Source organism: Pelmatolapia mariae, linkage group LG3_W, assembly GCF_036321145.2.
Source record: "Pelmatolapia mariae isolate MD_Pm_ZW linkage group LG3_W, Pm_UMD_F_2, whole genome shotgun sequence".
Classification (NCBI taxonomy): domain Eukaryota; kingdom Metazoa; phylum Chordata; class Actinopteri; order Cichliformes; family Cichlidae; genus Pelmatolapia; species Pelmatolapia mariae.
In genome coordinates, this window is record NC_086229.1 from 38,495,747 (window position 1) to 38,784,104 (window position 288,358).

Below are 288,358 nucleotides of genomic sequence, written 5' to 3' on the forward strand. Positions count from 1 at the left end.
CTGCATTTAAAGAGAAAAGACAGCGTGATGTCCTGTATGGACAGGTGGAAGGAACCAAGTCCTCAGCTGAAACACTCGTGTTTGTCCACAGACAGGAAACACAGCAGGAAACAAAGAAGCTCATGGATAACACACTTCCTGTCAGTCACAATGAGGCTGGAGCCAAACACAGAAAGGTGTTTTTGTCCAGATGAGCCCAGAGAAGAAACACGAGTGTTCACAGACATCAGAAGCTCAGAGAGGTGAAACATGAGGTTGGAGTCCTCGTCAGCATCCAGAAGAGCTGCTGTGAAACCCTGAGTACTCATGACAGACTCTGATGGCACAAACACATCATGATTCAAACATGAAGACAAACATGGAGCTCCTGATCCTCCTGCATGAGAACAAGCTGACATGAGCGCTGTGTCTGAGAGTGTCTCCCTGTCACAGTGACAAGAACACAGCTGCTGCTCACAGTCATTAAACTGACCTGAGGTCAGCTGCTAGCACGTCTCTGTGCTCCTTACATATGAACCATGTGACCTCACATCAGTGCTGTGGATGACTGTAGTCATAGAAGAGTAGAGCTGTAGCAGGTGGTGTGAGGAGGAGGAGGAGGTGGTGTATTCTAGTTAACGCAGTACTGAAACACTCCAGCAGAGGGCGCTGTTAAGCCCTTATTGTAACACAGTTACTGTGTGCAGTTAGGCTTCATACATAATCTGCACTGATTTCAATCAGACATGCTGTCAGTAAATGATTGTTTCTATTGATTCTACTTCCTGTTGACTAGTTTGATGACAGTGAAACAATCACAGCTGATTGTGTGATGATGTCACTGTTACATTCAGTGTGTGTGACATCATGTTAGTGCAGCTGATAACAGCCTGGTTCTGTTAGAAACACATGAACGTGTCCATAGATCAGTGTGTGTTTAACATGAGAGCTTCAGCCCTGCTGATGTGTTCAATAAAGACATGCAGGAAAACTGATGAGACTCTGAAATAACTCTTTATATTTATAATGTAACTCTGCATCAAAAGAACAACAAAGGATCCCAGACAGCTTTATGTGAACAAAGACCATGTTTCTGTGTTTCTAACAGTTTGACATTATTAGGAAACAGACTGCAGTGAACAGGATTTATAAAGAGCTTATATATAAAGATATGACAGCTGTTTGTTGATCACTCTGTGTTTGGACCTGATCAGTCCAGCTGTTTACTTGAAATATGTTCATTTACCTGTGACGTTATATTTATGTTCTTGTCTCTGTTGAAAAACACATTTTAATGTCCCTCAGATTTTTCTCCCAGATGAATAAATCTAAAAATGACACAAACTGACTGCAGCTACTTTTTGTCCTTTCTGTCAGAAACCTTCATGTGACTCATGAGAGACACGTTTCAGCTGTTTGTGACAGATCAGAGGCCAACAAGTCATTTATAACACTTTCCATCATTGTTTAGCACAAACACATGTTGACACAGCAGCGGGGCCGCAGTGAGAGTCAGAGCCAGGAGATAAAAACTCCTGTTTGACCACAGCCTCAGTTTGTTCCTGCAAACACTTCCTGTTGTTGACTGGGTGGAGTCAGGAAGCTAGCGAGGCCCTGCAGGACTGAGACTGCAGACTGGGACGTGCTCTGTGATGGAGATCAACAGCATCACTGACTGTTTCTGTGAGGACACCATCATCCCAGCAGGGCTGTTTCCCAACAACAAGCCTGGACCATCAGAGACCTGAAGCTGCTGCTGAATGAAAGAAGAGGATCTTCAGGTCTGGAACAAGGACGAGCTGAGAGTGTTAATAACGTTACTAATGTTCAGCTACACTTTACTAGGTCACATCTGTGACACACGTCACTTAAATAAAGAAGGAAATATTGGCTCTGTTTTATCTGCTGGGCCCAAAAGTGACTCCCCGTATTTAAACTGCTATGAATAACTTGTTGGTCTCTAATATGTGAAACATGTGTCAAATGTCTCCATCATGAAAGATATCAGGTCATCTTGAGCCACAAAAACATTCCTATCATGAGGTAGAAGCTGGAATCAGTTTGTTGCAGACGTTTATATATCCCATATTTATCCAGTTAAAGTCACATTGAAGTTCAAAAATGTCTTTTCAAGAGTCGTCTGTCCAAGAGGAGCAGAAACAAATATAACAACAGTTATTTAAGCTGTTTTAAAGGCCACAAAGGAGCAGATTGGTTATAATGCAGCTGCTTCAGAGGAATAAAGATGAAACACTGTTTTTATTTCATGTGTAACACCTTTCAATCATGTGTTGACTAAAGTCTATTGACCAGTATAAGTAAAGACATCACACACACACACATGGAAACACTGAAACCTGTTTTTGGTGCAGCAGCGGTCCCAGCTGCTCGCCTTTATCTAGACTGGGTCGGCTGCTTATCTCAATATAATCAATGTTTAAAGTTCTCAGTGTTTCTGTGTTGCTTCGTATAGGATCTCCCAGCATCATCACTGTGCTGTCCAATCATTGTGTGCTAGGTTACCCTTATAGTGCGATGTGTGTTTGCACAAAGAGAAGCATGTGTGTCAAATATAAAGAAGCACAGAACAGAAAAAGCTGCCAGTTTCTTCTATTTAGAGTCAAGTTAGTGTTTTGTGTCTTTGTTTGAGGCCTAATGTCAAGCAGAGGTGTGTGTAACTGGACTGCTCTGTTGTATGTGTGAAATGTGTGCTTCAGCATCATCTTCGTCACTGCTGATTCCTTTGTGTCATCATGTGTTGAAGAGAGAACAGTTATAACGGAGGAGCAACAGGAAGCCCTGAAATCTGCATCAACAAGGAAGTGTTGGCTCACCAGTGATCCCAGCAGAGCCACTGGTTTGGCTCCAGTTGTTCTAGATTCAATGATGTTGTTGCTACAGATACATGTTAGCATCTTCATTGTAGTAAAGTCTTGTAATGTGAAGCTAGAAACAAGGCAGGAAACAGCTCCATGATCTGATCTTAATGATGTTGTTTTTATTTCTGTCTTTCAGAACTGGATTGAAACTATCAAAGGTCTAAAAACAGCCTCAACCCTCCCAAAGACAAACTTTACACACGTCATCTTTCAGCTACAATCTTTGTTGCAGGGATCTTCTGCCAAACAAGGCTGAGAGAAGATTTCTTACAGCTGTCATGTTGATGCTGTTTCAATCTTTGGGCAAACACACTCATATATTAGGGCTGATATCAGGGCTGCACAAGTTCTTTGTGATCATGAATAATAGAAGTGTGCCTGTTGAAGATCATGTTTCTACATGATTATATGTCCTGTTATTGTTCTGTATTATATTCAGCTTTCAGCATCCTTTCCCAGCCCCTGTTACACCATCCATACAAAGCCAATCTGACTGTGAGCCAATGTGTTTGATAGTTTGTGTTGGATCAATAGATTTGACAGACTTGGTTCTCATCCAGAGGGAAACAGTCCTAATTCAGATCTAATGAAATGATGGAGGCTGTTTCCTACCACGGTGCTAATGTGTGACTAACAAGGCTCATGGTCTCCAGCAGACAAGCGCCTGGAATGAGGTGAGCTGAGTGTTGCTTTGGTGGGTCTGTGCCCACGTCATGCATCAGGATTCATATTGGCAATAGTTCATATCTCTGTTCTTTAGCCTTCATCACAAAGCTGTGAAGGAAAAACAAACATCTAACAGGATTTGATGGATGCAAAGTCCACTGAGCTCTTTGTCATTTACAAACTTGTCCAACCAACAAGAGCACAGATGAAAAACACAGTGACACTTAAAGGATTTTGCCATATATGAGCATAGATTACTTTCATATAGATTTGCAATGCAGGCTTTTGGTGAGCCGCTGGGTTGTGTCTAATAATCATCTCAGCATTTTACAATAGAATAGCTCTTTATTAGCTCTTCATTTATTGTTATTGGACATGAAACAAGGAAGCTGTGTTTCTCATTGGATGTTAGTTTCATGTTCATCAGGATCATTTTCTAAAGAGCTGATATTTAGACCATTTACTGCACTGGCTGCACATTCTGTCTACATTTCTCTGTATGTGCTGTGTTTGTCTTTCATATTTCTCCATATTGACACAAACAGTGAACAGCAGTAGATCTACTCTTCATCTGTTTTAGGCCCAGTGAAAGATCTGAAGCAGAAATGGTGTCATTAGGAGAAGAAGAACGGCGAGGAGGCAGCAGCTCTTAAAGATGAAACACAGCAACTTAGCCCTGAGCTCAGAGAGCTTCACATGAAAAAGCTCCTCAAGCAGATCATGTCAGAGGTTTGTCATCAACAGGAGGAACTGTTCATATCATAGAATGAAGGATGCTGTCAGCTGGATGAAGAAGGTTATTTAATGGCAAACGTTCACATTGAAGTCAAATTGTTGTGGTGTTGAACAGATTCATGGACTGATTGTCTCCAGAATGTTAGAAGAGCTTCAATGAATCATTAGAAACAACTTACAGCTGCACAGTTGTGTCAAACACATCTTTGTGTCATTTTAGTGTTTCTACATGTGACACACGTCTAAAACATGCACACAATTTGAACACAAACAGGGATCATTTGTTCCCACAGCCAGATGCTGAGAGCCATTTCCTTGTAGTCCTGTGTCTATATATATGTAGCATTAGATGTTATTGGAATGATTGTCAGCTTTGATAGTTTCATGTATGTTTAGCTGGACGGCTGTTTGATCCTCCACATGTTTAAAGGTGTCCAGTCCTGAGACACTGGGGGTGGAAACAGCTGTGATGTCATTGGACTGTCACAAAGACAGAAGTGCATGAAGTGAGCAGCCAAGGAGCCGCTGATGTTTTGGATTCAACAGCATTTGAAAGGTTGACACAGACACATTTGCACATAGAAAGCTGCATTTGTCATACGCCACAGTGAACTCACTGTTCAGTGTTTTTCAGGAAGCTTCTTAACTGCCTCTGCTGCCAAACAAGCAGCTGATGTCCTTGAGAAGAAGCTGAAGAAGTCTTCAACAACAAATACAGGAAGTGGACTTTCAAATACTAGATTCACTTTAGACTCACACAAGAAATGACTCAACTAGCTGTGTTTGATTGACTCCTTTGACTCTATGAAAGCTCAGTGTGTGTCTGTACACAGACTGTTGTGTTGGACTATTATTCAGTTGTTGTCAAATGTCTGCATCTCAGTGTAGATGAGGCTGGGGGTCATGGGAGGCCACCATAGCAGTCTCTTCAACATCATGACATCATCATAAATGCTGCTGGACTGTCTGATGGGCTGACGGTGAAAAAGCCGTCGGGAAGGAAACAGAAGACATTTCAGAGGCTGCAGCAGATTTCTTTGATTTGGGGCCTTTTTCAGCTTTATTGGACAGAGCAGTGAAGATAAGTGACAGCAAAGCAGAGGGAGAGAGAAAGGGGGCGTGGTCAGAATCAAAGCCAGGCCAGCTGCTCTCCACCTCGTGGCACATGGTCACCTGCTCATCCTAGTGAGCTCCACCAGCAGCCCTTTCACACAGTTTACACTGTCAAACACTGTGTGTGGACCTCAGCTAACAATAGGCTCCATTTAAGTCTGGACTACATGCTTTTATATTGAGGCAGATTTTTACCTGTTTTTATTCCATCAGCAGCTCAACATCATGAGCAGCTTTGACATAAAGACATCAAACTCAAGCTGACTTTAAACTGGATCTACTTTTAATACAGGGGCTCAAAAACAACCAACATCTTTATTATATATCAGGACAGAAACTCATCTCAAATGGAAAACAGCTTTATTTGGAATAATCAGCACTATCAACTGGTTTGGGATCTCCACCAGTTTCATGTCTTTCCAGCTTCTCCAACAAAGTTCCTGTAAAATCAGCATCTTTATTGGTTTGATAGTGATTGATTATTCAGTCCCAATCTGCTGTCATCTAAAGAACAAAATGATGTTTCTATGAGTCAAAAAGCTCCAGATGTTGTTCACAAAGAAAACAAAGATTAGGAAGTTAAACACAAAGTGTTTGGAGCCAAAATGTTCCCAAGCTGCTCTTTTTGAAATGGCAGAGGTACAGTGGTGTCTAACAGCACACTGTGGAAGGCAAACATGTTCTTGTTGGATGAAACTTCATGAATCCTTTGTAGATTTGAGCTTTTGGAGCCTTTCTTTTCTCTTCAGGTGTACAGAGGCTGAGGAGGCAGGTGAAGCAGGTGGAGCTGTTGTAATGCTGGCAGAGGGTGTGTCTTAGTAACTCTGTGAGGTAGAACTGGATCCAACATTGTGGATGTGTTGATGTTGGAGCCATTAAGATTCTCTGCACACTGTAGGATTTCCCTGTGATTCACTGCGGGGGCATTTTGGAGTCTGTCAATGAAACTCTTCATATTTGTGTTTGACACCAGTTTATAGAAACAGACAAATGTGTCATGCTTTTGTTCGGCCTCCACAAATATACACATTTGTTCATTGGTTGGACTTTTTGGAAGGAGACACATTGAAAACCATGTTAATAAGATGTTTCCTGTGGATCCGACACAGAGAGTGGACTTCAGACAGAAACCGTGGAAGAGATTTTAGAGGCCGTGTGTGGCAACAGGAAGTTTCTGTATGTTTGCTGATCTTACATGTGGAAAACAACACGTGATGTTTGTGAAGTTCTACAATGATCATTGTTCTGACAGCATTTTGAGTGGGAACAGTTCAAACTGGGAGTAGTGGGAGTTATTTACTGATTGAAACAAGCTGAATGTTTCTGTGCACGATGAAGATCAGCAGCTCAGCTGATCAATGAATTGACATCTATCAGTCATTTCATGAGATGAAGTCATCAGCAGACATTTGTTCTAACTGTGTGATAAATGTCAGAACGTCAGGGCTCTGCTTTAGTCACTACTTGATGATCATTGGCTCATTGTTGAATCACGTGGCCCAGTCTGACCTCTGACCCTTTGCTGCAGGTCTTCTGTGTTATCTCCACTTTCATGTCTGATCTCTGCTGTATCGTCCAAAATAAACATCTGAATCATTTCCAACACTTCAGCAGATCTTTAGTTTGGGCAGCACAGTACAAAATAACACATATTGTACTATACTGCCCACTTCCTGATCTTATTGGATCTGTGTGTGAGGTTGGTGAAGGAAACACATGTTTACTGAGTGAATCGCTGCCATTAGGAACTAGTTTTTATATCACAGCCTAGAAATCACACAGGACCATTTCTGCAAGTGAAAAGTCCTAATTGGAGGAAAATCATTGTGTAGTTTGTGCGACTGTTGTTTGTAAATGAAGACCCAACTACATGTGCTGCTGACCTTTGACCTTTTCTTTAGGTGCACAGAGGAGTCTGTGGAAACATCCTGAGGCAGTGCTACAGATGTCTTCAAATAAAGTGGTGTATTATCCATGTTTTCTGTGGATCACATCAATATCCTGATCTAACAAGCCCCCTTTTTGTGGATTTTAGAGCCTCTGACTTTTGCTGCGTCTGCGTCTCATTTCAAGCACAAGAGCAAGAAGTGGATGAAGAAATGGGGCGAGTGGGGTCAGTGTGGTGCATGTCAGCTGTGCTCATGCTTTCACAAAGAACATGTGTATTCATTGGCAGCATTAAGGTGCACTTTAGTCTTCATAATAATAAAGTATTGTGACTTTATTATTGTGAATCCTCACAGTCATGTTGCAGCTCTGCTTTGCTTTAAGAAAATGTTCTACCAGGATGTTACTTTCCTAAACGTGTTCTCCAAATGTTCCCAAAGACTTTGTTCTAAGTAGTTCTACATGATGAAACATTCACACTATGTTTAAGAAGGACACACAAACACCATCTGTCCTTTCATCATGTGTACAAACGTGTTCAGATGTCAAATGTACCGTGAATGGATGCAAATGTGGATCGTTCCAATAAAATGAGACAGTTTTGTAAGTGGATCCCAGTTTGAAGTTCATTGAAACCTATAAGAACATGTTATTCAAACCAACTTTATCCAACAGGAAGAAGCATCAGGGGAACAGGAAACATTCAAACATGTTTACTGTAAGAACTGCACAAAGGAAGGAAACACAATCCTACACACGAGCACTTTAAAATGGACATTTAGCTTTTCAAACATCAGGGAGTGCTGCAATAACAACACTGTGCCCATTCTGATCAGACTGAAAGATTTATAGAGATTTATCCATGTGCTGGAAAAGGATTTGATATCAACATATATGCAGAGTAGTAGGAGCATTTTCTTCATATTGATTTAGAGTTCAGTACTAGGAATATGTAGAATTAACATCTGTGTACATGACGAGTGATGAAAACTTTCAAAGGACGTCAGAATTGGTGTCTCTATCTGTGACTGTCCCAGAGGAACCTACCTGAGGGATTATTAAAGATCTGTCTATCTAGAAAGACTTGCATTGATTCACAGTGTACAATTCTTTCTAATCTATTAACATCTTCCTCCAAATCCTGTTTCTGCTGCATCAGAAGGGCTCAAACCTCCTGCTGTTGTCTGCTGGACCATCAATTCTACTTTATGATGATCTTCAAAGATAAAAACGTGAGTTTCTTTGTGAACTCTGTGAAATGATGTTTAGTTTGAACCAATCCTGTGTCAGCTGCAGCCACATCATTGCCACGCATACAAATGGCTGCGTTCCTGTTTAGACCTGCTGGCTGTCAATGGGCTTCATTCCATTTCAGACTGCCGGTGGTCGCTGTGATCTAAACTCAACATGGCTCCTGTGTTAGAAGAGCCTCTGATTTTAAATTTGCACATTGAATAGTTTCTTTGCAACACTATGGAGCTACCAGCCCAGTATATGTAGCCCACAGTAGATGGAGTTATCAAGCTGCACTGACAAACATCAGGACTCATGTGATCCCTACATGTGGACCTTTCACACATGGATCCAAGTGCAGATTCAACTCTGCATTACATTTGACTTCAGCTGTTACACACTTTCATTTTCTAGCTGTGTCACTTCCTGCTTTTTGGATCAGAGAGTTTATCCATGTCCACAAATGTTTGGCTGCATGTTTGTATCATCTATATTTTCCAGTCTTCATACAGCCGATATTTCATGTGGACTCCAATCTGCCACCTGCCATCACGTTTTCAGGGTTCATTCAGTGTTGAAATGTAGGACAAACAGCAGCACATGTTCTCTAAATGCTTGCAGTCATTTTAAATGAAGCTGATACTACATGAGACATTTTCCACATTTATTGTCTTTGAACAGAGAATAATAAAGCCATCAAACATATACAGGCTGTGCAAATACAAACTTCTGTGGTGCATTTGATGACCTGCAGAGGAGAACAAGTCGGGCTTTTCAGCCCTAACACAACCTCTTTGTTCTCAATACTACAAAACCTTCAAAGGCTGATATGCAAGTTTGCATGAATCACCAACACAGTTGTGTTTGTTTCTAGTATAGTTATAAATAAGCTGATCAAATATCTGCTGACTGATTAGATCCAGTATCTATTACAGATGAACTGGATATCACAGCATGTTGTTAATCCGTCATATCAAACTAAACAGTGTTGCTGCTGTAAATATCCTCCAATAAAGTCAGATGAGGGCTGCTGTTGCCAGGTAACGATGATGTCACACTGGATCTTCTGATCTTTAGCATCGTAGCGCTCGGAGTCTGATGTTGGCTCATGTGTTGTCATACACCAACATGACGTTCTACTAGTCAAGGCCTCACCTTAACCCACTGATGCTGATCACACAGACCCACTAATAGAACTGTTTGATCAGGTTTATGCAGCGTCACCATTAATGTCACATTTAATCACATTTACATTACAAGCCCACTACAACCATTATCAACATGTTACATTACATTATACATCTGCACTGATTTAAAGTATTTTAACCTGGTTCATTGTTTCAGGAGGAGATTTCCATCAAACACTGGATTCTGATTCAGATCAAACTAACAATCCAAAGCAGCAACTTTCAAATCACTGGATTCTTCTTGGTGGCTTTCAGATGAGCTCATGTTACAATCAGCTGCTGTGTGTGTTGTTGTTGTGTAGCTGAAGCTCTGACTCACATTTCATATGTGACCAAAGGAAACTTGGTGCTGTGTGACACACTTTAGATTCTCTGCTGCTGCTTTGAACTCTTCAAACTAAAGAGCCAAACTGATGATTGACTGTCAGCTCTGACATGGCACCAAATGTCCCTGTTATCAGCTGCTGGATGGACGTTATCAGAGCTTTTTAGTCCCACACGGATCACCAGGAGCTCCTCCTCGGTCTGCAAACAGGCTCAGCAGCTCTGATCGTTCATTGGAGTCAGCACAGAGTGTGGAGACATCTAGTGGTCGTGGAGAGTAGCGCCATCAAAGCTCTGCTGGTGAATGTAGTTACTGTAAGGTCTCTGATGGAGCTCTGTGATTGGTGGATTGTCCAAACTAAATCAAGTTATCAAGTTTCTTTGTCCTCTGATAAACCATGAAAGGACCGATCAGCTGATCAGCAGTCAGGACATCAGTATCGTGACACGAGTACTGGATCAAATTTGACCCTGAGCTTTGTTTTGACCTACAAAGTTCACATCCTGCTTCTTCTTCCAGTTCAAAACATGCAACAGTTGATTGGTTTCCACAGCAGAGCCTGACACAGCGCTCCACGCCTTCTCCTCATCACATTTGTGCTTCCTGACGTGCAGCTGCTTCCTAAACTTCCAGACTTCTAACTTCATTCATAGGGAGGAGATCACTCCACTGCACTGCAGACAGACTTCACACTTTCATGAATTCCTTCTAAGGCCTGATGTGGCTTTGCTTCCTGCTACATGACACATTTATTCACACCTTATGAACCAATCAGGAGCCTCCTACCTGTTCCCACAGCCGCCTCATCAATAACAGGAAGTCAGTGTTTCTGTGAGCCGACGAGCTGAACTCAGACTTTTCACTTATACCACGTCTTATTTCTTTCTTTATTGTATTTATTGATTTGACCTGCACAGTGATTTTATTTCTACATGTAGATATTTGATATTCTGTAACTGAAGCTGTGTCCACGTTTGATCTCAAAGTGACACATGGACTCTGTCTGTGTCCTCAGTTTCCCAGCATGCCTCGGCTGTGGAGCTGTATGAGGGAGAGCTGTTTGTCCTGCTGCCCTGTGAGTTTCCCACTTTTGAACTGGACAGCCCCACAGTGGTGTGGAGTCGCTCCGACCTCAGTCCTCCAACCGTCCACCAGCTTCAAGGAGACAAACTGAAAGATCCAAACCAGCGTTACAGCGGCCGAACATCCATGAAGACTGACGCTCTGGAAACTGGAGACCTCAGCCTGAACCTGACCAACCTCCACCTTTCTGACAGCGCCACCTACACCTGCTCCGTCACATCATTTAGACTGAGAGATGTCCCACTGCAGGCCAAAGGTCAATATCAAACCAAAACCCTGCTGTAGACGATCACAATCACTCAAACTGAACTTTTAATATTGTTACAATAAGCATGCTTGCTTCACCATTTGAAATCTGAGCATATTCTTTAATTCATTACATTCAGTCAAAGGTCACCTGACAATTTGTGTTTCTCTACAGAACCATTTCCATCCTGGGCCACAGCTCTGCTGGTTCTCCTGGTCCTCCTGGTTCTGCTGGTTCTCCTGGTTCTCCTGGTCCTCCTGATTCTCCTGGTTCTCCTGGTTCTCCTGGTTCTCCTGGTTCTTGTTCTCATCGTCTCTGGAGGTCTTTTATTTCATTTCCGGCACTATTTTAAGTCAGGTGAGTGTCTCCTACTGCACTACCCATAATGCCGATGGTTAGCAGGTAGGGGTGGGTTTTGATTAGTGATTGAAATCGATTCTAACTTGGATAACGTCATATTGATCCATTAAAATCCTGAATCGATGTTTAAATATAAATGTATTTTAGCTGAAACGCCTGAATCTCAGGTTAAAGCTCCCACAGTTTCAACAACCATCAAACAGCTGAAACAGTAACTGAGAGCAGGAACACGGATTCTGCACAAAGAAGCATCAGGATCAGTTTCCATCTAAAAATCTCTGTTTTCTGCATTATTGGCTTGTTGTTACCCACCAGTCTACCGTTGTTGACAGCGCTGTCGGCCGCTGGGTTTGTTGTTGTTTTTACTTAGTCTCATTTCTGCTGTTCAAAACTGAACAAACTTTGTAAAATGATGCAAAACTGCAAAACTCTCAGCTGTGTCTGTAATCAAACCTCTGTAACTTTGCTTCACTTCATCAGGTCATGTTCACATGTGTTTTTGTTCTACTGCAGAATATTTTTAAGGTCATCTGCTATAAAAAGCCAGGCAGGAAAATCTGCTTCATGTTCTTCTGTTTTATCCTCAGTGACTTTGACACAAAGGCCTCTGCTGTGATGCTCACACCTCTGATGAAGTCTCACAGTGTCAGCTTTCTTTTATAGATATAAAAATATGGAAATGAATGATAATATTTGTGACTGTCTGAGGCAAACTGATTCAAAGTGAATGGATTGTAGAAATGAGTGAGGATACCCAGCCCTGTTAGCAGGTGTCCTCTGGTGGCTCCTTGACTGTCACACAATCATGTGCTGACAGGAAATGTTGCAGCAGCTTCAGTAAATGTTCCTCCCTGAGTTGTGCTCAGTCATGTGGTGGAGAGCTTCAGATGTTCAGAGCAGGAGAGCTCCAACAAGACCAGGACTGTTCCACCATCTGCTGACATCACAATATAACTGCTTACTGTTAGTAGTGCAGTGTCAGTGGATGCATTTGACCCAAACCAGAGTGGAAACGGTCACAGATGTGGTGTTTCTTCAAGCAGGCTGTGAGGTGGGCAGCAAGCGGCTTCTCAACAAGCTTTGACCTGAAAGAGAAACTGATCTATAATGTTGATGTAATGTTGGATCTAAGCTGGCTTTGCTGAGCTTTGCTTCCACATGTTTGAAAAAGCTGGAACACTCCAGTCTGAAGAAAAGCGTTAAAAAGGTTTACAAGGCAAAAAGCTTTGTGGGGAGAATCTCTGAGGGAGCTGAAGACGGCTGATTCTCATCAAATGTCACAGGTGTAAAAGTAGAGCAGCAGTGAGCTGCACAACAAGAACGCTCTGGGGGGGTTTGTCATTGATTTCTGTGATCTACAGAAAATCAGACTGTTGTTGCTGTCTGCTTTAGAGCCACATTTATAGGTGAGGCAGCTCGAGACGCAACAGCTGATTGTGTCAAACAAAACTTTGAATTTCTCCCATTTTTCTGATCTGAGTTTTGTTTCTGAAGTTTCAAATAGACTCATTTATCCAATGGCACGTCCTCAAGTGAAGGTCAACAAAGACGCAGTTGTGGTCACTCAAAGCTACATCCTCCGCAGACACGTTGCTGATGCTGAGGCCCAAAGAAAGGAAGCGTGTGAGACATGGCCGCCTGTGGAGGCTCAGTCTGTCTGTTCTTCTTCATCCAACATGTCTGCAGCACTTTACAGGACGCTGCAGACTAGTTACCAAAGAACGAGTCAGGAACACATCAGGAACAAACTGAGACACAAGTTTTACAGAGACCCAACGAAGATGAAGAGAAAGCTGCTGTAACCTGGAGACCTCAGTCTGACCCTGAAATACCCCACAGATGGAGACACAAACACCTCCACCTGCACCGTCTGCAGCAGGGAGGAAACATCCTGCTGAAGAAACAAGTGCTGCTCACTGTCAGGGCTCAGTGCTGTAGATGCAGGTCAGAGGTCAGAGGTCATGGTGGGACCAGTATCAGTTTACTCCATTGAATCCATTCAGCCTGTGGCTGATAATGTTTCTAATAATGACAAACTGGAAACACAACTTTACGATTGTTTCTTTAACATCATATTTCCTGAAGTATTCAGACACTTATTTGAAGCCCCTTCAGCAGGAATCACAGCAGCAGCTGTTTTTAATAATAATAATAATAATAATAATACATTTTATTTGAAAGCGCCTTTCAAAACACTCAAGGTCACTGTACACAGTAGAGTAAAAAGCAACATAAAAGCAAAGAGTTTACACAATCATAAAACATAAACAAATTTAAAATAGCCGAATGGAGAGGTTATGTGGGATAAGCTATTTTGAACAAGTGGGTTTTGAGTTGGGACTTAGAGAGGAGGTAGAGATATTTCTTAAATCAGGAGGTAGGGAATTCCAGAGTCGAGGAGCAGAGCAGCTGAAAGCCCTGCTCCCCATGGTGACAAGACGGGGGGAGGGGACGGAGAGTGAAAGGGAAGAAGAAGATCTGAGACAACGAGATGGGGCGGTGATGTTAACCAGATCAGAAGATATGGAGGAGAGAGATGATGAATAGCCTTAAATGCGTACAAGAGTATTTTGAAATTGATACGATACTTGACCGGGAGCCAATGAAGCTGCTGCAGAACAGGAGTGATGTGGTGGATAGAAGGGGTCCTGGTGATGATACGGGCACCAGAATTCTGGATGCGTTGAAGCTTGTGGATGGATTTTTGAGTAAGACCAAAAAGAAGTGAATTACAATAATCAATCCGGGAAGTAACAAGGCTATGGACAAGAATGGCAGTGGCATGTGGGGTGAGAAAAGGACGGAGACGATTAATGTTGCGCAATTGAAAATATGCAGCCCGAGTGATATTATTAATGTGTGAATTGAAAGATAGAGTACTGTCGAGGATGACACCCAAACTTTTCACAGAGGAAGAAATGGAGACCGGCGAGTTATTGATAGTAACAGAGAAACTGTTGGTTCTGGATAATGTTGATTTAGTGCCTACTAAGAGGAGTTCGGATTTATTACTATTGAGTTTAAGAAGATTAGAAGAGAACCATGAATTTAGTTCAACTAAGCAGAGGGTGAGGGAGGATGGGGGAAGAGCAGAATCAGGTTTAGTGGACAGATAAAGCTGGGTGTCATCGGCATAACAGTGGAAATGGATATTGTATTTACGGAAAATATGTCCAAGCGGTAGAAGGTAGATAATGAAAAGAAGGGGCCCCAGGACAGATCCCTGGGGCACGCCAGTGGTCAGAGGAAAGGGCTGAGAAGTAAAGGATTTGAGTTGAATGAACTGAGTGCGATCAGACAGGTATGATTTAAACCAGGCTAGTGGAGTATGGGAGAGACCGATGGAGGCTAGCCTACTGAGAAGAATGGAGTGAGAAATAGTGTCGAAGGCAGCGCTCAGATCGAGGAGGATAAGAATGGAAAGTAAACCGGAGTCAGCTGCCATAAGAAGATCATTGGTTATTTTTATAAGTGCTGTTTCAGTGCTGTGGGAGGGGCGAAAACCAGACTGGAACTGTTCATACAGATTATTATTAGTTAAATGTGAGTGGAGTTGAGTGGCAACTATTTTCTCAAGAATTTTTGAAAGGAATGGTAGATTGGAAATAGGCCGAAAGTTCTCAAAATTATTGGGATCTAGACCAGTTTTTTTTAATATTGGGGTGATGGCGGCAATTTTGAGGGAAGCAGGAACAGTTCCAGTGGTAAGTGAAAAGCAGATGATAGAAGATATGAGGGGAAGCAAAGAAGGTAGACATGCCTTAACCAAAACTGTGGGAATGTAGCTGACAAGTAGAAGGTTTTGACTTACAGATGAAATCTGAAATATCAGTAACCGAGGGGAGCTGGAAAGCAGAAAAACAGTGTGATGGGAGAGGAATTACACAGGAGGAGCTAGATGGAACATCGGAAACCAGGTCTTGGTGTATTTTGTGAATTTTCTCGATGAAAAATAACATTAAAGAATCACAGAAAGAAGATGAGTAAAGGTGAGTAGGTAAAAAATCTGGTGACCTGAAAGAAGAGTTGAACAGTGAAAACAATATCTTGGTTGAGTCATCTTTTGAACAGATAATGGTGGAGTAGTAAGCAGATTTTGTTTGATTAATACACTCCTTATAATACATAATATGATTATTAAACATTTCCTTGTGGATATTCAGACCAGTTTTCTTATAAAGGCGTTCAAGTCGTCGTCCTTTTGCTTTCAGGAGCCTGAGTTCAGCTGTGAACCAGGGTGCTGACTGAGAGAATGATACAGATTTGGTTTTGAGTGGGGCAACAGAGTTTTTGATGCAACGAGCCTCGTCCACACCTGGAGTTTCTGTCCTTCTACTTTCTAAATACTCACAGGCTCAGGCAGTGGGGTCACAAAGAGGTGGCTCTGAGCCCTTTATCGTTTGCAGTGCTGATGAACACTCTGATGTTTGCAGACAAAGTTATGTTATGTGCAATCCCACCAATCACAGAGCACCTTATACTGAACTGATCCTCCTCTTTACACTGTACCTGCAGATATATCTATAGATTTGTTTCTGTATATAACTTGTGCAGATCCTTTTGTTTAGATACTTCATTTATTGTGCATTACACACATTCCCTGTGTAGGTACCTCTGAAACTTGTTCTTATCTTTATCTTCTTCTATTATCCTGAGAATCTGAATGTAAACAGATACAAGCTGCCAATGGAGAGATGCCAAACTACTCATTGTTCTGGTAACAGTGACAATAAAGCTCTTCTATCTTATCCTGATAGAATTTCTATGAATTTGTGTCAAACTGTGGACTCACGGGACGAGTCTTCAGATGACGTCTCTGCTCATCACAAGAACTCGAGCAACTAACCATAAATGTTCATCCTCTCTGTGTCTGACTTTTAGCTTCAAAATCGCTTCATTTCATTTTCTTCTTTTCTTCTTAACATAGAAACTTCCATGATGAACATTTGGCTGCATATGAATATACTTCACTTTATGAAGCATCAACCCATGCAGTTCATCTTCAGTTAGATTCACCATCAGCTCATTTTCACATCAACATCCACATAATGTCTTTTTGATTCAAACACACAGGAAAACTTTCTTCCCAGAAACAAATATATTCAGTATAATTGATTTGATTTCCATGTTAATGTTAGATTAGTGGCTCCTCCATCCTTTCCACACAGACTCTCAGTGTGGGGCCTACAGAGTTATTATCAGATTTTCTTATTCGTTGCTTTGGTTAAACTTATACCTGATTGTATTCTAAACAGTTTCAGTCAGTTAAGCAGGATTAACTATCAGCACAATCACATATGAATTATGACTCTGTTGTTAACTCTTAATATCTTTTATCAGGATGGAGTTCTGGCACATTTCTTATCTTCCAACCTTCCTGCAGCCACACACACACTAATCTCTCAAAGCTGAGTCTACAAACACAACATCTACACATTTAAATCATGTCAATTATTCTCATTCAACATATTCATTAAACTTCTGATTCAGAATGAAGATGATTTACTAACAGCACTTCATATCATTGTAAACACAACAGCCTAAATGTTAAAACCTTTTTATTTCTCTCAGAGCCAATAAGAGGTGAGGGGGAGACTTCTGTCTCTCTGTTGCACCTCTCTCAACAAGGCTCATTAAATTCATCCCACTTTCATCATTCATTAAAAACATATTTATGCTGACTATGTGATGTAATGCAAGAACAGTAGAGGTGAATGGATGGATAATACAATAATAAAATGTCATATAATAACTGCAGCTGTCAGCAGGCGCAGATCAGCTGAACTAGAACAGCAGTCGTACATTTATTTACAAACCCCACGTGTACAGGGCAGGATGTGCAATGGTCCAGGGGAAAAGGGACAAAGTCCAACACTCGCTCCTCTCGTATTTGTTTTCAGCACACTCACTCCACTCCACTCCACGCCACCAGGGAAACAGATCGGGGTCACGGACGAGTGCGAGAACCTGAGCACAAGAGAACTGCGGTGAGCATTGTTACGGGTTCGAAATTGAGGACGAGAGTAAAACAATGATGGTCCAGAAGAGGTCAATCAAACAATCGATTTTAATGAATGCACGCAGCGTGGAGAGGTGCAAACTGCAAAACAGTTGTACATCTCTACCCAAAATACACTCTAGATTGCTTTTATAACATCAGGGTATTGTAACGCCCCTTCTTGCGTTTACAAGCACATAATTTGCATGTACAGAACATTCATGTATTTTAAGAATTAAATGCAACATAGAGGTTCCTCCTTGTGGCATACTCTTAAGAATATGGTGATGACCTAAGGCCTTTGAGGTCACCATGGACTGGACATCCTTCCGTCACCTGTAACTAGGCAAACTCAAATGCCACAAGAAGCTGAATACATTCAGGCCTTTGCTCAGCTACTATTGTACTGTAACAATATACTCAGCATATGAGTTATGATATATATATATTAACTCAATCATTTTAAAGTAGTTATAACTGCACCTGTAATAAACATGTTAATATTTGATTATGATAACCCCTATAATATAAATTATAACATAATGCCAGCAACTTCAATAAACACTTTGATGAAATGATAATTACTGCAATGATAAGATGATGGTTATGTAAAATAATCCCTGTAATTCCACAATTCCCTCTCTTGACGTCTTCCAAAGACGTCACTACACTATTCCCAGGTCCACTACCTTCGCTCTGACCCTCTCTAGCCGCCCCCTGACTCAGCAAATCCGACAACAACCTCATGTCCTCTAGGTGGTCCAGCAATAAAACACCAGCTCCCACTTGAAAACACTTCATGCTTAAGTGGTCTCTGCTCCTTTTCTGGGTCCCTCTCTAGTGGAAATCTTCTCCTGTAAGGGATAGAAAACAAACAGCCTCTCTCTGCTATACCTTACTAACTTACTGTGTTCATCTCAGGTTCCTGTCATTATTCAAAGTTGGTTCCCAATATCATATCAGGCAAAATCACAAACCCTACTGCCACGTCTGCTTTGTTAAGTTCTTCAGCTAGACTCTGTACCGGTTTGCCAATCTGTGTGTACATGCCTCTACACTTTTAATGTCTAAATGCACATCTGGATGTATGTGCACTTGTATGTCTATCTGCATCTATGAGTCAGTGGTTTTTCAGAAAAAAGGCGTTAAAGTGAAGAATGTTTCCTGACTATCAACTCCTGATACTGGAGGGACTTTCCGGGTTGCCCAACCTCTTAGGTTTGGCCTTTTACACTTTTACTAAAGAAATTTTAACAGAGCCCAAAGAGATTTTTATTTTGCTCCTGTGCTTGACAGGTTAAGCGAAGTTGTTTTTTGTTTTGTTTTGAAATTTTTCCTTTCTGTGTGTGTGTATGTACATAAGTAAGAATATGATAATCAACATAAGATCCCTGGTTTGCAAATGATTTTCTGCCCCCGCTGCAGGGCAACATCATGTGGTGGTGAGTCTATGTTGGCTAGTTTAATACAGATATGTAACAGTTGCTTGATTGCATGGCCCACTCAGAGTTGCACAGTTTTAATGTATGTGGAGAGTTCAATACACATTTCTTGGCTAATTATTTTCCCAATAAAAGTGAAATCAAACATTACATTTGATTTTACTTATATATTATCATGTTCTGGGCTCTATCCATTATATTAACTTTATTTAATCTCAATACTCTTTATATGTGTGAGCAACGCTTGTAGTTTTATTAAACACCACCCCAGTAAAATACACACCATCCCCATGTCAGCCTGACTCTCCGCTAAAAAGCACACTTCAAAGTTTTCTATCTGGTTTTACGCCTCTTTTGGCCTCAAGCATATACATAACATGCAAAGGTTACTGTTAATGCCCGTTAGACAAGTTTCCATTATCTACAACATTTTATTTCACCCAGCTCACCTTCACACATTTCCTGTTCACTTATTGCATATTTATCTTTAACACCTTTTACCTCAGGAGTTGCTAAGCAGAAACAAAGCAACCTGTGGTCCACCTTTACCCTGTAAAATAAACCCCTGTCATGATTGTGTCTGTAAGCATGTTTTGCATTCATTCATTACACTTCCCGCCATTCCTGCAAGTTAGGAGCTGTAAAGTTGAAAGCTGCATCAAGTCCAAGCCTTTGGCCTGGCCTATATTTAAATCATGTGTGTTTGTAAGCGTGCCTGCAATTAACCTGCTATGTTCTCATCTTCCCTCAACATGTATCACCTGGACACTCTCACCAGTGAAGCTTAAAACCTGTTTGGACGGAACATCAACTCTAAACAAGCACAGTTACGCATTGTGTATAAAATTAACTCAAATTGTAAATAGAGACATCACTGTTATGACAAACATAAAATAATACTGTACAACACGTTATTAATACAGTCATCCTAAAGCAGATTATATGATAGCAATAAAAAATCTCTAAATCCCCAATCCCAACAGGTCCTGCTTTTAAATCTTTCCTGACTTTCCCTTCAAGTTCTGCTGTCTTAGTACAATAATTAGGTCCTCCTAATCCCATTAAATCTGCCATATTGATTCCTTCATGTGTAAATGTCAGGTTTCGAGCATCTAAAACTTTACTCAGTCTCTGTTGTGCTAATGATGTCATAGTGAACGCCTGCAAGTTCACATAAGCCACCACACTATGTTAGTTAGAACTTTTAGTGAGTGTTCTCTCCCTACTTGTACTGTTTCCTATATTATTTTGGCCACCCCTGCTGCATGCTGTGCACATTTAGGGTGCCTTGCTTCTGTTGGACTCAACCTCATACTAACCTACATAAGTACCTGTCTTAAGAGAGACCTCTGCACAGCTCAGACGCCAGTTGCAAGAGCTCTCTAACATTAGAATCATCAGCTGTGACTTATATAGTGTTATTTCGGTACTTTATACTTCACACATTTTCAACGTTGTTTATATGGGGAGTTCCTCTTTTTGTGTCTATATTTATTAATATGCCTTGTGCACTAAAACTTCCTGTTTTTCAGTCTGGCTGAGAGCATCAGGAGAGAAGCTCCAGAGAGGCATCTTCCATGTTAAACACTAAAATATAACAAAAGAGATCTCCTCAACGTGTTGTATATTTTCAATATTTCCTTATTATTTTGTCATAAAATAAATCAACCAAATAACTTAAGCTGTGTGACAGCACCTTGCGTTTACGCCGGGCTGTGAGCTGCCCTGAAGCTACACCCCCTTTTACCCCATTTACTTTCTCAATCTTAGTTTAAACTATTCCTGACCTTCTCCTTCTCTCGTCTGATCGTCTCAAGTACGTCCTGTACCAAATTTGCTTCCTCTTTTCAAGTCCCACATTTAATTACAAGCTCTAATACATTTGCCCTATATGGCTGTTCCGACGTGTTTCCTGTCAACTTAACAGAGTTATTCTCAAAACTCAGAGCTAAAGTTCCCCTTTTCTAAGTCTGTATGTTCTACAAGAGAGCAAGTCGGTAAACAAGTTTATCATCACAAAGGTTATTAGGTAAAGGTCACGTAGAAATTTGCTTAGTAACCCTAAAAGAACACATTTCATGTAGCTAATCGCATATATTAACACCCCCCTTTTTGTGACACATCTCATGTGTTACAAACTCAAAATCCTTCACTCAGGTTAGGGAATTAAAAGAAAAGTTTAGTCCTATCATATTATGTATAAATGCTCCGGAGCTTCAAACCTGTATTTAAGGAATGAAATCAAATTAATCATCATGTCAAATCCTTTCTTGGCTCCATCCACAGCCTGCATCCTTGAAACGTCCTAGAAACAAAAACCTGTGTGTTAACCAGAACATCACCTTTTATACTCAGTTTCTCCACTTATGATCCAACCTGTGTTATAACAGAAAAGTTAAAACAGAACAATTATCAGTCATGTGTCCAACCTTAGTCCAGTCTTTATCTCAGTGTCCAGTCGGTCCAACCTATGGTCTGCCTGGTCCGTCCAGTCACCATCCATTTACACACATTCACTCACATGCATTAACATCAGGTCTTGCTGACAGTGGAGACTATCTCGCAAATATTCAGTCTTCACTCTCAGCAACATCAACTCATTTATTTGTTTTACTTTGTTTTTAAGAAAATAGTTCTTTCTGCTTTTAGACTGGATTGGCTCGCGGCAATCCTTTTAGACAGAGACTTAGCCTTCTCCTCTGCCTATTGTAATCTGGAGACGGTCACCGAGAATTTTCAGCGCTGTTATCCACTCTTTTGCAGGCCTGCTTAGAACAAAAATGAGAAAAAGAGAGCTGATTATTAGCTCATCAAAGTACAAAACAAAATCACCTGACAGGTTTTTCTTTATAAGTGCACTGTTACAAAACCAATCGACCACCTTAAACATGTCCATCTTTATTAAAACTCCCCCTTTAAAAACAAAACAACAACCTCAAAAATCTTCAACAATCTTAAATTTCACCCATAGAACACGCCCAAAACGTAAAAAGCTACACCGTTTCGTACACAATATCCCCCTTGAGAGGAATAGAAATATTTTATTGCTATTATTTGCTGCTATTTTATAATCATCATTACCATTTCATGTGATGTTGCATTCAGATGCACTCAGATGTTCAAATATATTGGTATTAAATTAGTCTTTATTACAGGTCCAAAGAAGAACCATTTTAAATGGTTCTGTTGAATCTATAATTTAAATGTTATTAATGCTTTTATGATCTCTGTGTAGAGGGCAGAGACAGGAAAATACTCTCTGTGCCAAAATGAGACAGGAAACGAAACGCGTCTGCAGAGCATGTTTTGCAGAAGTGAAACCGAAAGCAGAGTGAGTGCAAGCCAAAGAGCCAAAGAGTTAGTATGCATTTATCTTTGATTTAAGCTTTTAGTAGAGGCTTTTGATCCAAACATTAATTCAGTAGAGTACACCTATAGGGATCACTGATAGGGGAAAGTTCAAGTTGCTTAAGTTAAGGTCAACTAAGGTTCAGAAAAGCAGATGCAGTACAGACAGACAAATAGTGAGAGGTCATGACACGTACGCAGTACACAGCATGCACGCGCCCTCGCACGTGTACGCACTCACACACACACCATAACAGATCTATTTTGGTAGGGCAGAAATGCAGAAGTGTGCCGAAGTACTTAGAGGAAGTGCACCCGACGAGCGACAGCGAAGAGGGGAAGCACCGACCCGAAGACAATGTTTTTTAGAGCAATGTTAAAGGTCATGGAACATTTTGTGGTTTGGATTGACGTAAGCTGTACTATTGTCTATTTTTGTAAAAGAGGGGGGCTTTGTTATTGTACCCATATAAAACCTTGTCTCATGATTGTAAGTTCAGTTCAACACTGATTGGGTTGTTGAACTCACACATGTGTTCATTAAAATGCCGTCTAAATTGCACACGCCTGGATCTGTGGTTTTTATGGATTCTTCTCTCAACATTGAACCCTAACATTTGGGGGCTCGTTCCGGTGAAGAGAGGGAATTAATTTTGGTGTAGATGGAGAGATCCAGGGTCCGTGGTAATTGGACGGGCAGACGGTAATCAGTGGTGAAAGTGAGTAGGCATTCCCCGGGGCATTAAAGGTAAGACACTGCCTGTTGAAATATATTTCCAAAAGGTGTCACATTGGGCATGTCAAATTAAAAGCCTGGTCACTGTAATTACTGGTGAAGGTCTGTTTTGAGTTTGATGGGAATTTCATGAGCATGCTGGATGAAGTAATGATAAGTGATAAGTAAAAGTAATGGGTTCAAGTCCCAAAGAAATGTAGAAAGTAGGGAAATTGGTCATTTCTGTGGGTTCAAGTCCCGCTGGACATTGGGTCTATCTTGTAATGGTCATCTCGTGGGTTCAAGTCCCCTATGTCCACAAAGGTAGACCTGCCTCAATCTTAATCCTGTTTTGGACTTAGATTGTTGTTTCAAATTATTCTAAATTTTTCTAGGACGACAGCGGCGTCTGTTAAGAAGCGCATTTTCTCCTTGGTAACGCTTGCACCTGGGCAGGACGCTGACCCTTGGCCTACCCTGAAGAGTAGGGATAGTACCGTCGACAGCGGGAGAGAACTTGGGAACCTCTGAAATTGCTAGGGGTTCAAGTCCCCTATTCTTGCGCTTTTTTGGCTACCGGTAAATTAAGTTAGGGCTAGAAATCTGGACAGAGCAGTTCGAGTCTGGTCTGGTGAATTGATTGCAAAAAACCTGAGGTTTGCCCGTTCGAGTCGGTTATGGAAAATTTTCGAAATTTGTAGGAGCGACAAGGCCTAAAAAATCTGTGCAGTTGTAATTAAAGACGTCTGTAATATAAAATATGAGATCTATGAGTAGGATCAGTCTCTGTGTCAGTGATGCACAGCCGGATGTGCACGGATGGTGTGTAAATGCAAATGAGCAGCAGTGACGCGCAGAGAGGGTGGTTTCAGTTTTCGAGAGCATTGAGCTTTTTGCTAAATGCCTGTATATAAGAGGTTGGGTTTGCTTATTATGAGAGTGTAAATACAGTGTGAATATATTAGTGTGGATGTATAGTAAATGACTGAATTTTGATAGATGTATAGTTCGTGAGCCATAAATGTTGGTGTGGTTTATTTTCAGTTATGTGTGTGTGGGGAGAAGCCGTGAGGATGATGAGAGGTTTCAGTTTTCTTTTTCTTTTTTCTTTTGACTTGCTCTTTCTGATCATGGAAGGCATGTCCAAAATACTCGTATGAAAGCGTATTTTGTGTGATTTTAACTGTGTGAAGGCTGTCAGTATGTGATTTGAGTGACTCTGCATGATTTGTCTGAGTGAGTGGAAAATGGAAGTTTGTGAGAGAAAAGGCAGGGTGTGTGAGACGACTCATGGCGTCTGAAAGAGGTTAGAACCTTTAAAAGTGTGTATGAAAGAAAGGGGTATGAAATATATTTCTTTTGTGATGAAAAGTAGGATGTTTTAAAGTTTGACAGGTTGAGTTTATTTTTTCTGATTGAAAACACATAAGTATATACACTTGGGAAGCCCAGTTAAGAGATTATTGGGTGACTGATGCTATAAAACTGACCTAAAGAATGGTCCTGTGCGTGGAGAAGTGTTAGTTGTCCTGATGTTTGGAAGAGCTCTATTTAAAAGTGTGTGTGAGAGGAAGGTGTGTGTGTGACTGATGATGTCAGGGGAGCACCCAGAGAAATAGACAGAGTTAAATTCTAAGAAGATGAAGCGAATGCATGTTTTAAGAAAAAGTAATAAAGTAATAAAATTATATTAATTACAGGTTTTAGAAAAGAGACAGACCGAGAGAAATAAATACAGGAACTAACAATTACATTAATGAATTGAAAATGCACGTACACAAACTGTTACATGTGAAATTATTGTTGGAAAGTTTAATAAAGAAAGCAGTTTACACTCCTTCAATTTCCAGAACCAGTGTGTCCCCTAGACCTGATAACACCCTTGCCCAGTTGGCCCCTGTAGTAGGCGGGCATGGAAGGCTGGACAGCCCATGACGGGTAAGATCCCACCTCGAAACCCTGGGACAACCTAAGGCAAGGCGCAGTCACGATTGCTCGAACCTAAGTCCCGGAGTGACCGTGGAGTCACTGGAGGAGACGGGATTTAACAGGTAAGGCCACTGGGCACAGGCGGAGGGGAAATGTCATTAACAGGGATCAGTGATGAACCAGAGAGAGAAAATACACCCTGTCAAAAGGAGTTTGAAACACTGCAAAAGAAACATTTACAAGATCACAAAGATCATAAAGAAACATTTATAAAAACCACACATACAAACAGAAAATGCACTAACCATACAGAGATAAGCTCATGAAGAGTAATGTATAGATAGTGATTAAAACTTGGCTAAGAACACAAACATATGTAATTAAATCAGCCTGGTAATTTCATGAGGGTTAAAATGGTGTGAATGTTGAAGAAAATACACTTAAAATACACTTGGATAAAATAGAGTTGTTGTGGAATAACTCAAACGAAGCTGTATGACAAGGGAGTGAGTTATGGAAAAAAAACAAAAAACAAAAGAGGAGTAATTACTTAGGAGTGCTCTTGCACTGATTTATCAAAGTAAGTGATTAGTATAGAAAGAAAATGAAAATAATTCAATAATGTGATAAGGTTTAAACATGTATTCCTCTTGTTAAGTTGGCTGTTGAGCTGTGGGTTTATGCAAATTAGCTGGAGTGAGTGAGTGACAAAGACACTTCCTGTGTGCGTGTGTGTCGGAGGCTTTCTGTTCAGTTCAAGAGAGATCGGGGGCTGTTGAAGAGTATTGGGAGAAATATATAATGGTAAAGTATCAGGATATTTGATTACGGTGGTCAGGTCTGTTCAGAGGGGCAGATTTGGACAGGAAATTTATAATTTAAGGATGATATGTGGTTGAAATTGGTTTTTATCTTGTGCTGAATGAACACATGGTAAAGTGAGGAAGGGTGACATTGTGCAAACGGTCTTTGATCTTTTGACGAGGTTTTCGGTGTGTTGAACGGGTGAAATTTAAGATTGTTTCAGATTTTTGAGGCTGTTGTTTTATTTCCAGAGAGGGTGTTTAATTAAGACATGGATATGTCTGAGAGGGGCCCCAAAAATTTTTTGTAGTAGTGCACTCAGGAAAAAACCTGTCAGGTGATTTTGTTTTGTACTTTGATGAGCTAATAATCAGCTCTCTTTTTTCATTTTTGTTCTAAGCAGGCCTGGAAGACAGTGAACCGACGGCGCTGACAAAATTACCAAGTACGAAAATCAGGTGGGCTTTACAGAATTATAATTGATTACAATCAGAGACTGATTGGCGGCAAGTCTCTGTCTAAAAATGGATTGTATCGATTCAATCCAGTCAAAAGTATAGAGAACTATTTTCCTAAACAGGAAAACGAAATAAAACGAATGATTGAGCTCATTTTGCTGATGTGGAGCATCTGATGACGTGCGCGGAGGGCTGCAGATCAGCAAAAAATATCATGTGTGAATGCATGGGAGTGAATGTGAGGGGTTGGACCAAGGGGGGAAATAAATAAAAGGTTGACAAACAGGAGAAGTGGAAGACTTAAATCTGGGGATGCTGATGTTCCTTTGGGTGAATTTCTGCTTTGTTGATTTGGGTTAGACCATGTTATTACATTATAGAATGCTAAATGCTAAAAGGGAAACATTGTTTGGTGTAACTTAAGTTACCATTAACTGAGGTAACACATGATTAATAACTGTTTTGTTTAAGTTTGTTTTTGTCATGACACAGACTGGATCATAGAGGGAGAGTATGAAATGTAAAGTACAGGTTTTGTTTTCAGGAAATTCCAAGGATCCAGACCTTGCATGGAGCAACGAGTTGAAGGAGATTTGACATGATGATTAAATTGATTTTGTTCCTTAAACACAGGTTTTCAGGGCTGGAGCAAAACACCGGAGAGGAGAATTGCTGAGCTGTTCTGGGAAATGAAATGACTAACCTTTTTTCCTTTTAATTGGTTAAGCTTGGGTGGAGCATGTTGAGTTTTTTGCCACATGAGATGTGTCAAAAAAGAGAGGGATTTAAGATTTAATTTGTTTAATGTGAAAGGGGTTTTACTAGGATTTTATAATGATTGGGGTTGTTTGATAATCTAGATATAGTAAAACTGAGGATTTGTTAAAAGAAAGGATTAAAATGAACTGAATTAGGTTTAGAAGATAAAATGCGGTGTTCATAAGAAGTTGTATACAAAACTTAAAGGGGAAACTGTGGGAATAAAGGATATGCTTTGGGGGAAAATAGTGAAGATTTTATGAGTAGAAAATGTGGGATTTCTGTTTGATTTTTAGGATAAGTTGTAACAGTGACATAATGCTAGAAGGTTGTTATAATGTAGGTTTTAGAAACAGATAGTAAATAGATTTATTTCTAGGGTAGAGGAGAGCTTTTTATGAGGATGTTAAAAGTGTTATGGACTCAAATGAATAATATTGGAGATTATATATGTAGAAATGATTTTTTCTTACACATTGCAATCGTGCTCATTAACCGAGTTGATGGTTCGGTCCAGTTGAAGGTCATAAGCTTCGAGGAGCGTTATGTCTCAGTCGATATATTGTAGGGGACTTGGAGCAACAGAAGGATAAACAGCATTCACGCTTACAAACACATATGGTTTAAACATAGGTGAGGCCTAGGGCCTGAAATTCCTTTAGCTTTTAACTGAATTTGAGCTGGCCCAATAACAAGTGACAGAAAAGAGGAACTGAATAGGAGTTTCGGTGGTAACTAAACTGAGTGACATGTAAAATATTGAGATAACACATGCAGCTCTAACTTAGTCCTCTTATATAAAAAGCAGTTACAGAATACAGAAATACAGAAAACAGAAGCAAAGGGAGAAAGCTTATATATGTTGGTTAAGTCTGATAAAGTTTAAGTTAGAAGGAGTCATTACATTAAAAGCAGCAAAATGAAATAAAATGATATATTCAAACAGGTTATCACCCAGAAAATGGGAGTTCAAAATACTGTTAGAGTTCAGTTTTTAGCTATGATGAAGTTTATCTAGGAGCAATTAACTATGTGCTTACACTGAGTGATTAAAGCGGTTGTTTTTTATTATCCTTTTAGTAGAATAAGCCGTTATAATGATTTTATGATGATTTTGCTGGTGAGAGGTGACTTTAGGTGAGAGGCACTTGCAGCAGGGACAGTTGTGTGCACAGGATGTCGATGATCAGATAAGGAGCAAAGAGGAAGCACATGCAGAGACGTGCTTCCTTCGATTCCCTTAAAGGCAGTGCTTGAAGAGTTTTACAAATGCTGAGTACGGTTGATTAAGATTTGAAAATAAAAGTCAAAAAACCAAATATGGAATAAGGTTCATGTTTTGAGAACAATTGAGGAAACAGAGTAAGTTAGAGCATAGTAGGGAGAAGGTTTTATCCATTACAGTTAAGGTGGATCTAGTCTTAGACTAGGATCTACTCCGTGAATTATTAGTTTCGGTTATGCTTTTCGTTGTTTTGGTGACCTCTGGATGTCATCCAGAGGTCAAAAGGGGAAGTGAGAGGAATAGAAATATTTTATTGCTATTATTTGCTGCTATTTTATAATCATCATTACCATTTCATGTGATGTTGCATTCAGATGCACTCAGATGTTCAAATATATTGGTATTAAATTAGTCTTTATTACAGGTCCAAAGAAGAACCATTTTAAATGGTTCTGTTGAATCTATAATTTAAATGTTATTAATGCTTTTATGATCTCTGTGTAGAGGGCAGAGACAGGAAAATACTCTCTGTGCCAAAATGAGACAGGAAACGAAACGCGTCTGCAGAGCATGTTTTGCAGAAGTGAAACCGAAAGCAGAGTGAGTGCAAGCCAAAGAGCCAAAGAGTTAGTATGCATTTATCTTTGATTTAAGCTTTTAGTAGAGGCTTTTGATCCAAACATTAATTCAGTAGAGTACACCTATAGGGATCACTGATAGGGGAAAGTTCAAGTTGCTTAAGTTAAGGTCAACTAAGGTTCAGAAAAGCAGATGCAGTACAGACAGACAAATAGTGAGAGGTCATGACACGTACGCAGTACACAGCATGCACGCGCCCTCGCACGTGTACGCACTCACACACACACCATAACAGATCTATTTTGGTAGGGCAGAAATGCAGAAGTGTGCCGAAGTACTTAGAGGAAGTGCACCCGACGAGCGACAGCGAAGAGGGGAAGCACCGACCCGAAGACAATGTTTTTTAGAGCAATGTTAAAGGTCATGGAACATTTTGTGGTTTGGATTGACGTAAGCTGTACTATTGTCTATTTTTGTAAAAGAGGGGGGCTTTGTTATTGTACCCATATAAAACCTTGTCTCATGATTGTAAGTTCAGTTCAACACTGATTGGGTTGTTGAACTCACACATGTGTTCATTAAAATGCCGTCTAAATTGCACACGCCTGGATCTGTGGTTTTTATGGATTCTTCTCTCAACATTGAACCCTAACACCCTTTAAGCACTTTACCAAACTCACATTCAACCTTAACATATAAGCACGTTCTCACAATATGTCAACACTAATTTAAAACCTCCTAACCAAATTTGCACCTCTGAACAATCTACCCCTCCTTTAAGGCCTCAATCACACACACAGCAAGCTCCTCTGTCCACATTCACATGAGCTTTCGAACTTTTTGCATACTCAGCCATAACTCAACAATTTAACTTGGCAAGAGAAATACTTTTTAAAGCCCATGCCATTATTCAATTGTTTTCATTTTCTTTCTATACTAATCACTTGTTTTGATCACTCAGTGCAAAAGCACTGCTAAGTCACTCTTTTTAAACTACTTTAATCACTTTTTCGTATAACTGATTTCCTTGTCATCTAACTTCTTTTGAGTTTTTCCTCAACGTTACTTTATCCAAGTGTATTTTATTCAACATCCACACCATTTTAACACTCCTGAAATTAGCAACCTTATTTAATTACATATGTTTGTATTCTTAGCCAGGTTTTAATCGCATTAATCTTCATGAGCTTATCTTTATAAGGTTAGTGCATTTTCTGTTTGTATGTGTAATTTTATCAATGTTTCTTTGTGATCCTTGTGATCTTGTAAATGTTTCTTTTGCAGTGTTTCAAACTCCTTTTGACAAGGTGTGTTTTCTCTCTCTGGCTCATCACTGGTCATTGTTAGTGGCATTTCCCCTTCGCCTGTGCCCAGCGGCTGTACCCGTTGAAGTCCCGTCTCCTCCAGTGACTCCAAGGTCACTCCGGGACTTAGGTTCAAGCAATCGTGACTGCGCCTTGCCTTAGGTTGTCCCAGGGTTTCGAGGTGGGATCTTACCCGTCATGGGCTGTCCAGCCTTCCATGCTGCCTTATACGGGGGCCAACTGGGCAAGGGTGTTATCAGGTCTAGGGGACACACTGGTTCTGGAAATTAAAGGAGTGTAAACTGCTTTCTTTATTTCATGTGTGTATTAAACTTTCCAACAATAATTTCACATGTAACAGTTAGTGTACGTGCATTTTCAATTCATTAATGTAATTGTCAGTTCATGTATTTATTTCTCTCAGTCTGTCCCTTTTCTAAAACCTGTAATTAATATAATTTTATTACTTTACTTAAAACATGCATTCGCTTCATCTTCTTAGAATTTAACTCGTCTGCCTATTTCTCTGGGTGCTCCCCTGACATCATCAATCACTCACACAGCAGCACAGTATTTCCTATTTCTCTTTCCTGTTTCTACAGATTAATCAAACACTTGTTTTTTCATATTTACAGTCTACAAACCCTCTTTAGTTTTACTAAGTCTTGGTCTAAAAACAATACACCCTCTTCTCACACACTTTTCAGTATACTAATTTTTGCATTTGTCAGTTTTTTTTTTTTTTTTTTACTTCATTCACACAATCCTTTCATAATCGTCTCACACACACTGCCTTTTCTCTCAGACTTCCACTTTTTCACTCATTCTCCTATTGTACCTACCCAGACTTATTATTACTTATATTACTTTGTACAACTCACACAGAATCATTAAAATCCAGTACAACATTCATACACTTATAATCACCCCATACACGCTTTCCTAACAGTCTTACAGGGAGTTTTAGAGGGAGTTTTATCAAGCGCGCAGATCTCTATCAAACATGCTTGTTTACAATCAGGAAGGGGAAGTAGACAACCCTCAGTAACTGCGTCTGTCCTCTTAAAAGAGAGAGTTTTATATAATCTTGGTATTCTTATTTTATTCTATTGTATACATCATTCTGTTCTATTTTATTTTATGGCATTCCAGTGTTTTCTGATTTCTACTGCATAACTTTGCGCTTTTGCTTTAACAAAAGAAATTTCCCACCTCTGGGACTGACACAGGTCATCTTTATCTTTAACTAGCCCAAATGAAATTCTAGTCCAATGCACACATGTGTTCCAGTTTAAAATTAAAAGAGGAAGTAACTCACCCCTAACAATTTTAAATTAAAAAGGTGAACACATATGTGGTGAGTCCCCCTCAATTTACACAAAATATGACATTAAATATCTTTTCTAATTCCTGTTCTTCTTTAAACACCATGAATGACCTCCAGGTCATAACCTTTGGACTTATAACTCTGATATAAGTCCACACAGCGCACCAAGCACAGAGAAAATTCAACCTCAGTGCTTCAGAATTCTCCTCAAAATGCAGAAACTGTTTCTGTCATTTATCTGCCCAAGAACTTCATCATATGGACCTCGCCGGGTCCAGTAATCTTCAGCACATGCATCTCACTGTAGCCAGTGAAGATTTAAAAACAGTTTATTGTCTCAGTTTACCCAGTATTAACTTATCAGGTGGACCGCAGCCGATCCATACATCTCAACACAATCGTGTGTTCACCTTTACACAACTTATTCTTTACTTGTATCACAACACATCTAGTAATATCATCAGAATTACTTCAACATGGTAAACATTGATTTTCCTTTAAAATCAACTTACCCTTAAAACTCAAGATCACAGCTGACTCGATTCTCTGAAATCCTGAGTCAGTTAAAACACCTTGCTCAACTCACGGTGTTCTTTTCTCGGACCCCTTCGTCCGAGCTCACTCTTTTTACCCCGGCATCTCCCCCAGATTGTTACGAGATCTTCATAAACCCAAAAGTAAGCATTTTATTTCCCTGATCAAAAGTGAAGCCGTTCCTCACACAGTAATTCTTCATCCAACAGCCTTTGTGTTTTGAAACTAAAAAGAGGAAGGAACAGCGCCCAATTTAAACTGCGCATGTTGTCACTCAACAACACACACACAGAAAATGTAACTGTATATATTATCTCAAACTGAAACAGAACCCATCTAAAAATCCTAAAACATCTTACTTCGATACCCCAAAACACACATCGCTTACAGACATCTTTATTAATTAAATTATCTCAAATTCAATTTCAGTTCTCAGACCCCAGATAACGGTCATAAGTATCAACAGTTTAAGTATCCTATCTCAAAACCCAGCAAAAAGTCATACAGTCATGGCAAGAAATAAAAACTTTACTTACAGTCTTGTAATAAACAAAACCAGCGTATTAAATACAGGCATCAGCCATGTTTAGCAGTCTCTATAAACTTCCTATCAGTCTTACACAGTTTTACCTAGTACAGACACGTGTCAAGCAAACCCCATACTCATATTCTACAGTTATCATGAAATACTTATCATAATCCACAACAGTCACACAAATATAATAAACATAAACTGCATTTCTTCCCTTAAAACACGGATTGAAGTCGTCATAAACCCAGTCACTGCAGCAGTCATTAGTCAGTCATGAGTAAACAGGAAATGTCAATCTAAATAAGTCACAGGCATCTCATTTGCATAGACACAGACACACAGTCTCAAATTAACCTGCCTTCTGCTTTCTCAGTGGCAGACACAGTGTACATACAAACTTTCAAATTATATTACAGAGACGTCTGATAAATTAAATAATATTTACAAGGCCTTAAATTGCACAACCTACATAATTTAGACAAAATTTGAATTAACCCTCCAAGGGACAAACTCCAAGTTTTTGATAATCAATAACAGTCTCAGTTCCAAACTGTATCTGCTCTAATCCCTAAATATCCTAAGTAAATTTAAAAGCGTCCAACGCCCAAGCTCCAAGCTTTACTGCCCAAACAAAGTGCAAACACCGTTCCAAACGGTCAACTGATCCAATCAGTAGCTATTTTGGACCGTCCCCAGTTGTCCACGATTGCCAATCGGACTATCCCGTCCAACGGAAAATCCTGAGCGTCCCCAGGAAATTTGGAGCGTCACCTCCGAACAATGCACTTTCTTAGAACTTCCCACAGTTCCGTTCTACAGAAATTTAATTATGTTTTTAAAGACATCCTATGAAACCACCAAACCGACTTTATTGATGTCCAAGCCCAGCTTTATATTCAATTATAACTGTATGACCATATACAGATTTCAAATGACCTATATCCTAAATTCAGTAGTCCAACTACTTTAAATTCTCTTTCCTTAGCAGTCCAACTGCATTTCCTTTAATCAGTACTGTCACTTAACCTTACATTATCATTACTTCAACTTCAATTCTCATGAGATTTTCACCAAAATCAAAACAGACCTTTACCAGTAATTTTCAGTGAGTAGACTTTCAATTTTGTCAGAACCAATTCAGCACTGTTTGGAAATAATTCAACAGGTAGTGCCTTACCTTTGAATAAGCCGGCTTATGTCCACTCACTTCGACCACTGACTCGTGTCTGCCTGTTTGAGCACCTTGGACCCTCTCAGTCTCAACCTCCAACTCTTTCTACTCAACCCTCGGCCAATGCACCAAATGTTACGGGTTCGAAATTGAGGACGAGAGTAAAACAATGATGGTCCAGAAGAGGTCAATCAAACAATCGATTTTAATGAATGCACGCAGCGTGGAGAGGTGCAAACTGCAAAACAGTTGTACATCTCTACCCAAAATACACTCTAGATTGCTTTTATAACATCAGGGTATTGTAACGCCCCTTCTTGCGTTTACAAGCACATAATTTGCATGTACAGAACATTCATGTATTTTAAGAATTAAATGCAACATAGAGGTTCCTCCTTGTGGCATACTCTTAAGAATATGGTGATGATCTAAGGCCTTTGAGGTCACCCTGGACTGGACATCCTTCCGTCACCTGTAACTAGGCAAACTCAAATGCCACAAGAAGCTGAATACATTCAGGCCTTTGCTCAGCTACTATTTTACTGTAACAATATACTCAGCATATGAGTTATGATATATATATATTAACTCAATCATTTTAAAGTAGTTATAACTGCACCTGTAATAAACATGTTAATATTTGATTATGATAACCCCTATAATATAAATTATAACATAATGCCAGCAGCTTCAATAAACACTTGGATGAAATGATAATTAATGCAATGACAAAGATGATGGTTATGTAAAATAATCCCTGTAATTCCACAGCATAAACAGAGTAATCACACGACAAACAGGGTTTATCGGGGCTGTACTGACCAGAGTAAGTCCACGACCCAGCGAAGAAGCCTTCTGAGCCTCAGCTTAAATAGCCCAGGAGTCCAGGTCATCAGGTAGATTCACGGCAGGTGCGTGGGCCAAGGGCGGAGCCCAGCTGAGCTCCACCCAGGCAGACAGGTGAGAGACAGAAGAGAGAGACATATAACCATAGTCTGCTAATAGCAAATTCTTTTGTCAGGTTTAAAGTGAGATCCTGCTTTAAGGGCAGCTTCATCTGCTGGTAATGACAGATGTTTCTAGTATATCAGGCTTGGCCAACATTACAGGGACTTACTTGCAGAGACCCACGAGCTCCAAACTTGCTGCTTTATGATTGGTGCAGATGCTCTAAGCTACTATTAACCAATAAGAACCACGGGGTCAGGGGTCACTGCAAGAGCTTATCAGCCACCAACTTGTATATATAACTTTACTCACACTTGTAAAACTCTTAGAGTAGAATTCAATGGGGCAGAGTGACCTGAGCACAGGCCCACTCTGTGACACTCAGAGCTTTGTGGATATCATCTGCAGGTGCACGTACTGGGAGTACTGGACACAGTGCATGTGCAGCCAGCTTGCAGCCACTTTAGGACAATGTTTACAGTAGACTGAGCCACACTGACTGTGAGCAGTCATTGTGCTGCTGCATGGCTGATGGCACTGTCCCTGCAGCTGTCAGGGACAACAAGAACCACTCAGCTACCTCAGCCAAGCCAAGACTGTGCTGATGTTGTGACCTGAGACCAAGACACTAACCCAGGATGGTGATATGATGGTGTGAGAGTGGCTGGATGAGCCCATCCACCTTAAATATGGATCATATAAATATCTGTAATGCAACACATGTTTTATGCAACATGAACATATTTCCAGCTGTTCCATGTTGTGTTTCCAAGATTTCAGTTTACTGTAACTTTCATTTGTATTTCCTTCAGTCTGTTAATCTTGGAGCTGTGTGCAGCTTCTTATTACCAGGTGAGAATATGTAACAGTCTGTAGATGTGATGACACTATGGAGCGGATCTCCTGTCTAGTTCTGCACAGAAAGCTGATGTCACTGCAGCTGCTAATATGTGCTGCAGCCAAGCCTACATGAGAGGGCTGTGCTGTGGAACAGGGTGGTGCAGGTGGTGTTATCTACATGTGAACATTAGACAACAGTCACATGAAGACACTTGATGTTGTTGGCTAAAGACCTACAATAAGAGAAAGAGAGCAGCAGCACTAGTGCAGCAACAGCAGCTCATGTTATAAAAACACTGATCAATGATTTGACTGTAACTGCTCCAACTGTCTGTGTCAGTGATGCTGTTGGAGATGTTTCAGTAACACTGACTGAGACTGAAATGGTTTAACACTGGTTTCATGTTCAGAGAGATTTGACCTGCTGTTAAATGTCACATATTTCTGATATATGTATAACACATAATCATGCTGTTACACACATTCATATGTGACTGTTACTGTATCATATTCAGTCCTCGTCTTACACTCAGGTGTTCATCGCAGTCACAGACGTGTCTGTAGGTGTTGTTGTTGTTAAGATAAGATAAGATAATTCCTTATTGTCATTGCACAGTCATACATAGTACAGTAGTACAATGAAATTGGAAAAACTGTCCTACGTCGGCACTACATATAACACAACACGACACGATATGACACATCACAACGCAACACAAACAACACAACACAGTATATTAACTTAGAAATAAAAAAGAAGAATAAGTGTTATGTGTATTGCACACTGTTATTATTGCACATTAATTATTATTGCACCTTGTTATAAATATAAATATTATTATTGTTATTGTTTTAAACATTGTTAACCCCCCCCAAAAAAGTCCAGGCAGGTAGCCAATCAGGTCAGCTATTTGCATTGATTAGGGCTATTGCCCTGTTGTAAAAGCTGTCCTTGAGTCTGTTTGTTCGGGACCTCAGCAGCCTGAACCTCCTGCCAGACGGCAGCAGCTTAAACACCCGGTGTCCTGGGTGTGTACAGTCTCGTAGGATGCTGCGTGCCCTCTTGAGACAGCGAGTGCTGTACAGGTCCTTCAGGGAGGGAAGAGGATGTCCAATGATTTTTTGGGCCATATTGATGACCCTCTGGAGTGCCTTTCTGTGTGCTGTGGTGCAGCTGGAGAACCATACACCGATGCAATATGTCAGCACACTTTCAATGGAGCAGCGGTAGAAGACGGTCAGCAGCTCCTTCTTCAGGTCCATTTTTCTGAGGATTCTCAGAAAGTGGAGACGCTGTTGGGCCTTCTTTAACCCCTGGTCGATTTTCGCCCACACTTTTTCTTTCAAAAGTATTTTCTCTCTCAGACGGCCACACAGCAATATAAACAAATTCAATAAAAGCAAGGACCAAAACCAAATTAGGTTATTTTTCCCTTCAAATACAATTTTCAAAAAATTAATTCACCTATGACCCCGGAAGTACCCGCCCACGGGAAGCCATTTCGTGCCGTTGTAAACAAACCCTGAATCAGGACGCATGGAAGATTGACGCGGTTGTTTTATATCCAACGCTCACCAACCGGGTAGCGACACAACTATCTGCAAATTGTGAGCGAAGAGGAGATCCAAAGGAACAGTCACAGTAGAATTTCGAAAAACTGACGGACAATTGCCGGGGATGCGCACCCTAGTCAGCGCGCACCGGTCGGATTCAATGCCGTGCCAAATGGCGAATTCTCGGATGAAGACCCCGCTCGCAGTCGGATTTACAAAAAAATACTGATGATTTCGTGAAAGTGCAAAGTAAGTGTTGTTATATTACCATTTTAGTTTGAAGGTTACAACAGAAAATGATATTTTTCAATGTTACGATGGCCGTGACGTCCCTTCCGGTCCAAATCGCATTTTTCTTTGTTTACTGTGAGCGTGGTATTCGTTTACTTTTGTTTTGCTCTTTTTTACGTCCCAAAATCGTCTAGTTTTGTCTACGACAGTAGATCACTTCTAAACGTTTGTGATAAGGTCGCGCATGTAAACTTGTAAAACCCGATCCAGCGTGATCGGCTGCCGGACCGTGTCTCCACGGCTCGGCTCGGCGCTGCGCGCCGAGCAGGCTGCTGCTCGACACGGGGTCATAACAGAGAAGCGCCCCCGGGGAAAGCGTAAGCAACTTTGTTGATACACAAGTAAAACACGCAGTGAAATGTAACTATGCATGTGCCAAAAAAAGAATCTTGAATCTTACTATTCTCATGTGCTATGTCGTGCCAAATTAGACTGCACTGGTTTGCGAGTATGCGCAAAGTAGCTTTGTTTTGCAAGATTTGTTTTGCAAACTCCTTTGGCTACGACAAAAATTATACGTTTGTTTTCACATGGTATCGGAAGTGTCGTGGTGGAGAGACAGACCAGGACACGAGCGGCCAATCGTCATTATTGAAGCGGGGGACGAGTGCTACTAGCGGGCGACGAGGACTGGTGCTGCCGGTGAATCGGACACACAACTTTCTCCGATTCCCAGTAACCTAAATGTTCATGTTCATCGTTCTAAAATGTTTTTCTGGTTCAAAGTGATCTTGTATTGTTATTTAGACAATTTTTATTTTATTTTAGAACAAAAACAGTAAAAAGCACTTGGTGTAGGCAAAAAAAAAATGTTAATCCTGATATGGCACTATATGACATTTAGTGTGCTCCTGCACAAAAAATAATAATGGATCAAAATGAATGTTGGTGCCAATGTTTAGACCATCTAAAGGCCTAATTATAATAACAATCAAATATTACTTCAAATGTATTTTATGGAAAATATTTAAGTTTTTAATTTTTTTTCTGTTAAAAAACAGGGCGCTCATGCATTTAAACTGGGATTTAAAGGGTTAAAACAATGAAAATATAATTAAAACTTGATATGGATATTTTAAGCAGAAGTAGTTTTAAAAGACTGACTAATTTAAAGTAGAAAAAAATATTGATATATAACATTTTTAGAGCACTTTTTGGGGCGTGGCCGTTTTTTGCCACGAGGACAACAAAAGGATGGGAATTTGAGGTTCTACCAACGGTTAAGACCGCAGAGGTGTTAGAGCTCCATTGGAGGTCTGTGTCTATGTGCACACCCAGAAACTTGAAACTGGAGACCCTTTCCACGCACTCCCCGTTGATGCTGACAGGCTGCAGCTCGGACTTCCTCCTTCTGAAGTCAACAACCAGTTCTTTTGTCTTGGTGGTATTGAGATCCAGGTTGTTATCTACACACCAATCTGACAGCCTCTGAACTTCAGCTCTGTACGCCGTCTCATCTCCCCCAGAGATGAGCCCCACCACGGTGCTCACGGTGTTGTGTGTGTGTGTGTGTGTGTGTGTGTGCGCGCGCGTGTGCGTGTGTGTGTGTGTGCGCGCGAGTGTGTGTGTGCGCGCGCGCGCGCGTGTGTGTGTGTGTGTGTGTGTGTGTGTGTGACCGAAACAAGACCTCCTGCCTCGGCAATTATCTTTTATGGTTTGTTTTTCAGTCTGTTGTAAAAGGGACTCTCACAAAGTAAAGTAGCACATCCAAGGGTGTTTTAATTGTTTTAGTAAGTTCCCTAAGTATTCACTAAGGGATATTTATTTATTCATTTGTTTTTTTACACGAATGAGGTGGGCGGCCTGTAGGTTACAAGCGGATAGAAAGTTCTTCTTTTCATCTTAAGCGCCTGCCTCCACCACGCTCTATAAAAATACAGTTTGTTGCAGGGTAAATAATCTTAAAGATTTTTTATTACGTCTGTAATATAAGAAAGTAAAATACTATTGAAAGAAACGGTTCTCTACAGGCAATAGGAAGTCACTCTTTTTTCATTACAAGCACCGGTGCAGCTTAAGAAAGTAAAATACATCCGCTATTGTAAAAAGAAATACAGAGAAAATTGTCATAATATTTAAACAGAATTCAAACTGCTGTCTGTGGAAAACTAACTGCCGCTCTGTCTCTCTATACAGCACTGAGTCAACAGCTGCGTCACCCCTATGCTTCAGGATCCCCCCTCCCTCTCTGATCCCCCCTCAGGATCCATACCCCTCCCCTCATGCTTATGGAACATGATGCACAGGTCTGAAAATGACTAGACACTTCCGGAGTATTTCTGGTAGGGTCAAAAGGTCTGGATTGAGGCCTTCAATAGTAAATATGCTGTATTTGAAGACGTAGCCCCATTTTCCACAGCCCTCAAAAGGCAGAGTCCATTCTCCCCGCAAGCTTCTCGGAGCCGGTATCTGGCTGCGGAACATGAAGACGCTCTTATTTCTCCCTTCTTTCCGCGGAGCATCGGTTGCTTCTGATCTGTTACTGTAGACGGTGACGGGGGTGTCGCTGATAATCGATGAAGACCACTCGCCGCTGCTGCCTCCCATGCTTACGGCCTCGGGAGAGCAGATCTCTTCCCCGTCCAAGTACAGAGGAACGCAGGGCTGCAGAATGAAAGGATCCATCTTGTGTCTGTGCATAGAAAAATGTGCGCCGCCCTCTCTGTTTTTATTCTCCTCCCTCCACAGACCCCTCTCCTTCTAAGGAAGAAAAACATTTTTTTTTCACAACAGGTGTCACAACAGGTGTCGTGCTTATGGATCATATTACACACTTCCGGAGTACTTCCGGTGGGGTCAAAAGGTCAAGGCTAGGGTCATCAATCAAACTGCATTCTTCAGTGACACAAGGTGTATAGGATTAGTTTTTTTATACATATCAACATAGTTATAAATGACATTTTCTTAAATCACACACTTAATTTTTTTAATAAAATTATTTACGACATAAGAGTGGACAGACAATGGAGGTCGACAGACCTGGTGATAATTGTTTCTATAGAAAGTTAGCACATTGCAGTGTCAATCTCTTGCTTTTCTTCTGGTCTATGTGGTACTGCTGAGCTTGTATGTGGTATGTGAACTGTTATACTTTTAAAAACAAAACTGTTTTATAAGTTAAGTTTTCTTTAGTGACCCATCCCATGCCCCTGTCATTTCTTCTACAGATCTGAACCAGTGTGAAGGTTGCAGTTCAAGGGCCTGAGGTATGAAATTCTTTTCAGATCAGCTGTGATCAATATTTTGTGGGAATTTGATAAATAAAAAAGCTGTAATTGCTCCATTAGCATTTTGTGTAAATGTTTGTGTGAAATTATAGCTTTTATTAGGTCTTTCTACATTAGTTTTATTTATAAAGTATGTATATGTGTACATATAGTATGTATATTTACAGTACAGTATGGTGTGTTTGTTGAGATGTTTTCAGGTGGAAGCAGAATTTGTGAGGATTACTACTGCTCCACTTGTTCCAACTTGACCAATACACTGACCACCTCATAAAAGTCTTTAAGGAAAAAGGAGGCGTGTCATGGTTCGGATTTGAAGAAGAGACAAACGACTGCAAAGTCCCAGTAGATGTCAAAATAGTGATTTTATTAAACACATATATATGTGGGGAAGATGAGCATCATCACACTTCCAAAGCCAATCTCCCCAGAACAACAGATGAGGAGTGGTATATATAACAGTTGATGACGAATAATATGCGTCAAAGCAGTTGGATTTACTGGAAATCTAAGTATCAATTCTCGTAATCCAAGAACATTCCAGTACATCGGACCCTTAACACCCTTCACTCCCTACACCAGATGTTCTCTGTTATTGCTAAACGGTCACGTACACCGGACAAGTCACGTAGCAGTTTTGAGCAAAACAAGTTGAGATACGGTGTGTGTATGTACAGGCCCCTCCATGTGTGTTTTATCCTCCGTGAACCTCTGAGTCACCTGTTGCCGGGCAGATTCCACACCGCAGCAGATTACTGGGCCCAGATCTCTATGCTCTATGCTGTGATTTTATTATATGTGATGTGTTGTATTGTAAGCAGATATGAAATCCTTTAGTAGCTTGGGTCACCTTAACTTTCTCAATTCCCCATAACTTCAGACCCTCAGTTAACAACTGTCTAATAAACAATATGCATAACATGAATACAGTTGAACCTGCAATGAAAGATTATTATGCCATTAATATGTGATTAGGCTTCCCCTAAAATACAAACTATAATATAACATCAACAGATTCAATAAATGCTTTGATGAAATGATAATGATAAATGATGCAACAGTGATAATACTGGTTATGAATAGTAACAGTAACAGTAAAAAACATCCTCCTTTCCACAGGCGCAACAGTGAAGAAGATCAGACAAACTTTGGCCCTAGCCACACAGGTGCGTTATTCTGTTGGTAGCAAAACATTATGGCGTTAAACAGCTAGTGTATGGTAGCTGCACAGTGTTCATTGCACTTACATTTATATTAAGCAAGACAAAGTTTGGTACTCAAAACTTTGGAAAATTAAAATTACCTAAACATAAGTAAAATTTGATCCCTCAATTTTGGGTTAAACCATAAGTGAATGTTTTTATGTTAAAGATCAATTTTTGAATGCAAAAAAGATGTACAGTATTAGTTTGTCTTTACCTCTGTTATGGACATATATAATGTGGTGGAAACCTTGCCCAACAGGTTAACTATTCATGCCCATTTGATGATTAGTTGGTCTTGTGTAAATGTCTATCTGTGCAGTGGATATGTCATTCATTTTGCGTATAATGTGAGTTTGTGTCATCCTAAAGTATTTCTGTTTTCTCTTCCTGTATCTCTGCCACTCTCTACAGAAGGAAACTATTGAAAAGGGGAGGTAGTGTCCTCAGTGCACTACCTCTTTACCAATGTTCCCTCAAAGCTGCGCATGTGCGCAATTGCGCACTGCTGGCACGGTCTCTGCGCACAGACCTGAATTGAAATTAAAATTAAAACTTCAACAATTTTGTTTTGCAGTGTTAGTCAGTAAGTGACTGGCTGCTCCCGTATGGGATTAGAACGATGCCACCTTATCCCATAGTTCAGCCAATAATGCGATTCACATTCGTATATACGCAGCCAATCAACGTGGTTGACAGGCTATGACAGCGTCCTTATGTGCCGACACCGGTGTTTTAGCTAGCAAAGCGGCGTGGCTGATGTGGAATGAAGCCACGTTAATGACAACGTGTCCAACCATTGGAGATGTGAGCAGGACAGACGGAACAGTTGATGGGAAAAGTGTGGACTTTATACCAGTTTTTAAATTGTGTTGATCGGCCACTTAAACCAGAGTTATGATAAAAATATACACAATGTTTGGTTTACTTCCTGAACACTATCATTGTTTATATTCACTGCGGGAAGAAACGTTTCATAAGAAAAAAGGCTTGAAAGCACTCTCCTCCTGTGAGCAAAACCAAAACCAAAAACACCCCCACCCTTTCCTATTGGTCGAAAAAAGTACCGTGTCGACCAATCAAAAAATGATATGGCAAGTTGTTAAGAAACGGGGGGAAGTTTTAGGAGTGAGTTTTAGCGAGTTTTAGCGGTGTTTTGAGATGTGAGAGATTTGTGTAGTTAGTGTGTAGTGTGTAGTCAATAGTTTTGTTGTGTGTGTCAGAACAATGAGGCGACTGCTGAATGTTACAGGTGTTACAGGAGTGATACATCTGCTGTTGTCAGGTCTGCAGGTATCAAGCTTGTGATGTTCTTCTTTATCTCATAGTGGACAGAAATTATTTTTGGAGTGGCACAAATAATTTGTGTGGCATCACATTTGATGCAGAACACCTGATCTTGTTCTCCAAAAGTTGAATCTGTTCATCTGGACGTAGCGTTTTGTGGGAGAAACGTTTCGTCACTCATCCAAATGACTTCTTCAGTCTCAGCTGACTGCAGGTTTCCCCAAACCTTATAAACAATACATTTGCATAATGACTGAAACCAGCCCACTGAAGGAACAATGGGCTGTGAGGTCAGTTCCTTAATCATAATTATGCAAATTCCCATGACCATTGATCAACAATCACTGACCAAAACCCACTGATCAAAGAACACTGATCAATGGCTATGAGTACCGTTCACTGAGAGTTGGGGAATGGCTGCAATCACAGCATTGTAAGATGGCGAAAGATGTACCCTTAGGCCCCCTCCTCAATTCAGAGATGATCTTTCCCTTTTCACGTAAATGGCCATTTACGCGAAGACTGAAGAAGTCACTTGGATGAGTGACGAAACGTTCCTTCCACAAAACGCTGCGTCTAGATGAACAGATTCAACTTTTGGAGATTTACTTTCCTGGATGATTGAGAATGCATCAAGACCTGATCTTGTTCTGTAAATATTTTGAAAAGCTTATATAAAAAAACCCACCTTGGCTGCATTTAAAAAAAACAGCTGCAAAAAACTTTGTTGTTTGCCAAACTGAGTTACTTTTTTGAAGAAGTAACTATATAATTAATTGCCCAACATTGGTTATTACATACTGTATTTTGCAGACAGAGAGTTACAGGACTCTCTCCCAGACCACAGACTCAGACTCATAATACAAGTCAGAACTTTATATAAAAAAAAAAGAAAAAAAAAGAAGAAAGTTGTGTTTTCAAAATTGGAGTTCAAGTTATTTTTACTTCCAGTAGTGTTAACATACTACACAGGTCAATGACTACATTTTTGTTTTACATTTTCATTGTAAGTGGGCTAAAGCAGTTAATTAAAAGTAGTCTAACATAAATATAAATGCTGTAATTTGTTTATCTTAATAAATCATGTAACTTGGATTGATTAAATGCTGGCGTGACCACAGTGCACACGTCTGATGTCGCTCACAGTGGTCCAAGGGATCGCTCAGGGAGTTTGTGTGTTCGCTTAGACACATGAAAAATTAGAGGGAACATTGCTTGAGAGTGCTGTCTGTTGTTGCGTCTGTTGAAGCGTGCTTCGGCATCCTCCGTGGGTGCTGGCTCTCCTCCAGGTATTCCCCTGGTTCCCCCGGCATTCCCCTGGTAGCCCCAGTATTACCTTGGTGTCCCCTCGTGTCCTTCTTTTAGGTGGTCCTTAGCTTGATCCAGCTACAAGCTAGCTGAAATCCGACGGCTTCAGCGCTCTGAGTGAGAACTGTCGCCTGGGCTTTGAGTAGTTCAGCTGCTAGGAGCTAACACGGGAGGCACGCGGCTTCAGCGTTGCAAGTGTGCGCTGTCGCCTGGGTTCAGCTGCCGTGAGCACAATGCAGAGGGGATACGGCTTCGGCATTCTTACCATTCGCCGTTGCCTGGGAGTTGAGTAGCTCAGCTGCTGTTGCAAGTGTGCACTGTCAGTTAAGCTACTGTGCAGCATAACATAGAGGGGGCACGGCCTCAGAGTTACTATCGTACTATATTGTACAGCTAAGCTACTCTGAAGCTAACGCAGGGGGCATGTGGTTTCGGTGTTAGAAGTTACGCCGTCGCCTGCTTTTACTTAACTCGGCTGCGGCCGTGTGCATAACACAGGGACCCAGGCTTAGTTCCAATCATTCACTGACAGCCTACGTGCCCTGTGGGAATAAATAGTGGTTGGGGTGTTAGGCTAGGGCTCATACCGGCTAACTGTTAGCCACTTTCCGATTGGTGTGTGGTCCCGCCCCTTGCTAGCCACACAGTATGGCAGGCCACGCCTCCCAAACTTGCCTCGAGTGTGGCATTCCTATGCCTTTGGATGATGGGCACAAGCACTGTGTACTGTGCCTGGGTCCCAAACATGCTTTGCTGGCTAGAGAAGCCCCTGACACATGCATGAACTGGTTTATTCTACCTGCACGAACTAGAGAAGCTCGCGGCCGGTTTTTGCTGCTAAACGGCCCACCCCTCCCTCATCTCAGGCCTCTCAGGCAAAAGTGAGGAGAATGGCTGCTGCTGACGTGGAGTCTCGTCCAGCAGATCCATTGGCCAGGTCACCTTCCCCGTTTGCTGACCTCTGGGCCCCTCCCGTGCCTTTAACTCGCGTGGCCCCGCCTCTCAGCCTGGGCCGTTGGAGGTGGACTATGGGGGAGGCCGTCCTCTCCTCCGGTGCCTCCCACCTGTCTCCCGAGCTGCCCCCTGCTGGTTCCCCTGGCACAGAGGATGGCCGGTTGAGTTTTTATCAGCTTTTAGAGAGGGCGTGCCAGGCGCTTGAGCTGTCCCTCCCTGAGGTACCAGTCTCGGCGCCTTCTCGGTTTAACGGCCTCAGCGCTCCTTATCTCAGGTGCCGCTGCTGCCTGACTTTCAGGACCTGGTGTACAAAAAGTTTGAGGCCCCCGCGGCCCTGCATCATTGGTCCCCAGCTTTTAGGCGCTTTTCGGCCATGCATGGCTGGGAGCGCATTGCCTGTGGGCCCCTTCCCCCAGTGGATCTTTCCCTGGCCCCTCTACTTGCCCCTTCGGGCTCCCTCCTGGGGTGGGCAGCATGACCTAATAAGGATGTGAAAGCCATGGATGGCCTCTTTGCTAGGTTGCACAGGGCTATGGCAACCCAGGCCTGCCTGTCCAATTCCTCGGCCATATTGTCGCTTCATCTACAGCACTTGGCCTGACAGTTGCAAGCAAGCTCGGGTGACTTGGAGGGCATAGGAGAGTTGCTGTCTCCTAGCCTCACTCATGAAGCATCAGGCTATTGCCACGGGCTCTTCTTTGGCCGCATCCGCGTTCTCAGTCCCGGGTCCGATCAGACAACCAGGATCCCGGCGTGGGGTCCTGAAGATCTCCGGACCCAGCTGGAGACCTTTCGTAGACGCAGTGGCCCCACTCAGTTTCGGTGACGGGGTGCTAGGGGACACTCATGCTCCGGCCGCCCCCTCCTTCCTGACATCTCTCGGGGCCAGGCCGCCCTGCTCGCCCACCTATCTGCAGAACAGCGCAGGGTTGCCTGGTCAGCCCTGGGGGCAGACCCTTGGGTGGTATCTACCATGGCCCAGGGTTATCACCTTCAGTTTTGCCGCAGACCTCCCCAGACGTCCATGACCTTCACCTCCGTGATCGACCCGGGCCAGGGCCGGGTGCTGCGGGAAGGACTGGCGACCCTATTGTTGAAGGGTGCCATACGGGAGGTGGCCGCCGGGGACCGTCAGGTGTGAGGGGGGGGTTCTGTTACTTTCTCGTCCCCAAACGAGATGGGGGTCTTCATCCCATTCTGGACCTCAGGGGCCTCAATCGCTATCTCCCACATAGAAAGCAGGTCGGGCCCGGATGTGGTATCAAGCTGGCACTGCTGGATGATTTCTGGCATGATAAGATGTATGTCATCCAGATATGGGCCAGGCCTGCCATAGATGGCACTGTCTATGTGATGGCATGCCACATCTGGCTCGATTGTGGTTTGGTTTATGTGGCCCAGGCTTATAGAAAAAAGGCCTGGCCCAGATCTGGCATCAAGTTGGCACTTCTGACTGACTGGTGTCATGGCAGAGTGTATGTCAACCAGATGCGGGCCAGGTCTGGCAATGAGGCACTATTTATGTTCCTATTTTCCTGTTTTAGTTAGAAGACCCAAATGCCATGTTGCAATACTATACTGCTATGGTAGCCAACATTTCAAATGCAGGTTTGACACGTTTGTGAGTGTACACACATGGGCCAGCAAAGGACCACCAGTGTGTCTGCAACTGGTCTTCTGCTGGCCCATGTGTGGATTACCTCTGGCAAACCAGATCTGGGCCACCAAAGGGCCGTGGTTCTTTGCGGTATGTGGGCCATGTGTTAGCACATCGTGTGGGCCAGATCCCGACTATACCAATTTTGCTATGTGAGCTCCGGCCCCTGAAGTGCAAGATGCTCACGGTCCCCAGACTACGTCAGGCAATCGCTGCTCGGGACTGGTTTGCCACAATCGACCTGAAGTACGCCTACTTCCAGATCCCTATCTGGCAGGGCCACTGGCATTTCCTCAGGTTCGGGTTCGACTGGCGGATCTTCGGGTTCCGCGTCCTCCCCTTCGGCATCTCCCTGGCGTGAGTCAGAAACAAACGGCTCAACTGTGATTAATAGATGTTTCCCTGCATTTATATTTTCACACAGTTTATTTCTTACAGCAGGAATACTGAACAGAATGTATGTAAGAGGTTAGAGTGAGGATGGCGTCACTTAATACAGAAAATATATGTTTTTATGTTTTTATGATGAAGGACTTCTTTAGCTCTGTAAACAGCTACACTTGAGAGGACAGAGGTGATTTCATGGATCAATAACAATGTGTTTATCAGCTTTCATCATCGCAGTGCAGACATGACTTTAGATCTATCAAAGTGAAGGCCGCCTCTCTGATGACGTCACAGAGCAGAATCGTTCTGTCCAATAAAAGAGCTCAGATCAGCTGCTGCCATCTTGTGGCCACAGTTGGTTACTGTCTATGAAAGTTGTCTCATTTTTCCTGTTTTCCTGTTAACAAAGGCTGGAGCTCATCATGCTGAGAGGGGAGCAGCATTTTTTGGCTCTTCACACATGTTCATTATATTCTGATGATCCTGGATGGAGACAAACTACAGATAAGTGTGTTCAGCCCAACTAGTTTATCTCATTACAGCAGTTTGATGTTTCCCTTTGAATCCCCCTGAAGATACTGACAGTGAAGCACGTACATAATACTCCAGCCTTTCAACTCTGATCTTATTTAGTTCTATTAATACACTGAAATCTCATTTGTGTCATGAAGAAAGTCTTTAATCAAACAGAATTCAAATATCAGAAACATTTCATATATGGAGTTAAACATGAATCCTTGTTTCAACAATATATTTATTGTTGTCATAAACAGACAAGAAGACAACAACAAACTGCTCCTCCCATTCAACACATGTCAGTCCATATCCCAGCAAACTAAATCATCTCGAGACACATATCAAATAGCAACATGAATCACTTGTAATGATTAAAAACTAGATAAAATTTTAAATCTAGTTTGGGGAGTCATTCAATGAGAAACAGTGAAATGATTTTCCATGTGAAAAGGTGGACAGCAGAAACAGAAAGAAACAGTGAGAACTAAAAGAGAAACAAAGAGCTTTGGAACAACGAGGCAGCAGGAGGACAGCTGCAGTTTAACAGCTTCAATTCACTGACAGGAAACAACACTAGAAATATCATCATCCTCAACTCATCTGCTCCACTGACACTGACACCTTCAATGGCAACACCTTCACTTCATCAACAGTGCGAATGCATGGAAACATCCTGTAAGTGAAAGTGTGTGTGAAGGTGTGTATGTGTGTGTTAGTATCAGGATCAGAGAACGACAGCTTTCCTCTGTTCCAGTCCAGATTCACTCTGATCCTCTGGAACTTCTTCTGTACTGAGAGATCAGTGAGACGAGCTAATGGTGATGATGCTGAGTATGTATCTTGATAGAACAATACTCTCCATAATCCTGACTCTATGTGTCCCTTCCTCTGCACAGACTCTGCTAACACCCCCAGTGCCCACCATGTACTGTCTCCAACCTCAACATCCCAGCTGTGAGTCCCTGAATTAAAGCCCTCAGAGCCCAGGACGGAGTAGACGTGATCAAACCTCTCTGGATTATCAGGAAGCTGCTGCCTCTCTCCTCCTCCTCTCACACTGGTCAGATCTTCAGACAGGATGAGTTTTGGATGAGCAGTGTTTGGGTCCAGGATGAGAGGAGTGTAGGAGACCATGTCCTTCATGTTGTTCCAGATGTTGAAGGTCAGGTTGCCCAGGTGTTTGGCCTGGTCTATCAGAGCTCCTGAGGGCAGCCGTGGATCATCCAGCAGGGGGCAGCGCTGGACTCTTTCCACTGCAGCCTTGTAGTTGTGCAGGAATGAGATGTCTTCAGCTCTCAGCTCCTCTTCTGTGGCTCTGACTGTGTCTGAAAGAGCTGCTATCTCTCTGCTCAGAGCCTCCATCTTCTCCTTCATTATCCCACTTTTCTGCTTCTCTTCCTCCCTCAGTGCAGCAAGCCTGGCCTCCTCTTCCTCTGCTAGAAACTGGTGAAGCTTCTTAAACTGCTCCTTAATCTGCCTCTCTGTGTGTCGGGCCTGGACCTTAATGTGTTCTGCTGTTTGATCAAACTTCACTAGAACTTCTTCACAAACCTTTAACTTATTCTTTAAGGGTTCTAGAGTTTCCTGAAGTTTCTTCTTGTGTTGTTGTGCAGCTTCATCGATGGGTCTGAATCTGTGATTGGTGTGTTTTTCTGAGTCTCTGCAGATGTGACACACTGGCTGCTGATGGTCCAGACAGAACAGTTTGAGTTTCTCAGAGTGCAGACTAGGGATGGGTATCGTTTAGGTTTTATCCGATACCGGTGCCAAACCGGTACTTTTGAAACGGTGCCGGTGCTTAAACGGTGCTCAAACCGGTGCTTAAAGAATGGAGAACACAAAATTGGTCCAAAAACCTCTCATGTTTAGCTGTTTTTTTTGTAAAAAAAAAACAAAACAATGTAAGCCTTTTCTGCAGCTGCAGCTGTAGGGCATATATGGTATCACTCTTGGCTGGAAGCAGTGCTTAAACAATGGAAAAAACACAAACTTTGTCCAAAAACCTCTCATGTTTAACTGTTTTCCACTTTTTCTTTGGTCATTTTAGCCTTTTTGGCCAGGGTGAAGGGAGTATCTGCCACCAAACAAGAAGACAGCCGCATGTAACTACGACGGTGTTTGCTAGGTCACCTTACATGCATTAATGTAATAATGTGGTTAGCCTACTCAATGTAAATTACACACGAACAACATTAAGCTACTCACTCAGAGAAGAACGGCTGCTGCTGCCATCATCATTTCTGCTACACTGGCAGGGCTAGGGGCCAGGACTCTACTCTTCGGGTTTTTGGGGGGTTGTTGCTAACTCCGGGTCCGATAACAGGCACCACACCCGCAGTAGATGTGCTCGGTGTGAGGTCTCGCAGCAAGCTAAACACGGCGCATTTCTCGGCTTTAAAAAAAACCGCTATGCGTCGCCAGGTGTTTCATCGGATTCGAGGTGTTACCTCCTTTGACAGTATCACAGTATCAGCTTAAAGCACTTGTTGCAGGCTGCTGAGTTTGCATGCTTTGCTGCGAAGTACAGCCAGACTTTTGACCGCTTCGCCTTTTTTAATCTGTAGCTCTGCTCTAAAAGAACGTACGTACCTGATCCCGCCTACTTTCCTCGGAAACGTAAAATGATTGGCTAGAATTGGCTCAAGGAAAAAAAAAAGCACCGAAATAAAGCACCGAAATGTGCGCTGCTTTTCGGTCTGGTTACTACCGTTTATGTCAGAACCGGTGCCATCATGGCACCGGACACCGGTACCCATCCCTAGTGCAGACTGCAGAGAGCCTCTGAAACTCTCTGATCTCTCTCCTGTAAGAACGACTCACACAAGTTCTTTAAAGCCAGGTTTGAAGGTGGTTCTTCCCTTGAAGATCTTCTCTTACAAAGTGGACACTCGTGTGTTGGTCTCTCTCTCCACCATCTCTTCAGACAGTCTTTACAGAAGCTGTGGCTACATGATAGAATAACAGGATCTCTGAAGACCTGCTGACAGACCGGACAGCAGAGATCCTCCTCTGATCTGGAAGCCATTGAGTCTGTGAGTGAAGCTGAAAACAGCAGACAGGAAGTACAGTCAGTCCTGGCTCCCCTCCCTCCTCTACGACCCTCACTGAAACTTCCTTTGAGTTGTGTTTTTGCTCAAACTCACATTCAGGGTGTGGAGCGTCAGCAGCTTGAAGCAGCAGTGTTGGAGTTTTCCACTTTTCTCTCCTGTAGCTGGACCCACTCAGAGGAAGCTGCTAGTTTGGTCTGAACTCAGTCTGATCGTCTATATCTCTCTTTACTGAGGAAGAACTTCCTGTTTCCTGGTTTGTCACAGTTGAGTGACGTGAGGGGAGGAGAAGAAAGTTGCTGTTTCACTTTTAACTACGATGTTTCTTAGTAGCTCAAAAACTATAAAACAGGTTTTGCGTCATTTCACCTCACCTCCACAACATGAAACCTGTTGTGAAGTTTATAAAAATAAAGTGTCACTCGGTGGTGCAGCTGTTTGTCAGCTTCTATTTTAGACTTTGTTCTGGTTATTGTTCAGGTTCCCAGCAGTGGGAGTGTAATGCAGTCACACACACACAGGTGGTGTTAAGGTGGATTCACTTTGTTACAGACAGTGGTGTTATTTCTTGTAACTAAGGATGTGTTTCACTCCAAAGTTCAGACATTAACCTGCCAGAAGTTGTAAAAGTTACTGATAAATCAATAAGAATATAAGAAATAAGTTTAAAGAGTGCAGTAAAATGCACAATGTTTTAGTGTGAGTTGGTTCATCTGATCTGGTTGTGTAAAAGTCACTGCATGAGACTGAGTTTTACTTCTGAGTTACTGACACTCGTCTCTGACTCAGAGAAACGATTTCTCCCCTGTGATGTTCACACAGTGGTGAGTTACATGTGTGTGGAATTTTTCCTGTTTTATAGAATTTCATTTTTGCTTTTCTCTTACTTTCTTTTTTCTGTTATTTACTAAAAAATCTTTCAAAGAAATAACGAATTCTCCACATGTGTTTGAAGGTTGCATGCAAACATCATGTGATCTAAAAGTCAAATATCTGCTGATGGAGCAAAACAAGGCCAGATGTTCAGCAGCTGTATTGCTGCATGACATCAGCCCACAGCAGCAGAGACTGTGGAGCCAACATGTGAGAAACAAAGCAACACGCTGAACATCTGAACCACAGCAGGAAGTGCGACTCTTTGTAGACCTGTGAACAGGAAACACACAGCAGGTCCTGATCAGTAACATGGTCCAAATACAAACATTTGTTTATCAGCATCTGTATATATGAGCACACAGAGAGCTCAGCTGGACACACACTTCAGTCCTCCATCAAACAAAATACACCTACACACTGTTTCCACAAGCTGCAGCACAGTCCCGTCTTTACAGTCAGGGAGGGCTTTTAATTTGAAAGGCACCATGCAGGAAGTTTAAGAGGAACAGAAGAAGAACCAAAGGATGGTCTGTGATGTTAAGGTTAGGGTGATCAGCATCAGCTGGAAATAGATTGTTGGAATAGTGATGATGATCTCCGCTATCACTGTCAATTGTCAGTAAACACTTCATTTGGCTGCTGAATCTTCACGTGACATATTACAAAGTCTGTATTATTAAGTCTGTAATTAGGCGCCATTCTTCTTATTTTACGGCGCTGTTGTTTAATCGGGGGACGCTGTCTGTTGAGGAGAAAAGCATGAATTTGTTTGTAGACGGATTATCCATAGTTTAAATGTCCCGGTAGTCGAAAAGGAGGCAGAGCTGTTGAGAAATGCTAGGAGCTAACTGGGCGCTAACCGTATCATTCAAATATATTGAATGTCGCAATGCTGGTAAAGAGAGTAAGATTTGCGCATGCGGGGTACGGATCGGGTTTCCGGTACGGATCGGGTACCCCGCATGCGCGAAAGGCGTCTACTTCCGGTCGAAGTATTTTACGATAGTTACAGGTCAGAGTATCTGTCAAGATGTTAAGAATAATAATTATCTCTTAAAATGTTTCTAATAATGAAACATTTCAAGATAATGTAGACAAAAACGAAAAATAAAAAGATAGTTACGGATCAGGACTCCCCGATCCTTACTGCACATGTGCAAAGTCGGACCGTACAGATCGGGTCTACCCGATCCATACCGCGCATGTGCAGGGCTTTTCTTCTTCTTCTGTTCGTTTAATGGCAGTTTACTCCCCAGTGTACGAGGAGGATACTGCCACCTGCTGACCGAGCGAATGAACCGTATTGTAAACTGAATTAGCGTCATTACAAATGTGTGTTTTTTTTTATTTAGTGATAGTCGATTATGCTTGTCTGTATGGAGAAGATTGATTGGAATAGTGATGCTGATGTCCGCTATCGCTGTCAATTGTCAGTAAACACTTCATCTGGCTGATGAATCTTCACATGACATATTACAAAGTCTGTATTATTAACTCTGTAATTAGGCGCCATTCTTCTTATTTTACGGCACTGTAGTTCAGTCAGGGAACGCTCTCTGTTGAGGAGAAAAGCATGAATTTGTTTGTATATACGGATTATCCACTGTTTAAATGTCCCGGGCAGTTGAAAATGAGGCAGAGCTGTTGAGAAATGCTAGGAGCTAACTGGGCGCTAACCGCATCATTCAAATATATTGAATGTCGCAATGTTGGCAAAGAGAGTAGTGACGTAAGATTTGCGCATGCGGGGTACCGATCGGGTTTCCGGTACGGATCGGGTAGCGACATCCGGTGCACGCTTCATGGTCCCATATATCCCACAATTCATAGCGTGGCGGTGGGTGTGGATAATTTTGCCACAAAATACGGCAGAAGGGTGCGGCCGAAGAGTGAACTGTCAAAAGTAAGTACTGAATATGATGTCACTTATTTATGTGCGAATGTTTAGTACTGAAGAACATTAAAACATTACTGTTGGCCACATGTCAGTAAAGTTATGTGACATTAGTGATGTTTGTACTAACTTGGTTTTAAAGCTTTTAAAACTTTAAAATATACGCCGTTCAATAGTCGACCTTAATCTTACAGAGAATGTGATGATTTGATGGATAATTAAAGTCAGTCATATATCCACAAACACAACAAGCTGAAAGTCAGTGATGCTGCTCGGTTTGCAGTCCTGAATATGACGGCACAAGCAGGATTCACTGCACTGTTAATGTTAGCTATGTTATATTGCTGCCTCTGTTCGGTGGTGTCGAGCCAAACGGACTTTAACGTGTGTTTGAACGAGCTGACGGTTCACTCGTTAAGCTGAAAGAAAGATGCTTTAATCAAAGGAGTCACACATGTGTCCACTGGACCATCTGGAACTCTTCTTGTTTAGCACTCGTAATAACACAAACACTAAATCCTCCTTCTCTTGTGCTGTTTTGTAGCAGTGTATACACCTGAGACTGTCACCTGTCTGTCTGTCCTGCACTCTCTCTCTGTTTCTTTCTCTCTGATTGTGGAATAAAAGTATGAACATGTATTTATAAGTTACACTTGTGTTTGAATCCTGCAGCTTATCACACATTTGATTTCCATGTGTGACGACTGCAAGTGTCCAGAGTGAGGACAGACTGAGGGACCCACTGCTGCACATCATCTGTGAGGCTTTGCACCCCTGATGATCCACCAGGACAAACTCAGCAGTGTGCGAGGAAGAGGAGGAGGAAGAGCCAGCAGCAGCTGACAGATGGAGAGAATAGACAGACTGTTCCCTGTTTGTGAAGGACTGCTAGGAAAGTTTAAAATTACTAATTATCTGTCCTGAATCAGTCTTATTAGTGTTAAAAACTCCCAGTTGTTTTGATCTTTGGGCTGAAGGAAGGACAATACTCGGTGTATAAATGCTCAATCAACAATACTTTATTTCCATATAATTCAACACTTAAGAGCATAAGGACCATCATGATGGGGAGACCTGCCTGCAGAGGGTCACAGCAAGTCTCAAAACGGTGACGGGTTACTCAGCTTCTTATAGCCTCTAGTGGCCCCCACCTAGTCGTAAAAGGCTAAACATTCACATGTTTTTCTAATTCTTAGCAAGGCTGACTCCTGACCTTGGCTCCCTGTCTTCATGCTCTCGGGAAGGTGGGGGTATGGAATGTAGTCTGTCTCTCCTAAACTAGACACAAGGTCTCCTGCACACAACATTTCTCTTTATGATTCAGCAGTAAAACATGTCAAGAAAACAGTGTAACACATTCACAGCAGATCAAGGGTATAGAGTGGTGCACACTTATCTAATGAACTACAAAATGATTATATTCTTCTAACCCAAAAGTATGATGGGAACTTGACTACTCACACAGCACACAGTCTAAACTAAAAGATAATATATGTCCTACAGCTGTTAACATAATTCAGCTACCTTGACTACATGCATAAAGTAACATATGTTTCTACTAATAATCTCACATTAGGTAATGTTCAGATAATTTTATCATTCCAGTGTTTTCAGTGTGGGAGAAAGTACTCAGGGCCTTCAAGTTACACACTATGAAAGGCAGCAACAAGTTTAATATTCAGAAACCTAAAGTATGTATCAGCAGCAGAATGGAGCTAAAAATAAATGTTTGTTTCAGTTCTATGAAGCTTTGAGTATTTTGGAGTAGTAGCACTGCTGTGTTTGTTGCATCATATTGCTGTAATTGTTTATATGCTTTATAAATTCTGAGGTAACTTGATCTATAGTGTTACATCATATTCTATAAGGATGTTATGTGTTTGTAGACTTTCTGCCCAGTTTGACCCATTTAGCAGAAGTCAGCCTGTTTAAGGCTGATCTGGAATCTGGAAACATAAATATGGACACGTGTATTCAAAAATATTGGTGTGTGTACACACACATTTATATCTACATTATATATATACATATATCTATATATCTATATCTATATATATCTATATATATATATATATATATATATTATAAATATAATTGAGAGAGCCAAAGGTAAAGGTAAAATTATCTGGCAACACTTAAATAAATTACTTGGCTGTCATTCAAACAAAAGTAAAAATACAATTGAACTTTATGTAAATAACTCTATTGTTAGAGAGCCTCTATCTATTGCCAGTAACTTAAACACTTTCTTTATTTCATCTGTTAAGGAGATCAGTCAGAGCTTTGACTCAGTCGTATGCTCTGACAATGTGAATGATGTTGGTCAAAATTTGTTCACCATCACTCATATTTCAGACACTGAAGTTGCTAAACTTATTACAGGTTTAAAACAATTAAAAGCACTTGATGTATATGGTATTAACACAAATTTCCTAAAGGAACATATGGATTTGCTTGTACGTCCAACAACTCATGTTTTGAATATGTCTTTCGAACACTCCATTGTTCCAACAGATTGGAAAATTGCTGCAGTTACACCAATTTTCAAAGCAGGTGTGAAGACTGACATGTCTAATTATCGCCCCATAAGCATACTCCCGGTCGTATCTAAAATAGCTGAGAAGTGGGTGGTTAAACTCCTCACTGCTCACCTAGAAAACACCCAACCCTCATTACATCCATTGCAGTTTGGGTTTCGGGCACATCACTCCACAGATACTGCCCTGTGTATGTTAGTGGAGAACTTGAAGAACTTGCTGGACAAGAATCCCTGTGTTGGAGCTGTATTTTTAGATCTGAAGAAGGCTTTCGACTCTGTAAACCATCAGATATTGTTGTCCAGATTGACTCAGTTTAATATCTCCAGTCAGGCTCTTCAGTGGTTTGCCTCATATCTCTCACACAGGAAACAGTGTGTAGTGTTGGGTGGGGTTAAATCTCCATATTTAGACTGTGATACAGGGGTTCCTCAAGGATCTGTTCTTGGGCCCTTATTGTTCTCTCTTTTTATCAATAACTTACCTGAAGTCTGTCCAAATATATTTGCTCAAATGTATGCGGATGATGCAGTTATATATACGCAAGCAAATAGTGTCCAGCAGGTGGCAAAAGATCTTACAGCTGCTTTAGCATTAATGCATAGCTGGCTGGAGGACTCATGCCTAATGTTTAACACCTCAAAAACTGTCTGTATGTATTTTTCAAAACGCTCCTTAAACTTGAAGCAGTCAAACAAATTCCTGGCTGGAGTAGAGCTTGATCTAGCTCCAGAATTTAAATATCTTGAGGTCATTCTAGACCCAACATTATCCTTCAAGAGTCACATAAATAAAGTTTTCCAGGTACTTAAATTTAATAATCGAAATTTTAACCATATACGTAATAATTTAAATATGAAAGTTGCAAAAACTTATTTTTACTCAATGATCATCTCTCATATAGATTATTGTCTGACGTCCTGGTCACTTGCTTGTCCAACAACACTGAAAAAACTATTGAAAACATTTATAAAAGAAGTTTAAAACTACTTGACAAAAAACCCACCACCACTGTCATGTGTTAAAAAAACATAAATTACTGAACTTCAATAACTTAGTGAAACTTAAAAGAGTGTGTTTAATATATAAAGTCTTACACTCCCTTGCTCCACCACCACTAAAGGAGTTCATTAGGCATAAAGAAAGCTCAGACAGGACCACTCGAGCTACAATCCGAGGAGACGTGTTTATACCCCACAGACGGACAGCATTTGGGCAGAACGTCCTCTCTGTCAAGGGTGGCATCTGTGGAACAGTCTTCCTCAACCCATTAGAGAATGCTCTATATTCAATTTGTTTAAGGCAAAGCTTAAAAACTGGTTATGGACAAATCAAGTGTGTGATCATGTATAAGTTGTATAGTTTTAATGTTTTATTTGGGAACAGAATGGTGTGTATGTGTAAGTTTGGTGATGGAGTTTTTATTATGAATGATTGATGAATTATTATGTGTATTTTTTTATGTTTAAGGACAACAGATGGAAATTAGCCCTTGGCTATAATCTGGTATGTTTACATTCATGTAATTTTTTTACATTTATGTTCATTAACATGCACTGTCCTAAATAAATAAATTAAATTAAATTAAAGTTAACTCTGGTCTAACACACTTGGATTTAGAAGAAGAATGTTTCTGTACAAGGGCTGAAAATGATTTAAAAAGCAGCCAAAGAACAACTTTGACACACTGTCAAAGGAGTTTGCAAAGAAAAGCGTCTGGACTTTTCAGACGTTTCACCTCTCATCCGAGAAGCTTCTTCAGTTCTAGGGTCAAATGGCCGAGAGTCCCAGATTTAAACCCAGTGGGAGTATCCCCCCAAAGAGGGACAAAGGACCCCCTGGTGATCCTCTAATCACATGAGCCAAGGTGTCAAGCAGTTCTTGAGTTCTTGCACCTCTCGTGGGGAACACCCCACACCACATCAAGAACTCCACCAACTTCACTGACAAGGTCCAGAAACTTACCCTGGACCCAGATGAAACCATGGTGTCCTTTGATGTAGTCTCTCTCTTCACTTGCATACCCACCACGGAAGCAGTGGAGACTGTCAGAAAATGACTACAAGAAGACAGCTCCTTGGAAGACAGGACCAACTTCACACCCGATCAGATCTGCACACTGTTAGACCTCTGCCTTACCACAACATACTTCAAATACAACGAAGGCTTCTACAGACAAAAACATGGCTGTGCCATGGGCTCCCCTGTGTCACCTATTGTAGCCAACCTTTACATGGAGGAAGTGGAAAGAAAGGCTCTTGGCTCTTTCAAAGGAAGAGTACTCAGCCACTGGTACAGATATGTAGACGACACCTGGGTCAAAATCAAGACACAAGAAGTGGAATCCTTCACTACGCACATTAACGCTGTGGATAAAAACATCAACTTCACCAGGGAAGACACAAAGGATAACTGTTTGCCTTTCCTGGACTGCTCCGTGCACATTGAAGAGAATGGCAACCTCAACATTGAAGTTTACCGGAAGCCCACACACACGGACCAGTACCTCCTCTTTGACTCCCATCACCCTCTGGAACACAAACTTGGAGTAATTAGGACCCTACACCACCGAGCAGAACATGTTCCCTCTAAGCCTGAGGGAAAAAAGAAGGAACACACACATGTAAAGGAAGCACTGAAAACATGTGGTTATCCTAACTGGGCGTTCATAAAGTCAGCAAAGAGGCACAGAAAAGAAGATCAGACACCAGCGAGGGAGGATAAGAAAGACAGACGCAACAACATTGTCATCCCCTATGTAGCCGGTGTATCAGAGAAACTCAGGAGAGTTTTCTCCAAGCACGACATCCCAGTGTACTTCAGACCCAGCAACACACTCAGACACAAACTGGTTCACCCGAAAGACAAAACTCCAAAACACAGACTTAACAATGTGGTGTATGCTGTACAGTGCAGCGAGGAATGCCCAGACCTCTACATTGGAGAGACCAAACAGCCACTTCACAAGCGCACAACATAGAAGAGCCACCTCCACGGGACAAGACTCAGCAGTTCATCTGCATCTAAAGGATAAAGGGACACTCTTTCGAGGATGCCAACGTTCACATTTTGGACAGAGAGGACAGATGGTTTGAAAGAGGAGTGAAAGAGGCCATCTATGTCCACTGTGAGCGACCATCTTTGAACAGAGGCGGTGGTTTACGACACCAACTGTCTGCCATCTATAATCCAGTTTTGAGTTCCCTCCCCAGACGCCTTAATGCCCACTCACATCCTGGGCCATCTGACCTCAGGAAATCACATGATAGGGTGGGGCCAGGTTTCACAATGGGCTCACCCGAAACCCTGGCTGATTAGGTCCCACACCCGCTTTCACACCTTGGCTCATGTGATTAGAGGATCACCAGGGGGTCCTTTGTCCCTCTTTGGGGGGATACTCCCACTGGGTTTAAATTGGGACTCTCGGCCATTTGACCTTAGAACTGAAGAAGCTTCTCGGATGAGAGGTGAAACGTCTTCAAGCAACTTAAAGAAGTCCAGACGCTTTTCTTTGCAAACTCCTTTGACTACGATGACCTGGATGACTGAGAACCTTCACAGACAACTTTGACACACCTTCATAAAGCCTGCAGAGCAGGAGGAGGACTCTCAGCAGCTTCCAGCTCATATTCAGACATTTGACTTCTCACTGAAAGCAGCAAGTTTGAGTGTTTGTACCTTCATTAGAAGAGATAACATGGCCATAGTAATTAGAGTTGATGGAGCAATGCTGTCCTTGTAATCAATGTTCCCTCTAATTTTTCATGTGTCTGAGCGAACACACAAACTCCCTGAGCGATCCCTTGGACCACTGTGAGCGACATCAGATGTGTGCACTGTGGTCACGCCAGCATCTAATCCATCCAAGTTACATGATTTATTAAGATAATCAAATTACAGCATTTACATTTATGTTAGACTACTTTTAAACTGCTTTAGCCCACTTACAGTGAAAATGTAAAAAAAAATCTGAGTATGAGTCTGTGGTCTGGGAGAGACTCCTGTAACTCTCTGTCTGCAAAATACAGTAAATAATAATCAATTCTGGGCAATTAATTATATAGTTACTTCTTCAAAAAAGTAACTCAGTTTGGCAAACAACAAAGTTTTTTGCAGCTATTTTGTTAAATGCAGCCAATGCATTTTTAAATAAACATTTCAAACTATTTACAGAACAATCAGCTGTTCTGCATCAAATCTGATGCCACACAAATTATTTGTGCCACTCCAAAAATTAATTTCTGTCCACTATGAGATAAAGGAGAACAACAGCCTGATACCTGCAGGCCTGACAGCAGGAGATGTATCACTGCTGTAACACCTGTAACACTCAGCAGCCGCCTCATTGTTCTGACACACACAACAAAACTACACTACACACTAACTACACAAGATTTGCACTAAACGTCTCAAATCTCTCACATCTCAGAACACCGCCGTCACTCCTAAAACTTCCCCCAGTTTCTTAACAACTAGATGTCACGTTGCCATATCATTTTTTGATTGGTCGATATGGTACTTTTTTTGACGAATAGGAAAGAGAGAGTGGGGTGGGGGGTTTGTTTTTTCTCACAGGCGGAGAGTGCTTTCGAGCGTTTTCCTTATAAAACGCCGTTTTTACCGTTTCTTCCCGCAGTAAATATAAACAACGATAGTATTCAGGAAGAAAACCAAACATTGCAGATATTTTTATCATAACTCTGGTTTTACGTGGCCGATCAACACAATTTAAAAACTGGTATAAAGTCCACACTTTTTCCGTCAGTTGTTCCGTCTGTCCTGCTCACATCTCCAATGGTTGGACACGTTGTCATTAATGTGGCTTCACTGCACATCAGCCACGCCGCTTTGCTAGCTGAAACACCGGTGTCGGCACATAAGGACGCTGTCATAGCCTGTCAACGACGTTGATTAGCTGCGTATATACGAATGTAAATCGCATTATTGGCTGGACTATGGGATAAGGTGGCATCGTTCTAATCACATACAGGAGCAGCCAGTCACTTACTGACTAACACTGCAAAACAGAGTTGTTAAAGTATTCATTTTAATTTCAATTCAGGTTAGATTTTTTTTGTGCGCAACGCAGATTTTCTTTGCGCAGAGAGCGTGCCAGCAGTGCGCAATTGCGCACGTGCGCAGCTTAGAGGGAACATTGCTTGTAATGTAGTTTATGATTTTTATACATCTGTTTGTGGACAAGTCCAGTTTTTCTGTAGAGCCTCTCAAGTTGGTGACAGCAGTCAAAGTTCACATGTAAACCAGAGCAGCAAATCAGGTCCAAATGTGTTGTTCACAGTGAGTGGGATCATCAGTGTGCTGCTATGATCCTGCAGCAGGATGTGTTTGGTCAGAGAATAGATAGATAGATCACTAAGTCATTGTTGAGTTTAGGGCAGGAGTCGGCAACCTGCGGCTCTTTAGTCCTTTTAGTGCGGCTCCGCGTGGTTTGTGAAAGTAAATTATTTTTTTTAAGTAATTAGCTGAAGTGTATTTTATTTATGTTAGTTCTTTTTTAACTTGTAGTTCTAAATTGGAGGATTATTGTGATATTGAAATATAAAAATACAATTATATTCTATTATTTTTTGATGCTGCAGACGCTGTGCGCAGAGGTTCAGGAGCAGAAGTCTCATTGTAAACATATCACGGCAGACCCGGTGATGTTTGCATGAACACGCTTTTCAGCATCTCTATATTGACCACTTTTCACACACGGTTGCTGTACGCATACAGCCGGCTGTAGCTTTCAGCTCACAGCCCGACAACACAACAGCATAGATAGCACAGATGTTAAGGCAGCGAGGTGTGATTGCAGATGCCGCTCAGGTGCGCCTGACTCCCCTGCCAACACGTTCTCACTCCCAACTCGTCAAATGTGTGACGCATGGTCAGGCTCCCTCTGCTTCAGTTATCGACGCGCAGGGTACCCCCCTCGCGTCGAGAATTGACGTGCAGGGTCCTCCTATTGAATACTATACTGATCCCAAATCGTTGTTTATTGACGACAAGAGATTTCCGCGGAAGAGCCTGTTGTTCGTATATTTATACATTTCCGAAATCACATTGTAGTGACGTGTACTGAACACAATATATTATATAATGTAAACAACTACCTGAGAAACATCAGATACATCAGATAAATTAATTATAGGCCATTACTTTTGTATCGTTTATTGCAGGGGCGATTCTAGGATCAGAGCTTTGGGGGTGCTGAGCACCCAGAGAGCTGCCCATCCAGGCAAGGCAAACTTTACTTGTCACGATGAGACTTCTCCCCCATCTCTGTCAGTCCCTGCATCCTTAAATGTCTCCAGTTGTCCCGAGTTCTCTCTGACTGTCTCCTTGGTGCATTTAAACCCCTGTTCCTCCCTGTCCTCCTCGTCTGTTGTCTTCATCTCCGCTATCAGTCATCATAATTTTACCATCTCTGTGCAAGTCTGTAAATTTCTTTATTAAATCATACGACTCTTAAATTCATCAAGTCTCTCTGTGCCTGGGTCCTCGTCACTAAACATGACATCACTGTTTTGTACATTTTAACACTATTTAATCCCCACATCTGTGAAACATTTTGAAAAGTCTGTAACAAAACCATCAAATCTGATAAAGGTTATTTAAATGCTGCCAAAGAAGAATGGATTGGATTTTTTTTTTTTTTTAAACTACATATCCTAACCTTAATTACTGCGGGAGAATAATGAATGATGCTCATAGTGAGTAATAAGTAAACTCAGTGCATTTTTGGACAGAGATTCACTTTTAATGAGTATGTGTAATATAATACAGATACATAAAAAATACACTCCAAAACTAGAAGACTCCTTGAAATGTACAAAATATTATTAAAAAATTTGAAAAATTGAGACACCTTGTGCTATGGTACAATGTATGAAAAGATCTTTACTGCAGATACTACTATGGCTCTGCAGATTTGTTCTTTTCTTATAACCTATGTCGCCTCACCTTGAGGCTGGCAAATCTGTCCATCACATTTTGGTGGTCAAGTCTCTCAAGCATCTTTCTCAACTGACATCACAGCCAGGTGCTGCAGTCTGGTTTGACCCATGGTCCTTCTCAGCCAGCTGACTCAAGACACTAAAAGACCTGTAGTATTTTAACCAAGTATTTTAACCTGATTCATTGTTTCCACCTTAACAGTTCATTCCTCAAATCAAACAAGATATTTGACCCTCAAAAAATGTACCAACAAATAATTTTGCAATAAAATATTTATTTTTCAATTTTTACAGGTGAAATCAAACAAGTGTGTTTAACAGTGAAACCAGAGTGAAAGCTGCTCATATAGAGTCCAACCCAGGCTAAAGTAAGTTGAGTAACATCATCAACGTGTCGGCTCTCTGAACACGGTGCAAGATCGCCATCTGCAGGACAAAACTAGTTTTTCTCGCCCTCAAGGTTAAGATGACGTCATCATACAACAAAACATGCAGATCAGGTGACATGACTGTCTGAGAGGCGGAGTTAAACTGTGGCAGGTAAGCATGTGGAGGAGGAGCAACAACATGACGCTGGAACATCATCATTGCATTACACAGTTTCCTCTCTAACTGCATGCAGCTGTGAACAAGAACAGCTGTGGAACCAGAGTCCTGAGTGTCATCTATGGATGAATGCAGGTCAGTGTGTTGCTGGTGGAGGTGCACATATGTGGATGTGTATGTTTGATCAGTTAAAGTCTTTGTTGTGGAGTCTGACAGCAGTGGGAAGGAGAGACCTGTGAAATCTCTCCGTCCCACACTGTGGGTGCTGCAACCACTGAAGGAGCTGCTCAGTGCTGTCACAGTCTCCTGCATGGGGTGGGAGATGTTGTCCTGCAGGGACGACAGCTTAGCCATTCTCCTGTCACTCACCACCTCCACTGGGTCCAGAGGGCATCCTAGAACATCATCCAGGAAAACAGAAAAAGCAGGGAGTTGCAGGAAACTAAAGACGGATTTGTAGGCTAATAGTTAGGCTAACACCTCTCATCTTTTCTTTCCTCACCAAACCGATAGATCCTCCACTTCTTCTTTTAAGTGTTTTAGCATATTTTCAGTTCCTGCAACTCGTCCATCAGGTTATTGTCTCCCCAGAAACACTTCCCGTGTGCTTTTGGAAATCTGTTTTTTCCTATTTCTGTTGTGTTTTGCGTGCTTTTGCAGCGTTTTTCTTATTGCTGGTGTTTTCTTAAGTTGCACTCCATTTGGCCTCTCAAGGCCACCGTAGTTTCCTCCTTTAACAGTTTGACTGTTCCTGTGATGTTTGGACCTAAATGTTATTCTAATGTCTTATTTCAGGACAAACTCTGGATCACTCGTCTGTTTGAAGACAAATCCACATGATTATAGATTATTGATCAGCTGGAATCAAACTCACTGGCTGAATTTCTTCACAAACAAACTGTGTGTGTTTGATTGTGTCCTGTTTAGTTTGTCCTCAGCCTCCTTTAGTGCTGACAGTCCCTGTAAAACATGCAGTCTATTTATAGCTGAACATGATCCTGTAACTGGGCCCTGCAGTCAGTGCAGGCAGATATCTTAGACCTGATCAGGGGAAACACTGGGGGCTCAGCCCTGGAACCACAGCAGGTGTTTAGTTATTGAGTGTATTTGACAGTAAAGTGAATGTAAATGTGAGACACTGTGTGCTCACAGCTAAAGGCTGCAGTGCAGTGCAATAATCCTTTAATAAACACTCAGAGCTCCATGTTGATGAAGCAGTCATGTGTGAGCTCGTGTGCTGACATATAGACAGAGTGACTTCAGAGCTTCTACTGAGCCATAATGGTTTTTGAATGGCACAACAAACTGTAACTATGAATGTGTACAACATGATTCATGCGTGTAAACTAAGATTTATGATGCGTATTCCATGATGGTATTGTAGTTTTGGGATATTAGACTTAATTCTTAAATTTACAGATTTTTCAATGGACTTTGATGGCAGCATATTTTACTTTTGCAGTGACTGAAGGATAACCCCCTGTTGTACTGTAGAGCCGACAGTCTGCTGCAGGACCCTGAATGCATCATTAGTGTACAGGTTACTCTCAGGCAGGGGCGATTCTAGGATCAGAGCTTTGGGGGTGCTGAGCACCCAGAGAGCTGCCCATCCAGGCAAAGTAAACTTTACTCGTCACGATGAGACGTCTTCCCCATCTCTGTTAGTCCCTGCATCCTTAAATGTCTCCAGTTGTCTCGAGTTCTCTCTGACTGTCTCCTTGGTGCATTTAAACCCCTGTTCCTCCCTGTCCTCATCGTCTGTTGTCTTCATCTCCATTATCAATCATCATATTTGTACCCTCTCTGTGCAAATCTGCAAATTTCTTTATTAAATCATAAGAGTCTTAAATTGATCAAGTCTCTCTCGGCCTGGGTCCTGGTCACAAAACATGACATCACTGTTTTGTACATTTTAACACAATTTAATCCCCACATTTGCGAAAGAAAAGCAAAACACTGTTTTGAAAAGTCTGTAACAAAACCATCAAATCTGATAAAGGTTATTTAAATGCTGCTAAAGAAGAATGGATTAGAATTTTAAAAAATACATTTCCTAACCTTAATTACTGTTGGAGAATAATGAATGATGCTCACAGTCAGTAAAAAGTAAACTGAGTGCATTTTTTGGACAGAGATTCACTTTTAATGTGTATGTATAATATAATACAGATACATAAAAATACACTCCAAAAATAGAAGAGTCATTGAAATGTACAAAATATTATTTAAAAAATTGAGACACCTTGGCCGCCTCTGGTACAATGTATGAAAAGATCTTTACTGCAGATACTATGGCTCTGCAGATTTTTTCTTTTCTTTTAACCTATGTCGCCTCACCTTGAGGTTGGCAAAATCACATTTTGGTGGTCAAGTCTCTCAAGCATCTCTTTCTCGACTGACATCACAGCCAGGTGCTGGAGTCTGCTTTGACCCATGGTTCTTCTCAGCCAGGTATGGAGCTGATGAAAGACACTAAAAGACCTTTCACAGCTACAGCTGCAACCTGAATAACAGTTTTCAGTGTGGGGAAGATCAGATTATCCAGAAGATTGTACAATGTTAACATATCTGGGATGGCACCAGACTCACTCTTGAGCTTCAAAAGGTTTTTGGCAACCATGACTTCCTCTGACTGAAGCTCAATATGGTAATGCAGCGCCAGGGCTGACAACCCAGTTTGCTTTGCTGATTCTGTACAGCAGCTTTAATATAGGGAGAACACAACTTCCAGATTGTACGAATAAAATTAGTTTGTTTTTTTTGTCTTTGTCAGTTTAACAGTTTCTGCCTGTTAGTATTCCCTGTCTGTTTTCTTACCTGGTTCTTCCTGACCTTGGACTTTCTCCTCATGTTCTCCTCTTTCCTCTCTCCCTCTTTGGACTGACAATCACACACAAATAGATTGTATTCTATTAGATTAAAAAATACTATTAAGATCACTAATAAAAAAGTCCTCTCTCAGTGTACTTTCAACCAAAAGGCAAATAACCAAACCACATGTACATCTAATAAAAGATATAAATATTGAAACACTGATCCAACATTATCCTTTATTGATGGATCATTTGATCTTACACTTTTACCTGAATGTTTTTTTGAAAAAACGTCCTCATATCATTAACAAATCAATTCAAATCAATTTATTTATACAGCACTTTTCACAGGATAAAAACCACAAAGTGCTTCACAGTAATATAAAACAGAAATACATAAAATACATTAATTATCAAACATACAGCACAAATCTAATTAAAAGACAACCTAAATTAATGAGTCTTAAGCTGCCTTTAAGAAAAATAAATACAATCAAGGCAACGCAATGATGGTGGAAGTGAATTCCACAACCTGGGGGCACCGCTCTAAAAGATCTATCACCTCTGGTCTTAAAACGGGTTCGTGGGACACCAGCCTTGGATTAGATGATCTCAGGCTGCGAGAGGGAGCGTGGGGTTATAAAATATCAGAAAATGTAGGCAGGGGGCATCGCAATTCAAAGCTTTAAAAGTCAGTACCAAGATTTTAAAATGAATTCTAAAATGTACTGGAAACCAGTGCAATGAACATAACACTGGTGTAATGTGCTCTCTTTTTCGTGTCTTAGTTAAAAGTCTTGCATTATGAACCTGGCTGTCTCTCTGTACACACACACACACACACACACACCCCAGATAGCAAGACGACATTGAATCTATGTTGATTTTTCATCCGAACCGTCGGATATGGTCGGGGTTGAAATGCCAATGTTGTAACAACGTTGAAATACTGTGGTAAACCGACGGTCTTACTATAGGGACGTTGTAACAATGTTGATTCACCGTTGTTTTTTTGTCATTGATATTTCATCTATTTATAGTCGACCAGGTGACAACAACAACGTGGAGAAAACGTCTATTTATAGTTGACGATCATTCGGCTCCGGTCACCATCAAAAACCATCGATTTGTAGTTGAGCATTAAATTGCATTGCAACTGATCGGGTATAAAGTACCAGAGAAAGTAGATTTATTGTTCATTTGTTATCAATGACTTGGTCTAGTTCACCAGCTTTAAAAAATCGTGTCTACGTGCAATTTATGTATCGTATACCAGGAAATTAAAGCAGCGATCACTTGGACTATTCCGCAGCACCCCTCTCACATTGGTACATCCCCCCAGGTATTCATTGTCTTCTACAGTAGAGCGGGACATTTGATTTACTCTCAGCGGAATTGACCGGAGAATTCTCCGGTCAATTCCGCTTGGCATCAGTTAATGCAAGACCTGCACCACGATTAGTATAAGGTAAGAATGAATGATTTTTTTCTACTCGTTATTTCCATGTTTGCATTTGAATAACAGTAAAAAACTCGTTAATGTTGTGCATTAACAAGTTTTTTACTGTTATTTACGTTGCTCCCACAAAATGTGGGAGCCCAAAATTGTGTCTACTTCTTACAATCCGGCAACAAATAAATTGCACTGCGAACAAAGTATATCAACAAAGAAAACATTTTCGTTTCATAATTTCTTCGTTATATTCCCTTACAAAGCTAGCTTTAACGCTTCGAGGTTTCCTTTGTTCTTGCCGTCGCCTCAGCGCTTGACCCAGACGCTCTAGTTGCTTAGTACTACAAAAAAAATTGTAAATCTGTCATATATGATTGATAAACGTAATGGTAACTGTATAAATGTGTTCAAGGACTTTGTTACTTTTAATGATTGGAGAGCACCCGCTTCAATTCGCACTCAATTCAAACTTTACGTTGCACGCTCACCGACCAATTGCGTTTGCACCTTTCGTCCACACGTAAACAGCGTTTTTGGTCACTGAAAATGGAGATTTCTAAAAACGCCTGCCAGGGTGGATATTTTCGAAAACTCCGTTTTTGCATTTATGTGTGGACAGAAAAACGGAGGAAACGCAGCGTCAAAGGTCTGCGCCAATTTTGACGTCACATTGTGCGCCACGTTTTTGTCTCGGTGCCATGAATTCCTACAATGGCAGCCTTAGACAAAATACTGTTAATTTTAGTTCAGTGTTTAAATGCTTACATATACACACACAGTAACTGTCCCTTCACACATAGGACAACGTGAACACTGTGATACGTCTGACCTTCAGTCCGAAGCTGAAACTCAGACCAGTCATAAAAGAAAGCACAAGTAAAACTTTTTTTATTCTCAAACATATCTTTGATTGTTAAGAATTTATAATCTTGTCTTTTGTACATATCTGTGATGCTTGCGTACTGCAATATAACCACAAAATATAGTCCAAAAAGTGTACGTTTGTAAACTTTTTGAAAATGCAAAGCCGTGTACACTTGTGCACTTCAAAAATTCATTGTATACTGCACCTTCTTGCACATCTCCGTTTCCTGTGTGTGTGTTATTATAAATCAAACTGTAACTGTAGGAAAAAATATGCCAAAAGCACATTTGTAATTACTTATGAACTTTTTCTACTTATTTCTTTAGACCAAATCCCCTGTACACATATAGTGACTCAGAGGATGAGCAGCCCACAAGAAAACGGTTTCCCCAGGCACCTCGAGTGAAAATACCAGGTAATAAAATAATGTCTAGTGTCTGTGTACATATCTGTGTGTGACACATGGAAACTTTTTGGACAAGTTGTCTGTATTCTTAAATACTTTAAAAAATTAATCTTTTTCTAAACAGCCCTCACCACTCCACAGTCTTCCCCCCAGCCCACTGACAGCAGGCATCATAATGCCCCTCCCAGCTTCGAGCACCTTTCGCCACTCCGGCAGAACACTCCAAACGACACAGCTTTGCAATCAGCATGCAGAGTCTGATGTTGAGGCCTTCCCTATAGATGGTATGCTTTTAAAATTGTTTTAAAGCTGAATCACAATGTCATTGTGCTCTTATCTTCAAAACACCAGTTTATACTCCTGAATGTCATCTTGTTGTGATTTGTTTTTCTGTAGATTCCAGAGACTCTGTGAGGCCACTATTACAAGGCAAGTTTGAACATCTTGGAATTTCAGATTTTACATGGTATAAATGGTAAATTGCCTATACTTGTACAGCGCTTTAACTAGTCCCTAAGGACCCCAAAGCGCTTTACACATTCAGTCATCCACCCATTCACACACACATTCACGCACTGGTGATGGCAAGCTACATATACAAATATCATATATGTGTGACAGGCAATAACTAGCAAACACTTTTAGCAGTTAAAACAACTAATACTTGAATGCAGAATGTTACACCATCACTTATGGATATATTAGTTTTTCGCCTCTCACTGCTTAAGCCATTAATCTTTCTGGAAATGTTCTTTGAAACAGATGCTGTCAGACCTGACGAGATCTCTTAACGAACTCCGTGAGGAGGTCAGAGCCATCCGCAATACCGGCTCCAATGAATCTGTAGATGCTGGCGTACTCCCTTTGGATTTGCCCTTGCCCAACATTGAGGAGCTAAACCATGCAGAGGCAGCTCTTCAATCACAAGAGGCAAATAAGGCAATGGTAAGTATATAAAGCTTATGTACACTTTGTGACTATAAAGTGTAATAGCTTTCAGATGTGATTTAAATGCATAACAACGGCATACACACAAGCACTTGCATAAACATTTAAGACATGAGACACGCTAATTCCATCTCTTAAAATGTGTCTATAGGTGAGACGTTTTGCCTTGATTGGAGGGACCACACTGGAGGTGGGAGTCCGCCGTGTAATGGTTTATGCCATCACAAACGAGCTGGCCTCAGTACTAAACTGGGCAGGAAAAAAACAAAGAACCAGACAAAGCAAAAAAGGGCATTTAAAGATACTGCGCTGTGCAGATGCATATTTGGTAAGTTTTACCGTTTATTGTAGTTTTATAAGCCTAAAGTGAACAATAAAGGGATCGATTGATCTGCTGGGTGTGTTTCACATGTCCTATGTCCGGTTTTTGCTATATTACTTTGTCTTTTTTAAAAACAAGACTTTCATGTCTGGTTAATCTGGAGATGGAGTCTTTGGTCTTTGGCTTGTTTAGTCCTCGGGTTGTAGTTTGTACAGCCCGAGGACCCCATGTTTATTTTGTTTTAAAGGATGCACGGCACACCATGCTAAGACTTATCAGTTTTTCCACTCATAGCTCTTTGGGAATCAAATGCGACAGTTTGCAGATTTATGCCTGGTGACTTTCATGTTTATCAGCCTAGGAGTTTACATACTTTCTCCCTGCTGAAGACAGATATCAAGAGCTTATTCATGTGCTCTAATTCACTGTTTTTGTGTGTGTGTATTTTTGTCCTAGATGGCCTGACGCAGCAGTTAGGGGCAAACTCTATGTCAGAGTTTGTCTTTGCACAGGCAGTGCAGAAATGGCTCCGATACGCCACAGACCGTTTGGGTGGCGCAGGACGCACATCATCCGTCCCCATCCCGGAGTAAAAACTACAAAGTTATGTTAAACTATAAATGTAAATAGAAAACTGTGTTTTAATAAAGTATTTAGCAAGTGAAACATGTCTATTGACCTTTTTTTGTTTAGGTTTTTTTTTTCTCTGTTACATCACATGCAATACTTTCTTATTTTAGGATATTAATATTGACATGATACATTGTGAGACATTTGATTTTTATAAAGGGTGTCCAGTTGAGGAATAAGTGCAATTATGTGTTTAGGTGGTTTAAGTATTGATGGAAACATGCAGCAGTTTAGTATTGGTTAAAATAACTATAAAGAAAGGTAGATTTCCAGTCATGATTTAACTTTTAATAAAAAACAACTGCGAAAGAGGTGGAAAATCAACACCATAGCTCAACAGTGTTTCAATATCAGAATCTGACATTGTTTCAATGTCAACAGTAATAGAAAATATAACGTTGAATCAATGTCAGGTTTCAACATTGATTCAACATCAAAACCTGACGTTGTTTCAACGTTGAAAATGGGTGCAAGAGTGACGTTGGGTCAACGTCACACTTCAACCTTGATTCAATGATGTCGCCTGATATTGACTCAACATTGTTTCAATGTTTCCTTGCTATCTGGGACACACAGTGTACACAGGTGACAGTCAGTAACCATGGATACAGGTGACAGGGAGGGTTTGTCTTGGATGAAGAGTCCCAATAAAAGATCTCAGCTCATTAACAGACAAACGTGTCTCTAGAGTAACTCGACTGGAAACCATATGATCCACACATTTACACATGTGTGCAGTGATTTGTGTGTTTCATCTGAGGACTCACAAGCGTGTGCTTCAATCCACACATCCCAACCTGAATAGATCCTCATCATTTACACTCAGTTTATTAAGTTCAGCTTCACCAATCAAAAACCTTCCTGTGCACAAATATCTAAAATATCTGGCTCCATCACACGTGCAGTTTTGAGACAAATGTCACACTGCCAGCTTCATGCAGCTTTCCACAAACTGAGCTACGTTTTGTTTTACAAATAAACAGATTTATCAACATTTTCATTTTTTTCCTTAAGATTTTTTCTGTGGCTGAAAAACAAATGAACTGTAACAATGATGAAGAACTCAGTGCTCTGTTTGCTTACATCAGCATCATCCTGTGACTCCCAGCTTTTCACTCTTTAATGTTTTATTTACATTTTCTGAGCAGCATTAACATGAGTTAGCTTAGCTAGCAGAGCAGCTAGCAGTTAGAGTATGAACTCTGTAAGCAGTCAGCTCGGTCCTGGACATTGTTACTGACATAAAGCTGCAGCCATGTTTGACCTTTGTAGGACTACAGTAATGGAGGATTTGGAGGCTGAACTCGGCTCTGTGACACTTTTTGTAGTGAACTGATGAAAGCTGTGTCTCAGATGGATGTTAGTCCAACATGTCAGACACGACCTCTGCAGCTCTCAGCTGATGTGCACATGAATGATTTGTGTTTCCTCTGCAGGTAGAAAGTGTGTGTGAGCTGAATTGAGCAGCATGGATCAGTGTGAGGACAGAGAGGAGGGAGTCCCTCCCTCTAAAAGCACTCTGTGTGGGGAACATGAGAGCCAGACCAAAGCTCAGAGGTGAGATGACCATCTCTAACTGTCCATGACTCTTCTCCATGTCACAGCTCAGCACTCACATCACTGCTCCATCATTATTCACAGGAACCCACCTGGACCTCCACCCAGCTCTGTGTCCTTAAAGAGTGACCAGTCTAAAGCTGACATTATTGATTTTAAAGTCTCTCCTGCAGAGAGGTGAGCTGTTAGTAACATGAACTCTTTGAGTTGGTTGGTTGCTAACAGACAAAGATTAGTTCATGTTAGCTAATTAGTGACAGAAGCAATGACTTAGTGGAGAATAAAAACACTGAAGCTAAAAATCTGTCTCACTGCTGCTCTTTGCTGCAGCAATTTAAAAACTTTCAGTCTGTCTCTGCAGCAGGAAGTGGTTCTGCTTTGTTTGCTGGCTGAGTTAAAACAGGAAAATCACTTGTTAGCTGTAGTGTTTGTAACGAGGCTAAAGAGGAGAAACAGAGAGAGAACTTTATTAATCCCTCAAGTTGGTTCCTCTGAGAAGTTCAGTTAAACAGCTGGAACTAATCAGGTACAACACACCTTAGTGCACAGAGTCAGTTTGTATAGTTTTTTTATTTCTGGGATTTCACACAGCGCAGGATTCAAATCATTAATAATTAATCATTAATTATGAATGAAATGTGCTCTCTTTGTAAACACCTTTAGGCAGGTTGTGTGTGAGACTTCAGCACAGCAGGTGCACTGAGGGCCCAAAAGCTTCATAAGCTGTAAGCTATAATCATAGCTAATAATAAAAGCTATAATAAAATTATAAAAAACAAAGGATTGAAATGTCTTACTTTACATGTAATGAATCGATATCATATATTAGTTTGTTCTTTTAAGTAGAGGAGACAAATCAACAATACAGCTCTTCTTCCAATTAATGGCTAATAAATATCATGCTGAACACAAAATCCAAAAGATTCAATAAGTCACATCAGTTTACTATCACAGCCAAGTGTAAACAGAAGTTTTCCTACTAATGAATGTTTCAGGATAAATAATAGCTGCCATTATCCAATCACACATCTGCTTACATTTCTTCTTTTCTCTGTTTTCTAAACTGAGCACCTGATGACCTTTGACCTTTTCTTGTCCATCTTCCATTGCTGTTAATTTGCGCTCCAGTATCAACACCCCATGCCCCAACCTGAGAATCACCACAACACAACCTAACAGACCCACACCTCAGTGCACAGAGTCAGTTTGTATAGGGTTTTTTATTTCTGGGATTTCACACAACCCAGGAAAGATCATTAATACATAACATGTTTGGACTGACAACATTATGAATGTTTCTTTATCTGTCGCTCTGCTGTCGCTTTGGTTTGAAAAGAGAAAACAAGTTTCCCATTAGTCTCGGTGTTTGAGGCTCTGTCCCAGATGTTTGTTCGGTAGCCTCGTATCAAAAGTTAAAGTTACACACTCAGCACGTTGCGTTAAAACAACACGAAATTCAGAATTTTACAGATCTGAACTGATCTTGTAACCTAGAAACACATAAACACATTTTTATGGAAAAGTCCTCCTCAGAAATTGGACTGTGAAACAAACTAAAATGAAGTGATGATGAGCTGCTCCTCATGTTCCTGAAGGAGAAAAGAAAGAAAGAGAGATTCTGGTTCTCAGAGCAGCAGCAGGGAGAATATCAGGGTTAGATCCAGGAGTTGAAGCTTTGGCTCTTGTTTCAGGATGTTGGTTAGGAGTTTAGTTTAGTTTACTTTAGTTTGAACTCTTGTTATCATAGTTGGGATCACATCTGAGGAGGGAGAGGAATCCTTTCAGAGAGCTGAGTGAACCAGAGCAGCTCCAGCTGTGTGTCCGAGTAAAACAGCATTTTTTACTATTTCCATGTTGTTGTATATTTAATACAGGTGTTTGATTTGAGCTATGAGTGCCACATGTGCCACAGTGGTTGCCAAATGCAGTGATCTGGTTAGATCAGAAAAAAGTGTGATGAGTGTGTGTGCTGTTACAAACCAAGATTTAAACATGTGTGCAGTTGTAACAGTGTTTATGTGGCACTTGCCACAAATGTCAGTGCAACAGGGAAACAGCCCCCCCACCCCCTCGGTGTGGCCGATTAGGTGAGGCTGGCTGCTAACCACTGCCAGTCTGCTGAAGTGAGTTGTGTTGTTTAGCACATAACATAGTTAAGTAGAGATACATACAACTTGTTTGATCAGCTGACAGACACAGAGGGTAATAAGTGCTTGGTGGGCACGTGCCTGACACCAGTTTATGTCCTGTTGTTTATGAATATTGTGTAAAGCTCTGTAGTAATGGGGTGTTCATCTGTGCAGAGCAGTGTGCTGAGCCATTTGCACTGACCCGACACCGTTATATTTCCATTCAGGAAATAAATCTGCAACGATCAACCAGACTCTTTGTCTTCATAAAAATACAACACAACGCAGGGTGGAGGAGTTATTTGTGCCGGCCTGTCACAGCAGAAACTGGTTACACAGTGATGTGTCTTTAACTTTGGAGACAAGACTCAGTTTAAGTTGCAGATAATTTTCTCTTTCAAGACCTTCCTGTGTGCACAAATGTATAAAACTATGCAACAAGAAAATGATCTGAGTCAGGACAGCATGGGAACAATGATCAGGTCTCCAAAGTAGGGATGGGTACCGGTATCCGGTGCCATGATGGCACCGGTTCTGACATAAACGGTAGTAACCAGACCGAAAAGCAGCGCACATTTCGGTGCTTTATTTCGGTGCTTTTTTTACCTGAGCTGTGATGACTTTCGATTCTAGCCAATCATTTTACGTTTCCGAGGATAGTAGGCGGGGCCAGGTAGGTATGTTCTTTTAGAGCAGAGCTACAGATTAGATGCGGTCAAAAGTCTGGCTGTACTTCACAGCAAAAGATGCAAACTCAGCAGCCTGCAACAAGTGCTTTAAGCTGATACTGTGATACTGTCAAAGGAGGTATCACCTCAAATCCGATGAAACACCTGGCGACGCATAGCGTTTTTTTAAAAGCCGAGAAATGTGCCGTGTTTGATAGCTTGCTGCGAGACCTCACACCGAGCACATCTACTGCGGGTGTGGTGCCTGTTATCGGACCCGGAGTTAGCAACATCCCCCAAGAACCCGAAGAGTAGAGTCCTGGCCCCTAGCCCTGCCAGTGTAGCAGAAATGATGAGGATGATGATGGCAGCAGCAGCCGTTCTTCTCTGCGTGAGTAGCTTAATGTTGTTCTTGTGTAATTCACGTTGAGTAGGCTAACCACGTTATTACATTAATGCATGTAAGGTGAACTAGCAAACACCGTCGTAGTTACATGCGGCTGTCTTCTTGTTTGATGGCAGATACTCCCTTCACCCTGGCCAAAAATGCTAAAATGACCAAAGAAAAAGTGGAAAACAGTTAAACATGAGAGGTTTTTGGACAAAGTTTGTGTTTTTTCCATTGTTAAGCACTGCTTCCAGCCAAGAGTGAGACCATATATGCCCTATAGCTGCAGAAAAGGCTAACATTGTTATCTTTTTACAAAAAAACAGCTGAACATGAGAGGTTTTTGGACCAATTTTGTGTTCTCCATTCTTTAAGCACCGGTTTGAGCACCGTTTAAGCACCGGCACCGTTTCAAAAGTACCGGTTTGGCACCGGTATCGGATAAAACCTAAACGATACCCATCCCTACTCCAAAGTGTTTCTACACTGAGAAGTTTCACTGTGGATCTACTTCATGTGAACATCAGGTGAACTCTTCTGCTGTGGATCAGTTTCACACAGTCACAGAAAGAAAGTTCTCTGACAGCTGATTGGTGCTGATTACAGCGGTCAGCTCATTTGTTAGTTTCACTCAGGATTAAACATCTTCAATTCAAACTGAGGAGATAAAACAGTCCAAATTTGGATTAACCATGTGATTCATGCGTCTCCAGTATTAAAGTCAGAGCCTGCAGGAGCTCCAAGTTCATCCTTGTTTCCTCAGACTGTTTGAATTCAGTGTGTCAGAGAAACAGAAACATGGAGGTGTGTTCATGACAGCGTCTGATTCCTGATGTCAGAGAAACTTTAGATTATTCAGCAGAGCTGATGTGGAGCTGAGATCTGCATCAACATGAAGGTTACATGTTAAACTAGGACAGTCACAGATATCATGTGTGAACATCATGTGATCCTATTTTTTTTTTTTTTTTTTTTGCCTGTCCCGTTTGGCTCTTTTGCCATCAGAATTATTGTCTAAAGGCAAAGAAAGATGCCCAACGGATTTACTTTACCAAATGGACCATCCCAGCCTTGCCGTACTGGTCTATTTGATTCACCTTTTATTGTTTTTTTATTTTCACTTGTTGTATACGGGACAGACTTTACTGGGGGAAAGAAAGAGGGAAAGAAAAACAGCGGGGAAGAGGGACGGTGAAAAAGGGCAAAAAAACAAAAACCAACAGAGTAAGCAGACAAAAAATACATATTGACCACCTGGATCACCTGTTGAGAAAGAAAAAAGAAAAAAAGCAGGAGAAAACAAGAGTAATAGAATAAACAACATCACAATGATATATGGGAATATGACAGTAAATATTAAATATTAAACATTATTGTGCAGCACGTGAGATCGACAGCGCACAGTGTGCTTTGAGGTAGGAGCCAAAAAGGGTGTAGTTTTTGTGTGTGATCACCCGTGTGTACACCTGTGAGCATGAACGCGCTTGTTTTTAAAAGGTTCCTTCATGTAATGATCTGCTAGAGTGTGTGGGGGGCCACTGCCCCGACCTCCAGGGCATGAAGCAGGTATGGAGGAGATCAAAACTCCAGACATCCAGAGGCCCCCAGAACACAAGAGACCAGGGAGGACCAACAGAGGGGCAGCCGCGCCACTATCCCAGAAAGAGCTGAGGAGAGTCCCAGATGAGGGGTCACTCAGCAGCCGCGGAGCAGAAGCCAGGGGGGGTTGCAGTGACGTGCCCGTGAGCTCCGCCGGCAGCCAGCTGTGCCTGAGTGACCGAGCCCCGGGCCGAGAGGCCGAGAGCACCCCATCCCCGAAGTGGCCCGAGCGAGCCCCAGGCTCCAGGCCCCGATAAGCAGCCGCCAAGGAGTGAGCCGGTGTGTACACACAATCACACTCCCCAAGCGTACTCTAAGCCCCCGGTCTAGGTACCTTTGCCCCTAGAGGGGGAAACTGCACCCAGACCCAGGTGGTGTTACCCTTTTCCCTGCGGTGTAGAGAAGCAGACCGCCCCGACTCCACAGCAGCAGGGAGGCCCCACATTCCAGTCCCCAGTCGGACGGCCAACTCCTCCTCCTAGCCCCCCGCTCCAGCAGGCCGCAGAGAACGGGGGTATGGGAAGACTCCAAACCTCCCTCCACCCGCTCATATGTAGTGTTGATGTATGTGTGTTCTAAGGTGCATTTAAAACATCATGTGATCGTAAAGTGTCTGAGTGACCATAAAAGAGCTTTAATTAAAACTGAGGTCAGAGTTTGCAGAGAGCTGACTGTATCACACTCATTGCTGTTCCTAATGTTCTGTCAGTTTCTTGCTTTTTATGTTTTGTTATTGGAAGGTCTTAAATGTCAGAGTCAGCAGGTGAGATCAGGTTTCTGTGATCTCTGATGTGGATCATGTGACCTTGTTTCTAGGTTACATGACAGGTCAGAGGTCAGCGACTGTAACTCAGTTACTCCTGTTAATGTGAACTCACTGAGTGTTTGTGGTTTACCTCTCAGACTGACTGAAGTCCACAAGAAGATGATGATGGAGGAAGAGGAGGACAGAGCAGAGTCTGCAGGGTCCAGCTGTTCGTCTGTGAGGAGTGACCGGTCCAAAGGTCTACCTCCAGCCTTCAGTGGTGAACCTGGACCAACGAGGTCAGAGAGCTGAACTCACTGAGTAACAGAAATAATTCTGCACCAACATTATAATTAGTGTTGATTCTGGTTGATTTTCTGTGTTTGTGAGCTGAGAGGAAATGAAAATGAATTTGCAACAAAAATCAGTTTTGTCCAGTTTTCCTGTAAAAAGCTGAACTCTAATCTAAGAGGATGTTACTGACAGGAAACAGCTGCATCATCTGCAGTCTGTGTGATCACAGCTGCTTCAATCATGTTTGTGTCTGCAGAGGTCAGAGGTCACAGTCTGCAGGGTCCAGCTGTCCGTCTGTGAGGAGTGACCAGTCCAAAGGTCAACCTCCACTCTTCAGTGGTGAACCTGGACCAACGAGGTCAGAGAGCTGTGATGACTCCTTTACATGTTTGTGTTTCCTGGATAAATCTGACCTGAAACATCCTCAGATTGTTACAAAGATTCATAAAAAGAAAACAAAGAGAAAAGATCCAAATGTTAGACTTGGTCATTTGCTGTTTGAGGACAGTGATGCTCATATCTGTGGGGAAAGTGTGACCTGAGTGGGTTCATGTTTGTCTTTAAAGAGCTGCTCTGATTCTCTTTGTGTCTGATCTGTTAAACAGTCTGAGAGGTCACACAGAGACCCAGCAGCTAAAGCCTGGATCATACTGGCTGCTGTTACTCCATCAGGACCACACTGAACCACAGTGGTGTTCATGGAAATCAATCAGTGCAACTTTACACTGTATTACCAAAAGTACTGACTCGTCTGCCTTCACACATGTAAACTTGAGTAGCATCCAATTCTGAATCCACAGCCTTTAATATGATGTCAGCCAAGTGTTGATGACAACTTTATTTTTTGGCACAATGTAGTCATACAAGTACTGTTGCCCTGGCAACCACCAAACCAAAAAGTGCAGGAGAGTGGGTGAGTGAAAGTAAAAAAAACACGGCTCCCAAAAGGAGCCGGTTTGCGTCGTTCACTTCAAAGAGTCGGCTCTAAGAGCCGTTTCGTTCGCGACCGACACATCACTTCACTGCACCATTGGATGCAGCTAGTCGCCATGGAAACCCATTTAATGAAGCTCTGTTCATGAGCTCATCTGAAGGCCAAATGAAGTCCTGATTGGCTCTGCAGAAACTCTGCACTTCATCATCCACTGAGCCCACTCTGTGTTTTCCACTTCATGGCTGAGCTGCTGTCGTTCCCAGTCACTTCCACTCTGTTATAATCCCACTAACAGCTGACTGTGGAACATTTAGTAGTGAGGTCATTTCACAGCTGGACATGATGCACTGGTAGCATCCTGTCACAGCACCACGCTGGACTTCACTGAGCTCCTGAGAGCCATTCATTCACAGATATTTGTAGAAGCAGTCTGCATGCCTGGGTGCTGATTTGGTACATATACGGTCATGGAAGAGACAGGAACACCTGAGTTCAGTGTTTTGGATGGTGAGTGAATTCTGTTGGCAGTATCCTCCTGCAAACTGAGGCAAAAAGAATCGTCCCATCAAACTTTTCTTGTGGTTTCCTGCCTATTTGGAGCTAAAAGAGGCCACCAAACATTAGATATCAATGGAAAGCCCAGGATGTCCTCTATCTAGCACATCAGGAGTTAGTAGGGTAGCTCGAATAACTCAAAAGATATAGACCAAAAACAAATGTCCATTACAGAGGACATAAATAGGCTGGTTCTCATGAGGATATTGTGTCTATGAAGTAAGTGTCAGGAGAAAGCAAGACAGACACAAAGCAAACAAGTCGTTGTTCCAAAGAACGTCAAAGAAAAGTAAGAAAATGTTTTAGAAGCTTCAAACTGACGTGAATGATCAGCAGGTACAGAAATGTTTAGAGCTGCTGTACAAAGTCGTCACAGCAGATTCTGTCAGCAATGTTTCCCATGTTTATTTGATCTTATAGATGGATCGTACTGCAATGAATGATCACCTGGAACAGGTTTTCTTCTTCTTCCTGGATACGACTCATCATGTTGTTGTGTGACAATAAGTTTCCTAGCATAGCATTTAAAGTCTGTAGTTCAAATCTAAGAGTTGTAGTTTGATCAGCAGAGAGCAGAGCTGTGAACGTGACTGTGGTGAAGCTTCACTCCTGAGACTGAACTTAGGAAATATTGTGAAATATTTAAACCCTATGTAGACGTCCTGGAGCCTTCATCTCACAGCAGAAACCAGTCGCATTAGTTTTACTCAGAGGAAAACTTGTCCTGATCAAAATGAGGTTGGGGGGAAAAGAACAGGAGAATCACATTAATAATAATGAATAAATATATAAAGAGGAGCTACTGGAGTCAGTGTGGACACAGAGTCACAAGAACCCAGAGACGCTACAGAAGCTGATCTGTTAGTGTTCCCTTTGATTGCTTCCTTTCCTCAGTCTTTCCTATCTCTCCTCCTTCTTTGTAATTGTTGTTTGATTTGACATTAGGACCACTGTGCAGTGTGGGCTGCCCTCAGACTGAGTGGGAGTGGGTTGGCCCACTGCATGACCCCCTGACTGTGATCGAGTCAGCGGTGGGTTGATTGTAATAACTTCTCCTGTGTCGGCCCCTCTCAACAGTTTCTGACCATGTTTCTGTTGGAGACATGCTAACAATGCTAATGCTAAAGGCTGCATAACTGATGCTCAGCTGGGACAAGAACTACATGTTGTGTTGTTCAATCAGAACAAAGCAGCAAAGACAAAGATGTTTGGACTTGTGTTTGATCCTGCAGCCCGAGCAGCTGTCAGACACCACATCTGGAATGTGGCACTGAGCACAGTCTGACTGGAAAGCTGGGACACTTGTGTTTTAGCTGCTTAGTTTATGCTGGAGGGAAAACTGCTCACCTTGGATATGTTTCTGGTTCTGCAGACAGTGCATTTGCTCATACTGGGACCAGTCTGCGTCATCAGGAGACTCCTCCTGTCCCCAGTGTGGAGAAAGATCCAGAAGCAGAGCTGGACTGCAGACAGCCAGTCAGAGCAGCTGTGTACAAAGTAAGACTGAACATCTGTCTGCTGATGGACTCATTTCTGAAAACTGGACTTCTTGTTGTTGTTCAGACACTGAAGAGTTTTCTTTCTCTTTCTTTCAGCAGATGTTGGTCTGCAGGAGGTTTTAGATGAACATAAGATCAGTCTGAGGAGGAGATGTGAACGTGTGACTGAAGGAAGTGATGAAACAGGAAGTAGAACCCTCCTCAACAGGATCTACACTGAGCTCTACATCACAGAGGGACAGAGTGAAGAGGTTCATACCCAACATGAGGTGAGGCAGCTGGAGACAGCTTCCAAGATGGACGCCCTCCATGACGCTCCAATCAGGTGCCAGGACATCTTTAAAGCCTTACCTGACCAACAGAGACCCATCAGAGTGGTTCTGACCAACGGCGTGGCTGGTGTTGGAAAAACCTTCTCAGTGCAGAAGTTCACTCTGGACTGGGCAGAGGGCTTGGAGAACCAACATGTCAGTGTGGTGGTTCTGCTTTCATTCAGGGAGCTGAACCTGATCAGAGATGAGCAGTACAGTCTTCTGGAGCTGCTCCATGTTTTCCATCCAACATTACAGAAGGTCACAGCAGAGAAGCTGGCTGTCTCTCAGCTTTTGTTCATCTTTGACGGCCTGGATGAAAGCAGACTTTCATTGGATTTCACCAACAGGAAGCTGCTGTCTGATGTCACACAGAAGTCATCAGTCAGCCAGCTGCTGACAAACCTCATCCAGGGGAATCTGCTTCCCTCAGCTCTCGTCTGGATAACTTCCCGACCTGCAGCAGCCAATCAGATCCCTCCTACATGTGTTGACAGGCTGACAGAAGCACGAGGCTTCACTGACGCCCAGAAGGAGGAGTACTTCAGGAGGAGATTCAGTGATGAAGAGCTGTCCAGCAGAATCATCTCCCACATGAAGACATCCAGGAGCCTCCACATCATGTGTAGTATCCCAGTCTTCTGCTGGATCACTGCTACAGTTCTGGAGCACATGTTGACTACAGAGCAGAGAGGAGAGCTGCCCAAGACCCTGACTGACATGTACTCACACTTCCTGCTGGTTCAGACAAAGAGGAAGAAGAACAAGTACCATGAGGGACATGAGACGAGTCCACAGGAGCTGACGGAGGCTGACAGGGAAGTTCTTCTGAAGCTGGGGCGGCTGGCGTTTGAACATCTGGAGAAAGGAAACATCATGTTCTACCAAGAAGACCTGGAGCAGTGTGGTCTGGATGTGACAGAGGCCTCGGTGTACTCAGGAGTTTGTACAGAGATCTTCAAAAGAGAGTGTGTGATCTTCCAGAAACCAGTCTACTGCTTTGTTCATCTGAGCATTCAGGAGTTTCTGGCTGCTGTCTGCATGTTCAACTGTTTCACCAACAGGAAGACGGAGGTGCTGAAGAACTTCCTGGAAAATAATCCACTTGATCCTTACTATTACTTTTCATTTTCAGATGATTTGTTGAGGAGAACCATAAACAAATCCCTCCAGAGTAAAAATGGCCACCTGGACCTGTTTGTTCGCTTCCTTCATGGCCTCTGTCTGGAGTCCAACCAGAGACTCTTAGGAGGTCTGCTGGGTCAGACAGAGATCAGTCCAGGAACCATCCAGAGAGTCATCAACAACCTGAAGGAGATGAACAGTGATGAAATCTCTCCTGACAGAAGCATCAACAACTTCCACTGTCTGATGGAGATGAACGACCTCTCAGTACATCAGGAGATCCAAGAGTTCCTGAAGTCAGAGAACAGATCAGAGAAGAAACTCTCTGAGATCCAGTGCTCAGCTCTGGCCTTCATGCTGCAGATGTCAGAGGAGGTTCTGGATGAGTTGGACCTGCAGAAGTACAACACATCAGAGCGGGGACGACTGAGACTGATTCCAGCTGTGAGGAACTGCAGAAAGGCTCGGTGAGTCCAGATGTGATCATTTACATCATTAATTAGTGTAGATTAGTAGTTTAGTTGGTAAATGGTAAATGGACTGGTTCTTATATAACGCTTTTCTACTCTGTCTGAGCACTCAAAACGCTTTTATACAACTAATTCATTCACCCAATCACACAAGCACTATTTTCTGAGCTTTTAAGTGCTAAGTAGGGCTGCCACGATTAGTCGACTCGTCACGATTACGTCGACTATCAAAATCATCGACGACTGATTTAATAGTTGACGCGTCGTTTGAAGCTTTGTAAAAGCAGGAATAAGTAGTAGGATTTAAGAGTGTAATAACGGACCGAAACAGAAGATGGCAGCACTGCATGTACAAGGATGCCAGCTGCCGTTAAACCCCGAAGAAGAAGAAGAAGTAGCTGTGTCCCAGAATTCATAGCGCGGCCCAGCTCAGTTTCCAACAATGGCGGCAGCTAGTTAGTTTTAATATTACTCTTATTATTCTTTCTGGGTCACAAAATAAATGTTTAGCATATTTTCAGGCGAGAATGTAACTGTGTAAACCTCAAATATCTGCTCAGTTTATCAAGACACCACATATTTTCAAAAGCGCTCCGACGTTTTCGGAGACGTCTGTTACCCACTAGCTCGATAGCTAGCCGGGGGCAAGGCTCAGTAGAGCCCGTGAGAACACTGGACTCCCAGCAAATCGTTTTCAAACCCACCGCCGTCTTTCGCTACTCAGGTTAAACATACATAAGTCACTTAGATAACTTAAAATGTAACTAAACTAAACTAAAAATGATAACTTCAAAATGTTATTGTTTGGCTTTTTTTAGTATTTTATTTGTTCCTGAGTAAATTGGTTTGGCTGAGATTAAAGTTATAGTTTTTAAAATGGTAAATGGCCTGTATTTGTATAGCGCTTTTTTGTAGTCCCTAAGAACCCCAAAGCGCTTTACACATCCAGTCATTCACACACTGGTGATGGCAGCTACATTGTAGCCACAGCCACCCTGAGGCGCACTGACAGAGGCGAGGCTGCCGGACACTGGCGCCCACTGGGCCCTCTGACCACCACCAGTAAGCAACGGGTGAAGTGTCTTGCCCAAAGACACAACGACCGAGACTGTCCGAGACGAGGCTCGGACCGGCAACCTTCCAATTACAAGGCGAACTCCCAACTGTTGAGCCACGATCGATTGATTAGATTTTAGATAGCAAGGATTTTATTAAACTTCACCAAAACAATCTGCACATTTCATTAAAATTTAATAAACTATCATCTTGTCTTTATTTTTAGTTAGCACATACCTTAAACACTTAAAGCTGTAAGTTAATGATAGTTATATAAGAGCAGATGCTGCTGGTGCAATAAGCTGTACGTTTTACGTCCAGTGGATGATGATCTGATTAGTCGACTAATCGCAAAAATAATCGGTGACTAGTCGACTATCAAAATAATCGTTTGTGGCAGCCCTAGTGCTAAGTAGTCTACCATTCATACTAGGGCTGCACGATTTTGCATAAAATGAGAATCACGATTTTTTTGCTTAGAATTGAGATCACGATTCTCTCACGATTTTCTTTTCCAATATAAATATTTATTGCACTTATTAACTGCACATCAACTTTGTAACAGTTGAAACTGTACATAAAAACAATAAATAAACATAAAAACAATAAATGCCTCACATTTTGTGGTTGCAGCAAAATGTTGTACTGCTTGAAATTCCGTCTCCACCGTTGCTCGACACTGCGTGTATAGAGCAGGTAGTGCAACAATAGAAAAATAGTTGCGGGACGGCACTGTGTAGCGTTTGTCTAGGGTGTTGATCATTTTCCTAAATCCCTCGTTTTGCACAGTGTTGATATATCTTTGGTCAGATGATGAGTAATAGCCTCCGTAATTTCTTTGTGCCTGCGGGAGTTCGACGTGTATAGGGAAGCGCTTTATAAGGTTCCCGTTATTGATGTTTGGGTGATTGACCGGGACGGATTTTCTCCTGTCACTTTCTCGTCATCCCTGACGTGTTCTCCGTTGTTTTTTCCTGCCACACGGCACAGCTTCTGTATCACGTGGTATAAGGCTCCGCCCTTGTCATTTGTTGAGCAGGAAGAGTGAGCGCTTGTTTTCATGCAGATTACGTCCCGGATCAAAATGCGGTACAATCGTCGTCGTCTTTTTTTTTTTTTTTTTTTAATCGTTGTCATTTGGAAATTAGATCGCACATAAGTATGAATCGAGATCGCGATTTTCTAATGATTAATCGTGCAGCCCTAATTCATACACATTCACACTCCGATGGATGCATTGGAGTGCAAGATGGGGTTATTATCTTGCCCAAGGATATTTGGCATGCAGACTGGAGCAGCCTGGGATCGAACCACCGACCTTATAGTTAGTGGCTGATCTGCTCTGCCTCCTGAGCTACAGCCACCCACAGTACTAAACAACTCTCATTAGTTTCTCAGATAAAATGATATTTTGTGTTGATCAGTAAATGTGTGTGTGCACTTAGCATGATCCTGCATTGGTAGTCATACGCTGTGTGTTGTAGACTCACATCTACATGTAGTACCTGTGTTGTGTCATTAGGGGGCAGTATTTTAAATCTGCTGCTGCTGTTGTTGGTCATTCAGATGCTCCTGTTAGACAGAAATAAGAATCTATGAAGAGCTTCTTTGTAGTGACGTGAACTCTGATGTTACAAACAGAGACAAATATCCAGAGCAGTCACCGTCTGAGCTTCTCCTCTGACTACAGACAGAACTACAGACACAGAGTTTAGTGGCATAAACATGGTGGGTGAGGATGAAGGTGCTGAGGAAGACTCTGGTTTAGTGTGATTAAAGTGTGATGTACTGATGAGTGACAGTGCTGTGGTTCAGAGTGAGGCTCAGAGGTGAACCAGCTGTGCTCTCTTACTGCCAACAGTGGGACAAACTGAGTGAGACACTGCTGACATCTGGACTGAACATGTGTCCAATCTGTGAGCTGATGTCACAGCAGCTCATGGATTCACTTTCATTCCTGCTGCTGCTCCTAATGTCTGACTTCATGTCCTCATTAATCACAGAGCTGATTGTTCAGTGTTTAGTTGTTGCTGCTGAAATGTCGTCCCTGTTTTCTGCTGATGGAAGTCACTGCTGTTTACATCCCCAAGCTAACTTCCTGGCAAATGTCATGATGTCATCAGTGCTTTATAGACGGTGGGAGGTTCATGTTGTAACCCCAAATTGTTTGTGTCCGTACGCTGTAGCCTTCCACACCATCCTTTATTGTACAGACTCAGCAGCAGCTCCATGGAGAGAACAGATTTGAAGTGTGTCACATCCATGCAGTCACAGCTGTTTCCACCATGTTTCCACTGATATTAATCCTGTTCAATGACACGTTTCATATCAGTGAATATGTTCTTTAGGACGTCCACTGACATGTTTAAGTGTCCTGCTGGAAATCACTCAAATCATCCATGAAATCCATGAAAAATCCTTTTAGTGTTTCTAACTTCACCCTCTGTCCTCTCTCTCTCTCCATCCTCCTCACTGCTTCTTTCACTGATAATCACACAAACATCGTATTCAGCTACAAAATAACACAATAATATCATCTGATGATCATTATTATGAGAGCAGGATCCATATTTGATATCAGAGTAACACACTGCTCGGTTATGTACAGTCATCATCAGTGACTGTGGGTCAAACAGAAGCTCTCTGATTGGTTGCTGACCTTGGTCACCTGTCCACTCTCACCTGTTTGTGTTTGCTCTCTCTTTGCTGTCTCCATCCTCTCTCTCCTTTCTCTCCCTCTCTGTCTTTGTACGTCACTCAGGTCCAATGGAAACAGTGACATTTACAAACCAATCAAAGACAAACTGATACATGTCAGGTTATAACAATATTCAAAGTGAATACAGGCTGCTGCTGGACACAGACAGGTAACATCATTTTGACTTGCTGTCACCTGGATCTGGACTCATAAACACTGAAGCTCTGAACAGGAATACAAATCATTTTCTGCCAACTAGCGACACACCAGCAGATAATGGCTCAGAAAGCTAAAATGAGCCAATCATTTCTGTGTTTAGTTCCCCTGAAATCAGATCTGATATCAGCAGCTCTGAGTTCATTCATCATTATTGTCCAGTGATGAGATTTCTGCTCCGTTTGGTAACAGTCAGCAGGTTTTTCCTGCGTGTGGACGTGAACAGTTGTACCTGACAGCAGGTAGCAAACAGAGATCATCTTTCCAGCTGGAACTCTTCACTGAGCTGAACTCATTCAAAATGTTCTGGAGTCAAAACAGGAAACAGTCCAAATGTGTGTCTTCACTCTGACTCTGGATCAGATCTCAGTGACAGACTGTGGACATTATGGAAGCCTAAATGTGACACCATCTTCCTCCTTCATCTGCAGATTAAAGCCAAACAAAGATTCTCATTAAAAGTCTGCAGGTCTGAGAGAGACTCAATCGTTGTGTCAAACACAGTAAGAGGAGCTGAAGCACAGATGTGAAGAGCAGATCATCAGATTATGACCTCACTCTGTTTTGTCTTCATATACATTCAGTCTGTTTATAATGCAGATTTTCTGCTATTATAATAACACATTTTATATTTTCTATAATCACAGACTGAGTCAGTGTTGGCTCTCAGGGACTCACTGTGAAGTTGTGGCCTCAGCTCTGAAGTCCAACCCCTCCCATCTGACAGAGCTGGACATGAGTGGAAACAACCTGCAGGATTCATCAGTGAAGCTTCTGTGTGCTGGACTGGAGAGTCCAAACTGTCGACTGGAGACTCTGAGGTGACAGACTTGAGCAGGGTTCATTTAAAGGTTGACAGAAGTGGAGTGGTGACGGGGAGATGTTTGACAGGACAGTGTTTCAGCCTCCACAGGTTCATGTTGTGCTCCATCAGTCAGTGAAGATAAAGTCAGCACTGATGAGGCTGTAGAGTGTGTGAGGGATGTGAATGAGGCTGTTGAAGATCTGATGATAGCAGATAAAAACAGGCTGCAGAGACTTTGAGCTTGTGTGGAAACAGAGAGAGAAAAGAAAGACATGAATGTCAAAGCTAATAAAGGTGAAGTTAGGAGCTGTGATAATGTTCATGGTAGGGCTGGGTCAGGGGTCTGCAACCTTTAACATCCAAAGAGCCACTTGGACCCGGTTTCCACGCAAAAGAAAACACTGGGAGCCGCAAATACTTTTTGAAATCTAAAATGAAGATAACACTGCATATATTGGGGTTTGTTTTTTTGTTTGTTTTTTTACCTTTATGCTTTGTGTGAACAACTAAAGTAAGTAAGTAAAGTTTATTTATTAAGCGCTTTTCACAGACAGGCAGTCACAAAGCGCTGTACACAAGTATTAAAATAAACAATACAATCAATAGACATTATACACAATGTAAAAGATCAAATGTAAATAATGTAAAGAACATAAAATATGTAGATCAACAAGAGGCTTGTTTGAACAGAAAAGTTTTTAACTGCTTTTTAAAACAGTCCACAGAGCAACTAAGGTGTGTTGCTTATGAAATCCATGAAGTGCTACAGAGAAAATTACATTTTATTTATGTAATTAACACATTTTGAACTCTTAAAGAAATATAACAAAAGGAAAGACACCCAGCTGAACTAAAATGATCCATGTAGCAAACAAAAACTGTTGTGAGCCGCCACCCTTATATCGCCTTTGGGCTGTTGGAGCGTTGACCTGACTTTTAAAAAGTAACTGGAAAAAAAGCACTAAGCTGCTAAAAAAGAAAAATAGATATTTGCAAAATTCTGCCTAAATATGTATTTTACCTGGTTAATGTGTGTGGCGGGGCGTGGTCTGCAGCGCCGCAGCACGGGAGGCGGACGCACCTGAGCGGCACCCGCGATCACGCCTCGCCACCTTAAAGTCTGTGCTCTCTCTGCTGTTGTGTTGTCGGGCTGTGAGCTGAAAAGTTACAGCCGTCTGTATGCATACAGCAACCGTTTGTGAAAAGTGGTCAATAAAGAGATGCTGAAAAGCATGTTCATGAAAACATCGTCGGGTCTGCCGTGATATGTTTACAATAAGACTTATGGTCCCGAACCTCTCCGCACAGCGTCTCCAAATCGGGGCTTTCATCTTTACGCAGGATTGTAAGCTGTCATCTGTGAGGCGTGAGCGGTGTTTGTTTTTAAACATAGTTCACGGTGGAGAATAGCTGCCGACATAATGTGGATCCGAAGATCCGCAATTGGCCTACCTGGGGTTGAATGTCTCGATAAATGCACGGCGTTTCCGCGAGTATACCGGCTTCCGCGAGTGTGACGCTTATTTTGAGCCATGAAAAAATAATAAGATAATTTTATTTTTATATTTCAAAATCACAATAATCTTCCAATGTAGAACTACAAGTTAAAAAAAAGAACTAAACACAAACAAAATACACTTCAGCTAAATAGTTCTAATGTATTTTCCCAAACCACCCGGAGCCGCAAAATAAAGACGAAAGAGCCGCCTGCGGCTCCGGAGCCGCGGGTTGCCGACCCCTGGGCTGGGTGATATGGCCTAAAATTCATATTGCGATATAATTTGAAGCATGACATTAAACATGACATACCATGTTCTGAGAGATTTTTTAAACTAATTCAAACGTACAGCTCTGCTACCACTTCCAACATTGGTGGTCACTTGGTGTTTCGCTCGCTCTGCGGTAGAGTATCACTTCCTGTTCCTGCTCAAACACAGTGGTGTTTCTGAGTAGCTTTTCTGCTTAGCAATTTAATTGAAATCTTTTGATACATCCCTTTTTCATAGTATAATCTTCACGTGCTTCATCTGAATCACCCTTTCTGTGTGCTCACTACCTAATTTATAGCCAAAGTATTCACTCACTGTCTCTTTACTGTTTCGCTAGCTTAGCTTAGCTCGTAGCTGACTCGTTAGCACCATGGCTACTTCACCTGTCCCTTTTGCACTTTCCTGCTCATTGTGTCAGATGTTTAGTTACTCCTCGGCCTCCTTTAGCAGTAATGATACCTGTAACAAATGTAGCATATTTGCAGCTCTGGAGGCCAGGATTACTGAATTGGAGACTCGGCTTCGCACCCTTCATTCACCCGTAGCTAGCCAGGCCCCTGTAGCTGGTGCAGCCGACGATAGCGTAGGCCCCGCTAGCTGTTCCCCGGCAGACCCCAAGCAGCTGGGGAAAGAGGGAGGCTGGGTGACGGTGAGGAGGAAGCATAGTCTTAAACAGAAGCCCCAGGTACACCACCAACCTGTTCATGTGTCTAACCGTTTTTCCCCACTCAGCGACACACCCGCCGGGGGTCAAACTCTGGTAATTGGTGATTCTGTTCTCAGACATGTGAAGCTAGAGACACCGGCAACCATAGTCAATTGTCTTCCAGGGGCCAGAGCAGGCGACATTGAAGGAAATTTAAAACTGCTGGCTAAGGGTAAACGTAAATACAGTAAGATCATAATTCACGTCGGCAGTAATGACACCCGGTTACGCCAATCGGAGGTCACTAAAATCAATATTGAATCGGTGTGTAACTTTGCCAAAACAATGTCGGACTCTGTAGTTTTCTCTGGTCCCCTCCCCAATCAGACCAGGAGTGACATGTTTAGCCGCATGTTCTCCTTAAATTGCTGGCTGTCTGAGTGGTGTCCCAGAAACGATGTGGGCTTCATAGATAATTGGCAAATCTTCTGGAGGAAACCTGGTCTTGTTAGGAGAGATGGCATCCATCCCACTTTGGATGGAGCAGCTCTCATTTCTAGAAATATGGACAAATTTATTAAACCCCCCAAAATCTGACTATCCAGAGTTGGGACCAGGAAGCAGAGTTGCAGTCTTACACGCCTCTCTGCAGCTTCTCTCCTCCTGCTACCCCCCCAAAAACCCATCTCCATTGAGACTGTGTCAGCTCCCAAACAGACAAAAAACAAACCAAAAACCAGCAATAAACAATTTAAACATAAAAAATCACAAAGAAAGAACAATACAGAATCCACATCTGAACCAAAGAGTAAAACAGTGAAATGTGGATTATTAAATATGAGGTCTCTCTCCTCCAAGTCTCTGTTAGTACATGACTTAATAATTGACCAACAAATCGATTTACTCTGCCTTACAGAAACCTGGTTGCAGCAGGATGATTATGTTAGTTTAAATGAATCAACACCCCCGAGTCATTCTAACTACCAGAAACCTCGAAGCACAGGCCGAGGGGGCGGTGTGGCAGCAATTTTTCACACCAGTCTATTAATTAACGAAAGACCAAGACAGACTTTTAATTCATTTGAAAGCCTGATGCTTAGCCTCGTCCACCCCAGCTGTAAAACTCAGAAACCAGTCTTACTTGTTATTATCTATTGTCCACCTGGGCCTTACACAGAGTTTCTCTCTGATTTCTCAGACTTTTTATCTGATTTAGTGCTCAGCTCAGATAAAATAATTATTGTGGGTGATTTTAACATCCATGTAGATGCTAAAAATGACAGCCTCAACATGGCATTTAATCTGTTATTAGACTCAATTGGCTTCTCTCAAAATGTAAAAGAACCCACCCACCACTTTAATCACACTCTAGATCTTGTTTTAACATATGGCATAGAAACTGAACATTTAACAGTGTTTCCTGAAAACCCTCTGCTGTCTGATCATTTCCTGATAACATTTACATTTACAATAATTGATTACACAGCAGTGGAGAGTAGACTTTATCAAAGTAGATGTCTTTCTGAAAGTGCTGTAACTAAGTTTAAGAATATAATCCACCCACTGTTATCATCTTCAATGCCCTGTACCAACATAGAGCAGAGCCGCTACCTGAACGCTACTCCAACAGAGGTCGATTATCTTGTTAATAATTTTACCTCCTCACTACGTACGACTCTGGATACTGTAGCTCCTGTGAAAACTAAGGTCTCAAATCAGAAGTCCCTGACTCCGTGGTATAATTCTCAAACACGTAGCCTAAAGCAGATAACTCGTAAGCTGGAGAGGAAATGGCGTGTCACAAATTTAGAGGATCATCATTTAGCCTGGAGAAATAGTTTGCTGCTTTATAAGAAAGCCCTCCGCAAAGCCAGAACATCTTACTATTCGTCACTGATTGAAGAAAATAAGAACAACCCCAGGTTTCTCTTCAGCACTGTAGCCAGGCTGACAAAAAGTCAGAGCTCTACTGAGCCAACCATCCCTTTAACGTTAACTAGTAATGACTTCATGAACTTCTTCAGAAATAAAATTTTTATCATTAGAGAAAAAATTACCAATAATCATCCCACAGATGTAATATCGTCTACAGCTACTTTTAGTACCATTGATGTTAAGTTAGACTCTTTTTCTCCAATCGATCTTTCTGAGTTAACTTCAATAATTACCTCCTCCAAACCATCAACGTGTCTTTTAGACCCCATTCCTACAAAACTGCTCAAAGAAGTCCTGCCATTAATTAATTCTTCAATCTTAAATATGATCAATCTATCTCTAATAATCGGCTATGTACCACAGGCCTTCAAGCTGGCTGTAGTTAAACCTTTACTTAAAAAGCATCTCTAGACCCAGCTGTCTTAGCTAATTATAGGCCAATATCCAACCTTCCTTTCATATCAAAAATCCTTGAAAGAGTAGTTGTCAAACAGCTAACAGATCATCTGCAGAGGAATGGCTTATTTGAAGAGTTTCAGTCAGGTTTCAGAGCTCATCACAGCACAGAAACAGCTTTAGTGAAGGTTACAAATGATCTTCTTATGGCCTCTGACAGTGGACTCATCTCTGTGCTTGTCCTGCTAGACCTCAGTGCTGCGTTCGATACTGTTGACCATAATATCCTATTAGAGCGAGTAGAACATGCTGTAGGTATTACAGGTACTGCGCAGCAGTGGTTTGTATCATATCTATCTAATAGACTCCAATTTGTTCAAGTAAATGGAGAGTCTTCTTCACATGCTGAGGTTAATTATGGAGTTCCACAGGGTTCAGTGCTAGGACCAATTCTGTTTACATTATACATGCTTCCCCTAGGCAGCATCATTAGAAGACATAGCATAAATTTTCACTGCTATGCAGATGATACGCAGCTCTATCTATCCATGAAGCCAGGTAACACACACCAATTAGTTAAACTGCAGGAATGTCTTAAAGACATAAAGACCTGGATGGCCGCTAACTTCCTGCGGCCCTGAAAATCTTAGAAATATGGTATCTAAGCAGATCCTTACCCTGGATGGCATTACCTTGGCCTCCAGTAATGCTGTGAGGAACCTTGGAGTCATTTTTGACCAGGACATGTCCTTCAACGCACATATTAAACAAATATGTAAGACTGCTTTCTTCCATTTGCGCAACATCTCTAAAATTAGAAATATCCTGTCTCAGAGTGACGCTGAAAAACTAGTTCATGCATTTATTACTTCCAGGCTGGACTACTGTAATTCATTATTATCAGGATGTCCTAAAAACTCACTGAAAAGTCTTCAGCTAATCCAAAATGCTGCAGCAAGAGTACTGACAGGGACTAGGAAGAGAGAGCATATTTCTCCTGTTTTGGCTTCTCTTCATTGGCTTCCTGTTAAATCCAGAATTGAATTCAAAATCCTGCTCCTCACTTACAAGGTCTTAAATAATCAGGCCCCATCTTATCTTAATGACCTTGTAGTACCATATCACCCTATTAGAGCACTTCGCTCTCGCTCTGCAGGCCTACTTGCTGTTCCTAGAGTATTTAAAAGTAGAATGGGAGGCAGAGCCTTCAGTTTTCAGGCCCCTCTTCTGTGGAACCAGCTTCCAGTTTGGATTCGGGAGACAGACACTATCTCTACTTTTAAGATTAGGCTTAAAACTTTCCTTTTTGCTAAAGCATATAGTTAGGGCTGGACCAGGTGACCCTGAATCCTCCCTTAGTTATGCTGCAATAGACGTAGGCTGCCGGGGATTCCCATGATGCATTGAGTTTTTCCTTTCCAGTCACCTTCTCACTCACTATGTGTTATAGACCTCTCTGCATCGAATCATATCTGTTATTAATCTCTGTCTCTCGTCCACAGCATGTCTTTCATCCCGTTTTCCTTCTTTCACCCCAACCGGTCGCAGCAGATGGCCGCCCCTCCCTGAGCCTGGTTCTGCCGGAGGTTTCTTCCTGTTAAAAGGGAGTTTTTCCTTCCCACTGTCGCCAAAGTGCTTGCTCATAGGGGGTCATATGATATGATTGTTGGGTTTTTCTCTGTATTTATTATTGTGCTATCTACTGTACAATATAAAGCGCCTTGAGGCGACTTTTGTTGTGATTTGGCGCTATATAAATAAAATTGAATTGAATTGAATTGAATTGAATTGAATTGAACATAAATGAAGACAGAAAACTAAACAGCAGTGGCGTTTGCAGGGTTACCGAAGTTGGACTACCTGGTATATAATGTTGTGTTACGTGATTGCTGATTAAAGCAGAGGAACACAGAGCAGCCGAACACAGGCCCAAACATGACAACAAAGCAGGATTCAGGCTCTGTGAGAGGATTTCAAACAGAAGCTGGAGAAGAGAAATGACTCTGTTGGAATGACTACAGAAAACAGGCAGCTGAGTCCAAGTGTTTCCATGGAGTCCAGTCTAGCATTCATTTATACACTAACGTACAGAAGTGAATGGGAAACTGAATTCATAGTTTCAAATGTAGAAATAGTTCTCAGTTCATTTACAGAGTTTAATACAGTTCATGAGGAAATGACAAAATTTCAAAACAGCAGCTGGTAGGACGTCTGTTTCACAAAGTTGGTTCCAATTCCAATAGTTTGTGATGCACTTGAACGCAGCGTGAGCAGTTCACGGCCTAACACCACAGAGACTGTCAGTCTGGACTTTTCTTTTTACCTGTTGGCTGTCAGTGAGATTTCAGAGCAATCAGAGACTGTGGGTTTGTGTATGAAGTATAATTCATGTGCAGTTGCAGAATGAATGGATTAACCCTAACCTGAGAAACATGGTACGCCCCGGCTCTGCTAGGCGACAGGGGAAGTAACATGAATGAGCCCAGTGACAGGAAGGTCAGGTAAAAAAGAAAAACAAAAGGTTTATTACCACAACTGAAAACCGTTATTGAAACAACTAACTCGGTAATGAGGTGATTTAAGCAAACAATAAAACTTATCTATAGAGAGTGACAGACCACGTGACTTTCGTGCATTGCTTTGTGGGTACCCGTTAGAGCTGGGCGATATAAGATTTTTTTATATCACGATATGTTTTTTTCATTTCTGGCGATAACGATATATATCACAATATAAGCCAAATAACTATATTTGTAAGATTTAAATGTGCCGTTGCTCACAAATAAAATGTGAAATAATCAGCAGCTTGTTTTGATTTTAATATTTATTACCCATAATAAGTTCAACAGGGTAGATGTACTTAAGAAACATGAGACTTCAGTTTCAGATAAATAAAGGCAAATATTGCAAACTACACAAAAAGGCAGCCACTAAAGCGTTTAATTTTCAAAATAGAACAAACAAAACTACTAAATTGTCAATTCCACTTAGAAACAAAATATTAATTCTAAAAATAAATCTTAGTTTGTTTTACAGAAGAACAGACAAAATTGACTAACTTTTGTCAATATCAAATAAACTGAGAACTAAAAGGAAATTCTCCATCTCTCCTTGTTGTAAAGCTTAGCTTTTCAAACATTTACTTTAGTCTGACAAAAGCTGAATGACCAATTAGCGCTTTCAGTCAGAGATTGAGCATGCACCGGTTTATTGTATTTCCAGACTTGCTTTCGGCACAATTTACAGTGCGTGCTACGTTTTTGTCAGACTTTAAATAGTCGAAATACCTTCACACTACGGAACTTCTACGGCCCTTCCATTCGACAATCTCTCCAGCATTGGAACCATCATCTGTTTTCTCTTCCGTCACGCTCTCGGTTGATTTTTCTCTAGTCGGCACACTCATTTCTTCCATTACCGGGGCAGCACGGTGGCTGGCTGCTTCCCAAACAAGTACACATGTTCGCCTTGGCACTTGTGCTGTACGTAACAAGCCACGTGACGTGATGCTGCGGCTGTGATTGGTTTGGCGCTACTTAATTTGGATTGACTGTTCTTTTTTTTTTTTTTTAAAGGACAAGAGAGATGAGGCCTATCGCAATAGTTTCATTTTTCTGTCGAGAAAAAGTTATTTCGCAGTATCGTTATCGTTCTATCGCCCAGCTCTAGCTTCAACGTAATATTACGGTACTGTGTGTGTATAAGGACCACAAATGGCACCTGTTCAGAGACATGGTTACGAAGCGGATTTCAAACTCCAGGCTGTCAGTCACGCAGTAGAAGTTGGGAACAGAGCAGCTGTGAAATCTGTCTTTGTTATTATGCTCAGCGTCTTTTAGTTTACATTTTGACTGCACAGTTGTGAGCTCTTTGTTATGCACAAAACAACATAGTTTTCTTTTATTTATAGAGCATCATTATTTAATAAATGCTCATAATTTATTTTTGAGTAGTTTTTTTTTCATGTACATCTATGCTGTATGTTAATAAAAGTGCCTGTGTGACATCTGGGACACAGCTTTGACTAAGAACTCTCTTTTTGTTCTTACTTTATGGCTTTAAAAAATATCGAGATTTATATCTTATATCGCCATCCAGCTAAAAAATATCGAGATATGAGTTTTGTGTCATATCGCCCAGCGCTAGTACCCGTGGCAACAACATCAAGACACTGGATCAAGCGCTAGCATTTCCAGCACCGGTAATCATTAATTCTGTGGTTTTAATCGCTACTTGCATTTTATTTGCCCCAAAAACAGTTATGTACAAAACGACGGAGAACACGGAAGGTCCGTACAAAGACAGACTTGAGGAAAAGGCAAAAAAAGAGAGAAAAGGATGAGGAAAGAAATCAAAGGAGTGAAAGGGTTAGACCCATACGAGCATACAGAGTGGAATAAGGACGTTAGCGTGCTGCCCAACTTTCATCATGCACATATTTATTATTATATGGTCCTAAGTGTGAGTGCAGACACTCACAAGATGTTTAGTAACTTCAGATCCCTGCAACAAGCCCAGCTCCAGTTTACTTTGGTGATTTGGACTATTCCATTTCACAGCGGTTGTTTTTTCCCTTTATCTCCTGTACAGGCCAACGCAATCTATTTGTTTCAGGTTGTAGTGTTACACAACATTTTCAGATCTAATAAAAATAAAATGAGTGTTTCGTAATTCATTCAATTTATTGTCTCTATTTATAACTGGCATTCATTCTATTATAGAATCTTACAAGAAAGAGGCAAAATTGGATTGGATTCGATTCAATATACAGCTTTATTAGCTGCTTTGGTGACAAACAAATCAACAATGCAAAAAAACCAAAACAAACATTGCAAAACAACATAGTGGAAAACAGTTATTCATCACTTGATTGCTTCAATACAACACTTGTTCACATATATGCGGGACCTTTCGTGGCTGTTTTGATGTCGCTCTCTCTTAACCGATCAAATCTAGTTGTGGTATCAGCTTTAAACTCGGTATGACCCAGGTTGATAGAGGTGCCCAGTCTGGATCCATTCCTGCATTTTGTAGGCTGGTTTTCCTACAAAACACAACAAACATTAGCCCGCAAAGCCACAGTGAACAAAGCAGCATAGCGCAACGAATTCAATTCAAATGTGTTACAGGCATGGCCCTTTAGGAATGTAGCCTCGTAGGCGGTGTAGTCCTTGCTGCAGGGAGAACGTGTGGGACCGCCCCTCCTGCTGTGTGTGTGTGAGCATGAGGGAGGGAGAAAAAGGGGAAAAGTGCGAGGTGCTACCGAGCAGAAACGGGAGGTGGAAGCATGTAAATATAATAATAACCACTGCAGCCCAAAAGAGTGCCTGACAAGCCCAGTAAGCTATTAAGACTCGACTGTACACCGTGTTCGTGTTTTCCTCCGAAACAATAAAGTTCTGCTGGAGCGGCCTTTCAGCGCCTCTCTCTGTCTCTCGCTAGCAAAGTTGACCCAGACAGTAAAGCTAGTTCCCGGCTACGAGCCCGACACAGAACCCAAAGTACTTTCCAGATGTCTCCTTACCAAGGTTCGGAGCCGCGGACCTGGCCGAGGTAACAAGAGTGCAAACATGGTTAGGGCTGTGTTAGATCAGTGAGAGGTTTATTTGGAAAGAAAACAGTTTTTAACTTGCAGTCAAAAACTAATGTGTACGCTTATGCCTGCATTTTTATTTTGTTAAATACAAACAAAATCATAGTGCTGCCATGAGTCTGGCCAGAAAGAGCTGTTTATTTGGTAGTTCAATGAACGGCTTCAGATAGTAAGAGTGAGGAAAGAAATACGTTCTTGTTTGCAGTTTTGTCTTGTTACACAATATTTTTAATAAAACAAACAAAACACTACATTTTAGGAAATATTAGTGGGGGTTTTCGTGTTTGTACTACTTGGACACTAAAGTGGCCTCCAATGAGATGACGGTGCCAGAAGTGGCCCGCGGCTCATTTGAGTTTGAGACCCCTGCTCTAGAGAAAGAAAACTAGTCTCACCCTCTCTCCTAGTATGTAGGCTCAGCAAGAGCAATCACACAAAATGACAAAGGTCACAAGAAGATGCCAAGAAAAAATAAACTTAGCAACACGCACAATGCAAACAATTCCTTGTTTATCTTCTAAAAATGTTTGGGAACTGTAATAAAAAGAACCATGTGTCTTCTGCAGACATTACCAATAAGTTTGATGTGTCACATGGCCCTCTTCCTATTGAAAAAGCAAAAGTTGTATCCAAGAAGGCCGACTTCTAAATGGGCACCATGGTCACCACCCATCTTGAGGAGTTTGCCCCCTCACATATACTAATGTGCCACAAACAGGACTTTAATATCACCAACCATTCCCATGTTATTACGGTGTATCCATATAAATGGCCCACCTTGTAGGGTGAGATTTGTTATGTTCAGCTCCAGCCTTGAGACCACAGCTGGCACCGGTATGTTAGCCGCATGAAATGATGGTGGTTTTCTTTGGTGCGAACAACTGCATGTCAGTTTCACAGCTGATCTAACAGTCCGTCACTGGTCTGTTAATCTCCCGTTGGAGAGCCACGGGTTATCAGTTTTGCGCTCAAAGAGCAAAGTGTGAGTGTGCACGGCAGCGTCGAACTTCTCCAACATCTTATCCGTGCTGCGTTCAATGAGCCCATTTTGAGATGTCACGACCCGTCCCATTGTTTCAGTCACAGCGGGCAGCCTTGTGGGGTTTTGAACAGCTGATTCCACTTTCTTTAATCTTCAATAAGCCAGGGCCAAGCCAGCTCCGATCAGCAAGAACCCTTTGCTGCTGTGAATGTCCGTGCTGCTATATTTCAGTATCAGGCTCTAAATGTACAAATGGATCTGAGAAGATCTCCAATCATGAGTCAGAAATTATGTTTGTGCTAGATTTACAGTTTGTTTTCATGTCTTCTTACTCAGAAGTTGGGGCAGGTGGAGCTTACAAGGAGTAAGTGCTCATATAGAAAGACATTTGTGTTTTAATGAAGCTATTTAGTTAACCAATAATTGTATTGCAGTGAAGCTTCTGTCTGCTGCACTGCAGAGTCCACATTGTACACTGGAAACTCTCAGGTCAGGATCCAAACATCCCCACTGCTGATCATTAAATGATATTATTGTATAAAGAACCAAGCTTTATAGAATTGGCAGGTGAACTTTTCTTTATCTTTGGATGGCTTAGGAGATTCTTAATTACTGTCTGAAGATTCTTTACAGTCACATATTTTGTTTTAATGGTAAAACAGAATTATTGTTCAGTTCAATGAGCAGGTAGCTGTGAGATTCATAATAATGAGATGTTTGTATTAAAGATGACTAAACTTGAACAGTAGCTGTGTGAGTTACTGTGTTTACTCATGTGTGCTGATGTTGTGAGTCATTTAAAGCTGAAGTAAACTTGAAATGAGTTTCTGAAGTAAGTGTACTTGGAGATATTTATGTGTTTACTAAAGTCCAGGAGCAGGAGGCTGTGTGTAGCATAGAGGAACCCAGACCTCAGCTTTGTCTGCTGGTTTCTGTTGCTGCTGTTACAGTTTCCCCTCATTGTTCCTTCATCAGTCTCCTCATTGTTTCATCACTAATACTGATACAGAAAACATATTCTTAGTATCATTAGATGCTGAAAGGTGTGTTGTGGAAATTTTAACAATAACCTGCAACACACCCAGTGAGCTTGATTTGAAGTGGGTTTACTGAACACATTGCAATGTGGAGAGAGCATCCCAGTGAAACACCAGGACCATCTCTGAATTGTGGCCACCACCCTTACATCTTATATACAGAGACAGACAAAGAACATTCCACAAACTCTCACATGTCTTACCTCACGGGGGGCTATACCTCCTCCCTCACAGAGAGAATTATGACCTTGTTTTCTGCTCGGCCATTACCTAAGGATTTACATCCCTGATAAGCAGAAGGAGTCTCACTATCTGTATAATGTCTCCCATTACACTGGCCTCACTGTGTTAACTTTCCACATGCATGTAAACTAGTGACATGAGTGCTCTTACTATGGTAAAGTGAGAAAGTGATATTACTATAACTAATGTGATATAATTAAATATGTGATTAATACATGAGAAAAGAAATCTGCCACCACAGGTGTCGTTCTACTAAGTGCAGAGACTGGTATTAATTTAAATAACTAACATTTTGTGATGTCTGAACTGTTTTTCCATGGCAAGTCACTAAATTAGAAATCCCCGGCCCCGCCCACAGTACTGCAGGGAATGATATGTCTTATTGTAAATATAATTATGTATAAGTCTTAAAAAAGGAACAACTAAAAAGTTGCAGCTGAAAAAAATGAAATCAGTCTCAGTTTATGAGCTCTGTTTGTTTTCTTTACAGTTCCAACCTTTTATATTGAAATGATCTGCTAACTCCTGTTTAGATGACCTGCAAAAAACAATACAGAGCACATTGGGCTGAATATGGAAGGTACAGCTTCACTGAAGCCTTAAAGTCTCTGATATGAGATGAGAAATGAAGCAGCCAGAGCTTTTTCATGAGTGGAAATCCACTGTGACTGTGAGCTGCTGCTACAGCCTCCAGATTAGCCAGCAGCTCATCCTGCTCAACATTTTCTCACCAACTTTAATGGAAGTGTGATGTTTCCAGCTGGAGTGATGGTCAGGGTGGCCTCCCTCTCCTCTTCTTCTCCTCTTCTTCTTTCATTTGTAAAGCCACTTCTGCTGCTTTCATTCATGTGGAAGTCCTGTAGCTGAGTTTGGGAGAGACTAACAGCCTCAGCACCAGAGGGGAGAAAGGCTGTAACACCACCACTTTACTCTACCTGTCACATCATTTTATCAGGAAACATAGATATATGCTTGTTTTACTATGTTTGTCTTGAAGAGCTAAAATGTAAGAAAGAGTGTGTTGGATAATCCGGCCCAGGATGAGGCCAAACTGAAATGGGATTAAATGTCTGTCACATATTTGAGCCTAATTAAAAAACATCCTCCATAAATATTGAGTAATAACTTGACTCTCATACAGCGAGACAAAGGCTACGTTCACACTGCAGGTCTTAATGCTCAATTCTGTTTTTTTCATCAAATCCATTTTTTTGTCTGGTTGTTCACACTACAAATAAAATGTGATAGCAAACACACTCTAGTGCAAATGGTTCGTGGCCCACATGCACAAAAGAAGACGTCATACACAACGCACTTTGTTTACGGAAGTAAAAATGGGGCTACAGAGCTGGTAGGTGTTGTTGCAGCAGTCTATCAGTTTCTTCAGAATTGTCTCCCCATATTCTAATCAAGTCCAAAACCTCAGTTTCTGTCCATTAACTCACTCCGTCTCCAGTTTCCGCCGCCATGCTTTCTCGTTTGTCTTTTCCGGCGCTGATAATTGGCATCTGTCTTGTGTCAGTGACATAAATGATAAATGGCCTGTACTTGTGTAGCACTCAGTCCCTAAGGACCCCAAAGCGCTTCACACTACATCCAGTCATCCACCCATTCACACACACATTCACACACTGGTGATGGTAAGCAACATTGTAGCCACAGCCACCCTGGGGCGCACTGACAGAGGCGAGGCTGCCGGACACTGGCAACCTTCCGATTACAAGACGAACTGCCAACTCTTGAGCCACGATCGCCCCGTAAAAGACGGATTTAATGCAACATGACCTTTCAAACAGCAGTCGCTTTCTAAAACAGCAGATATGTATCGGCACAGCTGGACTGGCCATCGGGCATACCGGGCATTTGCCCGGTGGGCCGCTCGTGATTTTTCGTTTTTATGGGCCGATGGGGTTTTATTTCTTTTATTTTTTCAACGGTATAAATGAATAGTGGTGTATTGGCCAGTTGGTCATGATCGACTCTGGGCTGGACCAATTACAGCCGAGGAGGTCGAACTTTAAAGTTGAGGTGAAAAGCAATGCTATTTGTCCCGATCGCTGATCAATGATCAATGATCAGCTTATCGGCTTTTCTCTCTGCGTCAGAAAGAGCAAACCAGCGGAGGTCGCGTTAAACAACAGAAGCACCTTTAAACTTGATGAGCTGTTGTTAGAATTTATTTACTATTAATTTCTAGTATCAGCTGATGTTTGCTGGAGGGATGAAGGGCTGAAGGGAAGTTATGAACTGTTTCTGAGAGACAAATAACACCAGGATCCTTTTTTTAGTAGCTGACAGCTGGTAACTTATGTGCAGGGGCGGGTCTAGCAAAGTTTTGCCAGGGGCGCCAGGTAGGGCATTAACAGGGAAAGGGGGGCACAAAAAATACGTTTCTTTCTTATTCTCATTTAAAATTTCTAGCTTTTAACAAATAATTATCTAAATCATACAACCAAAGTTTTCATCTGATGTCAAATGTATAGAAATCCATTATTGTACATAGTAATTTTTTTCAGGGTCCCAACATAATTTCTTCAGAAGTAAGTACTGTATATGATGCCAGTATTTTCCCACATTTTCTAGATACTGTACCAGTACTGTGTGTAAAATGCCATGCTGTTTATTCATGTGGTAAATAAATAGTTTATGAAAATATCACTAAATCTGTCATTTATTATTTTTAATATTCAGTAATGGTCATGTCTCCCCTCTAGTCTTCTCTGTCTTAATTTCAAGTTTCCACCATGTGTTGTAGAAAGTTCAGGAGGTAAACCAAGCAGTCTTTGGGTTTCTGTTTAGAATACCAGAATAGGGAGGATGGTGTAGGTTTAAGTTAACTTCTAGATTGATACATATATACCAACAAGACAGTGTACATCACTGTCACAATGACGTTTGTTTTCATTCAAAGGCTTTATGGTTTTTCCCATAATACCTGGTGGGCCGGTCTCTAGTCAAAATGCCCGGGCCGATTTTTTGTCCCAGTCCAGCCCTGTGTATCGGTACCACATATGAAAGTGACCTGGGTCGGATTTGAAAATATCGGATTTGTGTCGTTCACACTGTCATACCATAATCGGATATGGGTCGCATAGGGTCAAAAAAAAGTCGGATTTGATGCGCTTTCGTCTTCAGTGTGAACGTAGCCTACAATGCCTTTACACATCAGCTTATCCTGCTGATCCAAGTCCAACACTGAGTTTGTAAAAACATGTTTGTCAATCATTTTGTTTGGTTTCTGAGGAAAACGATTCAATAACTTCCTGCTAATACACAACATTTCATCATATTTCCTCATAAGCCTCTTTTGTCTGACCATTTGATCCCATTTGAATTTGCAATAAAGGATCCACAGAGTTTGGTGACAATAATGACAGTAGATGTTTGTGTGAAAGTGCTGGAAGCAAATTAGTGTGTGATGTTCTTCCAGTGTTGCACTTTATAGATGCTCCCTGAGCACTGGTCTCACAGCCAGCTGCACATAGAGACCAGTGTTGTTAGTCCAGGTCAGAAGATGACTTGTTGGAATGAAAATGAGCTTGTAGTTTGTCTGCTTTAATAATGTGACTGGAAAAAGGTGTTGGACTTCAAATATGTCCATTTCTTTCACACTTGTTCTTGTGAAGCAAGATGGCGCCTGTGTCTGGCTGTGCCGCTGCCTCCGTCCGTGTGTTTGTTTACCTTATATGTTATGCAAGTGTTCTTGCTACAGTTTTGTCCGGCGTCATCTCCCTTCGGATCTATGATCGCCATGCGTTACTGGCGATCAAATCTGCCATGGATAACTTTCAGAGTCAACGATACGACGTTGTTTTCCCACCACCGCTCGAGCGGGACGCAGCACCTGGTTTACCTCCACTCTTGCCGGTCAGCTCAATACTGCTTCAGAGGCCTCGTCGGAGGAAGCGGGGGAAGAGAGCCGGCTTTCTTGTCCTGCTCCGTCGTCTTCGGAAAGAGGCAGATCTTCGTGGGCTTTATTCCTGGGCTGCTAGCGGTAAGATCCGCCTGAGACTTGTCGGAGCTGGATTAATCCCCACAACCCACTGTGTTTACCACCCAGGCTTCCACCTAAAAGCATGGAAAGCAATGCCTTATCGCGGCAGGAACCCTGTTTTGCTGCGCAGCTTACCGCATAGTACGAACTCTGTTACTGGAAACCCTACCCCTGTCCCGGTGAGTCGCAACGTTAAATGGATGTTAATTAATGCCCGCTCAATTGCCAACAAGTCTTATATCTTAAATGACTTGTTCTGTACGGAGAAGCTTGATTTTATGTTTATCTCTGAGACGTGGCAGCGTGAGAATGATTTCTCACATCTTTTAGAGCTGTGTCCCGCTGACTGTTCTTTTCTCTGTGCACCTCGGATATCTCGACGAGGAGGTGGAACAGCGGTAATTTTCAAAAAGACATTCTTATGCCAGATGATCTCCTCTAGCTGTTACGACTCTTTTGAGATGATTATGATAAAAATTGGACGAGAACAGCCCATATATGGCATTTTAATTTATCGTCCACCTGGACCTGCTGCATCTTTTCTGTCAGACCTACAAGAATTTTTAACTTCCACAATTAAACTGGGCAAGGTCATCATTGTTGGTGACTTCAACATTCATGCAGAGGACTCATCAAATAGTACCACTAAGGAGTTCCTGAGCATTATGGACTCTTTCAATTTTGTTCAACATGTATCAGGTCCTACTCACACAGCTGGGCACACTCTGGACTTGGTCTTCACCTGTGGTGTTTCCCTTGACCACATGAACTTAAATGATGTTTCTTTTAGCGACCATAAGTCAGTCTTTTTTAATATATTGTTCAATTCAGAGTCTCTTCCCCAAAGTTTTATTAAGCGCAGGCGCTTCATTGATGACTCTGTCATTTTAAAGTTTTCTTCACTTTTTAATTTTAAACCTTCTTCTGATGAGGTTGACATCCTTATTAATTCTTTCAATGAACACTGTCTTGCCATTCTTAATCAGGTTGCTCCTTTCAAAACTAGTCATTGTACTGTTAGTTCCTGCACACCATGGTTAAATAATCAAACCCGTGGTCTTCGACGCTCCTGTCGAAAAGCAGAGCGTCTCTGGAAGTCCACTGGGCTGGTTGTCCATCGGGAACACTTCAAAGAACTTCTTCACTTATTTAATGAGTCAGTTAAAGAGGCCAGAGCCTCTTACTTCAATAATCTCATAAATCGTCATAAAAATAACCCAAGAATTCTATTTGACACTATCAATAGTATTGTTTCTCCTCCAACTCAGCATGCTGTGTTACTTTCTGTTGAAGACTGTAGCACTTTCCTCAATTACTTTGTAAATAAGGTGATGGACTTGAGATCTAAAATCTCCTCAAGTGCCTCCCCCTATGAAGATGCCCCTTGTTGTCCCGGGTCATTTACTTCTTTTTCTCCAATCACACTCAGTGACTTAATTGCAGTAATAGGTAAAATGAAATCCTCATCATGCTCCTTAGATATATTACCTCCCTCTGTCCTGTCTGGGACTCTCACCAGCATTGGTCCCACACTACTATCCATCATCAACAATTCACTGAGGCAAGGCTGTGTTCCGTCCTATTTTAAACACGCTGAGGTAACCCCTCTGTTAAAAAAACAGAATCTAGATCCTACCTCCCCTAGTAGTTATCGTCCTATTTCAAGATTGCCATTTATAAGTAAATTACTAGAAAAAATTGTAGAAAATCAGTTCAGATCCTTACTATGCCGATTGCAGATTTTTGACCCTTTTCAGTCTGGCTTTCAAAAGCAGCACTCTACGGAGACCGCTCTCTTAAGGGTCCATAATGATCTACTAATGGCATCTGATGCAGGAAATTGCTCCGTGATCATTTTGCTAGATCTTAGCGCAGCCTTCGATACCATCGACCACAAAATCCTACTCAACAGGCTCAAGGTTTTGGCTGGTATATCTGGCACCGCCTTAGACTGGTTTTCTTCCTACTTATCAGACAGGACCTTTTCTGTTAGGACTGATAGGTTCTCCTCTAACACTGCTGCCCTAACCTGCGGGGTTCCACAGGGTTCAGTTTTGGGTCCATTATTATTTTCTTTTTATATGCTTCCTTTAGCTGGCATTATTCAGTCTTTTAGTGACCTTTCTTATCATTTCTATGCCGATGACATTCAGCTGTATATGTCCTTTAAGCCTCATCAGCTGGATAGGCTGTCCACCCTATTCCAGGCTTTAACTCAAATCTCTGATTGGCTTTCTAACAATTACCTTGTTTTAAACATGAACAAGACAGAGACCATGATCATAGCTCCTCCTGATCTATATTCTAAAATCAGTCAGGTTCTTGCCCCTTTCTGTTCTTCTGCTAAGCCAAATATTAGAAATCTTGGAGTAATATTTGACTCTTCTTTGGGCCTTGACTCACACGTAAAATCTCTGTCTCGTTCCTGTTTCTTTCATTTAAGGAATATTTCTAAACTGCGACATATGGTGTCCTTAGCTGAACTGGAAAAAATTGTCCATGCATTTGTGTCATCGCGTTTAGATTATTGTAATTCCCTGTTTACCAGCTTGGATAAATCATCTCTCTCTCGCCTCCAAGCTATACAAAATGCAGCAGCCAGACTGCTAACTCGCTCTAGCAAGCGAGCTCACATCACTCCTATTTTATGTTCTTTACATTGGCTCCCAATAGATTTTAGAATTCGTTTTAAAATTATTGTTTTAACATACAGAGCACTAAATGGCCAAGCCCCAGATTATTTATCCAAGCTTCTCACAAAATACACTACTGCTCGCCGTCTCCGCTCACAGACTCAGAGCTTGTTGGTTGCTCCCAGAACACGTCTGAAGACGAAAGGGGACAGAGCCTTTCAGGCTGTGGCACCAAGGCTGTGGAACAGTCTACCTCTACAACTACGTTTGGTTGACTCTGTGGAATCCTTTAAAAAGCAGTTAAAAACTTTACTGTTTAAACAAGCTTTCTGTTGACCAATGCTTTTTACATTTTTATACTTTTTTTTTTTTTTTAAATTGTGCATTTTGCTATTTATTGTACTGTTTATTTTAATCTCTGTGTGCAGCGCTTTGTGACTACCTGTCTATGAAAAGCGCTTAATAAATAAACTTTACTTACTTACTTACTTACTTACTTACTTCACCTTCAAAAGTGAAGCCATGTGGTCCCTGGAAGGAAAAACACGACTTTTTCATGTTTTTATGATAAATGTACGACATTAATGTAAAACATTCAGAGTTTTTTTCTCTTCTTTGTTTGAAGCTGCTTCCTGTTGGCTTCAGCTGTTTGGAGTTTCCATTTTTTAAACTTCTACATTCTGAACCTTCTTCAGCTGAACAGATGATGAAACACTGAATGATTTCAAGCACTTTGTCTAATAAACTTACATCTTTCATTCTTCATACAGATTCAGGGACTGTGGTTTGTCAGAGATCAGCTGTGATTATCTGGCAGCAGCTCTGAAGTCCAACCCCTCCCATCTGAGAGAGCTGGACCTGTACAACAACAACCTGCAGGATTCAGGAGTGAAGCAGCTGTGTGTTCTTCTGGAGAAACCACGATGTCGATTTGAAAATCTGAGGTCAGTCACCATGTTTTAGTTGTGCTGACACTGTGGATCGGTAGGCCCACACACCTCTATACAGGAAGTCTGGTTCTACTCTTTGTAGAACTTCTGATCCCTGACCCTCTGACTCAGTAGATAATGCAGAGATCTGAGCTGATGTGGGTGAGGGGACTCGGACAGCCTGACAATCTTGATGTCCATGTCTTCCCTGCTTGTCCTGATACAAATAAACATGCGTGTCCTTTGCAGGTCAAATGTTATCAGTCACAGCTGTTAGTGAAGCTCTCTTCTAGATTGTAGTGCTTGTTAAACTAGGATGGTTTTAGAAGTCTGGACCACAGACTCCAACGAAAGATATGACTTGGAAAGGCCAAAGTAACCTATTAGAGGTGTTTGCACTGACTTAGAATAATACTTACATTTGAATCTTTATTATTTCACAAAGGGTTAAAAAGTGAATGTACACAGAGAGGTTGGTGGTGAAACCAGCACTTCCAGCACTTTAGATGTGTTCCAGCTCAGTGTTGATTGAAATAATCCGGAGAGCTGGATTGATTAATGTCACATCTTCTTGAAGTTATAATCCACAGGGGAAACTGTCAGTCTGATATCTAGTCAACCACTCAGGTGTTTACATCATATTCACTGATCTTCAGCCCCACTTTATTATCAGTCTCTCTCTCTTTTTCTTTTCACATCTGAATAAACTTCACTTCACATTTCAGTCAGTTCAGGTTTCATTAGACCAGGGGTGTCCAAACTTTTTTCACTGAGGGCCACATACATAAAAATATAGGAGGGGCTGGGCCACTGACTAAATCCAGGTAAACACTTGACCTCCTTGAATCTGGCTCCAGTGCAGCATCAGTTTTCACATATATAGTTGTCCATTTCAGCTGTAGTTGCCATGGCAGCATAATCCATTTTAAACCAAACACCTTTCTCTTTAAACTCTGTCAGTCACAGTATATTCAATACAATCCTCTTTTTCACTGAGTCACACACATTCAAAGATCAGCGTGTCCTGTGTGTGCTCTCATTCACTCACACTCACTCTCATATGGCTGAAGTCTGTTTGTACAGAGTCTACCTAATCACACCTTGGCTCGTGTGATTAGGTAGAGGATCAACAGGGGGTTCATGACCCCCTTGGCGGACTCTCCCACAGGGCTTAAATCTGGGACTCTCCACCATTTGACCCCAGAAATAAAGAAGCTTCTTGGATGAGAGGTGAAACGTCTTCAAGAAACTTAAAGAAGTCCAGATGCCTTTTTTTCTAAGCTCTTTAGATGACACCTCATCAGTGTCACTGTCAGAGTTACCAGCCCTTTGCTACAATCACAAAGCTCTTCATTGAAATCAATGATATCAAAGCTGGAATTAAATGAGTCCTAATCTTCTGCTGATTCAGCATCACATTCATCTTTGCTCCTTGTTCTGCATCCCCACCATGGACTTCATTCCTTTCCAAGCCAGCCTTGAGTGTCCTTTATTCAGCTCATCCTCTGCTTTACTTTTAGACCTGATTTTAGCTGCTTTTGTCACGGCGAGTGAGATGAGCCGTGTGGAAAAATAATAAAGGAGGATCCAATTGCAGGCAAGAATGAAGGTGAGAAGGTGGTTTATTAAACACAAAATGAAATGGACAAAACAGCAACACGGGAACGAAACTAACTAAACTGAGAACAACTAAACTACAGACAAAAACCAGGACCTGAACATGAAGGAAGATGAGCGGAGGTGGCAGGCGACGGACAGCAGGGAGACACACAGATGAAGCGGGATGTAAACGCAGACGGACCAGCAACAACAATGACTAAAGACGTGACTTAAATACACACAGAGAAACACGGGGAGATTACACACAGGTGGTGGACACAGCTGGGAGTAATGAACAAGACGAGACAGAGGTAAAACTGAACACACTCACAAGAGACGCAGACCTTCACAATAAAACAGGAAACAAGAACACTACACCAAGACGCAGACCTGACACTGAGAGACAGACAGAGAATGACACATGGAACTAAACCCACACAAAACATGAGAACACAAATCCTAAATACCAATAAACAGAAACATGGAACTCAAAAAACAATAATCATCATCACCATCACCACAAAATGAGAAAACAATCCAAAACGCCAAGATAACTGAAACACAAAGTGCCAGAGAAACATAAAGAACAATCCATAATGCAAAAGTAAACCAAAACATAATAAACTCAAAATACTGAACCGTGACAGCTTTATCTCTTTGAACAAGTTTATGTGCTTCAATCTTTTTCTTCTCTTCCTCATAACAAGACAGTTTCTTCTGACTGAGAACATGTTGGAGTGATTTACTAATCCAGGGCTGATTATTGGGGAAAATGGTTCCTGTTTTCAAAGTAATCCCCATTTTCCCAGAAAGAAATGTAAGTAGAAATACATGATCTAAGTGAGAACGTGAGCCTTTAAAAAAGGTTCATCTGAGGCTGCTGCCAGTGGTCAAAGCCTCCAACAAAGCTCTGTAAGTAAATATGTGATCATAGCTTTAGTTTTTAAATGTTTATTCTACTTAACACAGATCAGGTGGGAACAACTCAAATAAAATATAAAAAAACTAAACCAAAGAAGTAATGATTGCTGATGTCTGAAAAGTCTAAGTAATCATCAGCACTCAGTTTGTTCAATACTGAATACATTGGAGCACAAATTCTCCACATTTCTGAAATATTTCTGGGTGTAACTGTTACCAAAGTGCCATCTAGATCTGGTCTGTGGTTGTTATCTAAGTGATAATTATTAATTCTACTAAAACTAATATAAAATAAAGAAATTTGACACATTGTGTTGATACCAAAAGCACACTAAACAATTCAGTGTTGTTTTACTGCTGTTCTCTCTTCACTTCTTCTCCTCTGATTCTCTCCACATGTTGCTCTGCATAAGTGCTCAGTTTCCTGACAAAAACTAAGATTAAATATTGCTAAATAATATAATAATATAATATATAAAATATAATAAAATATAATATCTTGTTACACTTCATCATAAGTGTTTTATTTTTTTTAATGGTTTATCTGTTATTTTTCAGATTGAGTGGCTGTAACCTGTCAGAGAGAAGCTGTGAAGCTCTGTCCTCAGGTCTCAGCTCTCAGACGTCTAATCTGAGAGAGCTGGACCTGAGTAACAATAACCTGAAGGATTCAGGCGTGAAGCTTCTGTCTGAAGGACTGAAGAGTCCACACTGTACACTGGAAACTCTCAGGTGAGACCAAGCATTGTTTTTTTTCTTCAACTGACAGAATTAGCAGATTAATAATAAGGCAGTCCTCTAATAAGAGGAGAAGTGGAGGTGTTTTGAAGGGCAACATACTCTTATGTTAACAAGACAGGAAGTAGTTCCTGGGAACTGGTTCCTTTGCTATTGTGTAAGTAGGAACATGATGGTAAAACAGGGATGAGTTTGCAGAGGTGAATCCACAGCACACAACACAACAATGCTGTTGCGTGCTGAAAGCAGACTTCTCACAGATTCTGAGACTGCAGGTTTCATCACTGTCCAACCAAAATTCACTGAACCAGCAGTAAATGAACGTCCAAAACTACGCTTCATGTTTAAAAAAACAGATGATCAGGGGGATTTGTGTTTACAACTTTTTTGTGTAATCTGTTCACCTGCTGTTTTAGCTGTTTGGTGGTTGTTGAGATGGTTTTGTGACCTTTTAGCTTACATTCTGACATTTCTGTAGATACCACACGTCTAATTACTTTGTATAGCATGAATGGCAATAACGAGGTTTTTAACAGTAAGAAAAGTTGTAAAACTTAAGAAAGTATAGCTAAAAGTCCAAAACCTTCTACGTCTGGTCGCTTGTGGTAAGGAGCAGATCAAACGAATAAAGAATTACGTCATAATTATAAATGGCTTCAACAGCACATTCAGGTCTGTGAGACTCATTCAGACACTGAGCCGTGGCTCTGTGCTATATGCACATATTTCAGAGCACCGACTATACCGTGAGTGCAGTCTGTTTATCTTCACGGAGACATGGCTAACCAAGCTAACGCCACATGCTAACGTAGACCTATGCGGTTTCACATCCGTGAGAGCCGATAGGGACACGCAGGCCAGCGGGAGAAGCAGAGGTGGGGCACTCATTGTCTACGTTAACAACAGATACCGCAACCCTGGACATGTCTCCGTTAAAGTTTCGGTATGCCGGCCGGACCTGGAGCTGCTAGCTGTTAGCTTGCGGCCATATTATCTACCTCGGGAGTTTAGTCGTGTGATCTGTGTGTGTGTTTACATCCCTCCGAGGGCCGACGCAGCAGCTGCCTGTGAGAAAATACACACAGTTACAGCAAGACTGCAGACACAAAACCCAGAGGCTTTTATTATTATATCTGGAGACTTTAATCATGCCACACTGGATTCTACTCTGGCTGCTTTTCACCAGTTTGTGAATTGTCCCACAAGGAGCAACAGGACAATTGACCTACTGTATGCTAATGTGAGAGATGCATACAGAGCCAACCCTCTCCCCCACTAGGGAAGTCAGACCACAACCTGGTTTATCTACAGCCACAATGCACACCCCTCGTCCGAAGGCAGCCTGTCACAACACGCTCCATCAGGAGATGGACCCCAGAAAAGGAGGATGCTCTGAGAGACTGCTATGACACCACAGACTGGGATGTGCTCCTGAGCCCACATGGTGAGGACATAGAGGGGGCGACACACTGTCTGACAGACTACCTCAACTTTTGTGTGGACACAGTCGCCCCTGCTAAGACGGTACGGTGTTATATGTTATATGTGATAACAAACCGTGGGTAACACAGGAAGTCAAAGCTGTCCGCAACATGAAGAAGAAGGCTTTCAGGAGCAAAGTGAAGGAGGAGATGAAAGCAGCACAGCAGGAGGTGAAACGCTGTCTGAGGGAAGCAAAGGACACCTACAGGAGGAAGGTGGAGCAGACGTTGGAGAGGAACAATATGAGGGAGGTCTGGCATGGTGTGAAAACCATCACAGGCCACAACACCAAGAACAGCACAGTGGAGGGGGGGGACTGTGGAGAAGGCAAACGAAATCAACAACTTCTTCAACAGGTTTGACCGGCACACAGCCCCCTCACCCTCACCTTTACTACAGAGCCCTCTCCCCACTCTCCTACCTCCCTCGCTTCCCCCCTTCCCGACACTATGACACCCCCCTTTTCCAATTCCTCTCTCAGCAGCAAGACATCTTCTTCCCCCCCTCCTCCCAATCATCTCCCTGTGTCACAGTGGATCAGGTCAGGAGACAACTGAGGAAGCTTCGCCCCAGGAAGGCAGCAGGCCAAGACAAGGAGTGTCCCAGGATGCTAAAGGCGTGTGCTGCTGAACTGGGGGAGCCGCATCCTCTGCACACAGCCATAAACAAACAGAAGAGTCTGTTCAGTGACAGGTTGCTTCTCCCCAAGATAAGAACAAACAGACTTAAAAACTCCTTTGTCCCACACGCCATCAGACTGTTTAACTCCTCTCTGGAGGGGAGAGGGAGGAGAAACAGGAGGACAAAGGAGGGGGGAACAGCGAAGCTGTAGTGCCTCTTCACTTCACTGTGCAATACCTTCTGTGCAATACTTTTGTTAAATAGTCAACGGTGCAATAGACTTTAATACTTGAAATGTGCAATTCACTTGTATTTTTATTTTTTATTCTTATTTATTCTATTTATCCCCTTCGTATTTTTTTTTTATCTATATATGTCTCTGTATTTATATGTGTATGTATATATATAATATTCTCCTCACGCTCTGTAACTTCTGTCGGTGTTGTGCTTTTTTAGAAACCGAATTTCCCAGAGGAACCCACCCGAGGGATTAATAAAGTTCTATCTTATCTTATCTTATCTTATCTTATCTTATCTTAGCTTAGCTTAGCTTATCTTATTTCTGCATTTCTGCCATTCAGACACACTTTATATATAGTTTATTTTATGTAGTATTCAATACTGAACTGTACATTTAGTCTTTTTAAAGGCAGGAATTTTTATTCAGTGTTTTCATAAAAGCCTTATTTTTATCCATTTACAACTATTAGGAAGAACACGTGAGGTTTAAGACCTGGACAAGTTTGAAACCCTTTGTTTGCATTTAGGTACAGCTCCCCATTTCCCTGTGTACCTGGTCTCTACCACTACACTTGATGTCTATAGAACATTTCCATCTTCTTTCACATAATGGTATGATCCCAGTTTGTCTCTTAAGGTGTTTGGCCACATGGTGTGCTCATCAGAATAACATCTTGGCCATGCTCACATATATTATCAGCAAGCCTAAAAATTAATCAATATTTGACAGATCAAATTATCTCAAGGGCTGGATTTGGCCCATGGGCCATATGTTTGACACCCCTGGTTTAGCATTGAATGTTCTAGTGAGTTAGCTCCAAGCTAACTAGCAGACCAGTGTTACGGGTTCAAAATATTGGGGATGGATACGAGAGGAAAACCAAAATAACAACACTGGTCCGGCTGGGTCAAGTCAAACGATGATTTTAATGCACACGTGTGGGAGATGAATACTGCACGCAGACAGCATCGATCTCTCACTGAAAACCACACAACAATAGTTTTTATGAACATCAGGGTATTAGAACACCCCCTCATGCGTAAAGTAGGTACAATACAATAAATGTTGACAACTTTTAACACATTGAAAGAACATCTTCTTCTTCCCGAGGCCAGATCCTTCCCAGTAATCTTCCACTCTGCTTATCCCCTGGAACAAACAGTCTCTCCTGCAAGCACAATCAAACAGCTACAAGGCCTTGCAAACTGTTTTCTAAATATTTGAACTCTCCCCTCTACATGAGTTTAACTACTGCTTGTGTGTGTGCGTGTGTGCCTCGACCTCAGCATTCACTCTGTCTATAAGGACAGAGGCCAACTCTGCATGTGTGCAATAACCTAACTGAAACCATACATGTAATCTGTTGAATAAATGTTCTAATCAAATGCCACTACTCAAAGCTTAATAAAAAGAATATAAATGAATAAAGGATAATGATGAATAACATGATATATGTGTTTTGTAAGCGTGTTCTTTCTATAGCTCAAGATCCTTAACACAATAGATTGTTCAGTCCTCGCACCGAACAAAGTTTCCGACCCTCCACTAGTTGACCGAGCCCCCTCTTTAGCAAGCACAAAAATACAATGCAGGTATATGAAAATGATTATCACTGCACCTGGAATAGAAAATATTAATATGGGACTATGACGATACCTGTAATAGAAGTTGTAACATAAGGCCGACAGCCTAAAGACATTCTCTAATGCAATAACAATTAGTGATGATAAGTAAATGAACTAATGAGTAATTACTGCCAATACACACTACTTAAAGGTTAACAAAAGATATCACTAAATAAAAGATCATAAAATAACATGATGTAAGTGTCGTGTAAGCATGTGCGGTCTTCTACGCTCTGAGCCACTTCCCTCAATAGATCAGTCAGACATCCCGCTGACTGTAGCTTTTAACCCTTACTAACCCTTATTATGGAGCACAACTCCATAATAAGCACCAGGCGGCAATATGTATAAAGATGATCATGGTTACACCTGCAATGAAAGATTATATGATTATACTAACACCTGTAAATAGAAGATTAACATGAGGTTATAACAATCACTGTCATCCGAACTTTAATGTAATGTCAATAGCTTCAATAAATGTTTTAATGCAAAGCTTATTATATGATTCTGATGCAATGATAAAATAACAGTGAAATATCCCCTCTCACCAGCTAACTAGCAGACAAGCTAACTGCTGGGACTGCGTCTTTCTAACGAGCGTCAGACACTCAGACTGGTTTTCTTTGTGGATGATGATGTATTATCACACTGATCCTTCATGCTGATGCTGCCATCCACCCACTGCTCCTGGATTCCTCCTCATCATCTCCATCAGCCCTCACAATACTCCACCTTCATCAGCTTCATGTTCAGGAGCCTGGATGGACAGTAATTCTTTCCATGGGTTATGGTGGGACATTGAGAGCTGAAGTCAAACAGCAGTGAGAAATGAAAGACTGATTCTATTTAGTCTTGTGATGTGCAGCTTTGTTCAGAGCATTAAGCCCAGCAAAGATTACTGAGGTCATAGAGTCACTGATGAAACCTGTGTGCTTATAGAAACTGAAACCAGATGAACCAGAATAGAAGGACATCAAAATGAAGTGTCAGCTACACAAAGGCAAAGCTGTTCAGTTGTTGGTGTGAGTTATTTAAATGGAGGATGGAGTCAGACTTTAAGCTGCTGGACTCAGTCACTATATCCTGTTCTCCTCATAGAACCTGGATACACAGACTCACCTGTGACACAGTGACACACAGTGTGGCTACACACACATTAGAAAGTGGATCAGTCACACTTCAATCATTTGTTGTGCTGGGAAACCATGAACACTTTGAATCACCATTAATGGCTTTGTTACAGCAACATTCAATCATGAGTTCAAAAGTAGTGTATTGTGTCCTTATGTTAATAGTACTGCAGTATGAGAAGTGCAACATTCAGTGTGCAGAAACAAATCAGGTGCTTTCTAACAGCAGTGTTCCCTTTAACACAGCAGCAGTTCAAATATTTCTGTCAGTCTGAGCTGAAACATGAATCTAATCAAATATCAAATCAAAGTTCTTTGTCTCTGCCAGGACGTCAACATCTGATCTAGTTTTTTACAAAGTTCCCCTCAGAGTCCAGAGCCACCAACATAACATTATAACAGGCACCTTTGATCAGCAGCAAGTGAACATTTATAAATGTGTGTTTTCAGAACAGGAAGCAGCAGAACTATTGTTCTGTTATCAGGCAGCAGCACAAACGCTCATCAGCTCATTTACTGTGCAGGACTTTGAGTGTGTGAAGTGTGTGTTTGTGCTGGATTTCCTTTGGAGAATCTCAGTCAGAAACAAGACAAAGAAAAACTCTTTCAGTCGTCCAGGTTGAGTTGACAACATGAACTGCATTTATCTTCCTCTGACTTGACATGTTCTTCCTCCTCTGCACCGAGCCAGCTGCTAAGACACAAGCTCACTGACATTTTCTGATGATAAAGAAACTCTCTTCTTCTGTACAATATGAGCAGCAACAGAGAACAAGCTCTCACAGGTACAGATGTTGCAGCTGTGGCCAAGTACATGTGCTGCATGTTTGGAGCAGCACTCTAATGGACAGGCCTCTGTACTGATGGTGGGCTCTGCTCTGTATCCACCACACTGTTCTCAGCTGAGTCTTCCTCCTGTTCACACTCTGATGAAGCACCAATAGGCCAACTTTTTCTCTGGTGGCTCGGATGTTGTTGCTTCCACAGGTTTCCCTCCAACAACCCTCTGTTCCTTCAGTAAGTTCAGTAAGATCTGGGTAAACACTTGAGCTCCTTGAATCTGGCTCCAGTGCAGCAGCAGTTTCACATATACAATGTTGGCATTTTGCTTGCGTGTCTCCAGGTCTGTTCTGAATGTAGACTTGAATTTGACCACGTAGGCGGGGTCATCATCTGAGCTCTCCATCACCTGAGAGAGATGACAAATCACAGAATCACAGAGCATGAAACCAACTTTTCTCCTCCCAGAAGTTCAGTCACAGACCTGCAACAGAAACAAGAATCAAAGATTCAAATGACGCAGAGCATTCATGTACTTATATACACAAACATGTCCTCTACATATTCATGCTGTATTTACACACACATACAGAGGCTGTTTGTCTCTCACACACAGACAGGACACTGAGAAATACATCATGTTAAATATACCTGCAGGGTTTCAGCTGTGCACTCTGTCCCTGTTAGCTGTGATTGCCATGGCAACCTTGGTGTTGTGCGCGATGCAGGGACGCGTTCAAAGGCAGACGTCTGGCAGCAGCATCATATTTGATGCACTATCTGTACTGAGTGTGCTGACTTTATTTCAAATGTCCCACTGCTGTGCAACATGAATCACATGTTCTGCACGTTTCAGTCAAATGCCTCTGTTTTTATTACAGTCAGAGCATGTGAAAGCAGCTCCTACTCTTCATTAATATCATGTACTGTAACTCCCAGTTAACCATGGTTACCCAGCCACGCCCAGTAGTCTCCAGAGAGACCAATAGCAGGTTCATGTTGTAACGCCGTGGCTTTCGTAGTCTCTCCTTCTTCTACAGCTCATGTGTTCTTCTTGTGATGCTGCGTCTTGAGGTTCATACATGCCGTCATTTGTTGATCCTAAGAACGTTCCTCAGACCGACTTCTTCAACAACACTAATCGGCCTGCAGTTTGTAGCTACTCACTTCACTGTGGCGTTTGTTAGCTTGTCTTTCTGTGGTTTATCTAGACTCCTCCCACAAGCTGATCCAACGTAGTCTACCCAAGCCTCCCACCTCTGTTTGTCTGGGTGGTTTGTTTGCTGCCATCAACAGCGTGTAATGCATTTAAGTGATACTTCAGACATGAAGTACTCCGATGATAAAAAAAACTCAAATTTGCTTCCAAATAACTTTAGTTGTATCAACACTGCCCTCTGGAACAGTTTAAAATGAACATGTCAAAGATCTGTACCTGTCTCCATGTTTCTGTCCCCGCCCCTTTCTTTCTGTCAGAATCAGAATACTTTATAGATCCCTAGGGGAAATTATTTTTTGTTACAGTGCTCCATTATAGACAAACATTAACTAAGACAGACAATACACTAACTATATACACAATATACATATACAGGCATATATATACATAAAAGTCACTTATTAATAAATAGCTGAAAAAGAACATGTGCAAGAAGGGTGTAGCTGTTGCAGTAACCAGTGTGTTAAGTGGATGCGTTGTACAGGGAGATGGCCACAGGCAGGAATGATTTCCTGTGTCGTTCAGTGGTGCATCATGGGTAATCTCAGTCTCTCACTGAACGCGCTCCTGTGACTGACCAGCATGTCATGGAGTGGGTGGGAGGTGTTATCCAACATTGTCTTTATTTTGGACAACATCCGCCTCTCCAACACCACCTTGAGGGAGTCCAGCTCCATCCCCACAACATTACTGGCCTTACGGATCAGTTTATCGAGTCTGTTGGCATCAGCGACCCTCAGCCTGCTCCCCCAGCATGCAACAGCAGAGAGGATCGCACTGGCCACAACAGACTCGTAGAAAATCCTCAGCATTTTGTGGCAGATGTTGAAGGACCTCAGTCGCCTCAAAAAATAGAGACGACTCCGGCCCTTCCTGTAAAGTGCAGTGGTGCTCGCTGGCTGGTCCAGATGGGTGTAGACGCGATTGAGCAGGTAGATGATGGCGTCCTCTGTTCCGAGACGAGGCTGATAGGCAAATTGCAGGGGATCCAGATGTGGTCTGACAATGGGTCGCAGCTGGTCCAGGATGAGCCTTTCCAGGGTCTTCATGATGTGGGAGGTCAGTGCCACAGGCCTGTAATCCTGGGGCCACTGGGACGTGGCGTCTTTGGAATAGGGACGAGGCATGATGTCTTCCACAACACTGGGACCCTCTGCAAACTCAAACTCAGCATAAACAGTTTATGAAAGACTCCACACAGCTGGGGGGCACAGGTCTTGAGGACGAGGGGACTCACTCCGTCTGGTCCAGCAGACTTGCCTGAGTGAAGTCTCCTCATTTGCCTCTCAACCTGGTATTGAGTGAAGGTGATGGGCGGGGGAGGGGTGTCAGGAATCCCACAGGAGTCAACAGTGCTATGGGAAGAGAGAGGCTGGCACAGTGGTGTGGCTCTGGATTCCAGGCTGACCACAGGTGAGGTCGTGGGGGTGTGAGCAGACACTGTGGTGTTGAATCTATTGAAAAACAGATTCAACTCGTTAGCTCTATCCTCACCTCCCTCAGCTCCCCTGCTGTTGGTTGGCCTGAATCCAGTGATGGTCTTCATGCCCCTCCACACCTCTCTCATGCTGTTCTGCTGGAGTTTCCACTCCAGCTTCCTCCTGTAATTGTCCTTAGCCTCTCTGATCTTGTCCTTTAGTAACACCTGGACCCTTCTCACCTCCTCTTTATTGCCCCCTCTGAAAGCCCTCTTCTTGTCGTTGAGGAGGGCTTTGATGTCCTTAGTCACCCACGGCTTGTTATTTGGGTAACAATGAACAGTCTGAGTTGGAACAATGGAGTCGGTGCAGAAAGTTATGTAGTCTGTGATACACTCAGTAAGCCCATTGATGTCCTCAGCGTGAGGCTCACAGAGTGTCTCCCAGTCGGTCACCTCGAAACAGCCCTGTAGTTCCACTAAGGCCTCCTCTGACCACCTCCTAACGCTCCTCGTGGTCACAGGTTCCCTCCTCACAATTGGCACATAGCGGGGGGTGAGGTGAATCAGGTTATGATCTGACCTACCAAGTGGGGGGAGGGAGGAGGAGCTGTATGCATCCTTTACATTAGCATACAGCAGGTCTAGGATTTTCTCTCCCCTGGTCAGACAGTCCACATATTGTCTGAATGTTGGAAGTGTGTTGTCCAGTGATACATGGTTGAAATCACCCGAGATCACAATAAAGGCACTCGGGTGCTGAGTCTGTAACCGGGCTATGGCAGAGTGGATAGTGTCACATGCAGCTGTGGGGTTAGCAGAGGGAGGAACATAAACAGCCACCAAGATCACGTGAGAAAATTCCCTGGGTAAATAATACGGCCTGAGTCCAACAGCACACAGTTCAATGTCCGGGCAACAAATCCTTTCTTTGATTGTTATGTTGGCAGGGTTACACCACACATCAGGCTACACTCTCGGTATTCCCTCTGACTCCGTACCACTGCTGAGCTCGTTGATTTTATTCGATAACGATCGCACATTTCCCATTACGATAGACGGCAGACACGGTTTATACCTCCTCCTCGCTTCGAGCCTCCACTGTATGCACACTGTCCTGGGTCATGTGAGCGCTGCAGTAGTATTAGGCCCACCCTCAATGCTCTCATTGGCTGAGACGCATAATTACGCCCATTTCAAGCCAGCACTGATCAACATCCCTCCTGTGACCCATGGCTTTTATATTCAGAGCCAGTGAGCACTTTCACAATAATCATGATTTTAAATACTGTGATTCAAAACTGTGATTAATCAATTAATGAGTTAACGTGATAATAACAGTTTAACTTGCCCTAATAATTAGACTTTGATGACAAACTGATGTGATCTCAGTGTTTCCTTTGTTGGACTGTGGGCGAGTGTCAGAAATGAATGTACTGAGTAACATGTAGTGTTTAACCCTTTAAAGCCGGTAGTGGACATGCTCCATTTTGCGTATCTATTTTTAAATCCCGGTAGCACTATAACCACATAAGCTAGCGCAATAATTTTTTTTGCATATGAAACTGGAGGAGTTGTACTTACATCTTATGCCATCAGCTTGTCCTAGGTCACAGTTTCCTTCCACATAAAGCTTTGCAAAAACTGCATAAAAAGCGCTTGCAGGAACAAAAACATAATATTCCAGAAACACGCTTTGACTGTTTGATGTTCTGTATGATCTCTGGCACCAGTTCATCTGTAGGCTGAGCTCAGTCCATCCATTTAGTGAAATGATGTTTAAAGGTCTCCTTGTTCTGTGAGCGTGCAGAGATCCTGAAGCAGAAAGCCTGGGTTAACAGAGAAATGATCATCACTGTGATGATGCTCATCATCTCTGACTGGGATTTGAGGTTCTGTCAAAGCAGCAAAGAAAGCCTGGCTATGTTGGACTGGGTGTGGAAGCAGCTCCCAGTTTGAGTTCAGGAGACAGACACCCTCTCTACTTTGAAGATCAGCTTCAAACTTTCCTTTTTGATAAAGCTTATACTTAGAGTTGGATCAGGTGACCCTGAACCATCCCTTAGTTATGCTCAGGTTGTTGGTGGACTTCCCATGATGCTCTGCTTTCTTCTCCCCTCTTTTCACTCCTGATGCTTTTATATGTCACTACTGCATGTCCTTAACTTTTGTCTTCTCTCTCCTTAGTTTTGTTCTTGTCTCTCTGAGCTCATCTCTTCTCTGCAACCAGTCATGGTAGATGCTCCTCCTGGAGCCTGTTTTCACTGGGAGGATCTTTGTGTCAAAGGGAGTTCTTCCTTCCCACCATCACCAAGTGCTGCTCACAGTGGATTGTCTGATGTTTGGGGCTTTCTCTCTAATATTGGAGGCTGTTACCTTACACTGTTAAACAGCTTCAGATGTTTTGTGTGTCTGCAGTCTGTCAGGCTGTCTGATCACAGAGGAAGGTTGTACTTCTCTGGCCTCAGCTCTGAGCTCCAACCCCTCCCATCTGAGAGAGCTGGACCTGAGCTACAATGATCCAGGAGACTCAGGAATGAAGCTGCTGTCGGCTGGACTGAAGGATCCAGGCTGGAGACTGGACACTCTCAGGTATGAAGAATGTCTGATAGAGGAGGAAGAGCTGGAAACATTTCCTGTGTCCTTCACTCACTTCCTGTTTGTTTCCTGCAGATGACACATGAACAATCACACATGCAGGAATATTTTCGGGGACAGACACACTAGTCTAACTGGATAGTACATGGATATTTATGTAGGGGGTCTCCAAGGACTCTGTTTGCAGGAACATCTAGGTCACAGGTGTGCCTGAGATAGATGCCACTGTGTACCTAATAAAGTGTCAGCTAACATTTGGAAATGGAAGCTTAAATGATGACAAACTCTACATTCACAGCTGAATTCACAATAAATTTGATCTCGTGCATGGGATCAAAGAGCTCTGCTTGGTGCCTTTTGCTGTTGTAGTAGAATTTTCTGGTTCCAGCGGTGGCTCTGTGCTAGACAGACCATCACTGCTTTTTCCACTGGTTACCAGTACGTCGTAGAACCCACTTCCAGATCTTGTTGTCTTTAAATCTCTGAGTGGATTGGCTCCATCTTATCTCTCTTTAACAAAAATAATCCAAGCAGAGCCCTCAGGTCTGCAGATAAGCAGCTTCTGACCAGAACTAGACGTAAAAACAGAGGTGAGCTTTATCGATGGCTGCAGCCAAACTCTGGAACAGTCGCCCTTCACATCAGGTCGTCACCAACACTCGACATTTTTAAAACCCGGTTGGAAACACATTTGTACTCTGTAGCTTTCAATTCTGACGAGTCTTTATAGTAATTACTGTGTATGTTTCCTATTTTATCTCTACTCTGTGCAGCACTTTGGCTCAACCTGTTTTTAAATGTGCTGATAAATAAATGTAGATTTCTTTGAATCAAACAGTGGAGCAGAGCTTTGAGCTCAGTGTGTAACAGTGTGTGTGTGAGAGCCATGTAATGTCCATGTGTGCATGCTGACTGCTCTGACCCCTCCTCCTTTCAGGGCGGAGCCTGCTGGAGTCCGATGGTTGAGACCAGGTCTGAGGAAGTGTAAGTGTGTTTTTAATGGGATTCATGAAAACAAAGCAGCACACATTCAACCATCTTCATCATGTCAGGAGTCATCATCAAAGTGTCAATCAATGAACAGATGATGGATCAATAACTGCAGCTGGATTGTGTTTGTTCTCTCCATCAGATTCCTGTCAACTCACAATCGACACAAACACAGTGAACACAAACCTCCAACTGTCTGACAACAACAGGAAGGTGACACGAGTGAAGGAGGTTCAGTCATATCCTGATCATCCAGACAGATTTGATGATGTTCCTCAGCTGCTGTGTAGAGATGGTCTGACTGGTCGCTGTTACTGGGAGGTCGAGTGGAGAGGAGACGTTTTTATATCAGTGAGTTACAGAAGAATCAGAAGGAAAGGAGGCAGTAATGACTGTGTGTTTGGATGGAATGATCAGTCCTGGAGTCTGGACTGTTATAATGGTGGTCCTCAGTCTGTCAGGCACAATAACAGAGAAACACCCATCTCCTCCTCCTCCTCCTCCTCCTCCTCCTCCTCCTCCTCTGTCTCTAACAGAGCAGCAGTGTATGTGGACTGTCCTGCTGGCACTCTGTCCTTCTACAGAGTCTCCTCTGACACTCTGATCCACCTCCACACCTTCAACACCACATTCACTCAAACTCTTTATCCTGGATTTAGGTTCAGGTTTCCTGGTTCCTCAGTGTCCCTGTGCTGAGTGTAAAGAGTGTCTCCTGTTAGAGAAACACTCTGACTGTTGAACAGTTCAGTCTGTACATGTCTGTCTCTTTCACTCACAAACACGTTTTCACATTCATGGATTCAATCAGTTGATGTTTGAAACTCTTCTAAATGATTCCTTGTAAACTTCTTCCTCCTCAGTCACAAACAAACAGGAAGTGATGTCACATGTGTTCCTGTCCACACAGCAGAATGAGTCTATTGCTGACAGTGATGTACAAACAGAGTGAGCATTTCTGAGGCCCAAAATAAACTGAGTAGTTCACTGAATGAACACTGTGAGCTCAGTTCCTTCATCATTAGTATGGATTATATATGTATATGTATTATATTAGTATCATATATATCAGGTGCTGCTGGTTTCAGTCATTCTGCAAATGTGCTGTTTGTAAGGTTGTAAAGCTGCAGTCAGCTGAGACTGAAGAAGTCACCTGATCAGTGAGCAAAGGTGAAAACGTCCAGATGAACAGAATCAAGCTTTTGGGATCAGCCAGCAATGCAGCATCATTGTTGTTCAGGTTCAGAGGTTTGCAGGAATGAACTGATGACCAGAAACAGCTGCAGAGTCCAATCAAATACCAGCTGGAGTTCAGCTGCATTTGAAGAAGTCAAAGAAAAGTAAGGATGGCAAAGGGCGATGTTTTCTTCCAAAGAACTGAAAACATGGTCGACGCCTCATTAGAAGAATCATCTGGACATTTGTGAGGAACTCTAACCAAGAAAGCAACGTCACACAGATCCAACAGACAGTTTCCATGACTGGAAGTGTTCAGTGGAAAAATGCTACATTGCATTATTGCATCCTCTCACCACAGGAGGCGCTGTTGGCACCACTGATTGCTGATCATCTCTGATGATCTGATTGATCCTGTGAATAACGGGACTCACTGAACTCTGTGACACAGTGAAGATCACAGAGTTTAACATCTGACTGACGTCACACAGACAGAAGGATGAACCAGTGAGGCACAGAACACAGTTACTGGAGATACTGGATCAGCTCCATGTGAACCTCTGATGGAGAAGCTGCTGACCCAGAGAAACATCAGGACATGACAGGCAGCTGCACTGATCTAACAACATGTAGCAGAGCTGATCTATGTTAGAGGATCTATGACAGCAGCTGAAAGTCCAACACTGGATACCAGCTGAGCCTGTGCTGAGTGTTACAGGAAAAGAAACACTGACACTGGGAGACACAGTGATGCTGACTGGGGCACAGAGCTGAATGATGCAGCATCAGGACACTGTTTCAGTCTGACTGACAGAGAAACCTGTAGCTGCATCTACATGTGAGGCAGAGGCCACACAAGCAGCTTTCTATGTTTCACAGTGACTGAGATCTTCAGTGGGGGTGGACATGCTCCTGTACAGACCTCTGAGGAGAACCAAGGTGCAGTCAAAGAGTCCAGTCTGTCCTCACAGATGTCAACATGTGGTTTCATCAGGTCTGCTGTCAGCTAGCAGGCTCACATCAGAATCACTGTTCCTGAAAAACACAGTCTGTGTGACATCATCAGTCAGCTGATCGTCCCAGATCTGAATGGTTTCTGTCTCTACTGAGGAAGTCAGAGAATATCACTGAGGTGTGGATCAGGTCTGAGTGACCTGTGGAGGGACAGCTTTAAACAGTCCACAGGTCTCACGTCCTGCTCAGTCTGGTAGCAGATACCTCGTATTGTTCCAGATGTGCTGACATCACCAGCAGCAGCACAGCTGTGTGATACGATGAATCTCAGTTATTGATCCAACACACAGTAAATACAAAGATCAGGATTTATGAGAGTAATCATTATGAGTCTGAACACATGATCACTGAATGTTAGTCTCCACAATAATAAGCTAACACAAGCAAACACAGCTTTCAGCTCTTATTTTGAAACTTCTTTAGAGAGCTGTGATGTGAGCGTGCCTGGCTCTGAGGCACTTGGGTCAGCCTCTGTTGTTTAGAAGTGTTACAGACTGTGAATGACACAGACCTGTCAGTTTCATGTTTGTCTGTAACACAGCTCAGGGCTCCATGCTGAACGCATCCATCCAGTGTTATTGATCCAGGACTAATACCAGCATTGGGATCAATACTACACAATCACATGTGTCCACGTGATGGATTTGACCAGCTTTATTCATTAATGATCAATCAACTTATTTACTGAGTCCAGCTTCATTTAAATGATCCAACCATGAAAATGACATCAGTCCTACAGAAGCACTTAATGCTAACAGGAAGTCATTGATTAAGGTGGAATAACACAGAGACACAACCACTCACAGTTAACCTGACCCCACTAACTGCATGTGTTTGGACTGTGGGAGGAAGCCGGAGTACCGGAGAGGACGCACACAAACACGGGAGAACATGAAACACTGAAACAAAGATGGTGGATTTGACCTCAGGACCAGGCGCGTCATTTCCAGGGGGGTTACGGGGGCCATGACCCCCCAATAATCAGATCCAGCCAATATAATTTCATCATTCCAGTTTATAAAATTATAAATTATCTTGATTTTCTTTAATCGTTTCAATTATTATCAGCAAAATAGTTTCATGTTTAATCATCTAGTAATGTAACCCCGCCTCCTCCGCTGCATACTTGGTATTACCCAACCAGCTTTCTCTACAAACCTTCACTGTTTGCTGTATGTTTGTTAGCGCAGTCGCTGGTGCCAGAGACTGCCAGTGACTTCAGTCTGAGGGTTTGAAGTTTCCATGTCTGTGTGGTGTGTGGTGTGAAGGCTGCTGGTTAAACTGGGACTCACTGTTTAAAGCACTGAGTGCTCATAGAGAGATGCTCCATGAGTCCCAGTACAGACTACAAACATGGTGGAAACTTAGCTTTGATATCCACACACTCTGCACGTCTGTGAGTAACTGTGATGAAGATGTGCAGAGATCTGTGTACAAACAGGAGAAAGACTGTAAAGACTCTGTGCTTCTAACAGCCTCTGTTAACATATGTGAGGCTGTTTGTTGTTGTTGCCATGGAGCTTTTCACTGTTTGGGTCAGCAGGTCATGTGATCAGGTTTGTTCTGCTCGACGATGGTTCAGTGTCAGGGTTTGTTTGCATTCATCAATAAATATCTAAATAAATCAAAGACTCCATGTTTGTTCTTTCATCATGTGACCTCTGCTCATCCATCTCTGTGTGTATCAGGATACATTTAGTTCATAATACACAGAAAAATCAGAGTTATTACCTGTAATAAATGTGAAAGATTCCTGCAGTGATAACCAGGCAGGACTGAAACACATCACAGCTGTCACCACGGTAACAGCACCGTCCATCCACAGGTGAGGGGAGGAGCAAAAAGAGGGACTTTCACCATTTTATACTAAAAACACTCAACTAATGTTTCTAATATGAAACAAATAAGCCCACATTAATGTGAGCATTTATTAAATAATAATAATAATGATTTCCTCCTGATCTCATTTCCATAGCAGAGAAAACTGTGGTGTATATTGAGGTGGAGGGTGTGGTCTATGGCTCAGGTGTAGAGTGAGGGTGGGGTGCACCACAGCAGCATGCTGGGACTGCTGAGGGTGGAGGAGGGAGTGATGATGACATCAGAGCTGCAGCAGTCAGCAGCACAGAGACCAGTGAACACACAGTCTGTTCATCTTTGCATAGATACAATATATACACAATATTGAATGACAGAGACGCTGTGTGAGCTTCCACAGATACACTGACGTCAGCATCCAGAGTCCTCCTGCTGCTCCCCCCTCAGAGCCCCGTGATCAGCACCAACACATTCAGTTAGATGACAGAGTCCAGCTGCAGCTAGAATCAGCTCTGTGAACAACAGCACAGCGTCAGTGTTTCACACTCAGTGAAAGGAGGAAACAGCAGAAGAACACCATGTGTGCTACGTTTCCCAGGACACACTACAAACTGCACAAATACAGCACGTGGAAGGACCTGGAGCTGCATTTAAAGAGAAAAGACAGCGTGATGTCCTGTATGGACAGGTGGAAGGAACCAAGTCCTCAGCTGAAACACTCGTGTTTGTCCACAGACAGGAAACACAGCAGGAAACAAAGAAGCTCATGGATAACACACTTCCTGTCAGTCACAATGAGGCTGGAGCCAAACACAGAAAGGTGTTTTTGTCCAGATGAGCCCAGAGAAGAAACACGAGTGTTGATCAGGGCAAGCTAAAAAAATAATCTAAACATGTGTGTATTGGCAGTTTTGACGGGCATGAAATCAGCAATGGGTGGGTGAAAGCCATTCACCAGAGCTTAACTGCTGCTGATGTGGGCTGGCCTTCTCTGCACGCTCTTCAAGGCTGCTGTGTTTTCTGAAAACTTCCAACATTTGAGATTCTCCCGCAACCAATTTACGCTCATGACAGTTATGAGGATATAAATACCTCGCACTGTTGGGAGTAAATTCTTGCAAAAATGTGTTGTCTCCCTGTGAGGCAGTCTTACTTGCTCGGGAACCCATGATAACAACAACAGTCGGCGTCACAGACCACGTGTTCTACTCCGCACTTACTCAGACAAACACACTCAACACAACAACAACACAAAATAGGCCTATTGTCCAGCACATCTGGACCCCGCGGAACTTCTCAATGCCCCACAAAGCGGTCTACATTTCGCCCCACTAAGACGGCGAACCAAACAAAAGTTCGAACTGCGCAACTCTGCGACTTAATGCTTCTGTACAGGCCCAGGCTTCTTTTTTTTTTCTTCTGCCCAGGCCAGGACACTAATTTTGGGGGGGTTAACTCTGACTTCCTTCACAATCGCGTGTCTTGATTGGAGGGGGGGATCACTCTGACCGGCCAGCTGCTCTGACTACGCAATTGGCCAGCTTCACCATTGGTCCGGGATGCCTTTCCACCCGTTATACAGGTGTCCCTCCCTCAGACTCCGAGAGTCTGGCCAGCCCTCATGACGGGGTGGCACTGCCTACCAGGCGTGTGAAAGAAAGCAGAGGTCCACGCTTTATATCGGTTGACCTCCCCCAGTCCTCACTGCCTCCCCCTTCTCGGAGAAACCCTCTACAAATCTTGTGTAGTTAGTGTGTAGTGTAGTCAATAGTTGTGTTGTGTGTGTCAGAACAATGAGGCGACTGCTGAATGTTACAGGTGTTACAGCAGTGATACATCTCCTGTTGTCAGGCCTGCAGGTATCAGGCTGTTGTTCTCCTTTATCTCATAGTGGACAGAAATTATTTTTTGGAGTGGCACAAATAATTTGTGTGGCATCAGATTTGATACAGAACAGCTGATTGTTCTGTAAATAGTTTGAAATGGTTATTTTTAAAAGGGTAAAAGGTAAATGGCTGCAAATAACTTTGTTTGAAAAACTTGTGCATATGATTTTAAAATGGACAATTTATATTTGCATATAAAGTTATGAAATATGATTCATTAAAATTGTTTGTGGTTGAAATAGTAAAAAAAAACCTTTTTATTCTCAGATTTTATGTTTATTTGTCTGGTTGTAGATCAATTGTGTTTATACAGTATGTAAAAATGAAAACATAACTGTAAATCAGACACGTGAGGTCGTGCTGAAAAGGAAGATAGTTTTTAAAGGGAAAATGTGGAGGGAAAATCAAAAGTAGTTAAAAATGGCCAATTATACCCTGGACCCAAACTTCTCTTTTTTTTAAGTAATGCAATAGTTACTTTTCAAGTAATTAATTACTTTTAGAATATTGTAACTCAGTTACTAACTCAGTTACTTTTTTGAAGAAGTAACTATTAACTATAATGAATTACCTTTTCAAAGTAACCCAACACTGGTTACAGGTGGGTGCAGCCTGCACTTTCTCGAGACAGACCAGCTGCACCACAAACACTTCAAACCTCATCTCAGGACAAAAACTGAAAGAACAACATAAAAAAAGAAGAAAACAAACCCTAGAAACATGCTGGGTTACAGGAGATGGCAGACGTGTGAGTCTTTTTTCTGTTAATGAACAACAGAAAAAAGAAAAAACTGGAATCTGTAAACAGTTACTCCGAAAAGGATCCAGATGTTTCAAAATACTTGTTTCAATTCTGCGAACATAACTGCTGCAGTTAATGGAATAAAAGTCGTCACTTTTCACCCCTAGTTATGGATTTAAGGATCAAAGGATCAAAGTGGTGGTAAGATTCTAAATATATGTGATGTCATTATCCCATAATGACATCACATATATAGGTTGTCACATGACATTTATCAGTAAAGTTACCATCTCTGTCACCCCCCCTCCAAAAAAATAAGTGCTATTGCAATAACCGATGTTTTCTACAGTCATCTGTGCTAACAGATGGCAGCATTTTAAAGCTGGGTCTTACTCTGCCCAGGCTGCTCTACCATAGAAGAAGAATGTAGACCTACAATACCTTGAAAAACTTTCACACATTTTGTCACTTTACAACAACAAACGTAAGTGGATTTTTTCTTAGATCTTCTGTGACAGACAAACACAAAGTACCAGATAACTGTAAAGTGAAAATGATGGACATGGTTTTCAGATTATTAAGCAAATAAAATCTGAAAAGTGTCATGTTGATTAGCTTTCAGTTCCCTGTACTCTGATACCCCTAAACAAAATCCAGTGATATCAATTGCCTTTAGAAGCCAACCAAATTAGACAAGTTTACCTGTGTGTAATTTAGTCTCATTATAAATACAACTGCTCTGTGACGGCCTCAGTAGTTTGTTACAGAACATTAATGAACAAACAGCTTCATGAAAACCAAGGAACTCACCAGGCAGGTCAGGGATAAGTTTAAAGCAGGTTGACCAAAAGTCATTAAAAGTCCCATCTGCAGTTTGCCTGGAACCATGTTTGGACACAGCAAACAGTGGAAGAAGGTACTCTGATCAGACGAGACCAAAGTTAAACTTTCTGGCCTATATGAAAGGCGCTACATGTGGTGGGAAAAATAACATCATCATCACCTCATCACCCTGAACGTGCCATCCCCACTGTGAAACATGGCAACATCATGCTGTGGGGATGTTTTCCTTCTACAGGGACAGAGAAGCTGGTCAGAGATGATGGGAAGATGGATGGAGCTAAGTAAATGGGAATTCTGGAAGAAAATCTGTTGGAGGCTGCAAAGGACTCGAGCTTGGGATGTAGATTTACCTTCCAGCAAGACAATGACCCTAAATAGAGCTTGAGCTGGTTTACATTGAAGAATGGGCAAATATTTCAGTCTCTAGATGTGCAAAGCTGGTAGAGACATACTCCAAAACATTTGCAGGAGTAACTTTAGCAAAAGGTGGCTCTATGAAGAGCAGGGGGTGAACAGAAATGCAGCCACACTTTTCCAAATTCATTTGCCTAGAATTTTGACAAACATGTATTATTTTCACACCTCTTCACAATTATGTGCTACTTTCATAGAAAAGGTCAATAAAAACATATTTTGTTTGTGGTTTCAAGGTGACAAAATGTGTAAAAGTTCAAGAACTATGAATAATTTGTCAACTTCAAATCACCACACAAGCACACATCAGTTCACATGCATGTACACATGTGCAGAGTAAAAGCATATGTGTGCATGCAACTTCAAAAGTTAAAGTAGAAAAAGACTGCAGACTTTAGGAACAATATGGAATGAGTGATAGTGTCATCACCTTTCCATGATTTGGAAACATTTGTTTCACTGTAACATTTGTTTCACTGTAACATTTGTTTCACTGTAACATTTGAATGATCTTTTTTGTCACTTCAATGTCTCCCTCTTGTATCTTTGCTACACATTGGATATAATTTTTCTTACCATGATGATGCGTGATCTTTACTCTCAAATCATTTTAATGGCTTCAGGAAGTTGGCCCTCTGCTCCAAATTACTGTTTAATAGGCAGTTTGTTCTTTACTCTAGTTTGTTCCTTGATTGTAAAATCTGGTATTTTTGCAAATTTGGCTCAGGGGGACCTGAACGCCAGGAGACAATTTATTGTATTGGCCACAAACAATCTAATGGAGGAAAAAAATTCCCATAAATATTAATAAAGATTTCTATCAGAGCAAATTATCTCTCTCTCTAACCACGTCGTAACCTAGCAGTCATATATAGCCTTTAATTAATCCTGCATTTTTGTCAAAGACATTTGTCACCATGAAATTAATAGTTTAAAACAGCAACACGTGAGCAGATTCACTGAGTAATCAGAAAAGTTTAGCATGAATCTGGACATTAGATTTAAGCTTGAAGTTTTAACCTAATCAAATATCACTTGGTAGAAGCTCCTTACCGTGTGAAGAAATCTCTTCTCAATCTGCTGTCCTCTTTTGCCTGCATCTTGTATTTTTTCCATCTGAGACTGACGTTATTCCATCTTAATTATTTTTCTCCGTGAAAAACACAGCAGCTCATCTCATCCCGGGGCGCCAGCGCCTCGAGCTCCGGATCTCAGCAGAAAAGTGCCGATAAACGTTGCAGGCTGATCCAGGTTCTAGTATGTGACGTCACAGCTGGAACGCTGTTACGCCTCTGCGTAACCATGGTTACAGGGGACGCTTTGGAGCTCAGCAGCAAAAGATTTCAGGTTAAACTCTAAAACCAAATAAAATCAATATACTGTACATGTGTATAGTGTACCGCGTTCGTTTTCTGGAAGAGGCTGTACAACAGAGTTAAAAGGTGACCGATGGCAGCCGTACTGAGGTGAGTTGTTGAGGATATGTCGAGCACGGCTGTTTTGTGCTCTTATACACTGTTAGCCTGTTCTGGCTGGCGTTAGTGAAGCTGCTTTCAACTGGATGTCACATTGTTGAACTCTGATGATTAATGAACTCTCGATGTGACGATGGTAGAATGTAATTGTAACCCTGTGTTCATTTAGTCCTTTGATACCGTTTAATATCCAGTCCATCTGTTTGGTGTTTTTAACATGCCCTGGAATAATGTAAAGTTTTACAATGCCGGTGATTTACGACTCTTTCGCGACAGTCAGCTGGGGAGTAAACTGTGGCGGTTCTCAGAGGTAGCTCATGTGAGCCAGCAGTGACATCTGTACATGCAGTAGCCTTAAAATGCTGATTATTTATTCTCCTGCTAGGTAAGAATTGGTGTTTTATACGTACATTGTTTCTTTCCGTATGTTATCGTTTGGTTATGTTATGATGTGTGGTTAATGATGATTATTAGTGTGCTAATCGTGAATAAGCTAGTAAGCTTGAAAATTAGCAGCCATGTTAAGCGGACTTCGGTGATCAAGTTCGTGTGTGACTGTTTGGAATATGGCTGGCACTACTTTTAAGAAGCAAGCTAAAGGGATGTGTTTTAAAAAGGTGCAAGGACCTAACTCAGTGAGTGAGTGTGTTCAGTAAGTTGTCTTTCATGTTGTGCATTTGAACTAGCAGACTGTACTGTTGTTGTTTAGGGGCTATGAGCTCACATGGGCTGTGTCCCAATCCAGCGACCGCACGTACACAAAGTAACACAAAGTACCAGAAGTGCGGAAGTGCGAGGCTTGTGAAACGGGACGGTCTAGCCATCGTCACGCTGCTCAGGTTGCCTAGCAACCATGATGCTAACCGCGAGAAACGTGTCATACAGCTTTGTGTGACAGAAATGAAGGAGAAAAATGTTTTGTTGGTCCTTCATTTTTGTCATGACATCACTTTGAGTATCTGAGGCTGAGACCACGTGACTGTAAAACATGAGAGTTGTTCTTCATTCTGTACAACAGTCATTTTAAGATTAGTTAGTAAATAACAATTAGCTCATGTTGTTCATGAGACTAAAATCATTTAACTTTGGTAATGTAAATATAATATGGTCAATGTTATATAGAGAAGGAGGATTTAGTGTTTGTGTTATTACGAGTGCTAAACAAGAAGAGTTCCAGATGGTCCAGTGGACACATGTGTGACTCCTGTGATTAAAGCATCTTTCTTTCAGCTTAACGAGTGAACCGTCAGCTCGTTCAAACACACGTTAAAGTCCGTTTGGCTCGACACCACCGAACAGAGGCAGCAATATAACATAGCTAACATTAACAGTGCAGTGAATCCTGCTTGTGCCGTCATATTCAGGACTGCAAACCGAGCAGCATCACTGACTTTCAGCTTGTTGTGTTTGTGGATATATGACTGACTTTAATTATCCATGAAATCATCACATTCTCTGTAAGATTAAGGTCAGATATATAAGTAGAGGCTTTAAAACCAAGTTAGTACAAACATCACTAATGTCACATAACTTTGCCGACATGTGGCCAACAGTAATGTTTTAATATTCTTCATTATTAAACATTCGCACATGAATAAGTGTGAAAGTTTACTCATCGGCCGCTCCGCTTCAGCTCTCTACCGTATTTTTCGGCAAAATTATCCACACCCAGCACTGCACGGCCCATCGCGTATAGGTGTAACGGAGAAACAGCCAATCAAATCGCAGCTTTTCAGGCATTGGAAAAAAAGGATTTTTTTTACACTGAACCGTCTGAGCGCTGGTTCGAGTCCTGGTTGGGACAAAGGTTGTGTTACATTATCAAAAGTTAAACACCATTTTCAATTTACTTATTGTGGATAACATTTACTTTTCACTTTGCTTTTTCTTATTATTTCATTATCATTTTATTTATATTATATAGTGTTATGGTGTGTGGAGCAATTTTACTGCATTACGTACCTATACTGTCACAAAGTACATAACTCAGACTAAACTGTATCATCACAGTTTTGAGATGATACATACAAGACATATAGTCTACAATTTGCAGACATCCAACTTTTAATTCAAAGACTGAGGCTAAAACTATAATACAGATAGATTCTGTTGGCATAGAAAATGAAGCTTATGCATAATTTCAATAAGGAAGATCTGTAATAAGTCATCTGTTTGCTTCCTGGTGGCTGCCAGTTTATATCTATTCATTTTCCAGCACAAACTCAGTACTGACATCATTACTTTATTCCAGTCATGCTCTTGCCAGCCTCCACTCTGCATGCTTTAAATCTGTTGCTCTTCTGCTTCTGCCATTCTGCATTTCAGATCCGCAGCCATGCAGCCCGCCTTCTCTCCTTTCTCCTCCTCACTGTGGTCACTCAGAACCCTGTCCCAGCCTCCATCTTCATCTTCATTACTACCAGCATGTTGACTCTGGGGTGGTTGTTGTGCAAAATCCTGTCACTGCTGGGATTCTTTTTGCTATGATGGGTCATTGGAGTCTTAACTGCCAAACAGTTAGATTTATTTCTGTATCTCAATAAATCATGTTCAGTTTCTCTACATCATCTCTCCTTATTGAATTGTTTTTGTAGATAAGTTTCAAGCCAGAAAGCAACAATACCTAAATATTATCACCAGAAGTGAGAAACTGTCTGCAGCTCCAGCTGTGTGCTGCATGTATTAAAGATAACTTTAGACATTGTGTGGTGGTCATGTCTGAAACAGGCTGTACAGTCACACAGATAAAAGACAGCAGTCATGTTTCTAATAATATAAATTAAAACAGAAAGATTATGAAGATAAAAGCTGTGAGACTCCTCCAGAGAAAGGATGGCTTGTTATCATTACATGAAGAGATTTAGAAATAGTATGTAAGCTTTCAGGGCAACACTCATAACTTATTAAAACTGATTACCTGATGGTGAGCACACACAGATATATAAACATACAGGTGAATCTAAGAGGTTATAGAGAAGAGAGCTGTGCTGATATTTTAGCAGAAAACTATTTATTTACACTTTTATATTTACAATCTGTTTTTATTTATATAAACAAAAGAAACATTCACAACTAGAACAAAACTGTCTTATGTACAATATCAACTGTTTCTCCCTTATTTACTGTTTTCTTCCACCATACAGCCAGCATACAACTATACTATTAGAGGAACATCGCCGGAACGTGGCCAGAACACACAAAAACAAGAACAAGACAATATATAAAAGTTCAAGTTCAGGCTCAGCTTTGGAGAGCAATTCATGTAAAACTATTTGACTCCAGTTCTGAAACCTTTCATGTGAAAACCTGTGTTTGCTCCTGAAGATCCTCTGGGTGTGGACCCTTCTGCTGCTGCTGGCACAGTGACTAGTTATGCAGAGACAGAGGACAGAGGCATGTGAGATGTAAACAGACTTAGCCATTATCACGTCTGACATTTAGTAATAATGCAGTACTTACAGCTCTGCATGTGTAGTTTTACAGGTGAGATGCTCAGCATTGCGTCCTCCAGGTCTTTATCCTCATCCATCCCTATAATGCAGGCAACAATTAGATAAATATATACTGAACTTGTTTCACATAAACAACGTTACTAAAATATTATTAAAACAACTTAACCAGGGGTTTAGTTGGAGCGTTTGTGGAAACAGACGCAGACTGCTGCTTCTTCCGCATGTACTGCTGCAGCTTATGCATCCGTGTTCCTTGACTGCAGCTCTTCCTCATGATAAAGTCTCCATAGCCGTCACTTCTGCCGTCCCAAATCTCCCTCCAGGTGCTCTTGGCTCATGAGCCAAAGCCAACCAGCTGATCATCCTCAGAGGCTTCTGCTGCAACGCTCACTCTGCTGGCCTCATAGTTCAGAAGAGTTTTTATCTCTGTTAAGCTGATGGCATACTGTACAAATGAATGCAAGCTCTCCTTGCCATGTCCTTCTTTCACAGAGGTCCCTGCAGCCTCTTGCTTCTGGGGATCTTTGATCAGGTACATGGTGTACCCGACATTCATTCTCCAGAAGCCCCCGGAAAGATTTCCCTTTATACTTTCCAAACTGCAGGATGTACTCTCCCTGCACTTCCTTCATGTCAGAGGCATCCCCTCCTCTCTGATAGATGACAGTCAGAGCATCGTCCTCCCTCACAGATGCAGACTTGGATATGGCGCAGTTTTCTTCTGGATCTTGACATGCAGTGAAAAAATAAACAATTATATTAAACAAAATTGATTCCAAACAGAAACAAAGACATTTCAGGTTATAATCTTGCTGCACATTGTGGCTGAGTTTAACAGCAGGATGCAGGAGAACAATAAAGAGACACAATCTGAATCAACATTTGTGTTATAAGTGTTTTCTCTCCAGGCAATACAAACTGTTCTGTCTGTAAATAAAAACCTTTCATGGTTGAATGCAAAATTTGTGCCAACTGCTTAGTAGTCATGGTACATAGGAACTGCAGGCAGATTATCGTCATACCTATTTAAGATATCCTGTTTATTCTTACACTAGTGGGCATTGCTCATGTTAGTGAGATATCAAGACTGTCGTATAGATAAGATTACTGACCATTACAACATGAATGCAATACAAATTTTTTAAAAATGCAGGTAAAGGCATTTAGCATGTCATCTCATAACAAGCCATTTATCGATTATTTAATTACACCACATTATAGTAATGTCAGTGTCACAGCAGTCAGAAACCTGCCAAGTTTATTTAACAGTAAAACACGTCAATGAAACACGCAATTTATTTAAGGACCAGGTTCATTCAGGATTTACCGTGCCACTTTACAACAGCGGATAAACTCCCACCGTCTTTAACCGAGCGATCGATGCTTCGTAAATGCAATCGCAACACGTCTATTACCTGTAATATACACCTGTAAATGTATTCTGTTGGTTTACTCTTATTTCAAACGACGTTTCTTACCTTTGATCAATGAACGAGGATCGTTGAGATGTGTTCCGAGCGGTGAGTTACTTGTTTTCTCGTAAAAGAGGAGATTTTTTAAAAGTGCCGCCGCGTCTCAAACTCGCAACAGCGCCGGAAGACCGTAGTGGCCAAAAATATATTACATCCGTAGTGGTTTAGCACTACCATAGAGAATGAATGGGAAACGGTTTAGGCCGTTTAGCTAAACAATCCCAGGCTCCCGCTGCACTATGAATTGTGGGATATATGGGACCACGAAGTGTAAAGCAGATGTGAGAGAGGCTGTGATGAAGTCCTGGAGTTTTTAAGGACGTACGTGCTGCAGTCCAGAATATGAATATGTTGGACACAGGTGGTAAAGTGCTGTCACACCCTGAATAAACTGTGCTCTGTTCTTTGGTAAGCTGACATATTTGTCACATAATCACATGGTTTATCAGAGGGGAAGTTTTAGAATACTAGAGTCCAAGGTTAGGTGCAATAATATTCAACCGTAATATTAGTTTATAACTAGGTCTTGTCAGTTAGCCAGTGTTGTGTCAAAAAGTCATGTCTGCCATAAACTAATTCCCAGTATTTGTCAAAAACCAGTTGATCATATTTAAACTGCTGTAGACAACTTTTTATGTATCCCTCATGAGTGATATTGAGTCATCTTGTGCCACAAACAACATTCCTGTCACAAGGTAGAAGCTGTAACCATGTTTTGGCAGTGATTTTTACTTCTTATTCTTTCATTTGACATTAAAATGACTTTTTTAAAGAGCAGAAACTGCAACTAATATAATAATAGTTCTCTAAACATATTATAAGTTTCCCAAAAGGACTGGGTTGGTTTTAATATAACACAGAGTTATAAATATACTTGAAAAAATGGGTCGTTATTAAGTTTGATATATCCCCTTTTGTAAATCATGCTCACTAAAGTCTGTTTACCAACATAAGTAAAGACACTGGAAATCAGTTTTTGTCAGACGATGACTTTTTGTCACAACACTGGAGGTGAAGCAGGTATGATCCTTCATATCTGGAGTGTGAAGGTGCAGACATAAGTTCAGACATCCCTGGATGTTTAAGAGTTTACAATTTCTCTGGTTCATTAGCTTTAGTCAGTTAGTCACTAATCACTCAAGATTAGTTCCCAAGTCCTCCTGAATTCAAAGAAATAGTCAGGGGATTGGGCCCTGTGCTTTCCCACAGGTGAACTCAGGTGAAATGAAAGAAGTAGTGGATTACCCTCCTCCTCTGGTACAATGATAACTCAGAAAAGCTCCTGGGAGTAAGGAGATCAGGCTCAGGAGTGGTTCTAAGAATGTATATGTGTATTTATAAATGACATCCTTAAGTAATGCTTAAATAATGAGGAGATTAAGCAGTGACCAGTGACACGTTTAACAATGTGTCATTGTGTCATTCTATGTTTGTTTATGAGAACAAGATCCTTGTTTTCTATCAAATAACGTAAAAAATGACTGAGTGCACCTTTAAAAATACTAACTTAAATAAACCAAGATAAGCCAGCAGTCCATAATGTGTGCACTATGTCACTAAAGTTATTGTCACTGCAAATGTAAAAGTAAACATAAATGAACCACAGAGGAAGTGACATGACTTTGAGGACAGATGTGATCAGGTGGAAAGTGCAGAAAGCTGACTGATGTCGATCTGTGGCTGCATTAAATGTTGGCCTGTCCTGTATCAGCCATTCAGGATTTTCTTTGATGAACATTTAGCTCTTATGGCATGAACTTGCTCAGTGCATTATTGTTGGCTTTTCTACAGTCTGATATTTGTTTAATAATTGATCGATACAGTGTTAAATAAGTGCATAAATAAGATGTTAAAAACCTCATCATCATATCAAACATGATAGATTTGTTTGGCACATGCTGACTGCTTTCTAATTGTAACAGAACAGGAGGCGAGAGCAGAGAACAAGAGTGCAGCAGTTTGGTGGAAGGTGAAGAAGAGGTGAGCATCCAAAAGACGAGCAAGAGGACAGTTTCATAGGAGACATCACGGCACAATAAAGGCTGTAAGAGCAGAGATTCATCCATATTTTTACTATTTTTCCTTTTAGTCCCGCTGCCTACAATAAATCAAATATAAAGAACAAACAAGAACTCAAATTGCATTGTTGTTCAGTATAATTCTGTGACTTCAACCTTTAGCTAACGTGTAACGTTTGACATTTCATATAAATGTGACTATAACATACAGTCAATAATATTAGAAAGGTGTTACTGAGTGAAACCTCCAAAGTCTGGATTTAGCTCCAGTGTTTTAAGATCCCAGCAGCGCTCGTATTTATGGCCACATTGTTCAGAGAGACGAGCTTTCTGGGTGCTGACTCAGAGGGACCACTTTAGTTCATTGAAACTTTAATGCCAGTTTAGTTTAAGACATTAAACTGGACACGTTTTGAATCAAATTGATAATAACAGAGCGATGCAACAGTGTTAGTGTGACGCCCTGCATATTTGAAGGATTATGATAAACCTCCGTTCTTACTGAATCTGTAACATTGATCTGCCTGCATCATTTTTAAACAGTTTGTGTTGTTGTTGTGTTACTGTGCACAGAGAAAAACTCACCTGATGTAGTGGTAAGGCCTTATTCACCACTAGATGGAGACAACCTGGCACAGGTATTTTCTCTACACACTAAATTTCACACTGAAAGCCTTGGTGGGAATTTTTGTTTACATAGAAAGCAAAAGAAAAAATGTCTTGAGGTCTTTGCAGTGTTTTGTGCTTTTCAGATACTATTAAATTCTGCTCTTTTGAATTTCTTTGGTGACAGAGAAAGACTGGACTCAAAAAATGATCTTTATTTTTACATTTGCAGAAATGGAGACCCGCCACACGAACACACAAGCTCAGGTCTGAATTCTTTGCCAGCTGCATATATATTTCTGCACTGCGTCACACCGACACACAGTTTACTTTTTGTCTGGTTTCCTGTATTTTATACGCCTGTGCAGCTCTGCACTAAAACTTGCTGTTCTCTGCAGCAGCATGCAGTTTCCTCTCAGTACTCTGTGACATTGTGCTCAAACTGGTGTTCTCCCAGTCTGGCCTCATTAAAACAAAATAAACAGAAAATAAGCATTAAGAATATATATTTATTTCATAACAATACACATGGAAACTTCACACAGACAAACACACACACAAAACAACAAAATGCTCGTCTCATTTTGAGAATTTCACCACTTTTACTTTTCATTTAAAATAAGTTTGTCAGTGAGTGGCTGCCACATAAGTATAAATCTAAATCATACATGTGGGTAGGGCTGCACAGTCAGTAAAAGTCTCCAAGGCTCTGCAGAGCTCCAAACCTCCTCTGCCACAGACAGAAGCACCAAAAATGTGCGCTGGGAGCTTCATGGAAGGATTTCTACAGCCAAGCAAATCTATATGTGTGTGGCCAAGAAGCTCAGTCCATGTAGGGTATCTTAGCACAGTTTGTGTCAGTTAGGTCAGCTAGTGGGAGGGCAGAGAGGGCAGCCTTTACAGTATTTTATTGTAGAGTGACAGGAACTGCCTATGAGCTTCTAATCAGGCAGAAGTGTTGACAGAAAACATATCAAAGGAAATACGTTGATGAAAATCAAAGAAGAGAAATATTTATGTGATGTTCTATTTTCCTGAGAGCTGATTGGCTGTGATGACTCCTTCAAGTACTACATGAAACTTTGTCCTGCTAGTTAAGCCTGCTGTCTGTTCTCAGGCCTCCTCCTGTTTCACTGGCATATATCCATCACCAGAGGGCTCCACTGACCTGCCTGCTGACATCAGAGCACACCCCTGTGTCATGTGACCTGTCCCAAGCAAGTTCAAAGGCAGCTGTGGTAGAGAGAGCAGGGAGTTTAGTAGAGCACTGGAAGGATGAGGTGGAAACGGTAGATTCAGTGGACGTGGCGTCCTCCATCTGTCTCCATGCTCTCTTTACTGGCCTCTAAAATCACTTCTAAAAACTTCTCCTGTAGCTGCTTTTGTTTAAATGTTTAGCATTTAGAATTCAACTTTACTGTCATACATGTCTAAATACAGGGTTACAAAATACAGTTTGCATCTGATCAGTAAGTGCAATAAGAGCAGATTATATACAGTAAGTTCAGTAGAGAGCAACATGTACTGGTCTGTACAGATAAGGGTAGTATAAGTGGTGAAATAGTCATGAACAGAGAGACCAAACATACAGCTGAACAAATGTATAGCATACAGATGTTTTATATTGCTGTACAGATGGGCAGATTTACAGGTGTGCTATGAACAAATATACAGATGTGCTACATATGTACAGATGTAGCAGTGTGAGGTAAACAGATCTACAGAGCTATGAATATATCTAGAGCAGTGGAAGTGTAGCTCTCTGAACAGACTAGTGACCAGTGTAGGCACTATAACAGAGACTCTGTCAGTGTCCTAAAACTACAGCAGTAACCAGTGTGAGCATGTGGTGAATGTTGATAATGATCATGGTCACTGGGAGGAGGAGTGTAGAAGGGTTCAGTGAGTGTGGATGGAAAGGTTCAGCAGGAGGCTGAGTTCAGCTGTGAGGAAGAAGCTGCTCCTAAACCTGCTGGTTTTAGTCTGAAGGCTCCTGTAGCGCCTCCTGGAGGGGAGGAGCTGGAGGAGTTTCTTGGCAGGATGAGTGGAGTCCCTGAGAATGATGCATACTCGGCATAGACGTCTCTTCTTGTGGACATCCTCAATGGCAGGAAGTGGAGTCCCTGTGATGTGTTGGGCAGTTTTCACCACCCGCTGCAGTGCCTTGCGGTCAGCAACAGAGCAGTTCCCACACCAGACTGTGACACAGTTGTTCAGGATGCTCTCTATCGCACAGTGGTGGAAGTTACCCAGTATGTTAGCAGACAGGTGGTTCTTCTTCAGGGTCCTCAAGAAAGAGAGGAGCTGATGGGCCTCCTTGACCAGGCTGCAGGTGTCAGTTGACCAGGACAGATTCTCAGAGATGTGGATCGCCAAGAACTTGAAGCTGGAGACCCGTTCAACAGCTGTGCCATTTATGTAGATGGGGATGTGGGTGTCCGTCTCCTCTCTCCTGAAGTCCACAGTGAGCTCTTTGGTTTTGCTGGTATTCAGGAGCAGGTTATTGTCAGCACCACACAGCTAGGTGCTTTACCTCTTCCCTGTAGCAGACTCATCGTTGTCACTGATGAGAGTCACCGTGGTGTCATCTGCAGACTTGATGATGGAGTTGGATGCATACCGAGGTCTGCAGTCATAGAGGAACGGGCTCAGCACACAGCCCTGTGGAGTGCCAGTGTGAGTGTGATGGTGGTAGAGCTGTTATGGCCTGGCCTAACATGCTGAGGTCTGTTAGTCAGAAAGTCCACGATCCAGGTACAGATGGAGTTGTTGAGTCTAAGATCCACACGTTTGGTGATCAGCTTGGAGGGAAGAACTTTACCTGATCTGAAGTCAACTAACAGCATTCTTACATAAGTATTGCATAAATATCTGAGTACACGTTGCAAGAAACTGCATTCCTAGATCACATCCAGTGTGTGCTGGTGCAGCAATGCTACAAAAATGTTCCACGTGGTTGTTTTTGTTCTTCCTACTGGTGATGATCCAGTGGAGCTCCAGTCACTCCAGGCTGGTGGTGCCACAAAACAGACTGCAAAACACCTGTGCGTCCATGACTGATGCTGCTGCTTCACTTCTTTATGAATTGATCTTTTTACGACTGTTCACTTTGGACGAGCAGGAAACAGCTGACTTGTGGCTTTGCAGGAGGATTCCCTTTAACAACAAGAGCATGCACACAGTTTGTTTAGGCCACCATGAAGAGCTCACATTGTAAGTCACAAAGAGTCGGTATATGATACTGTAGCTTCCACTCACTGAGACAGGAGGGCTCGTAGGAGGTGATTACACTCTGCTTCATTGGGTTCCAGTTCAGATTAACACATGGAAGGACGGAAACTGGAAACAAATGTTAGAAAAATATTTACTGTTATAAAACATTCAGTGAAAACAATATCGATTTTTCTGTTTGGCTTCAAATCTGAGTCTCCAAAAGCCAGTCAGACAGTAGAGTTGGTATAAACAGAGAGAGGAGAGGAAGCTTCTTTTAGACACAGGAAGGAAAATATTTAGATTCACTTCAAAGGATAATTCTGTATTTTTAGCACTTTCCACTTTCATGCCATTAAGCTCTAATTAGCTTTACTTTCACTTAAGATACATGAACACAGAAAAGTAAGAGTGTGATTCTGGCAAAAGATAAAGTTTCTCATTGTTAAAGGTCCGTGCTCACTGACCCCTCTGTCTCTTAACTGCTGTATATGTGCTGGACTATTTGGACACAGTTAGACTGTGATTGTATCTGTGGGGCTTAGAGACAATGACATTTGTTCACACAGTGGATTCATTTTCAAAGATCAGGGAGCTTTAGGGCTGGTCTGACATTAACTGGCTCTAGGTGGCAGAAAGCGCTGCAAGGACTGAGAACAAACAGTGTTCATTTGGTGCACATTATGACAGCTGGGATTTATGTGTGTGTACATTATGTGTTGAGGTTTTCTCTTTGTGACTGAGGTCCTTACTGGCGGTGAGATTTGTGTTGAGCGTGCAGTGCAGAGTGATCAGATGTGCTGTTCCACAAACAGGATGTTTTTGTAGTCACTGTAGCGAGTGAGATCTGTGAGAAATAAACCAGGAGAGATCAAACAACAGATCTTAAGTCCATGATACAATCAAAATGAAGAGAAAAGGCTAACTGTGTGGAAGGCTGAGACACTCGTCACTCTGCAGACGAGCAGCAGAGACAGTTCAACAGGCCACAGAGTATTTTCCCAGAAGTCTCGGGGATCATCAAGATGTTTTCTGGCAGAACTGAGAGCAGCCTTTGTTTCTTTTGCTCAGCAGGGTTTTCATCTCACAGTGTGATTTAGCAGGTGGGGAATCCTAAAATCAGCTGCAGTGGCTCTTTGTAGAAACTGAAATCAACAAGATGTAAGCAGGTATTTGATGAGCTGTCCTGGCTGATTTCCACCCTCAACACTGACAGTTTCCACCGTCTTTTTTCTACATGTAAGCATCACCAGCTGAAATTCATGTTCATCTCTGTTACACTTGATGTAACCACGAGCACCACAGCCACTGTCACACAGTTCTTTACTGTAAACTAACCTGATTATCCTGCACTAACCTGCAGAGGACTTTCATGTGCTCTTTAAATAACACAGTTAGTTTGCTTTGCAGCAATATGAGAACGTGAAGACTTCCATGTAAGCTTTCAGTTTATATCCCACTGAGCCGTCCTTACCTTTAAATATAAGCTCTCCTCTTCCTGTCCTGTATTCTTTCTCCATCTCTGCGTGAAGTTATCTCCAACTCTTTTCCCTGTGTGTCCCTGTGAAATACAGCAACTGGACCTTTAGCTGCAACACACTGTGAGACAAACTGCACAAAAACAGTTTGTGTGTTTGCTGATGTTTGTTGAGCTGATAGAAACGTTGCATTTGAGATTACCTGCCATAACATGTTACTCTCTTTATGCTTGATCGTCTTCTGTAGGGCTCGTTAGATGCTGAAGTACTGCAGCCACAACTTATGGACACCTGCAGTCGTTGCAGAGCTGTGCCAAAAAACCAAAACCACACAGCGGCCCACTTGGACCCTTTACTGTGGCACACGTCATCTATGTGTGCCACAGTAAAGTTCTGTGACATCCCCTGGTGATTATTTCAAAGAGGACGGTACGCTCAGAGTGACAGAAACAATGACCCCCTGCAAATGTGTTAAACCAAAAGTAACAACAAAATGTCAGATATTTGTTTCAGAATGTAATGAGGAAAAGTAAAAAGTACTCCAGTAAAGCACAGATACCTGAAAATTCTACTTTAGTTCAGTAGAGTACAGAGTATTTGTACTTTGTTACTTATCCCTTGTGATGAACCTTAACTGAGGCGAGTGGGTCGTGCAGCTCTTTGTTGTTCTGTTTTGGACCTTTTGGATGCCCGGCCGCTCCGAGGAAGGTTTCCATCTGTGGATAATGGCTCTCACTGTGGTTTGGTGGAGTCCCGTAGCTTTATAACCCTGTCCACACTGATCTCAATTCATTTGTTGCTGAATTTCTTAGGATGCTGGCATGAAGTCTGGCTTTGGAGGAGCTTCTGGTCTGTGACACACAAACAGTTCATTTATCTTAATAATAAACATTTTCATTTACAAAGTGCATTCTGTGTTTACTTGTGTTGTTGTGTAATATGTAGATGTGATGGTCTGAAACATTTAAGTGTGACACTTTTTCACACTATGGTATTTTATTTTTGATATATTTTTGGAGCGATCATGATCGGCCACCTGGACCAAAAATGCCAGGGCTGCTTTCTGTCAGTGTGACATATTTAACTGTTTTTCTACATGATAATGAAAAAGCTGCTGTGACAGAAATCTGTTGGCACGGCCAACTTAAATCGTAAGAAATAAAGGTGTACAAATATAGAAAAAAGCCCTGACAGCTCATTGCCCAGACTGCAGTTTTTTCCTTCTGATTTTTAAACTGTAGTCGTGAAAAATCCAGAAATTTCTGTAGCAAAAAGTGAAAAACAAACTTTTCTGTTATTTAACTGTTATTTGCTTGACAACTTTGCGTAGCATGAATGGAAATAAAGGAGGTTTTTATTACTAGGAGAAGCTGTAACACTTATAAAAACACATTTAAAGACCAAATTCATGCTTGTGCTGGTTTGTGGTGAGCAGCAGATCCAACAAGTTAAGAATTATTAACGACTTCAAGCGTTCAGGCCGGTGAGACTCATTTAGACACTCAGTGAGCCATGGCTCTGTGGTACACGCACACATCTCTGCCATTCAAAGACACTTTGTATAACTTTATTTTCACATGTACATCATCTTTTTCAAGAAAGCAACATTTTATTCAGTGTTTTCATAAAAACGTTATTTTAATGCATTAACTACTACCAGGGAGAACACATGAGGTCTGAGGCTGGACAAGTTTGGAACAAAGGAAAATGAAATCAGGTTTATCCCTTTGATCAGTTCTGCACTCAGCTTTGCAGTCTATCATTGAAATGCTGCTCATTTGATATTTTTGCTTCGTCACTTTTTCCCAACACACCAGCTTTTAAACCCCCGTCTCTCTGCGTGCCTGGCCTGCATGATATGGTCCCTGTCTTTGCATGTGATTGGCTGCATGCTGTGCAGTCAAAACCAGAGTCAGAAAGCCAACCAGACAATAAAGTTGGTATAAACAGAGAGCAGCCATAAAGAGAGGAGCTGAAGCTGAGTGCAATACCTGCACCAGACTCAGCATGAGACTAAAAAGGTGCAGCTTGAACTGTCAGGCAAAATACTCTGTATGGAATGAGAATGGATGTAGGAAGAATGTAGGAATGATTAATGGAATAATGAGCAGAATTAATAGATTCACTTGAAAGGATAACTTTCAGATCATTGCCATTAATAAGAAGCTGTACATAGTAGTTCGCCCTGTGCACTCTTTAATCTTTAAAATGAGTCAAGAGAAACTTATATATGGTGGTTTTGCACGTCTCCTCTATGTGTGCGTTTTAAGCAGGTTTTAATGTTTTATCTGTTATATCAGGTGTGTATTTATACAAAATGAAATTATTTCAAACAGCTGATCCAATATTTAATGTTGCTTTATCCTGACACTATGGAGTATTACTGTTTTTAATTGTGGAGTGGAAGGTCTGCTAGTTTTTTAGACTGTTATTGATAGTGTCAGCTTTGACTGAAGGACGTCTTCTTTTGCGCATGCGGGCCGCTTTGAGCGTTCACACTAGAGCGCGTTTGCTGTCGCATTTTATTTGTAGTGTGAACAAGCAGACAAAAAAATTGGATTTGATCAAAAAATCGGAATTGAGCATCAAGACCTGCAGTGTGAACGTAGCCTAATTTCAGCTAAAGCACACACAACGCGCTCTGTTTAGACCCAGAGCAACAGTATTGTTTGACTGATGGCCTTAATATAAAGACTTCAGACTTTACGTTTCCCAATTTTTGCTTTAAGTTAATTTGTTATTTACATAATAATGTAAATAACCTAATAATGATCCTTATTGCTGTTTTAGAGGAGCGCTGCTTCAAAAGAGAAAGTGTCCCAGATCAGATTTGAAAATATTGGATTTGTGCCGTTCACACTGTCACACCATGATCAGAGATGGGTCACATATGGTCAAAAAAATCGGATTTGATGCCTGCAGTGTGAACGCAGCCTGAAAGGTAGCAGCAAACTACTGTGAAAGCTACTGTGACACGAGCTTTCACAGTAGCGTTTCTAACTTACTAGTTAGTAAGTCTGTAGTTCCTGCCTTGTTTAAACCATTGTGTTAGTAATTCCAGCTTTGTGTCCGAGTCCTGCACTTTTGGTCTTCACTCTGACTGCCACGCACAGGTTATTAAGACAGGCACATTACTGTGGACCTTTGACCTCTTCCTTAAGGTCAAATAAGGTCAAACTTTCATAAAATGCTTTTTCATATTTAAAACTATGCTTAAAATTCTACTGCCTTTGTTTGCATTTTCATTAGGAAATAATAATACAGATTCTAAATATGACATTGGCCACAAAATGTGTTATTTCTTCAAAGAAAGTATTGTAAAGCCAAAGAATACATCCAAAATATAAGAGTATTCTGGTGAAAGTAAACAATCATCAGAGAATTAGCTGCCTCGGCAGAGAGTTGCTCTGACTGCTTCTTTCTTTAGACAATAATTCTGATGGCAAAAAAAAGACTGTTTTTAGCCTGAATGAAGGTTTGCTTCTTGTTATTTGAGTCTGTTGTTCTGAATTTGGCTCTGCTGACTAATACAAATTAATCTTAAAATGCATTTAGATAATCTCTTCATGTTTTTGATTGCACATATAGATGAATTTATATCAAAATTAATTAAATAGCTAAAGTGTTACGTTCTGTTTGGTTGTAATGAAGTATTTTAAATTAATTTTAAGTTAAACACTGTAATGTCATTTAATGTCAAAAAAATCAAACATTTAAACATTATTTAAACATAAACATTATTGTTTTTTCCACTTCAGTAAAATCTGAATGTTGACTTCACTGGAACAAACAGGTTTTATCTGCTCATGCTGGCTGTTTGCAGTTAAAGGGGAGAACAGAGTCCCATCACTGATGACTGATCACTTTCTGCTCATAGTTTTAAGTTTAGTATGATTTTATTAGCTATAAAACTGTCCCAGTTTCATTGAGCGCTGAGGATGAACCAACACATTACCGTCTGTGTGCTTAACTGGTGACAGATTAAAGATAAGAGATCTGTGTGTGTTGATGTTAACTTTAAAAATCTGCCGTCTGACTGCTCAGACTGAGTCAGAGTAAAGTTCACATGCTGACGTGTGGAGACATGAAACCCTGTTGTAGCTGCAGGTGTGAACACACTGATCCCAGATCAGCTGTATTTGTAACATGAACATTTCTGTTGTAAAGCTTCAAATGTTCAGCATGTTTCTCTGTTTCCAGTCTATAGATCCAGACACACTTTCTACCTTCACCTGTGCAGTAAAGACTGAGAGCAGAGCTGAAACCAACCGTCCAATCAGTGAGCAGCATCAACACCTGAGCTTCATTCAGACTCTGTTATTGAAGATGTTGTTGGTACAAAGTTCATCTGCTGCTCACATGAATCCATGAAAGATTTATTTCACTGAATGTTTCTTCAAAGCTCATTTCAACCTGTTGAAGTCATGAATGAAAGTGCAGACTGAGAGTGGATCACATGATGTGTAAGGTGTGTCATGTGACATGTTCAGTATTGTCACACGTGTCTAGATTGTCCCTGATATCATAACTGCTCAAACACTGATGATTATATTTGAAGAATTATTACTGATGGCAGCAAAGTTTGAATGGAGCTCTCTGTCTGTGCTGATTTGTCGCCCTCTGGAGGTCAAAACACAAACTGCATGATGTCACTGTGACCACCACAGTGACAGGAAGTGTTTTTATGACTGAAACACTGACATGATGCTAACGGCTGTCGTTAGGCTCACTGACAGCAGTGCTGATGTGTTCATGTCAAACACTGGCTCAGGTCAGACTCCTTCATCCTGCTCCACAGCCACACAACCACATGTTTAAGGACCAGTGGACTTTCCAGTATCACATCTGTTAGCTTGGTGTCTCAAATGAAAGAATAGATGTGGATCTGTGTTAGAGCAGCTTCTTCCTCCATGGATGTCCACGAGCATCAGTCCAGCTGCTTTAATTCAATTCAATTCAATTTTATTTATATAGCGCCAAATCACAACAAAAGCAGCCTCAGGGCCCAGCAGAAGATGGAAGAGGAGGAGGATGGATCAGTGTGTGACGCCCTGTGACTCTCACTGATGCTGCGCTCACATCTGTTTTCCTGTTGGATGGAAACGGGCCACCGTCTGGCATGTCTCGTAGTCTGTGTGACATCCCTCGTGTCATGTCAGGTTAAGTGTTTTCAGGATTGTTGTGCAGTTCATGTTGAAGTTATTCATGTATTGCACTGTGCACAAGGTTCTAGTTTAGTTTGGCCACTGCCCTTTCTGCTTTATGTTGCCCTGTATCAGCCATAATATAGGTTCACCTTTTGTTATAGATATTTCTGTCTCTGTGCCTGTGTCCATACCTGGGTCCAACACACACACACCTCCGCACAGTCTGCCTCAGCCGATCGTGACACAGTTATCAGCCCCATAACTGTGGCTCAGATTAGCACCTGCTAGCAGGCTCAGTAGGTCGTTATCACCAATTCATGAGCCGCAGCGCTGTGTCCCAAAAATATTATTTCTCTTATCGACTTGAAACCACTGACATGATCTTTATTTTAAAACAGGTGAGCAGATCCAGTGTATGTCATCAGTGAGCTGGTGAAAAGATGCCAGGACAAGAACATCAGCCTGGACTGTGTGTGTGCTGTCCTCACATATACATGTCAGTATCTTCTTTTACTATATGGCACAAGAACAACATTTCCTGTTTATAAAACACTGTTTGGTGTTTATCAGACAAACACCCACATAGCAAGCAGGTCTGGATCTGGTATCAAGCCGGCACTGCTGGCTGACTTCCATAAGACGTATGTCATCCAGATACAGGCCAGGCCTGGCATAGATGCCACTGTTTATGTGACTGCATGCCATATCTGGCTTGATTGTGCTTTGGGTTATGTGGCCCAGGCTCATAGAAAACAGGTCTTGGGAGGAGGAAGTCATCAGATCTAGGTCTACATATTTCTGTATTAGTAGTCAAAATGACTCATTTAGATTCAAACTGAGACAGCTAACATTTCCTACTTATAGAAGTGCAGCTCCTTCAGAGATGGGACAAAGAGGAGGTCACCAGCCTGCTGAGGCCAAGTTCGATTTGATTTTCCAGTCAACGCTGAGAGACTTTGACCAGGAAGTCAGAGGTCAGCTCATGCTGCGAGCAGGAAATGAATCAAGGAAGAAGGATCGCTCTACTCAATCTCAAAGAAAATCTCCTGGTACTTGTTTTATAGCTGTTATTTATATTCATTATGTCCATTATAATGATGAGCCTTTTGATATTAACTAGAGATGGCACGATACCATTTTTTTATGTCCGATACCGATACCGATATCATAAATTTGGATATCTGCCGATACCGATATTAATCCGATATAGTGTGTTTTTTAATCAATAAAACTGTTTTTTTTTTATATCTTGCTGCATTTTGTATAAGTTCATACTCAAGTTTAAATAAACAACAACACTAAAGCTATTCTGTTATACCTGTATGTAAAAAATACACTGCACCCAAAATATTTCATAGTTCAGCAATACTGATCAATCTAATAAACTTAAACCTACTCCATCCTCCCTATTCTGGTATTTTAAAGAGTACTTAGCAAAAATATTAAGCAACCTAACTAATAGGGTTGCAAACTCCCAGCAAAAAAAAAGGGAACCACCCCCCACCCTCCACCTCATGATTCTTAATCAACGTAATCAACTTTAATTTGATGCAGTTTGAAAAAAAATGCACAGAAATAAATTATTTTTCAAGAATAATTAAATAGATTCAACATCTTTCTTCTACAAAATTGCAGACTGCACAGATGGTATCTTCCCAAAGGAAAAAGTACTATAGCTTACTGGGGTATATTAGACATTTAACAGTTACTATATACAGTAATGGACTTCTATACATTTTACATCAGATTAAAACTTTGGGTGTAAGATTGAGATAATTATTTATTAAAAGCTAGACATTTTAAATGGGAATAAGAAAGAAAAGTATGTCTTTGTGCCCCCTTTTCCCTGTTAATGCCCTATCGGCCCCCCTGGCAAAACTTTGCTAGATCCGCCCCTGCACAGTAACCAGCCGTCAGCTACGTAGAAAAGGATCCTGGTCTAGAAAGTAATATTACATAAATTCTAACAACAGCTTATCAAGCTTAAACGCGCTGCTGTTGTTCAGCTGCTGTTTTCCTCCTTGTGGTGCAAAGTGGACCAAAAACAAACAAGAGAGACGGACTCGCGACAGAAAAGCCGATCAGCTGATCGTTAAGCAGTTTCATGAAGTAGCGGCAGGAGAGGGAGGGAGAGAGAGAGGCAGACGCTCCATATATCGGTGGTTAAGCTTAACGCAGGTACGCTTTACAAACATTTAGAGGTGAACTTACACACTTCCTTTACTTCTGTCTGGGATAACTTCCTCGGAGATGAATGCTGGATTGCTAGCCAGGCTACAAATACACACAGCCGCTCTATCACGTGATGCACACTGCTCCGACTGCTACGGTGATGAGCCGAGTTACGCCGTGTCGCAAGTTTTGTGATGTGCTTTTTTGATATTTAATGGATCGGATTACATTTTTTATTTCTCACCGATATCCGATCCAGTAATTTACGTCAGTATCGGACCGATACCGATACCTAATATCGGATCGGTCCATCTCTAATATTAACAAGCACGTTTTCATTGTCACAGAGAGGGAAACGTTGTATTTTCTGCGTCTCTTCCTCACAGTAAAGATATTTGTATCGCACTCCTGCAAAGAAGATTCTGTAGGTAAACTGTTGATGGGACAATAAACAAATTTCACTTTGTAAAATGTTCTGCAGGGAGGTTGTGGTTGCTTCTTAGTCTACCATGACCTGGATGACTGAGAACCTACGCAGACACATTCTGAAGGAAGGGCTCCACACTTATTGGACTGATTTAACTGTGTTCATTGTCATCTAGCAAGTTTTGCTTTAATGTGTCTCTATCGACAACACAAAGCATTTTTTTCACTATTTATAAAACATAGAAGTCTTAAAATATATCTGCAGTGCTTGGTGTAAATTCAGTGATTCAAGCCGCAGTTGGTTGGAGTCCAACAGTCTGCAGTGGCCTCCACAGTCCACCGTCTTCACATCACAAGGACAGTTTCCACATGTCTGTGACGTCTCCTTGCACTTGTACTTATGCCTTGATGAACAAGTAGGTAGAGTTCAAATGTGGGTTTTCTGTGAGTTTATAAGTACAATTTACTGTTACTGCTGCTGTTTTTGTTTTGTCAGGTTTGTTTCATGAATATTTCTCAGACAGAAGAAGGTGATATTCCAACGGACCTGAAAAGCAGAGCCGTCGATGCCTTACATTTGAAGAGCAGAGCAGCTGAAGAAAAGCTGTGACTCCATCGTGAGATGGACACTGTGATTCATCACCAGCAACACACTGACCTGCATTCATCCATAGATGACACTCAGTTCCACAGCTGTTCCTGTTCACAGCTGCATCCAGTTAGAGAGGAAACTGTATAATGCAATGATGATGTTCCAGTGTCCTGCAGATGGCGTTCTTGCAACGCGTTCAAAGAGCCGACACTGATGATGCTGCTCTGCTCAACTTACTTTAGCCTGGGTTGGACTCTATATGAGCAGCTTCCACTCTGGTTTCACTGTTAAACACACTTGTTTGATTTCACTTGGAAAAGCTGAAAAATAAATATGTTATTGCAAAATTATTTGTTGGTACATTTCTTGAGGGTCAAATATCTTGTTTGATTTGAGGAATGAACTGTTAAGGTGTTAAAAATGAATCATGTTAAAATATTTCAATTTTCAATTTCAATTTCAATTTTATTTATATAGCGCCAAATCACAACAAAAGTCGCCTCAAGGCGCTTCATAGGTACAGAGAAAAACCCAACAATCATATGACCCCCTATGAGCAAGCACTTTGGCGACAGTGGGAAGGAAAAACTCCCTTTTAACAGGAAGAAACCTCCAGCAGAACCAGGCTCAGGGAGGGGCGGGGCCATCTGCTGCGACCGGTTGGGGTGAAAGAAGGAAAACAGGATAAAGACATGCTGTGGAAGAGAGACAGAGGTTAATAACAGATTTGATTCGATGCAGAGAGGTCTATTAACACATAGTGAGTGAGAAAGGTGACTGGAAAGGAAAAACTCAATGCATCATGGGAATCCCCGGCAGCCTACGTCTATTGCAGCATAACTAAGGGAGGATTCAGGGTCACCTGGTCCAGCCCTAACTATATGCTTTAGCAAAAAGGAAAGTTTTAAGCCTAATCTTGAAAGTAGAGATAGTGTCTGTCTCCTGAATCCAAACTGGAAGCTGGTTCCACAGAAGAGGGGCCTGAAAACAGTTCTATTAGTGGGTCTGTGTGATCAGCATCAGTGGGTGAAGGTGAGGCCTTGACTAGTAGAACGTCATGTTGGTGTATGACAACACATGAGCCAACATCAGACTCCGAGCGCTACGATGCTAAAGATCAGAAGATCCAGTGTGACATCATCGTTACCTGGCAACAGCAGCCCTCATCTGACTTTATTGGAGGATATTTACACCAGCAACACTGTTTAGTTTGATATGACGGATTAACAACATGCTGTGATATCCAGTTCATCTGTAATAGATACTGGATCTAATCAGTCAGCAGATATTTGATCAGCTTATTTATAACTATACTAGAAACAAACACAACTGTGTTGGTGATTCATGCAAACTTGCATATCAGCCTTTGAAGGTTTTGTAGTATTGAGAACAAAGAGGTTGTGTTAGGGCTGAAAAGCCCGACTTGTTCTCCTCTGCAGGTCATCAAATGCACCACAGAAGTTTGTATTTACACAGCCTGTATATGTTTGATGGCTTTATTATTCTCTGTTCAAAGACAATAAATGTGCAAAATGTCTCATGTAGTATCAGCTTCATTTAAAATGACTGCAAACATTTAGAGAACATGTGCTGCTGTTTGTCCTACATTTCAACACTGAATGAACCCTGAAAACGTGATGGCAGGTGGCAGATTGGAGTCCACATGAAATATCGGCTGTATGAAGACTGGAAAATATAGATGATACAAACATGCAGCCAAACATTTGTGGACATGGATAAACTCTCTGATCCAAAAAGCAGGAAGTGACACAGCTAGAAAATGAAAGTGTGTAACAGCTGAAGTCAAATGTAATGCAGAGTTGAATCTGCACTTGGATCCATGTGTGAAAGGTCCACATGTAGGGATCACATGAGTCCTGATGTTTGTCAGTGCAGCTTGATAACTCCATCTACTGTGGGCTACATATACTGGGCTGGTAGCCAAAATAAGAGATTTTTAAAAACTCAGACTGAGGTCTTAATTTTGAAAGGCAGAGTTTTTTGAAGCTGCTTCCTGAAGCAGGACCCTAAACAATAAGAAAAAGCAGATTTAAAAACACTTCATGTCGTCTGTGCTCTTTAAACTGACATCATGCAGTTCATCTTATCACCAGCAGAGGGCCACAAATCACAATCAATGAAGAGTTCAAGGAGATGTTACTGACATCAGAGCTGTACGTATTGCTCTGATCAATATGGAAGTTCATGTTTCTCTGATTGGATCAGTTTTAAAAAGCAGCTGTTTTATAGAATGACAGAAACATGAGAAATGATGAATGTCTTTAATATTTGATACACTGAGTACTACTGGATGTCCATTTATTCAGCCACGATGGAAACATCCCATTAAGAAGGAGAAATCAAACATTTGAATTCATTTTAATGAGCTCAGACTTGTTGAAAATGCAGAGGAGCTGGTTGTGAACTGAGCTTCAGAGAAACATAACGTACTGATATTCACTGTGAAGCTTTGAGTGGAAAAAGACAGAAAAACAACATGTGGATCCTGGAATAATGGGAGCTTCCATCTTTAAAGGACTGAAGAGGAAGAAGTTTACAAGGAATCATTTAGAACAGTGTCAAACATCAACTGATTCAATCCATGAATCTGAAAACGTATTTGTGAGTGAAAGAGACAGAGATGTACAGACTGAACTATCTGTTCAACAGTCAGAGTGTTTCTCTAACAGGAGACACTCTTTACACTCCACTCAGCACAGAGTTAATAAGGAATCAAAACCTAATCTAAACCCAGGATAAAGAGTTTGAGTGAATGTGGTGTTGAAGGTGTGGAGGTGGATCAGAGTGTCAGAGGAGACTCTGTAGAAGGACAGAGTGCCAGCAGGACAGTCCACATACACTGCTGCTCTGTTAGAGACAGAGGAGGAGGAGGAGGAGGAGGAGGAAGAGGAGATGGATGTTACTCTGTTATTGTAACAGACATAAACAGGACCATCATCAGAACAGTTTAGCCTCCAGGACTGATCATTCCCTCCAAGTAAGCAGTCATCACCACGGCCTTTCCTTCTGATGCTTCTGTAACTCACTGATATATAAACCTCTCCTCTCCACTCGACCTCCCAGTAACAGCGACCAGTCAGACCATTTCTACACAGCAGCTGAAGATAAACATCAAATCTGTCTGGATGATCAGGATATGACTGAACCTCCTCCACATGTGTCACCTTCCTGTTGTTGTCAGACATTTGGAGGTTTGTGTGTACTGTGTTTGTGTCGATTGTGAGTTGACAGGAATCTGATGGAGAGAACAAACACAATCCAGCTGCAGTTATTGATCCATCATCTGTTCATTGATTGACACTTTGATGATGACTCCTGACATGATGAAGATGGATGAATGTGTGCTGCTTTGTTTTCATGAATCCCATTAAAAACACACTTACACTTCCTCAGACCTGGTCTCAACCATCGGACTCCAGCAGGCTCCACCCTGAAAGGAGGAGGGGGGTCAGAGCAGCACAGTCAGCATGCACACATGGACATTACATGGCTCTCATACACATACTGTTAGACAATTGAGCATCTAGTCAGTTGAAGTTATTGGATACTGATGTGGTAAATTAAGTAGCAGACAGGGTAGATAGTCAGTATCAGCTGCTTTGGGGTTAATAAAATGAAAACTTTGATTGTTGTAAATGGTGGTCGTAACAATAGTAGTAATAATAATGGTAAATGGCCTGTATTTATATAGCACTTTTCTAGTCCCTAAGGACCCCAAAGCACTTTACATATCCAGTCATTCACCCATTCACACACTGGTGATGGCAAGCTACGTTGTAGCCACAGCCACCCTGGGGCGCACTGACAGAGGCGAGGCTGCCGGACACTGGCGCCACCGGGCCCTCTGACCACCACCAGTAAGCAACGGGTGAAGTGTCTTGCCCAAGGACACAAAGACCGAGACTGTCGGAGCCGGGGCTCGAACCGGTAACTTTCCGATTATAAGGCGAACTCCCAACTCTTGAGCCACGATCGCCCCATGATGATGATGATAATCAGTGGTGGGTGTAATGCATTACTTGTAATCACTTTAAATTGTTCATGACAGAATAGAATAGCCTTTTGTCATTGTACATGTAAAAAATTGGTTTCTCCACATCAACTGTACCAGCATAAAATATAAATAATAAGGCAGCAGGAAAAAAAGAAATAAATACAAAACCAGAAATGACAGGCAATCTCCTGCTGGCTGGCTTTTCATCCCCTTGATGAGTGGAATCGACGAGTGTGACGGCTCAAACCCTGAGAATTTATGTCCCCTACCTCATTCTGCTAATCATGTGGCTTCTACCTCACCGAGCATGGTGGTTTTAAATGCTCGATCTATAACTAATAAATTGTTCTTGCTGAACAATTTTATATTTTCTAAAAAACTGGATTTTTTATTTCTGACTGAGACCTGGCAGCCGGTCTCAGTCGTCCCTCATTGAACTTGCAAAGATGGCTATTCCTTCATCAACCAAGCTTGCGTGTCTAGTTGTGGAGGAGGTCTCGCTGTGGTATTTCAGGGCCAACTTTCATTGAACAGCAAGAGCTGTTCAGCGAAAGTTGGAGATTTTCTTTCGTTTGAATTACATCTGATTAAATCTGAAATAAGGATCCGTTTTATAGTGCTGTGGCTGTAGCTTATTCTTACTGGAGTTCAGTGAGTTCTAATGCTCCACTATAAACCTCCAAAAGTTGATTCTGTTCATCTGGACGTAGCGTTTTGTGGGAGAAACGTTTCATCACTCATCCAAGTGACTTCTTCAGTCTCAGCTGAATGCAGGTTTCCCCAATTCTTATAAACAGTACATTTGCATAATGATTGAAACCAGCCCACTGAAGGAACAATGGGCTGGGAGGTCAGTTACTTAATCATAATTATGCAAATTCTCATGACCATTGATCAACAACCACTGACCAAAACCCACTGATCAAAGAACACTGATCAATGGCCATGAGTACCATTCACAGAGAGTTGGGGAATGGCTGCAATCACAGCATTGTAAGATGGCGAAAGATTTACCCTTAGGCCCCCTCCTCGATTCAGAGATGGTCTTTCCCTTTTCACGTAAATGGCCTCCTTGACTCCGCGCTCAAACCAGCGTTCCTCCCTGTCCAGGATGTGTTCATCCTCATCATTGAAAGAGTGTCCACTGGCCTGTAGGTGTAAATAGACTGCAGAGTCCTGGCCTGACGAGGTAGCTCTTCTGTGTTGTGCCAGAGATTGTGGGGAGGATTAAAGATGAACAAAGGGTGGTGGGAGAACAGTGAAGTGAGGATACACAGTGTGAAACTCCTTTAAGTGAACAATAATGTTGATGTGATATACAGAATGTCGGGAAAGAAATTCTGGTTTTAATGTGATTCTTGATTTGAGAATCAAAGGGTGGGATTGTATAGGAATTTCTTTCACTTATGTATTAACCACATTATTTTATTGTAATGCCTTGGTGCCACTGGATTTTAGCATGTCTGACACCCATACTGTAAGACAAATGGTGGGGGTCTAGTTAGGAAGTTGGGGGAAGCAGACAACTCCACAGGAAGAGTCTTTTGTCTCTTCCAGGGAGTGTGAATCTTAAGGTGTGAAACATCTGTGTACTGCCTTTTTGTTCCTGGAGAAGGTATTTAACTGAAGAGCCATGCTAGGCTCAGTGAGACTCTGCTGACCTGCCCCGTGGTCATGCAGGCTCTCCATCAAGCTTGGTTTTTATGTTCTTTTGTGTGTTGGATTAAAGAATGTTAGCTACAGCTCACCGCTCGTCTGCAGGCTTTATTTAAGTGGAAAAACTTCCACAACAGACCGGCACCGACCATAACTAGTGGACGCATTAGTTATTTCTTAGCCCGGGTGGTACCCGCGGGAGGTCAAGCACCCGTTAAAAACCCGGTGGTCGACGAAGACCACAGTTTTACTGCGCTGTTTGAATAGCAGGGTCGGACCCGGCCGTGACCATTTAAAACGTGACTGACTGGTGAAGCTTTAAGTAAAGCCGAAAGCGTGAGTGTGATACTGGACACTCTAGGTGGAGCTCTCTGTCAGCTGCGGGAAGCGGTTATAAATTAATTAGGGCTTAGCGATTAGACCGCTCTCTTAACGGCGTTTCCGAAGCGGAATTTATTGGGCAGTAAGGTCGAGGACCTGGGCTTAGATGCTTTTAAATTGGTCAAAAAGTTAGGTGTACCGGTACAAGAGGTTTTAAAGAAGTGATAAGGATAAGAATAAGAAACTGTTGAATAACCTGTCTTGGCATCTGGCGTTTTTTCATGTCTATACAGGCCTGAGTATATAAAATAAAGTGTAAACCGGCTGTGTACATTGCTTACATTGATCATAACTGGGTGTGGTGTGAAAGTGATTTACCATAGAGGTTGAGTGTATGAGGATTAAACGTAACAGTGTGTGAAAAGTGTGGTGTGAAATCTGTTGGTGAAAAGAAAAAGGCTTAATAGTATGTGGCTGGAAGGTTTTAAAGAGTGGTGAAGTGTTTAAGTGTTTCTAGAGGTGAAGCTGTGTAGTGGTGAAGCATTGAAGAGGGAGAGTGTGAGAGATGTGGATGTTGTTTAGTGAAGAAAAGAGCATAATAGAGCTTTTGGTGATTTTGTCAGAGGTTGTGTGTATTGTTTGAGTATATTGAATAAACCTGTAGTCTGGTGTCTGAGATTTTGCATTGTGAGCACGGGTGTGGTGATATTTCATGAGGAGGTCAGTAAGAGGCCTCCTGGAAAACTCCTGTAAAATAGAGTTGTTGTTTTGTTGTTCAGTATATGAAGTGCAAAAGAATTAATTGTGTGATTTGTGGTTGATTTTTCTGTGTAGCCTAATGAGGCAGAAGTGTGTGGGTTATTTTTTGATATTTTATTAAGTGTGAGCTGGTTCATGTATGTTTTCTCCCTATTAGAAGTGGGAGAAGTGGAGTTATTTTTGTGTTAAACTTTGTTATTGCTGGGTGACGTGAATGTGAGAGTGAGCTTTTGCTGGCTTCGCGTGCTTAATTAGTTGTAGTGGGTTTTTTGAGAAGCTTTGTGTTTTTTGTTGTTTAGGCGAAGGGGTGCAGTTGACGCACCAACCGTGTGTGTGTGTGGAGAGAGAGAGAGTCTGTGTGTGTGTGAGGTGGCTGTGAGAGCTTAGAGGAGGTGCAGCTTAGGCAGACAGGGCGCCTCTGACTGTTAAAGGGGAAGTACGGCGAGGCAACCCAAAGGGAGGAGCTCAAGAGCGGCCATTTTGTGGGTGAGGTTAAATACAGAATGGCTGACAGCGAAAGGGCGACCCCCAGTGGGGAGAAGAAGTACAAGCCACTGAGGGAGCAGATTATACAACTTAAGAAGGCCATCAAAATTACCTCTGAGGGAACTCCTAAGGAGATTGCCCGAGAGTGTAAGAACATGGAAAATGAAGTGAAGAAATTACGTGAGAATCAACAAAAAACTTTGGAGGACAGAGTACCCCTCCATTTGATTTTTCAGATTGGAGGTGAAGAGTGTGAAAAGAGGATAAAGGAACTGGAAGATGAGCCGGAGAGACGCTTTCTGGGGAGAAAAGTGATGGCAGAAAAGAAGTTGATGATGGAAAGACAAGGTAAGTGTTGTAAGCTCATGATTATGTGTCAGGGGGTGTCTCATTGGATGAAGGAAGAGGATGTGGTCGAGACCAGTCCAACACTGAAGAAGGAAGCCATGGCTGAGGGGACATCAACGTCAGTTTATCCCAGCCTGACACAATTCTCGAGTGCCCCTCCCCCTCCGTATGCCTTTCCAATTTTGGCTGTGGAGGGTGGCACTCTGTGGGGACGAGGAGGAAAAACAGGAACAGTGAAGGGAGGAATTGTGGATTTCCAGGAGGACAGCAGGCAAGTGACCCCTGCCCAGCAGGCAAAGGGAGCCAACACAGGAGTGACACAGCCTAAATCAGCGGCAGTTCCATCAGAGGTGACTCCGTCTCAGCCAGTTGCTGGGACATCACGAGGTGGCATAACTACACCATGTGTGACTTTGCTTCCTCCCTCGCACTTCAGCCCAGAGTGCAGATAAGGTGACACCAGAGCGGGTCAGCCAGGAAGCGATAACCCTGGATTCATGGACCTCAGAGGAGGATACGCCTGCACCGCAACCTCAGAGTTTGCCGGCAAAGGTGAAGCAAAAGGCCTGTCGGAGGCTAGATGTCGGCGACCTGGAGGAAAATCAGTGGCAGGGGGAGGTCCTTGGGAAAATATCTACCAATCAGGAAGCCGTGACAAGGTTGGAAGTGAAGTTGAAGGAGCTGGAAGAGGGGATGGTTGCCCAAAGGATCGAAACACTGGAGAAGGAGATTGAGGTGTCAGCAAGAAGAGGACGGAAACCACGGGAAGTGTTGGCTTTGGGGATTGAAGGGTTTGCCCCAAAGTTCAAAGCTGACTTGGGTCTGAGGACTCTTCGCTCTGGAAGGGCTTTGGGGGAACCAGAAGACAAGAGACAGTCGATTTTTAAGACAAATCAGACCCAAAGCATCGCCTTGCAAACCAATGAGGGGGAGCTGGACCCAGAAGATGTGGTGCCACTCACTATGCCTTTGCTGAAGGGGCTGAAGGGAGAACCAGACTATCACCCCTACAACATCAGAGACTTGGAGGCATTGGTGAAGCAACTGCCCCCGATCACAGAGGGAGGAGCCGCTTGGCTGAGAAGGCTGCGCAGTCTCACAGAAGGGGAGGAGCTTGCTCTGGGTGATTTTAGAGCTATTTCTGGACGGGCTTTGAGGGGGTGTGGCTTGGCTGACGTGGAAAAGATAGCAGGCACCACATGTGCTCCAAATGACGTCCCCTATGAAACGGTGCAAAATGCTCTCGCTAACGCAGTGCGTGACAAATATCCAACCCCTCACACTGGCACCACACCTAAAATAGTGTGGAGCCCAGAACACACTCCTAGAGAGTTTATAGAGCATGCAAAAGAACAGTGGATTATGCAGACTGGAGAGCATCCTGGACAAGAAGGGGAACATCGGGCGTGGTTCCGTTCTGCGCTGCTGGCAGGTTTACCAGAACCTGTAAGAGTTGACCTGGAGAAGAATCCAGACTTTGCGGTTGCAAATTCTACAAAGTGGGAGCGACATGTCATACACAGACTTGAGTTGGAGAAGGACGAGGCGACCAAAAAGAAGAAGGAGTTGGAGGAGGCGCAAGGGCAGCTGGTGAAATTGAAACTGGCTGAGGCCAGAGAAAAACTAAGTGAAAGGAGAAAAGAAGGTAAGGAGGGAGCTAAGAAAATGCTGGTGGCGAAGCCTCAGGGCGATCCGATGCCTGACTGGCCAGATCTGGACCCGGTCTTGTACCCTGATGACCGATGGCCCGCCAATGGACCAAGGCAAGGACGACCCGCGGGGAATTGGGGGGCTAGTAGGTCACTGAGGGGGCGTGGTGGATCTCAAAGAGGAGGAGGACTAAGGGGCCGTGGTCTGGGGGGACCTATGCTGGACCCCAACATGTGCCGAAAATGTGGAGGACAAGGACACTGGGCTCGTGACTGTCCTACACCATGGCCACAAGAACCGTATTATCCACCCCAGGCACGTGGAGCTCCTCGAGGCAGAGCAGTCCAAACGAGAGGACATCAAGCTCCAAACCCAGGCATGGCGCCGGTGGCTCAGTATCCCCTGACCGACTGGGTCAGGGAGGAGGAGCAGTACTGACGGGACCCACAGAGATCCGGCAGCATGGGAATGGCAGATCCCATGTTGTCGATGACCGTGGAAGGGACTGAAATGACCTTCCTAGTGGACACTGGAGCAACTTACTCAACGTTGAGACAAAGACCAAGCAGTGCAACACTTTCCAATCACACGGTTAGTGTAGTTGGTTTCTCTGGGGTTCCGATGACTCTGCCAATGACCAATCCAGCCCTGACAGAGCTGGGAAAACAGACATTGAAGCACAGATATGTGGTGTCTCCTCACGTGCCAGTGAATCTGATGGGCAGGGACCTGCTCATTAAACTGGGAGCCACTATCATGTGTTCGGCTGATGGATTAACAGTTACGCTTCCGGGAGGAAAACAGTTCCTGTGCCTGGGGTCACATTCAAAGAACCAGTATTTGCTACAAGACTGTGAACAATCGACAGCTGACATATACTGGGGTCGGTTGGTGGACGAAGGCATTCTAAGACAATACCAGCAGTGGAAACCTTGGATTATGGCCTTGGCTGTCTATTCTCCTCCGAGAGATCCCTACCATGTCACCCTCTATTATGACAGGGACGATGATGAAATCTACAGGGACCATTTCCAGTCTGAACTTGAAGGTCAGACGTGGAATGTGTGCTCTCAAAATATCTCTGTCGGTCCTGAAGGCGTCGCGGCAGCTGTCAAATTAACCGAAGAACAACGGCCTTGGTTCAATATGGGACCTGATTCAGTGCCCCACATCACATTGGCGGTCCATGAGGGTCATCAGGCGAAGGAGATGGGAACGATGGTCAGGAGAGCGCTGGATGAGGCCTGTTGGCAAGCCACTCAGATTCCAGATGTTTGGTATTCGCCAAAATGTAAAATTTATCGTATCACCTGCCTGTCAAATGACGCAGTGATATTGGAGCATGAACAAGTCTCAAGAATTCATGGAAGAGAAAGAATAGACCATGCTGATGCAGTGGCCGCACTTGCGACTCTTCCTGATGTTAAGAGATTTTGGGGTTTTTACTCCGACCTGGGTTGCATTACAGGAAAACTCCTGACACCTGACACTTTGTGGTCAGCATGTTCCACAGATGTGGGCCTGGCAACTTGCTCGCCTGTCTTGTTCCAACTGAAGTCTGATGCACCAATCTGGAAACCGCAGTACAGACACAAACGAGAAGCTGAGGAGGGAATTGCAGAAACCATTGAAGGGCTATTGAAAGTGGGAGTGCTGGAGCCCTCACAATCCTACTGGAACACTCCCATTTTGCCAGTAGAGAAGCATGGGACAGGAAAGTACAGGATGGCACATGACTTAAGAGCCATAAATGCCGTTCTACGTACTGACACTGTGCCTGTTCCAAATCCCTACACAGCACTAACAGCACTAACACCAGACCAAAAGTGGTTCACGTGCATTGATCTAGCTAATGCATTTTTCTGTCTCCCACTGCATGAGTCCCTTAGGGACATTTTCTCATTCACATACAGGGGGCAACAGTACAGATACACATGGTTACCACAAGGGTTTGCATTGTCACCTGGGATTTTCAACCAAGTGTTGAAAGAGGCTCTCTCACCGTGTCACCTACCAGAGGGGTGCACACTGGTGCAGTATGTTGATGACTTATTAATCGCGGCTCCGTCTGTTTCGGCATGTACGGCAGCCTCACTCACCATACTGGAGAGACTTGGTGAGTGCGGGTTCAAAGTGAGTAAAGAAAAGTTACAGTTGGTCCGACCAGAGGTAACATTTCTGGGCCGTGTCATTGCTCACAAATCAGTGGGGTTGCTTAACACACACAGGGATCAGATTCTGACACATCCAAAACCGCGCACAGTTAAGGAACTGCTCTTATTCTTAGGCTTAACGGGATACAGCCGGCAGTTCATTCCAAATTACGCGGGCAAAACAGCTCCTTTGAGAGATTTGGTGAAAGAGGTGGGTGTCCGTAACCTTAAGGCTGAGCTGCCATGGACATCGGCCACCGAGTCGGCGTTTATCACACTAAAACACGACCTGTCAAGATCTGCTGATCTTGCCATGCCTAACTATGATGAACCCTTCTATCTTGATGTTTCAGAAACACACGGGATAGTTAACGGGGTGTTGTTTCAGAAAAAGAGGGGAGGAAGAGATGTACTTATGTACGTCAGCATCAGACTGAATCCATTGGAGACAAGCCACCCTGTATGCACACAGCATGCAATTGGGGTGGCAAAAATCATACAAAAGACAGCACATATAGTGAGGGAGCATCCATTGAAAGTACTGACCACACACAGTGTAGTGGCATATGTTAACTCGCAAACCTTCACTATGACACCATTGACACAGCAGAGAGTGAGCAAAGTCTTAGACGCTCCAAATCTGACATTCACACATGAGGGAATCAACATGGCAGATTTAATGGGGTCAGGAGAGCCGCACGACTGCGCAAAGAGAGCTGAAGTGGAAGAGAAAATCAGAGAAGATTTGAAGGCGGAGCCTATTGTGGGAGCTGAAGATTGGTTCACCGATGGATGTTGTCACACACTGTAAAAACGATAACTAGTAATTGTTGATTTGAGTAAAGTTTTCAAAGTAAACTGACTTAGAAATAAAACTTTCCATTTACAACCTAAAATAGCTTGTCTGCCCAACAAATTTCTTCCATTGTTGTCCTAACTAAGATTTTCTAGCGAGCATAACAAAGATTATCAACTTTTGAGTAGATTTTTTGAGTCGAGTTGGGAACGGTGGGAAACCCCGTAGGTGACTGGCACACGTCGTGGTCTGAATAAGTTTGAACTAGACCAAACGAGTCTGAGCAGACTGTGTGATAGTGGTTTGTCGATGTGTTCTGAACTGAAAACCTGCTAAGAAACTTTGAACAAACGTGGCCAAAGTTGGATGAAAATTAAAATTTTTCGACCATTACGGATTTTACCTGGTCTGAAGTTGGAGTGTATTATTTGACCATTTTTTGGACAGGTGTGGGAGCTGCCGGCCATTTGCCCTAGCAGGTAAGCTAACGACATCTGTTATTAGGATTTTCTACAAGCGCTAGGCTGCATCCTCCTGAGGACCCAGGAGGGTGGAACGAGTAAAGCACTGAAAAAAAGCCAAACAATAACATATTTAAGTCATCTAAGGGACTTATATATCATGTTTAAGCTAGCGAAGGACCGCGCGGGGGGTTGAAAATGATATGCCAGGAGTTCGCTGTTCTCGCTGCTCTAGCAAGCCTTGAATCCCCAGCTAGCTATCGAAGCTGGTGGTAACAGATGTCTCCGAAAACGTAGAAGCATTTTTGCAAAAATGTGTTGTCTTAATAAACTGAGCAGATATTTGAAATTTACACAGCTACATTCTCGCCTGAAAATACCTTAAAAGTTTACTTTGTGACCCAGAAAGAGTAATAAGAGTAATATTAAAACTAAGTGGCTGCCGCCATTGTTTGAAACTAGAATCGGCTGGGCCGCGCTATGAATTCTGGCATAGGGTGGGCCACGAAGGATACACCTGACCCATCCTTCAAAGCTGTGGAAAGTATTGTATTGTTTTGAGAACCTTTTTGTTGGTGGAGTATTGATTTTATGTACAATTCCACGGGTAGACGCGATCTGTACGGTCCGACTTTGCACATGCGCAGTAAGGATCGGGGAGTCCGATCCGTAACTTTTTTTTCTCATTTTTTTTTTTCTACATTATATTGAAATGTTTCATTATTGCAAACATTTTCTCTCAGGCGGAGAGAGGTCGTGGAGTGTCAGCCTATGGTATCTGAGGTCCAGGAGAGATGACCTGCGCTGTTTTCCTCTGAGGAGGTAAGACTGTCCTAATTTATTTATAATTTAATTATAATTCAAATTGGGCATGATTTATACTTATATTGAAGCAGTACGGTATTTGCTGGGGTAATGCATTGGCCAACTTTACTATCTTGTGCTACCACTCCAGTCAAGGCCCTTGCCAGTGTTATATTGAAATCCTTACCCTGAACATTTCTGCCAGTACAAAAGTCCCCATGCTAAATCGAAATTGTGAAACAGAAAGGCAATCTCATAATTTTGACTTAGCATGTATTTTTTTTTCTTTTTGTGCTAGAAATAGGACTTCTATAGTCTGAGATTGTTAGGGAAAGAATACTAAGGCAGGTCACAGAATCTGATTGGTCACAGATTTTGGTGCAACTTAGAACATAATATGTATTTTCATATTGATACTGGGTTTTGTGGGGGGTGTTTCTATTCCTGTGCAAAAGATGTATTCATGAGAGATAGTAGGTAGGTTTTGCTGTTGATGACACAGTCAGGCATATAACATGGTGCAGACTGTCCAAGACAGCTACCCAGGAATTTTCTGTGCTGAATAAATGACAATATTTTGGTGAATGTATTGTTTAGATATCTGAAAATTTCATCGGATCACAAGCAAAGACCTCCTGGGGACCTTCAATGCATCCCTTGACAAAGTTGTGCCTGGCCTGCCTGCTGAAACTGTACTGGTCTAAGAAGGGAGCTCTTGGTGAGGAGATGGAAGACCTCCTGGATAAACTTGATGAACAGGTGAGTGAAGTGCTCCTTTATCTGACATTTTTAGAAGAGAGTATACTTTTCTCTTAACAGAAACTGAAAAAGATGTTGGCTTCAAACAAAACACATCAGTGGATATGTCAGTAAAAATGAATGTCATGAGTCATTGCTTTGTTCTTATTTGGCAATATTTTATTTAATTTGTAAAACGAAATTAAAATTGTTAACATGGTGTTGTTGTTGTTTTTGGGGGGGGGGGTTGTACGTTTTGCGTGTTGCTGGGTCTGACCTGTGCTTTACTTTCATTACTATGAGAGTTCTGATTTTGCATTGTCTATAGTACACCATGTTACTTCACTAATTGAAATTCTTGTTTTCCACTGAATACTCTTTAGACATCCAACACTGTGTCCAACGGGCACTGAGAGGCCTGCCCATTTTCCTCAAGAGAAGATGCAACAGAGGTTTTCCTGAAGTGCTTAGTAAGTACAAAAAAGTAATGCAAGTAAAACTAATTGCTATGAGATGTTTTTAAAGGATGAGTTTATCCAAAATGGAAATGTACACTTTCTCAGTGCAGTCCAGATAATTTTATAGTGGGGATTGCAGTTGTCATAACTCAGTCCTTTTTTTCTGCTGAGCAGCAGCTGGGCATTGTTAGTGGTTGTTCCATAGCAGAAAATATTTTTGTACAAAACTCACAAGGTGGCATTAATTAAAAGAAAATAAGCTTTTTCTTCTTAAAACCTCCATGGGTCAAACGACCAGCATGGTATAGAGGTTAAAGTTAAAATCTTTAGAAATTTGTTTTGTCTTTAGTTTTTCTTAGCTTTCAATAATTCATATTTTACTTTTCTTCAGGACACTGACATTTTGGAACCAGTGTTGAACGGTGCATCAGTTGCCATCCTCACCATCCTACAAGATGACGATGCTGATACGTCTGTGCGAGAACATGCAGTTGTGTTGGAAGGGGACATTGTGCTACATAACATTCCAGATCTCTCTACTGCCCTGGCACACCTCTTTGGCCTTCTGTATGCCCTCAACATTGATTATCCAAAGCAGATGAGTTTTACCTTTGAAGCAATTCAGGCCATCTTATTTTGGCCTGGTCGGACAATATGAAGGTGAAGTGGATAAATCATTATTCAAAATGTAAATTTTAGTCAGATGAATCTGTATTGTTGAGAATATATGGTGAAAATTTGTCTTGTAGTATTTTAAAAGATTTGTTATAGTGTTAGTTTCCTCTTCATTGATGGTAACATTTCTAAGAACTTTTAACTTCCATAGTTCATCATAGTAAGCCTGTGTAAAATGTCAATGTCTGGGTGCATAGGCAATCATTTGTAGCACTACCCTATTTAATGTGCAATAGTTATGTTCAGCTTTTACAAGACGGTCAGGGTGTGTGTGCATGAATTATTAAGTTGCTGGACACTTTTCTTTTTTGGTTCTGGACTCTAGAATTTTAACGTCTCTGCTGGGGTGCTCAAAGCACCCAAAAGAAACTGGCAACACGTTTTGTTTGTTTGTTATTTCTTTTCTTTCTTTCTTTTTGTTTTTTTAACAGAAATTCACCCTACTACCCATGACATTCTGAAATGTACTGAAAAGACTGTTGAACAAAATAAATAAGCTTTTAGATAACATTGAATTGTGCTTTGTTTTATTCTATATCTATTTATTAAGTGTTTTTTCAAGTATAATAACAACATACATTTTCCTTTGTTTATATAGGTAAATTTTCAACTCACTGGAGTAAGAATTGTATGATTACTCAACAAGAATATCTGTGTTTGGTGAAGGCAGAAATACATGGCATTGAAACCAGAATTTCTTCGTTAGACTTCCAGGATTATCCTAATTAGGTGAACAAGAAGATCCAAGTTGGCAGAACTTGTAAATCTTAGTTGAGTCAACAACAGTTGGCAAAAGTTGAGAAAACTCAAAAATCTCTTGCATCATGTTGCCTTGAAATTTTACGTTTTCTCAACATTTTCTTTTTTACAGTGCAGAGATGAAGAAGGATTAAAGGCAGGCTATGCTGTAGTCTGCAGAAATGGGACTGAATTTGAAGTAAAAGAGTCCAGAAGACTTGAAGGGCAGCAGTCGGCTCAGAGAGCAGAAGTAATTGCTTTAAGCCGAGCCCTGAGACTTGCTAAAGGGAAAAGAGTCAACATTTACACGGATTCAGCTTATGCCTTTGGAGCAGCTCATGTGGAGCTAGCTCAATGGAGAAGAGAAGGATTCAGGACAGCAGACAATGCACCAATCTGCCACAAGAAGGAAATGGAGGAACTTGAACAGGCCTTGGAAGATCCGGAAGAGGTGAGTATTATAAAATGTAAAGGTCACTCTTCTGGGACTGGCATGGTGGCCAGGGGAAATGAAGAAGCCGATCGAGCCGCAAAGGAGGCTGCAGGATATAAAGGACCAAGGCAGATGGTGCAAATAAGTGTGGAAGAAGAATCAGGAGTCAACATGTTAGAGGAGGCCAGGAAGGCCCAAGAGGAGGCGGCCCCAGAGGAGAAGGGGGTCTGGAAGAGCCGAGGAGCATGGGAAGAAGGAGGTCTCTGGCGAGGACCCGAAGGACGACCTGTGCTGACTGCAAACCTGGCAAAACAGAAGATCACCAAAGCACATGGGCTCGGTCATGTGGGTGTGGCCCAGATGGAGAGACATCTGTGTCATTGGTGGCACCCATTCTTGAAAGATATGATTAAAGAGAAAGCTAGGACGTGCCTGATCTGTGGGAGGCACAATCCAAAGCCAGTGATAAAGCCAGAAGCAGGTAAGTTTCCCATTCCAGAGAGACCAGGAGAAGAGATTGTCATCGACTTCACTGACATGATCGACTTGGGTCCAGGAGGAGTCAGGTATTTGTTGGTAAGTGTAGATGCTCTGACCGGCTGGCCAGAGGCGTGGCCTACAAAAAGAGAAGATGCAAAGAGTGTAATTAAGTGTCTGATTAATCATTACATTCCAAGGTATGGGTTTCCTAAACGAATTCGGTCAGACAATGGAACACATTTCAAAAACAAAGATTTGGCAGAAGTAGAACAGAGGCTGGGGGTGCAACACAGGTTTGGAACTGTGTATCATCCTCAGTCCCAAGGGAAGGTAGAAAGAATGAACCTAAACTTGAAAAACAAAATAGCCAAAATTTCTGCTCAAACGGGGCTAAATTGGGTTGCAGCTCTGCCCATTGCATTAATGATTATAAGATGTTCTGTTAACCATTCAACAGATTTCACGCCGTACGAGCTGCTGACAGGACGGCAGTTTCCAGGTCCCTGGACGGCAGTCCCGGCGGAAGAAAGTATAAAAAGTAACAGAACGCATGCAGAATATTGGAAAGAATTAAAAGCTCTTGTGTCTAGTTTCACACAACAGGTTGCAGCAGGAGTGAGCCCGGTGGACAGGACCATCCCAGACGCCAAGGTGGTGTGGCTGAAGGTCATTAAGCGAAAGTGGAAAGACCCAAGATGGACGGGGCCATTTGAGGTGACGGCTCGTACCACAACAGCGGTCCAGCTGAAGGGGAAAGGCGAGACCTGGTTCCATTGGTCTCAGTGTGCAGTGGCAGACGAGAGCTTGGTGGAAACAAGCTCATCTCCAAATAACACGGGTGGTAAAAAGAGGCAGAATAATCCTCTCACCTGTGCAACGACTGACCAGTAGTCTACCTGGTAAGTCGAAGAAAGAAGAGGAGGATCGCAGACCATCACGGCGCTCAAAGAGGAGGTGCCAGAGAGGCGTGGAGTTTGAGAGGCTGGGGCTCCAGTCTAAAGTTACAAGGAGAGTATGGGGATTAGAACCATGAGGTTGTGGGGAAATTGGAAACTAATCAGAGTGTTGGCATGTGTGAGTGTTCTAATATGTTTGTTTATCTTTTGGCAGACTGGTGAATTGCCCAGACGCAGAGGTCCAGCCGCTCCAGAGTCCAAATTGATTGAGTCGCGAAGAAAATTCAAGCGTGACGTCTCAGGTGAAGGTGATGAGTGCCTCAGCACCTCTGGCGGGATCGAGTTAGATTATGTTAACGGGTCCACAACATCATTCACGTTCGATTTGTGTGATGTCATTAAGTGTACAGGAGCTAGTAGCAGCTGGAGAGCATATGATGTGTGGGTTTGTAATCACCCCATGATATGCTTTCGTAAGTCGGTTTGGGGCCCTTCGTGGAGCGAACATGTTTACATCTACATAACAGATCAGTGGTGTGCGTGGGAAGATGTGGTAGGTTGGACAGGACTAGGATGGCAGCCAGCGGTGCCGCAGGCCCTTAAGGGGATAGCCATTCAAAGGGATTATTCTGTTTCACATAACCCTGTCACTCTTTCCCTAGGACCGTGGAGTGAACTTCCTGAATCGGGGATTTCAGGAGGCGCGTTCTATCTGGTAATTGGGGTAGATGTGATAGGGACAGATCCATCAGGTGTAATTCGGGTGAACTTAGTTAATCCAAAGTCTGAACCATCTCATAAGGGTGTGGTCACAAATCTAACAGAGCCAACAGTCACTTCGGGTACAATTGCTCATAAGGAGCACCAACCAAAAGAGAAATGGCTTGTCACAACAGATTACACTAGACTAAAACCTCAGGATTTGATTGAGCGTGCCACCGGTTTCAGTGACAGTAATCTCTGGCTTGATTGGGTGGCTCAAAATGCTAAAGAACAAGAGGTGTCTGACTGTGTTGCCTGTGCTACAGCTAGACCTCGGTTGTTTACTGAGCCTGCGCCTCTGTATCCAGAGGATGAGTGGGGTTATAATTGCATGCTGAGACTGACGAGAGAAGCTGTGGTCACAGGTAATTGCACTACGCTGTCAAGTTTATATCCACCTATTGACAAACGTACACGAACAGGTTCATTCACACCTAAGCGAGATAATTACACATGTTTTGAATTTGCTACAGACAGTGTGAGATACACTCTGGGACAAATTGACCCAAGTTGGTGTATAAGGACGCTCACGGGAAAGACCACCAACAATGTAAGTGACCCAAACACAATAATAGGTACATGGGCTAGAGGTGGATTGTATTATTACTGTGGACATTATACTCTTTTGGTGCAGGTTCCTTTGGGAAGTGTGGGGACGTGTGCTATGGTGCGGTTAGGAGCACCATTAATGCTGATAGGGAGTAAGGTTAAAGCCATTCCACAACATGACACACGCACATTGACAGCCAGACGGAGGAGACACATGTTGAGGGTAAGAAGCGCAACGGGTACACATCGTTATGACCCAAGAACGGACTCCCCAACCTGGATTGACTCAATAGGAGTTCCCAGGGGAGTTCCTGATGAATATAAATTAGTTAACCAAATAGCGGCAGGTTTTGAGAGTGTGTTTATATGGATAACTCCAAATAAAAATGTTGATCGCATTAACTATGTTCATTATAATTTGCTGAGGCTCTCTAACCTTACCAGAGACGCGGTGGAGGGGTTTGCGGAACAATTAGGCCCGACGTCTTTGATGGGGGTGCAAAATCGCATGGCTCTGGACATGTTGCTGGCCGAAAAAGGAGGTGTATGCTCTATGTTTGGTGACATGTGTTGTACTTTCATTCCCAACAACACTGCTCCTGATGGCACGGTAACCAGGGCGCTGGAGAGTCTGAAAACTTTATCCAAAACTATGCATGAACAATCAGGTGTGAATAATGTGCTGGGGGACTGGATGACGTCTGTTTTTGGGCAATGGAAGGGTGGGTTTATGTCTGCCATGTTTTCTTTTGTTACTTTTATAGGTATTTTGGTTATAGGTTGTTGTCTCATCCCTCTGACCAGACGAGTGCTGATGAAGCTGGTGGAGAGGGCTATGGATTCGGAGCCAGTTGGTTTAACTGGTCCTGGGTCTATGATGCCATTGCGAGAGGTGGCTAACTGGTCTGAGGAGTGAGACAATAATGATGAGTGTTGGCCTTTTTCTAAGGCCAAAGAGGAGGAATGTGGAGAGGAAATTATTTTTTCTGTTACTATTCATAACCAGCATATATGAGTGTGCATTATTTTCATCATCATGTCATTAAAGCATTAATTGAATCTGTTGATGTTATATTACAGTTTGTATTCCAGGTGTGATAACAATTATAATTCCATAATAATCTTTTATCGCAGGTTGAACTGTATTCATGTTATCTATATATATTCATATCTGTTTACACTATAACACATTATGACAAATAATGAACTCACAGCATAGAGCTCTGTGTGTTTCTGCAGAGTCTGACTCTAGTAGAAGGTTGACTGAGGACACGAAAACACTCATCTTGGGCCTGCACATACACACACTGTATCTAGACTGTTTTGTTCTGTTCAGAAGTTGCTACGTGACTTGTCCAGCGTAGAAGATGGTTGAGCAATGATAAAAAACATCTGGTGGGGTCTCTACCGTCCACTGTGCTGGAACGTTCTTAGATTACAAGAATTGATACTTTCATTTCCAGGAAATCTAAGTGTTTGACGCTTGTTCTCCGTCATCAACTGTTATATATACCACTCCTTATTATTGTTCGGGGAAGACTGATGCTGTTTTTGGTGATCGTGCTCGGCTTCCCACATATATATGTGTGTTTAATAAAATCATTGTTTTGACGCATCACTGGGCTCTGTAGTCGTTTGTCCCTCACCTCAAACTACGAATTCAGGACACGTGTTTTGGGGTTTAAAAGCCACAGAGACCCGGTGTTTAGAAAAAATGCGTCTCAACTGCTCCGATACTCCTGACACATATGGGATCACTACAGGTTTATGCTGGGGCAGCGGTTGTCCTTCTCTCCTGGATCGGCTGGAGCTTTCTGTAAGTGCCTTTCCCGCTTTGACAAAAGTCCAGCTGGGATAACCACATTTACTCAGGGCCTTCTTGATGTGCTGTTCTTCTGCCTCCCTGGCCGCTGTGTCAGTGGGGATGGTGCTCTGTGTTGTAGCGTCCTGATGACACCCAGTTTGTGCTCCAGTGGATGATGAGAGTCAAACCTTAGATACTGATCCGTATGCGTAGGTTTACGGTACACGTCAGCTTTTAGATGTCCCCCATTACTGATGGAAATCTCACAGTCTAAGAAGGCTAACCTGCCACTTTTCATATCCTCCCTAGTGAATTTAATGTGTCGGTCCACCAAGTTATTGTGATCTGTGAAATCTAGTATGTCCTGAGATTTGATTTTCACCCAGGTGTCATCCACATATCTGAACCAATGGCTTGGTGGTGTTCCAGGGTAGGATAGCAAAGCCCTCTTTTCCACTTCTTCCATGTACAAATTGGCCACGATGGGTGAAACTGGGGAGCCCATGGCACACCCATGTTTTTGCCTTTTGGAGATTTACTTTCCTGGATGATTGAGAATGAATCAAGACGCTCCACTATAAAACTGTCCAGACTGTTTATAGTCAGGGATTTTAACAAACACATTGATGATGTCTCCAAAGGTTGATTCTGTTCATCTGGATGTAGCGTTTTCAGAGGGAGAAACTTTTCGTCACTCATCCAAGTGACTTCTTCAGTCTCAGCTGACTGCAGGTTTCCCCAATCTTATGAACAGTACATTTGCATAATGACTGAAACCAACCCATCAAAGGAACAATAGGCTAGGGAGGTCAGTTCCTTCAACATAATTATGCAAATTCTCATGACAATTATCAACAACCACTGATCAATGGTACCATTCACAGAGAGTTTGGGAATGGCTGGAATCACAGCATTGTTTGATGGCAAAAGATGTACCCTTAGGCCCCCACCTTGATTCAGAGATGTTCCTTCTCTTTACTTTCCCAGTACATATGTCACGGTTTGCGGGTGCAGGCCGTGTGGGAATTATTTAGGACCAGAAGCAGCAGCTCAGGTGCAGGTGAACATTTATTGACAGGAGTGCAAATCAACAGAAATGGCAGGTGACATGAACAGGAAAACCTAAACTGGGTAAAACTAACAAAACAAACCAGAAACGAAGATGCAGGGAGGTCCGGGGAAATATACATGGAGAGACGCAGGGAGGCCGAGGGGAAACAACACAGACCAACCAGCAATCACTAAGACAAAAGACACGACTAAAATACACTCAGAGAACACAGGGAGATTACACACAGGTGGGGGACACAGCTGGGAGAGATTAACCTGACGAGACAAGGGAGGCAAACTGAAAACACTCACATCAGACGCAGACCTTCACAATAAAACAGGAAACACATACACACAAAGACACAGACTAGGAAACGCGGACTTAACACAGGAGTAGACGGCAGAACAGAACAACACTAAACAGGAGGAAGAACAGAACCAAAATGACACTAATAGAAAACACAAAACGCTGGGTCAAAAGGACCCAGGATCATGACAACATACCCATATAAAAATATGGGTATGTACTGATAAGTGATCAGAATTATAATATTTTGTACTGTCTGAGGCAAAATTTCCCCGATTCAAATCGAATCGAATCGTGGATCAAATCGAATCAGGACTTTGTGAATCGGAATCGAATTGATTCTAGAAATCAGTGATGATACCCAGCCCAAGGTGAGTGTCAATCAATCAATCAATCAATCAATCAATCAAAGCTTTATTCGCCACATGCAGGTTGCCCTGCAGTGAAATCCCCCCCCCCCCCCCCGACCTTACGCACACAACACAGACATCACATGGGGATACAAGTCGGAGATCGGTAGCGTTACAGAAAAAACACTGAAATGTACACTACAATGGGAAAGTACAAGAGGAAAAAAAGAGACCTCTACTCATGCTGTGCTTCCATGGTAGGACAGCATGAGAACAGGAGACAAAAAAACTCCTCTGCACAAAAAGCACATAAATGTCCACGGCACAACATTATGAAAGACATGACAAGCCACACGGTTGGGTGGGGGGTGAGGAGTAATCCGAAGCAAACACAGCAGCCACCCTGCACAGCGCTACCATTCCAGAACGGCACACAGACCCGCCGTGTTCCCACGCAGGAAACAAGCATCGAAGGCGTTTGGAAAGGGAGGGGGGATGAATGTGTGCATATCAGTGAGTGTGTATGTGTATGCGTGTCCAGAGTTTAGCTGAGACAGTGTAAAAACAGTCGTTATCAGGGTGTTTTTGTTCGGCTCAAGTCTTGCGACCGCAGCTGGCACCAAGAGGGTATCCGCATGAAGTGATGGTGCTTTTTACTTTAGTGCGAACAGCTCATATGAACTTCAAAGCAGTTCTATAGTACAACACTGGTCTCTCAATCTCCCGTTGGAGAGCCGCGAGCTTCGCCATACTTGCGTCTGTGATGTTGTCATTCTTGTGTTCAAAGAGGCGATTCTGAGAAGTCACGACAGTGTGCCTCCCCGAGATGTCATCCGATTTGCACCCAGAGATGTTATTCCGAGCTAGCCCTTCCAAGATGTATCCAGTCTGCATTCAGAGATCTTATTCTGAGTATTCACAGCAGCCGTAGCCTCTCCAAGATCATATCCATGCTGCACTCAATGAGCCCATTTTGAGAAACTCACGCCTCTTCCCATCGTTTCAATCCCAGCGGGCAGCCTCGTGGAGGTTTGAACAGCCGGTTCTGCTTTCTTAAGTCAGGGCCAAGCCAGCTCCGATCAGCCAGAACCCTGTTATCATGGTTCCGAATAGGTAGATATCTTCAGCACTCAGGCTCACCCAAGCCAAGACTTGTCGTTGAGAAAGGGGTGTCAATTGCATGTAAGGACCAGTTGATCCAATCCATAATTCCTCTTTTAGGTTTTAGAGAACAGACTGTGAGAGAGTGTTCCAGGGAAAAGTAATACAAAAACACAAGACTAGACAAAGACATTAGAGGCTAAGCAGGGAAGCTAAGGGAGAGGAGAAGAGGAGAAAAGTGCGACCGCCTTCGCTGAGAGCCAAACGAGCACCACAGTCCAGGATGAGACTGGATATATGAGACAACGAACATACACGAATACATCAGGAAGATAGCCCTAACTGACTGCGTGCTCAGCGAATACCTCAGGCAGGGGAAACCCAAGAAAGAGGAGGAAGACAAGGAACCATCATGGAAAGACAGGCCCCTGCAGAATATGTACCAGCCGGCAGATAGAGGAGGTGGCAGACATCTAGAAATCCTACCAGTGGCTGGACAAAGCTGGACTGAAAGACAGCACAGAGGCACTAATCATGGCAGCACAGGAACAAGCTCTGCAAAGATGCCTGCAATCCAGCACATAACAGCAGCGTGCAAGATGCTAGCAAGCAAGGGATACATGGATACTGTTTCGCTAGCTTAGCTCGTAGCCGACTCGTTAGCACCATGGCTACTTCACCTGTCCCTCCTGCACTTTCTTGCTCATTGTGTCAGATGTTTAGTTACTCCTCGGCCTCCTTTAGCAGTAATGATACCTGTAACAAATGTAGCATATTTGCAGCTCTGGAGGCCAGGATTACTGAATTGGAGACTCGGCTTCGCACCCTTCATTCACCCGTAGCTAGCAAGGCCCCTGTAGCTGGTGCAGCCGAAGATAGTGTAGGCCCCGCTAGCTGTTCCCCGGCAGACCCCAAGCAGCTGGGGAAAGAGGGCGGCTGGGTGACGGTGAGGAGGAAGCATAGACTTAAACAGAAGCCCCAGTACACCACCAACCTGTTCATGTGTCTAACCGTTTTTCCCCACTCTGCGACACACCCGCCGGGGGTCAAACTCTGGTAATTGGTGATTCTGTTCTCAGACATGTGAAGCTAGAGACACCGGCAACCATAGTCAATTGTCTTCCAGGGGCCAGAGCAGGCGACATTGAAGGAAATTTAAAACTGCTGGCTAAGGGTAAACATAAATACAGTAAGATCATAATTCACTTCGGCAGTAATGACACCCGGTTACGTCAATCGGAGGTCACTAAAATCAATATTGAATCGGTGTGTAACTTTGCCAAAACAATGTCGGACTCTGTAGTTTTCTCTGGTCCCCTCCCCAATCAGACCAGGAGTGACATGTTTAGCCGCATGTTCTCCTTAAATTGCTGGCTGTCTGAGTGGTGTCCCAGAAACGATGTGGGCTTCATAGATAATTGGCAAACCTTCTGGAGGAAACCTGGTCTTGTTAGGAGAGACGGCATCCATCCCACTTTGGATGGAGCAGCTCTCATTTCTAGAAATATGGACCAATTTATTAAACCGCTTTATTAAACAGCTGTCTTAGCTAATTATAGGCCAATCTCCAACCTTCCTTTCATATCAAAAATCCTTGAAAGAGTAGTTGTCAAACAGCTAACAGATCATCTGCAGAGGAATGGCTTATTTGAAGCGTTCCAGTCAGGTTTCAGAGCTCATCACAGCACAGAAACAGCTTTAGTGAAGGTTATAAATGATCTTCTTATGGCCTCTGACAGTGGACTCATCTCTGTGCTTGTCCTGCTAGACCTCAGTGCTGCGTTCGATACTGTTGACCATAATATCCTATTAGAGCGATTAGAACATGCTGTAGGTATTACAGGTACTGTACTGCAGTGGTTTGTATCATATCTATCTAATAGACTCCAATTTGTTCAAGTAAATGGAGAGTCCTCTTCACACACTAAGATCAATTATGGTGTTCCACAGGGTTCGGTGCTAGGACCAATTTTATTTACATTATACATGCTTCCCTTAGGCAGCATCATTAGAAGACAGCATAAATTTTCACTGCTATGCAGGTGACACGCAGCTCTATCTATCCATGAAGCCAGGTAACACACACCAATTAGTTAAACTGCAGGAATGCCTTAAAGACATAAAGACCTGGATGGCCGCTAATTTTCTGCTTCTTAATTCAGATAAAACTGAGGTTATTGTACTCGGCCCTGAAAATATTAGAAATATGGTATCTAAGCAGATTCTTACTCTGGATGGCATTACCTTGGCCTCCAGTAATGCTCTGAGGATATATATATATATATGTATACATATACATATACATATATACATATGTATATGTATATATAAACATATATATATGTATATATATATATATATATATATATATACACACATACATATATATACACACATACATATATATATATATATATATATATATATATATATATATATACACATATATATATATACATATACATACATATAAAAAAACACCCAGCACGCCCCTGCGGGCGGTTTATCCTTCAAGCTCGGGTCCTCTACCAGAGGCCTGGGAGCTTGAGGGTCCTGCGCAGTATCTTAGCTGTTCCCAGGACTGCGCTCTTCTGGACAGAGATCTCCGATGTTGTTCCCGGGATCTGCTGGAGCCACTCGCCTAGCTTGGGAGTCACCGCACCTAGTGCTCCGATTACCACGGGGACCACCGTTACCTTCACCCTCCACATCCTCTCGAGCTCTTCTCTGAGCCCTTGGTATTTTTCCAGCTTCTCGTGTTCCTTATTCCTGATATTGCTGTCATTCGGAACCGCTACATCGATCACTACAGCCGTCTTCTTCTGTTTGTCTACCACCACTATGTCCGGTTGGTTAGCCACCACCATTTTGTCCATCTGCATCTGGAAGTCCCACAGGATCTTAGCTCGGTCATTCTCCATCACCCTTGGGGGCATCTCCCATTTTGACCTCGGGACTTCCAGGTTATACTCGGCACAGATGTTCCTGTACACTATGCCGGCCACTTGGTTATGGCGTTCCATGTATGCCTTGCCTGCTAGCATCTTGCACCCTGCTGTTATGTGCTGGATTGTCTCAGGGGCATCTTTACACAGCCTGCACCTGGGGTCTTGCCTGGTGTGATAGACCACAGCCTCTATGGATCTTGTACTCAGAGCTTGTTCTTGTGCTGCCATGATTAGTGCCTCTGTGCTGTCTTTCAGTCCAGCTTTGTCCAGCCACTGGTAGAATTTCTGGATATCAGCTACCTCCTCTATCTGCCGGTGGTACATACCGTGCAGGGGCCTGTCCTTCCATGATGGTTCCTCGCCTTCCTCCTCTTTCTTGGGTTTCTGCTGCCTGAGGTATTCACTGAGCACGCTGTCAGTTGGGGCCATCTTCGTGATGTATTTGTGGATATTTCTTGTCTCATCCTGGACTGTGGTGCTGACACTCACCAGTCCCCGGTCCCCTTCCTTCCGCTTAGCGTACAGCCTCAGGGTGCTGGACTGGGGGTGAAACCCTCCATGCATGGTAAGGAGCTTTCTTGTCTTTATGTCAGTGGCTTCTAGCTCCTCCTTTGGCCAGCCTATTACCCCAGCTGGGTACCTGATCACAGGCAGGGCGTAGGTGTTGATGGCCCAGATCTTGTTCTTACCATTCAGCTGACTCCTCAGGACTTGCCTGACCCTCTGCAGGTACTTGGTGGTTGCAGCTTTCCTAGCGGCCTCTTCATGGTTCCCATTTGCCTGCGGGATCCCCAGGTACTTGTAACTGTCCTCTATGTCTGCAATGTTGCCTTCTGGTAGTTCAATCCCCTCAGTTCTGACTACCTTGCCTCTCTTTGTTACCATCCGACTACACTTCTCCAGCCCGGATGACATTCCAATGTCATTGCTGTATAGCCTGGTAGTGTGGATCAGTGAATCGATGTCTCGTTCACTCTTGGCATACAGCTTGATGTCATCCATGTACAGGAGGTGGCTGACAACCGCTCCATTTTGTAGTCGGTATCCGTAACCAGTCTTGTTAATGATCTCACTGAGGGGGTTCAGGCCTATGCAGAACAGCAGTGGGGACAGAGCATCTCCTTGGTAGATCCCGCACTTGATGGTGACTTGTGCTATGGGCTTGAGGTTGGCCTCTAGTGTTGTACGCCACATCCCCATTGAGTTCCTGATGAAGGCTCTTAGGGTCCTGTTGATCTTGTACAATTCTAGGCATTCCAGTATCCAGCTGTGGGGCATTGAGTCATAGGCCTTCTTGTAATCAATCCAGGCAGTGCACAGGTTGGTCAGTCTGGTCTTGCAGTCTCGGCTGACTGTTCTGTCTACCAGTAGCTGGTGTTTTGCGCCTCTGGTATTCTTGCCAATCCCTTTCTGTGCCCCGCTCATGTATTGACCCATGTTCCTGTTCATCTTAGCTGATATGATGCCTGACAGGAGCTTCCATGTAGTACTGAGGCAGGTTATTGGTCGGTAGTTGGATGGGACCGGTCCCTTCTTGGGGTCCTTGGGGATCAGGACCGTCCGGCCTTCGGTTAGCCATTCCGGGTGTCTCTCATTAACTAGCAGCTGGTTCAGTTGTGCTGCCAGACGCTCGTGGAGTGCAGTCAGCTTCTTCAGCCAGTAGGCGTGAACCATGTCGGGCCCTGGTGCTGTCCAACTCTTCATACTGGAGACCCTTTCTTGGATATCTGCCACTGTGATGGTTACTGGACCCTGTTCAGGGAGGTCGCTATGGTCTGCCCTCAGATCCACTAGCCACTGAGCATTGCCGTTATGGGTTGCGTCCTTCTCCCATATGCTCTTCCAGTATTGCTCCGTCTCCAGCCTTGGTGGTGCTGTTCTCTTATTGTTCCCTTGCCACTGAGAGTACACTTTTGCTGGTTCTGTGGAGAACAGCTGGTTTATTCTCCTGCCTTCTATCTCTCTGGTGTACCTCCTCAGGCGGCTGGCCAAGGCTGTAAGTCTTTGCTTGGCAGTTTCCAAGGCCTCAGGTATGGACAGCTTGCTGTATTTCTTATGCACCTTCTTTGTCGCGTCTTTCTGCAATTCCGTTAGTTGGCTTACCTCCCTTCGTGCTACTTTGATCTTGCCCTCTAGCCTCCTTCTCCATGGAGGGTACTGCCCCTTGTGGCTGTTCAACTTTTAGCCAAGCATCTCACTGATCGCTGCTGCCGTATTGTAGATCAGCTTGTTGGTGTCGGTAATCGTGGTTGTAGGTATCATCCGTAGTGCTGCATTAACATCATCTAGCAGACCTTCTGAGGGTACTTCACGTAATCTTGGTAACCGGCTACAGGGGATCCAGGTTATATATATCTACATATATCTATATCTATATATCTATATATATATATATATATCTATATATATCTATATATATATATATATATCTATATATATATACATATATATATATATATATACATATATATATATATATATACATATATATATATATATATATATATATATATATATATATATATATATATATATATATATATACATATATATATATATATATATATATATATATATATATATGTATTGAACAGCCACAAGGGGCAGTACCCTCGATGAAGAAGGAGGAGGGAGGGCAAGATCAAAGTAGCACGGAGGGAGGTTAGCCAACTAACGGAGTTGGTTGCACATCTTCACTCTCTGCACATCTTTATCACAGTTACTCACAGACGTGCAGAGTGTGTGGATATCAAAGCTAAGTTTCCACCATGTTTGTAGTCTGTACTGGGACTCATGGAGCATCTCTCTATGAGCACTCAGTGCTTTAAACAGTGAGTCCCAGTTTAACCAGCAGCCTTCACACCACACATCACACAGACATGGAAACTTCAAACCCTCAGACTGAAGTCACTGGCAGTCTCTGGCACCAGCGACTGCGCTAACAAACATACAGCAAACAGTGAAGGTTTGGTAGAGAAAGCTGGTTGGGTAATACCAAGTATGCAGCGGAGGAGGGGGGGTTACATTACTAGTAGAGATGGCACGATACCACTTTTTTATGTCCGATACCGATATCATAAACTTGAATATCTGCCGATACCGATATGAATCCGATATAGTGTGTTTTTTTAAATCAATAAAACAGTTTTTTTAATATCTTGCTGCATTTTGTATAAATTCATACTCAAGTTTAAATAAACCACAACACTAAAGCTATTCTTTAGAAATCAGTGATGATACCCAGCCCTAGTGAGTAGCCCAGGCCTGACAGATGTGAACTTAAGGCCTGATCCGTCTGAAATTCATAGCCACTGCTCTGACACGGTGCCATCAATCTTTGAACGCTGAAAAAGCAACAGTGTTTCCAGAAAACACATTATATGCTGAAATAAATGCATTGCCCAAGTGTCCCCTCTCCCCAATGCCTTTCAGCAGCATGCAACAGCAAACAGGTCGTCAGAGGAGGCAGAGATGATGATTAAGTTTAACATTTTCCACAATATTGACAAAGCAATTTAAGTACAAGATTATTAGTAAAACATTTAGAAATGAATATTGTCTGTATGGACTGTAATTCCCCCCCCAAAAAAAACGTGCACATGTAAAATTGCAGAGTTAAGCGATGCGGTTGAAAAATTTTAGTGTGCCTAACTTTTGTGCCGGTACGCCTAACTTGTTAAAGTTAGGCGCACCGGTGCAACTGTGGCAAAAAGTTAGTCTAGAGCCCTGGATAATGAGGGAATAACATACACCTTGCCATGTAACAGCTGAGAAGCCAATAGTCCCATTACTTTTGGTCCCTTAACAAGTTGGAGGCACATTGGAATTCCTACACCGCTCACCTGATTTGGATGTTAATGCACTCAAATAAAAGATGGCAGTCTGCAGTTAAAGCACATCTTGTTTGTTTTATTTGGAATCCATTGTGGTGGTTTATAAAGCCATGGCGTATAAAGACATGTTAGAATTGTGTCGATGTCCCAATTTTTATGGACCTGACTGTATATATACAGAGGGAGAGAGAGAGGGAGAGAGAGAGAGAGAGCTAGACAGAGAGACAGAGAAAATGAGTGAAGGACACAGAAAATGTTTCCAGCTCTTCCTCCTCTATCAAACATTCTCTCCATACCTGAGAGTGTTTAGTCTCCAGCGTGGATCCTTCAGTCCAGCCGACAGCAACTTCATTCCTGAAGTCTCTGGATGATTGTAGCTCAGGTCCAGCTCTCTCAGTTGGAAGGGGTTGGAGCTCAGAGCTGAGGCCAGAGAAGTACAGCCTTCCTCTGTTATAAGACAACCTGATAGACTGTAGACACACAAAACACAACAATCCATTTGTAAACACTGCAAAGAAGGATTTTTCCTCGCTAAATACAGTGCCAACAATACATTTGATTCCATTTAGCTTCATACATGATATGACAATTCACAAAAGATGGCAGTAGTTGTTTACTAATATTGTACTTTTGGAAATACTAGGAACCACAATTAAACCTGCACCCTGAAATTGAATATACTATTATATGTCTTTTTTTGTTGGGGGGGGGGGTTGCAAAATGATGAGGGCTTATCATTCAGGACTTTTAATTCAACTCTGAATTTAACAGGAAGTCCCTTAATCGACCAATATGGGAGAAATATCATCTCTCTAGTCCTGCTCAGTACTCTCACTGCAGCCTTTTGGAGCAACTAATGGGTTCTGAGGGACCCAGGGCTCTAGACTAACTTTTTGACATGGGCGCACCGGTACGCCTAACTTAAAAAATTTAGGCGTACCGGCACAAAAGTTAGGAGCACTCAAATTTTTCAACCGCTTCGCTTAACACCGCAGTTTTACATGTGCACCTTCTTTGGGGGGGAAGTCCATACAGACAATATTCATTTCTAAATTATTAACTAACAATCTTGTGCTTAAAGTGCTTTGTCAATATTGTAGAAAATGTTAAACTTAATCATCATCTTGGCTCCTCTGACGACCTGTTTGCTGTTGCATGCTGCTGAAAGGCAGTGGGGAGAGGGGACACTTGGGCAGTGCATTTATTGCAGCATAAAGTGTGTTTTCTGGATACACTGCTGCTTTTTCAGCATTCAAAGATTGATGGCACCATGTCAGAGCTGGCTATGAATTTCAGACGGATGAGTCCTTAACTTAACACAAAAGTTATCAATAGTTCTTTTCATCTTTTCTTATTACCCACAGCTACATCCACTTCTCTCAGGCCTAGGCTGCTCACTAGGGCTGGATATCATCACTGATTTCTATAATCTATTCGATTCCGGTTCTCAAAGTCCTGATTCGATTCAGTTTAGCCTCAGACAGTCAGAAATATTATAATTCTGATCATTTATCAGTACTGACACTTGTGAGACTTCATCAGAATTGTGAACATCACAGCAGATGCCTTTGTGTAAAAGTAACTGAGAATAAAACACAGAAAAACATGAAGGAGATTTTCCTGGTCTGGCTTTTTATAGCAGATAACCTTAAAAATATTCTGCAATATTCCGCAATTTTGCATAATTTTAAGAAGTTTAAATTTCTTCAGTATTGAACAGCAGAAATTAGGCTTTCTTGTCGGACGTCATTTACATGAAAAAAGAAAAAGACAGCGCTGTAAACAACGGTAGACTGGTGGGTAATAAGCGAATGAATAATCCAGAAAACAGAGATTTGAGACGGGAAACTGTTCTTGAAGTACACACAGGGAGCTGTGTAGGAAGTGTAATTTTTATCGTGGTGGAAGCAAAACAGCAAAAGTCAGAGGGAATTCATGACGACATTGATCAAATGTGAAGCGCAGTTTGCTGCTTCTTTTTGGCTCGGCAAATTTTGGTTGGAGAGAGAAAACCTGCAGCTCAGAATCAGCGCAAAAAGACGGAAACACAGCGCGGACCCGACGCATCAGAATCGCTAAGCTCCGACAGCGTGTCCGTCTGCGGGCCGTCCGGTGAGAAAGCCGAGAAAGACAAAGCTGATTCTGATGCGTCGGGTCGCTCTGTGTTTACGTCTTTGTGTGGAATCCGTTAATGAATTGATATCGCTTTATTCAAGCTACTCACCTCTCTCTTCTACCTGCACTTTCCACTGGACCACGGCCAATCAGAGAGGTCCCGCCCCTGACTATCTCTGATTGGTTTAGTCCACGATAGGGGCATAATGTGTGTCTGTTGTTGACCACATGGAGAGTTACAGAGATTTTTTTTTTGTTACCTAAACAGGTGCGACCAAATGTTGGTAACAGTTGGTCGCACCAGTGCGACCAAATTTTTTTTTTTAGTCGCACCACGGAAAAATTTGGTCGCATTTGCGACCAAATTGGTCGCACTCTAGAGCCCTGGGAGCTGTTATAAAGTTCTGAAATAAATATATAGCTATAGTCCAACCTCAAAGTAACAAATGCTCAAACCATTTTAACTGTTTTTCCAGCATGACTGAGACAGCACTATTATTCATATGGATGAAAGGCCCAGTCACAACCCTGATATGCTTGGCATCAGTATACTCCTAGTGTTGGTCCTAAGCCAGGATAAATGTGAAGGGTTGCATCAAGAAGATGTCTGGTGTAAAATCTTTGCCAAATATAAAATGCTATTGGCCCAGAGGGTGAAAACTGTGGCACTGTTACCCAATAGCCAAGGAAGACCAGAGGGGGAAGTTGTATGACTTGGCAGGGGGAGGTTGTATGGAAAGGAAGCATTGTGGATATGAGAGTAGGGACTCTAATTGTAGAGATTCTGAGTGGAAAAACAAGAGAGCTGGTAGTGATTACCAAAAATAAGGGCTAGGTCCTTAAAGCAACACTGAGCTCCAGAGAGCTCTGACTCATCTTGGCTCAATGACCATAGAATAGATTGACAACTTATCAGCTCCCCAAATATGAAGCTAGAATGTCTCCATTACACCCTTGATGTTAAAAGATGGGACAGGGGTGGGTCATCCATCCATGTACTTCCGTTTTATCCGGGGCAGAAGCCCAGAAATCCCTCTCCCCAGCCACCTCCTCTAGTTTGTCCGGGGAACACCAAGGCGTTCCCAGGCCAGCCGAGAGATATAATCTCTCCAGTGTGTCCTGGCTCTGCCCTGGGACCTCCTCCCGGTGGAACATGCTCAGAACACCTCGCCCAGGAGGCATCCTTGTCAGATCCCTGAACCACCTGGCTCCTTTCGATGTGGAGGAGCAGCGGCTCTACTCTGAGCCCCTCCTGGATGGCCGGACTCCTCTAATGGAGAGGCCAGCCACCCTTCAGATGAAGCTCATTTCCACCGTTTATATCCGCGATCTCGTTCTTTCGGTCACTACCCACAGCTTGTGAGCATAGGTGAGGGTACAGACATAGGTCGGCCGGTAAATTGAAAGCTTCGCTTTTACGCTCAGCTCTCTCTTCACCACAATAGACCGTTGGAGCGTCCGCATCACTGCCATTAATTAAATTATTAGATGATTTCGACATAAAATCCTGTGTCGCAACAACTGATATTTTTGGTTTGTCAGCCGGTAGAGAAGCTTTACTGTAATGTGTGTACCGTGCACTGTGGTATTGTTTTTCTCCTGTTCCTGTTACAGAACACAGTGGTGTTTTGTGTAGCTTAAATCTTTTACTCAATTAATTTCACATTTTACATAGCAGCTTTTTCACGTCATTCTTCTGCTTCTACTAATAATAGTGGAAAGAATGTTTTGGAAAATTTCAGAGGAGGAAGACGAGGAACCATCATGGAAGGACAGGCCCCCGCATGGTATGTACCACCGGCAGATAGAGGAGGTGGCTGATATCCAGAAATCCTATCAGTGGCCAGACAAAGGTGGACTGAAAGACAGCACAGAGGCACTAATCATGGCAGCACAAGAACAAGCTCTGAGCACAAGATCCATAGAGGCTGGGGTCTATCACACCCAGCAAGACCCCAGGTGCAGGCTGTGTAAAGATGCCCCAGAGACAATCCAGCACATAACAGCAGGGTGCAAGATGCTAACAGGCAAGGCATACATGGAATGCCATAACCAAGTGGCCGGCATAGTGTACACGAACAATCTGTGCCGAGTATAATCTGGAAGTTCCGAGGTCAAAATGGGAGATGCCCCCTAATATGGCGGAGAATGACTGATCTAAGATCCTGTGGGACTTCCAGATACAGACAGACAAAATGGGGCTAACCAACCGGAAATAGTGGTGGTAGACAAACAGAAGAAGACAGCTGTAGTGATTGATGTAGCAGTTCAGAATGAAAGCAAAATCAGGAGGAAGGAACACGAGTAGCTCGAGAAATACCAAGGGCTCAGAGAAGAGCTCGAGAAGATGTGGAGGGTGAAGGTAACGGTGGTCACAGTGGTAATCAGAGCACTAGGTGCGGTGACTCCCAAGCTAGGCGAGTGGCTCCAGCAGATCCCGGGAACAACATCGAAGATCTCTGTCCAGAAGAGCGCAGTCCTGGGAACAGCTGAGATACTGCGCAGGAACCTCAAGCTCCCAGGCCTCTGGTAGAGGACCCGAGCTTGAAGGATAAACCGCCCGCAGGGGTGTGCTGGGTGTTTTTTTTAATATATATATATATATGTATGAGTGCAAGAGGAACTGACCTGAAAAATAGGATCATGGCCAAGCTTGAAACCTGGATCCCCCGTAGCCGGTTACCAAGATTACGTGAAGTACCCTCAGAAGGTCTGCTAGATGATGTTAATGCAGCACTACTTACAATACCTACAACCACGATTACTGACACTAACAAGCTGATCTACAATACGGCAGCAGTGATCAGTGAGATGCTTGGCTACAAGTTGAACAGCCACAAGGGGCAGTACCCTGCATGGAGAAGGAGGCTAGAGGGCAAGATCAAAGTAGCACGGAGGGAGGTTAGCCAACTAACGGAGTTGCAGAAAGGTGCGACAAAGAAGGTGCATAAGAAATACAGCAAGCTGTCCATACCTGAGGCCACAAATGAACCAGCTGCTAGTTAACAAGAGACACCCGGAATGGCTAACCGAAGGTCGGACGGTCCTGATCCCCAAGGACCCCAAGAAGAGACCGATCCCATCCAACTACCAACCAATTACCTGCCTCAGTACTACATGGAAGCTCCTGTCAGGCATCATATCGGCTAAGATGAACAGGCACATGGGTCAATAAATGAGTGGGGCACAGAAAGGGATTGGCAAGAATACCAGAGGCGCAAAACACCAGCTACTGGTAGACAGAACAGTCAGCCGAGACTGCAAGACCAGACTGACCAACCTATGCACAGCCTGAATTGATTACAAGAAGGCCTATGACTCAATGCCCCACAGCTGGATACTGGAATGCCTAGAATTGTACAAGGTCAACAGGACCCTAAGAGCCTTCATCAGGAACTCAATGGGGATGTGGCGTACAACACTAGAGGCCAACTCCAAGCCCATAGCACAAGTCACCATCAAGTACGGGATCTACCAAGGAGATGCTCGGTCCCCACTGCTGTTCTGCATAGGCCTGAACCCCCTCAGTGAGATCATTAACAAGACTGGCTACGGATACCGACTACGGAACGGAGCAGTTGTCAGCCACCTCCTGTACATGGATGACATCAAGCTGTATGCCAAGAGTGAACGAGACATCGATTCACCGATCCACACTACCAGGCTATACAGCAATGACATTGGAATGTCGTTCGGACTGGAGAAGTGTAGTCGGATGGTAACAAAGAGAGGCAAGGTAGTCAGAACTGAGGGGATTGAACTACCAGAAGGCAACATTGCTGACATAAAAGGACAGTTACAAGTACCTGGGGATCCCGCAGGCGAATGGGAACCATGAAGAGGCCGCTAGAAAGGCTGCAACCACCAAATACCTGCAGAGGGTCAGGCAAGTCCTGAGGAGTCAGCTGAATGGTAAGAACAAGATCCGGGCCATCAACACCTACGCCCTGCCCGTGATCAGGTACCCAGCTGGTATAATAAGTTGGCCAAAGGAGGAGCTAGAAGCCACTGACATCAAGACAAGAAAGCTCCTTACCATGCATGGAGGGTTTCACCCGAAGTCCAGCACCCTGAGGCTGTACACTAAGCGGAAGGAAGGGGGCCGGGGACTGGTGAGTGTCAGCACCACAGTCCAGGATGAGACAACGAACATCCAAGAATACATTGGGAAGATGGCCCCAACTGACCGAGTGCTCAGTGAATACCTCAGGCAGCAGAAACCCAAAAAAGAGGAGGGAGACGAGGAACCATCATGGAAGGACATGCCCCTGCACGGTTTGTACCACCAGCAGATAGAGGAGGTGGCTGATATCCAGAAATCCTACCAGTGGCTGGACAAAGCTGGACTGAAAGACAGCACAGAGGCACTAATCATGGCAGCACAAGAACAAGCTCTGAGTACAAGATCCATAGAGGCTGTGGTCTATCACACCAGGCAAGACCCCAAGTGCAGGCTGTGTAAAGATGCCCCAGAGACAGTCCAGCACATAACAGCAGGGTGCAAGATGCTAGCAGGCAAGGCATACATGGAACGCCATAACCAAGTGGCCGGCACAGTGTACAGGAACATCTGTGCCGAGTATAACCTGGAAGTCCCAAGGTCAAAATGGGAGATGCCCCCAAGGGTGGTGGAGAATGACCGAGCTAAGATCCTGTGGGACTTCCAGATACAGACGGACAAAATGGTGGTGGCTAACCAACCGGACATAGTGGTGGTAGAAAAACAGGAGAAGACGGCCGTAGTGATCGATGTAGCGGTTCCGAATGACAGCAACATCAGGAAGAAGGAACACGAGAAGCTGGAGAAATACCAAGGGCTCAGAGAAGAGCTCCAGAGGATGTGGAGGGTGAAGGTAACGGTGGTCCCAGTGGTAATCAGAGCACTAGGTGCAGTGACTCCCAAACTAGGTGAGTGGCTTCAGCAGTGCTAAAGCCACTCACCTATTTTATAATATATGATCTATCTATCATATAATATAAAATATATATATATTAGATTAGCAAGATATGACTGAACAGGTTATATATGAAATGTATTCTTACAGCAGCGAATTCATATCACCTAAAGCAGACCATATGTACACTGCCAGTTTGAGCCACACCTTCTCACTCAATGTGTTTTCTTTATTTTTTACACTTCCTTTATTGTAGGTACTGAAGACATGATATATTTGAAGTAAGCTATATGGAATTATGCAGCAAAAGAAGAAAAAGAAAAAGGATTGATAAATAACTCTAGATACGTCTTATATTTTAGATTCTTCAAAGTAGCAGCCCTTTGCTTTGTTGACGGTGCTGCAAATCCTTGGCCTTCTCTCACGAAGCTTCATGATGTAGTCACCTGTAATGGTTTTAATTTAATTTGATTCATTTAATTTTCATTTTGTGCCTCGTCAGGGTTCATAATTGGAATTTCTTGCTTTATTAACCCCGAGTCATTTCAACCTGTATTGAAGGTAGGGATGGGTACCGATAAGATAAGATAAGATAAGATAAGATAAGATAAGATAAGATAAAACTTTATTAATCCCTCGGGTGGGTTCCCCTGGGAAATTCGGTTTCCAAAAGCACAGCACCGACAGAAGTTACAGAGCGTGAGCAGAATATTATATATATACACATATATAAACAGAGAGACATATATAAATAAAATATACGAAGGGGATAAATACAATAAATAGGAATAAGAATACAAGTGAATTGCACATTTCAAGTATTGAAGTCTATTGCACCGTTGACTATTAACAAAAGGTATTGCACAGTGCCATACCGGTATCCGATATGGCACCGGTTCTGACATAAACGGTAGCAACCAGACTGAAAAGCAGCGCACATTTCGGTGCTTTATTTCTGTGCTTTTTTTTTTTTCCTGAGATGTCATACACTTTGGATTCTAGCCAATCATTTTACCTTTCCAAGGATAGTAGGCGGGCCCAGGTACATAGGTTCTTTTAAAGCAGAGCTACAGATTTAAAAATGCCCAAGGCGAAACGGTCAAAGTCTGGCTTTACTTCACAGCAAAAGATGCAAATTCAGCAGCCTGCAACAAGTGCTTTAAGGTGAAACTGTGACACTGTGCAAAGGAGGTAACACCTCAAATCTGATGAAACATGTCGTAGTTACATGCGGCTGTCTTCTAGTTTGATAGAGTGAAACCATATATGCCCCATAGCTGCAGAAAAGGCTAACATACAAAAAACAGCTAAAATGAGAGGTTTTAGTACAAAGTTTATGTTTTCCATTGTTTAAGCACCAGTTCGAGCACCGTTTAAGCACCGGCACCATTTCAAAAGTACCGGGTTGGCACCAGTATCGGATAAAACCTAAACGATACCCATCCCTAATTGAAGGTGCAGACTTCAAACTATATACCAGTTTTTAAATTGTGTTGATAGGCCACGTAAAACCAGATTTATGACAAATATATATACACCTTGGTTGCATTTTTAGGTAAATAGCTGCATATACCTTTGTTGTTTGCAAAACTTGTACATAGGTTTTTAAAATATACAGTTCCTATTTGCATTTCAAGAAATGAAAATGATTGGCTAAACATGTTCGTGGTTTTTGCAGTAAAAAACATAACTCTTTTCTACTTGGATTTTATGTTTTCTTGTTTGAATTTAGATCAAGTGTGTTAATACAGTATTTCAAAATGAAAAAATAACATCAAATTGCAAACATGTTAGGTTGTGCTCAAAAGAATGATACAAAACAAGGCAATGTAAGCATTTTTAAAGGTGAAACTAGTCAAAAACAGCCAATTATACCCTGGACTGCAGAGGTTTAAATATACATTAATGATGAAGTCTGAATCCTGACCTGAGAGTTTCCAGTGTACAGTTTGGACTCTTCAATCCAGCAGACAGAAGCTTTACTCCTGAGATGTGTAGGTCATTGTTACTCAGGTCCAGTTTGCCTAGAGTAGAGGACTGGGAGCTGAGAACTGAGCACAGAGCTTCACAGCTTCTCTCTGAGAGGTTACAGCCAGACAGTCTGAAAATCAGTTATATTTTAGAAAAAAATGAAATCACTTACTTTCTACTACAAGAAAAACATATTTTCATGTCCACTTTATAAATAAGAATACAAATTAAATTTTAACCCTTAAGGACCCACAGTGACACTGGTGTCACCGCCCCTTTACACTTAGAGAAAAACTATTTATAATGGTTTAACTTTGACTTTTAACTAATAAAGTCCCTAAGTGACGTCTACTGCACAAACTAGTTCAGTCATGTGACAAGTGAGGCACTCTGGGTGTTCAAGACACCATTTTCAAAGTCTTGGTCCACCTGGTTAGCTAATGAGACCACTCTGCTAATTTTAAAAACTTTTTCTTTTTCCAAAGGTAAGCTTTTACTCATTCAGCAATTCTAAACTTTAGATAAGATGTCATAGGTCACTTGTAACCTAGTTTGGTAATATTTGTGAAACAATTTGATCTAGAATCAGTTTGTTAAATATCGCTGTGACAAATATGTCACATCGGGCATTAAACTCCAAATTTTCTTTAAAAAACTGATGTGACATATTTGTCACAAAAAGACAAAAACTGATCATTTGCTTGGTCAGTTTAGCTTGTTCTGTTATTTTAAATAAACATATTCTTTGTTGTTAATTCTCAGTCATATTTAACTAAATTCAAGCATACCTAATTTGTTAAATTACCTAAATTTGTGATGGAACTTTACTTTAGCTTTGTCGAGGCGTTTTTCAGTTACCCCCTATTTTCTGTCATTTTCACTCTTTTGTAGAATGGATAAAAAGGAAAAATATAGTGTTCAAGATGCGCTGGAGTTTATCACTGCAGAGGACAATGAGTATGAGGGATGTGAAAGTAGCTCAGATGAAGATTCTGAAGACCCTAATTACATCCCCCACAAAGACGTGGAGAGTGATGAATCAAGTGAATCCAGTGATTCAGACAGTTGTGATTCAAGTGATTTAGAGACAAAGACACATTCAAGCCATATAGACACTGGGCAGCCCAAGGCAGCTATCAAAGGATAAAAATCCTCCTGAAGAAAGAAAATGTTCGAAACCCCTGAGACCACATTCATGGGACCCTGTGCCAAACCTCCAGATGAGATCCACACTCCACTGGAGTACTTCAAAAACTTCATCACAGATGATATGCTGCTGTTGTTAATGGAACAAACAAATTTATACAGTGTACAAAAATCCAACCATCTGAGAAATGTAAATACCACTGTTAAAGAACTAGAAATACTCATTGGTCTCTATCTGAGGATGGGTCCATGCCAAATGCCTGGAAATCGAGCATACTGGGAAAATGACACCAGGTGTCCTATGGTAGCAGATAACATGTCCCGCAACCGATTTCAAACCCTGTTGGGATCTCTACATTTCACTGACAAAACAGATTTATTACACAGAGATGCAGAAGACAAGTGCTGGAAGATCCGTCCATGGCTTCAAATGCTTCGCGAACAATGCCTGGATATCGTCCCAGAGGAGTACAACTCTGTTGATGAGCAAATGGTACACTTCAAGGGGACACACAGCCCAATAAGGCAGTATGTGAAGGGAAAGCCCCACCCCTGGGGATTGAAAATCTGGGCCCGGTGCTCATCCTCTGGTATGCTCCATGATTTTGTTGTTTATCAAGGTGGTACTGGGAAGAAGACTTTACTTGGGATTGGAGGAGATGTTGTGGTGAAGTTGTGTGAAACTCTGCCAGCTGAGCAAAACTACAAAGTTTTTGCTCATAACTTCTTCTCCTCAACCCCACTTGTGCTCACACTTCTTCATTGGGCTGATTTATTTTTTTTATTTTTTTCCAAGAAGCTTGTTGAAGTAAACCAAGAAGTGTTACCATCATTATCCATGTTAAGAATTTGAAAATAAAAAGGAAATTCTGTTTTTAAAAGCAAGAAAGTGTTTACAGAATTACCTTCTAAATATGGAACAAATGTACCTTGTATGCCCAATGTGATGCATATGTGACATTTCACACCTGGGGCAGTGGGTGGAGCTATTACAAAAAAAACTTCAGAAATGTGTTATATATGATTCATTTGATATAACTTACAACCCCCATAATTTTCATGAAAGTAGAAATAGGTCTGGGTTCTTAAGGGTTAAGTCTTAAAATAAGCTTCATTAACTCCTTCAAGTAGTTAAGAGTTTGCTGAGTATCTTATATAGGGATGGGTGCCGGTCTTCTAACATAAATGGCAGTAACCAGACCGATAAGCAGCGCACATTTCGGTGCTTTTTATTTCTTGAGATGTCATACACTTTGGATTCTAGCCAATCATTTTACCTTTCCAAGGATAGTAGGCGGGCCCAGGTACGTACATTTTTTTTAGAGCAGAGCTACTGATTAAAAATGCCCAAGGCGAAGCGGTCAAAAGTCTTGCTGTACTTCACAGTAAAAGATGCAAACTCAGCAGCCTGCAACAAGTGCTTTAAGGTGATACTGTGAAAAGGAGGTAACACCTAGAATCTGATGAAACACACCTCGCGACGCATAGCATTTTTTTCAAAGCCGAGAAATGCACGGTATTTGATGCAAGATCTCACACCGAGCACATCTACTGCGGGTGTGGTGCCTGTTATCGGACCTGGAGTTAGCAACATCCCCCAAGAACCCGAAGAGTAGAGTCCTGGCCCCTAGCCCTGCCAGTGTAGTAGAAATGATGATGGATGATGATGGCAGCAGCAGCCGTGCTTCTCTGGGTGAGTAGCTTAATGTTGTTTGTGTGTAATTTACTTTTAGTAGACTATCCACGTTATTAAATGAATGCACATAAGGTGAATTAGCAAACACTGTCATAATTACATGCGGCTGTCTTCTTGTTTGATAGAGTGATACCATATATGCCATTTATGCCCTATAGCTGCAGAAAAGGCTAGCATTGTTATCTTTTTACCAAAAAAAAAAAAAAAAAAAAACAGCTAAACATCAGAGGTTTTAGGACAAAGTTTGTGTTCTCCATTCTTTAAGCACTGGTTCGAGCACCATTTAAGCACTGGCACCGTTTCAAAAGTACTGGTTTGGCATCGGTATCCGACAAAACCTAAACGATACCTATCCCTAATCTTATATGCATTAGAAAGGCAGAAAAACACTGTATGACATGCAGACACGCTCACGAGTAAACAACATGAGTCCTGTTCACCTGGGCTAAAAAATTCAACCTGTGTTGTTATTTTGGTAGTATGGATCCCAGAGGTGCTTGTTTTTGATGACCGCTAAATTATGCTAGAGAAAGTATCCTGCCAGGAAATGCTCAATCAAGAACACTTTTTGTAAAACACTTATTGTAAAAGGGCTAGTAGTTGTTTACTGACTGGGCTTTGTTGGAGGCTTTGACCACTGGCAGCATTCTCAGAAGAGCCTCATCTGAAGCAGAGTATTTCTTCAGGTCAAACTCATCCAGATCTTTTTCTGATGATAGCAAGATGAAGACCAAAGCTGACCACTGAGCAGGAGACAGTTTATCTGTGGAGAGACTTCCCGAACTCAGAGACTGTTGGATCTCCTCCACTAGAGAATGATCATTCAGTTCGTTCAGACAGTGGAACAGATTGATGCTTTTCTCTGCAGAGAGGTTCTCACTGAGCTTCTTCTTGATGTACTGGACTGCTTCCTGACTCCTCTGTGAGCTACTTCCAGTCTGTGTCAGCAAACCTTGTAGGAGAGTCTGATTGGTCTGCAGTGAAAAACCCAGGAGGAAACGGAGGAACAAGTCCAGGTGTCCATTTGGATTCTGTAAGGCCTTGTCCACAGCAGTCTCGTAGAAGTGTTTCTCTGCAGATTCTCTTGTTTCAGAGTTCTTGGACGTTGTTTCTTGTTCTTCCAGCAGATTGAGTCCAGAGTTGATGAAGGTCAGATGGACATAAAGAGCAGCCAGAAACTCCTGAACACTCAGATGGATGAAGCAGAACACCGTGTCCTGGTACAGCCCTCTCTCCTCTTTAAAGATCTGTGTGAACACTCCTGAGTACACCGAGGCTGCTCTGATATCGATGCCACACTCTGTCAGGTCTGATTCATAGAAGATCAGGTTTCCTTTCTGCAGCTGATCAAAAGCCAGTTTTCCCAGAGACTCCATCATCATCCTGCTCTCTGGACTCCAGTGTGGATCTGTCTCAGCTCCTCCATCATACTTGACCTTCTTCACTTTGGCCTGAACCACCAGGAAGTGGATGTACATCTCAGTCAGGGTCTTGGGCAGGTGTCCTCCCTCTCTGGTTTCCAGCACATCCTCCAGAACTGTAGCAGTGATCCAGCAGAAGACTGGGATGTGGCACATGATGTGGAGGCTTCGTGATGTGTTAATGTGGGGAATGATCCTGCTGATCTGTTTCTTATCTCTGAATCTCTTCCTGAAGTACTCCTCCTTCTGTGGGTCGGTGAACCCTCTGATATCTGTCATCATATCAACACAGTGAGGAGGGATCTGATTGGCTGCTGCAGGTCGTGTGGTTATCCAGAGGCGAGCAGAGGGAAGCAGTTTCCCCCTGATGAGGTTTATCAGCAGCACATCCACTGAGGTGGACTTTCTAGGGTCAGTTAGGATTGTAGTTTTGTGGAAGTCCAGAGGAAGTCGACACTCATCCAGACCATCAAAGATGAACACAACCTGGAAGTCTTCAAAGCTGCAGATTCCTGCTTCTTTGGTTTCAGTAAAGAAGTGATGAACAAGTCCCACCAAGCTGAACTTTTCCTCTTTCAGCACATTCAGCTCTCTGAAAGTGAATGGAAATATGAACTGGATGTCCTGGTTGGCTTTGTCTTCAGCCCAGTCCAGGCTGTATTTCTGTGTTAAGACTGTTTTCCCAATGCCAGCCACTCCCTTTGTCAGCACTGTTCTGATTGGTTCATCTCTATTAGGTGAGGCTTTAAAAAGGTCTTCTGGTCTGATTATTGCTTCTAGACTGCCGGATTTCCTGGATGCTGTTTCAATCTGTCTGACCTCATGTTCATCATTGACCTCTGCAGTCCCTCCCTCTGTGATGTAGAGCTCTGTGTAGATCTGATTCAGAAGGGTTGGGTTTCCTGCTTTAGCGATGCCCTCAAACACAAACTGGAACTTCTTCCTAATCTTAGATTTAAATTCATGCTGACACCACTGGAAATTTCTATTGCAGGTTCCTAAAATAATTATTAGAGAAAATGCAAGCAATCAATGGTTAATGAAGTGCACATATTTGTATGTATTTCTGTGTATTTCTTCAGACAGTAGTAAATATTTTATTCACCCATCACATAAATAGAAAGAGAAATACTCTCACCTCTCTGCAAACGCTCAGCCAATTTCTTCTGCTTCATTCTCTTCAGAAAGTGCAGTGTGATTTTTACAAATGCTTCTCTGCTGCTCTTACTCTGCTCTTCATCCTCATCCTGTAATAGATCCCCATCCTCACATTGACTCTTTAAGCATTCTAGGTCATCTGGACTCAGATCCTTCTGGATCTTCTTTAGCTCATTCTTCACAAAAGTGATGATTTTGTTCTCCAGTATCTGGAAGAGAATACTTATAAATAAATACACAAATACACAAATACACAGGAGACAAACTGTCTCCTGCTGCAAGGAAAGAGTACTATAGCTTACTAGGGTGTGTATTAGACTTAATAGCTACTATATAAAGTTATGGACTTCTATACATTTTACATTAGATTAAAACTTTGGGTGTAAGATTCAGATAATTATTTATTAAAAGCTAGACATTTTAAATGAGAATAAGAAAGAAAAGTATTTCTTTGTACCCCCCTTTTCCTTCTTAATGCCCTACCTGCCCCCCTGGCTAAACTTTGCTACATCCGCCCCTGCACAGTTACCAGCCGTCAGCTACGTAGAATAGGATCCTGGTGTAGAAAGTAATATTAAATAAAATCTAACAACAGCTTATCAAGGTTAAATATGCTGCTGTTGTTTAGCCGCTGGTTTCCTCTTTCTGGTGCAAAGTGGGTGATAAACAAACAAGAGAGACGGGATTCGTGACAGAAAAGCCAAGCAGCCAATCAGTTTCACGATTGAAGTAGCAACAGGAGAGGGAGGTAGAGGCAGTCGCTCCATATATCAGTTGTTAAGCTTAACGTGGGAATGCTTTACAAACATTCAGAGATGAACTTACACACTTGCTTTACTTCTCTATGGGATAACTTTCTCGGAGATGATATGCCGGTCCCATAGCAAGGCTCCAAATGCTCAACCAGACCGCCGTCAGGTCTTGCATGCCACAGCCGCTCTATCACGTGACGCATACTGCTCCGACGTGCTAAGTTTATGAGCTGAGTTACGCCATGTCACAAGTTTTGTGAGGTGCTTTTGTGATATTTAATGTATCGGATTACATTTTTTTAGTTCTCTTTGATATCCGATCCTCATATCATCATCATCATGATCATCGTTTATTTGTATAGCACTTTAAGAACACACCAGGCAGACCAAAGTGCTGAACAACACAGATCAAAACAACTAGCATAATAAAAATACAATAAAATCATTAAAAATACAATGAAAATAATAATAAAGGTGTCAGTTTCCTACAGAGTTAAAAGCCAGGGAATAAAAACAGGTTTTCAATCTGGACTTAAAGACCTGCACTGATGACGCTTGTCTAATATGGAGGTGAAGGTTATTCCAAAGCATCGGAGCCATAATTGAAAACGCTCAGTCTCCTCTGCATTTCAGCCGCGACTTAGGAACCGACAGCAACAGCTGCTCAGCTGAACGGAGCAAGCGAGGAGGAACATGTGGCTTCAGCAAATCAGATAAGTAGACAGGAGCCAGACCATTTAAAGATTTACAAACCAATAAAAGGACTTTTAAACGAACCCTAAATTCAATGGGAAGCCAATGCAAGGAAGCCAGAACTGGAGTGATGTGATCGAATTTCCTACTACCGGTTAAAAATCATGCCACCACATTTTGCACTAACTGCAGGCGTGACAAGGTGCCCAACCCAACCCCTATTCAAAGGGAATTACAATAGTCCAGACGTGAAGTGTTAAAAGCATGAATAAGAGTTTCCAAATTGGGTTTGGAAAGGAAAGGCTTAACCTTTGATAGGTGTCTGGGGTGATAAAAAGCAGATTTTACCACCACATTTACATGACCTTCAAAAGTAAGCGCGGAATCAAGTTTAACACCAAGATTAGTGATCAAACTTTTCAAGTGGGAGGTCAAATCACCAAAATCAACATCTGGAGAATCAGTAGAACGATGCAGGCCATATAAAATTGCTTCCATTTTGCGAACATTAAAATTCCGAAAATTACTTGCCATCCATGATTTAATATCGCTAAGACAGTCAAGCAGTGATTGACATGGGGAGGTATCCAAATGACTAAAAGGTAAATAAAGCTGACAGTCATCAGTATACAAATGAAATGACACTCTGTGTTTACGAAAAATTGCACCAAGAGGGAATAAATAAAGCGAGAAAAATAATGGCCCGAGGATAGATCCCTGGGGCACACCCCAAAGCAGAGGGGCCAGAGAGGAAGTGGTCAACCCCAGCTTAACACAAAAACTCCTTTCGGAAAGATTTGATTTTATCCATGACAATGCCAAATCAGAAAATCCCACACTGTGGTGTAAGCGGGAGATCAGCAGGTCGTGGTCCACTGTGTCAAATGCAGCTGTCATGTCCAATAACACAAGCACAGCATATTTACCACGATCAGTAGCAACAAAAATGTCATTCATAACTTTAACAAGAGCTGTCTCCGTACTGTGAAAAGGCTGAAAACTAGATGGGAAGATTTCAGACAGTTGCGAGTCATTCAAGTAGCTGGGTATATCGGATCGGTCCATCCTTACATAATACACAAAATCACCCTGTGAAATGATCAGGACCTCAAGCAGCTTCAGGTAATAGTTTGTAATATTTTTTTATACAACAATGATCTATTTGTTGGGTTTGATGTTGGGGTAGTGAGCTTTCCAGCGGCTTCACCAGGAGGAGGATTTGTGGCCTGGCTCGCCTCCTCCCTCTTCCCGGAGAAAGCGGCGCTCATGCTGCTGTCACTCTGTGGCTTCCACGCAACTGCCTGTTCCCGCTGGAGACTCAGGAGAGCCAGTCCAGGACTCTACGGCTCCCACACCGCCGCCTGTACCCGCTGGAGGCTCAGGAGAGCCCGGATAGCACTTCCTTGTGTCCACTGGGGGTTCAAGAGAGCCCATCCACCTACCGCCTTCCACGCGGTTGGCCAGACTAACTTTACCACAGTCGCAGCAGTCTTCCACGGGCCAGCCTCCAGACCTGCTCTGTTGTCGCTGCTGTCTTCCACAAAGCCGGGTTCCTGATCCACTCAGTTATGGACTCTGTGCCGTCGGCCTCCAGGTCGCCCCACAGAACTGTGCAGTTTCGGACCACAGTGCAGTCAGCCTCCAGGTTTGGCCTCTGAACTGCTTTTGGACTTTGTGTCTATGGACTCATGGTTGACCCAGCTCCTCTGTTTCGTTTTGGACTTCTACTGTGGAGATTCTGATTTTGTTCCGTTCTCAATTACTCGGCTGAGGATTATGATATTTAAGGCTGGGAAGTAGAACAGGTCTTTGCTGGATGATTAAGTGAAACAATTTCCCCGGACCAACTGCCTTTCCTGTGTGGAGAACAAGTATGACTGTCATGGACTGGCTGTGTGGGAGCAGGGAGAGGACCCAAACGCAAACTCGTAGACACAAGGGATGAACTCAAAACCACAGCTTTATTTGCTGGCTGGGAAAAGCATACAAAGCAACCTAAACTAAACTGGAAAATCATAAACTAAACTCACAGAGAGACACAGGGAGATCCACACACCATGAGGGAGAACGCGACGCAGAACTGAGGGAGACGCAGACCTAAATACACAGAGGGTTAACGAGGGAAGTGGAAATACACGGGGAACACAGGTGACACTGATAATCATAACGAGACAGGGCAGGAGTGAACACAACGTGACGTATACTGACGAGGGACTGTCAAAGAAAACAGGAAGTGCACAGAGGTTCAGACAGGCGGAGAGAAAGAGGACAGACATAACGGGCTGGGGAAAAACATTGAATGAAACACAAGGAGGGGAAACGAGGGCTCAGATACACAGAGGGGCACACAGGGGGTAATCAAATAAGAAACATCTTAACAGAACCTAGAAACCAAGGCATAAATAAAGAACAAATCCCAAAACACACGAAAAACTAAGAATGCTGGGCCAACATGGCCCAGGACCATGACACCACCCCCCCCTCAAGGGCTGGCTCCTGACAGCCGAAACCCGAGAACCAAAAACAAGAAAAACCAAAACAACCCACCCAGGCCGGGAGGCGGGGGACCAGGACGGAGGGACCGAAACCAAATGAAACACAAAGAGCATGACACAAAACCAGGGTCATAGGAACACAAAAAATAGTCCAAGACAGGGAAGCAATGTCCACATAGAACAGAGTGTCGACTCGGGGGCGACAGCACCAAAGTTCACAGTACGGCTGTTCCGGAGGCCGCCCACGCGAAAAGCGGCAGTGGCAGCAGAGCGGGTCCGGAGGCCGGCCGCGTGGAAGACGGCGGCGACGTGGACACAGTTCAGGGGGCCGACCGTGCGGGAGGCAACGGCGGCGACCCAGGCGAAGGCGGTCCGGGGGCCGCCCACGACGGCGATGGCGCCTGGCCAGGGGCCTGGAAAGTGGCCAGAGAGCTGCAGACCCAGACAGGGCAGGACCAGGCGACACTGAAGGCGAAGACACGGAGGCGGCAGCTGGCGTAGGTGAGGCAGAGGCGGCAGCTGGCGTAGGTGACAAGTCCGAGGCCGCTGCAGACGAAGCTGCGGGCGGTGGCGTGGAAGCCGGAGACGGAGGCGCAGCAGCCGGCGGCGTGGAAGCCGGAGACGAAGAGGCCGCAGGCAGGACGGGTCCCTTGGACCCTCCAGCGACGACAGGAACCAAAGGCCGGACGGGCCCCTTGGACCCTCCAGCGACGACAGGAAGCAAAGGCCGGACGGGCCCCTTGGACCCTCCAGCGACGACAGGAAGCAAAGGCCGGACGGGCCCCTTGGACCCTCCAGCGATGACAGGAAGCAAAGGCCGGACAGGCCCCTTGGACCCTCCAGCGACGACAGGAAGCAAAGGCCGGACGGGCCCCTTGGACCCTCCAGCGACGACAGGAAGCAGAGGCCGGACGGGCCCCTTGGACCCTCCAGCGACGACAGGAAGCAGAGGCCGGACGGGCCCCTTGGACCCTCCAGCGACGACAGGAAGCAGAGGCCGGACGGGCACCTTGGACCCTCCAGCGACGACAGGAAGCAAAGGCCGGACGGGCCCCTTGGACCCTCCAGCGACGACAGGAAGCAAAGGCCGGAGCGGTCCTTCGGACCCTCCAGCGGAGGCACGAGGCAAAGAGTCCACTAGCCGACGAAAAGGCAGCTGGCACTGCACGGAGCACTGGCTTTGCCCAGGAAACACTAACACGGAGGAGTTCTCTGAGGGCTGCTTAATCTTCAGGGGTCCAGTACTAGCTGGGGGGTGAAACCTAGCTTCTGGGGAGGCCCTGGAGTGCATTACGGTGCTTGAAGCAGCTAAGGCGCGAGAAACTCCCAGGGTGGAACTCAGACTTTTTCCCTGCAAAAAGTGAGTGTGAGAAACTGGCGACGGAATGAGCGACGGGGCTACGGGGGACACTGGAGCTACGGGGGACACTGGAGCTACGGGGGACACTGGAGCTACGGGGGACACTGGAGCTACGGGGGACACTGGAGCTACGGGGGACACTGGAGCTACGGGCGGCACTGGGGCCTGAACTACGGGCGGCACTGGGGCCTGAACTACGGGCGGCACTGGGGCCTGAACTACGGGCGGCACTGGGGCCTGAACTACAGGCGGCACTGGGGCCTGAACTACAGGCGGCACTGGGGCCTGAACTACAGGCGGCACTGGGGCCTGAGCTACAGGTGAAACAGGGGCCTGAGCTGCAGGTGAAACAGGGAGCACAGGGGCAGGCTGGACGGACAGAACTGGGGCAGGCTGGACGGACAGAACTGGGGCAGGCTGGACGGACTGAACTGGGGCAGGCTGGACGGACTGAACTGGGGCAGGCTGGACGGACTGAACTGGGGCAGGCTGGACGGACTGAACTGGGGCAGGCTGGACTGACTGAACTGGGGCAGGCTGGACTGACTGAACTGGGGCAGGCTGGACTGACTGAACTGGGGCAGGCTGGACTGACTGAACTGGGGCAGGCTGGACTGACTGAACTGGAGCAGGCTGGACTGACTGAACTGGAGCAGGCTGTAGAGCAGGTGACTGGGCTACAGGAGACTGGGCTGGAGTGTGAACAAAAGGCAGTTGAGCTGGGGACTGGACTGGGGGAAAAGCTGATGCCTGCGCTAAGACCTGAGCTACTGGAGGCTGGGCAGCTAAGTGAGCTCCTGGAGAAAGTGGAGGTGTGGTGGAGAGAGGATAGTGAGGACGCAGTCTCTTTCTGAAGGGAGGATCGAAGGATTTGGTTATTAATCGTGACGGAAAAAGATGCTGACGCCGAGAATACCAGGCTGCGAGGGCGTCCAGAAGGGCCGCAGAGTCTTCTTTGCCTGGATCACCAATGTCAAACAGCTCAAACCAAAGCCTGGCTCTCAGAGCTGCTATTATTTGTTTCAGTCTTTTGATGTCCGAAAAGCTGGCTGTGCAGAAGGTGGAAGACAAAAAGTTGTCAAAAAAAACAACCTGGACGTGTCTCTCGGGAGCGTCCTTAGCGTGGATAACGCCCCGGCAATACTTCCACAACTGCGCGAGAAACAGTGGGTCTGCTGTCATGGTTGGCTGAGCTAACTCTTCGGAGCCTTCTGAACACGAAGACGCTGGCTGGACAGACTTGCTCACACTTACAGTGGACACGGGAACGGGTGCAGGCTTCTGCCAGACACAAGCTGCTCCCACCCGAGGAGTAGGTACAGGTGCAGAGGCAGGCTGTGTACTAGCTGGCCTCACCTCAGGGACCGGCACTGGTGATATGGCAGACCGGACACCAGCCACTCCCACCCAAGGAGTAGGTACGGGTGCAGGAGGAAGCTGAGTCACGGCTGCCCTGGGAGCCGGAGTAGGGACCAGCTGAACCTCAGCTTTCTCCACCCGAGGGACTGAAACGGGTGCAGAGAGAAGCCGGGCCCGAGCTGCCCTGGGAGAAGAAACACAGGTAGACGGAGAGGCAGGCTCAGATAAGACAGTTTTTGAATGGGCAGACTCAGGGGTTACACACACAGGGTCAGAAAAAACTGTTTCATCAAACATCGGAGTAGCCCCTCTGCCATCACAATTTACAGTCTTTGACTTAGCCGTCTTTGGAGGTTTTAAAGGGTGGTGAGAGTCCTTGATAAATCCCAACTCAGAGGGAGCTGGATGGAAATAGTTTTCCCAGTCTATGTCATCGTCCATAAGGGAAGTTCCCCACGGATCAGAGGTGAGTTTATTACTGTTAATGTCAGATGGGATGTGAGGATAAAAGTCATTGCCGCTTACCACCGTGGGTTGTTCACCATTGTCCGGCTTATGGCGGCGTGTGCGCCGCTTCCTACGGGAAGGGGAAGCGGGCGGAGAAAACAGCTGAGCCTCCGGCATGCAGAACGGCGAAGCCGAGGCTGGAGCGTGGGCATCTGAAGAGACGCGGAGAATTCCCACCTGAAGCGGCCGCAGCTTGGGTGCAGGTGAAGCAGCAGGTGGGGGCTTTCGGCAGCTCCGGGGACCGCCGAGAGCCAGCCGAGTTCCTCGGAAAATCTGCCCGTAGTCAGGAGTGCCCCACGGCCTCAAGCGGAGCTCCTCCTCCAGCTCGGCAAAGGCAGCATCCTGACGCTCACGCAGCTGAGAGCGGTTTGCTGGGTCCATGTACTGGTCGCGTTCTACTGTCATGGACTGGCTGTGTGGGAGCAGGGAGAGGACCCAAACGCAAACTCGTAGACACAAGGGATGAACTCAAAACCACAGCTTTATTTGCTGGCTGGGAAAAGCATACAAAGCAACCTAAACTAAACTGGAAAATCATAAACTAAACTCACAGAGAGACACAGGGAGATCCACACACCATGAGGGAGAACGCGACGCAGAACTGAGGGAGACGCAGACCTAAATACACAGAGGGTTAACGAGGGAAGTGGAAATACACGGGGAACACAGGTGACACTGATAATCATAACGAGACAGGGCAGGAGTGAACACAACGTGACGTATACTGACGAGGGACTGTCAAAGAAAACAGGAAGTGCACAGAGGTTCAGACAGGCGGAGAGAAAGAGGACAGACATAACGGGCTGGGGAAAAACATTGAATGAAACACAAGGAGGGGAAACGAGGGCTCAGATACACAGAGGGGCACACAGGGGGTAATCAAATAAGAAACATCTTAACAGAACCTAGAAACCAAGGCATAAATAAAGAACAAATCCCAAAACACACGAAAAACTAAGAATGCTGGGCCAACATGGCCCAGGACCATGACAATGACAGTGTGTGGGAGAGTGTGAGAGGATTTCCCCTTCCCCAATTGGCCTTTTGGACCCTGGAACCATGTTTCCCTCTTCACTTGTTTATAGTTTGCACTTTGGTGACCTGTAAAAAAAACAGCTTTATTTGATCTAATCCCATCTGTGCCTGAGTCCTCTCTAACCCGTGAGAGAATCATCCAGCCAACATGGACTCAGCAGACTCGGCAGCTTCAAAACCCCACCTTGGCGATGCTGGCAGCCAGGCTGGAGTGGCATGAGAAGATGTTTACTCATCTCCGAGGAGAAATCACCAAGCTCATCCAAACCGTGGCCCAGCAAACATCGCTCACAAAAAAAAATCCACCACCTACTCCTCCTCCGCCAGCAGCTGCGGCACCTCCCGTAAGTGACGCACCTATTACACCCACTCCCGTTGTTGCGACTTTCATCCATAAACCAATGTCCCCAATGGACAAGCGGTGACACTTACAAACTGTGTTCAAAACACCCAATAATACACAGAGTGAATCTGCGTGTCCTACTGCTTCTGAAGTGTCTGTTGCTCGGTGTTCCAATGTGCTAGTGTGATGGTGCCGTTTCCAATTACTCATTTGAGAACTGCGTCCACTCATCTGAAAGCTCCGTGACTCCAAAACGTATATCCAAAAATCCTCTTCATTGTTTTCTGATGCATGCGATAAAAGACAGGTTTTCTGTTGACTAAATGTTGCGACTTTCATCCATAAATAAAGCCGCGGCCGGCTGAGTTGGTTGTGTCCCTGTGACGCGCCTCCAATAATCCATAATGAGTCATACTTGTACTTTGCGTATTTATTTTAAGAACAAAACAAAACAAACTTTTGCGCTTTGAATCAAATTACAAATAGCGCATGCATTAACTGATGTGCCAAAGAAATGACGGTCAACAGAAAAGTTTGCCCACAAACCACTCACCCAACACACCTGCTGTGAACACCGACATCAGGTAAATAGACTGTGACCACACCCACATGCCATCAGCTGAGATGCAGGTAAAGCTATACACCTGCGCCACCATAACAAATAAGCAAAACATAAACATTGACTTTGGCTCTTACACCCGTGTTTTTGGACACACTTCTCCCTACACCGGTAGCATTCTCAGGTGAGCCCGGCAAATGTGCAGGTTTTCTCACACAGTGCTTGCTACAGTTCCGTCAGCAGAGTTTTTCTAATGATGGTGTGAAAATTGCCTATATTATGCAGCTCCTACAGGAGCACACTGACGTGGGCATAGGCGGTGCTTCAAGCTAAGCCTAAGATAACTTGCACTGAGTTTCTTCACAAATTTAAAAGCTGAATGTCAGCAGAACACATGCAAAAATAGTTGTTGTACATGTACAGACCATAAATATGGAGTCCAGGTGTGTTTGATGCTGCTGGGCAGACTGACCACTGGGAACCTCTGAGCTCTGCTGGTCCACTCTGTGGAGGAACCATGAAGAATTAGTTCAAGCACAAGATAAAGATCCAGTAGTTTTCTGCTCAAATAACTTTATCGGAATCACCTTTGGTGAAACATTGCTGACAATACCTGCTGTGACTGCTTTGTGCAGCAACTACAAACATTTGTGTAACTGCTGATCAATCCTACATCATTGAGTGAATCTGAGCTCAGTCCTTCACACAGAGCAGCTTCAGCTCTGGGTGTTGGTGGATTCAGGAGTGTTCAGGATTCAGTTCAGGAATTTCTACAATATTTCTGTTGGATTAGGATTCAGAGTTTGATTTGTTTGGTGTTTCTAAAACACATTATTGTTGGGCGACCATGGTTCGTTGGGCGACCATGGTTCCGTGGGTTGGGAAACCACAAGGTTGCCGGTTCGATTCCCTGCTCTGTCTGTCTTGGTCGTTGTGTCCTTGGGCAAGACACTTCACCTACCTCCTACTGGTGTTGGCCAGAGGGGCTGATGGCGCGATATGGCAGCCTCGCTTCTGTCAGTCTGCCCCAGGGCAGCTGTGGCTATAACTGTAGCTGCCTCCATCAGTGTGTGAATGAATAGTGGAATTGTAAAGCACTTTGAGGGTCTTGAGAAGCACTATATAAAATACAATCCATTATTCTTCGACCATCCTATGGAAGAACGACTTGTTTGCTTTGTGTCACAATCTGACTTTGTCCTGAGACTCAGTGATGCTACAAGAAGAGCAGCAGTAGGAAGATTTAGAGCTGAGTTAATAACACTAAATAAAATATGAGGTCTATTAAAGTTATTACACTTAATCTTAGAGAAATACTTTGTTTCTGATGCTCTTACAGCTTTCTGATTGTTTAACAATGATCTGGTAACATTATTCAACCAGGGCTGGGTCTTAGGTTTTAGACTCCTGGTTAGACTCCTGAGACGACCAATGGGATCAAGGATTTCCAAACAGGTTGAATTAATCAGAGAAAGCAGGCTGTCAGTGGTCAAGTTTTGTTTGTTTTATAAGAACAAACAAAACGATCATCTGTATCTGAGGTAATCATGTGAGATCAGTATTTATGCACGTCAAGTCTAACACACTGACAGGAAAGAGGAAACTCAAATATTACAGGTATGTGGTCAGAGAATTATTGTTGCAGATTTCAGGGCCACAGACAGCACAAGATCCAAAGTACAGTGGGAATGGAAAGTATTCAGACCCCCTTAATTTTCCACTCTTTGTTGTTTCCACTCTTTGTCAGAAATGTCAGAAGTCTAACATTTTGATCTCTTTCATTGTTTTCTTTTTAATGAATCTTTGTAACAATCTGAGGATGTTTCAGGTCAGATTTATCCAGGAAACACAAACACAAACATGCTCTCTGACCTCGTTGGTCCAGGTTCACCACTGAAGTTTGGAGGGTCATCTTTGGACCGGTCACTCCTCACAGACGGACAGCTGGACCCTGCAGACTGTGACCTCTGACCTCTGCAGACACAAACATGATTGAAGCAGCTGTGATCACACAGACTGCAGATAATGCAGCTGTTTCCTGTCAGTAACATCCTCTTAGATTAGAGTTCAGCTTTTTACAGGAAAACTGGACAAAACTGATTTTTGTTACAAATTCATTTTCATTTCCTCTCAGCTCACAAACACAGAAAATCAACCAGAATCAACACTGATTATAACGTCAGTGCAGAATTATTTCTGTTACTCAGTGAGTTCAGCTCTCTGACCTCGCTGGTCCAGGATCAGCACTGAAGACCGGAGGATTTTGATCTTTGGACCGGTCACTCCTCACAGACGGACAGCTGGACCCTGCTCTGTCCTCCTTTTCCTCCATCATCATCTTCAGTCAGTCTGAGAGGTAAACCACAAACACTCAGTGAATTCACATTAACAGGAGTAATTGAGTTACAGTCACTGACCAGTGACCTGTCATGTAACCTAGAAACCAGGTCAATATGGCTGTATCCCAATTCAGAGTCTGCAGCCTTACAGGCCGCATTTTAAGGCTGCAGACCCTGAATTGGGATACAGCCAACCAGTGTGTTTAGTCTGACTTCCGGACTCTGATCACACAGCAACCGCAAACACACCGTTGGTCCAGCTGTGAGTCCGTTACGTGAACTAAGGAGCGGCAGATTTGTGCTGAACTAAGCTGCACACAGCTGATGTTAGCCAGGAAAACATTACACACTAACTTTAATACAAACACACACAGTTTGTTTGGTGAAGAAATCGAACATGAGCTGAACAAACAGTAAAGTTCCTAAAGACAAACTGTTAAAGGAGGAAACAAAGCAAACTTACAGTTTCTTCACAACAACAACAATAAGCTCCACTCCACGAAGTTCAGGAAGTGAAAGTAAACTTTGAGCCTAATGCGGCGTTTGCGGACACTCGGGAGCATCGAAACACTGTGCTGCATTCAGCAACCTCGGAAATTCCGAAACCTCTGGCAGGTTGTAATTTATTTCTGCTGGTTTTCCTGTTTGAAGCACAAACATCCGTCATCACTTTGTTGTTCTTGTTCCTGCAGCGTTTGGATATTTCAGCACTAAACTGATGTTTCTTCAAAGCTCATTTCAACCTGTTGAAGTCATGAATGAAAGTGCCGACTGAGTGTAAGAGCCAAAGTGAATGTTTATGTTTTATTTGTTATGGTGGTGCAGGTGTTTAGATTTCCCTGCACCTCAGGTGATTGCATGTGGGTGTGGTCACATGTTATTTACCTGATGCTGGCGTTCTCAATGGAGAAGTTGGGTGAGTGGGTTTTTGCACGTTATTTGACATCACCTTTCAGTCCCATTCTCAAATGATATAAGTTCATAGATGCACTATTTCGTTTGAATGAAAGCGAAAAGTTTGTTTTTGTTTTGAAATAAATACACAAACACAAGTGGGGCTCAGTTTGGCTTATTGGAGATGAGTCTCAGCTCAAACCAACTCAGCCAGCAGCAGCTTTATTTGTGGATGGAAGTCGCAATATGGCGTTATTTTTGTGCCACTATTCTGAGCGCACAAAAAAAAAAATTTGCAGGTGCAAGTGTTGCATTTTGAGGAGAAATTTATTTTGAGCGAAGAAAAGCTGAATTTGAGTGAACAAAATTCATTGCTGCGTGCAAAAAATTTATTTCAGTGTTTGCTATTATCCATACACACACACACAAAAGCAGCCCCTCTCGCTCAGTTTTTGCATTCATCAAAAACCACGCTTCACATTTGATACCGTTTGATACCGATACAGTTAATCATAAAACCTCTAAGCTCAGCAAGTTCTTCATTCAGATCTGGTTTCTAAACTCCAGGAGTTTATCATCCAGGGCAGCATGCAGTTTAGTTTCCAGGTTCACTTTATATCCTGTATATTTAACTCCAGCTGTGCTCTCAGACCGACCGTGGACCCAGCAGAACTGGGTTCAGATCTCTGGGGCCACTTACATCACCTTCATGTCCCGGGTCCATGAGAGTTCTTCAACACCACCTGGTAAAGAACTCTATAGGACCAGTGACTGTAGTACAGAACCATCACTGTGTGAGGACACAAACCAGTATCTTTGATGGTGAGGACGGGACCCAGTAAACTATCTAAATACTGCAGATTTAATGAGGCTGTGCTAAATGATGAGGTCACTAAACAGGAAGTACAGAAAGATTTAACTCAATGGCTGTGTCCCAATTCAAGGTCTGCACGCTTGAAGTACGCACACTACGCGTACTACGTACGGTGCGTACTATAAGTACGAGAAGTGCGGAAGTGAGAGGCTTGTGAAATGGGACGGTCTAGCCTTCGTTGCGCTGTTCAGGTTGCCTAGCAACCATGATACTAATCGCGAGAAATGTTACATACACCATTGTGTGACATAAATGAAGGAAAAAAAATGTTTTGTTGGTCATTCATTTTGTCATGACATCACTTTGATTAGTTGAGACCACAGGACTGTAAAACATGATAGTTGGGCTTCATTTCTGTGCTGAACAGTCATTTAAGATTAGTTAGTAAATAACAATTAGCTAATGTTGTTCATGAGACTAAAATCATCTCACTGTGGTAATGTAAATATAATATGGCCAATATTATATTTATTGTCAGATCATATATATATATATGAGCTTGAACTCTGGGTCAAAGATTCAAGTTGCAGTTATTTATATTTCCTATCACCTTAAATCTTCACTCAAAGACAAGTATCTCTGACAGTGTATATACAGATGTATTATATATAAGAGACAAATATTGTTCGTTTAATATGTTGGCATTATTACATTTGGCTCAATGCTTACATATATGTGTAAAAAACAAAATGTCCGAGCTGTGAAAACTGTTGGTGATAGAATGAAGAGTAGACTGATATATGAGATATTCCTTTATTGGGTGAGAAAATCAGACCATGTCATAACTGCTTTAAGTCACACAGAATAGATATCAGAGCATTAAACAGGCTGACTTCTGCTAAATGGGTCAAACTGGGCAGAAAGTATACAAACACATAACATCCTTATAGAATATGATGTAACACTATAGATCAACTTACCTCAGAATATATAAAGCATTATAAACAGTTACAGCAATATGATGCAACAAACACAGCAGTGCTACTAATCCAAAATACTCAAAGCTTCATAGAACTGAAACAAACATTTATTTTTAGCTCCATTCTGCTGCTGATACATACTTTAGGTTTCTGAATATTAAAGTTGTTGCTGCCTTTCATAGTGTGTAACTTGAAGGCCCTGAGTACTTTCTCCCACACTGAAAACACTGGGATGATAACATTATTTGAACATTACCTAATAAGACTGATTCAGGAGAGACAATTAGTTATGTTAAACTTTCCTAGCAGTCCTTCACAAACAGGGAACAGTCTGTCTATTCTCTCCATCTGTCAGCTGCTGCTGGCTCTTCCTCCTCCTCTTCCTCACACACTGCTGAGTTTGTCCTGGTGGATCATCAGGGGTGCAAAGCCTCACAGATGATGTGCAGCAGTGGGTCCCTCAGTCTGTCCTCACTCTGGACACTTGCAGTCGTCACACATGGAAATCAAATGTGTGATAAGCTGCAGGATTCAAACACAAGTGTAACTTATAAATACATGTTCATACTTTTATTCCACAATCAGAGAGAAAGAAACAGAGAGAGAGTGCAGGACAGACAGACAGGTGACAGTCTCAGGTGTATACACTGCTACAAAACAGCACAAGAGAAGGAGGATTTAGTGTTTGTGTTATTACGAGTGCTAAACAAGAAGAGTTCCCAGATGGTACAGTGGACACATGTGTGACTCCTGTGATTAAAGCATCTTTCTTTCAGCTTAACGAGTGAACCGTCAGCTCGTTCAGACACACGTTAAAGTCCGTTTGGCTCGACACCACCGAACAGAGGCAGCAATATAACATAGCTAACATTAACAGTGCAGTGAATCCTGCTTGTGCCGTGATATTCAGGACTGCAAACCGAGCAGCATCACTGACTTTCAGCTTGTTGTGTTTGTGGATATATGACTGACTTTAATTATCCATAAAATCATCACATTCTCTGTAAGATTAAGGTCGACTATATATGTATTTAGAAGTAGAGGCTTTAAAACCAAGTTACCGCTGAAAGTACAAACATCACTAATGTCACATAACTTTGCCGACATGTGGCCAACAGTAATGTTTTAATGTTCTTCATTATTAAACATTCGCACATAAATAAGTGACATCATATTCAGTACTTACTTTTGACAGTTCACTCTTCGGCCGCTCCCTTCTGCCGTATTTTGCGGCAAAATTATCCACACCCACCGCCTCGCTATGAATTGTGGGATATATGGGACCACGAAGCGTGCACCGGACCACGCTTGATATTTGGGGAAATCGACGGTGCATTTGGAGTACACTTTGAATTGGGACAGCCGTCGTCGCGTGGCGGTGACGTAAGAGCAGCAGCAGCCACACAGACAGGAGGCGTCTGCATCAGTGAAGGACTCTTTGACATTATATCCACATCAAAGCAAACACACACTGGGACAACACACAGGAAGATGATGGACGAGGTGGGAGGCGGAGCAAGTCTCCAGTTTCACCAATCACAATCCATCAGGACTGTTCATCAAATGAAACGCTCGCGTCATAACGAGACGTCGACACGACCAAACGCCATCACAGAGACGTCTCTGCTCGCTGTCAGAAGACGAGGACGATGAAACAGGAAGATTTGAACTCTTCTGTGACATCAACGCCAGGAGAGGCTGAAACACGTCCTGACCTTGAACATCACAGGTCCCCACGGGCACACTCCCATCTGACACATCACATCCTGTAACAGGAGGAGAGCGCCGGGGTCGTGCTCAGGAGACATGAAGTTCAGTTACAGCAAAGACCATAAAGCAGCATGTAAACAAAGTGCACAGGGTTCATTCATGTTTGCAGGGCGCCATCACTGCGCCTCCACAGCTGGAAGTGTGTGCGAGTGTTCAGTCACCCTGCAGGGATCTGTGATCACTCTCAGAGAAAACCAATCATAATACAGACACTTTTCTTTCTCCCTGCTGGAGGTTGGCTGGAGTTCTTTACTGTCCAACAGCTGAGCTGGACAGAAACAATCACAGGTTTCCCTGACTGAAGGTCACCGTGCTCACCTGTGATCAGCGTGGGAGGAGTTTCAGGCCTTCAGACAGACGGCTGCAGAGCTGCACCAACGTTGTTGGTCCTGAGTCATGGGGACAGCAAACGACTTGTCAAAGCATCTGCAGGAGAAGAAAGCTGAACTTTATTAAGCAGCAAAAGGACATAAAAGCACTAGATGTGAGTAAAGAGCTGCTCATCGGCCCTATCATCGTGTGTGAGGTCTGAGGTCTGGTCCTTCTAATAAAGATGCTTTTCCTCCAGTACATCCATGAACTCGTGGGGCTGAATGATCACATGTTATCACAGTGATCATGAGGCTCAATGTAAAAAGTTCAAATAGACTGAAACACCGCAGATAAAGGTCAGAGGTCACGTTGATGCCTTCATGTTTGACCACAGAGCGGTCAGTCTGTGTAACAGACTCTGTGATCAGTGATCAGTGCTGTGGGTCCAGACCAGAGGACATGTTGGATCTCTTCTTCTTTCACGTCCATATTAAACAGCTGCTGCGATGAACTGTGACTGTTAGCAGTAACTCATTAAATATGTCTGCACACTGTGAGAGAGCCGTCCTCCATCAGTGAGGCTGACAAACGCTCACACTGGGAACAGGAAGCAGATTTCTGTCTGACTGTCCTGATGGACAAAGGATGAAATCCTCTGTAACACAGTCAGCCTGGTACAGCCCATAATCCAATCCAACTTTATTTATACAGCACTTTAAAAACAATAACGTGACCAAAGTGATTCCAATAATAAAACAGAGACAGCAGTTAAAATCCATCCATTAAGCAAACAATGAAATTAATATAAATAAATACATAAATGAAAGAGAAGAGAAATAAATCAGTGTGTAAATTAAATATTAAAACATGAGTAAAATAAACAATAAAATTAACAAAATAAAAGCATTAAGAGTGGCCAACAGCTGACTACAAACTGACTAAAACTGACTCTGGTACGACTCCTAAAAAGCCTTTGAAAAAAGGTGAGTTTTTAAAAGTGATTTAAACATTTCAAGTGTTGGGGCCAAACTAACATGGAGGGACCGTTTGTTCCATAGTTTGGGGGCCACAACAGTGAAAGCTCGGCCCCTTATGTGTTTCAGTCTCGACGTGGGGACAGCAAGGAGTGACTGGTCAGATGATCTGAGAGACCTTTGTGGAGTGTATCGTTGTAGAAGGTCTGACAGGTAAGAAGGAGCCATTTAAAACTTTAAAAACAAGCAATAACATTTTAAAATGAATTCTAAAATGGAAACCAGTGTAAGGAGGCAAGAACAGGGTAATGTGCTCACGTTTACGTGTCACTGTCAACAGGCAATCAGCAGCATTCTGGACCATTTGCAAGCGTGATGGTGAACCTGATCAATACCAATATAAAGTCCATTACAATAATCAAGGCGAGTGGTCACAAATGTGTGCAAAACTCTCTCCAAGTCACAAAAAGAAATAAAAGGTTTAACTTTAGAGAGCTGCCTCAGCTGAAAAAAAGCTTTTTCTCACCACTGTATTTACCTGTAGGGCGTAGATTTGGCATGGATGGAAGGGCCATGCCAAATCCATCCACCAATAATTTGATCTCTTCAAGTAAAGAAAAAAACGGTTTGTCAACATCTCATTCACCCAGCGGTGCAGAAAGAGTTTTCTACTGGAGTCCTACATCATGTGACAAATATGGCCAATGTGATTGGATGTGCCTTTCAGGGAGCTCTGTTTAGTTTTAGCAGCGGCAAGCCTGCACTGTGAGGAGGAGTGGAGGAAGAACTGAAAGGACATGAAGGCTGCGCTGTTACACTTTTTAATAGCTGGAAACTTCAACTGTCATCAGAAAACATCAAATATTCTGGATCCTCTCTGCAGTGTCTCTTCTTTCCTCTGTGACTTCCATGGATTTTAGCTCAAACATGTTTTTAAATGGTTTGTCAGCAAACTGACCTCTGACCTCTACAGTACTGACCTGTACAAAGAGCTGTCAGTCTCAGCTCTTCTCTCCCAGCACTGGTGGAGCAGGTGTAGTTGCTGCTGACAGCCGTTGTTGGTTTTCTCAGAGACAGGCGGAGGTCTGAAGTGTTGAGAGCATCAGCTCTCATCGATGTGCGCCGCTGTAACGCTGCTTTTGTCCTCTGAGATCACCAGGTATGAAATCCGAGTACTGACAGGACAGCAGGACAGATCTTCCCCCCTCATTCACTTTCATGAGCACAGCCAAGGCATGCTGGGAAACTGAGGCCACAGCAACAGATGTAGAAATGACCTGCATGCTGTGGGTTTGTCTCAGAGTCAGTAAACTGAAATCTTGGAAACACAACATGAAACAGCTGGAAATATGTTCATGTTGCATAAAACCCGTGTTGCATTACAGATATTTATATGATCCATATTTAAGGTGGATGGGCTCATCCAGCCACTCTCACACCATCATATCACCATCCTGGGTTAGTGTCTTGGTCTCAGGTCACAACATCAGCACAGTCTTGGCTTGGCTGAGGTAGTTGAGTGGTTCTTGTTGTCCCTGACAGCTGCAGTGCCATCAGCCATGCAGCAGCACAATGACTGCTCACAGTCAGTGAGGCTCAGTCTACTGTAAACATTGTCCTAAAGTGGTGGCAAAGTGGCTGCAAGCTGGCTGCACATGCACTGTGTCCAGTACTCCCAGTACGTGCACCTGCAGATGATATCCACAAAGCTCTGAGTGTCACAGAGTGGGCCTGTGCTCAGGTCACTCTGCCCCATTGAATTCTACTCTAAGAGTTTTACAAGTGTGAGTAAAGTTATATATACAAGTTGGTGGCTGATAAGGTCTTGTAGTGACCCCTGACCCCGTGGTTCTTATTGGTTAATAGTAGCTTAGAGCATCTGCACCAATCATAAAGCAGCAAGTTTGGAGCTCGTGGGTCTCTGCAAGTAAGTCCCTGTAATGTTGGCCAAGCCTGATATACTAGAAACATCTGTCATTACCAGCAGATGAAGCTGCCCTTAAAGCAGGATCTCACTTTAAACCTGACAGAAGAATTTGCTATTAGCATACTATGGTTATATGTCTCTCTCTCCTGTCTCTCACCTGTCTGCCTGGGTGGAGCTCAGCTGGGCTCCGCCCTTGGCCCACGCACCTGCCGTGAGTCTACCTGATGACCTGGACTCCTGGGCTATTGAAGCTGAGGCTCAGAAGGCTTCTTCGCTGGGTGGTGGACTTACTCTCGTCAGTACAGCCCCGATAAACCCCGTTTGTCGTGTGATTACTCTGTTTATGCTCACCGCAGTTCTCTTGTGCTCAGGTTCTCGCACTCGTCCGTGACCCCGATCTGTTTCCCTGGTGGCGTGGAGTGGAGTGAGAGTGAGTGTGCTGAAAACAAATACGAGAGGAGCGAGTGAGCGGAGCGTGTGTTGGACTTTGTCCCTTTTCCCCTGGACCATTGCACATCCTGCCCTGTACACGTGGGGTTTGTAAATAAATGTACGACTGCTGTTCTAGTTCAGCTGCTCTGCTGACAGCTGCAGTTATTATATGACATTTTATTATTGTATTATCCATCCATTCACCTCTACTGTTCTTGCATTACATCACATAGTCAGCATAAATATGTTTTTAATGAACGATGAAAGTGGGATGAATTTAATGACCCTTGTTGAGAGAGGTGGGACAGAGAGAGACAGAAGTCCCCCCCTCACCTCTTATTGCCTCTGAGAGAAATAAAAAGGTTTTAACATTTAGGCTGTTGTGTTTACAATGATATGAAGTGCTATTAGTAAATCATCTTCATTCTGAATCAGAAGTTTAATGAATATGTTGAATAATTGACATGATTTAAATGTGTAGATGTTGTGTGTGTAGACTCAGCTTTGAGAGATTAGTGTGTGTGTGGCTGCAGGAATGTTGGAAGATAAGAAATGTGCCAGAACTCCATCCTGATAAAAGACATTAAGAGTTAACAATAGAGTCATAATTCATATGTGATTGTGCTGATAGTTAATCCTGCTTCACTGACTGAAACTGTTTAGAATACAATCAGGTAGAAGTTTAACCAAAGCAACGAATAAGAAAATCTGATAATAACTCTGTAGGCCCCACACTGAGAGTCTGTGTGGAAAGGATGGAGGAGCCACTAATCTAACATTAACATGGAAATCAAATCAATTATACTGAATATGTTTGTTTCTGGGAAGAAAGTTTTCCTGTATGTTTGAATCAAAAAGACATTATGTGGATGTTGATGTGAAAATGAGCTGATGGTGAATCTAACTGAAGATGAACTGCATGGGTTGATGCTTCATAAAGTGAAGTATATTCATATGCAGCCAAATGTTCATAATGGAATTTTCTATGTTAAGAAGAAAAGAAGAAAATGAAATGAAGCGATTTTGAAGCTAAAAGTCAGACACAGAGAGGATGAACGTTTATGGTTAGTTGCTCGAATTCTTGCGATGAGCAGAGACGTCATCTGAAGACTCGTCCCGTGAGTCCACAGTTTGACACAAATTCATAGAAATTCTATCAGGATAAGATAGAAGACCTTTATTGTCACTGTTACCAGAACAATGAGTAGTTTCTCTCCATTGGCAGCTTGTATCTGTTTACATTCAGATTCTGAGGATAATAGAAGAAGATAAATAAAGATAAGAACAAGTTTCAGAGGCACCTACACAGGGAATGTGTGTAATGCACAATAAATGAAGTAAACAAAAGGATCTGCACAAGTTCTATACAGAAACAAATCTATAGATATATCTGCAGGTACAGTGTAAAGAGGAGGATCAGGTCAGTATAAGGTGCTCTGTGATTGGTGGGATTGCACATTGAGTAAGCGGTAGGAATGCTGGTTGCTGCTGTAAAAGAATACAGTTCTATAAATAGAGGCAGGAATTCTACTGTAATGAATACTGGTTAGAAATAAATCTAGTGCAAGTGTCCATGAGTGTTAACAGCACAGTTAACCTTCAATCAGGGTGGAGGTAGAAACTTCTACTGAGTCTGTTTGTCTTTGTTGGACCTGTAGAGTTTACCAGAGGGAAGGTGGGAAAGTGAGTGTCCAGGGTGGAGGGGTCCTTGATGATGATGATGCTTCCTGCTGAAGGCTGCCAGTATAGATGTCTCTGAGGGGGGTCAGTGAAGTGCCGATTGGCCGCTCTGCTGCCCTCACCACGCGCTGCAGTTTCCTCTTGTCCTCCACAGTGCAGCAGTTGAAGCAGAGGGTGCAGCAGGAGGTCAGAAGGCTCTCGATGGTGGAGCAGTAGAAATTAATTAGCAGGCTTTGGGGCTTGACATTGCTTCCTGAGGAAGTACAGCCTTTGTTGTGCTTTCCCTACCTGCTGGGAGATGTTTGTGGACCAGGTAAGGTCGGCCGAGATGTGGACTCCGAGGAACTTGAAGCTCTCCACCCTTTCTACCTCCTCCATCAGTGTAGAGGGTGGAGTGCTCAGATGGCTTTGTTCTGCTGAAGTCGATTATCATGTCCTTGGTCTTGGCTGTGTTCAGATGCAGGTTGTTGTGGTCACACCATTGCTTCAGATGCTGAACCTCCTCTCTGTAGCTGAATCATCGTTGTTGTCCATCAGTCCTGTGATGGTGGTGTCATCAGCACATTTATAATGGTGTTACTGGTGTGGAGAACAGTCATGGGTGAAAAGTGAGTATAAGAGGGGACTGAGGACACACGTTCAGAGTGAGGGTGGAGGAGGTGTGGCTCCCATCCTGACGTTCTGGGGTGTGTTGCTCAGGAAGTCCAGTATCCAGCTGCACAGTGAGCTGCTGGGTCCTAAGTTGCTGAGTTTATTAACCAGTTTGTGGGCTTGAACTGTGTTGAAGGTAAAGTCCACAAACAGCATTCTCACGTACGTGTTTCCTGCTGTCCAGATGTGTGAGGGTTGTGTGAAGAGCTGTAATGATGGCGTCCTCTGTCCACCTGTTTGCCTTCTACAGACTGTAGCAGTGAGAGGTTGAAGATGGAGGTGAAACCTCTGCTGGTTGGTCTGCACATGCTTTAAGCTCTCCACCGGCTGCACCGTCAGCACCAGCTGCTTTCCTCGCATAGACTCTGTGTGGCTCTGACCTGATGCTGCTCCAGCTGGATGGGGGCGTCGTCCCTCTCTGTAACGCAGGATAGGTGTTGGTGTCACTGTTTTGTTGGTCAAAGCAGAGAAGAACTGCTTCATGGTGTCAGGTGAGGTGATGTGTTTGTTTGTGTGCGATTGTCCTTGTAGCCAGTGAGTGTCTTGATCCCTGCCACATGTTTCTGGAGTGGTTTGTGTTAAAGTGTTCCTCGATGCGCTGTTTGAATCCGCGTTTGGATTCTTTGATGCCTTTAGATTAGACGCCTCTTTGTAGGTTTGTTGGTCTCCTGATCTGAAGGCGCTGCTCTCAGTAGAGCTGCACCTCACTGTTGAGCCATGGCTTCTGCTTTGGGAACACTTTGTCTTTGTTGTTGTTACACTCTCAGTGCAGATGTATGAGAGTACAGCAGATGTGTGGCCCTCCAAGTCTGTTCCTTCTGTGAATACACTCCAGACCATATTGTCCAAACAGTCCTGCAGGGCTGTGGTGGATCCACAGTCTAGTGTTACTGTGTTACTTCTGGGTCTCAGAGACAAGGTTTGGATTTCTGAGGATGTTTCTGGGGGATCTAGTTTTGGTTAAATTATAGTTCTGCATTCTTCATCATCATTTCACTTATTTCTTGGTGTTCACATCTCATTAATTTTATTTCTTTTGTTTGCTCTCAGTTTAACCCTAACCCTAACCCTAGCCCTATTAAAGATTAATATCAGTTTATACTAGAGATGGACCGATCCGATATTACGTATTGGTATCGGTCCGATACTGACCTAAATTACTGGATCGGATATCGGTGAGAAATAAAAAAATGTAATCCGATCCATTAAATATCAAAAAAGCATCTCACAAAACTTGTGACATGGCGTAACTCGGCTCATAACCGTAGCACGTCGGAGCAGTGCGCTCACGTGATAGAGCGCTGTGTGTATTTGTAGCCTCGCTACCAAACCAGCATTTCATCTCCAAGGAAGTTATCCCAGAGAGAAGTAAAGCAAGTGTGTAAGTTCATCTCTGAATGTTTGTAAAGCATTCCCACGTTAAGCTTAACAACCGATATATGGAGCGACTGCCTCTCTCTCCCTCTCCTGCTGCTACTTCAGTCGTGAAACTGCTTAATGATCAGCTGAGTCCTTCTCTCTTCTTTGTTTTTGGCCCACTTTGCACCAGAAAGAGAAAACCAGCGGCTGAACAACAGCAGCACCTTTAACCTTGATAATATGTTGTTAGAATTTATTTAATATTACTTTCTACACCAGGATCCTTTTCTATGCAGCTGACGGCTGGTAACTGTGCAGGGGCGGATCTAGCAAAGTTTAGCCAGGGGGGCCGATAGGGCATTAACAGGGAAAATGTCACGATCCTGGGTCTTATGACCCAGTGTTTTGAGTTTTAGTTCTTTTGATCTTTATAGTGTATGTTTAAGCTTTAGGTTTCCTATGTTCATTTGCTTATCAGTTTTCCCCTTGTGTCTTCCACCCATGTTAAATCTCCCTAGCCCTTCATGTGTTTCATGTCTGTCTTTCGTTGTCAAGTTCTGGTTTTCATGTCTGCGTCTCATGTTTCCTGTTTTATTTTGAAGAGGTCTTGTGTTCCTGTGTTCATCGTGTTTAGTTTTACTCTTCCAGTGAGGTCGTTATGTTCATGTGTGTCAGCTGTTCCCCCATGTGTTCCCACTTCCCTCATTAGCCTCCTGTGTGTATTTAGTCTGTGCTTTCTCATTCAGTCTTTGTCGGATCGTCTGTGTTGTTTCCATGTCAAGTCCTGCGTTCAGGTTTTCATATGTATATCCTCATCATCATTGCCATGTTTAGAGTTTGTTTGTTTTTCTGTTTGCCAGAGTTTTCATAGTTCGTGCTTCCTTTCTAGTTTACCCAGTTTAGGTTATTGCTTAGTTTGCGTTGTTTTTGCCCTTTTATTTTGTACTTTCCTGTCTGCCTTAATAAACAGCTCATCAGTTAAGTTTGAGTTTTGGAATGTCTGCACCTGGGTCCACTCTTCTCACTCCACGCAGTTTGCCTCGGCAAACTGTGACAGAAAAGGGGGCACAAAGACATACTTTTCTTTCTTATTCTCATTTAAAGTCTAGATTTTAATAAATAAATATCTGAATCTTACACCCAAAGTTTTAATCTGATGTAAAATGTATAGAAGCCCATTACTGTATATAGTAACTGTTAAGTCTAATATACCCTAGTAAGCTATAGTACTTTTTCCTTTGGGAAGATACCATCTGTGCAGTCTGCAATTCTGTTGAAGAAAGATGTTGAATCTATTTAATTATTCTTGAAAAATAATTTATTTCTGTGCATTTTTTTTCACCCTGCATCAAATTAAACTTGATTACATCGATTAAGCATCATGAGGTGGAGGGTGGGGGGTGGTTCCCTATTTTTTTTGCTGGGAGTTTGCAACCCTATTAGTTAGGTTGCTTAATATTTCTGCTAAGTACTCTTTAAAATACCAGAATAGGGAGGATGGAGTAGGTTTAAGTTTATTAGATTGATCAGTATTACTGAACTAAGAAATATTTTGGGTGCAGTGTATTTTTTACATACAGGGGCCTGTTCTTCGTACCTCGCTAAGTAAGTTAGCCGGATTTGAATGTTGACGATTTGGCGTGATCTTGGATCGTTCGGTTCTCCGAAGCTCATCCGGGACTTGCTGTCATAGCAACAGATCCGTAAGAGTAAGCCTGCTCGGGAGCAGGTTTACTTTATGTAAACAGGATTAGATCGCGGCCACTCAGGTATGTCCGCTGCAGTTATATGAAAGCAACAGCGATATTTCGCCACTGTTTTACCATAAATAAATATTATCAATGTAACTAAAGATAATGCAGTATTTGATTCTTTATTGATTTCATACAGATACATACAGGTCATTTCCGAAAAAAAGGGAAATGTACTATTAATCATTCTATTACATGTAGTAGATCATGTCAGATGTAATTCATAGTTTAGAGTAGTAATAGTAAATTACTACGTGCAATCAAGATGAGAGACCACGGCTATAAAAGCGAAGGTGGATTTGGGAAGTCTGTCGCAGCCATGTCCTGTCCGTTTGTACGCGAACAAGGAAGGTGCAAGATTGATAAGGAGAGTTTACAGAATTTAGCGTATATTGCGGGATAGACGGGATCCTTTAGCTCAGCGCGACGGTGTGCTCATAGAGAGATATCGATTCTCCCGTGGGGGTATTATTTACTTAACACTCTCTCTCTCTCTCTCCATATATATATATATATATATATATATATATATATATATACTTACTGTACTGTATATACTTACTCCCGACTTACTGTGCATGCTTCAGTCACCCCTTGCATGGGAACAGGTAAAAGTGATGGAGTGTTATGTCAAACTACACACAAAAAACCCCACAATGTCAATAAATGTCACAGTACAAAAAGGGGTGTGACGAGGGGGTGCAGGCCCACCACCTGTCTTTATTTGCTCTGCCCTTTTCTTGGTTGCTGTTATAAACAAACAAACAGATTATTCCAGGGTCTCTTGTCATAGACTAAGAGCAATATAAGTGATAAATATTACCATTCTGTAGAATATTCTTATATTTCACTTTTACTTTTTCCCATGTTCTAGTGGGTCCTGTTGTGGCTCTAATGTGAAAGAGGATATGATGTAATATAATATAATGTGGTATAATATAATATCACATGATATAATGTAATATCATGGATCAACTTTCTGCCAGCCCTCTCTCCTTGCTTTCGCAGCCTTTGCAGTGTTCCCTTGCGTTTTAATTAAACTCTGAAACTCCTGATATCCCTCAATCAAGAGTTCTTGCTCTGCTGCCGTAAAATACTGAGCGCTCTCCTTCGACATCTTCGCCGACCAATCACAGGGTTGCCGATCAATGTTTCTACTATCGATGCGTAGCCCCTTTTAAGCCACCCAGTGATCTCAGATTACTTCATCCAGCTGTACTAATCGTCAACAACAGGTGCGTTCAGAGAACCGGATTAGCGAGCTCACGGTTAGCGCGATGATTTGATCTTGGATGTGTCATTTGATCTTGGATGTAGTAAGCGAGGTACGAAGAACAGGCCCCAGGTATAACAGAATAGCTTTAGTGTTGTTGTTTATTTAAACTTGAGTATGTACTTATACCAAATGCAGCAAGATATTAAAAAAAAAACAGTTTTATTGATTAAAAAACACACTATATCGGATTCATATCGGTATCGGCAGATATCCAAATTTATGATATCAGTATCGGTATTGGACATAAAAAAGTGGTATCGCGCCATCTCTAGTTTATACATGCTGCAGAGCTCCAGATAAAACTTTTCCTCCACATTTGGCAGCGAAGCTTCAAAGAGCCGGAAAGTAAATAAACGGCTCATGGAAATGACTTTCTGTGTGAGGCTTCAGTGTTAGTGGAGCTGCTAAAAGTGGTGGATCTAAATCTGCACCTCAAAGTGCCTTTGCATACAAGTAGAAGGGGAGTGAGTGGGTCAGCGCTCAGGGCACAGACACTAAGTTGGCCTTAAACACACCATTTATTTCCATGGAAACAGACACAACCAGAGTTACAGGTTAAATCCCCCGATACAATAAAAAGAGTCTCAACACACTAAAAACCCTGCCACAGAAATAACTCTACACTGTCAACTATCGAGAGGAGAAATATTTTACTGCTATTATTGGCTGCTATTTTTATAATCATCATTACCATTTCATGATTGAGAGTGATGTTGCATTCAGATGCATTCAGATGTTCAAATATATTGGTATTATATTAGTCTTTATTACAGGTTCAGTTATAACCACTTTAAACTGTGGAATTGAATCTATAATTTAAAGGTTTTTGAATGTTTTTATATTCTTACACATAGTCTTCAGTGGGTGAGAAAACTGAGTTGCAGGCTGACAGGAAACGGCGTGCTTTTGCAGAAGTGAAACCGAAAGCAGAGTGAGTGCAAGCCAAAGAGTAGTGTATTTATTATGCATTTATCTTTATTAAGCTTTAAGTAGTTGCATTAGATTGAAACATTTGTTTTAAACATTTCACATATAAGTCAAGATCAGTACACACAGGATGGCTTTAGCCTGGTTGCCTAAGTTGAGGTCAACTAAGGTGCAGAGAGCATCTGCGCACAGACAGACGTGACATACACATACAGACACATATAGTGAGAGGTCATGACACGTACGCAGTACACAGCACGCACGCGCCCCCGCACGTGCACACACAAACAGACTCATTTAGTAGGTAAGAGTTTATGACTGCAAAGTTGTGCATGAGTGACATTTTGTGCAGAACGTGGACCAGATGTCCCAGAGATAAGCCTGGGCAGGATGGAGACAGGAAGCACCTGGCTGCGACCCGAAGAAGATGTTCTGTTTGTCTCAGCAAAGCCAGCTTAGATCCAACATTACATCAACATTATAGATCAGTTTCTCTTTCAGGTCAAAGCTTGTTGAGAAGCCGCTTGCTGCCCACCTCACAGCCTGCTTGAAGCAACACCACATCTATGAGCGTTTCCACTCTGGTTTTGGTCAAATGCATCCACTGACACTGCACTACTAACAGTAAGCAGTTATATTGTGATGTCAGCAGATGGTGGAAAATACACAGTCCTGGTCTTGTTGGAGCTCTCCTGCTCTGAACATCTGAAGCTCTCCACCACATGACTGAGCACAACTCAGGGAGGAACATTTACTGAAGCTGCTGCAACATTTCCTGTCAGCACATGATTGTGTGACAGTCAAGGAGCCACCAGAGGACACCTGCTAACAGGGCTGGTATCCTCACTCATTTCTACAATCCATTCACTTTTAATCGCTGAAGTTTGCCTCAGACAGTCAGAAATATTATCATTCATTTCCATATTTTTATATCTATAAAAGAAAGCTGACACTGTGAGACTTCATCAGAGGTGTGAGCATCACAGCAGAGGCCTTTGTGTCAAAGTCACTGAGGATAAAACAGAAGAACATGAAGCAGATTTTCCTGGCCTGGCTTTTTATAGCAGATGACCTTAAAAATATTCTGCAGTAGAACAAAGTTACAGAGGTTTGATTACAGACACAGCTGAGAGTTTTGCAATTTTGCATCATTTTACAAAGTTTGTTCAGTTTTGAAGAGCAGAAATGAGACTAAGTCAAAAACAACAACAAACCCAGCGGCCGACAGCGCTGTCAACAACGGTAGACTGGTGGGTAACAACAAGCCAATAATGCAGGAAACAGAGATTTTTAGATGAAACTGATCCTGATGTGTCTTTGTGCAGAATCCGTGTTCCTGCTCTCAGTTACTGTTTCAGCTGTTTGATGGTTGTTGAAACTGTGGGAGCTTTAACCTGAGATTCAGGCGTTTCAGGTAAAATACATTTATATTTAAACATCGATTCAGGATTTTAATGAATCAATATGACGTTACCCAAGCTAGAATCGATTTCAATCACTAATCAAAACCCACCCCTACCTGCTAACCATCGGCATTATGGGTAGTGTAGTAGGAGACACTCACCTGACTTAAAATAGTGCCGGAAATGAAATAAAAGACCTCCAGAGACGATGAGAACAAGAACCATGAGAACCAGCAGAACCAGGAGAACCAGCAGAACCAGCAGAACCAGCAGAGCCAGGAGAACCACGAGAACCAGCAGATCCAGGAGAACCAGGAGAGCCATGAGGACCAGGAGAACCAGGAGAGCCAGGAGAACCAGGAGAACCAGCAGAACCAGGAGAACCAGGAGAGCCATGAGGACCAGGAGAGGCAGGAGAACCAGCAGAGCCAGCAGAACCAGGAGAGCCAGGAGAACCAGGAGAACCAGGAGAACAATCAGAACCAGCAGAACCAGGAGAACCAGGAGAACCTGCAGAGCCAGCAGAACCATGAGAACCAGGAGTACCAGGAGAACCAGCAGAACCAGGAGAACCATCAGAACCAGCAGAACCAGGAGAACAAGGAGAGCCATGAGGACCAGGAGAACCAGGAGAGCCAGGAGAACCATCAGAACCAGCAGAACCAGGAGAACCAGGAGAGCCAGGAGAACCAGGAGAACCAGCAGAACCAGGAGAACCAGGAGAGCCAGGAGAACCAGGAGAACCAGCAGAACCAGCAGAGCCAGGAGAACCACGAGAACCAGCAGATCCAGGAGAACCAGGAGAGCCATGAGGACCAGGAGAACCAGGAGAGCCAGGAGAACCAGGAGAACCAGCAGAACCAGGAGAACCAGGAGAGCCATGAGGACCAGGAGAGGCAGGAGAACCAGCAGAGCCAGCAGAACCAGGAGAGCCAGGAGAACCAGGAGAACCAGGAGAACAATCAGAACCAGCAGAACCAGGAGAACCAGGAGAACCTGCAGAGCCAGCAGAACCATGAGAACCAGGAGTACCAGGAGAACCAGCAGAACCAGGAGAACCATCAGAACCAGCAGAACCAGGAGAACAAGGAGAGCCATGAGGACCAGGAGAACCAGGAGAGCCAGGAGAACCATCAGAACCAGCAGAACCAGGAGAACCAGGAGAGCCAGGAGAACCAGGAGAACCAGCAGAACCAGGAGAGCCAGGAGAACCAGGAGAACCAGGAGAACCAGCAGAACCAGGAGAACCAGGAGAGCCAGGAGAGCCAGGAGAACCATCAGAACCAGCAGAACCAGGAGAACCAGGAGAGCCAGGAGAACCAGGAGAACCAGCAGAACCAGGAGAACAATCAGAACCAGCAGAACCAGGAGAACCTGCAGAGCCAGCAGAACCAGCAGAAACAGGAGAACCAGCAGAGCTGTGACCCAGGATGGAAATGGTTCTGTAGAGAAACACAAACTGTCAGGTGACCTTTGACTGAATGTAATGAATTAAAGAATCTGCTCAGATTTAAAATGGTGAAGCAAGCATGCTTATTGTGACAATATTAAAAGTTCAGTTTGACTGATTGTGATCGTCTACAGCAGGGTTTTGGTTTGATGTTGACCTTTGACCTGCAGTGGGACATCTCTCAGTCTAAATGATGTGACGGAGCAGGTGTAGGTGGCGCTGTCAGACAGGTGGAGGTTGGTCAGGTTCAGGCTGAGGTCTCCAGTTTCCAGAGCGTCAGTCTTCATGGATGTTCGGCGGCTGTAACGCTGGTTTGGATCTTTCAGTTCGTCTTCTTGAAGCTGGTGGACGGTTGGAGGACTGAGGTCGGAGCGACTCCACACCACTGTGGGGCTGTCCAGTTCAAAAGTGGGAAACTCACAGGGCAGCAGGACAAACAGCTCTCCCTCATACAGCTCCACAGCCGAGGCATGCTGGGAAACTGAGGACACAGACAGAGTGTCACTTTGAGATCAAACGTGGACACAGCTTCAGTTACACAATATCAAATATCTACATATAGAAATAAAATCACTGTGCAGGTCAAATAAATAAATACAATAAAGAAGAAATAAGACGTGGTATAAGTGAAAAGTCTGAGTTCAGCTCGTCGGCTCACAGAAACACCGACTTCCTTTTATTAATGAGGCGGAAACTTTATCACTGAGTTTAGTTTGGACAATCCACCAATCACAGAGCTCCATCAGAGACCTTTCAGTAACTACATTCACCAGCAGAGCTTTGATGGCGCTACTCTCCATGACCACTAGATGTCTCCACACTCTGTGCTGACTCCAATGAATGATCAGAGCTGCTGAGCCTGTTTGCAGACCGAGGAGGAGCTCCTGGTGATCCGTGAGGGACTAAAAAGCTCTGATAACGTCCATCCAGCAGCTGATAACAGGGACATTTGGTGCCATGTCAGAGCTGCACAGTCAATCATCAGTTTTAGTTTGAAGAGTTCAAAGCAGCAGCAGAGAATCTAAAGTGTGTCACACAGCACCAAGTTTCCTTTGGTCACATATGAAATGTGAGTCAGAGCTTCAGCTACACAACAACAACACACACAGCAGCTGATTGTAACATGAGCTCATCTGAAAGCCACCAAGAAGAATCCAGTGATTTGAAAGTTGCTGCTTTGGATTGTTAGTTTGATCTGAATCAGAATCCAGTGTTTGATGGAAATCTCCTCCTGAAACAATGAACCAGGTTAAAATACTTTAAATCAGTGCAGATGTATAATGTAATTTAACATGTTGATAATGGTTGTAGTGGGCTTGTAATGTAAATGTGATTAAATGTGACATTAATGGTGACGCTGCATAAACCTGATCAAACAGTTCTATTAGTGGGTCTGTGTGATCAGCATCAGTGGGTTAAGGTGAGGCCTTGACTAGTAGAACGCCATGTTGGTGTCTGACAACACATGAGCCAACATCAGACTCCGAGCGCTACGATGCTAAAGATCAGAAGATCCAGTGTGACATCATCGTTACCTGGCAACAGCAGCCCTCATCTGACTTTATTGGAGGATATTTACACCAGCAACACTGTTTAGTTTGATATGACGGATTAACAACATGCTGTGATATCCAGTTCATCTGTAATAGATACTGGATCTAATCAGTCAGCAGATATTTGATCAGCTTATTTATAACTATACTAGAAACAAACACAACTGTGTTGGTGATTCATGCAAACTTGCAGATCAGCCTTTGAAGGTTTTGTAGCATTGAGAACAAAGAGGTTGTGTTAGGGCTGAAAAGCCCGACTTGTTCTCCTCTGCAGGTCATCAAATGCACCACAGAAGTTTGTATTTGCACAGCCTGTATGTGTTTGATGGCTTTATTATTCTCTGTTCAAAGACAATAAATGTGCAAAATGTCTCATGTAGTATCAGCTTCATTTAAAATGACTGCAAACATTTAGAGAACATGTGCTGCTGTTTGTCCTACATTTCAACACTGAATGAACCCTGAAAACGTGATGGCAGGTGGCAGATTGGAGTCCACATGAAATATCGGCTGTATGAAGACTGGAAAATATAGATGATACAAACATGCAGCCAAACATTTGTGGACATGGATAAACTTTCTGATCCAAAAAGCAGGAAGTGACACAGCTAGAAAATGAAAGTGTGTAACAGCTGAAGTCAAATGTAATGCAGAGTTGAATCTGCACTTGGATCCATGTGTGAAAGGTCCACATGTAGGGATCACATGAGTCCTGATGTTTGTCAGTGCAGCTTGATAACTCCATCTACTGTGGGCTACATATACTGGGCTGGTAGCTCCATAGTGTTGGAAAGAAACTATTCAATGTGCAAATTTAAAATCAGAGGCTCTTCTAACACAGGAGCCATGTTGAGTTTAGATCACAGCGACCACCGGCAGTCTGAAATGGAATGAAGCCCATTGACAGCCAGCAGGTCTAAACAGGAACGCAGCCATTTGTATGCGTGGCAATGATGTGGCTGCAGCTGACACAGGATTGGTTCAAACTAAACATCATTTCACAGAGTTCACAAAGAAACTCATGTTTTTATCTTTGAAGATCATCATAAAGTAGAATTGATGGTCCAGCAGACAACAGCAGGAGGTTTGAGCCCTTCTGATGCAGCAGAAACAGGATTTGGAGGAAGATGTTAATAGATTAGAAAGAATTGTACACTGTGAATCAATGCAAGTCTTTCTAGATAGACAGATCTTTAATAATCCCTCAGGTAGGTTCCTCTGGGACAGTCACAGATAGAGACACCAATTCTGACGTCCTTTGAAAGTTTTCATCACTCGTCATGTACACAGATGTTAATTCTACATATTCCTAGTACTGAACTCTAAATCAATATGAAGAAAATGCTCCTACTAATCTGCATATATGTTGATATCAAATCCTTTTCCAGCACATGGATAAATCTCTATAAATCTTTCAGTCTGATCAGAATGGGCACAGTGTTGTTATTGCAGCACTCCCTGATGTTTGAAAAGCTAAATGTCCATTTTAAAGTGGTCGTGTGTAGGATTGTGTTTCCTTCCTTTGTGCAGTTCTTACAGTAAACATGTTTGAATGTTTCCTGTTCCCCTGATGCTTCTTCCTGTTGGATAAAGTTGGTTTGAATAACATGTTCTTATAGGTTTCAGTGAACTTCAAACTGGGATCCACTTACAAAACTGTCTCATTTTATTGGAACGATCCACATTTGCATCCATTCACGGTACATTTGACATCTGAACACGTTTGTACACATGATGAAAGGACAGATGGTGTTTGTGTGTCCTTCTTAAACTTAGTGTGAATGTTTCATCATGTAGAACTACTTAGAACAAAGTCTTTGGGAACATTTGGAGAACACGTTTAGGAAAGTAACATCCTGGTAGAACATTTTCTTAAAGCAAAGCAGAGCTGCAACATGACTGTGAGGATTCACAATAATAAAGTCACAATACTTTATTATTATGAAGACTAAAGTGCACCTTAATGCTGCCGATGAATACACATGTTCTTTGTGAAAGCATGAGCACAGCTGACATGCACCACACTGACCCCACTCGCCCCATTTCTTCATCCACTTCTTGCTCTTGTGCTTGAAATGAGACGCAGACGCAGCAAAAGTAAGAGGCTCTAAAATCCACAAAAAGGGGGCTTGTTAGATCAGGATATTGATGTGATCCATAGAAAACATGGATAATACACCACTTTATTTGAAGACATCTGTAGCACTGCCTCAGGATGTTTCCACAGACTCCTCTGTGCACCTAAAGAAAAGGTCAAAGGTCAGCAGCACATGTAGTTGGGACGATTCTTCATTTACAAACAACAGTCGCACAAACTACACAATGATTTTCCTCCAATTAGGACTTTTCACTTGCAGAAATGGTCCTGTGTGATTTGTAGGCTGTGATATAAAAACTAGCTCCTAATGGCAGCGATTCACTCAGTAAACATGTGTTTCCTTCACCAACCTCACACACAGATCCAATAAGATCAGGAAGTGGGCAGTATAGTACAATATGTGTTATTTTGTACTGTGCTGCCCAAACTAAAGATCTGCTGAAGTGTTGGAAATGATTCAGATGTTTATTTTGGACGATACAGCAGAAGATCAGACATGAAAGTGGAGATAACACAGAAGACCTGCAGCAAAGGGTCAGAGGTCAGACTGGGCCACGTGATTCAACAATGAGCCAATGATCATCAAGTAGTGACTAAAGCAGAGCCCTGACGTTCTGACATTTATCACACAGTTAGAACAAATGTCTGCTGATGACTTCATCTCATGAAATGACTGATAGATGTCAATTCATTGATCAGCTGAGCTGCTGATCTTCATCGTGCACAGAAACATTCAGCTTGTTTCAATCAGTAAATAACTCCCACTACTCCCAGTTTGAACTGTTCCCACTCAAAATGCTGTCAGAACAATGATCATTGTAGAACTTCACAAACATCACGTGTTGTTTTCCACATGGAAGATCAGCAAACATACAGAAACTTCCTGTTGCCACACACGGCCTCTAAAATCTCTTCCACGCTTTCTGTCTGAAGTCCACTCTCTGTGTCGGATCCACAGGAAACAACAAGATCTTATTAACATGGTTTTCAATGTGTCTCCTTCCAAAAAGTCCAACCAATGAACAAATGTGTATATTTGTGGAGGCCGAACAAAAGCATGACACATTTGTCTGTTTCTATAAACTGGTGTCAAACACAAATATGAAGAGTTTCATTGACAGACTCCAAAATGCCCCCGCAGTGAATCACAGGGAAATCCTACAGTGTGCAGAGAATCTTAATGGCTCCAACATCAACACATCCACAATGTTGGATCCAGTTCTACCTCACAGAGTTACTAAGACACACCCTCTGCCAGCATTACAACAGCTCCACCTGCTTCACCTGCCTCCTCAGCCTCTGTACACCTGAAGAGAAAAGAAAGGCTCCAAAAGCTCAAATCTACAAAGGATTCATGAAGTTTCATCCAACAAGAACATGTTTGCCTTCCACAGTGTGCTGTTAGACACCACTGTACCTCTGCCATTTCAAAAAGAGCAGCTTGGGAACATTTTGGCTCCAAACACTTTGTGTTTAACTTCCTAATCTTTGTTTTCTTTGTGAAGCCGACAACATCTGGAGCTTTTTGACTCATAGAAACATCATTTTGTTCTTTAGATGACAGCAGATTGGGACTGAATAATCAATCACTATCAAACCAATAAAGATGCTGATTTTACAGGAACTTTGTTGGAGAAGCTGGAAAGACATGAAACTGGTGGAGATCCCAAACCAGTTGATAGTGCTGATTATTCCAAATAAAGCTGTTTTCCATTTGAGATGACTTTCTGTCCTGATATATAATAAAGATGTTGTTGTTTTTGAGCCCCTGTATTAAAAGTAGATCCAGTTTAAAGTCAGCTTGAGTTTGATGTCTTTATGTCAAAGCTGCTCATGATGTTGAGCTGCTGATGGAATAAAAACAGGTAAAAATCTGCCTCAATATAAAAGCATGTAGTCCAGACTTAAATGGAGCCTATTGTTAGCTGAGGTCCACACACAGTGTTTGACAGTGTAAACTGTGTGAAAGGGCTGCTGGTGGAGCTCACTAGGATGAGCAGGTGACCATGTGCCACGAGGTGGAGAGCAGCTGGCCTGGCTTTGATTCTGACCACGCCCCCTTTCTCTCTCCCTCTGCTTTGCTGTCACTTATCTTCACTGCTCTGTCCAATAAAGCTGAAAAAGGCCCCAAATCAAAGAAATCTGCTGCAGCCTCTGAAATGTCTTCTGTTTCCTTCCCGACGGCTTTTTCACCGTCAGCCCATCAGACAGTCCAGCAGCATTTATGATGATGTCATGATGTTGAAGAGACTGCTATGGTGGCCTCCCATGACCCCCAGCCTCATCTACACTGAGATGCAGACATTTGAAAAGCAGACAACTGAATAATAGTCCAACACAACAGTCTGTGTACAGACACACACTGAGCTTTCATAGAGTCAAAGGAGTCAATCAAACACAGCTAGTTGAGTCATTTCTTGTGTGAGTCTAAAGTGAATCTAGTATTTGAAAGTCCACTTCCTGTATTTGTTGTTGAAGACTTCTTCAGCTTCTTCTCAAGGACATCAGCTGCTTGTTTGGCAGCAGAGGCAGTTAAGAAGCTTCCTGAAAAACACTGAACAGTGAGTTCACATATGACAAATTCAGCTTTCTATGTGCAAATGTGTCTGTGTCAACCTTTCAAATGCTGTTGAATCCAAAACATCAGCGGCTCCTTGGCTGCTCACTTCATGCACTTCTGTCTTTGTGACAGTCCATTGACATCACAGCTGTTTCCACCCCCAGTGTCTCAGGACTGGACACCTTTAAACATGTGGAGGATCAAACAGCCGTCCAGCTAAACATACATGAAACTATCAAAGCTGACAATCATTCCAATAACATCTAATGGTACATATATATAGACACAGGACTACAAGGAAATGGCTCTCAGCATCTGGCTGTGGGAACAAATGATCCCTGTTTGTGTTCAAATTGTGTGCATGTTTTAGACGTGTGTCACATGTAGAAACACAAAAATGCCACAATGACACAAAGATGTGTTTGACACAACTGTGCAGCTGTAAGTTGTTTCTAATGATTCATTGAAGCTCTTCTAACATTCTGGAGACAATCAGTCCATGAATCTGTTCAACACCACAACAATTTGACTTCAATGTGAACGTTTGCCATTAAATAACCTTCTTCATCCAGCTGACAGCATCCTTCATCCTATGATATGAACAGTTCCTCCTGTTGATGACAAACCTCTGACATGATCTGCTTGAGGAGCTTTTTCATGTGAAGCTCTCTGAGCTCAGGGCTAAGTTGCTGTGTTTCATCTTTAAGAGCTGCTGCCTCCTCGCCGTTCTTCTTCTCCTAATGACACCATTTCTGCTTCAGATCTTTCACTGGGCCTAAAACAGATGAAGAGTAGATCTACTGCTGTTCACTGTTTGTGTCAATATGGAGAAATATGAAAGACAAACACAGCACATACAGAGAAATGTAGACAGAATGTGCAGCCAGTGCAGTAAATGGTCTAAATATCAGCTCTTTAGAAAATGATCCTGATGAACATGAAACTAACATCCAATGAGAAACACAGCTTCCTTGTTTCATGTCCAATAACAATAAATGAAGAGCTAATAAAGAGCTATTCTATTGTAAAATGCTGAGATGATGATTAGACAGAACCCAGCGGCTCACCAAAAGCCTGCATTGCAAATCTATATGAAAGTAATCTATGCTCATATATGGCAAAATCCTTTAAGTGTCACTGTGTTTTTCATCTGTGCTCTTGTTGGTTGGACAAGTTTGTAAATGACAAAGAGCTCAGTGGACTTTGCATCCATCAAATCCTGTTAGATGTTTGTTTTTCCTTCACAGCTTTGTGATGAAGGCTAAAGAACAGAGATATGAACTATTGCCAATATGAATCCTGATGCATGACGTGGGCACAGACCCACCAAAGCAACACTCAGCTCACCTCATTCCAGGCGCTTGTCTGCTGGAGACCATGAGCCTTGTTAGTCACACATTAGCACCGTGGTAGGAAACAGCCTCCATCATTTCATTAGATCTGAATTTGGACTGTTTCCCTCTGGATGAGAACCAAGTCTGTCAAATCTATTTAGACTTTACTTTACAAGACTTTACTACAATAAAGATGCTAACATGTATCTGTAGCAACAACATCATTGAATCTAGAACAACTGGAGCCAAACCAGTGGCTCTGCTGGGATCACTGGTGAGCCAACACTTCCTTGTTGATGCAGATTTCAGGGCTTCCTGTTGCTCCTCCGTTATAACTGTTCTCTCTTCTCAACACATGATGACACAAAGGAATCAGCAGTGACGAAGATGATGCTGAAGCACACATTTCACACATATAACAGACCAGTGCAGTTACACACACCTCTGCTTGACATTAGGCCTCAAACAAAGACACAAAACACTAACTTGACTCTAAATAGAAGAAACTGGCAGCTTTTTCTGTTCTGTGCTTATTTATATTTGACACACATGCTTCTCTTTGTGCAAACACACATCGCACTATAAGGGTAACCTAGCACACAATGATTGGACAGCACAGTGATGATGCTGGGAGATCCTATACGAAGCAACACAGAAACACTGAGAACTTTAAACATTGATTATATTGAGATAAGCAGCCGACCCAGTCTAGATAAAGGCGAGCAGCTGGGACCGCTGCTGCACCAAAAACAGGTTTCAGTGTGTGTGTGTGTGTGTGTGATGTCTTTACTTATACTGGTCAATAGACTTTAGTCAACACATGATTGAAAGGTGTTACACATGAAATAAAAACAGTGTTTCATCTTTATTCCTCTGAAGCAGCTGCATTATAACCAATCTGCTCCTTTGTGGCCTTTAAAACAGCTTAAATAACTGTTGTTATATTTGTTTCTGCTCCTCTTGGACAGACGACTCTTGAAAAGACATTTTTGAATTTCAATGTGACTTTAACTGGATAAATATGGGATATATAAACGTCTGCAACAAACTGATTCCAGCTTCTACCTCATGATAGGAATGTTTTTGTGGCTCAAGATGACCTGATATCTTTCATGATGGAGACATTTGACACATGTTTCACATATTATAGACCAACAAGTTCTTCATAGCAGTTTAAATACGAGGAGTCACTTTTGGGCCCAGCAGATAAAACAGAGCCAATATTTCCTTCTTTATTTAAGTGACGTGTGTCACAGATGTGACCTAGTAAAGTGTAGCTGAACATTAGTAACGTTATTAACACTCTCAGCTCGTCCTTGTTCCAGACCTGAAGATCCTCTTCTTTCATTCAGCAGCAGCTTCAGGTCTCTGATGGTCCAGGCTTGTTGTTGGGAAACAGCCCTGCTGGGATGATGGTGTCCTCACAGAAACAGTCAGTGATGCTGTTGATCTCCATCACAGAGCACGTCCCAGTCTGCAGTCTCAGTCCTGCAGGGCCTCGCTGGCTTCCTGACTCCACCCAGTCAACAACAGGAAGTGTTTGCAGGAACAAAGTGAGGCTGTGGTCAAACAGGAGTTTTTATCTCCTGGCTCTGACTCTCACTGCGGCCCCGCTGCTGTGTCAACATGTGTTTGTGCTAAACAATGATGGAAAGTGTTATAAATGACTTGTTGGCCTCTGATCTGTCACAAACAGCTGAAACGTGTCTCTCATGAGTCACATGAAGGTTTCTGACAGAAAGGACAAAAAGTAGCTGCAGTCAGTTTGTGTCATTTTTAGATTTATTCATCTGGGAGAAAAATCTGAGGGACATTAAAATGTGTTTTTCACCAGAGACAAGAACATAAATATAACGTCACAGGTAAATGAACATATTTCAAGTAAACAGCTGGACTGATCAGGTCCAAACACAGAGTGATCAACAAACAGCTGTCATATCTTTATATATCAGCTCTTTATAAATCCTGTTCACTGCAGTCTGTTTCCTAATAATGTCAAACTGTTAGAAACACAGAAACATGGTCTTTGTTGACATAAAGCTGTCTGGGATCCTTTGTTGTTCTTTTGATGCAGAGTTACATTATAAATATAAAGAGTTATTTCAGAGTCTCATCAGTTTTCCTGCATGTCTTTATTGAACACATCAGCAGGGCTGAAGCTCTCATGTTAAACACACACTGATCTATGGACACGTTCATGTGTTTCTAACAGAACCAGGCTGTTATCAGCTGCACTAGCATGATGTCACACACACTGAATGTAACAGTGACAGTTTACATCATCACACAATCAGCTGTGATTGTTTCACTGTCATCAAACTAGTCAACAGGAAGTAGAATCAATAGAAACAATCATTTACTGAAAGCATGTCTGATGGAAATAAGTGCAGATTATGTATGAAGTATAACTGCACACAGTAACTGTGTTACAATAAGGACTTAACAGCGCCCTCTGCTGGAGTGTTTCAGTACTGCGTTAACTAGAATACACCACCTCCTCCTCCTCCTCACACCACCTGCTACAGCTCGACTCTTCTATGACTACAGTCATCCACAGCACTGATGTGAGGTCACATGGTTCATATGTAAGGAGCACAGAGACGTGCTAGCAGCTGACCTCAGGTCAGTTTAATGACTGTGAGCAACAGCTGTGTTCTTGTCACTGTGACAGGGAGACACTCTCAGACACAGCGGAAACAATTAAAGAAAATCAACAAGCTATTTATGCAAGATAATTCCTAATTTTATAAACTGGAATGATGAAATTATATTGGCTGGATCTGATTATTGGGGGGCCATGACCCCCGTAACCCCCCTGGAAATGACGCGCCTGGTCCTGAGGTCAAATCCACCATCTTTGTTTCAGTGCTTCATGTTCTCCCGTGTTTGTGTGCGTCCTCTCCGGTACTCCGGCTTCCTCCCACAGTCCAAACACATGCAGTTAGTGGGGTCAGGTTAACTGTGAGTGGTTGTGTCTCTGTGTTATTCCACCTTAATCAATGACTTCCTGTTAGCATTAAGTGCTTCTGTAGGACTGATGTCATTTTCATGGGTTGGATCATTTAAGTGAAGCTGGACTCAGATGCAGTAAATAAGTTGATTGATCATTAATGAATAAAGCTGGTCAAATCCATCACGTGGACACATGTGATTGTGTAGTATTGATCCCAATGCTGCTATTAGTCCTGGATCAGTAACACTGGATGGATGCGTTCAGCATGGAGCCCTGAGCTGTGTTACAGACAAACATGAAACTGACAGGTCTGTGTCATTCACAGTCTGTAACACTTCTAAACAACAGAGGCTGACCCAAGTGCCTCAGAGCCAGGCACGCTCACATCACAGCTCTCTAAAGAAGTTTCAAAATAAGAGCTGAAAGCTGTGTTTGCTTGTGTTAGCTTATTATTGTGGAGACTAACATTCAGTGATCATGTGTTCAGACTCATAATGATTACTCTCATGAATCCTGATCTTTGTATTTCCTGTGTGTTGGGTCAATAACTGAGATTCATCGTATCACACAGCTGTGCTGCTGCTGCTGCTGCTGGTGATGTCAGCACATCTGGAACAATACGAGGTATCTGCTACCAGACTGAGCAGGACATGAGACCTGTGGACTGTTTAAAGCTGTCCCTCCACAGCTCACTCAGACCTGATCCACACCTCAGTGAGATTCTCTGACTTCCTCAGTAGAGACAGAAACCATTCAGATCTGGGACCATCAGCTGACTGATGATGTCACACAGACTGTGTTTGTCAGGAACAGTGATTCTGATGTGAGCCTGCTAGCTGACAGCAGACCTGATGAAAGCACATGTTGACATCTGTGAGGACAGACTGGACTCTTTGACTGCACCTTGGTTCTCCTCAGAGGTCTGTACAGGAGCATGTCCACCCCCACTGAAGATCTCAGTCACTGTGAAACATAGAAAGCTGCTTGTGTGGCCTCTGCCTCACATGTAGATGCAGCTACAGGTTTCTCTGTCAGTCAGACTGAAACAGTGTCCTGATGCTGCATCATTCAGCTCTGTGCCCCAGTCAGCATCACTGTGTCTACCAGTGTCAGTGTTTCTTTTCCTGTAACACCTCTTCCTCCTCCACCTCACACCACCTGCTACAGCTCTACTCTTCTATGACTACTAGTGGTGCAGCGGATCACGGTTGATCCGTAATCCGAACCGATCCCACTCCACGGTTTGGCACGCACGTGTTCCGAAGATTTGAAAAAGAAGAAAAGAAAGTATGTGTATGGTGCGCGTGGTGGGTCTGTCAAGCGATAGTTATGGCCAGCGCTAGCGGTCCAAGTGGAGGAGCAGAGGAGTTTGCGGCATTTAAGCAGCCCTTTGCTGTCCAGTCCGACCGGGCTAAAGCTATTACAAAAAGCTATTGGGGTGTTTAGCTGCAGACGGGAGGCCATATTCCGTTGTGCAAAACAAGGAGTTTAAACTATGATGAACGTGCTTGAGCCACACTATGATATCCTGTTCGCGTCCACTTTACTGGCAAGATCGTTGAGCAGGAAAAGATTTAAGTTGTGGCTGAACTGCCCCAGGCATCCTCTGTTGCCCTAACTACTACAAATGGATGGACCTCCAGGGCAACGTGACCGTGACCATCATTATATCACAGCGGAGTGCGATATAATGAGCGGTAGGTATTATTGTAGGGTCTACCTTACAATATAAAGCGCCTTGAGGCGACTGTTGTTGTGATTTGGCACTTTATAAATAAAATTGAATTTAGTGGTAGAGACAAAGCCCTATACTGCCCTATATTGTACCATAATTTTTGTTTTAATAATTGCGTGGAATGAGTCTAGAGTTAAATGTTTTAACAGGTAAAAAAAAAAACTTCAATAAGTAAATAAGTAAATGTTAAAGTTTTTGTCTTTTTTCCTTTTTTCTCCTGATCCAAAAATTGATCCGATCTGTGACTTAAAACCGTGATCCAATCCGAACTGTGAGATTTTTGATCCGTTGCACCACTAATGACTACAGTCATTCATTATGAGTTATGAGTATTAATAGATAAGCTATCAAAAAAGAAGTTGGCCGATAGTGAGTTACAGCTTTGGCAGCCTTTAAGTGACAGTTATAAATGTATTGTAAGACATCTGTTAAGATATAGCAGCTGACTGATGTAACCCTGATACTCAGTGTTTATAAAACATCTAGTATGAAACTAGTATGTGTAGTGCATGTAGAGTTTATAGTATTACATAGGGTATGTTAACTACCTTTTACCAATGATTTTGTATACCATTGAACATCCTGAAATGACTGGTTTGTAACTGACGCAGAGTAGTGTTTATAAATGATTAATCAATGAGTTTTAGAACATGAAAACATAATTAATAAAAAGTGTTGTACATTAGCTTATTTATCATGAATAAAGTGTTTAAAGCATTGTTTGTAAACTACTAACTGATTATAATAAAATACTTTGTAGATGCTGTAGAGAGAATTAAGTAACCATTAACTAATGCTTAATAGATAATTAACTAATGCTTAATAGACAATTAACTAATGCTTAATAGATAATTAACTAATGCTTAATAGATAATTAACTAATGCTTAATAGTGTGCACTTATAAAGTGTTACCGAAATTTGTTATGAAATAAAATAAGCTTATCACAAAACTAAACACAATCGATTCCAGATTTAATAAATTGATCGGAAAATCGATTATTGAAACACACCCCTACTTTGCACCACCATTGTTCAAGTGAAGCCAAAGGCAAGTTAAGTACAGTATTCTATCCCTCGGGTTGTTTCTGAGGTATGTTTTTTATATGATTGTTATATGATGGGTCATAATCACTGGTTCTGTAAGTAACTCTAGCAACGTGTCAGTAAATATGCTTATTGCTGATCTTCTCATTGCAAAGTGTTTTAAAGGCTCACCTTTCAGCACATTCACTTCACCAGATGCACCTTGTTTCTTTTCCTCACCTTTGATTGGGTGTGGTGCTTGGCCTTAATTGCACTCACCTGTCACTCATTATATAAGGACTGCACTCACCTACCCCTCACTCTTCCTTCACTCCCACATGGGGCGGCAGCTGAGGTGAGTTTCTCTTTGAGTCTCCTGAGTTCATGTATTATTTTGAGTTACTTAAATCATACTCTGTTTCCTTTCAGAGATAGCAGACCATGTGTGTCTTTCCTTTCTTTACCCATAAATTAATAAAACAACAAAACCTGTAAATGATTGACTGCTTATTCTCATTCTAATCGGATGAGCCCATGATGATGACTACTTAAACCCTGAACCTTCCTTCCTCCAAAACACAAAGCCTGCCATCTAGTGGGTTAACAGTGGAAGTGTCATGTAAGAGCACAAGCAGGGTTTTTTCTCCCAGTGCTCGACGGGGGAAGGTCCATTTCTCTGTGTCTCTGACTATTCCTGCATCTGTTGCTCTTGGAAAGGCATAATCTGTAACTGTGGCAAAACAATTGACTGTTCTCACTTATTAGTACCTTGTTCAGTGAAGTGATGACTTACTTGAGTGTTTAGAGAGTTTGCTACATTACTAGTGTAAGCTAGCTGTTAGTGCTTTGTTTACCCTGCTAACTTGAAACATATCAGCGTATGGTGTCAGCTGTATTTTTTGACATGCAATGCACATGTATTGTCAATGTTGCAATTGTGTAGTGACTGTTTTCTCATGACAACAATGTTGAATGTAACGTTTGGGTATTTGTATGGAGACTAAGTATAGCTTACTCTGTTTCTGTCATTACAGCTTTATGAAAAAAGAATGAAAGTATTCACAAATGGTCCAAATCAGTAAAGCTCTGAAGAATGCAACACGGAGTGTTCACTGAAGCCATTTAATGTTTAGCTCTCTGCATAAGCTGGATAGAGACATTCAGCTGAGGGCAGAAGATACAGTTTGAATCAGTGCAATATTATTTTCACACATCAATGAACCACTGAACTCATTTACAAACTACACAAATACATATAATGGTCAGGGATCAACATGAATCTGTCTTCTCTGTCTATTTGACTTTAATCAACTCTGCAGTGTCTCCATCAGAGTAATAAAGCCGAAATCCAGCATAGAGCGGCTGAGTGAATGTGGTCTGGACTCTGTGGAGGAGAGTCATGGTTTCAGAGACAGAGTAGAAAGACAGAATACCTGCTCTGTGATGCAGATACACTCCTACTCTGGAGGACCAAGGACCTGAGAGATCAGTTTGGACTTTGTTGTGCAAAAATGTATAATTGGCTTTCATTTTGTACCAATGTAATGCCCAAGATTTGTCATTGTTTCCAAATCCAAGGTCATCGTGGCTAAACTTCTTGTATGAGACTGCTACGCGAACTGCTTTACCCCTACACTCCACCTCCCAGTAACAACGTCCACACAGACTCTCTCTACTCAGGACCTGAGAATATTCAGTGAATCTTTCTGGATGATCACAATAAAACTGTTGTTGTCTCATAAATGTTACTTTTCTGTTTCCCTCAGATAAAAACAGCCATTTGTTTGCTGTGTGTGGATCCAGTGTGATCTCACGCGAATATTTTAAGAATTCACCTCTGGTCTTTGGCTCTGGTGGTGACAGTAAAACATCCACTTCAGTGACTGTCAGTGAGATGTTTGTCTGTTCCTCTCTCAGAATGTCCTGTAGTTTATCTCTGGTCTCTGACACAGCTGCTGTCACATCCTCAAAGTAGCTCAGAGGACGGATATTGATGCTGGATGAGTGCGTAGACTTACTGAGTGCTGACAGTGAGGGGTAGCTGTGTATAAACTGGTTGTGATCCTCTGTGCGTGAGAGCTGCTCCAGCTCGCCGTCTTTCCTCTTCAGCTCAGCGATCTCCTGCTCCAGCTTCTCCTGAAGCTCTTTGACTCGACTCACTTCAGTTTCCTGCTGGGATCTGACCTGCTGCTTCACATCAGAGCTTCTTTTCTGGATGAGACGGATCAGCTCAGTGAAGATCTTCTCACTGTGCTCCACTGCTTTATCAGCAGAGCCATTGATGGCCTCCACCTCCTGTTGAAGCAGCTTCACATCTTTCTCTCGCTCCTGGATTCTCTGCTGGATGTTTAGTCGACTCACCTCGAGCTCCTTCTGCTTCTCAGTCCTTTCTGCTGCAGCTGGGACTGTTTCATGGCCTTTATGTTCATCCATTGTGCAGAGATAACAGATACTCTGCTGATCAGTACGACAGAAAATCTTCATCACCTCATCATGACGAGAGCAGATGTTCTCCTGGAGCTTCTTGGAGGGGGCCACCAGCTTGTGTTTTTCAAAGGCAGGAGACTCAAAATGAAGCTGAATGTGTTTCCCACAGTATGAGATCACACACACTAGGCAGGACTTGATGGCTTTCAGCTTCCTCCCAGTGCAGACATCACAGGCCACATCGTCAGGTCCAGCATAGCAGTGGACCTCAGCTGGAGCAGCTTGGAGTCCAGTCTTCTTCAGCTGCTCCACTAAAGCTGCTAAAATGGTGTTTTTCTCCAGGACAGGCCTCAGTGTGAAAGTCTTCCTGCACTGAGGGCAGCTGTGGAGTCCCTTCCTGTCATCTTCATCAAAGTGGGTTTTAATACAGTTCATGCAGTAGCTGTGCCCACAGGGAATAGTCACCGGATCCATCAGTAGATCCAAACAGATGGAACAAGCGAAGGTTTCTCGGTCCAGCTGAAGTCCTTCCTGTGCCATTTTCCTCTCAATGTTAGTGACTGCGGGAGTTTCTCTTCTGAAACTAGCGTGTTTCTACAGTGAATGGGGCCTGTCAGGTTTATCAGGTTGAGCCTCATTCCAGGCAGAGGAGTGGTTTGAGAGCAATTGTGCGTTTAACCCTTTGGCATTTAGTGCTCACATCAACTTCAAGGGCGGATCTAGAAGGGTGGCGTGGGGTGGCATCCACCCTAAAAATGATCTCTTGCTACCCTTAGTGCAAATCTGTCTGTCTATCTATCTGTCTATCGTAGACTGATAGACTGCAGCTGTCTGTGTGCATGGGTGTTGGACTGGCACTGGCAGAACTCAGGTGGTGGGGGTTGGTAGGTGGGTATTTTAATAGTTTTGATCAACCACCCACCCGTCCCCAGTATCTTGTTGGTTGTTCTGGTGTATTTTTCATTTGAACTGTTATTCTGCCAGAGCACTCACATTTACAAGACGGCATTGAACGCCTCATGGGTGTGTCAGGAAAACTCTTGTGTACGTATGTTCCTTGAAGGGGTTTTGGAGTCGTTCTTTTTCCACCGCAGCAAAGGGCTAGGAGTTGAAGAGGAGCTGCTGTATGTTTTTGTCATTTATCTGATTGTGAAATAAAGCACATGCAGTGAGAAAGCAACTCCCGGAGTCATCCCTGCCTTAAAGCTGCAACACATGCATGTAATTAACCTGCTATGTTCTCATCTTCCCTCAACATGTATCACCTGGACACTCTCACCAGTGAAGCTTAAAACCCTTTCGGACGGAACATCAACTCTAAACAAGCACAGTTATGCATTGTGTATAAAATGATCATAAATAAACCTGTGAATAGAAAGGTTAATGTGATGACAAACAAATTCAATGCAATAAGAACCCTGTAAACAATATTACTGTTAAAATAATACTGTAAAACACATTATCAATGCATTCATCATAAGGCAGATTATATAATAGCAATAAAAGAATCTCTGAATCCCAAAAACCGCCAGATGCAGGCAGAGGGACACCCCTGCCCTGCTGTGGATTGCATCGCCTCCCACTATGCTGGCTTGTGCGCGTTTCTTTTCCTCCTGCTCGCCTTTCGTGCGTCGCCTTCCCATCTCTGCGGCTGATAGGCCGCCTCGGGGAACACCCCCACCTCCACAGGTGCTACTATTGTTCTTAGTCCACAGTGGATTAAAAGAATATTGTGCAACAACACTAAAACACACAATATCAGGATAAAACCTGATATTTAAATAAACAAACATAAATACGACAATAAAATCATGCAGGTAAAACCAACACTATGCACCAATGCACAGTCTGATCAAACTGTGTGACATCAGCATGTTTCAGCTGTGACATTAAAGATCTAATCAAACTAATAATGAATCACTTTGTTTGTGCAGCAGGAAATGTTCAGGAGCTCGTCTCTTCCTTCCAGCTGCTCTGATGGATCAATAAACCTGTGATCATGTTGTAAAGTGAGTTTGTTTCTGCACTGTGTGAACTTGACACACACACTGAGTCAGTTTCTGGAGCATCCAGCACACAGTCTGACTGCAGCTCTGCTGGACCTGAGCGATCCCTCTGATCTTCTTCTTTCTAATCCTGTCCATCCTGTTCACCTCCAACCAAACTCTCAGCATCTTCAGCTCTGCCACCTGCAGCTCCTCCTGTCTGTGTGCCTCCATCACAGCAGGTCTCACTGCCATCTCCTCCTCTTCACTCTTACTGCTCTCCTCCTGTCATAAATCAGCCCTGACCTCCTCCTCATCTCTGCTTGTTTGTACTTTCTCTTCTCTCCAGACTCTCCTCCTCACTCTCACTACAGATCATAACTTTGTCTGCAAACATCAGAGTGTTCATCAGCACTGCAAACGGGCTCAGAGCCACCTCTTTGTGAGTCCACTGCCTGAGCCTGTGAGTATTTAGAAAGTAGAAAGACAGAAACTCCAGGTGTGGACAATTAGGTATAATGGGATAAAACACAAGGGGAAACAAGGCACAGGAGCTCAGAACTACATGAACACAAATACACAGCGGGAGACATAGGAGCAATTACACAAGGAAATCTGACAACCAATAGCTAAACATAACAACCAAGGGACTAAAAAGTTAAACTAACAAGGTGGACTCAACCATAATACAAAAATAACAAAACACAAAAGCTGAAACCGCTGGGTCATAACACCCAGGATCATGACACTGGATGCTTATTACATTTACAAGAGTTTGAACATAATGTTTCTAACATGATAATAATTAAATCATATATGATCTGACGAAATTAAACTACTTAACACTTCTCAGTTCTTGTTGAGATGATGTGATACAATCTAGTAAGGGAGGTTTGTTGCCGTAAAGGCAGATGACTCTCAACATCACAAGATCAGGTGAGATTTCAGACCACAGGAAAGTCACTGGGGTTATCTCAGGAAGAGGCAGAAAAGCATAGATGTGGTGGATCTTATAGTCATTTTGAAAACGTTAGAATGAATCTCTTTTGATTCATCAACATGGAAATATAAAAAACAAAAAAACAAAAAATAATACAACCAAATCACTCCCAGTTTATTTACAACATTTGAAACATAGTGTAGCTGATTCAAAACAAGTGAAAGTGCTGAAAGGGAAAAGATGAAGATTAATGATTTATTTCAACTCATAACTGGGTGCAGCAGCTGAGCTTTGACCTGTGAGCTGCAGCTTAAGCCTCTTATGGTTCAGTGTTTAATGTGCAAACTGTTTATGGCTGCAGAGACGCCCACAGTCAGGCTATCTACTCTTGAAAAGTGAATTTTTATACACAGTGCAGCAGCTACTTTTGACCTGTGAGCTGGAACTTCAGACTCTTTGCTGGTGTGAAGTGTTTAATGTGACTTCAGCCTGCAGACACAAAGGACTAACGAAGCAGAGGATTTTCTCAGTTTCTACACAGACCTGGTCCTTAACAGCAGAGAGCTGCAGAGTGAAGACGCTCATAGGAAGAAGCTGAGTAAGTGCAACGTCCTCTTTGAATCCTGTGCAGTGAGAAAGCAACTCCTGGAGTCATCCCTGCCTTGAAGCTGCAACACACTTTATTAAACTGCATTTCTCAATCCTTTTTTCAATTGCACTTTAATAAACTTCATTTCAAAAACCTTTTTCGAATTGCACTTTAATAAACTGCATTTCAAAATCCATTTCCCTTTCCTATTCGCTCAGGGATTAACATGTGGATTAGCAGTTGGATTAGCAGTTGGATTAACAACTTCATTTTAAAAATCCTGCTGCTATTCAAATTAGCCACACCGTGGGATGTAAGGAGCTCTCTGATTGGTTGGTCAGACACAGGCTGTCTTCCTGGATTTTTCTAGCTCATAGCTTCGCCCTGCTACAAAGCGTGTGTGCTTGTACAATGGCCGTTCAGCCTCGGGATTTACACTCGGCTCGACACAGATATGTGAAGAATGAAGGGACCCTGCAGCGAAACGGAGAACACCTTTGGCCTCACATACAAAGAATGTTTCGTTTAAAAGCAGTACAAAAGAACAGCTATGTCTGCAGTGAGAGGCAAAACAAACCAACTTTTCAGCGTTAAACAATCAGCTTGTAACCTGAGGAAACGGTAAGTTTTCTCTAAATATCTTTTTAGCTGTGGTTAGCTGGATGTCTTATGTTACAGCAGCTGTATCCAGCTCGAGCTGCGAGTCGTATTTCCGGCGCTACGTTGTAGTGAGATAAGTTTGTGGGTGTTTTGTGCAGGTTCAGCTGTCTTTTTAACTGCTCGCTGGTTAGCTATCGTGAGCTATAAGCTAACAGCTAGCCTGGTTATTGACGCTAGAGTTTCACGCACATGCAAACAGCTCGTCTCTACTGCTGTAACTGTTAAACAGAAGGCAATACTGCGGGTGACAGGGTTTATTATGTGAAACAGCAGCTTGTTTAGTTTAAACAGTCTGCATTAAGCTGGGCAAACACTGTGCGAGTTTTTTCAGTCACGTTATTCCGCTCCTGCTCAAACTGTACAATTAAATCGCAGAGGTTAGAAGTTCATAGGTCACGATGCAGGTCTCTCACTATACGGCCTGATGCTCTGATGCAACCTGAGTGCTCAAACTGTGCGTCCATAACATGAAGCTTATCATACAAAATCTGTCCCTCGCTCTCCCTCTCTCTGTCTTACACACACACACAGCACCACGACCACCACCATCAACTCACATCAAATTACTAATGAAAAAAATTGAACAGGCAGCTGTGATTGAGCAGCAATGTCCATCCAACTCTTTTCATGGTTGTTGTAGTCGTGATAATTTTGTGAGGCCACATTGAAAAGCCTCAGATACGGAAGCGTAGAGCTGCCACCGGGGCAAAAGAAAAATAGAGCTATGTCACGTTATAATGTGAAAAGTACAGTGGGGCAAAAAAGTATTTAGTCAGCCACCGATTGTGCAAGTGCCCCCACCTAAAATGATGACAGAGGCCAGTAATTTGCACCAGAGGTACACGTCAACTGTGAGAGACAGAATGTGAAAAAAAAAATCCATGAATACACATGGTAGGATTTGTAAAGAATTTATCCGTAAATAAATTCGCTCTGGCAAAATAACAGAGGAACATCCATCTCCTCCTCCTCGTCTGTCTCTAACAGAGCAGCAGTGTATGTGGACTGTCCTGCTGGCACTCTGTCCTTCTACAGAGTCTCCTCTGACACTCTGATCCACCTCCACACCTTCAACACCACATTCACTCAAACTCTTTATCCTGGGTTTGGGTTTATGGTCTGGTTTCCTGGTTCCTCAGTGTTCCTGTGCTGAGTGTAAAGAGTGTCTCCTGTTAGAGAAACACTCTGACTGTTGAACAGTTCAGTCTGTACATGTCTGTCTCTTTCACTCACAAACACGTTTTCACATTCATGGATTCAATCAGTTGATGTTTGAAACTCTTCTAAATGATTCCTTGTAAACTTCTTCCTCTTCAGTCCTTTAACCCTTTAAGACCTACCATAGAACCAAGAACGCCAGAGCTTACTACTTACTACTTAATATTTTTACATGCTGTGGAGCCATTTTTGGGAGCATTTCAAGTTGCTATACATAAATACAACTGTTATAGCCCAAATTTTAATAATATGTATGCATTAAGTCCATAGTAACTACATAAATTGCAAAAAAGTGCAATAAACTACAAGAAATTTGAAATTCGTTTTTGTTTTTTATATATATTTCTACTTAGAGAACTTTAAGAGGTTTATCCCTCAAAACTTTAAATAAAAAAAAGTTGCAAAAAATAGTTTACAACTACAGGAAAATTAGTTTGAGTGTCTGCATAGTTTTATTTTTGAGATACACCAATTTTCATATACTGCAAAAAACCGAAAATCAATCCTATAATGCAAATTTGCAAAGAAAACACCATATGCATAAAAATAAACTATTTAAAGCAGTGCAATTTGAGTTCTAAGCATCCTAGAAACTATTCAGAAAAGCATAAAGTCAAACATGACTTTTCAAAACACCAGTAAAGGCTTATAAGGCCTACAAGTAAAAAACTCCCTTTTTTTCGCGAAAATGACGCCACTTCCGGTTTTGGGGAGGTAATGGCGGACATGCGATAGTTCGCACTGAAGTCTATTTCAATGTAGGAAGCTGATCGGATTGGCAAAGTGTGTTTCTGGAATATTATGTTTTTGTTCCTGCAAGCGCTTTTTATGCAATTTTTGCAAAGCTTTTTGTGGATGGAAACCATGACCTAGGCCAAGCTGATGGCATAAGATGTAAGTACAACTCGTCCAGTTTCATATGCAAAACAAATTTGCACTAGCTTACGTGGTTCCAGTTCTACAGTGATTTAAAAATAGTTACGCAAAACGGAGCGAGCCCGCTCCGACCGGCTTTAAAGGGTTAAAGATGGAAGCTCCCATTATTCCAGGATCCACATGTTGTTTTTCTCTTTTTCCACTCAAAGCTTCACAGTGAATCTCACTATGTTGTGTTTCTCTGAAGCTCAGTTCACAACCAGCTCCTCTGCATTTTCAACAAGTCTGAGCTCATTAAAATGAATCCAAATGTTTGATTTCTCTTTCTTAATGGGATGTTTCCAAACTCTCCACATGCTCTTACTGTTTCACTCATTGTTGGAAGCTCATCATGTGAAAATGATAGCAGGTTTATATGTCTCACAGTTACTGACTGAGATCTTCAGTGGGGGTGGACATGCTCCTGTACAGACCTCTGAGGAGAACCAAGGTGCAGTCAAAGAGTCCAGTCTGTCCTCACAGATGTCAACATGTGGTTTCATCAGGTCTGTTGTCAGCTAGCAGGCTCACATCAGAATCACTGTTCCTGAAAAACACAGTCTGTGTGACATCATCAGTCAGCTGATCGTCCCAGATCTGAATGGTTTCTGTCTCTACTGAGGAAGTCAGAGAATCTCACTGAGGTGTGGATCAGGTCTGAGTGAGCTGTGGAGGGACAGCTTTAAACAGTCCACAGGTCTCACGTCCTGCTTAGTCTGGTAGCAGATACCTCGTATTGTTCCAGATGTGCTGACATCACCAGCAGCAGCAGCAGCAGCACAGCTGTGTGATACGATGAATCTCAGTTATTGATCCAACACACAGTAAATACAAAGATCAGGATTTATGAGAGTAATCATTATGAGTCTGAACACATGATCACTGAATGTTAGTCTCCACAATAATAAGCTAACACAAGCAAACACAGCTTTCAGCTCTTATTTTGAAACTTCTTTAGAGAGCTGTGATGTGAGCGTGCCTGGCTCTGAGGCACTTGGGTCAGCCTCTGTTGTTTAGAAGTGTTACAGACTGTGAATGACACAGACCTGTCAGTTTCATGTTTGTCTGTAACACAGCTCAGGGCTCCATGCTGAACGCATCCATCCAGTGTTATTGATCCAGGACTAATACCAGCATTGGGATCAATACTACACAATCACATGTGTCCACGTGATGGATTTGACCAGCTTTATTCATTAATGATCAATCAACTTATTTACTGCATCTGAGTCCAGCTTCATTTAAATGATCCAACCATGAAAATAACATCAGTCCTACAGAAGCACTTAATGCTAACAGGAAGTCATTGATTAAGGTGGAATAACACAGAGACACAACCACTCACAGTTAACCTGACCCCACTAACTGCATGTGTTTGGACTGTGGGAGGAAGCCGGAGTACCGGAGAGGACGCACACAAACACGGGAGAACATGAAGCACTGAAACAAAGATGGTGGATTTGACCTCAGGACCAGGCGCGTAATTTCCAGGGGGGTTACAGGGGTCATGACCCCCCCAATAATCAGATCCAGCTACACTGAAACTGAAAATTTCATTTACTTTTACTGTTTTTAAAGCTTTTAGGCTGCTTTGTGGCTCACTTATAATTAATAATTAATTAATTAATTCTAATTTTCTAGTTTCTAATTCTAATTAACTAATTAATTAATTAAGTGTAAATTCTAATTCTAATCTAATACTAAATCAATTATTATCAGCAAAATAGTTTCATGTTTAATCATCTAGTAATGTAACCCCGCCTCCTTCGCTGCATACTTGGTATTACCCAACCAGCTTTCTCTACCAAACCTTCACTGTTTGCTGTATGTTTGTTAGCACAGTCGCTGGTGCCAGAGACTGCCAGTGACTTCAGTCTGAGGGTTTGAAGTTTCCATGTCTGTGTGATGTGTGGTGTGAAGGCTGCTGGTTAAACTGGGACTCACTGTTTAAAGCACTGAGTGCTCATAGAGAGATGCTCCATGAGTCCCAGTACAGACTACAAACATGGTGGAAACTTAGCTTTGATATCCACACACTCTGCACGTCTGTGAGTAACTGTGATGAAGATGTGCAGAGATCTGTGTACAAACAGGAGAAAGACTGTAAAGACTCTGTGCTTCTAACAGCCTCTGTTAACATATGTGAGGCTGTTTGTTGTTGTTGCCATGGAGCTTTTCACTCCAGCTGTTTGGGTCAGCAGGTCATGTGATCAGGTTTGTTCTGCTCGACGATGGTTCAGTGTCAGGGTTTGTTTGCATTCGTGTTATCCTTGATCACAGTTCTAAACAAGTTAACTTTCTTGACTTCAAAGTAACCCAAAAAAGAAACTATATGTCCAGTTCTCTTTACTCCAAATCTGGTTTAAGGCTATGCTGTTGTTGTGATATGGCCATACAAATAATATTAAACTGAATTAATCTTAAGAAAAATATGGTTGCTTCATGGCTACCTGTTCAGAGAATTTGCAGACTTTTATGGAAACTGTCACAATGTAACACTGTCAAAACAGGGTTGATCCATGCTTCTATGAACACTTATTCATATATCAACAGCTCTGAAAATCCCCCTTTTTTTTAAAAGTAATGCAAAACAGGATCTCTGTGCCTCTAAAAAACCCAACCAAACTGGCAATTACCTCTAAACAAATGGAAGTAGTTTATGGCTCTTTATCACCTGCAACATCATGTAACACCTAGATGTTAGACTCTTTTACCATCACATTTTCAAGGGTTTATGTGTTATCCTTGATCACAGTTCTAAACAAGTTGCCTTTCTTGACATAAAAGTAGCCCAAAAAAGACAAATATACATCCAGTTCTTTTTTACTCCAAACCTACTGATCGGAAAACATTATGTGATGCTGGAAGTTTTCATCCTATCCACCTCCAAAACAAGTTTACCTGTAAGCCAACACATTAGACTTAAGCAAATTTGTGAAATTCCTGAACAATATGCTTTGTGCAGTAGCAGTAGTACTAGAACTAGTACTAGTAGTCCTAGTATTGTGCAGCAACCAGGCTTCAAGAGTGATCACTATTCTGGCTTTCAAATGGTGAAAACATGTCACAGTCTTAGCTGCAAATCAGAAATGTTGGTAAATTTAAAAAAGGATTTTAAACTTCAGCTTTGACATAGACACAGACTTTATTAATGCCACACTCAGAAAATCCACATGTTACACATGATTTAACTCACCTGCTAAATCCCCAGAGCAATGACCCCATCAGCATCGTTAGCCTGAGTGTTGATCCTCCAGGTCAGCGAGTGAAGTTGTGTGTGTGTGTGATCAGAGGTGAAGCTGCTTTCTACAAAGTCTCAACAACAACATCTTTAGAAACAAACATCAACAACCAGGAAGAGTCTAAAAGCACTAAATATGAAACAGACCATTTACCATACCCAACACTGAGCTCCTGCACAGTCAGATGGAGTGAAACATAAGGTCCCAGTGGTGTTCTGTTGGATTTAGCAGGTGAGCGTTGTTGCCAGTCAAAACCTTTTTGGAAACTCTTTACAGTGTAATTATTGGTTTTTACAAACAAATGTATTTGTTTGTTTACTTGAAATAAAACTTTTTGGAAACCCGTTACATCAAATAAAACTTTCTTGGAAAAACTTTACAAGATTCAGTGTAATTATTTGTTTTACTTGAATCAAATGTATTGGTTTATATACCTGAAATAAAACTTTTTGGAAACCCTGTACATGAAGTAAAATGTTTTTGATGTTGTAAGTTCAGGCATTAATATTTTCAGCTGATAAGGTGAACTTCATACAAACTTTGTGTTAAAAAACCAAACAGTGTCTCGTGAGTGTGTATTGTAGTGTATTGTGACTGCTCCATCACAATGTATAATTTGACTTGTGAGGTACACACAACAAGGCCAAGAAGAAAAAGGGGATAGTTTACTACGTGCTATAAAAACACAATCCTTGATCTTTGATCTTGCAACTTTATCTTTCTGTTCTGGTTTTAGAGTCATTGTTTCATTGACTCGTACTTTGGGAATCACCCTGTTGTGAGAAAAGGGTAAGCTAGGAGAGAATACAGCATTATACAAGCAGAGTGTTTTAGCTGTATCCATAGATCTAAGACATAAAACCTGTTATTAAAAAAAGTTAACTTAAGTATAGATTTAATTTTAAATTATTTCATGAACTGTCCAGGAATTACAGAGAGCTTTATACTGATACTGATATGCATAAACCATTGTTTAGAGGTTGTTGTGGAAGTTTTCCATTTAATAAAGCCTGCAGACAAGCGAAGAGCGGTAGCTAACATTCTTCAATCAAGAGAAAGTACAGAAACCAAGCTTGGTGAGGGACTGCCATCGCTGGGGCAGAGGGTGTGCATGGCTCTCAGTTAAATACCTCCTACAGGAACAAAAGGCAGTACACAGCTGTTTTCACACCTTTGGTCTTTCCCCCAAAGAAAGTTTCACACTCCCTTGCTATCTCTTACGGTGGAGAAAAGACAAAAAGACTTTTCCTGTGGAGTTGTCTGCTTCCCCCCAACTTACTTACCAGACCCCCACCATCTGTCTAACTGTTTGAATGGAGTATGAGGCAGACATGCTAAAACAGTGACCTAAAAGCATTACCAATAAACAAAGTGATCAATACATAAATAAATGAAATTCCTCTACAAGGTGATTGCCAGTTTTGTTGGGATTTTTAGAGACACAGAGAGTGAGAGAGATCCTGTTCTGAATTACTTTTAAAAAAATAAAGGAGGGTTTCAGAGCTGTTGATATATGAAGCAGTGTTCATAGAAACATTGATCAACCCTGTTTTTGGCATTGAGCGTTACGTTTGTGACAGTTTCAATAAAGCCTGCAAATTCTTGCATTTATACTGGAGAGCAAAGAAAAATTAAATGCTACTTGTGCTATGGAAAATCAGTTTCATAAACGCTACATAAACAGAGCTGAAGAAGACTGTGTTTGTAAAAACTAGCGGTAACGTCTGAGAATTATAAGTTATAAGACTGTTTCTGCTATCGAAACAATTTGTGTTGTTAATCCTGAACCATTCACGGTGACAATCATAAGAAGGTCATTTTACTCCACACACACACACACACATACGTGTTTTCGTGATATATCAGTACGTATGACACAAATGTGACAAATGGGAACGTGCCTTTCCGAAGGTCCTAGAGGCATGGGAATCACAAAAAGTTTGACCCATGCTTCCAGGAACACGCCCATCTGTTGAGATTTTGGCTAGGGCGAAGTTTTGGTCAAACCTGAATGTAATGCTACTTGTGAGGACACTGTCAGGTTTATGTGACTTATGAGTACCGTAAGGTCACACACTGATATTTCATGTTTAGGTGAATTGTGAAGCCCATGGAAACACATAATTTTCAAGTATACATGACTTATAAGGACCAGGTAAGGGTAGGGTCTGTATTTTCAGCTTGGCTCCTTTTGAGATTAAAATATACCAGGCATGGATGCACAATAGTAATGCTCACCAGTCGGGTAACTTCTGACAGAAATATCAGACATTTATGTGTTAGTAAAACAGTAAATCTGAGCTAGGTAGAGACTTAAAAAAAGACATAGGCCAAATGTTGTCAGTCTACTTTTCAAGTCTTAATATTGTAAAGCATTAATTAATTTTGTAGTGAATGTTCATGCGAATAAAAACATGGAACATTATCTGCATTTGTTATTATTTAATTGCAAAAAGCACCCAGCATAAACCACAAATTTATGAGTAACAACAATGCAATGCAGAAAACTGCAATACTGACATAACTGTGGAAGGAACAAAGCATCTCTCTTGCTTGTTTCTTTCTTTCTTGCATCTTTCTTTTAATGCTATGATCCTGTTGTGGATGTAATACTTTATGGCAACCCAGTGTGGAATTACAGGGATTATTTTACATAACCATCATCTTATCATTGCATTAATTATCATTTCATCAAAGTGTTTATTGAAGCTGCTGGCAATATGTTATAATTTATATTATAGGGGTTATCATAATCAAATATTACAGGTGCAGTTATAACTACTTTAAAATGATTGAGTTAAATATATATGTATCATAACTCATATGCTGAGTATATTGGTATAGTAAAATAGTAGCTGAGCAAAGGCCTGAATGTATTCAGCTTCTTGTGGTATTTGAGTTTGCTTAGTTACAGGTGACGGAAGGATGTCCAGTCCATGGTGACCTCAAAGGCCTTAGGTCATCACCATATTCTTAAGAGTATGCCACAAGGAGGAACTTCTGTGTTTGCATTTAATTCTTAAAATACATGAATGTTCTGTACATGCAAATTATGTGCTTGTAAACGCAAGAAGGGGCGTTACAATACCCTGATGTTATAAAAGCAATCTAGAGTGTATTTTGGGTAGAGATGTACAACTGTTTTGCAGTTTGCACCTCTCCACGCTGCGTGCATTAAAATCAATTGTTTGACCGACCTCTTCTGGACTATCATTGTTTTACTCTCATCCTCAATTTCGAACCCGTAACATTTGGTGCATTGGCCGAGGTTGAGGGAGATAAGTTGGAGAATGAGACTGAGAGGGTCCAAGGTGCTCAAACAGGCAGACACGAGTCAGTGGTCGAAGTGAGTGGACATAAGCCGGCTTATTTAAAGGTAAGGCACTACCTGTTGAATTATTTCCAAACAGTGCTGAATTGGTTCTGACAAAATTGAAAGTCTACTCACTGAAAATTACTGGTAAAGGTCTGTTTTGATTTTGGTGAAAATCTCATGAGAATTGAAGTTGAAGTAATGATAATGTAAGGTTAAGTGACAGTACTGATTAAAGGAAATGCAGATGGACTGCTAAGGAAAGAGAATTTAAAGTAGTTGGACTACTGAATAGGAATAGGTAAAAGTAACGGAAATAGGAAAAGGACAAGTTAAAGTAGTTGGACTACTGAATTTAGGATATAGGTCATTTGAAATCTGTATATGGTCATACAGTTATAATTGAATATAAAGCTGGGCTTGGACATCAATATAGTCGGTTTTGTGGTTTCATAGGATGTCTTTAAAATACAAGTAAATTTCTGTAGAACGGAACTGTGGGATGTTCTAGGAAGTGCATTGTCGGAAGGTGACGCTTCCAATTTGTCGGTGACGATCGACATCTTCCTCTGGGAGGGATAGTTCACTTGGCAAGTGTGGAGAACAACGATGCTCCAAAATAGCCACTGACTGGGTCAGTTTACCTTCCGGGACGGTGGTTTGCACTTTTTTGGTCAGTAGAAACCGGGTTTCGGGCGTGTAACTTTTAACTTAAAACTTTGGGGAAGCCTGGGATGTGAAATGTCCCCAAAACAGAGCTTTTCGGCAGGGGTTGAGTTGGTTGACGCTTTTAAATTGTGTAGGGTCTTAGATATTTGACCACGGCCCGGGGCCGAGACTGGTTAAATTGATCACAAAAAACTCAGGGAGTTTGTCCCTTGGAGGGTTAACTTAAAATTGTCTAAATTGTGTAGGTTTTGAAATGAGAGGCCTAAAATCTGTGCAGTTGTAATCATAGGACGTCTGTGTAAATATATTAAGAGACTTGTCTGAGTCTGTGAGTCAGGCTGGTATTATTTTTAGATTGGGTGTGTGTGTGAGAATGCAAATAAGGCAGCTGAGAGGTCAATAGAGTATGAGGAAGTTTATAGAGACTGCTACACATTGCTGAGGGCTGTATTTAAGACGCTGGTTTTGTTTATTACAATATGTAAGTAAAGTTTTATTTCTTGCCATGACTGTATGACTTTTTGCGGGGTTTTGATATAGGATACATAAACTGTTGATACTTAAGACCGTTACCTGGGTTCTGAGAACGGAAATTGAATTTGAGATGATTTAATTAATAAAGATGTCTGTAAGCGATGTGTGTTTTGGGGTGTCGAAGTAAGATGTTTTAGGATTTTTAGATGGGTTTTGTTTCAGTTTGAGATAATATATACAGTTACATTTTCTGTGTGTGTGTTGTTGAGTGACAACATGCGCAGTTTAAATTGGGCGCTGTTCCTTCCTGTTTGTAGTTTCAAAACACAAAGGCTGTGAGATTAAAATTACTGGGTGAGTAACGGTTTGACTTTTGACTAGGGAAATAATATGCTTACTTTTGGATCTATGAAGATATTTGACTTTGAGTGATGTTATGAGAGGTTGAGTTTATTTTTCTGGTTAAAAACACATAAGTATATGCACGTAGTACACCCACTCAAGAAATGATTGTGTGACCGATGCTACAAAACTGACCTAAAGAATGGTGATGTGTGTGGAGAAGTGTTAGTTGTCCTGATGTGTGAAAGAGCGCTATTAAAATGTGTGTGAGTGAAATGAAGGCATATTGTTTTTAGATAAAGATTTAGTAGGATTACTGATTATTTGCAGACTGTGAAATTAAAAGGAAGTCTCTGCCGAAGCTGTAGAAACAGGAAACCGTGTGTGTGTCTGGGACAGGAAATGCATGCCCATAAAAGGGAAGCTCACGGTGACAAGTGTGCACCCAGAGTAGAGAGAGAGATTTAACTCTGGGCAGATGAAGCAAAAGGGAGGTTTTAAGATAAACAATGAATATGATACTAATTATATGCTTTAGTGTGCCAATACAGGTGGACTCTCTCAACTTTGCAACCTTGAGTTCAGCAGCAGAAAAGTAGATTAAAAGAATTGGGAGAAAATAAGCCAGTCTTTGGCTCGAAATTGTGCAGCTTGAGCTCTCACTTTGTCCTTGACCCCGAGAAGAAACGCAAAGGACAGTCAATTTCCTGATGAAGACCGATAGAACATCGTGGACGTGAAGAAGTAACGGAAGCTAAAAGACAGTGCAGGCGAAAGCAGTAACACCGACAACGACTGATGAGTCCAGCAGCATGGAAGAAAGCACGTGATGCAACATGCCTGCTGGTGAAGAACAGCGTGATAAGTCTGCTTGAAGGCACTGACTGTCATATTTGCCAAGCTTGGAGAAATCTTGGAAGAAAAGACAGAAAAGATGAATGGAGAAGAAAACAGAGCAAATGAAAATAAGACTGAAGGAAGAGGAAATACTGAAAGATCAAAACAGAGAAGAAACACACTGTGTTTGCTGGGGCTCTGAAGCCCGAACAGGACACTGTGAATGAAAAGGACCAGTGAGAGATGAAGCTGGACGAGTTTGACTGCGAGAAGATAGGAGATGATTGGATTGAAATTGAACCCTGAACTTGTGATAGTTTAGGGATGTCCACCACATCACAACAAAGAGGTAAACAATACAAGAGGTAAAGATAATCAAAATAACTGACAATTATATTAATGAATAGAAAACACACATATACAAATTGTTACATGTGAGATTATTTTCGAAACGATTCAGAAGTGAGATAGTTTGAATCTAGAGCTCAGTGAAAAAATGCATAAATTAAATATGAATACATGAAAATGCAATGAATACATAAGGATGCAATGAAGAAGCAGCTTACACTCATGCAATTAAGAAACAGCTTACACTTAGTGTATATTGACATGAATACAGGAGAATGTAATGAAGAACGCAATGAAGGCATGCAATGAAGAAAACAGCTTACACTGCATTTACATGACCACATAACGCAAGGAAGAACACGCTTACATACATGACATAATTGGTATTTTTGACTAGAAAAAGAGAAATGGGTCGTTTAGGCGTCCGTGATAATAATGAAAATGTTTTAGTTTGTTATTTTCAGGAGTAAAGCAGACCCAGACCAATTCTCCAGATACAGGAGTCTGAAGAAATTACAGGTTAACATGAATGGATATGTTAAGGCAAGTTTCTGGTTGACTTGTTTACAGTGTCCAGGAACCTGACAGCAAGCCCTAACTGGTGGCGGAAGACCAGCAGGGCTGTTATTTAAGGTGGGGAAGTAAAATTTGGGTTAGTGATTCGGGGACGGAGAAAACTGACTCTTTCACTGGAGAATGGGAAAGTGTCTGTGAGACTGTGAAGCCATATATGCAAAATAGCACACACAAACATACGCAATGAAGATCGGCTTGCTACTTGTATGAGTGATAGAATGGTGTGAATGTTGAATAAACTGATTAAACTAGTTTAAAAGTGTGACTTAGGAGTGCTTTGCACTGATTGATGAAAACAAGGGATTAGTATAGAAAGAAAATGAAAATAATTGAATAATGGCATGAGGTTTAAAAAAGTATTTCTCTTGCCAAGTTAAATTGTTGAGATATGGCTGAGTATGCAAAAAGTTTGAGAGCTCGTGTGAATGTGGACAGAGGAGCTTGCTGTGTGTGTGTGATTGAGGCCTTAAAGGAGGGGTAGATTGTTCAGAGGTGCAAATTTGGTTAAGAGGTTTTAAATTGGTGTTGACATATTGTGAGAACGTGCTTATATGTTAAGGTTGAATGTGAGTTTGGTAAAGTGCTTAAAGGGGGATAATGTGTACGAAACGGTGTAGCTTTTTACGTTTTGGGTGTGTTCTATGGGTGAAATTTAAGATTGTTGAAGATATTTGAGGTTGTTGTTTTATTTTTAAAGAGGGAGTTTTAATAAACATGGACATGTTTAAGGGGTTTTGTAACAGTGCACTTATAAAGAAAAAACCTGTCAGGTGATTTTGTTTGGTACTTTGATGAGCTAATACTCAGCTCTCTTTTTTCTCATTTTTGTTGTAAGCAGGCCTGCAAAAGAAAACAATGGATAACGGCGCTGACAATAGTCTCAGGAGAACAAAAAGTAAGGTGACCTTGTCCGAATTACAATGGGACAGATTGTGGGTCCATGTCTAAAAGGATTGCAGCGAGCCAATCCAGTCCAAAAGTATAAAGAACTATTTTCCTAGAAACAACTAAAAAGAAAATAAATGAGTATATAAATTAACTGAGTTTACTGAAAGTGGAAAATGTGATTATTTGTGCGGACGTCTACCACTACCAGAGGTTAATGCGTGTGAGTGAATGTGTGGGAATGGACAGGTGAATGGACGGACCAGGCAGACCATAGGTTGGACCACCTGGACACTGACAAAAGACTGGACTAAGGCTTTTGTTTCTATGACGTTTCAAGGATGCAGGCTGTGGATGGAGCCAAGAAGGGATTTTGACATGATGATTAATTTGATTTCATTCCTTAAACACAGGTTTGAAGTTCTGGAGCATTTATACATAATATGATAGGACTAAACTTTTCTTTAATTCCCTAACCTGAGTGAAGGATTTTGAGTTTGTAACACATGAGATGTGTCACAAAAAGGGGGGTGTTAATATATGCGATTAGCTACATGAAATGTGCTCTTTTAGGGTTACTAAGCAAATGTCTACGTGACCTTTACCTAACAACCTTTGTGATGATAAACTTGTTTACCGACTTGCTCTCTTGTAGAACATACAGACTTAGAAAAGGGGAACTTCAGCTCTGAGTTTAGAGCTTGTAATTAAATGTGGGACTTGAAAAGAGGAAGCAAATTTGGTACAGGGCGTACTTGAGATGATCAGATGAGAGAAGGAGAAGGTCAGGAATAGTTTAAACTAAGATTGAGAAATTAATTTGGGTGAAAGGGGGTAGTAAGTGATTCAGGGCAGCTCACAGCCTGGCGTAAACGCAAGGTGCTGTCACACAGCTTAAGTTATTTGGTTGATTTATTTTATGACAAAATAATAAGGAAATATTAAAAATATACAACACGTTGAGGAGATCTCTTTTGTTATATTTTAGGGTTTAACATGGAAGATGCCTCTCTGGAGCTTCTCTCCTGATGCTACTCCACCAAAAGAAGCTTATTTATAGAGACTATGTCAGCTCCCAAACAGACAACAACAAACCAAGACTAGCAAAAAACAATCTGAATATAAATAATAACAAATAAAGAACAATACAGAATCCAAATCTGAACCAAAGAACAAAATAGTGAAATGTGGATTATTGGGTTTTTCTCTGTATATATGAAGCATTTGTAATGTGTATCTGCTCATTATCTTGTTTATGTATTTTAATAATGAAGGCTTGTAGAGGCCAGTTTTTACTCACATACAAGTGCTCAGCCAGACTGAAAAACAGGAAGCTGTAGTGCACAAGGCATATTAATAAATATAGACACAAAAAGAGGAACTCCCCATATAAACAACGTTCAAAAATGTGTGAAGTATAAAGTACCGAAATAACACTATATAAGTCACAGTTGATGATTCTAATGTTAGAGAGCTCTTGCAAATGGCGTCTGAGCTGTGCAGAGGTCTCTCTTAAGACAGGTATTTATGTAGGTTAGCATGAGGTTGAGTCCAACAGAAGCAAGGCACCCTAAATGCGCACAGCATGCAGCAGGGGCTGCCAAAATAATATAGGAAACAGCACATGTAGGGAGAGAACACTCACTAAAAGTTCTAACTAACATAGTGTGGTGGCTTATGTGAACTTGCAGGCGTTCACTATGACATCATTAGCACAACAGAGACTGAGTAAAGTTTTAGATGCTCGAAACCTGACATTTACACATGAAGGAATCAATATGGCAGATTTAATGGGATTAGGAGGACCTAATTAGTGTACTAAGAAAGCAGAACTTGAAGGGAAAGTCAGGGAAGACTTAAAAGCAGGACCTGTTGGGACTGGGGATTTAGAGATTTTATTGCTATCATATAATCTGCCTTAGGATGACTGCATTAATAACGTGTTGTACAGTATTATTTTATGTTTGTCATAACAGTCATGTCTCTATTTACAGGTTGAGTTAATTTTATACATAATGCATAACTGTGCTTGTTTAGAGTTGATGTTCCGTCCAAAAGGGTTTTAAGCTTCACTGGTGAGAGTGTCCAGGTGATACATGTTGAGGGAAGATGAGAACATAGCAGGTTAATTGCATGCACGCTTACAAACACACATGATTTATATATAGGCCAGGCCAGAGGCCTGGACTTGATGCAGCTTTCAACTTTACAGCTCCTAATTTGCAGGAATGGCGTGGAGTGTAACGAATGAATGCAAAACATGCTTACAGACACAAACATGACAGGGGTTTATTTTACAGGGTAAAGGTGGACCACAGGTTGCTTTGTTTCTGCTTAGCAACTACTGAGGTAAAAGGTCTTAAAGATAAATATGCAATAAGTGAACAGGAAACATGTGAGGGTGAGCCGGGTGAAACAAAATGTTGTAGATAATGGAAACTTGTCTAACGGGCATTAACAGTAACCTTTGCATGTTATGTATATGCTTGAGGCCAAAAGAGGCGTAAATCCAGATAGAAAACTTTGAAGTGTGCTTTTTAGCGGAGAGTCAGGCTGACATGGGGATGGTGTGTATTTTACTGGGGTTGTGTTTAATAAAACTACAAGCGTTGCTCACACACATAAAGAGTATTGAGATTGAATAAAGTTAATATAATGGATAGAGCCCAGAACATGATAATATATAAGTGAAATCAAATGCAATGTGTGATTTCACTTTTATTGGGAAAATAATTAGCCAAGAAATGTGTATTGAACTCTCCACATACATTGACACTGCGCAACTATGAGTGGGCCATGGAATCAAGAAACTGTTACATATCTGTATTAAACTAGCCAACATAGACTCACCACAAAATGATGTAGGATGTTGCCCTGCAGCGGGGGCAGAAAATAATTTGCAAATCAGGGATGTTATGTTGATTATAATATGCTTACCTATGTAGACACACACACAGAAGGGAAGAATTTCAAAACAAAACAAAAAACAACTTCCCTTATCCTGTCAAGCACAGGAGTAAAATAAAAATCTCTTTGGGCTAAGAAACTTATTAAAATGTTCCTTACCACTACATGTTTATTGTATGCAATGATATTAACCATGGCTGTGTTGTTTACGGTTTATATTTTGCAGGGTACTCCAGACCCCTTGTCTGAACACGGAGGCCAGTCCAGTCCAGCACTTCCTGAGACTGTAGTTGCTAAAACGGGATCGGTAAAAAGACAAAAGCGCGAGGTGTCAGGTAAAGGTGATGAGTGTCTCAGCAGCAATAATGGCATAGAGTTGAATTATGTTAAAGGGTCTACCAGCTCATTCACGTTTGATTTGTGTAACGTCATTAAGTGTACAGGAGCTAATAGTAGTTGGAGAGCGTATGATGTACAGGTCTGCAATCACCCCATGATATGCTTAGGTAAATTTAGTTGATCCAAAGTCTAAGCCGCTCGCAGAAAGTTCTATCACCATTCTGACTGATCAGATGCTAACTTTGAGAGCAGTAGCTCAAAAGTAACAGGAACCAAAAGGGAGAGTACTTCTGACCACAGATTACTCTAGACTGGAGCTTAAGGATTTAATCGAGCGTGTCACTGGTTTCAAGGACAGTAACCTCTGGCTTGATTGGGTGGCTCAAAATGCTAGAGAACAACATGTATCTGATTATGTTGCCTGTGCTTCAGCCAGGCCACGTTTGTCTACAGAGCGACTGGGAGCTCCACTCATGCTGATTAGAAACCAGGTAAAGACTATTCCATAACACAACTCGCGAACTTTAGCTGCCAGACATAAGAGACAGATTTTGGCCAAAAGAGGGACCTAGGGTACACATGTTTATGATCCTCGCCTAAACTCACCGACCTGGGTAGACTCCATAGGAGTGCCTAGGGGAGTTCCAGACGAGTACAAGCTGGTAAATCTGATAGCTGCAGGATTTGAGAGTATATTTCTTTGGGTAACGCCTAATCAAAATTTTGACCGCATTAGGTTCACTAAAACCTGCTGAGACTCTCTAACCTCACCAGGGACGCCATGATGGGGTTGGAAGAACAATTGGGTCCGAGTTTGCTGATGGGAGTGTAAAATCAAATGACCCTTGATGTGAGAGGGGAGGCGTATGCGCCATGTTCGGAGACATGTGCTGCACTTTTATCCCTATTAATACTGCCCCAGATGGCTCAGTAACCTGAGCTCTGGTGGGTCTGAAGATTTTGTCTAAAACAATGCATGAGCACTCAGGTATCGAAAATCCGCTGGCGTCCTGGATGACATCTGTGTTTGGACAATGGAAAGGTGTGGCTATGTCAGTGATATGTTCATTGGCTGTATTTTTGGGAATGTTGGTCATCGCTGGTTGTTGTATCATTGCTTGTGTAAGAGGACTGTTGGTAAAGGTAATGGGTTGTGAACCCTGGCTGGGTTGAGGGCATCTATAGGATGAACTTAGAACCCATAGAGCTGAGCAGGGAGTGATGCAACACGAAGTGTGGTGACATTCCTGATTGGAATGTCAAAAGAGGGAATTGTGGAATTACAGGGATTATTTTACATAACCATCATCTTATCATTGCATTAATTATCATTTCATCAAAGTGTTTATTGAAGCTGCTGGCATTATGTTATAATTTATATTATAGGGGTTATCATAATCAAATATTACAGGTGCAGTTATAACTACTTTAAAATGATTGAGTTAAATATATATGTATCATAACTCATATGCTGAGTATATTGGTATAGTAAAATAGTAGCTGAGCAAAGGCCTGAATGTATTCAGCTTCTTGTGGTATTTGAGTTTGCTTAGTTACAGGTGACGGAAGGATGTCCAGTCCATGGTGACCTCAAAGGCCTTAGATCATCACCATATTCTTAAGAGTATGCCACAAGGAGGAACTTCTGTGTTTGCATTTAATTCTTAAAATACATGAATAACCCTAACTCTTTAACACAAACGAAACGTTTACTGAACGTAAGGGCAGAGACAAATACTGTACAACACATCCCTTTTTTAAACTCAAATGATATTCCAATTCCTTAACCAAATGAAATACACTGTATAAATGAAATAATTCCCTTTCAAATTATATTAAACAACCCAACTTATGTTATCACCTTTTGGTAAGTGACTCACTAATATACACTCCAAAACACATTATATAAATCCACTAAACATATAATATTCACACATGGGCTCCACACACTCACATTCACACTTGTTGCAGGCCTGTTTGCTGCTCACGCCGGACGATGGAGAAAAATCCTCTTCTCCCCAGTAAGAGCACAAAAGTCTGACTTACAGTTCGGTTGCCCGGTAGACCGCCGTTCACCAGTCCCACACTAAATCCGATGTTAACGAGACCCGATGTTGTCTCTGCTACAGCACGTTAGCGAGTCACTGTCCAGCTCTCCGACAGTCCATAGCGGCTGCCTCCGGCGCAGCCAAGCAGTCCGGGCTAGCCTTTAGCCTCGGCGGTCGTAGCTGGAAACACAGCTCGGTGGTGCGACCATTGAAACAAAAAGTCACTTCACCCACACTCTGTTGTGAAGCTCTCACACGGTCAGCTTTCTAGTCACACACTCTTTTCTGCTAGTTAACCTCAGTAAAACTAGCTGAGTCTCTCACTTTGGTTCAGCTAACCTCGTGCATCTCCCCATGCCGATACACAGGTCCCGTTTTATGCTACCTTCACGGGCCTCCAGAAAATTAGAACTCTAAAAAATATTTTAACTCCCTTCAGAGTTACATACCATAAAATAATACTTTTATGATTAACATAACAGTTTGATTGCTCTAATTACCTGTATTTACCTTGTGACATATTACAGGGCAAATTACATTTAGGGTAGAGTTACATCACATAACATCAACTGTGAACACCTTATGTTACCATGGCGTTTAAGTCCATGGGAATTATGAGTATTCCCATCCGGGCTACATTAGTATCGGTTCATGGTATCGGTTAACTTTTACGAGTACGAGTACGCACGCATTTTACAGTATCGGCCCCGATACCCGATACCAGTATCGGTATCGGTGCATCCCTACTAAAAAGTCTCTCACAGGCTGCAGATGCAGGAAGAGCTGTATCAACTTTGATCGACAGCTTCTTGATGTGAGGAAAGCCATGCAATAGCTCCACACCTCCAGTGATTGGAGATGAAAGGTATCTCTCCAGCTCCTCTGCTTCTGGCTTTCCTGACCCCATGGATCCATCATCTTCGTCGGTTAGGCTGCTGTTTGTGCTGGCCTCACCCAGCTCTGGGTCTAGGTGATGTCTGATGAAGTGGAGACCTGTGGAAAGATGTAAGGTTTTCAAAAGAATTAGGTCTGGTCATTATTCATTATATAACGAAAAGCAGTTAACACCTCATGACCAGCTCCCAATCATCAATCTTATGGTCGCATGATAATCAAACCAGTTTGAAATCCTGTCGCCTCTCACACTACGCAGCACAGAAATGAAAGAAAAGGTGGAGCGGCATGGCAGCGCAGCGTGTGATCTGGACACAACTTGTAGGATGAGGCAAGCTCATCCGAGTACGTAAGCGTAGAGCTGCCACCCAGGCAAAAGAAAAATAGAGCTTTATCACGTTATAACGTAAACAGTTTATTGTTCTAACAATATACCTTTCACGTTTGAACAATATAATATTTATATTCTACGAATGTGATAATTATGTATATTGTAATAACGTGATATTATATTGTTCAAACATGAACAGTATATTGTACAAACAAAAGTATATTGTTAGAAAAACATACTTTTCACGTTATAACGTGACATAGCTCTAGTTTTCTTTTGCCCCGGTGGCAGCTCTACGCTTCTGTATCCGAGGCTTTTCAGTGTGGCCTCACAAAATTATCACGACAACAACAACCACGAAGAGAGCTGGATGGACATTGCTGCTCAATCACAGCTGCCTGGTCAATGTTTTTCATTAGTAATTTAGCAGTTGGTGTGTGTGCCTGTGTGAGTGAAAGACAGAGAGGGAGAGCGAGGGACAGATTTTGTATGATAAGCTTCATGTTATGGACGCACAGTTTGAGCACTCAGGTTGCATCAGAGCATCAGGCCGTATAGTGAGAGACCTGCATCGTGACCTATGAACTTCTAACCTCTGCGATTTAATTATACAGTTTGAGCAGGAGCGGAATAACGTGACTGAAAAAACTCGCACAGTGTTTGCCCAGCTTAATGCAGACTGTTTAAACTAAACAAGCTGCTGTTTCACATAATAAACCCTGTCACCCGCAGTATTGCCTTCTGTTTAACAGTTAAAGCAGTAAAGACGAGCTGTTTGCATGTTCGTGGAACTCTAGCGTCATTAACCAGGCTAGCTGTTAGCTTATAGCTCACGCTAGCTAACCAGCGAGCAGTTAAAAAGACAGCTGAAGCTGCACAAAACACCCACAAACATATCTCACTACAACGTAGCACCGGAAATATTACTCGCAGCTCGAGCTGGACACAGCTGCTGTAACATAAGACATCCAGCTAACCACAGCTAAAAAGATATTTAGAGAAAACTTACCGTTTCATCAGGTTACGAGTTGAGTTGTTTCACACTGAAAAGTTGGTTTGTTTTGGCTCTCCCTGAAGACACCGACACTGCAGACACAGCTGTTCTTTTCTGCTGCTTTTAAGCGAAACATTCTTTGTATGTGAGGCCAAAGGTGTTCAGCCTCTTCAGCTCTAGCGTAGACTCTGCCATCATATTTCTTCTTTCCGTGTGTCCGCTACTTTGAAACGCTTGGGCCGCTCCGCCCGCCACGGTTTCAAACTGGTCATGTGACTGTATGGCCACGTCTCATTGGTAAAAAAGTTACCGGAAACTCCACTGGCGGCATGTTATCTAATGTGTTAAACTTTTTTTTTTTTTAAAGTAACGAGTCGAATTTTGCAAATGTAGCGGAGTAAAAGTACCGTTTCTTCTTCATAAATGTACTCAAGTAAAAGTAAAAAGCTTCGTGCAAAAAAGGTACTTAAAAAGTACATTTTTTTTCAAAAACTTACTCAAGTAAATGTAACGGAGTAAATGTAGCTCCTTACTACCCACCTCTGTGTAAAACTGCTGTTACAGTTAATTTCATTCCGTTAATTTGTTTGGTTCCTATTCTTAAGTAACACTTAATACACATGTGGTTAGCTTGCTGGTCTAGTTTAAGTTAGCATGGGCATGCTGTTCACTGATAGAGTAATGCCAAAATTGTCCTGATATTGTCAGTGTGTGATCATAAACATGTCCTAATTAGACCCTCAGGTGAAAATACAGATAATAGATAAGCAATTTAAGAAAATAAGTATAATGTGTATAATAAATGATTTTACTGTCACTTTCCTGGGTCTGTTGACCCAGCGTTTTAAGTTTTAGTTTGTTTGGATGTCGATGTTTATTTTTAAGTTCTTTAGGTTAGCTAAGTTCATTTGTTTATTAGATTACCCTTGTGATGTCTGTTTTATTGTGAAAGTCCTTGTCCTATATGCAGTGTGTCTAGTTTTGTTTCCCCTTGTCTTGTTAGGTCTGATTTGTCCCAGCTGTTCCTCATCCCCTCATTATCTCTCTGTGTACTTACAGTGGCTTGGAAAAGTATTCGTCCCCCTTTTCCACATTTTGTCACATTACTGCCACAAACATGAATCAATTTTAATGGAATCCAATTGCAGCAAAAGGTGGTTCTACAAAGTATTGACTCAGGGGGCTGAATAATTACACACACCCCACTTTTCAGTTATTTATTTGTAAAAAATGTTTGGAATCATGTATGATTTTCGTTCCACTTCTCAGGTGTACACCACTTTGTAATGTCTTTCAAGTGGAATTACAATAAAATTGATTCATGTTTGTGGCAGTAATGTGACAAAATGTGGAAAAGTACTGGAAAAATACTTTTGCAAGCCACTGTAAGTCCTGTCCTCCTTTGATCAGTGTCAGGTCATCTGTTGTCTTTGGTGCCACGTTTCCATGTTCCAGGTATCTTTGTATCCATGTCAGGTTTCATGGTTTGTTTGTTTTTTAATAAAAATTATTTCCCCCAGGTTAGGTTATTGTTTAGCTTCACCTCTGCCTTTTGTTTTGTAATCTTTTAATTTAATTCAATTCAATTTTATTTATATAGCGCCAAATCACATAAAAACAATCGCCTCAAGGCGCTTTATATTGTACAGTAGATCGTACAATAATAGATACAGAGAAAAACCCAACAATCATATGACCCCCTATGAGCAAGCACTTTGGCGACAGTGGGAAGGAAAAACTCCCTTTTAACAGGAAGAAACCTCCGGCAGAACCAGGCTCAGGGAGGGGCGGGGCCATCTGCTGCGACCGGTTGGGGTGAGAGAAGGAAGACAGGATAAAGACATGCTGTGGAAGAGAGACAGAGATTAATAACAGATATGATTTGATGCAGAGAGGTCTATTAACACATAATGAGTGAGAAATGTGACTGGAAGGGAAAAACTCAATGCATCATGGGAATCCCCGACAGCCTACGTCTACTGCAGCACAACTAAGGGAGGATTCAGAGTCACCTGATCCAACCCTAACTATATGCTTTAGCAAAAAGGAAATTTTGAATCCTAATCTTAAAAGTAGAGATAGTGTCTGTCTCCCGAATCCAAACTGGAAGCTGGTTCCGCCTCTTTTACCAGCCTTAATAAATGGCTTGCTTTCTGTTAATATTCAAATTTTCTTTCACATTCCTTTGTGTCTGCATTTTGGGTCCACTCCTCAAATTCATAAATGTGTCTAACCGTTTTTCCCATGTGTCTAACCGTTTTTCCCCACTCGGCGACACACCCGCCGGGGGTCAAACTCTGGTAATTGGTGATTCTGTTCTCAGACATGTGAAGCTAGAGACACCGGCAACCATAGTCAATTGTCTTCCAGGGGCCAGAGCAGGCGACATTGAAGGAAATTTAAAACTGCTGGCTAAGGGTAAACGTAAATACAGTAAGATCATAATTCACGTCGGCAGTAATGACACCCGGTTACGCCAATCAGAGGTCACTAAAATCAATATTGAATCATTGTGTAACTTTGCCAAAACAATGTGGGACTCTGTAGTTTTCTCTGGTCCCCTCCCCAATCAGACCAGGAGTGACATGTTTAGCTGCATGTTCTCCTTAAATTGCTGGCTGTCTGAGTGGTGTCCCAGAAACGATGTGTGCTTCATAGATAATAGGCAAACCTTCTGGAGGAAACCTGGTCTTGTTAGGAGAGACGGCATCCATCCCACTTTGGATGGAGCAGCTCTCATTTCTAGAAATATGGACCAATTTATTAAACCCCCCAAAATATGACTATCCAGAGTTGGGACCAGGAAGCAGAGTTGCAGTCTTACACGCCTCTCTGCAGCTTCTCTCCTCCTGCTACCCCCCAAAAACCCATCTCCATAGAGACTGTGTTAGCTCCCAAACAGACAAAAAACAAACTAAAAACCAGCAATAAACAATTTAAACATAAAAAATCAAAAAGAAAGAACAATACAGAATCCACATCTGAACCAAAGAGTAAAACAATGAAATGTGGATTATTAAATATTAGGTCTCTCTCCTCCAAGTCTCTGTTAGTACATGACTTAATAATTGATCAACAAATCGATTTACTCTGCATTACAGAAACCTGGTTGCAGATGGGTGATTAAGGCTACGTTCACACTACAGGTCTTAATGCTCAATTCCGATTTTTTTGTCTGCTTGTTCACACTACAAATAAAATGCGACAGCAAATGCGCTCTAGTGTGAACCCTCAAAGCGGCCCGCATGCGCAAAAGAAGATGTCACACACAACGCGCTCTGTTTAGACCGAGAGCAAACAGTATTGTTTGACTTATGGCCCTTAATATAAAGACTTCGGACTTTACGTTTCCCAATTTTTGCTATAAGTTATAAAGTTCTTTACATAATAATGTAAATAACCTAATAATTATCCTTATTGCTGTTTTAGAGGAGCAGTGCTTCAAAGGATAGTTGCAGATTTGGACTGGTTCTTATATAGTGTTTTTCTACTCTTTCTGAGCACTCAAAGCACTTCACACAAGTTGTGCATTCACCCATTCACACCCATTCGCACAAGGACATTTTTCTAAGTGCTTCATAGCTAACATTCACACACATTCATACTCCGATGGATGCATCGGAGAGCAATTTGGGGTTAGTATCTTGCCCAAGGACATTTGGCATGTACACTAGGAGAAGCCAGGAATCGAACCACTAATCTTCTGATCAGTGGATGAACTGCTCTACCACCTGAGCTACAGCCACTGTCAGAATCGGCAGATTATACAGTACAAATAAAATGCTCACGTTTCTCCAACGTTGTCCTCCAAACAGTTTCACTAACATGTACACTGGATGGCCAGGAAGCGTTCACGATGTCTTCTCGGGAGCTTCACCGGTGCTGATAATTGGCGTCTGTCTTGTGTCAGTGACGTAAAAGACGGATTTAGTGCGACCTGACCATTCAGACAGCAGTCGCTTTCTAAAGCATCTAATATTTATCTGATTCAGTACCACATACGAAAGTGACCCAGATCGGATTTGAAAATATCGGATTTGTGCCGTTCACACTGTCATACCATGATCGGATATGGGTCGCATAGGGTCGAGAAAATTGGATTTGATGCGCTTTCACCTGCAGTGTGAACGTAGCCTATGTTAGTTTAAATGAATCAACACCCCCGAGTCATTCTAACTACCAGAAATCTCGAAGCACAGGCCGAGGGGGCGGTTTGGCAGCAATTTTTCACACCAGCCTATTAATTAACGAAAGACCAAAACAGACTTCTAATTCATTTGAAAGCCTGATGCTTAGCCTTGTCCACCCCAGCTGTAAAACTCAGAAACCAGTCTTACTTGTTATCATCTATCGTCCACCAGGGCCTTACACAGAGTTTCTCTCTGATTTCTCAGACTTTTTATTTGATTTAGTGCTCAGCTCTGATAAAATAATTATTGTGGGTGATTTTAACATCCATGTAGATGCTACAAATGACAGCCTCAACATGGCATTTAATCTGTTATTAGACTCAATTGGCTTCTCTCAAAATGTAAAAGAACCCGCCCACCACTTTAATCACACTCTAGATCTTGTTTTAACATATGGCATAGAAACTGAACATTTAACAGTGTTTCCTGAAAACCCTCTGCTGTCTGATCATTTCCTGATAACATTTACATTTACAATAATTGATTACACAGCAGTGGAGAGTAGACTTTATCAAAGTAGATGTCTTTCTGAAAGTGCTGTAACTAAGTTTAAGAATGTAATCCACCCACTGTTATCATCTTCAATGCCCTGTACCAACATAGAGCAGAGCAGCTATCTGAACGCTACCCCAACAGAGGTCGATTATCTTGTTAATAATTTTACCTCCTCACTACGTACGACTCTGGATACTGTAGCTCCTGTGAAAACTAAGGTCTCAAATCAGAAGTACCTGACTCCGTGGTATAATTCTCAAACACGTAGCCTAAAGCAGATGACTCGTAAGCTGGAGAGGAAATGGCGTGTCACAAATTTAAAGGATCATCATTTAGCCTGGAGAAATAGTTTGCTGCTTTATAATAAAGCCCTCCGCAAAGCCAGAACATCTTACTATTCGTCACTGATTGAAGAATATAAGAATAACCCCAGGTTTCTCTTCAGCACTGTAGCCAGGCTGACAAACAGTCAGAGCTCTGTTGAGCCAACCATCCCTTTAACGTTAACTAGTAATGACTTCATGAACTTCTTCACAAGTAAAATTTTTATCATTTGAGAAAAAATTACCAATAATCATCCCACAGATGTAATATTATCTACAGCTACTTTTAGTACCATTGATGTTAAGTTAGACTCTTTTTCTCCAATTGATCTTTCTGAGTTAACTTCAATAATTAATTCCTCCAAACCATCAACGTGTCTTTTAGACCCCATTCCTACAAAACTACTTAAAGAAGTCCTGCCATTAATTAATTCTTCGATCTTAAATATGATCAACCTATCTCTAATAATCGGCTATGTACCACAGGCCTTCAAGGTGGCTGTAGTTAAACCCTTACTTAAAAAGCAATCTCTAGATCTGGTTCGTGAACAGCACCATGCAGGACAGACGAGCACTACAGAGGGTTGTGCGATCAGCCGAGCGCACCATCCGCTCCGAGCTCCCTGACCTGCACTCAATCTACAGCAGGCGGTGCTGGACCAAGGCCAGGAAGATTGTGAAGGACCTCAGCCATCCCAACAACGGAAAGTTCTCTCTGTTGAGGTCAGGAAAGCGATTCCGCTCCCTGAAGACCAACACAGAGAGGCTGAGGAGAAGCTTCTTTCCGCAGGCAATACGGTCTCTCAATCACACCACCACATAGTGTTGGGTGTAATTAAATTACTTTTCCACTGAAAAAGTAGAGTAACTAATTACTGTTCATTTTTAGGTATTTTAATTACAGTTACTTACACTGTACTTGTGTTACATTGTATAATAATTAAACTCACTGAATATCGTTATTTAATTTCAATAATTTATCTTCTAAATGTAGACGTAAACTCTGCTGCTTTAACCGCGCTGTAGTGCAGGTGCAGGTCATTTCGCGCCAGTTTGCTGCACAGTCGTATTCTAAAGCGGAAGCTGTCGAACTCAGGTGAAGCGTGTGGCTGTTTTATGAAATGGACATAATCCCGTCTCTTCACTTTTCTGAAACAAGCAGACAAGAATATTACAGTAATATGTAAGCTACGTCCTGGGGAGAAAAATCTATCAGCCGCTGTTAATAGCGAGAGCATGAGAGCATAGACGAACACTTCTGAGTGATCCTTGTTCATCATCCATGGATAACACCGCGGCAACTCCTGCTAAGCAGGCAAAACTTGATTTAACTTCAGCAGCACAGAAAGCGTTTGAAGGTGAGCTTAAAAAAATGATTACAGGCTACATTGCGGAAGAGATGGTACTGCTGCGTACTGTAGAGTCTCGGTCTTTAAAATTTTTTTTTTTATTATTTATACAGTTTAATTTCTATTGTTTGCCCACTCAAGGTTTATAGGGATTTTAATACGTATTTAGCTAAATTACTTATTTAGTAATTAAGTTACTTTTCTGACACAGTAATTAGATAAGTATTTTAAATACAATATTGACTAAGTAATTAGTAATTAGTAATTAATTCCTTTTTTAAAGTAACTTACCCAACACTGGTACTGACCCACACATATGGTTTTTACACACACACTGGACATTCTGGACATTTGTTTACACTCGTGGCCACTGCACAACTACACTGCATGGTCATCTAATCCAACCCGTTCTCACTCCCGACGTGTAAAATACTGACGTTTTGTCACGTCCCTTAACTTCTCATGCTGACGCTGAAGGTACCCTTCCACGTTTTTATGCAACGCTGTGGGTTGTAAATTCATTCCAATATGAACCCGCTCGCGGTGATAAGAGACGCTTCGAGCAGAGGCTCCAGCCATCTATTTACTCCAATAATAACCCCGTCACGGCGAAACGTGACGCCTTGAAGTATAATCTAACTGGACAACCGGGGACCCTCTCCGCGAACGGGTTTTTCTCCCTAATTTAATGCTTTCTTTTAATGACATCGTTAACATTTCTCAACAAAAACACATGAAAGTAACACTGATAATTCAACAATAAAATCGCTTTATTTTCTAAAGTGATTCACGATCTGAAAGTGTACAGATTTAACGTACATAATCCGTGGTTGGGGTTATTATTTTTATTTCACACATAAAACACATTTATAGATTTATTCACCATTCCTGTTAGTTTTGGATGCACTGGGCTCCAACCAATCAGACCAATTTACGCTAATGGCGCACTACTCCCATAACTGCACACTACACATAAGCCTCAACCGCCGTTGCTGTGGAATGAAGATAATCAACAGCTTGGTGCTACCTGTTATTCCTTTATTTAATTTTATTTTTTACAAATTGCAATATTTATCTACAGCGTGCCTTTAGCGACACGTCAACAGATCTTAAACAAGGCGATTGGATGGTTTTTACTGCAATGCATCTTGGGAGTCGTAGTAAATGGATCTTTCAACTCACGGTCCTGCAGCGAATTTTTCAACTCGGCACGAGGATGATCTTAGCTAAGTAAGTTGTGATAAACTGTGGGTAATTTGCATGTTCAATATTAATCAGCTGATATTAAACTTGAAATGTTTTCACAGAGCAGTCTGTGTACCAAGAGAACTACTTCTGCAAAAGTTTATTTAATTTTTCTTTGTGATGTATTCTCATGTGTAAGACACTTGCTTGGCCACCCAGCTAATGTTAGTACTGCTCTGTTTTAGCAATGTATCTTTTCTGTAATTAATTCAGTTTTTTTAACCCTATTCTCGTAATTAACTCAATATTAACGACTTTAATCTCGTAATTGATTTTTTTTCTAAATATGGTGTAATACTGCCTCGTAATATAAGTTATTTCTTTGGTCACAAATTATTTTTGTAACCATTTCACCAAAACAGACCTGAAATAATCCCTACATGTTCCATTTTCATTTGCAGAAATGACAAAGCCAAAAACCAAACCATGCCCTTCCTGTCAGGCTCCAAACTCCTGCAACAGGAAGACATGCAGTGGATGCCTGGGCAGCCTGAACGTAAAGGAGGGATTGAAAAAAAAAAACAAGAACAGTTTAAAAACAGCAACTGCCTCTGTTAAAAAAAAACAAAAAAAACAGAAATGTGAGCAGGGTGGTTAATTCAGCCAAGTTGTCACTAATTTTATTAGTTCTGATCTAATAAGTGGTTGGTCTGCTAGACAATTCTTTATTAATCACAGTTGTCAATGTTTTCTTGTATATCATGAAGTAAGAAACTAACAAGACATGTATATACACATCAAATATTTATTTATAAACGAGCATAAATAAAAAAGTTATTCACATCAAAGTAACATCATCACACTAAAGACATCAAACTAGAAAAAAATATTTATATTTAAGCTACTTCTGATTTTTAATTTAATCGGCTAGTAACTGAGAGACAAAACATTTCAAGATGGATTTTATCATTAATTTACAGGTTTGGTTACCATAATTACTTTTTAACTATCTACAACAATAAAACACCAAAGATGTAAAACTTAAAGGTTTGTTATACATCAATTTGCTTACATGAAAGACTGGCTGCATATGTTTTTCTTTGTTGTTCTTGCAGGTTTCAAAACTACATGCCCTGGGCTTCCAGCCAATTCTGTTTCTTGGACAGTTTGACCGTAAGGGCTGTAGTAGGGGATGTGATCACTCAGATCGAACCAGCGAAAGGTGCTGCACGTGACATCCTTATAAAGATGAGGAAACTTTATGAACACCTTCTGAGAAGTAAGATATGCTTTGTCCATTATTTGTGTCCTTATCAGGTAGCCTATCCTAGCTGTCTTTGGGTGATACTCATGGTACACCCGCCTAGATTATTGTAATTCCCTGTTTACTAGCTTGGATAAATCATCTCTACAAAACGCAGCAGCCAGACTATTAACTCATTCTACCAAACGTGTTCACATCACTCCCATCTTATATTCTTTACATTGGCTCCTAATAGAGTTTAGAATTCGCTTGTTTTAACATATAGAGCACTAAATGGCCAGGCCCCAGATTATTTATCCAAGCTTCTTATAAAATACACCGCTGCTCGTCATCTCCGCTCACAGACTCAAAGTCTCTTAGTTGTTCCCCGTACACGACTGAAGACAAAAGGGGACAGAGCCTTTCAGTCTGTTGCACCAAGGCTGTGGAACAATTTACCACTACAGTTACGTTTGCTTGACTCTGTGGATTGTTTTAAAAAACAGTTAAAAACTTTTCTGTTTAAACAAGCCTTTTGTTGATCTCTTCATATTTTATATTTTTTACATTATTTACATTTGATCTTTTATATTGTGTACATTGCCTTATTACCTATATATGCCTTATTACCTCCCCGTGTTGTGTTTACATCACCAAAGCTAGCCATACTGAACCTCTGGTGTTGCCCACCTGAACAATTTTGTATGTGTGTCTGTGTGTATAGTATGGTCTTTCACACTCATGTATATACAAATGTAATTTTAAAAATCTTCTCGAAAACCAGACCTGATAATTCTCTTCGAGACTTTCTAGTATAATAAATGTTATATAATGTTACCAATATGAACACCATGATTCTTAAATAACTTATATACTTCTTAAGAGGTTAGCTGATTACCTTCCTTAGGTAGTTAGCATCACCATTGTACAAAACTCTTAAGTCACAGTACTAGCTTTAAGTGTCAAATGTTATGCACTACAAATTCAGGTAAGTAGTGTCATCAGAGGAAAAAATTCATTAGCTGTCTGGATTTATAGTCACACTCATTAATTTATTAATGTACAATGTAGAAAAGCACTACAGATGTCACACTACCCCCGAGGGCACTTGTACTGAATGATTTGGGTCAGTGAGAGTGTGTGAGATGACTTATTTGATGCCAATATTTACAAGTTGTAACTTTAGTAAAAACCTAACTGAAAACATGCAAAACACTACTTATTATGTGTTTATGTGTACTGTACATTTTTTCAACCCATTTTAATGAATATTTAATATTTAAAATTTTGCAAAATTACAAGCTTCACCTCCTGCTGAAAGTTCTACACCAGCAGCTGGACCATCCTCTGCTGACAGTGTCAATGCTGGACCAGTCCCAGACCCAGAGGCTCTAAACGAGGAATTTATTCTTCATTTAGAGCCTGTACCAACATCTTCCCTCTGTCAGCCTCCTGTATCCTCCTCTTCATCTCTGCTTCCTCCTGCATCCTCCTCTTCATCTCTGCTTCCTCCTGCATCCTCCTCTTCATCTCCGCTTCCTCCTGCATCCTCCTCTTCATCTCCGCTTCCTCCTGCATCCTCCTCTTCATCTCCGCTTCCTCCTGCATCCTCCTCTCCATCTCCGCTTCCTCCTGCATCCTCCTCTTCATCTCCGCTTCCTCCTGCATCCTCCTCTTCATCTCCGCTTCCTCCTGCATCCTCCTCTTCATCTCTGCTTCCTCCTGCATCCTCCTCTCCATCTCTGCTTCCTCCTGCATCCTCCTCTTCATCTCCACATCCAGCATCTCCCTCAATTTCTACGGTGTACACCTCTGATGTCCCAAACAAAAAAAAGGACAAGGAAAGGTTAGATGTTACGGTATTGTAAATGTACGAAATACATGACAGGTTCGTTAAGTTTGTTAAGATTTCTTTTTCTTAATTTTTGCATTTTCTCCAGTCTTACAGACCTCATGTAAATATTTCATTTGTTATTTTTCAGAATGCCAAAAACACCGTACACAGAAGATTTTCAAATATGAAGAGACAGTAGACAGGAGAGTTGTAAATGTAAGTCATTTAGCCTGCTGTTGTGCAGATTTGTTTGCGTCTTTGGACTTCCCGGACTTGAACTGTGCCTGACTGACTATCCATGAGCTTTTGTATTTGATGAATCTACGCTAATTCAGCCATTGAGTCTGGATTTCGCTCCAAGTAGGGCATTAAGTAGGAACATACCACCTGATACAACCTGGTCATGCTGCCTTCCTGGTGTTTACGTCCTTTAAAGTCCTCCTGACATCATGCTCAGAAGGAGTGGTTGATGTGGAGGTGCTCCTTCCCATTCAGTAACATCTGCTTCAGTTAGTTTTGCTTGTGAGCCACAATGTAAGCAGTGTTGCTTTGCTGACATGCACTCGATGCTGGCAGTACAAGCATTGTAGAGGTTCTTATGTTTTTGTAAACTAATTGTATAATATATTGAGCCATTCAATAGTACACAAATGTTTATAAGCTCCTTTTTGTATGCAACTTGCATGTCTTTCTTAATTAACTGTTTGTTTATATCATGTTTTTCAGGAAAAAGAAGAAGTTAAAGTCAAGTGGAAGCCCTGCTCGATATGGTATGTAGTAACAACTTTGTTGGACCGGAACAGACATTTATATTGTTGATAAATAGTTATCACCTCAGTTTGAATTCATGTATTTGGACTAAAGTAAATTGAGAGCTTTTAGCAATCAAGCTGCTCTTCTGTGAGGAGCTTGATAGCTGTCCACCTCCAAAGTTCATTATGAGATTTGGAGGTGGACATGGTCAACACTTTTAAGAGTAGGCATAAGACTTTACTTCTTTATAGAGCTTATAGTTAGGGCTGGTTCAGGTCAGCCCTTAGTTATGCTGTCATAGGACCAGACTGCTGTGGGTTAGTGCCCCCCCCCCTCTTTCTCCCTCTCTCTCTCTCCTCTGTCTGTCTGTCTCTTTTAGGGTCATGCAGGCTCAGTATTGGTTGAAGATGCAGTCACGTCTCCTTTTACTGAAAACTCTCCCCCTCTCCCTCACCATCTGTAAGCATACATGTCTCAGTAATGCAGTTCATGCATGTTACTAACTAAACTTCTTCCCTGGAGTTTCTGTGCTTTCTCATCCAGCACGTTCCGATGGCTCGTGGCTGCTGCTGTGGTCCTGCTTGACATCTACTCCATATATTATTACTCTCTGACTTGATTTGATTAATTTATATTACAATGAAGGTGTATAAAGCATGACATGAATATAGAAGATATTTCATTCTAAAAAATTGTCATATGTCACAACCTAAATTGTCCTATTTTGTGTGTGGTTGTCGTTGTTGTTTGTTATGTTTTTTTCCTGACAGTGGCAAAGTGTGGGATGACACATGAGAATCTGCGCAGCTTTACACACAGTAAACCAGATCCCTGTGTGCGATCGCACAGTTCAGTTTGTAGTTCAGCATAAAAGTTCAAAATAAAATATTTACTATACATTTCAGCCAGTGTCAGTCTCTGTTTCACTCTCTAATTTGTTTCAAGTAAAGTAAGTAACATCTTGTATGAGGTGATTAGGGTAAGGAGTACTGTGTATGGGAGCCTAAAGCAAAGTTAACTGCACCAGTACCAGCTTCAGAACATATTGTATATTATATGTTTCTACCTTTTGCAATATGTCATGTTTAGATGCAGTGACTATTGCACATTTGGAATTGTGGTCATATGTGGTTTTTATAAACAGGGTATTAGAAAATAATTGAAATTTTTTCTTGTTTGTTTGCACATTATTATTGTTAATATTATTATTATTAGATACCAAAGACACAATTTGATTAAGGGTTTTCCTGTCATTATTTCAATAAAAATGCAATTACACACGCAAACAATAGGATCAAAATAAACTTTTAAAAAGTCTATTATCAAATGCTGATTTTCAAAACATTCTAGAGGAAAATAGAGATAAAATAATCTGAATAATAACAGTGATCTTGGATGATGATGGAGACTTCAATGGATTATTCTGTTTCAATCAATATTTTCATATCTATGACAATAATTTGATAAGATCAAAGAAGGCAATGATTCCAAAATGGGAGTTATGTCATTATATGTATCCAGGAATATGTGTATGAGGATAGTTGTCATGAAATCAATATTAAATCAAAGTATTACTTAATTACCACAGCTGACACGAGTTCTCCATAGCTGCCTGCTGTCTCAGGATCTGTCTCCAAAAAGGACCAGGGAGTGCTAACATATTATGTTCTAAACTGATGCAGAAAATGCACATTAAACATAATATAAACTTACTGAGTGAAGTAATGTCAAGAGGATTCCTTTAGCTCCTATTGGGTTGGTTCCTTGATCAATGCAATACAGAATCATTAATCTGGTTTTATGTAATGTCCTTAAAACACGTCAAAATGAGGCTCACTGGTCTGTGTGGCCTCCACATGCCTGTATGACCTCCCTACAACACCTGGGCATGCTCCTGATGAAGTGGCAGATGCTCTCCTGAGGGATCTCCTCCCAGACTCCTGGACATTTTGTGCTGCAGTTGGTGGATGGAGCGAGACATGATGTCCCAGATGTCCTCAATTGCATTCAGGTCTGGGGAATGGGTGGGCCAGTCCACAGCATCAATGCCTTCGTCTTGCAGGAACTGCTGACACACTCCAGCCACATGAGGTCTAGCATTGTCTTGCATTAGGAGGCACCCGGGGCCAACCGCACCAGCATATGGTCTCACAAGGGGTCTGAGCATCTCATCTCAGTACCTAATGGCAGTCAGGCTACCTCTGCCGAACACATGGAGGGCTGTGCGGTCCCCAAAGAGATGCCACCCCACACCAAAACTGACCCACTGCCAAACCGTCATGCTGGAGGATGTTGCAGGCAGCAGAAGGTTCTTCACGGCGTCTCCAGACTCTGTCCCAAGTGCTCAGTGTGAACCTGCTTTCATCTGTGAGGAGCACAGGGCAGGAGTCGGGCCCTCATACCACCCTCATGGAGTCCATTTCTGACCGTTTGAGCAGACGTGCACATTTGTGGCCTGCTGGAGGTCATTTTGCACGGCTCTGGCCTTTCTTTCCTACTGCACAGTACCTTCCCTTACCATTTGTTTCCTACTCTTTTACTTCTTCTTTGATGACGGTTGTCTTTCTAGATAAGCAATTTCATTTGCTCTGGGGCGAGTCAGTGGCTCGGGTGCATTCGGGGACTGTCAGCTCACCAGTGTGCTGGCATGCTTAACAAACACACCACTACAACAAACATATCAATTGTACTTGCTGATTTCTTTGACAAAACACTGAACAAAAATTTCCTTGTGAGTGTGCTGCCTCGTGCTTTTAAATTTTGTGATAATTTGAGCAGCCCAGAAAGCATCCCATAAATTAAATTATGTTAGTCTATCTGAACATGTACACTAGTCATTAAATTACACGGGAAAGCATGATTATGGGTAAACAACTGCACCAAGGAAATTCCATTTTTCTTCTCAAAATGTAAAATGTCTGTTGAAAAATCACATTAAACAGAGATGTGATTAACTTTTTATTTTACCAAAAATAACATCAAGGATGACACAATCAGTCTTCATCAGAAGTGCTCAAATCACTCTCAGTGGCATCGTCTGGAATGTCCTCCTCCTCCGAGTCCATTTCCAGGAGTGGTTGGTAGCTGAGGATTCTCTTGTACATGTCCTTTACTTTGAGCATTTCAGCTTTCAGTTCACTTTGTTTTTTTAAAACCAGGCTATGGAGTCCCTTCTGTGCATCCTCCGACATGCCAACAAGGGAGGCTGTAAAAAGAACAAAACAAATAAATATGAGTGAAGTAAGAAAAACAAACAAAAAAACCTCACCTCATAAACACAAGGAATTAGGATCCTGTAATTAAACTTTTTTTAAAGGGAGAAGGCAGTGTTAGCTAGCAATCTAGATATAGGTAAAAGATCCAGTAAGACTTTATCATCTGCTCTTATTTTCAATTGATTCATCAAATAATTAATAAATAAAAGATGTGCTTACAGTCTGAGGAGATTGTCCCCAACACCACAGATCGCATTCGCAACACTGTCCAGTGATGCCGCATCTCCCTGCAAAGGATCATCTCCTCCTCTCTCAGGCGCCTCACAGCCATCACCTTCTCAAAGACCTTTCTCTTTGTCTGGAGGTCAGCAGCAGCTACAGTTTAACAACATCAGATGGGAAAACATAGCAGCACGTTGTGACTCAAGAACAAAACATTCAACTACTGCTCAGATACTGGGAGTTTATTTAAAAAGGATATTTATAAATCAAGAGCTTACGTTCACTTGTGCTCTGCCAGAGCCAAATGTCGGTCTGGATGAGGGCATCACTGGATACGATTTGCTTTGTTGGTTCAGCAAGCTTGTTGTAGTCGTCAACAGCAGCCGCCAAGCGTTTCTTCTCATCTAAGATGACCTTGCGAATTCTGTGTCGCCTCTTGTTGCTATCTGTAAATAATCATAAAAAATTCACACCTTCACATAATGTATATAGTTACATTTTAATCTACACTCATCAATTTGTTTGCTAGAACATGCATCACATCCAGATTAAACAAACCTGGATCTGATTTTATTCTGTTTACAAAGTAGCTGTACAAACTAAGTGTCAAACGGTCCATTTCAAAGAAACTGGGACGTACCATTTTGTCTGTAAAGACTTTGTGTTCGCACTCTGATGATGACGATAAGCTCCTCTATTTGTGCCTGCAACGCTCCAAGGCTGCCATCAGTTTGATCAGTTTCTAAGTGAGATGAATATTAATCAGAATACAGGATGAGGAACAGTCACCAAACTACAGTGGACTCTGTAATCACTGACTTGATGATATTCATTATAAGACATCTGTAGCCTTCATGTGCTGCATTATCATTAGATAACAAGTATGTCGGTGTTCAGGTTTATTAAACCAACTAGTACGACATCATTTCAACCCAGGTTCAATCCAATTTGATGAAACGCAAAAACTCTGCCATAAATTCCACTTTTACAAGGCTTATTTTTCTTTGTTTGTTGACACTGTCAGAAAGATATTAACTCTACCTTAAGTTCTTTAATGAGGCCATGGTGGGTCCTATTGTTATACACGAGTGCGTTATATTGAGACTCACCTTCAGCCCATTTCTGCACATCGGCCACCCATTGCTGCAGTGTGTCGTCATCCACACCCAGCTCATTTTTGGTCGCATTCAGGCTCTCCACTTGTTCTCTAAGGATCCTTATGATCTAAGAATACATTAATAAATGTCATTCACATTGATGTTTTTAGAGTACAGGTGTTTTTCCCCATTACCACACACATTAAAATGGGTGTTGAAAAAAAAAATCATCTTGACATATCTCTGGCTCAAACTGCGGCCCAGTTGTTCCACTTTCCTTTTGGTCCACCCCAAAGCCAGGAGGGTCAGCATGTCTGTTCGCCCTGCATTTCAGTTCGTATAAAAATAAGAATTAATGAGCAGGAGACTGAGTGGAATCTCACACACAGACACATACCTGCTTTTGTACTTCAATGGCCGCCCTAGACAGGAAACTGTTTACTTGTCCCACCTCTTTTCCAACTGTAGAACCGGCCCCATCCTGAAACGCACCTCCCCATTTGATCTATAGAAAGGAGGTCACAATACATGACTGCTGAATTCATTCAACCTTATAACAATATGTCTCAAACTAATCCAAAACTACAAGCTGCAGTATACCTCGCATTTCCAAATGAGAGCCTTTGCATGCATGACGGAGAGAAAAGGACGCATTGACAAGAGTCCTCAGCTGAGCCACCTTGATTAAATAGGGGAAATATTTACAGGACACATCGGAGCAAAGGAACGTAATATGTCCTGGGACGCTAAAATTAAGTATACATTAAGAAAAAGTAAAGTAAATAGTATTATAACAATACCAAGAGAAAAATAAAATGAATATACACCCATCCATATGCATTTATACACACACACACACACACACGCACACACACACACACACACACACACACACACACACGTGTGTGTGTATGGCGTTAACGTCATTTTAACAAGATTAACGCTGACAGCACTAATATATATATATATATATATATATATATATGTCTCTGGATGTTTTTCATAAACTCAGCAACTTCCTCATCTTTTTCAATGAAGACACCTTCAAAGTTCGCCTGCTCTGAAGTGCTGAACGGACACAGTGACAGTTGTTTGAAAAGAAACATTAAAATACTTTTTTTCTACAAAGCCATATTTGATTTATGTACACAATGCATAACGTACCTTGCATTAGATTGAAAGCGATAAAGCTTACAGTTTCCATCAACTAAGACGGCAAGCACGTCTGGAGTGCAGGCAGGACAGCTAACGCATGGCTCCTTGCACATCCTGTCCACCTCAAACAGCACTCCACTCCACAAAGCTTTTACTGAAGGCTGATATTCGGCCAGTCTTTTGAGTAGAGGACAAACAACAGAATATTCACGGACAGTCATCATAAACATTGATTTGCACAATTTCCTTAAAAGTGACAAATTTAGAAACTCACCCTTCCGAAATGGGCTGTTCTTTCATCCAGCATTTTGACAAATGCCTTAAGTGACATCCCTGGTGCAGCCTTCTTAATGTCATAGAAAGACTGAAAGATATCCATTGAAAACAGGGTGCAGAAATTTAAGGTGCCAGGCCAATATCCACTACCCAGGATGTCCTTAACTGAGGGGGACCACATTAGGTCACAGCTGGCGCAGCTCACCACTGGCAGTTTAAGGTTATAACAGCCTTTAGGAAGGATAAAGATAAATTCAGTCGTGGGTCAAAGCATTCATTTTTTTCATGTTGTGAAGATTTCATGTTGTTTTCAAAGCGGTCTGGTAAATCCAAATGACCTTTGACAGGTGCCCACATATACTCTGGGCCGAGGGTAATTCAAAACAAGATAGCAATTCTTATAGATGTATCTATTATGTTTCTATTGTTCAGCACTTTGGTCAGCCTTGTGTGTTTTTAAATTGCTATATAAATAAACAATGATGATAGCAATGTACAATTTGCACTAAAAAATGCAAACACATCTATTGTGTATGTACTGTGTGACAAAAGGGCAACTTACCATTTATGGTTACAAGAGCCACAACTGCGCCAGGTGAAACCTCAACGTTACCTGCTGGGCAGTCACACACATGGTCTGGCCTTTGCACAGGCAACAGCCGAACTAACATTAAAAACACACAATATATATAAAAAGAATTTGAAATTAAATGATACACAATACATGATACAATAACAGCACCCACTCATAGTACATAGCAAGAAATGCATAGGATTAAAAACCGTACCTATTGGCTTTTGAAACTCTGATGAAGGCTGCAAAAACCCTCCTGTTACTGCCTCTCGGTTGTGCAGGACAAAGCGTGTGTGAACTGCAATATCACACTCAGCACAAAGGAATGGAAGAGGAAGGCAGTCCAGACACCTCACAACTACTTGTTTGCCACACTGACACACATGGTGTGACGGTGGATCCAGAGTAGCTAACATATTGTCTATAAGACAAGGCCTGGCCTCTTTCCACTTTTGCAAGGACACCATGTTTCTGATCTCCTAGTGAGTAGCAGCTGACTCAGACGCCGTCTCATAAGTCATGGCTTCGTCCTCTTCTCCATCCTCCAACAACTGATGGAGCTCCTGAGGAAGCACCTCAGTTCCATACACTAACAGAAAAAATAAATAAAGAAAGAAACTCTTCCACAAAGTGAAAAACACTCTAGGCAGTATGTTTCTTAGGACTGCACAAAAGCCCTGCCTAACTCAACTATAACAACAAATATAAAAGTAAACTTTAAAAAAGGAATACCTTCTTTTATATATTGTGAAAGTGCCTTTTGTTGGGTTGACACTGGCAACATAACTAGGTTCTTCACGTGGACATTGATGCTGATCTGCGGAAAATGGGGGAAAAAAAGAGATTGAAGAATATTTACTTACTGAAACATATATACAGATATATAAAATTTATAATAAATATATCAAATAATATAACGTTTACTACGTACAATAAATTAGACAAGTGTGTCCCCTCTTTAACATTTGTTTCCACTACATCACATTTACAAAGAAAAAAGAAAAAAAAGAAGGTTACCTGCATGTCTTGAGGGAGTTCGTCAGCAGCTTGAAGCTTGGCGCTCCGGTTAACGTTAGCATCATAGGTTTGTAAAGAGCTAGCAGAACTATTAGCGCAAAAACTGCTTTACACACCATGTGAGGCTCTTTTACAACACACAAGTCCTTAAATGTTTATAATAGATTTAATGATCATCGTTGGATTAAATGGCTAATGCTGCACTAGCCACGTGTAGTCGTTACCGTACTCTACCTAGCAAGCATGCTGACGGTAGCTGTAGCCATTTTTAAATGCATTAAATTGTTTCCGAGATCAGTCACCTCTGTTTGTTTGAAGCTTTTGTGAAAAAAACCCTTTGAAACACACATCAAGCTATTACTCTAAATATATGTATTTTTTACATACCTGCATTTGAATCAATCAATTCCGCCTCCTTTTCTTATTCTTAT

At 42.2% G+C, this 288,358-nt stretch overlaps 5 protein-coding genes and 2 long non-coding RNA genes across 10 annotated transcripts; 3 read left to right on the forward strand and 4 right to left on the reverse strand.

Annotated features, from left to right (window-relative positions):
- Nucleotides 1–48,581: 48,581 nt before the first annotated feature.
- LOC134624412 (nuclear factor 7, brain-like) lies at nucleotides 48,582–51,015 on the reverse strand. Its single transcript, XM_063469398.1, has 2 exons — nucleotides 50,756–51,015; nucleotides 48,582–49,716 (listed from the first exon to the last, which is right to left on the reverse strand). The coding sequence occupies exons 1-2, from the start codon at nucleotides 51,013–51,015 to the stop codon at nucleotides 48,582–48,584; spliced, it is 1,395 nt and encodes a 464-aa protein (XP_063325468.1).
- A 29,052-nt stretch (nucleotides 51,016–80,067) lies between these two features.
- On the forward strand, nucleotides 80,068–83,561 carry LOC134622637 (protein NLRC3-like). Its single transcript, XM_063468033.1, has 4 exons — nucleotides 80,068–80,107; nucleotides 81,101–81,179; nucleotides 81,528–81,652; nucleotides 81,751–83,561. The coding sequence occupies exons 1-4, from the start codon at nucleotides 80,068–80,070 to the stop codon at nucleotides 83,559–83,561; spliced, it is 2,055 nt and encodes a 684-aa protein (XP_063324103.1).
- Nucleotides 83,562–87,427: 3,866 nt separating this feature from the next.
- On the forward strand, nucleotides 87,428–124,595 carry LOC134622647 (ribonuclease inhibitor-like). Its single transcript, XM_065470165.1, has 7 exons — nucleotides 87,428–87,483; nucleotides 88,178–88,351; nucleotides 122,687–122,860; nucleotides 123,804–123,850; nucleotides 123,999–124,068; nucleotides 124,310–124,401; nucleotides 124,516–124,595. The coding sequence occupies exons 1-7, from the start codon at nucleotides 87,428–87,430 to the stop codon at nucleotides 124,593–124,595; spliced, it is 693 nt and encodes a 230-aa protein (XP_065326237.1).
- An 8,579-nt stretch (nucleotides 124,596–133,174) lies between these two features.
- On the forward strand, nucleotides 133,175–154,144 carry LOC134624434 (uncharacterized). 4 transcript variants are annotated; one of them, XR_010573594.1, is made up of 8 exons: nucleotides 133,175–133,212; nucleotides 140,068–140,189; nucleotides 140,739–140,801; nucleotides 141,002–141,036; nucleotides 141,887–141,986; nucleotides 151,003–151,100; nucleotides 151,469–151,653; nucleotides 153,699–154,144. It is a non-coding gene; the product is annotated as an uncharacterized LOC134624434 (long non-coding RNA). The 4 variants fall into 4 exon arrangements; XR_010573595.1 differs by lacking the exon at nucleotides 133,175–133,212 and adding an exon at nucleotides 133,476–133,606 and having other exon boundaries at nucleotides 140,073–140,189; XR_010093542.2 differs by lacking the exon at nucleotides 133,175–133,212 and adding an exon at nucleotides 133,478–133,606.
- A 2,011-nt stretch (nucleotides 154,145–156,155) lies between these two features.
- LOC134624409 (protein NLRC3-like) lies at nucleotides 156,156–210,728 on the reverse strand. The gene is made up of 9 exons (XM_063469395.1): nucleotides 210,673–210,728; nucleotides 210,096–210,219; nucleotides 209,743–209,844; nucleotides 208,296–208,374; nucleotides 198,748–198,976; nucleotides 196,801–198,607; nucleotides 184,662–184,835; nucleotides 157,199–157,245; nucleotides 156,156–157,050 (listed from the first exon to the last, which is right to left on the reverse strand). The coding sequence occupies exons 2-9, from the start codon at nucleotides 210,206–210,208 to the stop codon at nucleotides 156,506–156,508; spliced, it is 3,096 nt and encodes a 1,031-aa protein (XP_063325465.1). The 5' UTR covers nucleotides 210,209–210,219; nucleotides 210,673–210,728; the 3' UTR covers nucleotides 156,156–156,505.
- A 32,631-nt stretch (nucleotides 210,729–243,359) lies between these two features.
- LOC134622655 (tripartite motif-containing protein 16-like) lies at nucleotides 243,360–245,033 on the reverse strand. Its single transcript, XM_063468051.1, has one exon. The coding sequence runs from the start codon at nucleotides 245,031–245,033 to the stop codon at nucleotides 243,360–243,362; it is 1,674 nt and encodes a 557-aa protein (XP_063324121.1).
- A 40,119-nt stretch (nucleotides 245,034–285,152) lies between these two features.
- On the reverse strand, nucleotides 285,153–285,584 carry LOC134618327 (uncharacterized). Its single transcript, XR_010091900.1, has 3 exons — nucleotides 285,506–285,584; nucleotides 285,303–285,410; nucleotides 285,153–285,228 (listed from the first exon to the last, which is right to left on the reverse strand). It is a non-coding gene; the product is annotated as an uncharacterized LOC134618327 (long non-coding RNA).
- Between the last annotated feature and the right edge of the window lie 2,774 nt (nucleotides 285,585–288,358).

What these genes read in the sequence shown, in the direction of transcription:
- LOC134624409 (XM_063469395.1), bottom strand. Translation starts at nt 210,208, where the DNA reads ATGATGATGGAGGAAAAGGAGGACAGAGCAGGGTCCAGCTGTCCGTCT. An exon ending in GGTGAACCTGGACCAACGAG is followed by an intron (nt 208,375 to 209,742) that starts GTCAGAGAGCAT and finishes GTTCCTCCACAG; the next exon opens with AGTGGACCAGCAGAGCTCAG. An exon ending in GAGACCAGGTCTGAGGAAGT is followed by an intron (nt 157,051 to 157,198) that starts GTAAGTGTGTTT and finishes TCTCTCCATCAG; the next exon opens with ATTCCTGTCAACTCACAATC.
- LOC134622655 (XM_063468051.1), bottom strand. Translation starts at nt 245,033, where the DNA reads ATGGCACAGGAAGGACTTCAGCTGGACCGAGAAACCTTCGCTTGTTCC.
- LOC134624412 (XM_063469398.1), bottom strand. Translation starts at nt 51,015, where the DNA reads ATGGCTTCCAGATCAGAGGAGGATCTCTGCTGTCCGGTCTGTCAGCAG. An exon ending in TCAGAGGCTCTCTGCAGTCT is followed by an intron (nt 49,717 to 50,755) that starts GCACTAGGGATG and finishes ACCCATCCCTAG; the next exon opens with TCTGCACTCTGAGAAACTCA.
- LOC134622637 (XM_063468033.1), top strand. Translation starts at nt 80,068, where the DNA reads ATGGAAGAGACAGGAACACCTGAGTTCAGTGTTTTGGATG. An exon ending in TGAGTTCAGTGTTTTGGATG is followed by an intron (nt 80,108 to 81,100) that starts GTGAGTGAATTC and finishes ATTTGACATTAG; the next exon opens with GACCACTGTGCAGTGTGGGC. An exon ending in GACCCCCTGACTGTGATCGA is followed by an intron (nt 81,180 to 81,527) that starts GTCAGCGGTGGG and finishes CTGGTTCTGCAG; the next exon opens with ACAGTGCATTTGCTCATACT.
- LOC134622647 (XM_065470165.1), top strand. Translation starts at nt 87,428, where the DNA reads ATGTCAGGTTATAACAATATTCAAAGTGAATACAGGCTGCTGCTGGAC. An exon ending in TGTCGACTGGAGACTCTGAG is followed by an intron (nt 88,352 to 122,686) that starts GTGACAGACTTG and finishes GTGTGTCTGCAG; the next exon opens with TCTGTCAGGCTGTCTGATCA. An exon ending in GAGACCAGGTCTGAGGAAGT is followed by an intron (nt 123,851 to 123,998) that starts GTAAGTGTGTTT and finishes TCTCTCCATCAG; the next exon opens with ATTCCTGTCAACTCACAATC.